The sequence below is a fragment of the Pezoporus flaviventris genome, unplaced genomic scaffold, assembly GCF_033815535.1.
Source record: "Pezoporus flaviventris isolate CSIRO_AGI_PZ_B2104156 unplaced genomic scaffold, CSIRO_AGI_Pfla_v1 ptg000013l, whole genome shotgun sequence".
Classification (NCBI taxonomy): Eukaryota; Metazoa; Chordata; class Aves; order Psittaciformes; family Psittacidae; genus Pezoporus; species Pezoporus flaviventris.
The window spans coordinates 12,809,380-13,035,108 of record NW_026892561.1 but is presented as its reverse complement, the minus strand read 5'-3'; the positions used below and the strand labels follow the sequence as shown (position 1 = coordinate 13,035,108).

Genomic DNA, 225,729 nt, shown 5'->3' with positions numbered 1-225,729 from the left:
CCCCGCCGCTATCCCTGTCCCCGTCACTATCCTTGTCCCCATCCTCATCCCTCTCTCTTCCCTGGGGCTTTTTACCCCTCTGCCCCTCGGTCTCTCTTGCTTTGGAGTGGTTTCACCCGTGGCAAAGGTTGCTGTATCCTAAGGAACAGAACAAACCACCGAAAACAAACAAAAAATGCCAAAACAGACAAAAAAGCCTCTTTATTTTCTTTCCATGACGCGTACGCCTGCCTGCTCGGGGTGACACTATTTCAGGCATGTCTATTATTTATGTTTCGCTATATTTATATTAATTAGAGACAGCATCATGTACGTAGATCTGCAACTTCAAAAAAAGCAGGAGAAGGGGACTGACAGCCGAGACTGAACTTTCCTGAGAGAACAAGCAGAGAGAAGCAGAATGCACGGCTATAGCTGTACTCTGTGCTAGTGCTGTATGATGTTCCTGCTCTGCTCCTGGGATCTTTTTGGTCCCAGGCCCGCTTTCCTTCCTTCCCTCCTGGCTGGGATGCCAGAGGGATGTGTCAGGGCTCCTGGCTGCGATGCTGAGGACAATAATGTCCCCAGAGTCATGACAGTTTTAGGGGAGATGGTGGCACATCATATGCTCCAGGCAAGAGAAAGCACCCTTTCAAAGCACCAAGCAGTCCCTGGTGATGATGAAGCACAGAGGAGTCTCACCTTGTGGAGCAATGCAAAGAGGGCTCTGAGCTTCCCTGCTCCTGTTCGCACTGACCATCTCCCTCAGGAGTTGTAACCTGTGTCAATAGGTTGAATAGCCATAGCAGGAGTCCTCTCCTTTCCCCTGAGATGAGCTTCCGGGCCCTGTCCTTGTCCTGTCCAATGGTTCCAGGCCACTTCTCCTCCATCCCAGGGAGGTGGCAGTTTGTCAGACATAGGGGTGAGTGGAGGAGAAGGAGAATGGGGAAAGCTCCTGGCTGGACATCTGCTATTGATTTTGCCCAGGGCACATTGACTCCAGGCTGGTCAGGCAGAGACCTGACCAGATCTGGTGAAATACCTCCTGCAAAGGCTCAGCTGGCAGACACACAGCCCTTGTCCCAGAAAGAATCCTTGTACCAGATGAAACTTTGCATAGCTGAGGGCTGACCCTGGCCGTTGCAGGAGTGATGCACACAGGATGTGCTATTACCTCCAGCAATGCTTTCTGGCCAGCAGCAGTTCCCCAGGGCTTTCCAGATAGCTGGAAGCTCCCACAGTTTTTGTCAGTTGTTGGAAATGTCCCTACATGAGTGGTGCATGGATATTTTCTGCAAGCGGGAAGTCCAGCTCGACCACAAGAAGCCAATGGCCCAGCCAAGATGCTGTCCTCCCCAGTTCTCTGTTAGGTTTGCTAATGCTCTGCCTAGGCTATCGGTGAAACAATTCCAGCACATCCAGATGGAAGAGTCTCATTCTTTACTCTCATCCAATTCCTTCCAGTGATTAATTACTAAAATAAAATGTTAGAAAGAAAAAAACTGTTATGATTAGGCACAAGCCCTGGTAATGACGTCTCTCTTGGAGGGCTGCATGCTGCGTCCCAGCACTTTCCCACCTCCCTCTGAGGTCTGTGGGCAGCAGATCGACCCTCAAAATGGATTCCCTTAGTGGGAAAGACACTGGGTTGGGCAGATGACAGCTGCTATGAGTGCCTTAAACATCGATCTCCATGTCTGAAAGCCCTGACCATGCAGCCCACAGTGCTCTCACCAGCACAAAAAGGAGGGTGTGTTTGCTGAGTGGCAGCTACTGAGGTCTGGCAGTGCTGGTGTGGGGACTCTGCCCTGTTCCATGATCTCTCCCCCTGGGAATTCATAACATCTCCCTGGTCCCCATCACTTTACCAATGCTCTCCCTGCCATGCTGATAGCTCGGTGCTGTGCAGCAGTGATGACCCCCCACCAGAGACCTCACAGCCATGGCTGCCCCTATCTCCTGGGCAAAATGCTCCTGCCAAGCCCTGTGCCTTGAGGCCAGGGCTGGCTGAGCCTCACTCTCCAGGTTAATGCTGAACGCTGGATCAATTAGAGCTTCAGCCCCATTTTCCAGCTCCATCCGAAAACCCCATCACATTTTCCTGGCAAAAAATTGCCCTTCTTAAACCTGAGTCACTTATGATTCCTTGTGCTGATCGGTAATTTCTTCTCTTTTACTGGTTCTCCTTAGCAGGGCCCAAATCCCAGCAGGCAAAAGGGCTGGAAAAGCTGTAGGCAGAAAACACAGGTACCTGTGGTTTAGGGCTGAAATCCCTTCCCAGACCACTGCCCAGCACCCATGGGATTCAGGTGGCTGGTATCCCAAGGAGATGGTTGCTCTGCAGGGTGGGCAGTGATGAGGAGCCATGGGCAGAGGCACAGGAGAACCTCAAACCTTGTTTTCATGAAATCACAAACTGGTTTGTGTTGGAAGGAATCTTAAAGCTTATTCAGTTCCAACCCCCTGCCATGGTCAGGGACACCTTCCACTAGATCAGGTTGCTCAAAGCCCCATCCAATTTGGGGCCATTTGGGGTCCACCTGATGGGAAGAGGATGCTTTTCTCAGTGCAACAAGCAAAGGAGAGCTTAAAAGTGTCTTTTCATCATTGTTGTCATCATCTAGGCAGATTTGGGGTATTTTTATCAGTTCACATCTTGCTTTAACTCTGCTTAATTTGCTCTTGAAATGTTGACCAAGGCAACGCTGGTGTTTGCTGCTGTCTCAGTCATAGTGCCACCTCTCCTGCCCAGGCTCTGTTACGTACAGGAGAAGGGATTCCTAGCAATTATAACTTCATTATTTTACTGAATGTGTGATTACAAATGGGAACTGCAGAGCCTGTTAGGGCTCTGAGTAATGAGCACTGCAGTCAGGATACAATTAAAAAGAGCCCAGGCTCCCCTGGCCCCAGCTTTTGCTCCAAAGACAAGTGGACTGCTCAAAAAGCCATTCACCCCCCGCAAATCAGTTCTTAGTGACCGGGGAAAGACGGCAAATTCCAAAGGGAAAACACAAAAAAACCAGCCTGAAACCCAAAAAACAAAACACTTGAGAAATTTCCAGGCTGGTCTTTAATGAACAGCTCTTGTTCTGCCCGCGGGCGGTCCCCGGCATTTGTGTTAAGTCACAGTGAGCCTCGAGAGCTGCAGATTAGGCTGGAAATTAGCAATTGTGCTGTGGATGGGATGTCCCTTGAGAAGGACACAGACACAGAGCTGGGAGGTGCCAGCACAGCCAAACTGGCCCCTTCCCATCTGCCGGTCATGGTGATGCGGGTACCCCTGTGCGCCTGGAGACCAAAGTCTCTCCCAGAGCATGGCTTTTAGGCAGGATAACATTCTGGAGGGTGAAACATTTCTGATTTTGGAATCCATGGGGTTGGCATATCACACGGGGGGAGTGCTGGCAGGCAGCAAGCAAGAGCTGCAGTGATGCAGTCAGAGGGAATGCGTGCAGCAAGCGCCAGCAGCAGCTCTCCAAAGCCTGCACAGCTCCTGCCCAAGCCCAGCTCCTGCACGGAGCCAGCCTGCTGTCAGGGAAAGATGGTGCAAGTGAGTCAGGGATTTGGGCAAAGCGGCCTTCTTCCTGAGGCTGGAAGAGGACCCCATCAGGAGCATGAAGCACCAGGAGCCATCAGCAGAGAGCACCAGGGATGACCACACACCCGAAATTCAGGGTGTGGTTTTGTAACTTCCCATAGCTGTCCCAAGCACATTGCTCCCAAAATTACATCTTGGCAGTGTAAATACGGAGCAAAGACGTGAGAGATGCTTCAGCCCAGCCATGCAGGAGGTGTTCTGCCTGTGCTAATGCTGGTGTGATAGAGTGTTATTAAACACAGAGAAAACTGTGCTGTTGACTGTCATCTCTGTGCTCCCAGCAGTTATTTTAACTCCAGTAAATGGAATCATAGAATAACAGAATGGTTTGTGTTGGAAAGGACCTTGAAGCTCATCCAGTTCCACCCCCCTGCCACAGGCAGGGACACCTTCCACTAGACCAGGTTGCTCCAAGCCCCATCCAACCTGGCCTTGAACACTGCCAGGAATGGGGCAGCCACAGCTTCTCTGGGCAGCCTGTGCCAATTGCATGGTGAAAAAAATCACACATTCAAAAAATGCAGGGAAAACTCCTCTTATACAGAGATATCAAAGTATCCTCTGCAACCTCAAGTGACTGATGCTGTTGGTCATTCATTGCACACACGTGGGTAAACTAGATGCCTCCAGCAGGAAAATGGAGATGGGAGGAGAAGGAAGGCAGATGAGGAGCAAGAAGCAAATGAAGGGTGCAGGAGCTTATGGCAAGCCAGAGCCCTGGCTTTATGCCCTTGGGGCAGGCATGGGAACAGCAGCCTCCTGTCTCCCCTTGGCCCTCAGCTCAGGCTGCTGCCTTGCTTGTAGCACGTGGAACAGCACGGGGAAGAGAGTCAAAGAGCTGTCAGGTGTTGTTAGGGGTGTGACATCTCTTAATAAGGCCCATCTGGTTGGAAGGCAGTGGATCCGGCAGGATTTCTGCAGACCTGATGGTGAATGCTTTTGCCAAGGTTTTACAATCATCATTAATAAACATGCCAGGGTGGCGTTTGGCACCGTGCGCTCCAACTTCCCAGGGTGAGACTGACAAAACCCATAATTACAGCAAAAATCCTCGCTGTGCAGCACAGCTCCCAGACAACTCACTTCATCTCCTGTGGTGTGCGGGTTCCACACAGACTGCAAACAGCCTCCCAACTGACGGTCACTTCTGGTGGTGTACCTGTTTCCCATGGATGCTCCATCTCCCTGGGAGTGCATGCACAGATCGTAGAATGATACAGTGGTTTGGGTTGGACGGGACCTTAAAGCTCATCCAGTTCCAACCTCCTGCCATGGGCAGGGACACCTTCCACTAGACCAGGTGCTCCAAGCCCTGTCCAACCTGGCCTTGAACACTGCAGAGGTGGGGCAGCCACAGCTTCTCTGGGCACCCTGTGCCAGGGCCTCAGCACCCTCATATCCTCATATCTAATCTAAATCTCCCCTCTGTCAGCTCAAAGCCATTCCCCCTTGTCCTGTCACTATATGTCCACATAAGAAGCCCCTCTTGATATTTCTTGTCTGCCCCTTTAGGCACTGAAGGTCTCCCCAGCGCCTTCTCTTCTTCAGGCTGAACAAGCCCAGCTCTCTCAGCCTGACTCCACAGCAGAAGTGCTCCAGCCCTCGGGGCATCTTTGTGGCCTCCTCTGGACTCACTCAAGCAGCTCCATGTCCCCTTGTGTTGGGGGCCCAAAGCTGGATGCAGGACTGCTGGGGGGGGTAGTCTCACAAGAGCAGAGCAGAGGTGGAGAATCCCCTCCCTCGACCTGCTTGTCATGCTCCTTTTGATGCAGCTCAGGACATGGCTGGCTCCTGGCCTGCGAGCACACACTGAAGCTGGCTCGTGATGAGCTTCTTATCACCCAACACTCCCACGTCCTTCTCCTCAGGGCTGCTCTCAATCCAGTCTCTGCCCAGCCTGTATTTGTGCTTGGGATTGCCCTGACCCAGGTGCAGGACCTTGCACTTGGCCTTGTTGAACTTCATGAGGTTTGCACTGTCCCACCTTCCCAGTCTGTTCAGGTCCCTCTGGACGGTATCCCTGCCCTGCAGCGTGTCAACTGTACCACACAGCTTAACCAAAGTCCTGGCTGGGATGCCCAGGTTTTCAACCAGCCTTCATCCACAAAAAGCCACTGGACCTTTATCTCATCCTGTATTGCTGCACCACAAGGAACATGGGTGTCTGCGTGGGGCAATAACCACGCTGTAGAAAACTGTCCTCCGGGAAGAGGAATTGCAGGGGTCAAACCCGCTGCGAAGGGGAAGCAGGGGGAATGCCTCATTCAAGGATGATGAAATACACCAAGTCTCCCCATAACAGGCTTCATGGGGCCACCAGCAGGGACAGGGAGTTCCCAACTCAAACTGCCCCAAAGGCACTGATCCCACACATCCCTGCAGATGCCCTTCACGTAATTCCTGCAATGGGTCCAGACTTGAGTCCCCATGGTGTCTCCTCTTCCCCAGGGTGATGGTGCTGGACTGTTGGTCTCTCCCCAAAGCCTGCTACATTGTCCCTGAGGAGCATTCCTCGCTGTGAGAGATAAGAAGTATCACTTTAAGTGTATACTTCCTTAAATCCCTTGAACTCCTGAATTGAAATAAGGATGTGGGATTTAACTTGGAAGGTTTTGAAGCAGATATTTTTGTTATACATCATCATGCGTGTCACAAGTCTAAAATATTTGGAAGTGGTGTATAAATAGCTGTTTGATCACCTTTTCTCATCTGGCTCCTGCTTCCCTCTATCTCACAGCTGCCACAGAGCATGGACATATGTGTAGCACTTGGGAGCCTGCAGTTTTACTTTCAACTAATTTATGAGTTTCCATGTTACAAGCTTGTAACAGAGGAGAGGAGAGGAGAGGAGAGGAGAGGAGAGGAGAGGAGAGGAGAGGAGAGGAGAGGAGAGGAGAGAAACAGGGTGTGCAAAGATGCTGTGAAGATGCTGCTTCCCTGAGCATCATTCAGCCACCTGTAGACTGTCAGGAAAAAATTGCTGGCACCAAAACTCCATCACACTACTGGGAACTACACCGTGCTCCAGGCACTTGTTGTGTCAACACCAGAACTCCCAGCCTGTGAAATGGGAATTTTCATGACATTTTCAATGGAGAGAGGGGCAAAATAAGCCAGAAGCTGTTTCTTACCTCAACAGCTGAACCAGCTGGGGAGGCCTGGGGGCACAGTTTGGGCAGCCCCACATCTTCCTCGCCATCACCATGCATGCAGGCATCACCCCAGGCCAACAGCTGGTAGAGATGCCCTCAGCTCTGCACCACAAAGGCACTGGGGCCAGGCAGGGGCAGCTCTGGTGCTCCTGGTTTGGTTTTTTTTTTTGTTTTTAAAAGCCACGTCAGAAGATGTTTCTATTAAAAACCCTTTTGGGTCTAAGACATGAATCTGCAGCCACAGCCAGCCAGCTTGTCTCCGTGTCAGCTTAAAACCCTGCGCTGCCGGGCTGCCGGGGCCAGTGCCGCAGCCGCTGGGAGATGAGAAACATTTGCCATATGCTGAGGGATTACTGTATAAAACCAAGATGCTTGGCCACACGCCAAGGCACAGGGTTTCCAAATAGAGTCTGAATCCTGGACAGAAAAGTTCCAACTAAATATAGACATGACAGCCTCAGAGTTGACTTCTTTCTTGGGGGGTAGGGGGGGGAGGTTGAGTTCACTTAAAATAGCCTGGTTTTTGTATTATGTTTTCTTTTGTGCCCTGCTGAGGGAGCAGGTAGAGGCACGTTTACAGAGGTACAAGCCCAAGGAGGTGGCAGGAGGACCATCTCCTGCCTGCTCTGGGATGCTCTGAGGGATGGAGGGGATGTATAGGCAGAGCCCCTGAGTTGCATCCAGCCTCTGAGTAGGACTCAGGGGAGGTAGCTCTGGGCTCCTCTTCCTCAGGTCCTGCCCAAGGAAAGGGCCATCTCCATAGAAACCATTGCAGGGAACCAAAAATGCTGGGGGGGGAGGACAACATGGGGGACAAGACAAGCAGGTGGCCTTGGAGAAAGACTGGTGCCTGCGGGGGCCCAGTCACACTTAGCTCAGCAAGAAGGAACGTTGCCCGGTGGTTTTGGCAGAGCTGGGAGCTGGGACCGATGGGAGGCTGAGCAAAACTCAATGAGGAGATGGTGTTTTCACTTCGAAAAGGCTATTTGGATCCTGTAAGCTGCCAGCCCTGCTCACACCTTTCTGAGATGTTGGCTGCGTTACTCAGCCATAAGCGCACCAGCAAATGCAGAAACAAAATGAAAGCTCAGCAGCAGGACGGAGCAAGGGGCCAGGATCGCAGTGGTGTTGCCAGCTGAGCCAGCCCTCGGCTTTGGGATGGAGGAGCTCTGGGTGCAAGAAGTAAAATACTTTGGCAAAAAGCCCATAGAAAAAGCAAGAAAGTGAATATCTGGGATGGAAAAGCAGGCAAGGAATGCACTCATCACACTGAGAAGAGTGTTGGGAGGAAGCGTTGGAGAGAAAGTGGAGCCGACTCATCCTCAGCAGCACAAGCAGTATTGCTCCTGCTCAAAGCAGCAGAATGATGAAACTTCCTTAAAGGGTTGGAGGAGAAAACTCTCAGAAAGCCATTAAGTCATTTGCTATCCAATAACAGATATATATAGTATATGTAATATATTGTTTATAACCTTGATGAGAAAAAGAAAGTCAGACAAGAACCCACATATGCACTGGCTAGCAAAGTTTCAGCAAGAGCTTTCCAACACCTTTGCATGGCTGGCAGTGTTTTATTTTAGGGTTCACAGGACAGCTGATAGGGATAAAACTTAAGGAGATGCCTGAGACAGGCCTAAAATGAGGGTGGCCCTAGAAAACACCAGACATCTGAGATGGGCAAGCATTGAGTAATTACAAGTTGAACAAAGGGGGGAAAAAAAAAGTGTTTGTAAATTCCTATTTAGAATGAAAAAGGCAGGAAAGCAGCCTGAGGTGGGATCCCTCCACAGCAGAGAAGCTGCCAGAAGGGAGAAGCCTGGCTCTGCAAAACTCATGCTCCTAAACGACAGCGCTGGGGAGGTCAATGACATGGGGGAGGTACGGCTAATAATAATAACAAATACTGCCAGAGTTATACCTTACATAGCTAAAACTGCTGCTGGAACCAGCTTTCTGAGAGCCCGGTGAAAAGCTTTTGTTTAATTTATGGGGCTCAGGCTATATTTAGCCAGCAGATCCTTGGGGTTTTATCCGGGATCACTGCTTTGAGCCAGCAGCTGGAACATTTTCATTGTTTGCTCTGGGTTTGGATTTTGTTTTGTGTGGGTTTTTTTTTCCAAAGGGAGAAAAAGGAAAGGAGATGCCAGGGTCTGACCACACTGGCCTCCTGACACTGTCAGCAGCACCTCCGAGGGCAAAAGGGCCTCAGGGCAGCTCTCTGCCTCACAGCAGGTTTTCTGGGGTGGTGCTGGGGAGTCACAGGGCAAGCCCCTGTCCTCCAGTTTGGCCAGCTGCTGGGAGCACACATTCATCCCCAGCCCCTGCCGAAGGCAAGATCAGCAGGTGAGAGCATGGAGGGGGGGTGTCACCCTCAGCTGGAGGACACACGGTGTCTCCCCATCCCTCAGTTGCTGCGGTGATTTAAAAATAGCTTGGGCAGCCCAGTGAAGTGAGAGCATCCCCTTCTTCCAGGAGAGTGAGAAGCACTCCAGGCTGGGAATGTGTGTTCAGTGGGGAGTTTATTTGTTAGGAAAGCCCTCTGGTATCTGCCTGGAGCATGGATGTGAGAGGAGCCATCTGCTCCAGGCCAGGCAGTATTTACACCTCTGTGCCAACACAAGCAGAGATGGGCTGTGCAGATGCCTGGTCCCCAGCTCCCATCACACAGCCAGCACCTCCACCCTGCACAGCCCTGGTGATGATGATGCAGCTGTCTCCATTTAGGAAAACACCATTGTGCCGTGCCGGGATCCCCCATAGCAGCTCGGAAATCCACAGGGATTTCCCCCGGAGGCTGACAAGAGCTGGTGTGGTGAGGTGGCAGCAGGGACAATCCCTGCCATCACACAGGGGTCTGCCCAGCTGTCCATGCTGTGTGGGGCACACCAGTAGCCCCTCTCTGGAGATATGCCCCAGTGCTGAGCACGGTGCAGGCAGGGGCAGGGACTGGAGGGGTCAATGGGCTGGGGACCACAGCAGAGCAGTCCTCAGATTTGGGGGATGCTGCATCACAAAGAGTGTTGCAAGCGTTGCTGCTCCACCATCAGTGCTAGGGGTTGCAGGCGACACCTCTCCCCAGGGCTCAAGTGAAGGCATTTGTGAGTTGTTGAGACAGAAAGGAGACAATTAAAAACAAACAAAAAAGAAGCATCTCATCCATGCTCTCAGTCTGGCTCAGGCTCAGCTGTCTCTGGCCCAGCACTGATGATGCTCCAGAAGCCCCGTCTGCCTGCGCTGATCAGAAGGGATGCAGGGGTGGGACTAAAGGGAAAACTTTGAAGAAGGACAGGGAAAAACCTGACTGTTTTCAAACTTACTTCTCCCTCCCCCTCTTTTTTTATTCCCTTTTTCTCCCTACAGAGTAAATCTTCTCTCATTTGGACCCTGCTGACACAAACAAGCCGGGGTTTTGCACTGAACTGCTGGTAATCACCTTTTCCATCGCCAGCCAGTGTGGCAAGCTAATTTTATCCTCCCCTGCTCCTCCTCCCTCCCATCTCCTGGAGATTGTCCTGTTACAGCCAGGGAGTGCTAGAAAATAGCACATCGCCCACTCATCCAGCTTCCTTCAAGGGAAATATTTATATTATGCCAAAGAGAGGGTTTCCATGGCAGTAATGACTTTAGCACTGTCGCCTTGGAAACCACTTGAGGCCATCTTGAAGGGTTTGAAAATACCCTTCAGAGACAAATAAGGAGAGGGAGTGGAAAGGCTGGTGGGATTAGAGTGGCCTTTCAGTATTCCCTGGCTTGCCCGATGGCACCTTGCCTGATCCCGCTGCCCAGATGCCTGCCTGGGTCCCTGCCTTGTGTCACCAGGATGCTCTGCAGCTCGAGTGTCGCTTTACAGATGAACCCAGGACAAATAAATGAGGCACTTTGCACACATAAATGGTTCAGTAGATGCTTCCTCCTGCTGCCCAAGCTGGCTGGCAGCGCCTCTAGTGTCAGGGCATTGCTCAGCAAGTGTGAAAGAGCTGTTCCCAGTACAGAAGGCAGCTTCAGAGAGACTTCCATGGGCCTGCTAATTCTGGAGTGATCATTAGAACCATAGACTGCTTTCGGTTGGAAGACACCTCAGATATTTAATTCAAAGCCCCTGCCATAGGCAGGGACACCTTCCACTCGACCAGGTTGCTCCAAGCCCCATCCAACCTGGCCTTGAACATTGCAGGGATGGAGCAGCCACAGCTTCTCTGGGCAACCTGTGTCAGTGCCTCACCACCATCATATCCTCATATCTAATCTAAATCTCCCCTCTGTCAGCTCAAAGCCATTCCCCCTTGTCCTATCACTACAAGCCCTTTTAAAAAGTCCCTCTCCAGATTTCCTGTAAGCCCCTTTAGGCACTGGAAGCTGCTCTAAGCTCTCCCTGGAGCCTTCCCTTCTCCAGGCTGAACAAGCCCAGCTCTCTCAGCCTGGCTCCATAGCAGAGCTGCTCCAGCCCTCAGAGCACCTTTGTGGCCTCCTCCGGACTCACTCAAGCAGCTCCATGTCCTCCTTGTGTTGGGAGCCCAAAGCTGGATGCAGGATTGCAGGGGGGGCTCTCACAAGAGCAGAGGGGGCAGGATCCCCTCCCTCAACCTGCTTGTCATGCTTCTTTTGATGCAGCTCAGGACATGGCTGGTTCCTGGGCTGCGAGCACACACTGAAGCCGGCTCGTGATGAGCTTCTTATCACGCAACACTCCCACATCCTATTCCTCAGGGCTGCTCTCAATCCAGCCTCTGGCTGGCCTGTATTTGTGCTTGGGATTGCCCTGACCCAGGTGCAGGACCTTGCACTTGGCCTTGTTGAACTTCATGAGGTTTGCACTGTCCCACCTCTCCAGCCTGTCCAGATCTCTTCCGTCCAGTGTGTTAACCACACCACACAGCTCTGTGTCATCAGCAACCTTCAGCTTAGAGCAGTCCATGGAGGATAAGGATAACTCAGCACAACCACTGTAACACCAGCATCCCAGCCCCTGTGACATGTCTTTGAAACTTGCCCAGCACCGTCTAGTTTCGCAGATCAGTAATCTGAGCAAGATTGACACCAAAACCACCTCATTTAATAGACAAGCAGCAAGAATGTTGAAAAAATAGTTACTTTGCAAAGTTCTACTGCGACTAGCAATTGGTAGTGTGGGTGTTAGTGATTAGTCATGTTGTACCTGACTGTTTGAAAAGTATAAGAAGCCCATGTAAAACCACATTCTGATGCCCTGATTTGTCTGGGATACCTTGTGCGCATGAGTAAATATTTACCCTTGTAATTGTAAAAAAGGCTTTGCATTCCAGCCTATCTCCTCATTTAGCAAAAGCCAGGTGTTGGGGTCTTCCTCCTGGCAAAACAAGAAGCCCACTGACCTCAAGCCCACATGCTCAACATTTGCAATGTGAGAACTGAATCAATATAAATGGTGTTTTTCACATGCCATAGGTCAAGAAAGCTGAGTGCTTTCCTGTGCTGGAGCCAAGGAGCTCCGCACCACTTGGAGGAGGCTTGGAGCACCTCTCCTATGGAGACAGGCTGAGAGAGCTGGGCTTGCTCAGCCTCAAGAAGGGAAGGCTCAGGGGAGACTTTCTAACAGTCTTACAGTGCCTGAAGGGGCCGATTCTATGATTCATGCCCAGCAATGCAGACAGCCCAAAAGAATTGGTTTTTGACCGTCACTGTGACGAGGGTTGTGATGCTGCCTGAGCAGAGTGCTTTGGGACATGGTTTTACCCCCTGTCCTTTGGGAATGGGGTAGCAGTACCACTGCATGCATGTGGACTTCTTGGCAGCAGCAAGCAGGAGCAGGCAGCCTGGCGCAGGCAGCAGGACTGGGAGGCATGAGGGAGGATTGCCCTAAACTAAGAAGACAATGAATGTTTTTCAGTAAAACAGAAAAACACCTGAAGGAGGTGATCCATAGCTTGAGCAGGCAGCCCTGCTGGCCACCCTGCCATTGCCTGCTTCACTGTGGAGCACATTGTTTGCCTGCTCTGAAAGCTTCCCTCTCCCTGCCATGCTCCTGGTGTCCTTGAGAGCCAGATGGGCTGGCCACTGGTGACAGAGCTCCTGCAGGCTGGAAGAGTCAACAGCCGATGGTGTTAAGTCAGGCAAACAGTGGGATGCGGGGGCTGAGCCGTGGGAGACGTGACGCGGAGGAGGGAGGGGGACTCTTGATTCTGCCACCGCAGGTGAGCGCTCTCATGCCAGCAGCTGCCTCTTGCAGGTGGTTCAGATTTTGGCAGCTCCTCGGGAGAAACTCTCTTGGCACATAGCAAGGACTCGGGGGCTGCTGAAAGACATGGAACCTGTGTGTTTGGTGTTCCAAAGCAGTTTGTCCTCAAGACTGAGTGGGTACTGCCGTCACTCAGCTCTGGGGCCCCAACACAAGAGGGACGTGGAGCTACTCAAGTGAGTCCAGAGGATGCCACAAAGATGCTCCAAGGGCTGGAGCAGCTCTGCTATGGAGCCAGGCTGAGAGAGCTGGGCTTGTTCAGCCTGAAGAGAAGGCTCCAGAGAGACCTTAGAGCAGCTTCCAGTGCCTAAAGGGGCTGACAAGAAATCTGGAGATCACCATTCTGTGATTGTATGATGCTTCCCAGCAGCAAAGTCGTTTTTACAAGGGCCAGGCAGTCCTTTTGTTTGTTTTACTTAAGCACAAACAATACCAAAGTCTCCAGTAAAATTCCACAACCTATCGTTGTGCATCATGTGAACTAATATAAATGTGAACAAAGCTAACGCACTTCCGTGCTATAAAGACTGGTGTAACAACGAGAGAAGAGATCGTGGGGACCTTTTGGGGACAGGTTCATGCAGGGGTCAGGAGGAGGGTCACAGAAACACAGATTGGGCTGTGTTGGAAGGGTCCTTAAAGCTCATCCAGTTCCAGCCCCCTGCCACGGGCAGGGACACCTTCCGCTAAACCAGGTTGCCGGGTCCGCGTTTCAGGCTGGCACTACCCGAACCCGGCGGGCAAACCGCTGCCTCCGCAGCTCCGCGGGGGCCTGGCCCCCTCCTGCGGTAAGGCCTGGGGCTGCCGGGGTGCGGCGGCCGGTTCCCCCCTCCCCATCCCCGAAGGGCTTACCCGCCCGCCTTAGCGGAGCGGTGAAACCCTGCGGGAGGCTCATCTGGCACGGGCTCCGTCCGGACCGGCCCCCGGGACCGGCCACGGGACGCGGCGGGAGGGGCCGCCCCGGCCCGCCCCGCCCCGCGCTCGGCCCTACATAGGAGGCAGCTCCCGCCCCGGCTGACCCCAGCTCAGGCTGCGGCCCGGTTCCGCCATGGTCTCGGTCCTCGGGCTCTGCGCCGCCCTGGCCCTGCTGCCCGCCGCCGCCGCGCAGGACGTGGCGGGAGGTAAGCGTGGCCCCATCCCGGCCCCAGCGGGGTGGGTGCTGGTCCGGGCGCTGTGAGACCCGGAATGAGGGGCTTTATGAGCCCGGTGGTGGGCTGTCGTCTCGGCCCCGCTGGATGCTTCTCCCTGCGCCGCAGGGGCTGAGGCTGGGGCGCCCGAAGTCGAGTCTTTGTGGTTACTCTGAACCCCACTTTCGCGGTACTCTTAGTGCATGGTGCAGCCTGGTGCAGGCTGTTGCCCCAGGATGGGCACTGGGAGCCGGGAGGGCAGGTCCCACCCTTGCTGGGAAGGCTTCAAAATCATGTAGAGGGGCTGGGATGCTGGTGTTACAGTGGTTGTCCCGGTTATCCTTTATCTTTCATGGACTGCGCTAAGCATCCCTAAAAGAAAGCCCTTCTTTCCGGGGCAGAGTGTGGCCTTGTGCAGTGTGGGGCACCAGTGCATCCTTCTGAGATCTGCAAGAAGGGGTGATGGAAAAGAGGCTTTACTGTTTTCTTTCCCAGCGGCCACTTGCAATGTAGCCATGCATTCAGTGCTGCTAACAGCTTGGCAGCCAATCCCCCAGTGATGACCCTTTAGAGGAAATCCTCTTTCAGGACAGGCTGGGGGAGACAGCCTCAGGAGCTTCAGACCAGGAAGAAGATGGGGGCCACCAGGTCGGGGTGTAGGTGAGGAGCAGTGGGTGCTGACTGCTCCTCCTTGGTGGGTGGAGGAGGTAGCATAGCCATGTGCCTGCTGTACCAGGTAGAGGAGAAGCCCTAGCAAAGGGTAGGGACAATCCCCCTTCAGGTGTGCTCCAAGAAGTCTGCCCACCAAGTGGGAAACTGTTCTCCAGCTGATGACCAGACTTCGGGTGGCTGTGTGGTTGCTCCAGCTGGGAGGAGAATGAGGACCAACGTGTTTTGCTGTCTGCCTTCACTTCTCTCATAGCCAGGTGGCAGAAGGAAACTTCTAGCACAGCAAGAGCTGCTCTCCCACCTCTGTCCCCAAGGACTGCAGTGCTCCCCATGCTGTCCTGTGTGAGCAGGCTGATTCCCTTCCCCAAGGAAAAGCATAGGGAGCCAGGTTAAAATCTTGCCTCTGATGTGAGAGGGCTGTTTTGTGACTTCTTGTAAGCAAGCAGTCTCAGGGCAGCGTGGCTGCTGTGATGCTTTCCTGGCCTTGGCTGGAGGAACAGGGAAGATGCAGGCAGATTCCTTGGAGTGTCTAAAATCTGCAATCTCTGCTTCCTGGGGTGGCAGTGTGTAAACACCCTTATCTGAGCTATGTTCATAAATTGCCCAGTTGTTTGGAGGGCTGTGCAGAGCATGTGACTACTGACAGTGGGTCACAGCTCAGGGCTCCTGCCAGCTGGAGAGAGAAAATGTGGCTTTGCTGCTTGTGAGTGTGGAAAACAAGCACCTTGGGCTGGTATTTTTTCCTGATTAAAGTGCTGCAAAGCAGTGATCCTTCTACCAGTTACTGAGTAGTCAGGCAAACTGGTTCATGGCCTTTGGTCACATGGGCTGCTGCTCATACCCTTTAGGCAAGGGATGAGGCTTAAATGGCTGATCCTCAAGGGCTGGCAAACCATCCTTCCTGAGGATCTGAAGGAGCATACCAGTGAAATGGTAGGTGCATGTCCTAAGGAAGGTTTTCCTGAAGAGCTAGCACTGGCCTGGAACTGCAGGCCAGCCCAGGAAGGCAGCTGAACTAGGCCACTTTATCCTGTGTTCAGACCTGATCCGTTTCCCCACCCAGCTGACCTGAATTCCCTGGGAATGCTGTCATTCATGGGGCTGGGATGCCATGCTGGGAGCCGTCATCCATATGCCAGGAGCTGCCTATGTCTAAAGAGCAGGGGTCTTCCTCTGCCAAATGTGGTGCAAATGGGTTCCGAACATGGGTGCAGATTTTGGCTGTGGTGCCTCTTGTCACCTGGAGTGTTTCCTGCTGAAGGAGGGTTTGGATGAATGGGCTGGAATTTCTCTCATGTGCAGTGGGAGAGTATGGGGTCCCACAGAGACCATAGCTGCATGTCCCCCTTGTGCTCCTCTGCTTCTCTTCCTGGTAGGAACTTCCTTGTCTGGCATTTGTTTGCTTGAGCTGATCTGTCATCTGGTGATACAGGACCGCACTGCCTGCCCAGTACTTGTCCTTATCTTTGCAGGGTCCCTCTGGACTGACCCCAGCTGTGTCCCTGAGCTGCCCCACTGCCTGCTGACTGCAGCAGATGATCAGGCTTTTAGGGAGAGGAACTCGCAGCTTGGGGCTTTGGGCTATTGTAGTTAAGGCAGAGGATTTCCATTCCAAAACTTTTGGGATTATCACCATGACACTTGAGGATGTTTTGAAGCTGGCATCTCTTGCAGCACTACTATGCTGCATTGCTGCTGCTCTGATGGAGTGACCACCTCCAGAGTGGGCAGGAGCATGCTCTGAGGACCCAGAGTTTCAAAGCACTGAGAAGCTCTTCAAAGTACTGAGGTGTCTTTTTTCCTTCCTGTAGATTGCAGCCAGTATACGAACAGGAGCTGCGAGGAGTGTCTGAAAAATGTCACTGTAAGTAGCAGCGGTAGAGCTCCCAACCTCTTGCAATGCCTGAAAACGTAACGTGGGCTTTGCCGGGCTGTTATGGAGCAGCTTCCCTCCTGGAAGGGTGGGCTGCTCCCCTGTCCTTGTTCTGAACATGCTGCAAATGCCACCCATCCACGATGGTAAGAGGGAAACCCTGCCTTGGTGCTCTAGGAAGAGGTTGCTAGAAACTGTTTGGGGCTTGCTGTATGGTTTTGGGGTTGATTAATGAGCTCCTCTTCATGGATGGGAGATGCTGTCAGTGGGACATGCACCATGAAGGAGCTTAAGTGGGCTGGACTGGCTAGGCAAGCTGACCCTCCACCAGCCTGTGGGTAACGTGGCACTGGATGAATGCAGGATATATACCTGTGTCCCACCTTATCGCTGATATCAGCAAACTTGAGTCAGATCTCGCAGCCAAAATCAGTTTGACCAAACCCAACCAAGCACTGGTGTTAGGGGCTGGAGCCACTCGGGAGAGGAGGGTGCAAAGCTGCTGCAGGTAGGCTTTCTGGGAAAGACTAGGGATGGCACATGCAAACCTACCCTGCTCATCAGCTCTGTTAAGTGCCTTGTCTCAAAGGCTTCCTTCTTGTCCCAAAAAATGCATGGAGTGAGTATTAAGGATTTGATTGTTATGACCATCATGCAAGCCAGGAGGGTTCTCAGCATCTTTACTTGCTCTAGAAATCTGCACTCCCCTACTCTACTGGTGCAGGCAAGCCTGATGCAGCCTGTGCTGACTAGGCACAGCTGACTGTCCTGTTGCTGATGGGTGGTACCTGGTTCTCAGGAGCAGGCAGCAGTGGCCCTCTTCCTGCAGCTAAAGAAGCAGAGCATGGCTAACGACATCACTGCTGCACACTGGTAATGCTGTGCTGCCTTTGTCCCAGTGCCTGTGGTGTGCCAGCAGCAGGAGGTGTGTGGAGTACCCTGTTCGAAGAGTCCTGCCCCCAGCTGACCTCTGTGAGCTCCACTCTGCACGCTGGGGAGTCTGCTGGGGTAAGTGGATTGTGCTTAATTATAGCTGCCTTTAGTGCTTGCTACTAAATAGCACTGATTGCCACTTGTGCTAGTGGGAATGGGAGATTTTCTTTGCTTCCCTTTGTCGCTGCTGATGTAGCAATGACAGGCTGAAGTCAATCAGAGTTCTGCAAACTTCCTGAAGCTTGAGCAAGAAAGCAGACTGTGAGCAGTTCCCTGCCTTCTGGCAAGAAGGACCTGTGGGACTTCAGCTCCTCTAAAGACATTCCTCGTGCTTTGGTGTGGAGGCTTCCAAATGTGGCTAGCACCTGGGAACAAGAGTCAAACACTTGTGGGCAGCTGCCTGTGTGGTCCTTACAGGAGGTCAAAGCATGCACACCAGGGTCTGACTCTTCAGCTCTCTCCTCTGCACCTCATGTGTTGTTCCTCATGCTGCTTCTGGCTGTTCATGTTTAGCACCGTGGCTGCTGCCTCAGGCAGGCTTTTAAAATCCACAGGGTCTCTCGGAACCAGAAGCGAGGTGACTTCTCTGCAGGCCTGCGTGGGCTTCTAGAGCTGAGCATACCTGCTCAGTGGCCCTGCTCAGCTCTTCACCCAGCTGAGAAAATAACCTCTTCCAAAACCAGCCTGCATAAACTGTGCTGCAGCCAGATCAATTCCTGGAGCTTTTTCTAGCTGGCTGTTGGCTGACTTTCCTCCTTGGTGCTTTGTTTCCTGTTGCGTTTCTGGAGAAACTGGTGTCTTTAAACCAAGCTTGGTGCATGCTCATGCTCAGACAGGACCCAGCTTTTAGGGGCTGAGGCAGGTAGGAAGCAAGCTGGGGCTTGGTTTCTCTTGCCTATCCCCTTGATGGGGAACTTGGAGTTGAATTGTGGTCACCTATCATCTAGTGTTCTTGAGGCTGGGCTAACTGCTCCCATACCTTGTGGAGGAAGAATTTCCTCTTTGTGAGCACTACAGCATGCTGTTCTGGAGCTTCTGTAAGACCTTGTAATACTAGTTTTTATGCCAGTAGCTTCACAAAAGGTTTTGTTATAGAAGAACACATTCCTGACCTTGCAAAACTTGCTTTAGAGGAGATCAGTCGTGTGAGAAATTAGCTCTTAAATGAGTCTGCATTTTGGGTATGTGGGAGATTTACACCCTCATCATCAGATGAACCAGTGCCTGGTGCTCTGGGATGGACCACTGTTTGTGGAAAGGGGTGATCAGAACCCTGGGCTTATCCTAAAATCTGAGGTTTCAGAAGCACCAATACAGACATGTGCTGGTGGAAAAACTCCCTCTTGAACTGAAGAGCCTGTTTGGATTTGTCTTATCCCCTGGGCTGACTTCTGATCATGTGCGGCCCCCCACATGACTGTGGGTCTGTTGCAGTGCAGCCAGCAAAAGCTTCATGATGCTCCATGGTAAGGCAGTGCTGTGGACAATCAGGTCTCAAATACCATGTTTCCCAAAGCCTTACTGGGAGCATGGATCTACAGGCCTCTCTGCTGCTGGGTGACCAATAGAGAGGCTGTGTGAACCCACCTGTGGGGACAAACACAAGTGTCTGCAAGCAGGTAGGTTGCTGGCTTCTGGTCTTGCTTTTGACCTGCTAGCAGGCTATGGCAGCTGGTTGGTATCTGTATCCACATTCCTTGCATGGTGCTTGCCATGGTAGTCTGGGTAGGGATGCAGTATGATTTGAGAGTCAGATGGCACAGTGGTTGGCAGTGATGACGTTCACCACTGGGAGCAGGAGCCAGAGGCTTTGAAAGCAAGTTCAGTGGTGCAGTCAGCTCAGCCTGGAGCATCCCAATAAGCCTGCTACTGCTGAGTCCTTGCAGCAAGGAGACAGGCAGCCATCTTCTGAAACGCCCTGAAGTACATCATGTACAGTGTTCAAGTTTTTAACTGGTTAAAGGTCTGAGCAACACGGAGAAGAGGGGCTCAGAAGTGCTCTGAGCAGGCTCAGGTGCACTAGGATTTCTGTAACTTGGCTGCTGTGTGTCAAGTGTCTCCTAAACAAATACTTCCACAGGCCCAAGTCTCTGAACAGTCTGTATCATACTTGGAAATTAACCCCCTCTTTGTGCAAAGGATTTCGGGTGATGTGTAGATATGTCTGTTTTGGCTGGTATCGCTAGCTATTGCAGGAGTTGAGTAGGACAACTGCCTCCCTGGGGCCAGGGCTCCAGGCTCCTGCTTCACCACCATGTCCCAATGGGGTTTGTGCTGTGTATGGGTGAGCAGATCCCCCAAGCCCTGGGGAGATGTGGTGGTGGGGTGAATGTAGCAGTTCTGTGCCTTCAGCTGCTTCAGCAGCACTGCAGGCCCCAAACTGATAAATCCCAATGGATCTTGTCTTGCTTTGCCTCTTGGCCAAGGACTGTAGGCACTGTAAGTGCTTCCAGTCCACTGTCATCTCTTCTTAAATGACTTCTGAGGCTGGTTCCTGTGAGCAGTAACTCCAGTGCCAGTTGTGGTCTCTGGAAACTGGATTGTTTTCCCTTGATGGGTTACTGTTCACCTGGATTAGTGATTAAGACACCTTTGCTCCTGTTTCTGCTGGAGGAAATGGGCCTGAGTGCGTTTGTTCATTCCTTCATAGCCAGTAACTGAATGCCATAGTTTGCAGCTGCATATACTCAGCTGGGTGTGTGTGTATGTGTGTGTACTGGTACCAACACTTGGTATACCTATAGGTAACTGTGTCCATCTTGCTTTTCTGGGCTGCTAGATGTGCCTCCAGCCCAGTGACTGAAGCTGCTGGTGACTGTATGAAGTGGCTGTATGATTGTGAATATTACGTCTTGAGGCACCCATGTATTTTTTTACTAAATGTGTTTTGTCAAATCCTTTAGTGAACTTTGAAGCCCTGATCATTGCAATGTCTGTGGTGGGAGGAATAATCCTCATCGTGTTGGGGGTCTGCTGCTGCTGCTGCTGTTGTAAGAAAAAGAGCAAGAAGTAAGTATCGGAAGGGTCCCCTCTTTGCCCATAGTAGCCCAGATGCAACCACATGCTGTTGCAGAACTGAGTGCTGAGCACTGCTAACAGGGTTTTTTTTTATCAGGCCAGACAAGGAAGATGAGAGGATGGCCAGGGAGCGGGAGAGGAGGCGGGTGCGGCAGGAGGAGAGGTGAGGTTACCCTGCAGCCACAGTCTCCTGCCTATGCTGTCAAACGTGATGCCAGGAGGCACATGGGGCTCAACAATGTGCAGTCAGTGGCTGCTTCAGCCTTAGCTCAGGCGCAGACCTCATGAGCAATGTCTTTCTGGGTGACTCATGGATGCAGCATCACAACAGCTTTGTGTATTTAACTCCCTAAGGGCTGCTAATGTGCATGTGCTCTGATGGTCCCTAGTGTCTCTGGGAGGTGGGGGAGTAGGGGGGAGGCTGAGCAAACCTGGCAGCCTGGAACTTCCTAGGTTGGGAAGAAGCAAGGGGCTGTAGCTTCTCTTGCATGGTTTTGTACTGCCTGTCACTGACTCATGGGGTTTCTGTTTGCTTCTTGCAGGAGAGCTGAGATGAAATCACGACATGATGAAATCCGAAGAAAATATGGTACAGTATTGAATCACTCACATCAGCTGAATCACAGGTGATGTGATTCAAGCTAAGCTTTAGATTGAGCTGCCTCAGTAACTATGTCCCTTGTTATGGTTACAGCTGTAGAGACCTGGCCAGCAGTGAAAACAGTCTCTGCTTCCCGTTTCAGTGAATTGCTCTCTCGCCCTCAGGGAGCAAGTGTAGCAATGCTTGGATCATGGATTGTGACCTCACACAAGTGCTATGCCTCTTAGGCAGGAAAGAAAGAGTATTTGACACTCCCTGGGGCTTGTGTCCTCCAAACTCACCACATACAAGAAGCTCCTGGGGCTTGGCTGGAAGGGAGAAGCAGAAGCTGGTAGACACAGCACGAGCTGCATGCTGCTGCTCTTCAGGCATGGCCCTCTGTCAGCCCTGTGGTCAGTGGTGCTGGGGAGCCAGCAGCCTGGGGGCCAGACAGGAACCTGGATGAACACAGAGTAGGCACCAGCCTGACTGCAGAGCCAGTCCTCTGTGCTGGCAGCAGGTCCATAGGAGCTGTTGGCTCAGTGCCTGAGTGCTGGGAGGACACAGCCTCCCTCTTGGGGCTGGACAGTCCCTCAGGTGAATCCTGTGGCTGTGGGACGGGTGAAGAGCTGAGGAGGGGGACAGCAGGCTGGAAGGAAGTGGAGAGCAGCTGGTTGCTTGGAGCTGGTGGAGGGTCTCTCCTGCCTGCCTGCTGAGGGTGTTCCCAGGGTGGCTGTGAAGTAGGGAGCAGTTGGGCTCATGCACACTGAGTGTGGTGGTCTTTTGGGGTTTGGGTGGGGGGCAGGATGGAAATGGAAGATCTGTGCTCCAGGGTTGTGTTGTTGTAGCCTGACTGCACAGTTGCAGTCCTGTCCTTTGTGGCTTTCTTCTTCAGGTGTTGGGATGGGGTTGGGAAAGCAGCCAGAAGAGTGGCATGGGGGCTTCTCGCTGGCCCAGAAGTCAGCCCCATGCCCTGCCCCTGTCTCCCAGGCTGTGGATATGGGAGCAGAGGGGCCAGTCTAAGATCAGTTTTTATTTAATTTGGGTCTGAGCTCTCTGCTTCCAAGTCCAGTCCAACAGGAGGAGTGTGCAGAGGGGGTGCTCTGGGAGATCAGGCTTGCTGCTAAGCCTGGACTTCATACCTGCATGAGAGGAGTTTGCCATTAGGTAGAGCTTCTTAATGGATCTCCTCTTGTGCAGAGGAGGAGAGTGAAGTAGTGCTGACTGCATGTGCAGCTTGAGTAAGAGCAGCTCTTTCAGAAGGACAGCAGGACAGGAGGCTGGATGAAACATGAATGACAGTTCTTAACAAGAGCTGGTTTCTTGCTGGCAGCTGCTGTCTGAATGAATCTCTCTTCTCTTTTAGGCCTGTTCAAGGAGGAGAACCCTTATGCAAAGTTTGAGAATTAGTATCTCCAGACCTGCCCACCCTGGTGAACGGTGCCTTCCCAGAGCCACAGGACTTCATGCTTCCCCTGCCACAAGGAGACCACCATGGTACCACTTATCACTTCAGATGCCACAGAAGATGAGCCAAATGCTTAGTGACATCATTGTCCCTATTCTAGGTGCTTGGTCTGCTCCAGAGCTTTGTTCTTTCTCTGCTAGTGCAGAAAAACATGGTGGCAATACTGGAGGATGACATGTTTCTTCTCACTTATCCCTGGGGTGGTTACAGAGTCCAAAGCAATGCAATTAACAGTTCTTGTCCCTGGACAAGGGCAAAAGCAGCCTTGTGTATCTTGCTCCTGCCTCACCAAATACTCTTCACACACACACAGAGCCAGGCTCTTCTCACCTTTCTTTTTCTTATAGGCAAAAACTAGTTTCTTGACTTACTGGTCAGCAGGAGGCCTTGTCCATTACTCCAGGTGCCTGTACTTGTGCCAGTACATGGGCATTCCGTTCAAAAAGCACAAGTTTCTGGTTGTCTCAGGCCTCCAGTAGGACAGTCCCATGTGCACGTTCTCACTTTCAACTAATCTGGGAAAATGCCCCAACACTCCTACCTCTCTGTGCCTTTCTAGAAAGGTGGTCTCCTGGGCTTGGTGGCCACCACTGATAGCAATACTGTAGGATTTGGATGCCTTTACACTATGTTGACTATATATTGAACTGATTCGATTATTGTGCATTACCTTTTGGGGTGTGTGTGGTTTATTCTTTCATCTTTCTTTCTTATTATTATTGTACTATTATGTTCTACTTTAATTTCAGTTATTAAACTTTTCTTATCTCAGCCTGTGGGTTTTTGCCTTTTTTCCCAGCTCTCCTCCCCATCCCACGGGGCATGGTAGTTAGTTGCCAGCTGGGCTTGGACTGCAACATTGTCCTGAACCAGGGCAGCAGAGGGACCTGCTCCATCTGGGGAGCCATCTTCTTGCCTGAATGGAGCATAACTGTGCTCTAGGGACAAGCAAAGGGGTGCTGAGAGGGCCCATTACTGGTTTCCTCTGTGCCGCTTTGCTCATTGCTGCAGCACGGTGGGCCTGAAGGGGTTAGGGCCTCGGGTACAGAGTAAGAGGCAAGGATGTGGCTGTGGGAAGCTGGGGAGGGGGTGGGATATGGCTCAAGCACTGGTAGGGAGGAATATCGATGTTGGAACTGGAGGAGAGGGGGCTATTGCTGTTCCCTTCCTTGCTGGTTTGCCCATCCTTCCAGGGATGCATCCCCAGGAGGAGAATGGAAAAGGGAGCGTTTCCTGGGACTGTGCCAAGCAGATCGCCGAAGAGGCCAGTGTCCGCTCTGCGGAAGGCCAGCGTGAGGCAAGCGGCTGAGATGGAGGTTCGGGGGCTCCTCCCAATTCCAGGGGGACTGTGCGGTCCCAAGGGGAGGCAGTCCTGGCACAGCCCGAGGAACATCAGCCGCAGCGGGATGCGCTCCGTTCCACGGGGGTCTCTCCCCGCACCCCCGTGCGCAGCAGCGGGACGCGCGGCGCACAGCGCCCCCGTGCGGCTCGGCGGGGACGCAGCTTGGCCGCGGTACTTCCTGTTCCCCGTGACGCACTTTCCAGAGCCGCCCGGGGAGGTGCGCGCGGCCCCCGCGGCTGCCACGGGCCGCCCCCTCACGTGACCAGGACGGGACGACCAATGGGCGCGCGGGGCGGCAGGGCGCGGGGCGGGGTCAAGGCGCGCGCTCTCGCGGGCGGCAGGAGGCGGCGGGAGCCAAGGCGGGAGCGTCCGTCAACGCGCTCCGTCCCTTCCCCTCCCCTCTCCCCTCCTCGCCCCGGCCCTTCCACCATGTCGGAGGAGAAGCCCAAGGTGAGGCGCGGCGGGCGGGCAGCGGGGCGGCCCCGGCGTGGCGAGGCCCGCCGAACGAGCACGCACGCACAGGGAGAACGAGGCCTCTCCGCCGGGCCTTGGGGCAGGGCTGCCGGTGGGCCCCGCCCCGCCCCGCCCGGCGGCGTGCGGCGGCCAAGATGGCGGGGTGGGCCGGGCCCGGCCTTGCCGGGGCGCGGCGGGAGGAGGAGGAAGCGGCGGCTTCGCGCGGTGCCGCCGCTCTGGGAGAGACCGCCCGGGCCCTGCAGGCCGCAGCGGGCATAGAGCGTGCCTGGGGTGGTGGCGGGGTTCGCCCGCAGCACGGCCGCGCTCTGACCCGGCTGTTTCCTCACGCTTTCCCTCCAGGAAGGCGTGAAAACAGAGAATGATCACATCAACCTGAAGGTGGCGGGGCAGGATGGCTCCGTCGTGCAGTTCAAAATCAAGCGGCACACCCCGCTGAGCAAGCTGATGAAGGCGTACTGCGAGCGGCAGGTAGGCACGAGGCTGCTCCCGGCCCACCGCCTTCCGCGGGACCGCCCTTGGGGCGGCAGAAGCTTCATTGCTTGTCTAAAATACCAGTGCATCAGGGTGAATGTATCCGGGTGTGCAGGAGAGAGGACTTGGGATGCTTCAGTGTTAAAGTTTTTCTCTTTGCTAATGAAAACTGCCTCTTCCACTGAAAGTGCCCTGTGACAGCTTTGCTAGCCAACGAGTTCTGATCCTAGCTCTGAAGCCAATTCTCTGAATTTTCAGCCTTATAACCCTCAGTTCTGTCATCTCCAAAAACATGATCAACTTTATATAGAGTGTGTTTTCTGTTTGGAAAATGGGACAAAGCAAATTCCCCAGTGCCACGATCCCTGTTGTGGTTTTGTTTTCTCCTCTCACATGTCCTGTTGCTCATTTCAGTTTGCTCTCCTGTATTCTGCAGGTGGCAGTCGTGTGCTTAGTGTCAGATGGAGGCTGTTCCTCCGTGCCACCCTGAGGTATTAAACGGGAGAGGGGTTTATCCCTGCAGCCCAGTTCCTGTGCCTATAGCACCCAATATAGACTGGAAGCAGTGGTGCAAAACAGAGGGAGAGGACACAGATGCCTTTTGGAAGCAGAGCGCGGTTCTGTTTGCTGCACTTGCCCATGTCCATTACTAGCACGATCCTTGCTTTGCTTACTTGAGCCTTACACTCTTCCCTGTCCCATGCCTGATGTAGCATAAGGCCTCTTGAGTTGGGAATGGGAACTTGTCATGGGTTCAGCTGTAACAGTGATTTTTCTTCTTCTTAGTAGCTGGTGCAGTGCTGTGGTTTTTACTTTAGCCTGGGAACAAGGTTGGTAACACACCGATGTTTTTAGTTGTTGCTAAGTAATGTTTACTCTGACAAAGGACTTTGAGTCTCTAATGCTCTGCCAGTGAGGAGGGGCACAAGAAGCCAGAAGGAAACAGACAGGACACCTGACCCAAACTAGCCAAAGAGGTATTCCATACCACAGCACGTCATGCCCAGTATATAAACTGGGGGCAGTTACCCAGAAGGTCCAGGTGCTGCTCGTGTCAGGCTGGGTATCGGTCAGCAGGTGGTGAGCAGTTGTATTCTCTTCCCTTGTTATTTCCCTTATCATTATTATTATTGGTAGCAGCAGTGGTTTTGTGTTATACCTTAGTTACTGGACTGTTCTTATCTCAACCTGTGGGAGTTACACTCTCTTGGTTCTCCTCCCCATCCCTCTGGGAGCAGGGATAGGGAAAAGGGAAGAGTGAGCGAAAGGCTGCATGGTTCTTAGTTACTTAGTTACTTAAACCAGGACAGAACTGAATACATGGGGTCTTTAGTGAAGCCCGGGGAGTGCTTGTGTTCATGTGGCTGTGTGTATGACTGGAAGTGTGAGTCGTGGGGTTTTGAAAGGATTTTAGAGGGCAAAGCAAAGACCTGGATCCCTGAGGCAGGGAATAAAGACTGCCTCTTGTGATTAAACACGTTCAGAACAGGCATGAATTCAGCTTGGGTTTTAAGGGCACTTCAGCTTACTAATGTTAGACTCCAGTGTTTTTCTGATAAACCTTGTGAGCAAAAATCTGTGTCAGGTCCTGCAAATTCTTTTTCCCTAGGCCTTCTTCATGGTTCCTTTTCTCATAAGAAGATAAAGAACTAGAACTGGGAGCAGATGCTTGGCATGAATGAAAGCTTGTCTTAACTATGGGTAATTGGTGCTGGTAGCTAGTTACACAAAAATGTCATTTTTTCATATTGTTTTAAATTGTTTTCCTTGAGTCAGCTTAGTCTAACATTATCTGTGACTGCATGAGTAACAATTGATGTTCCTTCTGGCCTGTCTTCTGAGGCTTTACACAATGGTGTATTGATTGATCTGTTCTTAAATTGTCTTTGCAAATTAACTTGTGCTATTCGTGCCTTGCAGAGCAGGATAACAACAAAGTGCCAAACCCACACGTGTGGTTCCGTATAGAGTCCTTGCTGTGACAGAAGCACAGCAGGAGGTCACTCTTAACAGCTCTGCTTCCTCAATATCATTAGCAACATAGATGCACTGTTTTCCCCTCTGGTTAAATCTTTTGAGTCTGAATTTTGTTAAGATTTGTTCTGACAGAAAATCTATAAATGTTTTGTTTGGATTCATATTAATTATTTTGAACTTGCAGGGCTTGTCGATGAGGCAGATTAGATTCAGATTTGATGGACAGCCAATTAGTGAAACAGACACACCTGCACAGGTATGAAAAATATTTTTACTGCAAATTGCTATACAAATATTTTGATATCTGCATGCAGATTAAAACTGCACCTCAAATGCTCTGTTATCGGTACTGGTTGGGAGTGGAGAGCTAAGTATTTTTGTAACCACGTGTATTCAAAGCCTTGCATTTTCCATGTTACTCTAAACAGCTGGAGATGGAAGATGAAGACACTATTGATGTGTTCCAGCAGCAGACAGGTGGAGTGTGTTAAGACATGCCATCCCTTGGAGAAGAGGAGTTTAAGGATCCTCATCACACCCCACTCTCATCTGTCCTTGGATTTGCTATTAAATAGTAAACAAATGAACATGCCAATCACACAAGATCCTTTGAAACTTTAGAGGACATTTACCAAAATTGCTTGTTGTCTTTGACGTACTGCGTGTGCAAGTCAAAACAGTATCTGCAGGGATTAATCTGTACCTTCAATTGGGCCAATTTGATTTAAATCCAGATTAAGGAGTATGCATTGTCTGTCTGCTGTTACCTTTTTTGTTATTTCTTTCTTTTTTAATTTCTTAAACCTGTGGCCTAAATATTCACCCATGTGTTAGGACATGGCGTGTTCATTCCTGGCTCTTGTTGGCCTTGCCCCTCAGTTTAGTTCTAACCATGTAAATAATTCGGTATATGTTCATACCACTGGTGAGAGGAAAAGTTTCCTTTCAAGATATGCTAAAGAGAAGGAAAGGAGATTCTGGTTTTAAGGTTTTTAATGTGTGTTCAAACACCATTCCTTCAGAAGCTTTAAGGCTGTAACATAAGGCTGGTACATGCAGATACAATGCCTAGTATAGAGCTGGAGTTTAAAATACTGCAGATTTACATGTGCTTTGTCGTCTTATGATAAAGTCATCTGAAATACTCTTTTTTAATGCAGGAAGGAGATTTGTCCTGAATAATTGTCAGAATCTGAGTTAGCTAGGACAAAAAACTAATGCTCCTGATAGAGCAGCAGTACTTTTTGTTGTGCAAGCTTATAAAAACAAGAAACCCGTCACTGCAACGTCAGTGGTTTACTGAGGGGCAGAACCTGTCACCTCCTGCTCCCTTCAGTATGGCTCTCATTTCTCAGTGGGTACTGCAAGCATGTGGCCTCAGGTTTCTTTGTAATACTTGTTTTTGGTAGATTAACTTGTTAAATGGGGAGGAAGCATCTTTCAGTGTCACCAGGCTGCCAGGCTGTATGTGCAGAGGAGCTGTCAAGAACCTGGTGAACAAAAGAGAGAAATGTATGTACAGGTGTTCGAAATAACCATCTGTTATAATGTCTCCCCAAACTTGATGAATTTTAAGTGCATTTGTGTGGTGGTTTGAGCTCTATGCAGAGTGTGGAGCCAGTTCCAGATGAGTTTTTGCAAAGTCCAGGTTGTAGGTTGTCCACTGCTGCTCCGTGGGATCATTACCTGCCTTTTATATCCACCTGACCCGTTTGGCCATGTTGGATCATCTCCCGCTTGCTGGGAATCTTGCTGGAAAGGCCCTTATTTTCTTTTTCATTTTCTTGTATATGGGCTGGGGTGGGACATCCTGTAGACCTCACTGTTTATTCACCAATTTGTACATTTATTTGTTGTCCTTTACTATTGTATACAGTAAATATAGTTTGGTACTCTGTCTCCTGCCTTACCCTTAATACGGCTGTGCACCTCTCACTTGGCTGCTCATTTCTCTTCTTTGGGGAAACGTGTACGTGGCAGCGGCGCTTGAGATACCCACTTCAGAGACTCAAGGTAGCAGAAGCACATGGCTGGGTATAAGCCTCTGGGGTTGCTGATGCACCCTCCATCAGCTGCAAACCCACTCTCCTCGGGGAACTGCTGCACAATACAACTTTATGCACTCTTTATCGCCCCTTCCACACGAAGCAGCTGCAGTTCCTCCCTCCGTGTCCGCAGCCTGTTTCCTGAGGAATCACAACCAGGACCGGGAGTTTCCCAGTTCCCTGTCGAGCCGCCTGCCCCGTGAGCTGTTCGCCCCGGTGTCGCTCTGCGCATGCGCGTCACTGGCGCTCGGAGGACTAAGTGCGTACCATAGAGGAGGAGCGGGCAGCCGATCAGTCTCAAAGCGTCCTCTCTAGCCGGCCTCCCGGAAGCGGCGGTGGCAGCGGCGGGGCCGCGCCATGGCGGGGACGGCGCTGAAGCGGTTGATGGCCGAGTACAAGCGTAAGTGACGGCAGGGGCCGGCACCCCTCAGGGTTCCCGCTGCCCCTCCTGACGGGATCCTTCTTAAAGCCTAGGAGGGAGGCAGCCCGCGGGCCGCGCATGGGCGGTGGCGGGGTAGGCCGCAGGCCTCCCTCCCTGTGCGCCGCGGTGTTCCAGCCGGCGCTCGGCCCGCAGCGACACCCGAGGCAGGAGGTTAGGGCGCACCGGGGTCGTTGGAGTGCGGCTGTGGAAGAGGAAGGCACGGGCGGCACCGCTTCCCGCTGCCGGGTTGCTCTCCTTGCGCCGTTGCAGCAGGCGGCTGCCTCTGCTGGGACACCGATCGCTGTGTGTGCGTGGTTCGCATCTGCTTTCCCCTCTATCCCATTCTTTTTGTTTTTTTCCGGGTGAAATTTTCCAGGCGGAACAAACAGCAGCCACGGAAGTCTCTGTTGCAGAGCTTTGTGGCCTTAATTACAGGCGTTTGTCAAGCCCTTAGTAAAAGCGCAGCAGTTAATAGCAGATTTTAAATTTAGTGGTCAATGTCAGACTTGTTTAGAAAGCTGCATGAGATGTGACTTGCAGGTAGTGATGAGCGGTGGCTGAATCCCCTGGGGACATCCTGTTTCTTCGGGGGGGGGGGGGGGGGGGGGATGGGATGATCTGCTCCCCAGTGAGCTTGTGAGATGTCCAGAGGTGGCTTTTTTGGCAGAAGATATTTTTTTTCCCTTTTTGTTTACCCGGTGTCCTGTGATGTTGTAGCTTTTATTGAGGGCAAGAAAGGAGAATGGAGAAAAAAAAATAAAGTGTTTGGTAGGGGAAGGATGGCATTGGGCTGTAGGAAGTGCCTACAAGAAATCTGAAGACGGACTTTTTACAGAGGCCTGTAGTGACAGGACAAGGGGGAATGGCTTTGAGCTGAGAGAGGGGAGATTTAGATTAGATATTAGGGAAAAGTTCTTCCGTATGAGGGTGCTGAGGCACTGGCACAGGTTGCCCCAGAGAAGCTGCGGCTGCCCCATCCCTGGCAGTGTTCAAGGCCAGGTTGGATGGGGCTTGAAGCAACCTGGTCTAGTGGAAGGTGTCACTGTCCAGGGATGATCTTTAAGGTCCCTTCCAACCCAAACCATTCTGTGATGATTCGATGAACTGGCTTCCTGCTCTGGTGAAGGTCATTTCAGAGCTCCCAAGGTTGCCCAGGGATGAGGAGTTGTTTCTCATTTTGCCATCACTTACAGTGGAAGACTCCAGCCTGTGTAAAACAGAGTATTTATTCAGTAGGCACTGTAGTGGTAGGACAAGGGGTAACAGGTTAAAACTTCAACAGGGGACGTTTAGGTTGGATATAAGGACGAAGTTCTTTACTGTGAGGGTGGTGAGGCACTGGAATGGGTTGCCCAGGGCAGTTGTGAATGCTCCATCCCTGGCAGTGTTCAAGGCCAGGTTGGACAGAGCCTTGGGTGACATGGTTTAGTGTGAGGTGTCCCTGCCCATGGCAGGGGGATTGGAACTAGATGATCTTAAGGTCCTTTCCAAGCCTAACAATTCTATGATTCTATGATTTATGGGCACATTTCCTGCCAGTCTAGTGTTTCTTCTCAGCTGCTCTGCAGAGTGCAGGTCTCTAACCTGGCCCATCACACAGGTGTTTGCCAGGCTGGGGCTGGCCTGGGCCCTGCTGCCTGGGTGCTGCCGGTAGCTCCTGGGGGTAGGGAGCAAACCCCACCATGCAGTTATGCAGGTGAAGCTGGTGCTGACAGTGTTTGGTTGGAGCCTGCATTTTTCTGTTGTAATCCTGAAGCACGGACCTGAAAGCTGCAAAAATACTTGGCTCTGCTCTTATCTGTTCTCTGAAATAAGTCCCCTTAGTCCCAAAATCTAGGTTTGATCCTTTATTGTTGAGAAGCTGTGAGATCTTAGTAGAAAGTCTCATATGAATGAATTCTTTAGGAAAAAGTGATGTAAAGCAGCATCAAAAAGAATTTGGTGTAGTACTACAGGCAGGCATTAAGTGAATCTTCTCCGTGTGGTTTCCCAGGATAGCATTTATAGGGAACTGAGAGATTTTGTTTGTGAATTATGTTAGTTCTGAGATTTAAGAATTCACATTAAAAATACACCTTCATTGTACAGAACAGAATGTGGCAGTGCTTCACTGAAGTGGGTGCTTCCTTTCCTTATTGCTTGGAGAGAGAGAATTCATGTGGGACTACAAGAAAGCTGCTGTACCGGTGTGGGTTGTGATGAGCTGCTCTCTCCAGGGGGAAGATGGTTGAACATTTGCAGTAGGTCTCTGCAGCTGTCCCTGTTAAACCTGCTTTGAAAATGCTCTTTCCTGAGCATAACACGCAATACCTCAGACACCCACGGTGCCATGTGTCTGTGTGAGCTCAAACTGCCTTGCGCCAATTGAATGCTATGACAGAGAAGAGAAAATAAAACAGAATTTGAGGCAGATTTATAAGAACAAGATTCTGGTTTCAAGCATCTTCAGTTCAGATGCTGTCAGACACTGAAGTGATTATGTGCCCTTAATATTTCCCAAGTCTTGTGTGTTTAGTCACCTTGGGGATATGCTAAATTGATACAGTTTTTAGACAGCATACTGCTGAACTTCTCTGTTAAGAATGTGATCCATCTTTTATTAACTGCTTTAACAAGAGGGTTTGGTTTAGTTCTTCTCTTTTTGGCTTAGGTGTAATTTGCATCTAATGACTCCCTAATGATCAGTGAAATTAAAAGGGAGGTGTTGATTGCGCTGAATCTGCCCCATGTTCCTAATAGAAGCATTGGACTTCAGTAGTGTCAGTTCTTTTGCATTCAGTCTCAGCCTACAAGCAAAGCTTCAAAGTAAGGTTTAGCTCTGGTGCTACAAGTTAGGACTTCATTGTGTTTCCATCTGGAAGCAAATTCCCTGGCTGCATGCAGCAGAATTCCTCTGCAAGCCAAACAGGATGCCTTGTGTAGGATTTGAAGGTGGAAACCTCTCCAAATTGCTCTCCAGTGCTGAGTGACATTGCTGTGAATCAGGTGGTGTGTGCTGCACCACCATGGGCTCCTCCAACATGCACCCAGCAGGTGTCTGAGCAGGGAGTTCCCCACAAGAACACGCATGGGGTCCCACAGCTCCAGGTGAACGTGATGGAGCTTTGGTGAGTGGCAGGAGGGCCGCTCTATGTCTCTCACTCCCACCTCCGTTGTCCCACAGATCACAAGGTTCCCCTCCTTGGAGGTTTTTTCCTAGACCCACAGTCACCAGTCAGCCATGGGTCAGGAGCTGCTGCATCCAGGGCTCCTGTTAAGTCTTCCTGCTGGTCTTGCCTGTCAAAGAAAGGGGATTGAGGGAGGTGGCTAGTGGCTCTCACTTTGTGCAAGACAGCTCTCTCAAATAGCTGGTGTAGTTTTAGGATCCATGTTTCCCTGTAAACTGTGCTCCCATTTTCCCTTTGAACAGCTCTAGAAAAATCACAGAATAGGATGTGACCATCCATGTGGAAAAGGAGTTTGTTCCTTCCTCAGTGACCAGGTATAGTAGCAGCCACTCAAAATCAAAGCTCATGCGCCTCTGCACTGCCCAGTTACCACTTTGCCTGATTCTTAAGGATAGAAACCTCTTTAGCACTTTGGTCAGTGGCAAAGGGAAATCGTGGGAAATCAGAGGGATTTTCTTCTTAGAGGGTGCCACAAGATGGAGCAAAATGATTCCAGGAGCTCCTAGGTTTGCCATCTCCCTCTTTCTGTCTAAAAACATCAGCAAGAAAAGCTGTTAGAGACCCACTTTCAAGTGAGAAAAGCTTGCTCCTTAGCACCAGGATGTAATGGGAAACCGTAATGCTGAGTTTCAGTCTGCTTGCTGTGTTTTTGAACTTCAATTGGAGAGCTCTGTGCCAAAGTTAATAGAATTCTCAATGAACAGAAGAGTTTTGCTATCTTTCCTGTCAGTGTATCTCAGCATGGTTTTGAATCCAACGGTAACTTAGCTATTTTAAGACAAACTTCATGTGTTGTTTTGTGCAGCACTACCCACAGTTTGGCATATAGCTTCATGGAAATCAGGTCAAGTGTCTCGTTTATCTCTTTGGGACTTCCCATATTCCCTGGGTCCATGTTCCTGCTTGTTTTCATACGTGGGAGTGCGTGTGGTGTTTCCTGTAGCTGTGTTTTATGTGTTATGGGCTACTAGTTGTCCACTAGTGGAAACACCATTCTAGGTCAGCAAAACATTTGGCCTTATTACTTTCACCTCCAGTCTGACACCGTCGTGGTGTCACCTTCTGCCACCAGTCCTGCCAGCTGCCCTGCGTCTTGCTTGGAGCTGTGGGGCTGGTGCTGAGTCCCACCAGGGACTGCAGGTCCATTGGGTGCCTGTGCATGGTTGAACTTCACCTTGCCAGCTGCTTACTACTCCACAGGACCTTGGAAACCAGAAGCTGATGGTCATTGCATTGAATAGTAGAAAAATGGGTTATTATTTTATCAGCACACAAGGGGCTGGGCTTCAGCAGGCTTGAAATGTGGTACTGATGCTGAAGGTTATAGTATGAATTGGGAATTGTACTAGTTTCCTACAGAAAATGAGGATTGATGGATTCACACTTGCTGTGTGCAGCCATGGCTGCTTTATTGCTGCTTTGGTTTTGATTCACCTGTTCCAGGCCACACAGGAGGAGTTGGATTGTGTTCAAGGAAGAGAGCTGCTTGTCCAATCTCCCTTGCTTTGGCTTCTCCAACTTTCTGTGTCGTTTGGGTTCTGGGGTTGAGATGCTGTCAAGTCTGAATTGGTGTAGGGAGGTTACAGGGTTACAACCTGTATTGTCTTCAGGCTGTTGAGTTTGTACCTGCAGATACTACAGTGGTCCAAAAGCAGAGTTTCCCGTGCTTTGTAGAAAGACATTTTTTTCTTCCTTCTCAGTTTAAAATTGTTGACTCTGGGAAGACGGGAGTTTTAGGAGCCCAAAAAAGCATGAAAAGACAAATAATTTTGCCTAGAAAACCATTGCATGAAGAAGTTACATTGTAAGCAGTGAGATTCTGGGCCTTCTTAATGGGAAGTTTTGCCCAGTGGTGTCCTCAAGGTTTTCTCCAAGGGTGTTTGCTGGTGGGGCTTCTGTGCTAAGCTTTGGCCACCCAGATGCTAGCCAAAATGCTTGGTTTTGCAGGTCGTGTTAACCTTCCTTGTGGTTTTTTTTTTTTACAGAGCTGACCCTGAACCCACCCGAGGGGATTGTAGCAGGTGAGGAGCTGAGCAGGGTTTGTGCGTGGTGAAGTTGTAGCTTTGTGTTGAGGTAGCACTAAGCATTGTTTTATTTTTATTTCATAGGTCCTGTGAATGAAGAGAACTTCTTTGAATGGGAAGCTCTTATTATGTGAGTTAATACAGTTTTGCATCCAAAATCAGCACTTGCACACTGTGATTAGCTTCTAGGAGAACAAAAATATAAAAAAAATACCACTTGTGCGTAACATCAGTCTTTGCCTTTGGGAGTTTCTTTTCAGACCTGAACAGGAAATTATATTTGGAATTTAAAGAGTGTGACAGAGGCAGCATTGGGACTTAAGTGATCATTTGTTGTACAGGTGTCATGATAATAAGCAACATAGAATCACAGAATGGTTTGGGTTGGAAGAGACCTTAAAGCTCATCCAGTTCCAACCCCCTGCCATGGGCAGGGACACCTTCCACTAGACCAGGCTGCTCCAAGCCTGTCCAGCCTGGCCTTGAACACTGCAGGGGTTGGGGGTAACCATACCTAAAGCATAAGTAACTTGCAAACTTGACAGGAATCATCATTTGGGCTCCCTTGAATATATGTTGCATATATGAACACTGTAGGAAACAATGAATTGTTTGTAGGTCACACAAACCTGTTGGGAACATTACTGGGCTGTAAATACAGGCTGTGCTTTTCTCATGCTCTAAGTGGAGCAAAATACACAGATTATCAGGGATAAGAGGAAAATAAAAAATCAACGTTTAAAATGAGTTCACTTGCTCTTCAGTTGGTTTTTTTTTCCAGAAAAAATGGAATGGGATTGAGCTGAGAAAGCAGTTCAACTAAAAAAAAAAAAAAGTCTTGAATTTTACACTTCATGAATTGTCTGGTCATGTAAAGACATTGAGTGCAGTGGTTCTGTGTAGAAAGCTCTTTTCTTGGTGAATACCTCTCTGATCACTACCTTTTGTGGTTTGGAAGGTGACAAAGACTTCTTTACAGTGCTGTGTTCTCCCCTTCCACTCCCAAACTGATGGGTACAGTTGTTCATAGCAAAAGTTGCCATGAAAAGACAAAATCTTCTTGCCCAGCATCTTACAAGTTGTTTTCTCTCTTGCTCGTACTCTTTTCTCATGCTGTACCCTCTGTGGAAAGTTTGGGTACATGTGATAACTCATGATCTTTACACAATAAGGTTCAAGAACAGTAGGGGAGAAGAAAAGAGACCTTTGTCACTTGGCTCTGCCATATTACACAAATATTACAGAATTAAAAAGTGAAGATGCTCTAAACAGCTAAGTCTGTATTGAAGCTGATGGTCTGTTGTTAGGGTAGATCCAGGCTCTGTATTTCATGACTCCTTTAGAAAGAGTTGGTGATTTCCTTTCCCTCAGCCAGTGCTAAGGAGCCCCTGCTTACAGCATCCCTGCTGTGCTCTTAGCAGGTTTTCAGTGCAACCACCAGTGCTGACTTATGAGATTCTCAACTAGTGTGGGTGGCAGAATTTCCCTATCTCCTCTATTAGCTTGGAGCATGTTGTCTTGAGATGAAAAACAAGATTTCTGTGTCTTGGGGTCAGGCACACAACCAATACAAAAGCTTCCCGAGCTGTAGTACATCACCTATTCCACACAAGCTGGCTGCGTGGGTGATCCTCCTTTATGGTGAGCATGAGCCTCTGAGTTATTTTAGGTTGGTAAATGGAGGTTTGGATTACCACTGCTTGTTTGCTGTTTGATATGAGGAGTTGGCAAATGCCTCTGCTTATGTACAGCAATTTATTCTGTAATAAATAGATTGTACTTCCTGGGAGCTTAGTCCCCTGAAAATAAACACCTGGCATGGAAACTGGTGTCAGGCAACAAATTACCTATGAGTTTGGCTGCAGGGTCTTATGCTTTTTCTTTCTGCAAGTGGAATGACTCTTCTGAGACACATGTTTTCTAATGTACCAAATTTGAGTTCAGACAGCTGTGCATTGCTTAGAGTTTAGAAATCCCAGAGGATTTAATGAACTTCCTGGGATATGGAAGGAAATTCCTGCCTATTGGTACCTTCTCCTAGCAGAGACTATGTGGTTAAGTAGAGCTTTCATGGGGGACACACAGAAGTACTTTTGCATTTGTTTCATTACCTAGAAAATACTTTTTCTTATATTTCCCATAACAAATTCTTAAACAACAGAGGAGCTGCTTGCAGACTTGAAAGCCCTTTAAAATGCTGAGTGTTGAGCTTCAGGCCTTTGTCAGCGCAAAGTGAGAGGCGGAGGCACTTTCATTTTGGTTTCTGTATTGTGTGTGTCATATTAAATTATATTTTAAGATCTGCTAAATTCTGAAGCTGTGGTACAATAGAAACATGTTTACCCTAAACATGTTTGGTTACTTTCATCTTTTTACCCAACTCTAATAGTAGAAATGTTTGCATACATTTGGAAAGCAAGCTAAATGACTTGTTTGTGTTTGTCTGTGATTATCTTCTCTAATGTTTTGTAATCTCAAATGTGCTGTGTGAGATTCAGGGAATGAAAGAAGCAAGGGTGAGGAAATGAAGTAAAGCTGCCTTTAAACTTTTAGATAGTGCAAAAGGCGAGTGGTGTAGTAATGAAGAGAATACTTCTATTTTTTTTCTTTCACCCAATTTATGTAAGCCTAGAGCACATGTAATGGCAACTAAATAAGAAAGAGACCTAAGAGGGAAAAGGCATTGCCCATTTATCAGTTCAGAGGTGGGCTAGCTGATGTTACATATATTATTGGAAGAGTTTGGCTCAGGGGTAGAATAATGGTGTTTAAAATAATAGTAATAATAATTTGTGTTTCTGGTGTTCTTGCCTGTAGTAGCAGTGCTGGAGAAATATTAAACATATGCATGTTAAGGCTGATTGACATGTCTGAATGATGGAACAGTTCTTATGCTCTCAAAGTGAGTGTAATGGATCCAGAACTGAAAATACAGTGTGAACTTTCTGAACAGTGGAGGTTTGGAGCCTGGCATGAAATACACCCTTTTGATAAGACATCACACAGATGCTGAATTAGAGTATGTGAAAGCCAGATCTTTGCAGCAGGGTGACTGCTGCAGCCCCAGCATGTCAAGAGAGTTTACCATCCTAACAGTCATTACTGTAGCGCTGCACTGTGCTGTGCAAGTTTGTGACTTCAGCATTTCAAGACCAAGGTTTGTCCTCTTTCGTTGGCATATACACGTGTATGCTACTAAAGTTTATCCCCAAAAGACACAAACCTCACATAATTGTTAAGAGCTTTATTAGCCTAAAGATTGTTTGAAAACTAAACAGGGTAAATCGAAGTCAGCTTACCAAAAACCTGTCTAGAAAAGGTAATTGAATACATAATTAGGCTTATGAATTTGTTTAGCATGGAATTCCCCTTTTGAGCATCTGGTGACTGTGGGTTTTGGTCTCTTTTCAGCATCTTTTTACAAATAAGAAACCATTTACAATGTACGTGAAGCTGTGATTACAGAATTGTTTTTGTCAATGCGCTTTTCCCTCATATTTTGGCGGATATACCCACCATCCTTTTCTTCCCCTTGCCTAAATCAGCCAGCTTGTGGAGTTCAGAGTTTCTTCTTTTCATGCTATGTCTTATGTCAGCAGAGTTGTCGTATCTCTCACACAGCTAAGCAGCTTGGTTCTCTGGCAAGTCATCCTGTATTTGTACTTAGGGTTGCCCCAACCGAGGTGCAGGACTTTGCACTTGGCCTTGTTGAGCTTCATGAGGTTTGCCCAGGCCCACCTCTCCAGCCTGTTCAGTTTCCTCTGAATGGCTTCCCTGCCCTGCAGCGTGTCAACTACATCACACAGCTTATTGCTGGCAAACTTGCTGAGGGTGCACCCGATCCCACTGTCCATGTCCATGTGCTTTGAAACCTTCGCAGAGCAGGTGGTGTGATTGCAAAAGGTGCTTTGCTCGTTACTTCTCCAACCCTGCCAATGTCCTTTTTGAACTGAAAGTGGTGCTGTCAAGTTTGAATGCTGTGGCCTGAGTGTTTTGTAGTTGCAAATGCTGTCTTGGATCAGCTTTAATCATTTCTTTGAAGTTGATCCTGGCAGCACTGAATGGTTAAAACAAAAACATTTTGCTCACAGAATACAGGTCCTAAAATGGAGCATGTTGGGTTCATATATTTGACAGAAGAGCCCTTAAGGCTGTATGTTTGCTCTCAAAACAGAACATGAGACACCCACCAGCTTTTCAATGGGTGTATGTACATACTCTTAGAAGTTCAACAATAAGCCTTTAAAATGCAGCTGGAATTAAAATGTTCATGAAAAAATGCATTCAGATGTGAATTAAATCCTGACCAAATTAGGGAAAAGGCCAGAAGGGGATCAAAATGGTTGAGCTGGTTAAGCTTTCATTCTTGCTATATGTTGATGCGTTCCTCTAATCTTTCCTGCCAATGTCAATGCTCAGGGTTAAATCATGGCATTCTCATGTTTATCTATCAGCCAAGTCTTTTGAATCCCAAAGTTCAGGAGAGTGAGCCTTCTAGGGCTTTAGGTTTTGCAGTCTTAGCTGTTAGAAGTCCTTGAACTTTCATGTTCTTTCTGGCATGGAGAGTGTGCATTGTGAAGAGGAGGAAGCATTAATATATTCCTAAACCTTATTTCCCAGACAGTATAACTGTCATTTGAAAAGCTTTTTACTGAATACATAAGGTCTTCTTGGCTAAGATTTTCAAGTGGTGAAGCTTGTTTTGTACTTTCCAATCAAGGGAGATCATGTTTGTGTTATAACTTCCACATGGTGCATCAAGTTTTAATAAATCATGGCTAAGAAAATTTTTTGCTCACTTTCCAAAACCGTTTTGCTTAGGGAGGGTCAAATACTTGTCTTTATATTCTCAACTTCATTGCACTTTGAACTAGATGGTGAACACAAGGAAATGTTTCTACAGAAACCCTGATGAAGCCATTTGTTCTCTGCGTGCACTTAAGGGTGTGCAAACTAAGTACTTTAAGTCTGCAAAGAGACATTGTTGTCCTGCATCTAGCAATTACGGTCCCTGAGCTTTGTTTGTATTTTCATAAAGCATTGTTGTGGGGTGTGTTCGTCAGTCAGTGATAAGTGTTGATGGGTGGTTGTGCTCGAAACTGGCAGCTTGAATCTCTGTGGGTTTTGTAAATTATTTTTGAGCTATAGCATTTGCCATCTTTGTCTTGTGCAGCATAACAGTATCTTCAAAGGCACAGGAGTCCCACACCTGCCTCTGCGTTCTCTTGACGTGCAGATGCTCAAATCCTGGAACATGCCTTGAAGCCAGATACTCCAGTTTTATCCAGACACACCCTGCTAATTAAGCAGTGTTGTGACCTTCCTAGTAATTTAGTGTGCAAGCTTTGATTTCCCCCTTCCCTCCCAAGCCCTATATTTGGATTTAAGTTTATGAGGTGGGGGGCAAGAGTGCATTAACTCTTTGTTTTCTGAGGGAGATTGATATGGCCCAAACCTCACATCTCATTAGACAAGAACTTGGGTGAAAAAAGTATTTAAAACTCTGGTGAATAGCCTTTTATTTGTCTCTAGGGGTCCAGAAGACACCTGTTTCGAGTATGGGGTGTTCCCTGCTGTTCTGAGCTTCCCACTCGACTACCCATTAAGTCCTCCGAAAATGAGGTTCACGTGTGAGATGTTCCATCCGAACAGTAAGTCTGATGCAGCAGGACATGTGGGGAAGTGGATTGTTTGTGCACCTTAAAACCTAACTTTTGCAGCAGGAGGGCTGGCATCCTTACCAAGGGTGATTCTCTCTCAGGTTTAGCAGTATTTCTGATGGTACACACAGAGTGCTCTGTTCAAGCCGATGACATGTTTGCAGGTATTTAATATTAAGGCTTTGCTGGCCTTTTCTCTGCAACTCTCACGGTGACAAGATTATCTTAAGACTTTTCAGTGGAAGTAATTGAAGGGACTGGATCTATATTCTAGGCTATTAGGCATCTGCCACTTGAGAGCAGTAAAACAAAAATGCTGCCTTCCTGCCTAGTGTTTCCTTCCCAGCTGACATTCCTGCACTTGCAAACACAAATCTTAATCTCAGCTGGAAATCAATTTATTTCATCCTATTCCAAGGAGTTTTGCAATTTCTTGAAGTTCTGTTCTTCCCTCCTCAGAGTACCACTGATGCAGATCGTTGCCCATTTAGTCCACATCTTTCTGTTCTCCTGTGAAAGACACACCTGCATATCACAGTGTAGAACTGTGTGGACATGCCCAAGGCAATATAGCATTATCACTGAAGCTCTGATGTCTGCAGCAATGCAGAGTTTGGCACCTGGAAGCAGTGTGGCTGCATTGGCACCTTGCTCCAGCTGGACTCATTCACCCAAACTTCTTGGCAGGACTGGTCTCCATGAGAAAATCCATGTCCACACAATACTCTGCAGCTCCAGTTTTGGCCTTGGCTTGAGGTTTGCTGCTGGCAGCTGCTTTGTGCGCAGCATAGGAGGGAGGAGTGGCTTGTGGAGAGGCACAAACTGCCTGGCTCTCATGTGTTACGTGTGAGTGCTTTTTAAAGTCTTGTGATTCTGGGTGATGCCAATCTAAAATTGAGATCACCAAAAGTAGACTCTAGAATTGTGCTTCTCAGGTGGGATTGTGATGGTCTGTTTCTACCCAGACAGGCTGTAGAAATTGAGTGGTTTAAGTGCTTAATCCTCCACCTCTAAGGAATTGCAAGGATAATGTTTAAGAAGTCTGTTGTTTTCCCTTATCTTTGCAGTTTGTATTATGTACATGGGGAACTGAGACACCACAGAACTATCTTCTCTTAAAATGATGTTCATGGATGCTCTGGTGAAGATAACTTCAAGTAGTAATTAATAGCAAGTCTTGCATGAGCATTTAGTGACAAAGTGGGAAGATGAGTACATCAGAGGAATCAACTTTTGCTGTCTTGACTGTGCTGCTATGGTCCAGCTGTTTTAAATGAGGTTCTGCATAAAGATATTAGAGTAACTTACAAGTGAAATACCTTCTACCAGTGTGTTTTTAACTTGCAAGGAGAAGTGCTGATTCAGCACGTGCTGTTTTCACCTCTTCCAGCTATGGCTAGACCAGCTCTAGTCCCCAGCCTGGGGCTGCAGGAGGGGACGTAAATAAAAGTCTTCCAAAGTGCTTACATGTTGCAGGCTTGTGCAGACATTAGCTGAGTGAATGGAAAGAACTGAAAATGAGCCCAACTGCTTCCAGCGGTTATTCCCTCTTTTTGTTTTGTCTTGTTTTCCTGGCAGTGGCACAGGTTGGTCACCCAAGGAATGGAAGCACTGAAAGTACTGGGCTGAAGTTTTCCTTCCTTGAGAGGCTGCAGCTTTAGGCCATGTTGCTAAAGCAGTGTTTCAAACTCCATTCTCTCTGTGTTCTCTCTTCAAGCTTTCTTTGCCCTCATTATCAAGTCAGTGGAGCCCAGTGTCTCTGAAGATGACTTGTTGCAGATGCTTTGCTTGCACTAAAGGTGGGAGGGGAAGACGGCTGTATCCTTAATTGATAGGTTACCTTGTTTCCAGGCAATTTAATCCTTCTGAGCTTTAAGCAAAATTAAAAGCAGTAGTCTGAACTATTCTGGTTGCACCTCCATAATGTTCAAAATAGGATCAATTATGTTGCTCATAACATACCAGTTTTCCTCTTTGCTGCAGCAGAGCTGGTTTGCTTAATTCTTTTTCCAGTCTCAGTCTCATGAAGAACTCCAGCATGCATTCAGTGCTCTGTGACTGTTGTCCTTTGATTTAGAGAGGACTGGTTACCTACTTGAAACTGTGTGTATGCATAAATACTTGCCTTGTTCCATCAGGCTGCATCTCTTATTTTTTCCATAGATCCTGTCACTGGTTATTAAATGACAAAAGTGCTCCCAGCAGGCTTCTGCTGGGGAAGGATGACTCAAGTTTGTCGGATTTGCTTAAAGGAGATTTTTGCTAGATTTCTTTCATATTTTCTGTCTTCTTGCCTTTGGAAGAGGCTTAGCTTCAGTCATAGGAAGGCCAAGTCCAAATACTAATCTCTGCTAAAGATCTGGAGAGGTCAAGTATTTCCACTAAGTAACAATCAATCCCCTTTACTTCTTGTGCAGTTTACCCAGATGGCAGAGTTTGCATCTCTATTCTTCATGCTCCTGGGGATGATCCCATGGGATATGAAAGCAGTGCTGAGCGGTGGAGTCCCGTGCAGAGTGTGGAAAAGATCCTCTTGTCAGTTGTTAGCATGCTGGCAGGTAAGGACTTCTGTCTTATTAAGCAGCTCAGATAGCAGTTATTGAGTTAGCTAGAGCTGCTTCCTGCTGTTTGATGTTTTTTAAGTGAGCAAAGGGCATTTAAAGCTGCTCAGCAGCAGCGGAGCAGATAGTGATGGTCACATGGGTCCAGAGGCTCTCCAGGTTGCCTGCTCCTGCACAAAACCTGAGCTTCATCTTTGTATTTGTCTGTGATGTCCATTCAACTCTTGCAGGTTGTAAGGGTATTGATTACAGCCTGTGTTGGATTTGGCTTTAGAAGCTGGTTGAGCCAGCTCTAACTCGAGTCCATGGGAGATTAACAAGACAGCACCCTCCATTTCTGTTTGTTATTTCTCATGTACCCCATTCTGCCACCTGTGGTTCAGAGGAAGGCTTCTTCAGAAGAGGAGTGGGGTGAAAAAACTTCTTGTACAGCCTTTCCCTAAATCCAGCAACGGCTGTGGTTCAGCTCTGTTGTGTTGAGCTCTCTGAAAGATGCATCTGTTTCCACATAGAGCCACTGAACTGCCCGAAAAGAGCAGAGATGTGTCCCTTGGAATCAGTTTTGAATGATAAAAGATTTTAGACGTCTACTGTCTTTTAAGGGCAGGCCATCAGCATTGTCCACTGTGTTGTGTCCCTTAACTATGGAGGTGGTGAGGCAGTGGCACAGGTTGCCCAGAGAAGCTGTAGCTGCCTCATCTGTGGCAGTGTTCAAGTCCAGGTTGAATGGGGCTTGGAGCAACCTGGTCTAGTGGAAGGTGTCCCTGGCCATGGCAGGGAGTTGGAACTGGATGAGCTTTAAGGTCCCTTCTGACCAAAACCAGTCTGGGATTCTGTGATTGAATCAAGAAAGATAAGAGCCCAAGATGTCTGCTATTAACTAGGTTGGGGTGGATTTGGACTAGTGTGTGAAGCAAAGTGGGTAGAGCATGTTCCATCTTAATGATTTGTGTAATCCTGTCGACAGCTGTCCCACTGTATGCTGACCATGAGCTTAATGAATCCCACGTTGCAGCTTACCTCTGTACGAAATTAAGTGTTGGAATCATGGGGGTTTAATGTATTTTGTAAAATGCCCTGAAATCCTCAAATGAAAGATGTTACAGAAATGAAAGCATTTTATGGGTTTTCTTGGTCTGTTTTGTTGTTTTTTAATAGAACAAGCTATTCCAAAGCGTGATGGAGCCTGTTTGGGTGGCCTGGTTGGGAGGGCTTTGTGTCTGTGAAGCTGCAAAACCAGAAAGAGACATTTTGCAGGGAGCAGCGTGCAGTTTTACACCTCCTTGACAGCACTGGTGGTGCCTCATTGTGGTGTTCCATGTGCATGCTGGGGCTCAGCTGCTGAGAGCATAAACAAAAGAAAGTACTGCTCCTCTGCCACTTGTCTCTACCTAAATTCGATCTTGCTGTGATATTCTCTTGTGATCAGTTCAGTCAGAACCATTTGGGAATCCAGTGGCTGTCACTGGATTTTCTTTCTAGTGATGTTTCTTTAGTCCCAAGCAGGGGAATCATGTCAGAGCTGCAGGGAAGTGGCAGTACAGAGGCATTATTGAAGAAGCGAGAGGGTCTTGCTCCATTGCCTGCCTGTCCACCTACCTTTCAGTCTTTCTCGTTTCAGAGCCAAATGATGAAAGTGGAGCCAATGTAGATGCCTCCAAGATGTGGCGGGAAGACAGAGAACAGTTTAACAAAATTGCCAAGCAGATTGTGCAGAAGTCACTTGGACTTTAAGCTCACAAAGAGACTGAAGTGTTTTGTATTCCTCTCCACCTGAAAATGAGCAGTGCTCAGTGCTGGTACCAAAAAGGAAAACTTTGCAAAGCTATTGGCCTAATTCTTCTTATCATTTGTTATTTATTTACCATCTCTTTTCTTCTTCCACTGCTCCAGAGAAGCCTCTGGTTCGCTCACTACATTGTGTGCAAGAGGAATTTAATACTAGGGGAAAATACAGAGACAATGCTATTTCAAAGGCTGCTTGTTGCTACCTCACTTTGTGATATGGTAAGCTTGGAGACTTTGCAATCTGCAGTCCACCTTTGCCAACCTGCTGTTTGAGAACAGTGCTGGTTTGAATCACTTGCTGGAAGAATTAGTTGTATGTTTTTGTACGTAGCATTGCATCTGGAGCACCAGTAGACAGGAAATAATCAGTCAATTTTATGATACTTATTAAGGACAGCATTTGCAGTCAGAACTTATATGAAGAGTATAGTTAGCAAGAGAGGCTATAAAACAAGGTTATAGTCAGGATGTATTTGGAAAGAAAGTGATTGTGCAGCATGTAACTGTAAGAGAAGATTTAGGGAGCTGTCAGTGACTGCCTGAGAGTCCCCTGTAACACTGTGAGTTTGTATTGAGCCTTTAAGTCAGTGTCTGCTTGGAAAGAAATCCCAAGAGCTGCTTTATTACTCCTTAAAGACACTCAGTTGTAAACTTTACATTCAATTAGAAGTGCAAGGTATGAAGTGTGGATTCTTAAATACTTTTGGTCACCATGGGCAAGGTAGGTTGTTGGCAGCCTGAAAATCCAGTGATAATGTGTCTGCTCTGCTGGACATGTAATAATATCTGCAATAATGTCAGCTCCTCTTCTGTTGACTTTTGGGTGTTGAGAGGATAAGGCATTACTGGCCTTTGCCATTACAGCCCAGGTCACCTGTTCTTAAGTTCAGTGAAGATGTACGTGATGAATTTTATGAAAATTAATACTACTTTATGCTGCCTGCAGTTGTGCATTTAAATATGAGTCAGAGAAGACACTGATAGTGTTTGCTAGAGGATGGGAGATGCAGGTTTTGAACTGCAGAATATTGTAGCCGACCACTGGTGTGGAGCATGCAGCAAAAATCCAGCTGCAAGGATCAGTTTGTAGAGCTGCTTAGAGGCCACTGGTGACTTTTGTGCTTTGCGAGTGAATTTCTTATGTAGGTCCAATTCTTCTTCAATTTACTACAAGCAATAACACACCCACTGGTGTGTGTGACATGGAAGGAGTCGCACCATAGAGAGAGCTTTACAGAGGCAATTGTGCGTTTGCACCTGGGTGCAACTCATCAGTATTTATGCCTTGCAGTCTGTGCTGCATGTTCATGTGCTGCAGATCACAGTATGCCATCGTTCTGCACCTCTGAAGTTTGTATTGCCCCAACTTGCTGATTTTACCTCCTTGTAGAAGTAATTCTTGCTTTGGTGTAAGGGTGGGAGGGGGACTTGACATAGTTTGGGAGCAGAAGTGATGAAATAGTGTTGTACCTAACTAGTATTTCAAGGTATACAGGAAAATGTAGCACTTCTATGCAGCCTGGGAGCATTGTTTGAATTGTAGTGGATGCAGTGTTGCTCCTGGGAGTACTGCAGCTGCTTTTGGAAGTGGTGCTGGAGAGCTGTGAGCACCACACAGCAAACGATGGGTTCCACAGACATGGCAGATGTGGGCTTTCTTAAGTGCAGAGTATTCTATTCACATGTGCTCTCTCATTATTTTATGGTGGGATTTAGTCTGTATACTGAAAATAAAGTGATTATATTTTCTCCTTTCATAGATGTATGCAAATATATTGCAGTGGGTGTTTTTATGGGTAACCAATTCTGACTTGGTCCAAAGAAGTGGAGAGTTTATTCTAACACAGTTAAAAACACAGGGGATAGTTTAGAGGAGTGGAAGAGGTGACACAGTGGCTTGGGCTTTCCAGGCAAGTGTCTCTTTTCTAATGATGACAGTGACTTGATAATTCAAAGAAAACTATAAAAACCTGACAGCTGGCAGATGTGATGTAGTTTGCTTCTTACAAAGAACTTGCTATGGTCCACGTATCTGGCCTAGGAAGGTCTGGTTATGGCAACAGGTGAACCATGAAATTTAATATAGCATTCAAAATTTGCTGATATTAGCTCTCACATTTGAGGACAAATGTCAGTTCCTGCTGAGAATTTCCATAGTCCCCAAACCTCTGCTGCTTACAAATAAAGTAAGTTTATTTTTCAGTGACTGGCTTCAGTGGGCTTGGTAACTTTGGGTGTTTTAAGCCACCCAGGGAACATACGTACGGGCAGTCTTGCAGGTGACAAAAGGTAAGCAAATGTCCACCTCAGAGAGGTAAAACTTGCCTTGTTGAGGTGAGAACTGTCCTGAGCGATGGCTGTTTGCATAGCTGGAACTGGGAGTGGGTGTTTGTGTTCATTGAAAGGCTTAAACATGACACCATGCTCAGTGTGTTAGATTCCCGGTTTGTTTGACTCACAGGACAGAAATAAAGTTTCATCCTCATTATTCCGTAATAACCTGAATCCTCATGCACAGCACAAGGGTTCATCCTGCCTGACTCCATGCCTGTGCTGCGCACCAAGAGGCTTTCACTGTGCAGACAGCTTACTACAACTGTGAAACATCTGAGAGCAGTTACAGCGTGTAAAGCTGCCGTGTTGAGCCGTGATCCCTGAAAGGCTTAATCCTCTCCCCTTGTGAAAGAGCACTGACATTGGCAGTGCGTGTAATACCAGCCAGTAGCAGTGTTCTCCTGAGCAATGCCTTTTCTTCAGTCTGAAACAGTTACTATAAAGCAGGTTCCTTGGGGAGTGCTGTGGCTCTCAGGTGTTGCACATGCAGGTAAAGTATTCAAGATTGTTAAAAATCCCTTCTTCTGGATTATATTTGCTTTAGGCTTTTATATTAAAAAACCCAAACCCCTGCAACAAAGCTGAGAAATGCCAGGAATGTCCTCTTTAAAGCCTTTGTATGCACATATATCCACGCAGTTCTTTCCCTTGGCAAGCGGGGCTGTGTCAGAACACACACAGCGGGACGCGAGACATTCATTAACTGTGTTTTGTGTGCCTGTGCGCATGCAGGCGGCTCTTTGAAAGAGCGAGCTGCAGGACGAGAGGCGTTGGAGCCACATGAAACAGCTGCAGCTTCGGGGCAGAGCCAGCCCCGGGCTGCTTTCCAGCTTGCCTTTTGGATGGAGCTGCATCATGAATGGAAGGCAATGTGTTGCCTTTGAGATGAAATGGTGAAAGCTCTGTCTAGAAGATCCTTGCTTTTCTCCCTGAGGTTGTGTCTTTGTGAGGATGCTGTGTGTGTTTTACCCCTATGAGAATCAAAAAGAGAAACACCACCTCTGCCAGCACAGACCTGTGTGTCCATCCCCAGTGCCAGCTGTGCTGCTGATTCTGGGGTAGTCTCGGATGTGGGATTGGTGCAGCTTCTAGGAGGTAGCTCCAGAAAGGGGCAGCAGCTTTGTGGTTGCCTCCCCTGTGTTGCTTCTCTCAACTTTCCCTGGCTTGGTGGAAGAAGAAAATCACTTTTCCCTTCAGCAAGCTGGGAGGAGGAGTGCACGGTGAGGGATGCTGAGGGTCTTGTTGCCTGCTGGGGGGATGCTTGGAGTGGTACATGAGTCTGGAGAACTACTGTAGTGTCTGGTTGGGATGTGCTGTCTGAACAGTGGCTGAACCCCTGCACCAGCCCCAGTGGGATGTCTCTTCTCATGCAGCAAGGTCCCACCCAGTGCCACATGCATTGAAAGCACTACTGGGGTCACCGATCAGTGGTGCAAGGCTCCCTAGTGCTGTGGGGATGAAACTCGGCACTGGTGGGGAATTGCTCAAGCTTAATGCTTGGTGATCCTGCATAATGTGCTCGGTGCTGTCCCTTGGGAGCACGGGGCAGCCAGGACATTGGTGCCTTCCCTATGACTCCAGCCCTGGTGACCTTCCTGCCCGTCCCAGGCCTGATCTCATGGCTGCCTGCTGGATCCGAGTCCTGTCCCAGCTGCAAGCTCCTCTCCTGGATGAGTGGCTCTAAGAGCCACAGGAGAAGGAGCCAGGTGGCCTCTGAAAGCAGCTCACGCCCCCCCGAGATGCAGCTGAGCAGCTGTTAAGATTATGGGGTATGTAAATATATAATTAATGGTAATGATAGGGACAGTGGGTTATTACAGGGTAGCTGCCAGTGTTAGCAGTGTGTGCGTGAGCTCTCAGGGAGCAATTTGCCAGTGGGTCTGTCTAGTCATGTCATTGCTGAAGGGTGTGAGGGGAGATGAGCCAAGTCCTGGGCCAAGTCCCCTTCCTCCATGTGTGGGGCACCAGCCAGCACTGCCTTGCCAGGGCAGGGTTCTCTGGGGATGCTTCCGTGTATTCAACATCAGCAAGTTTGCCAACAACACTGAGCTGTGCGGTGTGGCTGACACGCTGCAGGGCAGGGACCTGGACAGGGCTGGAGAGGTCAAACCTCAGGTATCTCAGCAAGGCCAAGAGCAAGAAGCATGACCAGCAGGTCAAGGGAGGGGATTCTCCCCCTTTAATCCACTCCTGTGAGAGCCCCCCTGCAGTCCTGTGTCCACCTCTGGCGCCCCCAGCACAAGAGGGACGTGGAGGTGCTCGAGTGAGTCCAGAGGAGGCCATGAAGGTGCTGCAAGGGGGGGAGCAGCTCTGCTGTGGAGACAGGCTGAGAGAGCTGGGCTTGTTCAGCCTGAAGAAGGGAAGGCTCCAGGGAGACCTTAGAGCAGCTTCCAGTGCCTAAGGGGCCTACAGGAAATCTGGAGAGGGGCTTTTTACAAGGGCCTGTAGTGACAGGACAAGGGGGAATGGCTTTGGGCTGACAGAGGGGAGATTTAGATTCGACTTTAGGAAGTTCTACCCTGTGAGGGTGGTGAGGCAGTGGCACAGGTTGCCCAGAGGAGCTGTGGCTGCCCCATTCCTGGCAGTGCTCAAGGCCAGGTTGGACAGGGCTTGGAGCAACCTGGTCTAGTGGAAGGTGTCCCTGCCCGTGGCAGGGGGTTGGAACTGGATGAGCTTTAAGGTCCCTTCCAACACAAACCGTTCTGGGATTCTGTGATGCAGGGATGCAGGAGTCAGGCAGTGGGGGAAGAGGCTCTGTGCTGCTATCACAGCTCTAAAGGAGCCGGGTCTCTCTGTGCAGGGGAGCTGCAGGGGTTGCCCATGAGGGTGGGTCCATTGCTGCCGGGCTGTGGGTGAAGGCGAACGCAGCCGCGCCTGTGGGGCTGTGCAGTGATGCGGGAGGTGGGTTCAAAGCGCAGCGATGCAGGATGCAGCATGCCAGGGGGCACCCACGCGCCTGAGCGCTGGGCCCGGCCCGTGGAGGCTCTTGCCCACAGCCCGGTTGGGCGTTTTGCCCAAAACTAGTTCTTACCAGGCCAGAACAATTCAGCAGATTGAACCCAAAGCGGGGCTGTCAGGACAGCGTGAGGTGAACGTGGTTCCCTTGCCGAGTCTGCCCTGGGACACGTTCGCACAGGCTCCTCCCTGGGTGTGCTGCTTCACCAGCATCCCCGTCCTCCTCCACTGCTCTGGTCAGCGCATCGCTCCCTGCAGGCTTGGTCAATGACAGCCAGTAGGGAGGGGAAAGTCATTCTGTGTTTGAAGAGCAAGAGAGCTGCCCACACCTCTGAGCTGACTGATCCGATCCCCAGAGCTTTGTGCCTTGCACGGCTTCCCCTGGCCATTTATCCCCTGGGAGCTAGGGAATGTTGGAGCATGGAGCAGTGACCAAGTTGGGGAAGTTTGCTTTTATGCCATGTTGGAAGCCTCTGGGGTTGGAGAGCCTTCTGGTTGGTGTATGTGGGCATGCTGCAAGGGGGTCAGGAGGGGCCTTGCTCACCTGGAGCTCAGCTTTGCACACCAGCTCTTGTGATGAAGCGCAGGCTGGAGGGAAGGTGTTTTTAAAGGAGCATTGCCTGAAGAGGTGATGAGAAGTTGAGTTTTGTCCTTGGCCAGATCCTGCTTTGACACAAGTTCTTCCACCTTGGAGCCGGCATGGCCTTGGTGGGAATACTTGTATTTGATGGCCATATTAAGGTCTTAGGGCTCTATATGAAACTTGATTTTATGAAAACGTCAGTATTGTTGCTGAAGCCACTTGTCCAAACTGTGCCCATGCAGCCTCACTTTTAGCCATGATGTTCTTCAGCATCCATCCTTTTAACACCCAGCCAGTAACCAGGGTGCATCTGGTTTATTTTGCCAGTGAATTACAATCCCATCAAACAAGACTCAGGTTGAATTCTTTCTCACGCATTAGCTTCCACCTCCATCTGCAGACCCACGGAGACCAATCAGCCCAGGGTGATGCCATGTGCTGAGCACCCCGTCAGTGGTACCCCAGCTTCCCCCCCCGCAGCAGCCCTGCTGCCCCCCTCGCCTGCCCCCTCCTGGCTCCAATCCCTCCCCGCTCTCACAAAGGGCAATTAGGAGCAGCCTGGTGGTGGTTTCTGAAAGCCCAGACTTCAAAGGCAGCGCTGGCTGGGTGCTGCTGGGCTGGGCTGGGAGAGGTTGGGCTGTAATTAGAGCCCTGCTCAGGGGGCAGTCATGGGGGTGCTCATCCTGCTCATGTGTAGTCCTGCTGCGTGAGGCCCTGCTGCCAGCAAAGGCTGCTCTCCTCGCTGCAACAACTGTGTGGGATCAGTGAAGGGGATGAGGAGCCAGGGTCCCCAGGACGCTTATTCTGTTCTTCCCTTCCCTACCACTTTGAGCACTTTTGTGCCTTGGCAGGTAATGAGAGCTTGGGAAGCTGGATGTCACCATACGTTGAGCATCTTGGGGAAGCTGGATGTCACCATACGTTGAGCATCTTGGGGATTCCCAATGGCACTGAGGAGTGGGACAGGAGCTGTGGTGTGTGGGGTAACCCTGCCAAGGATCATAGAATCACAGAATCACAGAATTGTGATGGAAGGGACCTTAAAGCTCATCCAGTTCCAACCCCCTGCCGTGGCCAGGGACACCTTTCACTAGAGCAGGTTGCTCCAAGCCCCGTCCAACCTGGCCTTGAACACTGCCAGGGATGGGGCAGCCACAGCTTCTCTGGGCACCCTGTGCCAGCGCCTCGCCAACCTCACAGGGAAAGGTTCTGTGAAGGATGCTGGCTCCATCTCTGCTGTGGGGACCAGGCTCCCAGGGTTGGGTGGCAGGCAGAGAGGGACAAGAGCCACGTCCCCACTGGTGCCTGCACAGCTCCGAGCGCAGTGGGGCTGTGGTCACAGTGACAGGGCAGCAGCACCGCGCTGGAGGAACTGGCCCGAAGAAAGTCCTGAAGAACAATAGCAATTGTTCTCTTTGTTCCCTTCCCTCCCCGGATGTTGGAGCCGCGCTCAGCTGCCGGCGGGTGAGCAGAGCAAGCCTGGCTGCCTGCGCTGCCACCTCGGTACCAGGGGAGCCCACTGCATGCACTGCCTGCTTTGCTGCCCTCCCCGTGTCTCCAGCTCCTCCAGAGCCTGAGTCATCACCCATATAATAACCATAGAATCGTTCAGGTTGGAAAAGGCCTTTAAGGTCATTGAATCCAACTGATAATAGTTATCCTAGTATTATATCCTAAAAAGTGTCCCCCAGTGCAGGCAGTGTATTTGCTGCCTGGCTGGAAGGAGGAAGTTGCGATACCCACACCTTTTCCTAATGCACCGCATGGTCTGAGGTGGTCTTCAGCGGGGAGAGAAGATGTTGGCCAGGCCCTAACTGGGGAGCTATGGGATCATTTCTGGTACAATCAGCACTTTGCATCCCCTTTTATATCCCTGCTGGTCCTTGATGGGCCCAGGAATGTGAGGGCATGTTCTCAAGCTTCCCTGCTGTGGCTTTTTCTGCCATTTACCACCATCTGCCTGCTGCAAGCTGACAGAGGGGAGATCTAGGTTAGATAGTAGGAAGAAGTTCTCCCCTGTGAGGGTGGTGAGGCGCTGGCACAGGGTGCCCAGAGAAACTGTGGCTGCCCCATCCCTGGCAGTGTTCAAGGCCAGGTTGGACAGGGCTTGGAGCAACCTCGTCTAGTGGAAGGTGTCCCTGCCCATGGCAGAGGGGTAGAAATGGATGAGCTTTAAGGTCCCTTCCAGCCCAAACCAGTCTGGGATTCTATGAAAACGGCTGGAGCACCGTTTCCGTAGTCTACATGTTCACAGTTGCTTGGGTTTAATGCCCTCCATCCATATGGAGCCACCTTGCTAGGCAGTGGTGACTGCAGAGAGTCTGGGTGTCCCGCAGCTGCAGGGAGGTGGCTCAGCCTCTCACAAGGCTGAACTCGGGGGAAGTGGCAAAAAGGACAGATCATTGTCCCAGGCAGTGGTAGAGGGCTGTTTGCCACGTGCAGGGGAGATCAGGGGCAGATGTGGCTGCTGGGTCCTGCCTAGCCCCATCCTGAGCAGCTCTGGCGCAGGAGCACGGTCTTAAAGCCTGTCTTTTGGCTTGTGCTGGCACAAGTTAAGTGATTGCTTGTTGGAGCCCTTTTCAAGGCCTGCCAGCTCAGCTGCCATGTGTGCTCCAAATGGGGGCAGGATGCTCCGCTCACTCCTGGCGGACCTGCCTGGGAAGCTACCAGGTCACCAGCCCTGCCTGCTGCCCATGGCCAGAGCTGGGGGAGCTGCATCAGGATGGCTGCTCCGGGCTCCTGCGTTCCCTGGGGCTGTGGGGCAGGCAGTGCCAGGGATGCTGTGGGTGTGTGGACACGGCGGGCTCTGGGATGTGAGCAATGCTGGTGGTTTGCCGCCACCCGGCAGGGATTGCTTCCGAAGGCAGCTGCGCGCCTGGGAAACTGGCAGCAGGACTTGCAGCGTTGGGGTGGCTTTGTGCTGTCTTTTTTGGTGGCTTTCCTAAAAAGGGTGTCTTTTGCAATCGTCCCAGTCCTTCGACAAAACTTTTCCTGGCAGAGCCTCTCCAGGATTTCTGGGAATTGAGTTTCTGAGAGGCGATGGGGTTAAAGGCATTTACACTTCTTGTACAACGCTGACAGGTTTCCTGGTGCAGAGAGTTCTTGCAGCAACTCCAGTTTGTGCTGGCAGGTTGGGCTCAGGGAGCTGAAATTGCTCCAGGAAACAGGGGAAGGTTTTCAGCCTAGGAGAAAGAGCAGAGGTGATGAGGCAGGGGCCTCGGATACGGCTGAGGATGAAAACCCCATCCCCATCCCACCATCCCGGAGAAGGTGTTGTCCCTGGTGTCCAGCCTGAACTGGAATCTGGGGAACTGCAGCATGGGCTGTTGCTCTGGGAACAGTTTTCTCCCTCCCCTTCTTAACTGGCCCCAAAGGGCTGATCCTGACCTTGCTGCTCACACAGGCAGGGCTGGCTCTGTGTGCTCATCACTGACCTCCAGCTCCATCCCTGCGGATTTGTGTGTGGCCACACCAGCACAGGCAGGAGGATGGACACAGCACTGCCCGCTGCCAGCCAGAGGCAGGCTAGGAACACCCAGCTGCAGATGGGCAGTGCTGCATTTATCTGTGAGCTGTGTATATGGCCCCTCAATCTTTGCCACTGCCGGTGCCTGTATGCACACTGCATTTCAAGGCAGAAAGCTCTTGCAGATGTCAGGAATTAAGTCTGAAATGAATAGGACATAACAAGCCCTTAAACATGACTTTGTGTCTGCAAATAATAAGGAGTGAGTTACAGTCTTGGAAGAGCAGGAACATCACCCTGTGTGCAGGGTCCTGCCTGTCCCTGGCGTTGATTAGGTGTCCTCCTCACGCTGTCCTCTGCATGGAAGCTCTGTTTGACATGGATTGTCTGCAGATGGGTTTCTCAACCTTTTCTAACCTGGGGATGGCCAAACCTTTTTGGTGGAAATCCAAGGATCATTTTGTTCAGAGCTGCCACATGGTTTTATTTATGACCCATGCGAATTAGGCAAGCATCTCCCTGTTTGTCTCTTTTATTTCACCCTCTTGTGCTTTCTTGTGCACATAGGAATGTGCGCGTGTGCTTAGGAAGTGTTGTTGACTGCTTCCTACTGCTGTTGTGCCACAGAGCGGGTCCTGGAAACCCCTGGACCCCAGCAGGCAGGGGGCCTTTGTCCTTATCTCACACCACAGTTTGGTTCCTGGGGCAGGTCCTCCTGGGGAGGGAGAAGAGTGCTGGGCACAGCCCAAGGTGCTCCAACATCTTCTGCTATGCCAGGGTCCCAGCCCAGGGATGAAGAGTATCCTTGGGGACCATCAATGTCCCTGTCCTCACCAGGAGACCATTAACAGCACATGGCTGAGAAGCAGCCTGAGTCCACAGTGCCGGGCTGAGTACTCTCTGGCATGTCCTCCATGCCCATCAATGGGGACTTCGATTCCTTCACCTCCTGCCTGGAAGTTCCTTGATCCTCCTGCTTCTAGAGGGGACACCCGCACTTATGTCCTTGGGTCTGAGATGTCTCCACCAGCCAGCTTTTTTGGCCAAGTGCTTAAAGGCAGCTACATGACCTTTGGAAAACAGTCTCCCCAGCTTTCCCAGCAGGAATTTTCCTCTCTCCCCAGGAGGAGTCTCGTGGGCTGCCCAGACCCTCACAGAGCCATGGCTGGCCTCAGCGGAGGCTGAACCAAAATCCATGTGTCAGAACCATGTGTCAGAGATGGGATGGGGTCCTGGCAGGAAGGCTGCTCCCAGCCCCGGCGGGTGTCCCCAAGGCCATGGGCAGCAGCACGAGGGGCCGAGCCTGTCAGGGGGATGGGATGGTTTGCACCTCCCGCATCGCTTGCAGCGGCCACGTGCAGTTGCCATTTGGGCCCCCTGGGCCCGGGAAGTGTCTGTGCCACTGGACACCATCCCTAGCACAGGAATGAAGATGGTTTGGGAGCCAGGGGTGCCTCACATCTGGAGCTCTGCAGAGAGGTTAAGTTCTGCTTAAGCTCTGCCTAAGCATGATCCTGGGAGAGACCTAATTTGGTGGATACCCAAAGAGGGATTTTGTGGGAAGTGGGAGCTCCTTGCATCCCTGCTTTGGTGCAGATCATCCCCAACCATGCGCACAGCCACCCTCCATGCTTCAGGGGCTGTTTGGGTCCAAGACCGAGGCCCTGACCATGTTGGGGTGTCTTCAGGGTCCAGCAGCAGTTCCTCTCAGGATCTGGGACCGAGGTGCAGGGTGTTGCGCTCTGCCATGTGCCCACAGCCCATGGGCTGCATCCTCTTGGTCCTGGCACAACAGATTCTGGGCCAGTGAGGGGTGCGGACAGCGAGGCATGTCCGTGGGTCCAGCTCCGGCTGTTCCTTGCTGACAAAACCTCCGGTTTGCAACACATTCTTTTGGCGTTTCATCCTGGCCATCCGCTTTCTATTCTAGCGAGCGCCTTGCGGGAAGATTTTGGGAACGGGGGGGTGGGAGCCCAATTCAATTGTTCAGGGAATGGAAGTAACTCATTTTGCGGCTGGAGGAACCCAGCGGAGCTCGCTGTGTGCAGGGAGTTTTTCCACTGCTCTCTCCCGTTTGAACAGCATAACCTCGAGCGTTTCCAAACCGACGCTCTGTGTGCTGCTGCCACCGTCCTTCTGGCAGGGCCAGGTCTGGTGGGCAGCCTTTGGGTTGAAGTCTTGCATGGGAGCACTGGCATCACCTGCCTGGGGCCTTCTGGGGGGAAAATTATACACCCTGTGGGATCTGGTTTCATTTTGGGCAGGGTGAAATGGGCCGAGGGAGGATCTTCCCCCATTTACAGGCTGGGATTGTACTTCTGAAAGCCCTTTTAGAGGCAGAAAGGTTCCCAACTTGGTCTCTCCAGGCAGGGGTGAATGTCCCACCTACACTCCCACATGACCTCAGAAAAATGAATCACCAGAAATGAACGGAAGCGAAGGAAAAAAGGGAAAAATAAATAATAATAATAATAATTAAAAAATCCCTCCCCAAAGCCGCCTTCCAGAGGGTTGGGCAAAAGATAAAAGCTCTCCAAGGAGCCGGGACTCCTCCTCTCCCACCACCGACTCCTCATTTAAATGTCTGTGCGCACGCTGCAGCCAGCACTGCCTCGGCGGCCCCCTGCCCGCCACCCCTGCTGTGCCCCGGGGGGCAGTGCCCATGCCAGGGCGCAGCACAGACCGGGCTTAGCACCCAGAAGCAGCCCTGCCTGGTCCCGCGGGCAGACTATGCGAGAACCCCCGGGGGGAGCCGAGCCGCACGGTGCCTGCCCAGCTGCGGAGGAGTGGGTGACGAGGGGGTCCCGGTGCATGGACCCCCCGAGGCCAGCTCCCCAATGTCGGCTCCGCTGCTGCTCTGGGTCATCCTCCTCCAGTGGGCCGCCGGCGGGGGCTTCATCAGGGGCAGCCGGACGTGGCAGCACTGCACAGGTAAGACAGAAGGCCGGTGGGAGGGCTTGTGCCGCGACCGAGGTGTCAAGACAGGCGCTGCCTGCGCTGGGAAGTGTGCCAGGTCCCTTCCATGGATAGAACACTCCCCATGGTGCCAGGGCAGACCCCAGGTATTGTGCTCTGTTTGCGGGGTGCCCCGCATGGGTGCATGGCTTTGGTGCCAGCGGACCAAGTCTCGGTGTGACAGCATGTCGTGATGCTGCTGCACCTGCCTGCACCCATGGCAGTGGGTAGTGGGGTCACCCCTGTGCCTGCAGCACCCTGCAATGGCAACCAGGGGGCAAACAGCCCTTCCCGGTGCTGTGGAGAGAGCCGTGTGCCCGTCTTCGGCATAAGCGTTGTCCCAAGGTCTGCTGGCCCTGGGGACCAATGTGTAGGGTAGGGAAGGGCTGGAAGAAGTAGAGAAGAGCCATCGAGTCCCCCCATAGAGTCCCTCCCTCCCTGTGCTCTGCCAGACACAACCTACGCTCTCCTGGCAGCAAAACCTCCTGGAGCGTTTCTGCCCTGCCGCCCCCAGCCGAGGAGCTGGCAGCTCCAAAGGCATTTCCTGCAGGGAAGTGCCGAGAGCCACCCAGCCCAAAGCAGGTCCCCGTCCCCTGGCTCTGACTTCCCGTCCTGGTGCCGTGCAGTCCTGGTGCAGGCAGTGGAACTTCAGCCCGGTTTTGGTTGCTTGGTTCGCAGGCTCTGTGTCTGTCCTCAGGGTTTGTCTCGGTTTGGTGGCACCTCTGTTTTGCACCATTACAGCCTGTCTGGTGGTGAGAAGGAAAGCTGGAAGAGATCAGAGAGCTTCTGCCCCCCACCTGCTCCCCCAGGCGCTCTGGTCTATTGGGGATGTCCCCACTGTCCCACTCAACTGGAGTGGTCCTGGGGGTGTCAAGGCCCCATAAATCACATTTAACCACCTCCATGGCCCTCCTGTGGTGCCTGGCCCCGGTTCCTAGTGTAGCTCCGATGCTGTCAGGCTGTGGGCAGCCATCCTGCAGAGCAGGCAGCTGCCGGGCTTGTGCGCTGCCCCACCTGGGCTGAAACGCCCTGGCTGCACTCCCAGCCAATAGCTGCCAGCTCCACTCCGGTTGTTAGCAGGGACTGGTGTGGGGGCATCTTTGATTGTAGGGATTTGGCTTTGGATTTAGGACATGGCCCCTTCCTGGCCCACAGCTTCCATCCCCAGCTGAGCTGGCTCCAGCTCATCCCACTGACCCCAGGGCAACTGGAGCTCCTAAACCCTTCAATTCCAAGCCTAAATTCAGCATGAGCTTTTTGCAGAGAGAAAAAAGAACTGGTTCATTACAGCAGGTCGAGGGAGGGCATTCTCCCGCTTCAATCCACTCTCGTGAGAGCCCCCCTGCAGTCCTGCATCCGGCTCTGGGGCCACAGCACAAGAGGGATGTGGAGCTGCTCAAGTGAGTCCAGAGGATGCCACAAAGATGCTCCAAGGGCTGGAGCAGCTCTGCTATGGAGCCAGGCTGAGAGAGATGGGCTTGTTCAGCCTGAAGAAGAGAAGGCTCCACAGAGACCTTAGAGCAGCTTCCAGTGCCTAAAGGGCAAGAAATTTGAAGATGGACCTTTTACAAGGGCCTGTAGTGACAGGACAAGGGGGAATGGCTTTGGGCTAACAGAGGAGAGATTTGGGTTAGATATTAGGAAGTAATTCTTCACTGTGAGAGTGGTGAGGCACTGGCACAGGTTGCCCAGAGAAGCTGTGGCTGCCCCATCCCTGGCAGTGTTCACGGCCAGGTTGGACAGGGCTTGAAGCAACCTGGTCTAGTGGAAGGTGTCCCTGCCCATGGCAGGGGGTTGGAACTGGTTGAGCTTTAAGGTCCCTTCCAACTCAAACCAGTCTGGGATTCTGTGATTCTCTGAAACAAGTTGTTTCAGTTAAACCTCCCCCACTGAGGCTTTGCTTTAGGGATAGTTTAAAACAGCAGGGACGTGGGCAGGGGGGGATGCAGAAGTGGCAGCATGGGAAGGACCTTGCTGATCTCCCTGCTCTGGGCTAGATGGAGCAGCCACAGGAGCAGATTCCTTCTTGCTTTGCCCATCTGGTTCTGGGCTGGCTGGGGCTGCCTGGGGGGGAACGCTTCCCCTCTCTCTCCAGCTGCTTTAGATTCAGACACATGCTGGTCCAGCCTTTCTCACAGCTCCCTCCCTCCTTGCTCTCCTGCTGCGCCCCAGCAGCCGAGATTTATTAGTACAAATAGGAGCTAAAAGCCCGGTCTCACTGGGAATGGGACAGAGTGAGGGAATTTTTAGTCTAGCTGAGTGCTGCTTCATCCTCTGGGCAGCATCACTGCACCACTCTGCCCTGTGCTACAGATGCCACAGTCCTGTCTGGGGAGCAGTCAAAATAAAAGCTGTGAGGAGGCTGTCAAAGAAAGGAATTGGGGAGAAGCTCCCAGAGTAGGTCCAGCCCTTCCCACGGCTGCTGGTGTGGGCATTGCCGAGACACTGGGCTGACGGTGACCTGGGGATGGCTTTGCAGTGCCGGTGCTTCACCTGGGTGATGCTCTGGGGCTGAGCACGTTGGTTTCTCCTCTGAGGAGAGGTTAATCATGTAATGAGTGGTTTTGGTGCCTGCCAGGGGACTACGTGTGTGGGTGCAATTAGGGCTGGGTTGGGAGAGCCTGGACCGGGGCTGGAGCAGGGAGCACCCTGCCTCACCACCCTGGGGACTGGCTTCCTCATGAGCGTGCCAGATTCCTGCCTGTTCTCTGGCTCTGGTGCAGTTGCTAGTGCCAGGGCATCCTTAGGAGCTGGTGGCAGCCTGGGGGCTGCCTGGCCAGCAGGTCCTGGGGTCAGCATCCAGAGCTGCATCAGTGGGGTGGTTTGTGCAGGTGAGCCTGCACACGGTGTTCCTGCTGTGGGGATGGGGGTGTCAGCCTTGCTGCCTGGAGGACAAACCCTCCCTGTGTACCTGAAGCAGGGGCTCGGCACAGACCCCAGGCAGGGGACAGCAGGCTATTGGGGCATGCCAGCCCCCCCTGCTGCTGTGGAGCACTGGGGCTGTGCTGGCTGCCTTGAGCAGAGCACCGCACTGCAAGGTGGGTGCCCCGTCCCGCAGAGGGTCTGGGTGGGATGGCTGCCACTGTCGTGATGCGCTTTGCTGTCTCTTGGCACAGACCTGCGCCCGCTGGACATCCTCTCAGAGGTGGTGCCCGCCGGTGGGCTAGCCCATGGCATGAGGGTGTTTCAAGTGCAGGGGGTGCGCGGTTTCCAGCTGGCTGCCTCGCGGCCCCGAGCCCTGTGCTTCCCAGCCTCCCGGCTCTTCATCCACTGCGACCGCTTCCCCGAGGAGTTCTCCATCATCGTCACGCTGAGGGTCCTCAGTGTCCCTGCCAAGGTAAGTGACCACCAGCCGGGCACGGAGCAGGCACAGCCCAGCCCTGCAGCTTTGCCCATGGGGATTGAGTCCGTGCCCTCCTGCAGAGGAACGAGTACGTCTTCACGCTGATGGCGGAGGAGAGCCCCAGCGTGCTGGTGGGGCTGCGTTATGCCCCCGACAAGCTCCACTTCCTCTTCTGGAGCCAGGAGCGCGCCGACGGCTGGCAGACCCGCGTCACCTTCCCCAATGTCTCCCTCTCCGACAGCCAGTGGCACACGCTCGTCCTGGCTGTCTCCGGCCAGTCCTTCTCCCTGACGGTGGACTGCAGCGTCCCCAAGGATGTGTAGGTTGGGGCAGCAGCAGGGGGCTCAGGAGGGCTGGCAGGGCAACGTGCCTCCACCAGCATCTCCTCCAGCCACCAACACATGCTGTTAAACTGTCCCTGCCTCTTCTCTGCCCGTCTGCAGGTTAGTGGAGACACCGTTTCCAGCCTCCCTGTCAGTGAAAAGAGCCAACTTCTACCTGGGCAACAGGAGGAGGAGGAAAGGCGTGTTCACGGTAGGTGCTCCATGGTGCAGGGCTGCCCAGGGGTGCTGGTGGCTGGCCATGGGGTGAGTTGCAGCCCCCTGTAGCCCTCTACACTGCAGAGGTGGCCATGGGTCCTGCTGCCAGGCTCGGCCCCATCTTCCTGTGGGCATATAAGGGGCAGTGCTGGCAGTTGGTACTTTGTGGGTCAGATGTGGCTTTAGATGGGGACACTGCCAGTGGTGTGGTGACAGAAAAGCAGCCGATGGCACAGTTTTACTGATGTAAAAGTTAGGGCAGTGCCTGGTATCGGTAGTGAAAAGTGGAGGCAGCGAAAGCTGGTGCAGCTAATGAGCCAGTGCTCCCTTTGCACCAGCTGTTAAATTGCCTAGGATGAAGTCTTGGCAGGCTGGGCATGTAATGAGGATCTGATAAATGTGCATGAATCCACAGAGGCTTCCACAGCCTGGGAGGGAGAGCAACGAGTAAGAGTTGTGAGGGAAATCCAGGGCATGAATCACCTGCAGTTTCCATTTCTTGGTCTTGTTGGACTTTCTCTTCATCCTGCTGCTCCTGCTTTCCCAGGGCTTGCTGCGACAGCTTGTCCTGCTGCCAGGAGCTGATGCCACCCCTCGGATATGCACCCCCATGAGCTTTAAAGTAGTGACGCTCTCTGTCCCCAGTGTTCTCCAGAATCATCCTGCAAAGCCAGCGAGCAACAAGGTGCTAAAATACCCCTACGGTCAGTAAATCCTTTTGCCTTTGTTGAGGAAGGATCTTTGCATGGGGCTGGGCATGGAACAGGAGCAGAGGGTGAGAGGGTATTCCCAGCACCCTCTGTTTTCTGTGCGTGTGTGATGGGATCCCTGTCCAAAATACCCCTGGAAAGCCTATCCAGGTCCCTTGGCAGTGCTGGGCTTATGCTGGTAGCCACATGGGATGCTATTTACCCTGTTCCTGGGTGCCTGTCACTAGGATGGGATAAGTACATGCAACCCTCTTTGTGTGCACAGGGACAGGCTTCCTTGCTGCTCCATCATGTGCACTAAGAGGCACCTGCCTTTCTCCTCTCCATGCCCAGAGACCGACACGAAGGTGACGCTGGGCTCCCGTCCACCCTGCACCATGCAGGAGAAGGCACAGTTCTGGTTCAATGCCTCCCGGAGAGGGCTGTACCTCTGCAATGGCAGCGCCTGGATTTCCATGCTGGAAGGTACTGGTGTGCAGTGAGCTCTCAGGGATGGAGGGAGGCTCTTGCAGCAAAGGAGGAACAGAAATTTGCCCTTAACAACACTTTGGGGTGGTAACTGAGTCAGGTAAAAGCAGAATGAGGGAGCTGGAGTGTCCCCCTGCTCTCCCCTGCTTGACTGGACTTTGCTCTTGGTACTCACATCAACACTCTCAGTGCAGCTGGATTCAAGGGCTGCTGCTGGTGAGTATGAGTTAACAGAGCTGGTCTCAGCAGCCCAGGCCCTTTTACTCTAGGTCTCTTCCTCTCCTCCTCATTCTCTTTAGGATAAATGTATAAACCCGCTTGGTAAGAAGCAATAAATACCCATGGTGTGTTTTAATTCCCCAGTCCCAAAGGAGAATTCCCAGCATAGAACAGGCAGGGGTGGATGGGGCTGGATGTGCTGCCCAGTGAGATGGAGTTAGGCCTTTCAACACCCCCTTGGGTTTTGGCCTGTCAGCACCAGAAACATCAGGACCTTCATTTGCCTCCCATAGAGCTCCATAGAGCAGCAAGTACCACCAAGGCAGCTCTGCTATGCAATGTGGGGCACATCTCCAGGCAAGGTCGTCTGGTTTTAACCTCACCCCTCTATTTTTGTGGTCTCCCAGTCAAGCAGAGGCTGGACTATGTGGAAGAATACCAGAACCTAGTGACCAGCTCTGAGACGATGGGTGTTGAGGTCTTCACCATCCCCGGAGTGGGACTGTTTGCAGCCACGGCCAACCGACACACCCCGCCGGGGTCGGCCATCTATAAGTGGACTGACGGGAAGTTTGTGCCCTATCAGAACATCCCCACCTACCAAGCGCAGTCCTGGAAGTATTTCACCATAGGAAAGAAGGTAAGTCAGCCTGGAAGGTTGATTCAGTGCCTTCATATTTCAGTGTATTAAACTGCAATTGCCCAACCCTGCCTTCTCCTCTGAAGCCCTGAGTCTCAGGAATGGTTTAGGGGGTGAATCTTTCTGTCTTCTGTCTTTGATGGGGTCATGTTGATACATGTATGCAGCCAGTGAGGGTCTGTCCTAGGGACTGCTGCCGATCTGTGGGCCGCCCTCTGTGTTTTACTGCTTTTGTTGAGACACAGCTACATCCACCCAGGCCATTTTCAGCACATGGTTCTGGCAGCTTGGGTAGTAGCATGTCTGGAGTACTCAGATCTCCTCCCTCAGGATCTCCATGGTGTATGCAAGGTCAGACTGCAGAGCCAGCTGTTGAAGCTGGATCCCCTCCCTGTGCTGGGCTTCGTTTCTAGCAGCTCCTGCCTGTTCTGCCTCTGTGAGTGTCAGTGTGAAGATGTGCAGAGCTGTGGTACAGCCTGGTCTCTGTGTGCTCATAGCACAGCTTCCACCCTGGCACAAAGGCTGACCCTCCTTGGAAGTGGGTTTTGCTGCAGTCCTGTCTGTCACCATGAAGTGAAGCAGGGCTACCCCAGGCAGTGGCTGTGGCATTGCTGTAGGAGACACACAGCTCCTGACACTGGAGAACAGACAGCAGAGCCCTCCCTCAGCACCGATTCTAGCGGGTGCTCTGTAATGTACTGTCATAAGGTACTCTCAGGTCTCAGAGATCTGCCTATGGTCTTAGAGAGCCATCAGAGCTTGTAGCTCCCTCCCAGCACCCACCAAGTCCAACATTTTAAGCTCCCTTGCTTTTAAACTGTTCTAGGACTTTGGGGCCATCTCTCCTCCCCTGGGCTATGGGATGTCTGCACAGTATCTGCCTGCTTCCTCTCCCCGGGGAGCTACTTATCACTTTTCAAGGATCCACGGGCAAGCCAAAGAAACATCTGCTGAGAGCCAGCTCTGAGCAGAGCTCCCAGGGGAGTTGGGATCATTCCCTCTCCAGCATGACCTGTTCTGGCTTTGTCACCCGATGCCATGGAGGTGGCTGCAGGGCTCCCCACTGAGAGCTACATGCTGCAGGGTACAGAGGGATGGGCAGAAGTTCTGCCTCCAGGCTTGGTGGCACCGGCACCCCTCATGTTTGGATACAAATGGGCCATGATACCTGCCTGATGATGGAATCCTGCAAAGAATCTTGTCAAGCCCTGACAATGCGGATGAGTTACAAAGCTGGCTTTGAGCTGAGACCGTGCTGCCATCACCAGTGCTGCACCTGCTCTGCAAAGCTCCAGCTGCACCCACATGGGCAGGAGACAGGAGCATCCTCAGCTGAGTTTATTGGCTGATGGAAACCACCTTGGGGCTCCCCAGCGTCAGTCTTGACTCACAATACCCCCTTGCAGCCACAGCTGCGGGTGCAGAGAAGATCACCAAGCTGGAGGGATCCATTTCCTCATGGTTCCTACACAGTGAAGCAGCTGTATTGGTGCTCACCAAGGCTAACATGTTCTGGGTTTGCCTTCAGGACTTCACTGGGAGAAACTTACTCAGACTTACTAGGCAGGATGGCCTCTGTCCTGCAAAACTGGGGGCAGATTTGTGGCTGGGGCTAGCCTTGGAGCTCCAGAAGGGTTGGGGACACAGGCAGGCTCCCTTGTGTGCAGCTGCCTGTGCTGGGCACATTTCTGCATGGAGATGGTGACCGGATAGGTGCTGTACCAGCAGTGGTACAGAGCTCTGCAGTTAGCATAGGTTCCTCATACCCACTGCAGGGGGTAGCACCTCTATAAGTATTAGCACCTCGTTACTACACCAGGACCTGCTGGTGCTCTGCCAGGATGGGGTCAGGAGCCCCAGAGGGCAGTGTCAGGGTCTCCTGATGGCTCCTTCCTTGGAGGGCAAGGGACCACAGGCTCCTGAGTTGCAGGGTTGCACACAGGCATTTCTATTCCCTCTGAAGTTGTGTTTCTGGAGATGCCCTGAAGGGACTGCCTGGACTGGGGCTTGCAGGGACATCTGCCCAGCACTGGAAATGCACCTTCCCTGGAGGGTCATGTAAACCCATCATAGACCTGCACTCAGTGTGCAAGGTCTCTGTCCTTCCGGCTGGCTGAGCCTTGGCTGGATAAAACCCCACGCTGGTGCTGGCAGGGTCCTGCACTGGGCAAGAGTCAGGAGCCTCCCTGATGACTATTTTCAGCTTGTGGGCTGTGCTTCTTTGCAGTCCAAACTGGGGCATAACCTCTGCCACTCCATCCAAAATGTGCTGGAGTGGCAAAGCCAGCACTCCCATGAGCTTGGATGCACTCCATGCACTGTGCAAGGTCTTCTCTGCTGATGCATGCTTGTCCCCAGGGCTCACAGAGGGGGGTTCTTCGTCTGGAGAATGTTTTGTGTCGGGAGTTGATCTCATCCTTATTGTTATCACCCCACAGGTCACTGGGTCCCTGTCCCCTGTTTGATGCACTGAGGGCTGCTCGGGGACACCTACCAGCTGTATTGCCCCTCAGCAGCTGCCTCGGTCCCTGACCACACATCCCATGGGCACCTGCCCTCACCCATCCCATCTTCACCCTGCCCCTCTTTGTCCACACTCCTTTGAGAGGAGAAAACCAAGATGTCCTGGCTTGTTATTTTTCAGATCTTCCTAGCAGTGGCTAATTTTGAGCAGAATGACAGGGGTCAGGAGCTCTCTGTAATATACAAATGGAGCCGCAGGAAAGAGAAATTCGTCCCGTACCAGAGGATCACCACGCACAGCGCTAGGGACTGGGAGGCATTTGTCATTGAGGGAGAGGCTTTCCTCGCAGTGGTCAACCACAGAGAAGGTACCCAGACCTTATATTCTCTATGGGCCTGGCTCAGCTGGGGCAGGCAGCCCTTCGGGACCACAGCTCGCTGCTGCAGGCACCCCGCTTAAGAGCATCCTCCTGTTGCTGTGGAAACACTGCAGCTCCCTGAGCATCGTCTGCCAGAGTGCAAGGCAAAACCTGGGAGTCAGTGCATGGAGCTCAGTGCCATGTCCCCCAGGAAATGTGAACCCTTGCAGACCCTCTCCTTTGAGGAAAGAAAAGCACTTGGGGAAGTGGATGATGTGGTCCCCTCTGAGTTTCTGACAGGACAGGAGTGGGGACCACATCTTTGCTGAATCTTTCTGCTACTTTTTGTTTTTTTCCCCAATGATACATGACATGGTGGGGTGGTGAGAGCAGCTGCGTGGGTTTGCAGGGGCTGAGCCTTTTAATAGGCCTTGTGAACACACAGGAAACCAAGGGAAGCCAAGTGAGAGCCTGCTGATGTCCCGCCCTCCCTGTACACCCTGCAGACAGGATCCAGCCTTTTTCCCCTCCCAGGCCATGAACTGTTCTGGGGTGGGGAATGCACCCCACAGCACAGGGGATGAATGGGTCAATACCACAACCCTGGCTCTCCAGGGTGGGTTCAGATATTGGACCACTGGGCTCCTTCTCTGCCACCAGAAGTGGCTCCTCTGGCACTGGGCTCAAAGCTGTTGGCAGGTTGCTTGGACACTGGCTGCCTGTAAGCTGGGCTAGAAACTCCCCGTGACATTTGTCGGACCCCGCCACAAGTCTTAAGTGCATAAAGAAGTACATCATAGTTCTTTATGGAAGAAATGTGTAACAGGTAGACATAGCATTAGAAGCAGAAACAATTATAACCACTACAGGACCTAAATTAGACCAAGTTCTGCATTTCTACATGTTGGACAGGTCTCTGAGCAGCCTGGTCTAGTGGAAGGTGTCCCTGCCCGTGGCAGGGGGTTGGAACTGGATGAACTCTAAGGTCTCTTCCAACCCAAACCATTCTGGGATTCTATTATTCCATGACTTACTCCTGTGCCAGTGGCAGCAGAAAAGTCCCTTTGGCAGCCATACACTTCATGTAAGGGTTAAGACCATCATGGTCAAGCCAAACTGGGGCTTGACCCAGTGGAGGGTCAGTCCCTGAGGGGCTGCCACTTATCCATGTGGCCATTTCCCACATACCCCATTCTTCCTGCAGCCCTTCTTGCCAAAATCTCTTCTGTTGCAATGCAGGCTGCCTGTAAACCCATTAACAGGGTACAGCAGTGCTTAGTGAGTGTGGGCTGAAAAGGGCTGGTGGTACCCTCCTCCTGTCCCAGTGAAACCAGCTCTTTATTAGAAAAATGTCTCTGGCTGGAGGGGTTGTGGCAGGCTGAAGGTGCAGAAAGGTTTTTAGTTTTAAAGCCAGCTGAGTCCCACAGAAACACAAGGTCAAGATCCTTGAACAGAGCCCAGGAGCCAGATGGAGAACAGGCTTTAGTGCTTGTGGGTTCATCCCAAGTACTCGGCACAGGGTAGGTTGCAAAATGTGGCATCCCCTCCCTCTTCCTGGAGTTTGTGCCGTCATCAGGGATCCACACATGGACGTCTCTGGCCTTCTCCAGGGTTCAGGAGCTGAGCATGGGGACTTAGCAAAGAAGTGCTGAAGAAACGTCAGTGCAGCACCATTCCAGCTGTGGGCCTCTCCCAGATGTGCGAGCTTGTGTGTGAAGGATGACAGCAGCCAATGATTTCAGTAGCTTTGGGGACTCATCTGCGACTGGCCCCACTACACATGGGACAGCCAGCAGAGCTTGGCCACCCCAGGATGCTAGCACAGTGCCTCTGTATGGGGAGGTAGCAGGGATGGAGGCTTTAGGTAGGGATGGAGGCTCTAGAGTCTCTTTGGCAGGTTCTTGGGGAGCAAGCAGCCTTGAAACCTGCTGGCAAACATTTCTGTAGCTGAACCTGTTTCTGGGTCTTTTTTCTTATGCAAACCACATATTCCTTTCTCTCATGGTACACATCCGTCTGTCTGTCTGCCCAGGGAATAACCACAACATAGACAGCGTAATATACAGGTGGAACCCCAGGACAGGGTTGTTTGAAACCAACCAGACCATCCCTACTTCTGGAGCCTATGACTGGGAATTTTTCACCATTGGGCCGTATTCCTTCCTGGCTGTGGCTAACACATTCAATGGCACATCCACTAAGATCTACTCGCACATCTACATCTGGCTCAGTGGCTCCTTCCAGCTCTTCCAGTCTATCCTGGTAAGGATTGGCCTCTGATCAAACACTATTCCTCAGTCCCTCTTTGTGTTTGGACTAGCCAGGGGATAATTACAAAGACAGATGCTCTTCAGACTTCTGGAAAGGCAGTGGTACTTTCCTACTGATTCTCCCTTAAGGACTGACAGACCAAGGCTTATATTTTCCCTTTAGGGGTGGGTAGCTTCCTCCAGCAGAGCTCCCCACACCTTGCAGCATCCTTGGCTTTCAAAGGCTTGTCCACATCCAGCTTCTCATGTGTCTTCCTTCCCCAGACTTTTGGTGCTGCTGACTGGGAGGTGTTTCATATCGGGGACAGAGTCTTCTTGGCTGTTGCAAACAGCCACAGCTATGACAGCGGGATGCCAGCACCCTCCAACTTCTATGCCATCAACTCCTCCATCTATGAGCTGAACGTCACTGCCCAGATGTTTGTCAAGTTCCAGGACCTCCTCACCTACAGGTACCTGTGCAAAGAGTCAGGGTGCTCCTCAGTCACACCCTTCCTCTGAGCAACCTGGAGGCCTCCTGGAGGATTCATGCTTGGATGTTGCCAGGGGCTAACACTGGTGGGAAGAGCAATGGGTGACAGGTCCTTGGCACAAAATCCCAGTGGGAAGTGAGAGAAGGCCCTGAGTTTGGGAACAAGGGTGGATTTCCTTTCAGCAACAGCTTGGGAAGGGCAGAGTTTTCTGTGTATCACCAGAGTGGCAGAGCTTGGTGTGGGGTGGGCTCAGCTCTGCAGCACGCAGTCCCTTCCTCAGCTGGCCATGGAGCGGCCACCTCACCTGCCCCTCTGCTTGCTTCATCCCCAGTGCCCTGGACTGGGAGTTCTTCTCGGTGGGAGACGACTCTTTTCTGGTGGTAGCAAACTCCTTTGATGGCTTCACCTTCTCCGTTAACAGTATTATATACAGGTACTGCTGCGGGAGGAGGGCAGGGCTGGGTGGACGGGTGGTTGTTCCCAGCAGGAACAGACCTGCCGGGAGCCCAGCACAGGGGCAACCTCTGCAGATGCTGGTGCGTCTGCCAAAGGTGGACAGGTAGGACTGCTACCTGATTCTGGGGAGGTTTCTGGGCAGGAATGAAAAATCCCAGTGAAGGACATCCCACCCTGAACCACAGCAGGGAGCTGGGAGATGCCAACCCCATGGCTGAGCATTTCTGCCCCCTTTCATGTGCCCAGCTTGTGCCCCGAGTGCTAACTGCCCTCCCTGTGCAGGTGGCAAGGCTATGAAGGCTTCGTAGCGGCTCACCACCTCCCCACTGTCGGCTGTAGAGACTGGGAGGCATTTCACACCGCTGAGGGCTCCTACCTCCTCTACACCAGTGCCAAGGAGCCACTTTCCAAGGTGCTCAAGCTGAAAACCACCTGAGGTGGCCGAGATATGCTCAGCTCATTGCCAGGATCGGGGCGAGCTGTGCATCGAGGTGAAGATGGACCACAGAGGCTCGGAACGGCGTGGGATCAGCCCTGCGGCTGGCTGTTTGTGTGCTCCACAGGACGTGAAGGAGGAGGATGGGAGCTCCAGGGCTCCCTGCAGCCTTGTCCAGGGCTGGCAAAGTGGCTGCGACCCTGCTTTGGTGCTGTTTGTCCTGGGCAAGCTTTCCTGCCATGCTCCAGAGCTGCATCCTACACAGGGGTCCTGGTGCTCAGGTGTTTCCTGGGGCTCGCTGAGCCCCAGCGCTTGACACACTCCAGCCAGGAGGTACACAAGTGCCACTGGTTGTGGCCAGAGCTCGCAGGGAAGAGGCTGAGCAGAATGCTGTGCTGCCCACCTGTGTGCTGAGCATTGAGCAGACCCCTGTGCTGCCAGGGCGGGTGCGTGGCAAGGGGTTGAAAATGGCCTGAGAAATGAGGGGAAAATGGTGGCTTTGGGCTTGGCTCTGGCTACCCAATGCCTAGGGCTGCGATGCTGCTGAGGACCCATCCGGTTTGACACTGCACCTCTTTGTATGAGATTGGTGACTCCTGAGCAAACCTGCTGTGTGCTGGGACAAGCCCAGCTACCATGGGCATGGGAAAGTCCCAAAACTGCTCCAGGTGAAATCATGGCCTCTTTTTGTTTCCTCGGCTTTTCTGGGGCACTCTTCTGCTTAACCAGAGCTCTAATAAATTCTGTGCACCAGCCTTCATCCCACAGGCAAGCTGCAGGTATCTGAGCTGCTCTGCAGAGGCTTTCCTCCATGCCACCCCTCTGCATGGCTTTCCTCCAAGCCACCCCTGATCAAGACTGGGCCATGCCCATGGCCTATGAAGACAAGGTGGTCCTGAGCACAGTAGCGTGCTGGGGTGAGAGTGCCCCTCTGCTTCTCCCGTGAGGACCCTCTGCCTTTCCTGCCTGGCTCAGCACATTGCTCAGCCTTCCCTGGCCCTGCTGGAAGAAGTTTCCAGCCCCCCAAGAAAGGGCTGGGTAGGTAATGGCCTGAGCTGCCCTGGGGTGCAAGCCTGGGAGAGCCGCCACAGGCAGACCCTGCAGAGCTCCCTGTTTCCCCAGCTCAGCTGTGGCTGCAGTTGGCTCTGATGGGAAGGTCCATTTCTTGCTTGTAAAACAAGGCAGAACTTGATCTGCTTCCGCTGCCCTGAGCCATGAGCAGTGTCTGTGTCTCTAATGCGGCCCTGAGCAAGGATGAGATAAGGCAAGATGCACCAGGTGAGATGCAGAGGCAGCATATGGCCAGCTGGCTCCTGCTCAAAGCAGAATGAGGTGAGGATGGAGGGGATGTAGCTTAATGGCAGTCGCACTGGTACATTGGATTTAGGCTGGTCTGATTTGGGACAGATTGAATTAGGACAAGTGCAAACCCCTCAAGCACCACCACCCTTCCTGGATGCCCAGCTCACAGTGCAGTGCAAACCCCAAGGCTTTTCCTACACGTAGGGTTTTATTGAGAAATCAAAGGTTTGGGACATCACCCCCAGGTTGCTGCTGGCAGGCAGAGGCTGCTGAGATGCTGTATGGTGACTGGGCCTGATGTCATGCTCTCTGCAAGGCTGGTCCCTCACTAGAGCCAGATCCCACTGCACAAAGCTACCCTCCCTCTGCATCCCAGGCTCCAGGTCTTCCTAGAAGTCCACAAGATCCCCTACCTTCATCTGTCTCTCCCAGGGTCTTGTTCTCTCCAAACCACATGGACCACAAGCACGTGGCTGGGACTGCTTTCCCTGTGAGCCCAGCCCTGGCAGGGGAGAAGGGGTCTGTGTGTAGGAGAGTCTTCCCCAGGAGCCTGGGCTCCATTGACAGGTCTGCATGGGGTGTCCCAACATCCCTCCCCATGCCATTTGCTCACACTCAGGCCACCATCACTGGGAGGGGTGAAGTCAGTGGCACTCATTTGCAGGACTGGAGCAAATACTGGAAAATCCCATCAAGAAGCTTTGAAGATCACCAGGTTGCCACTGGCTCTCTGCAGAGAAGCTGGGAAAGGGATGTTCCAGTCCTGCGCTACAGGGCAGTGCTGGTGGTCTCAGCATGGCCCTGGGTGCTTGGCAGTGATTTCAGGTAGTCCACGTGCTTGCAGGTGTCCTCTCGGTTGTGCCGGACATAGCAGATCACATAGACAATGACCATGGCAAACCAGCCAAACATGGTGATGAACATGGCCACGTCCGTGGTCCTCTGGCGCACGCTGCAGAAGTTGACACCGGCATCCAGGACCTGGAGCAGCGGCTTGCCCACGTACTCCTCTCGTGGGGCCGTGTGGCAGGTGATGTCCTGGACGGAGTCAGGGTCCAGCCGTGCTTCCCACAGCACCTCCTGCAAGGCACACTCACAGTGCCAGGGGTTGTTGGCCAGCCGGAGCTTGGCATTGAGAGCCAGCAAGGCCTCCTTGGGGATGCTGCGGATGCGGTTGCTGGAGAGGTCGAGCGTACGCAGCCCAGCAGCCACCCCTTTGAAGGCCGCCCTGTCGATCTTCTCAATGGCATTCCTGGAGAGATCGAGTTCCTCCAGGTGGGAGAGATGCCTGAAGGCATTGCTGGGGATCCTGGTGATGCTGTTGGCATCCAGCTTGAGGAACACTGCGTCTTTGGGGATGTCCTTCGGGATCTCCTCCAAGTGCCGGGAGCTGCAGAGGACGGCCTTCGCCCCTGCTCGCTCTGTGCATTGGCAGCTTGGGGGGCAGGAGCTGCCCCAAGAGACACACAGCAGCAGGTAAAAGAAAGCCTGGGCCACGCTGGCTGCTGGTGTAGTCGTGAGGGTCATCTTGCATCCAGCCAGCTCGGCATGGCTGCTGGCGATTCCCCGGCGGCTGCAACAGCTCCTGGGCAGCAAGGCGGCTCCTCTGTGCTCCTGCAAAGCCTCTCCCATTGCTGGAGGGAAGCAGAGGGTGGAGGGGATATGACACGGCATTATTTCCTGGAATGCCACTTACGTCTCACGTGTAATGTGCCCTGGCAAAGCAGTGAGAGGCTGGGCTCAGGAGCCCAGAAAACAAGGGTGGAATGATACCCTCTAACATCTTTTCCAGGATATCTTAATTTGGCTTAAGACATAGAGCTGCACAGATTAAAAACCCCTCCCCTCTTGCCCCATTTCAGCAGAGGCCACCCGGGCAGGCAGTGGGTGCTGCAGGACGTGGGTGTTGAGGTGGGCATGGCCTAGGTACCTGTGCCCCAGCCTGCTGTCAGTTTCTATGTGGGATGCAGTGATTTTGCTGCTGGAGAACAGCAGCAGTAAATTCCTACCTCTCCAACCCCGAATGTTAAAAAAAAGGAGATGAGTCAGATTCCCTGTGTTATCAGACCGGCTTAATCACCACCAAGGTTTAAATAACAAGATGTAGAGTTCTTCTGCTTTCCCCATCTGGTCTATGAGCTGGTTCAAGCCACATTTCCAAGGGTTTTGCTGAAGCAGGGGGTTGGAGGTGGTTTTGGTTTTTAAAGTAAACAAAGAGTATGGTTTAACAGCCTTATTTAGGAAGCTGGAGCTTAAGAGAAGAGCCACTGACTATCACAATAAGGGGGGTGATCTGGGAGCCCCATGGCCACTGTAGGCCTGCTGGGAATGAGACAGGGAGGTGAAGCACATGGGCTTCCTTTCCTCTGCCCTTATGTGCTACTTGCACCTCTCCTGCTGCTTTGGCCAGGCTGGGGGGAAGAGAGCCCCACGGAGGGGAAAGTTGGGGGGGGGGGGGGGAGGGGATGGTACCCTGGCCAGTTCAGGGAGCCTTTCACCCTGGAATGAAATTGTCCATGGTGATTTAATCAGGAAACCAGCTGGGCACCAAGTTATTATACCCCTATCCCCCTAGTACCAGCATCCTTCTTATATAGGCATCCCCCTGGTAACAGCATCCTCCTAATTAACGGCATTCTCCTGCTAAGAGCATGTTTCAAGCACCAGTATCCCTCAGGTGTGAGCACCCTCAGGGTACCACTCAGGGGATGCTCATACCTGAGGACGCTGACAGTGAACCTGCCTGTGTACCTGCCCAGGGGTGTGGGACTGTGCAATGGAGTCTTCCAGGGGAGATTAAGTCACACTGCCTGAGAATCCCTCTGGCCCTGCAAACGATACCGGGGTCTCTTGGAGGGGGAGGCAGGGATGCACTTTGCCATCCTGGCTCCCAGCGGCTGCCAGAGCCTGCCTCCGTCCCCGGAAGGGCTCCGAGGGACCGCAGCCGCCCAGCCCGACCCCAGCCTGTGCAGGGCGATGCCCAACCGGGGGCTCGCAGCCGGACCTTCCCGAGCGAGGGGCTTGTGAAGCCGGGGCCCCGCGCCGCGCTCCGCACAGCAGAACCGAGCCCGCCGCCCCTCCGCTCCGCCCCGGCTGTCCCGGGGTCACTTACCGGCTCGGCCGGGGCAGCTCCGCTCCGGTGCGGCTGCGGCTGCGGTGCACGGCGGCTCGGCCGCGGCCCCGGCTGCGGGCCAAGCACCGGCCCCACCTGTTGCTGCGGCTGCTCCCGCCGGGGCCGCGGGACGGGAGGGGGCCGACGCGGCGGCACCGAGCGGCGCAGGGGCGGCGCGGGGGGAGGACCTGGGCGGCGCGGGGAAACGGGAGGAGCGGGAGGTGGCGGAGGGGCGGTGGGGACACCGGCAGCACTGCCGCGGGTGCTCCGCGCGAGTGGCCGCACGGAGCCCTTTGGTGCCGCGATTGAGTGGTGCTCGTTAGGTTTCAGCGGCGCTGTGGCTGCTGCTCCGGTTCTGGGCTGCGGGGCTGGAAGCTTTATCAGCTGCTGTAAGGCGCGATTGCCTCTTCCCTCCACAGCCGTTCCCCTGGTCCTCAGCACAGCATGGTGATGGGCCACCATGAGCAGACGTTGAGCAGGCCAAGAGCAATGGGAGGAGGTACAGTGCCGCTGCTTTGGCACACAGCTGGCTTTCCAGCAGCTCCTCAAGTTGACTCAAAATGTGTCATATCATCTCTGCAGCGAGTATTTGGGGCATGATTCTGCAAGCAAAGTGAGTCTGTGCAACAAGAGCGCTCAAACTAGGCTCATTTTAGAAGTGTGCTCCAAATGCAGCCTCCAGGAATGCTCCCTGATCAAACACCGTAACAGACCACCAGCTTTTAGTTGTTTAATACATGGTTTATTGAGCTGGGTTGAATAAATTGCCAGTCTGACACCCACCCTTCCCTCGCCAAGCCCCATTGCGTCACTGGTGAAACTGCAGTTGTGCTGTGGTGGCCACCAGTGCGGGAAGGATAGCCCCGGCTGGCCAGTGTCTAATCCACTGGGAGAGGGTGGGGGAACTGCAATCCCACCCCAAGCAGTCGCAGGTATAATATGCCACCATGGGGCTGTTCTGGACTGTTGAGAGATGTCTCCACTGTGCCTTGTTCTCCCATGGCAGGCACAAAATAAGTGAGTGAGAGTAGAGATGTCTGGGATGGACAAAATGATGTCCTCTCTCCCGTTTTTACCTGCCCAAGGGACTGCAGAGTATGGATCACCTGGGTCCCAGCAAGCTGTCCCTTTCCATCCAGGTGCCCAAGGGGATGGGGCAGGCAGGTGACATTTAGCTGGTGCCTTGGCTCAGACAGCAGGAAGTTCAGCTACAACATGGTGCTCAGCATACACATGCAGGATCACGTAACAGTATGGGACATGGGGACTGGACCTGTGTGAAGCTGTGAAACCATGGGTACATAAGCCAAGAGCATCTCACACCTTCACAAGTGCTGGATCACAGATCACGACCATGTTGTTATGTCTGAGCAACCAGAGATATGGGGACAGCTGCCACAGGACTGACTTGCATGACAGTTAGGACCTTTAGGTGTGAAAGATCCCAATCCTTCTCCAGGGCAATCATCCAGGAGCTGTGGTGATGGGGCTTCCAGGGAGCAGAGCAGGAGCAGGGGAGCAGAGGTGCCCTATGGATGTCCTGTGTAGAAGTGTGGTTGGGATTGACAAGTCTCCAGTGCCCACTCGAAAGCAAAGCACATGTAGGAACTGAGAGAAGGAACACCTTGCAGGAGCAGCCCTGTGGCTCTGCTTGGCCCAAGCCCTGGGCTAGTGCTGTGGTTGATGTGGAAGCACCAAGACACAGCCTGGGGCTGATCCTGGTGGCTCAGGTGACCAGGATGCTGTGTAGGTACTGCCCAGACAGCGCCTGTCCCCAGCTGGTGGGAAGGGGACAGAGACCTGCAATGCACATTCATGGAGGCAACCAAAGTATCTGGTCTCCAGTCTCACAGGTGAGCTGGGGTAGAGCTCCAGGTCCCAACCAAAACCTGGTCTGGGGCAGCAGGAGCCCTGGCCTGTGTCTGAGAACTCAATAGTAGGCATCGAGGAGAGTTGAGACCTTGTGCAGGAGCTTCTTGTGGTTTGCATGCAGGGGGATCCTCTTGTCCAGCACCTGCCAGCGGATACACAGCTCCGGATCACAGCCCTGAAGAAACTAGAAGGGGACCAGAGGCATCATGTATGCACTGCCAGTGAGGAGCCATGCCAGACATGCTCAACAGCACCTCCAGCGCCCAGCCCTTTTTTTCTGGGGCCCCTGTTGCAATGGCACCCCATATTCATCCCCATGTGCTTCCTCCACTGCATGCAGCTGGAGAACCCCAGTCCTATGGAAGGTGAGATGTGGGCCTGGAGATGTGGCTCCCCAGAGAGCTGGGTCAGGGAGTTGCAGAGAGACCCATACCGAGTTCAGCCGCTTCATCTCCACATCATTCTGGCTGCTGAAGTGCACGCTGACAGCGACTGTCTCAACCCAGGCATTATCTGTGTTGCGGGGGTCGTCAAGATACCCCTTGTGTACCTGTGCACAGTGAAGGAGTGCAACATGAGCAGAGGCCTTAGTACCTATCTAAGCGAACCAACAGGCAGTGATGGGGCATCGTGCCACAGATTGTTTGCTATTCTAGAGACCATCACCCTGTTACCACTGCACCTGGAGCTGTGGAGAGCAATCACAGCAGGCACAGACACTGGTGTGTGTGGCGGATCCCTGAGCTGCCTCCCTGCATGGTGCGAGACTATCACAGTGTGTTTCCACCTCCCCAAGCCATCCCTCCCCCGTGGGAGCACTGGCCAAGGGGTGATGCACCCTGCCCCTGTACCCTGGGGACACGCATGTGACCCTGTAGCACCATGATGTCCACATGTCCCTTTACTGTTGTGATGCCCACATGTCTCTGTACCACTGGGACACACACACGCTCCCACCTCAGTGCCTTGTTTCAGCAAGTTCTGGAACTGGGGCCAGAATTCCCGGCGCAGGATCCACTTCAGCTTTAGTGGCAATGTCTCACCTGGCTCCAGTGACCCCTGTGCCAAAGCAGATGTCAGACGTGGGACCTGCCATTAGCCCAGCCCAGCCTCCTCACTGGCACCAGCTTGGCTATCAGGCAGTTGCCACCACTGCAGAAGATGCCACAAGCTCTGGTGGGGAGAGCAATCAGCAGTGATTCCTCTTTCCTTCCCTTTTCCCCTCCCTCTCCCACCAGAAGTCCTCAGGTGTGCCCAGGCAGATATCTGAGTTTGCCTGATTCAGCCCTGGATTCATTCCTTTTCTGTTGGAGGACTCTCTGCCAATGGTTTCACATGCCCACATGAATGACATGTGAGAACTGAAGCCATGGGGGAGAAGCAGGAGGCAGTGGGTCAGGGTAAGGGTCTGCAACAGGACCACTGCTCACCCAGCACCGCTGGCATCACAGCTCCACATGCAAATGCTCTACAGGAAGGGCAGAGGTACCTCCTTGGACAAGGCTGTGTCTCCTGCCTGTGTTCTTCCCTTTTCTGCAGGACATCCAGCTCTCAGCTGGACCCATCTCCCCAGACCCTTCCACACCAGCTGGTTTCTACCAGCTCTTACCCCAGGCAGAGCCCAGACGTCCGACAGCGGGTACTGTGCTACAAGGACTTCCAGCATCTTCTTCAGGCTCTTCCTTATAATGGACCCATCCAAATTCCTCCTCCACCTGTGAGAGAGGCCCCTGTTATGCTGCAGCTGGACTCAACTCTCCCCTGCCCAGCAGTGGTTGAACAGGCAAGGGTGGGTTTTGCCAGGTCCTGGTCTCTCTCAGATGGCTCTGTGCCCCCTTTTCCATGCCACCTCCCCAGCTCTGTCCTGGAGCAGGACACCTCTCTGTCCTCACACACTCACCGGGTCACAACGGGGTGCAGGGCATGGTTGGGACCAAAGCAGTGCAACCTCCCTCGGCCTCGCAGACCCGTCCTGCCCATGGGGTTCCTGGCAGGAAGAGAGCAAGTATGCTGTGATGGTGCCAGGGACCGTCTGTGCACCATGCTGATAAAAGCCCTGTACTGCTCCCCAGATTTCCCCCAGTGCACTGCACCTCTTCTGGACTCTGGAGTTTTTTGAAGGGCAAGGAGGGGAACAGTCATGAGGATGATGCATGCCATTATCCCTACCCCACCATTAGCTGTAGGGAAGTGGGAAGGGGATGAGTGCATATAGGCCATACTGAACTCTCTGGTGCTTTGCCTACAAACTGGCACCCCATCTCCCACTAAGTCCACCTGCCCCCATGGTGGATGCACTCACAAGGGCAGCCCATCCTGCACAGTGTAGAGGCCATGGAAGCTCTGCCGGTCGATTAGCCCGTCCATGGTGTTGTAGTTGATCTTCAGGAGAGACTCCAAGGAGCTGGGGGGCAGGAGGCAGCCCGGCAGGGAGGGCTGGCTATGCCACCCAGGGGAAGGGGCAGAGGAGCAGGCAGCCACAGAGGGACACTCACAGGCTGAACGGATCCTGCACAGCCATGTCCTTGTGCTCAGCAGAGTAAGTGGGAGGGTCGTATAGTGCAAAGTCCACCTGCAGAGCACATGGCATATCAGGGACCCTGGAGACGCTGTCTGCCCCAGTCCCATCCTCTGCCCAGCTTGTGGCATCACCTCCCGAGGAATGTAGGGCTCCAGGTCCTGCTTGGGGACTGAGCTCAGGGTCTTGGCTGGGGGGCTGGTGCCTCTCACTCATGCCCCTGTGGAAGCCAGTGCCAGATCCTGTCCCTGACCGTGAGCCAGCCCTGACTCAGGAATTGCAGAGGTAGGTGGCTGTACTCTCTGCTTCCTAACCAGTCATCACCAGGTATCCCTAGCATTGCAGATCCCAGAAGGAATGGTGCCCGTTCACCTCTCCTTCTCCCTTGCAGAGTCTCATAAGCTGCTCCAGGAACCCCCTTGTCCCAGGGCTGGGAACAACAGGAGCTCCCAAGTGTGACACAAGTGTGACACGGGGTCTGTTCTTCTTCCCATCGCCATGGGGATCTGCCCCATCGTGCCCCCTACCAGCCCTGCTGCCCAGGACCACAGCTCCTACCTCCCAGGGCACCTTCTCATCCGGCACAGGGAAGCGGCGGGTGTGGGACCCTGGGTACAGGAGGTTTCGGGCAAGCACATGGTATGGGGACTGGCTCTCCTCGGGTTTCCTCTCCAGGTCAAACTCCTTTGTCTCCAAGGCTTTGCCCGAGCCTGTGAGGCAGACACAGACAGTGAGGGCCTGCAAAGCAGGGTGCTGAGCCTGGTGCTGTGAACTGTGGCTCTGCAGAGGGGGCTGGCTGGGCTCCCCATGGGGATGCTGCTGATCCCTGGTCTCCCCCGGTGCTGCTGGGATGGAGATGGGTTCCGCTTACCCGCAGATGGCACACCCTCGCCTGCGCTGAACCCATGGTCCTGCAGCGCCTGCATTATCCACCTGAGGGCCTGTGCGCTCTGGTGCACCTGTGTGTGAGAGGAGACGGTCACCACCCCCCCCAGACCCTCACTGCACACCAGACTCCCTGCTCGTGTGGAACAGCTCCACAGCGAGGGGGCAGAGAGTGCCCCATGTCCAGAGGTCTGGAGGGTCCTCCTGGGATTAGGAGAAGAGCTGGGTCAGATCGAACTGCTTGGGCGACCGTGGGAGCAGAGGCTTATCCCACCACTTTGCACGTTCATCCTGTTCATTTTGGAGTCAAACAGAACATTTCCCATAACGCTTTTTCTCTCAGATGTTATTGTTTTTACAGAATAACAGAACGGTTTGGGTTGGAAGGGACCTTAAAGCTCATCCAGTTCCAACCCCCTGCCACAGCAAGGGACACCTTCTACTAGATCAGGCTGCTCCAAGCCCCATCCAGCCTGGCCTTGAACACTGCCAGGGATGGGGCAGCCACCACTTCTGTGGGAAACCTGTTCCTGTCTGAAGGGGCATTGATTTAAAGGAGCTCTCTCTTGTGCTCCAGGTCCGTTGACTCAGTCCCTAGAAAGCTCAACTTTTCTTACGTAGCTGCTCAGCTTTTGCCTCACCTGGACTTCCACAGAGGTCAGCCTCTGCTCCACCAGCCCTGTCCTCTTCACCCGGTCCAAGTCCAACAGCTCTGCCAGTATGTCAACCCTGGAGGGACAGTGCAGAGAGGAACCCCCTCAGCAGCCACCCCTGCTCTGATCCCCTCTCCTCCCTGCCTGGGGCACTGGAGGCCTGAAGTATGTCCCTGTCTCAGGAGTGCTGGTACCTCTGTGCAATGTCTCGAATCTTTTGCTCCATGTTCTGCTTCTCCTGGCACTGCTGGTTCTGCAGGTAATTCTCCTTCAGGTACATCTCCCAAGAGAGGAGGGCAGCTTCTTCGTTCTTCTCCAGCTTCTCTTCTGCCCGGGGAAGGAGTTGTCAGACCCTTGGGCACCCCAAAGCCCAGTAACACAGCCCAGACATCAAGCCACATGCTTTGGTGCACAGTGCCATGCACCAGGGAGGGGGAGAAGGGCAGGAGGGGAGATGCTGGTCCTCACTGAGCTGCCTGTGGTACGTGGCCGGCCGGCGGAGCAAGCCTTGCTGGACCAGGATCTGCAGGTGGTTGAGGAGGATGAAGGGTGGAGGTGCAGGCGGGCGGCCATGGTACTCCTCAATCAGGTCGTGCCGCTGGAACTTCCAGATCTGGTCTGTGTGCTGCTGGACCTGCTGGAAGGTGTAGCTGGGGCAGAGCCCCGGTGTCAGCCGTGCCATGGGGATGAGAGGGCACATAGTGTCCATATAGTGCCCCAGCTCATACAAGGCTCCCTGATTAGCCCTGACCTGCACCTGCTTCTTCCACCATATCTATAGCCCCCCTCAAAGCACTCCTATGCTCTGGTCAGCATGTGCCCCAGGACCCTTATTGTGCTTTCTCAGTGTGCAGTGCCCTGGCCATGCCCAAGCCTGCAAACAAGGCTTCACTGTCAGGCCCATGGGGCCAGGTCAGACTCACTTGAACATGGCGATGAGGAGGTTGAGGAGGAGGATGTTGGTGAAGAGCAAGTACAGGCACAATAAGATGACTGTCAGCCAGTCTGGGAAGATGGGTTTCTTGTTGTCCTCATTTGTCTCTGGGCACTTGGGCTTGTAGGGGTCAGTCCCATTAGGGCTGCACTGGTCGATGTTGAAGTTGACGCCTGCAAGGGAGCACAGCATGACTCACGGCAGTCAGCCCTTGTGGTGTCTCAGGGAGCACACTGTGCTCTCTGAAAGAGGCCAGCATCAAGGGAGCTTAGCACCAGACACAGATTTGACCTCAGATCTGCATCATGCCAGGTCCTCCACTCACTGCCACCAGCTTCGCAGCTGTGGCACTGAGCTGGGTAGACCCATGGCCTTGTGCATTTGCTAGTGTGCTCTCTTGACTGCTTGTGCAGGTGCAGTTCCTGGGTTTGCATTGGTGGCAACAGTCCCAGTGTGGTGGAGCAGGGCTCCATCCCCATGCCCTGTCATCTCTCCCTCCTGGCCTGATGTTGTTCCTGAAGAGGAGCCCTGTGCATGACTTCCATGGGCCAGAAAGGCAGGAGCTGGACACGCTGCGACATGAGCTTGGTATTCCTCAGCCTTGTCACAGCCACTCTGATCGTGCCACATGCAGTCACAGGCCAGCGTCCCTTACCATCGATGTAGGAGGGAATCTGCCCGAAGATAGTCAGGTAGGAGTGGTAGACCACGCCACGGAAAAGCCACTCCACACGTTCCTCATTGTGAATCAGGATGGCCTGCTTGGCAACCCCAAAGGACACGACCCACACTGCCAGCAGGAAGAGGAAGAAGAAGACATCCTTCATCTGCAAAAAACAAAGGGGAAACAAAACTGTTCCAGAGCAAGCCCCACTCCAGCATCAGATTAGGGTGACACTGGTGGCAGGCATCCAGCTGCTGTAGCTGATCATCCCTGGCAGGATGGAGGAGAGCTCTCACCATGCGCTTCACAATGATGATCTTGGGCCCCAGCGTTTTACTGACTGTGAAAATGTGCATCAGACGCAGGCAGAAAATGATAAAAGCCAGTGACAGGATGATGCGCCCAGGATACAAAGTTGATGGGATCAGCCTGGGCACAGAAGAGAGGAAAGGGAACATCTCAGTGTCACCAGTGTTGGCCTTTCTCTGATCTCACAGCATTACATTTCTGCAGTACCAGTGAGTTTCCCAACCAGGTTGAGGGTTGGACTAGATGATCTTTTGAGGTCCCTTCCAACCCTTAGGATTCTGTGATTCTGTGAAAAGACCTTTAAGATCATCAAGTCCAACCATTACCCCAGCACTGCCAAGACCACCACTAAATCATATCACTGAGGGCCTCATCTACATGCTTTTTGAACACTTACAGGGACAGTGATGCCACCACTTCCCTGGGAAGCCATCCTCATTGGCCTTTGAAGATATTGCAATTAAAAAATGTGCACAAATCTCACACTGGTTTTGTAGCCTGCAGCTGTGGCTTGAGCCACAAGTGGCTCTGCAACTCACCTGCAAGTCAGCCCTGTGATAAAGACTAGGATGGCGCAGATGTCCAACCTATTCCAGAAGTCCTTGAAGTACAGGGAAGCCATTTTCACAACTCCAAACCCATCTGGATCATGCAACAGCTGTTGGGAAGAGAAGAGGAATTGGTATTTCAGTGAAAGCCTTGTTAGATACTCATGTGCCTTGTGGTGGGGAGGGACCACACAGACCTACTGCCATTTTTGGACCCTCTTGCTTACCCAAAGTTAACCTTTTCTACGGGGTGATTCGGAGATTTGGATATAGAAGGAGCATGGGGATAGACAAAGATATGGGGCATTTTAGTCAGGTGAAGAAAAGCATTGAGAGGCTGAAGCAAACTAAGTATCAAGCAAAGCCTGGAAATAAATGCCCAAGGAAAGAGGTGGTCCTTCCATCTCCTAATGTTTTCAGCTCAAAACAGCATGTGTTTCTACAGGTACCCAGCCAGGCCAGACACAGCCAAGAAGGCTCTCTGGCCTCAGAAATGGGGGGATCTGGCAGTCCCTTGTGCTGGCACCTCTGTGAACAGATGGTGACATAAGAAGGAACTTAGAAACATGAGCTACATAGGACCTTCCATAAGCACACAGAAGGTGTCTCTTCCTCATCTCATCTCCTCAGCCCCTGTTTCTGCCTGCCGCATACCTGTCGGGTCTCCTCGCACACTAGGGAGAAGAGCCAGAAGTAGAGGAGGTACTCCCACCAGGACGGCACTGGCTGGAAGTCAACCATCAGGACATAGGCAAAAAGCAGGAGGAAGGTGAAGTAAGAGAGTATGTTCATGTGGAAGATGACGACAGGCGCTGTGAAGAAGGCTCGGAGCCGTGTCAGGCAGCCCATTGGCTGCAGCCTCTTCTCCCTGTGAGGAAGAGGGGCTCAGCTGCCCAGGAAGATGCCACAGCAGTTTCTCCCAGCCAGCTGCAGGGCGAGGCTGGAGGAAATCTGTGCCTTGGTGCACACATGCCCCAGCAGCGAGAAGTACCTGAAGGTGATGAGGCCGGTGTAGAGAAGTGGGAAGAACAACATGCATGCAATAACCCGCCAAAGCCCATTGTCCACACACATCTTCCCCCACCAGACTTTGGTTAGAAAGGCCTGTGAGGAGGGAGAAAGGGGAGCACTGGTTACAGGAGCGAGCCTGCCTGCCTGTCAGAATGGGGCTGAAGGACAGAGCCCCACTGCTGCCAACAAGGAACCCTGGATCAGTGGCAGGGGACACTTAGGCATTTCCCCTCCGTGCACCACTGCTGGGAACCCACCTGGACACCCCCATGGGACACAAAATTCATGTTCTTGGCCTCCAACGCCAGCTGCAGGCAGGTTGTCTTCCCCCAGGCCTCAGAGACACGGGTGAGAAGCTTCTGGGCTCTCTCTTCATCCTTGCGGTAGCAGTCTGTGAACACACCTGGCCAGGCAGGTACCAGGGAGACATGCCTGAGCTGCTGGACCATCTTGGCGCTCAGAAAGGTGCCACAGAGCCACCCTTTTCAGCAGGATCTGGACACTACACCACACAGTGGCACCCTCTGTGCTCCCATCATGCAGGCAGAGCCCTCGCAGCCCCACCGCCCCAACCTTGATGAGGGGTTCCCCATTTGGCATCACTGACCACAGACACCCCTCACTCCAGACACCTCCTGCACAAAGCCAGCCAGCCCTCCCTGAGGGGTGCAAGAGCAGCTCCGTGTTGCTGACTCCCTCCTGCTCACCAATTGCCTTCCTCTCATACTCCTCAGCCAGAGTCATCATGTCCTCGGTGGTGTCTGTGTCTTCCTCCTCCTTGGCCAGCTCCTTCAGGATTTTGCTGCAGGCCAGCGCGGCCGCCATGGAGTCCTGGCTCTGGAGAAGAAGAGGCCAGAGAGAGCATGGGGGTCTGCGTCCTGTCCTGCAGGTCCCACTAGTCCTGCCAAGCCCTCCACAGCTCCCACAGGGAAGGAAGGAGGATGTCCCAAGCAGACTGCTGCTCAGTGTGGACAGCTTGCTGTGAGCTGTGTTCCTCTCTGGGTGCAGGGGCAGTAGGAAACCTACTGCCATGGGGAATCTGGGGTTAACCATGCTCTCCTTGTGGAAAGCCTTGAGTGATGGGACGGTGTGACTGCATGGCATGGTCACTATGCTGCCAGCCACTCTGCTTCTGTGTTTAAACTGGGGTGCTGTTTATGGAGGGAAGCCTTCTCCAGCTACCGTGCCCCTGTGTCCTGCCTGCAGTGTACTGAACCCTCTCTCAGGTTTTGGAAGGAAGAGCACACTTCTGGCCCAGCACATCACCTCTGCCTACAGCATGTATTTTCATAGCATCATAGAATCACAGAACTGTTTGGGCTGGAAAGGACCCTGAAGATCATCTAATCCCAACCCCATGCAATGGGCAAGGACACTTTTGACTAGACCAGGTTTATCAAAGCTCCGTCCAACTTCCTGCCCTTGAACACTGCCAGGGATGGGGCATCCTTGGCTGGGAAGGGAGGGATCTTGCCTCATGGTGTGGCTGGGGATGAACACCAGGCTCAACAGCTGTCTCACATTTGGCTGTGGGTCGGGCTCGGGCACTGCCATGGGCCAGCTCGCCTGTTGTCACAAATCCCAGCAGATGCAATATTTCCTTTTGGGCCTGGGAGGTTTGGCTCCATCTGAGCCTCTCAGCTCGGACCAGCAGCTCTGGGCTGTGATACCTGGGCCCAGATGATTTCTGCCAGCTCCTTGTGGTTCTGGACCACAGCCCAGATAAGCAGGTCACGGACTGGGTCCATGGTGAAGGTGGCTCGGCCAGCAGAGCGCTTGTAGAGGGACCGGAGACTTGAGCCCTGGACCTGCAAGGCACGCAAGGTCAGAGCTGCTCCCCACCAAGGAGCTGCAGAGAGCAGGCAGCCCCTCAACACAAAGCCACTCCTGACCCCTGAGTGCCTGCTTCCTCCATGCACGGAAGGGCTTTTGCTGCAGGGTGGCCAAGCGGGATGGCTGCCTGGAAATGCAGGGCCAGGATCATGTGGGGATGTGCCCAGCCTGCCTAGTGCACCCACCCCACTGGGTCCTGCCCACCAGCATCACAAGGGCACACGGTGTTGCCAGTGAAGGAAGGTGGGAGTCACACCTTGAATAGGGGGCAGAAGACTTGGATAGGGCTTTAAGGGACTTTGAGTGAGATTCTTGAGCAGGCAAGAAGACAGACACCCAGCTGCAACCCCCAGGATGGCTTCTTGAGCCCACTTTCTCCTCCCAAATGCAACCCTGCCACCACATCACCTGGAGATACGTACATTCAGATTGATGTGTGGGACAGGGATGGAGAGCCGGGGCCGCTCTGTGTGCTTGGGCTTGGGGTAGAGAGGCTGTGTGGAGCAGCCCAGCAGCTCCCGCAGCACCTGGGAGACATGGTGCAGTTGGATTCTTGGCATTTTGGAGCTGGCCGTATGCTCTCTCTCCTCCAGCAGAACCTTCTGCAGCTTGCTGTGGAACAGGCAGGATGGTGCCATGTTGTCGTAGAGGTAAACCAGGGTATCCCAGGTGACAAACTCCTTGAGGCGCACTCCCTGCTCCAGGAACAGCTTCACAAACTCTGGCTTGTTGGAGATCAGGGCGGCCGCCATCACGGGGTGGAGATCTGCTGGCTGGCAGGCCAGAGGAGAGGTGAGGGTCTCCATGGCCACAGAGCAGGATTTCACCATGCTCCTCACTCAGGGGGAAGATTTTACCCCTGAGCACACAAGGAGCTTCTGGGTGTGAGAGCAGATGGGAGGTACTGGGGCTTGTGGGGCATCTAAGAGAGAGGGTTAGTATGTCCTCTCCTCTCAGCTGCCTGCCCTGATGGCCACCCAGTTCAGCCTTTGTGGGGTTTTTCTTTCCAAGGCAACCTTTGTGTGTATCCAGAAATGAAAGCAAGCCCCACGGGTAAGGGGCTACACGTTTATCCTGGCAGGAAGGTACCTGCTGACCTTCTGACACAGCTTGGCTTCAGCTTCAGCTTTTCATACCAGCCACAGTGGTCCAGGGCTGCAGTGTATGTAGCAGCCCTGGCCTGCATCAGCTAATCTGAGAGCCTGCCTTGTCCTCCCTTTCTGACAAAGCTGTGGATCTCTCTTGAGCTGTGTAGCTTTACACAGACACTAGCTCCCGCCAACCCTTCCCAGTCCCACAAAAGGTATGGGGGCTGCCATAACCTCACCTGTTGAATGAAACAAGAAAAATCGCTTCCAAGTCCCACAGCCCCATCAGAAAGGACAGACATCCCTGCTTAGCTTTGGCTTCCCAACAGCAGGATCCGGTGTGGGCTGGCAGACTGGCTCGTGCTGCTCACTGCCCCACTCTAGTGAGGTTTAAGCAGCGGAGCACCAGGTCGGGTGAGAAGAGTTTGACAATGTGGTGTGAGCAGCAAGAGGTATTTTTGGCTCTGAGTTGGTGGATCATCTTTAAAAAGGCAGTGGTTTTGACTAAAATACCAGTCATCTTTGTTAAAACAAATAGGACCTTTACAAGTAATGATTTGCAGGGTGTGCTCACCTCTGCTTTGGATGTTTGAGGGCACTTCTGAAAACAAAACAGATTAAGACCCCCTGGCAATGTAGTGGGAGTTTAGGGTCCGAAAGCAATGCCCTCACAAACTGTCCTTAGGCACAGCTGAGGTACCCGCAATACCCACAGTCCGCAAGTGGGACCTGACAAGCTGTAAGCCTGACTGGAGCAGTAGCACAGGTACTGCCTTACCTTCCACTCGTGGTCATCTGTGAAGATCTCACTGCGAGCAATGTCCACCCTGTTCCAGGCCACAGCTAACCTCAGCTGGTAGTCCCAGTTCTCACGACCAAAATTGTCCTGGTTTCGGGATGCTGCATGCAGAGAGCATGCGTTAGAACAGAGGATCGTTTACATGGTGAGAAGATACCACCTGGAAGCCCCCTTGGAGGCCTGGCCTTCTGGGATAAGTACCTCTCCACAATCAGCTCAGCATCACGGTTTTGGGGACCTCTCTGGTGACCCCATTAAGTCGAGCAGCTGCAGGAGGTGACTTGTGACCTCCATCTCATTCATCTCACCCCGTCCTCCCAGGCAGCTCCCCACCCCTCACCTTTGAACAGGGCCTGAAGGATGGCCACATCCACGTCCTGCTGGCCATATTTGCCGTCTCTGAAAATGGTCAGGAGCTGCCGGCTCCGCACTATGTCTTGGATCTACAAGGAGAGCCATGGGCAACCGATCAGCAGCTGCATCTCCTCCCTGATGGTTCCCGCAGCCTCTGTCCTGTGTGGGGCAATTCCTTACTCATCTTGGGTTGTCTGCAGACCCTCTGTATCTCCCAGCCTGGCTGGGGTCAATCCCAATTGGTACCTCTGCCCAAAGGGAGCTGTCGTGGAGGAGCAGAGCTTGAGCCCTTTGGGTGCCCACCAGGACATTGCTGAGCATGGCTGGGGGAAGATGGAGGGTTGGAAGAGATGAGCCTAAATGTCACACTGGGAGCCTTCCTAGTCACAGGTAAGGAGCCCTGGGGTCCCCTTCGATCTCCACAAGCTCAGTGAGAGGAGCTGTCTGCCTGCACAAGGCTCACCTTCTTGGTCCACTCCACCACTCTGCCCTCAGTGAATTGCTCATAGGTGTCCTGGAAGAACACGCTCAGCTTCTGCCGGATCAAGGCAATGGTTATCTTGGGCACAGGCAGGCTGGCCACTTGTGCGATGACATCAGCCACACGCCCAGACCCTTCCACAATCACACAGGGGGTCCCATTGGTGATGGCGTTGTAGATGGTCTGCAACAGAGCGGGGAGACTGGTCCTTAGTCCTGCCCAGAGACCAGCAGACCCTCTCTGAGAGCCACCCTGCTACTCTGCAGCACTCCTGCAGCTGGTGTGGCACCATGTGTGACACCTAAAAGCAGCATCCCGCGCAGGAGTAGTTCCTTACGTCAAGTGTCCCTGGGCCTCCTTCCAGCACCACGCACACAATGGGGATCCTGATGGCAACGCCTGCAAGGAAGCAGAGCCTGGGATCACTTCCCTGTGGGGCACACTGCCATGCACCTGAATGCGGTCCCCTCCGAGCAGTGGGATGTGAAAGGCAAGGTGTGAATGTGAAAGGCACATGGGGGAGCGTGTGTACACACGTGTTAGAGCAGAGGATCGCCTACAGACAAGAAGATACCACCAGGGAGCCCCCTTTGAGGCCTGGCCCATTGGGATAAACAACTCTCCCTGATCAGCTCAGCATCACAAGCTTTGGGGACCCTTTTGTGGCCTGATAAGTCAATCAGTTGGCTCTTTGGTTTGTATCACTGAGGAACCAGGTTCCACATTTATCATGACAATCCTCTCAAGATCCTTGCCTGGATCCTTCAGGGAAGCCACAGCCTCCCCTCTGAACAGAGGCCAGGATGGGCACCCATTATCAGCCTTCTAGTGCCTAAAGGGGTCAACAAGAAATCTGGAGAGGGGCTTTTTACAAGGGCCTGTAGTGACAGGACAAGGGGGAATGGCTTTGGGCTGAAAAACGGTAGATTTAGATTTGACACAAGGGAAAAATCCCTCCCTGTGGGGGTGGTGAGGCCCTGGCACAGGTCGCCCAGAGAAGCTGTGACTGCCCCATCCCTGGCAGTGTTCAAGGCCAGGTTGGACAGGGCTTGGAGCAACCTGGTCTAGTGGAAGGTGTCCCTACCCATGGCAGGGGGTTGGAACTGGATGAGCTTTAAGGTCCCTTCCAACCAAAACCATTCTGTGATTTTACCAATGGATGACCCATCCCACCTTGTGCCCTTCCCTGCCTCAGACCTGGATATGTGTCACTGTTACCTCCTTTCACCTTGGTCTGCTCTGAAATGAACTTCTCCAGTCTGGTCCTCAGGGGGATTTCCACCCCATACCTCCCGTGAGTCCCGTCATCCACCAGGATGAAGTGGGAGTGGTTGCTGTCCAGGCATGACAGGCTGCCTTGGTTCTCCTCATCCAGTACATACTCAGCTGGAAAGCCACCCTGTAAGATGCAGAAGGAGAGACTCTGGAAGAAGCCTGCAGAGGAGCACCAGATGCCCAGAGCAACCAGCCTGTGGGACAGGAACAGGCCAGCATGTGGGACAGGAGCAGTCTGGCCAAACAACCATTCGTGTCCCCCCTGCAGTCCTCATGTCAGCTTTGCCCTTTTCTTCTCTGTCTCTGTTCCACCTGCCCTCACACCCACAAAGGCCCTCCCAGGAGAAGGGCAGCACCTATAGAAGACACTGGGTAGGGTAAAGGGGCTTCTCAGCAAATACCAGGCTGGGACCATCACTCCTCCTGGAGCAGCTGGGTTTTACCAGGGCTGCCAGCCACAAGCACATCTCAAAGCACCCATTCCCACCACAGTCCTTGGCAGGGCTTCCCCAGCAGACCAAGCACAGGCAAAGCAGATGCAGCTCTGGCTCTGCCTGGCTCACCATGGGGCAGATGAGGCTCTCCCGGTTGTACACGGTCCCCCAGGTGGCTATGCCGATGGTGACAATCTCGCTGTCCTTGTGGCCACAGCTCAGTGTGAAGTCTCGCACCGCCTCTCCCACCTGTTTCATCACACCAGCATGGGACCCCCCTGTGATGATCCAGGCCCCTGGGGGTCAGAGACAGGCTTGGGAAGGGAGAAGCTCTGCTCACAGCAATCTCCTGGCATCCCCCTGTACAGCTGCAGGAACACCTTGGAGATGCTCCATCTCCCAGAAGGTGTCTTGCCTGCCCACTACAGCAAGGCCAGGCAGCGGAGGAGATGCCTTCTTTAGCACAGTGCTGCATCTGAAGCCCAGATCTTTGTGAACTTGTTTGCAGTGATTGAGTAAGAAGAGTCCATTTCGGGGGGTGGCAGACCAGATGGTGACCTACAGGCTTTCTGGGCCAACTCAGTATCCCCAGAGCAGCCCAATTCACTGAACACAGTGAGTTAGCCATAGCCAGATGATGGGCCCCTCTCCCACTTCAATCAAAAGGGAGCCTCTGCATCTCTTACCAGTGGTCTGGGCCACTTTGACTAGCCCTTGCCGGAAGATGTTCTTCAGCCTTGGTTTCATAATGAAGTTTTTGGCTCCCCCGGTGACTGAGATGAGCAGGTTGGGTGCATCGAGGCCCCAGTGATGTGTCATGAGGTGGTAGATGACCCATGGAGGGGTATCTGAGGAGACGCGTACATACTGCAAAAAAGGGAGCACAAAAGTGTTTTGGGTAAAAACAACAGGGTCAGAGTAACAAGGCATCTCCACCACAAGCCTCCTGTCCCAGGGAAGAACCAGGGGCTTCCCATGCCATTTTCCCAGCAGAGTCCTGTGCTGTTGCCCCAGGTCTTTGTACATGACCCTGTTCCAAATCGCTTCCCTGGGACTGTGCATTCCAAAGACAAACCTAAGGACAAGGAATAGCACTTCTTACAGCATGAAGGTTAGGCTCATGGTTTCAGAAATGGATTTGGTACAGGGCTGGGAGAGAGGAGGGTTCCTGTCCCAACCCCCTTCTTCTGCTTGGGTCAGTGTTGCCCTTGGAGCATTTCCACAATTCCCTATCCTCCTCCCATCCAGGAGGGGAATACTTGCATCTCATCTGCCATGGCAAGACCTGGACACTGTCTCCCCATGCACAACAGACAGAAAAACCAGATGACCTTTCCCATCTTCTGTCCCAGGCCTCTGAAGTGGATATCACCGAAGGCGTCTGTTGGCATTTCCCGGATATGCGTTCTGGGGTCCCATTCCTTCCCCAGGAAGATGGGAGGTTTGGCAGCATCTTCCATGTGCTGTTCCCTGAGGTAGCCACACTCACACACGATCCTCCTGGAATACACACCACCAGCTTTGCTGGAAACCGGCTAAAGCTGGAAGGCAAAGCCCAGCTGGGCCACCTGCCTCAGCCCAGGCAAGAGGTGCTGGTGTTCTCATTAAGAACACCAGAAGCACCAGCATCTCCCACCCAGCCCATTATCCAGCTCAAAGCTTGTGCAGAAACAAAGGTGTTTTGGGGAACACTTGAAAAAAAAGGTATTTCCACCTGTAGAGATTCAGGGGAGAAATATTAAGGTTGCTCTGGGTGAAGTTTGAATGGAAATGACTGAGCATTAAAATATCAGAAAGGCTGCTCATGGGACATGGGATATCAGCCGTGCGCTGACACACAGCAGGGTGAAGAACCAGTGCAAAAGGAATTTGTGACCCCCCTTGGCACCAGCTCCCTTGACAGAAAAGTGGGATTTTCTGGTGCTGCAGCTTTGTCACAAACACCCCTCCTGCTTTCCTGGACTGTCTGACTTACCCAGAATCTGACATCTGGGAGCTTTCGACAAAGTAGGTGCACTCTTTCTTCCGAATGTTCTCAGGAATCCATGAGATGAGGTTTTCCTGAGGGAGCAGGAAGAGCAGCAAGAGGTCAGGATTTCTGCAAAGGGCAGAAGTTACATCAGGGGCTAGAAACTCTGGTGCTTGGAGCAGATCTGAGTGCTTCTTTTGATGTGAAAGAAAGCTCCATCGCTATCTGCAAGGACAAAGCCAGGTGTAGCCACAGGACAAGAGATGAGTGCTGGACATTTACCTCAGATGTCTGGGGTTTGTCTGCCAGCCCCTAAAACTAAAGTGATCTGTTATTAATGTTCCCATTAATGAGTCCCTAGATAACTAATTAATATTTTTTTCCATCATGTGTGGGCAATCATCCCCTCTTTCAGCACCTCCTGAACTTGCCTTTTCATTGCTGCTGCTGGGGAAATGGGCCTTCCGCCTGCTTTTTGAGACACTGCTACTGCTCTGCTGGAGGTTGGGGACCACCTCAAAGTCGCTCATCTTCCTGGGGTGGGTGGCAGGGTCATCTCTCTCGGAGCACACCTTGTTCAGTTCAGAGGGGAGCACCTTGGTGCACCGGCCACGCATGGCCATGGCTGCTGTGTCCTGAACCACTCAGCCTCCTCACTCCTGTTCCTAGGATGGGAGGTTCTGAACATCTCCATCCTGAGTGCAGCAGGAAAGAAAAAGGTTACCCATGAACATAAAGCACTGAGGCACCCTTTCCATCGTTCCTGGTAAGAGAGGAGTCCATGGGACACCTGCTGGATCCTTGCCATGGTCCTGACACAGGGGCCACATGAGTGGTGAACCAGGCTCACTGTGTATCACGCTGCCCCAGGGAAACCCATCAGCCTCTGCACATTGACCCCATCCCACTCTGCCCAGCAGCTCCACTTCCTGACCATCGGGCTGCTCCACTACCTGGTTGTCCATCAGTCCAGGGTTCTCCTCACTTCATCCCCACTGCAGGCAGCTGTGACATTTCTGGCAGCAGGGACAGCAGCAACCAGGTCCCAACACAAGTACACAGCCTCAGTTACCTTAGGAGCCAGATTCTGGCAGACTGGTTTTCTGCATCAGCACAACCCACCACAGATCTGATTGCTGGAGAAAGAGCTGTCAAAACAAGGTCAAACACACCCTTAGTTCTTGTTCCTGGTCCTCCAGGGCAAGGAGGCTGGTGGGGTTTGGGACATGGCCACAGGCAGCTCATAAGCCCATGCAGGAGGGTTCTCACACCAGGTCTTCCATGGGCACCCCCAGGGTGAACAACCGTGCTGACAAAAACCCAGAATCACAGAATCCCAGACTGGTTTGGGCTGGAAGGGATCTTAAAGCTCATCCAGTTCCAGCCCCCTGCCATGGGCAGGGACACCTTCCACTAGACCAGACTGCTCCAAGCCCCGTCCAACCTGGCCTTGAACACTGTCAGGGATGGGGCAGCCACAGCTTCTCTGGGCAACCTGTGCCAGCACCTCAGCACCCTCACAGGGAAGAATTTCTTCCTAATGTCAAATCTAAATCTACCATTTTTCAGCCCAAAGCCATTCCCCCTTGTCCTATCACTACAGGCCCTTGTAAAAAGCCCCTCTCCGGATTTTCTGTCACCCCTTTAGGCAATAGAGCTGCCCTAAGGTCTCCCCGGAGCCTTCCCTTCTCGAGGCTGAATACCTGCTCTTAAGGCTTGTGGCCAAGGGCAGAGCATCTTCAGAAGCACCCACTGCCTTCCTCCATCCCCCCTCCATGAGAGGGGGCTGCAACCCCGAGGGACCACGCCTGCCCCACTGCAGGCACCACAGGGACCCTCATCCCAGGGGTCACCTCTCAGCTGCACAGGGTGGTCACAGAACTGATCAGGACAGCCCTGACCGCAGCGCTGAGCACACGAACCATGCCCACCCCCCTGCATGACCGTCTGCCAGCCTGCCTGTACCTTGCCCACAGCATCCTCCGGCCGCATCACCGGCTTCTCCGCTCCTGTCCTAGGGATTCAGCCCCGTGTCTGTCTCCTCAGGCGGGTCATTTTGTCACTGGAGGCACAGGCAGCGAGCGGAGAGCAGGGCAGAGCTGCCTGCAGAGAGGAGGAGATGGCAGGAGGCTGGCAGCTTCCCAGCGAATCAGGCTGCAGCAGCAGTCCCTGCTGAGCTGCTGCGGGCCCGAGTGTGCTGGAGCGGCTGAGTCACGCTCCCGCTGCCTGCAGCAGTGATCTCCTCCCACTGCCACCAGCCCCACATGGGGCAGATGCCTGCAACCGAACCCCTGAGGCAGATACCACCTTCGGGGGGGCTCCAGGGATGAAGGGGCTCCAGCACTCGGGTGCTGTTGAAAAGGAGCAGCAGCTCTGATGGAGGTTTGGGTGCGTCACAGGCTTGGCAAGTGTGATGAGAAATCCCTTCCTTAACTGTCAATTTTGATCAGGCTATAGTAGGAAAGCATCCATCCTGATACAGTGGAAGGTGTGATTCTGCGATATATATATATATATTAGTTATACACTGTGATGTGATGAGGTAGTGGAATTTTACTGGAGACTTTTGGTATCGTTCATGCTTAAGTAAAGGAAACAAAAGGACACCCTGGCCCTGGAAAGAAGAACTTTCCTTCTGGGAAGCTTTGAGCAGTCCATGAAAACCATGGACTGTTTTTCCATAAAGCATAACATAAAGCATAGCATAAAGCATAACAGTTTTATCCCTGGGACAACAATGGTAACACCAGGCTTCCAGCTGCTCTAACACATCCTTGAAACCCCACTGGCATCATCTAGTGTCACAGATCAGTAACCGAGTAATCATAGAGTCACAGAACAGTTTGTGTTGGAACGGACTTTAAAGCTCTATCAGTTCCAACCCCCTGCCAGGGGCAGGGACACCTTCCACTAGACCAGGTAATCAGAACAAGACTGACTCCAGGGACACCTGATCAAATTAGACAAAGCAGCAAGAATGCTGCAGAAACAGAATGGCTTTGCCAGGTTTCATTGTGATTAATAATTGGTAGTGTGGCTGTTAGGGATGTACTGTACCTGAATGCTTGAAGGATATAACAACCCTGTTTAAAGCCCCATTTGGGTGCCCCAATTTGGCTGGGGCACTTCATACACATGAATAAATACTTACCCTTGTAATTGTATGCTTTGAATCCAGCCTCTCACCTCAGCCACCGTGGGCCAGGCAGCACTTTTTATAACACAAGCCCTGGGTGAGGACCCCCACTGTCACACACAGGCACCAAATGACTTTCAGCTGGGGTATCCCACCTCCCCATCTCAGGTGCTCTTTTTCGGTTTGCAACAGGGTCAGGTACTGGGGCAATGCATCCAACAAATAAATAGGGTCCAAAGGAAAAGTCATTGGTGTGATCATGTCCTTTAGGTTGCTTTCCAGCCCAGGCATGTGAGTTAGCATGGACCATCTGTGCAATGAGTTCTGCAGTCCTGCATCCAGCTCCAGGGACCTTAACACAAGAGGAACGTGGAGCTGCACGAGTGAGTCCAAAGGAGGCCATGAAGATGCTCTGAGGGCTGTTGCAGCTATGCTATGGAGACGGGCTGAGAGAGCTGGGCTTGTTCAGCCTGGGGAAGTATCTGGGGAGACCTTAGAGAAGCTTCCAGTGCCTAAAGGGGCTGACAACAAATATGAAGAGGGACTTTTGACAAGGGCCTGTAGTGACAGGACAAGGGGGGAATGGCTTTGAGCTGGCAGAGGGGAAAGGTAGATTAGACACGAGGAAGAAATTTGTCTGTGTGAGGTTGGTGAGGCGCTGGCACAGGTTGCCCAGAGAACCTGTGGCTGCCCCATCCCTGGCAGTGTTCAAGACCAGGTTGGACGGGGCTTGGAGCAGCGTGGGTCTAGTGGAAGGTGTCCCTGCGCATGGCAGGGGGTTGGAACTGGATGAGCTTTAAGGTCCCTTCCAACCCAAATCAGTCTGGTTTCCTTGAACAAGAGCAAACAGCTGAGACATTTCCCTGGGAGAACAGATGCCACTAATAAGGCAGTAAATAAAATCCATGTGCAGTGCTTTACAGTTCAGTTGTAATTAACTCTGCACTGCCAAAAGAACTGAAGCCGTAACTGCACACTAATTACACATTAGTGTGAGCATTCATCCTCTCTCAGCTGGCTAGCTCTCTGGAGACCATGGCTTTTATTTCACTTTTGCATACGCCAAAACCACCGTGGCCCAGTGGGACCTGTGTGGAGCCAGAACACTGGGGCAGTTCCTGCTGCTCCTCCTAAAAGCCCAGCAAGGCTGAAAGTGAATCCTGGCAAGTTAACATCCATTTGCGACAGCAGGAGGAGCAAGGGAAGAGGATGAAGGACTCCGCTGCTCTCCAGGGACTGTGCCCAAACACACACAGCCCATAATGCAGGTCAAATTCAAGCCAATTGATGTTTGGGAATGCTTTATGCTGCCAAACCTGCCAGCACCACAGAGCCACGCTGGATCAGTCCCTTGCTCCAGGTCTCTCCTAGCAGTGCCCCTGGCTCTGTGGGAGTCCCTATTCCTGCTGGGGCTCAGCTCCATCCTCCCAGAAGCCACCATGGTGCTGTCCTGGTGTGGCTGCTGCTGCTGTGGGTGCTGGATGAGGAACCTTGCTGCAGAGCAAGGAAAACGTCTCTATCCTTGGTGGAAAAGCATTCAAATGACCTGGCAAGGGAGAACACATGCTCTGGTCTGCCAGGATTAGGGGCTCCCTCTTGCATCTTACCCCCAGTACCCCAAAGGCATTGCTGGGTCCTGTTTCTCCAACAAATTGCCAGAAAAGATGTCTCCTCCCATTCCAAGGGCTTTTCTTGCAGCAGGGCCTCTTGCCTGATGGCCATCTGTTACTGATATTCAACCATGTTTGTGTTCACTCCACTGCCATCTATTATATATGGCCAGGATGGATTAGTGGGGCTCGGTTACACTTGAGAACTTCTATCAAGGGGCTGGAATACAATCAAGAAGCAGCAGATCAAAGCCTTAACCACCTGGTGAGGATCCATTACAGATTCAGCCTCTCAATCCCTCCCCAGCCCTGGCACAGGCTGATGCCCAGCACAAGACAGGTGTTGCGGGGATATGAGCTGATGCCACCTTGCAATACAGCCACAGCTCCAGAGCGCACCTTCCAGGGGTGCATCCTCAAAGGGATGAGCAAAGCAGCATGGAAGAAATCAGTAATGGCCCCTCTGCTCCAGTTGCAACTGACATTCTTCCCTCTCTACCAGCCCTTGAGCCATATTCAAGAATATCAGTACCATGTCAGGTTGGAAGGAACCTTACAGGATCATCCAGTTCCTGCCGGCAGCACATTCTTCATGAAGCTAGGTAAAGTCTGGTTCTGTACTCCAGCATTGCCCCAAGTCCTTTCAAGTCAGCTGGACAGCACCATCAGGACTGGGTCCTGCAACAGTTCTCTGTCCCACAGCAAGACACAGGTGCTCACTCCAAATATTTAAGCCAAATTTCATCAGGCAGGAGCTGGAGTTTTCAGGTTCTGTCACTGCAGTACAAATCTATTCCTGATCCTGCTGCTTCTGCAGCTTTATTCAGGTTGGTGAGAAAGGTCCAGGAGGTTGGAATTGCAACCCAACACCTAATGAACAGGAATCAAAAAGCGCCTCTGCAACCACCACCAGAGCAGAGGAGGGACACACAGACCACTGTGCAATTACACCCAAAGACACAGCTATAAAAATAAAAGCTTTTTTATTATTATTTTTTAATATACCATTACAGAAACATCTGAGTAACATTCTCAACAGGACAGGCAGCTCCGCATCCCCAGGGTGAGCGCAGGCAGCTCCAGGGTGTGCCATGCTGTGCTCCCAAGCTGCCAGTGCTCTCGGTGCACGACACTCCGCTCCTCACCCTCGCAGGGAGACGTGGCCCTCCTGGCATCAGGGTGTCACCTTTTTGTAGGTAATGTGGAGGTGCTGAGTCATGGGCTGCGTAGTGGTTGCCATTGAGACAGTTTGTTCGAGTTTCCCATCAGAATTGAGCCTGAATTTTCTGGTAATCTAAAAAAAGGAGTAGGAAAAGGAAGAACAAAATCAAGCAAGCAGCTTCCACAGGATAGATTTCTCACCAGCGCTTTCCACCTTCCCTTTGCCATCCTTGTGTTTGCTGCTAATGCGCCACAGATGGAAGAATATGCTCAATACAGGCACACAAGCTCCAGTGAAAGGCAGGCATTCCTAAAATATCCTGATGAGGCCAAATACTGGACATACCTACATATGCACCCTCATACTGTAATTAATCCAGAAGACCAGCATTAACACCACTGTCGTACAAGGGTATTTAGACAAGATTTTACTATTCTCTTTTCTAAGGAGCTGCTACTGGCTACTTCTGGAGGCAGGACTCTGGGCTGGCTGGTCTGATCCAGCACATCAGTTCTTAATGATCTCTCTGTGTCTTGTAATGTATGAAACATCTTCTGAAGGCTGTAACAGAAAGGATAAGCCAGGATGCCTTGCAATACTACCAAGAACTCCTGATGGCAATCTGTAATTAAAGCACGCTCATCAACCTGCCCTCTCAACTAAACACCTTCTGGGGCTAGCAGTACTAGGTGAATTTTTCACCACATGTACACTCACCTGTTCTACATGGGGCTTCTTGGCAAAGGAGATCCTGGCTATAGAGTGAGATGCTATAGACAGCTCTTGTCCATTCACTTCCCCTTCCTCCACCTCCACCAGACCTAGCGAAAACAAGGTCATATATACTACTAGGTTACAAAGTTTACTCAACAATGTCACAGTTATTAAGCTATGCAACAGACCACCACTGTCCCTGAAGAACAGTTTTGACCTAGCACATACTGACAACCTCAAATCCATGCAACCTCAGACATGTAATGCTGCTTAGAAAAACCTAGTCAGACAGACTTATCATAACATATGGGAAAAGTATTGCATTGCAACTGGCAGCTTTCCCTTCAGAACCTGCTCCAGAGTTCTAGATGCAAATTTAAATGTCAACTGGGTTTTAACACTCTTTCACTTACAATAATTTAGACATAGTTCTCATTCAGTACCTGTAAGGTGTGTAACAAGTACCAAGGCACTACATCCACATGGTGGGAGATTCTCCTAGTTTAGGAACTAAGAAGACTGTACCGAGATCACTCTCAAAGACTGTTTAGGGAACAATAGGAAAGAAGCTTCCCTGCTACAGTGCTGCAGAGGCTCTTGGTAGTGCCACAGTCTGAGCAGGGTGTCCAATAGGGAAGCTGCTATACTGGTCATACCAAATAGTCCTGAATGGAGAGGCTGCAAAGGGGGTTTAAAACCACTACAGCCTCACCCTGCCAGGGTCACAGTCTCAATCCTGCACTGCAGAATCCATTATGGCAAGTGTTGACATTGGTAACAATAGTCTAAGTGGGATCTTCAATCTCTCCCTACTTTGCACGAGCAGCTGGCCAAATACAAGACGATAAAAGGAGGACACAAACCAAAGCATGCACTTTTATATCTACCACAGGGTCCACTGTGACCAAGTCACAGGAGCAGCGGAAATGAAGCATCTTATCTGTACGCATTCCCTGCCTCCCCACAAAAAAAGACTCGGATGCTATGTAGGCATCAGGAATGTCATGGGCCACTTCCCACCTGTCATCATTAAGGCTTAGTCTGCAATTCTTGTTAGACGCAAATGTTCTGTTGATTTACAAAGCTATGTCTGCAAATACCAACATGTGATTTGATAAAAGGATACTCCTCAAGTCTCCTGCATGCATGGTATTTCAATTTGCCTGTCCTTACTTTGGCCCTTCCTGCCACAGAAAGCTTGAAAGCTACAGTGTCTAGACAAAGCCACACTGCCAGCCCTAGGAACACAGTGCTTTTGACACAAGCTCATTTATTAATTTGTTTTCACTGTGGGTTCAGCTTGAAAAACAATGAAAAAGATGACAAATGAAACTGTGAGAGATGCAACAATTTTCTGGACAAGTGATGACAGGGTAAGGACCTATTCTTCCCCCCAGTTTGGTTATTAGGTGTGTACCTGTGTTCTGAGCACTGATGAAGGCCACCTTATTCGTGTCAGGTTTGAGGCGGATGAATCCACATTCTCGGTGCATGGGCTTCCTGGTGTCCGGATGGAAGGCATTGAACCTGAGGGGAAATCGGAATACAAAAGCTGCTGTTTGTTGCACTGAAAATAGCGTTTGGCCTAATTTCACCTCAGAAGCAACGGTACTGTATTTAGCCATGACTGCCTTCAGGATTATATGAAGAGTAAATGAATGACAATGCTTCATGCTTGGGAAATGCAAACGTATAAAAATATGGTTCCTTTACAGGCACAGCTATTCCTCAGTGGCTGGAGTTATTTAAGTTCAAGCTTCAGATTTTTCACAGCTCCCGGGTCTTTAAGAGCTAGCTGAGAAAGTCCCTCAGGAAGTCAGACATTTCACAGATGCTGAAGCCATACTCTGTCTCAAATACTTCCTTTTCTCAAATAAATATCTGGAATTACAATATCATCTTTATTTAGCTTTTAAACCTGGCAAGTTGCTTGGGTTTTTTTTGTGTACTACTTGCAGCAGGCAGTAACAGAGCAGACTTATTTCTCTCATCACCCCCTTCAAAAAGAAAAAAAGTTCAGCTCAGATTCTTATTTGTCCTTCATGAGGCTTTACAGTTGTATGTTTAGTCAAATGCAATGTGGGCGATTTTATATATATCATACAATGTTCATATATTACATTAGTGCTACACCACTCCAGAGTCTACACAGGTAACCAAATTAAACAGCAGCTTGAACACAACAGCAAGCTAGGTATCTATATAACGTAGCAGACTATTCTGTTGGTGTTTCTAGACTAATCTCTTTCTTTTCATACTGCTTTTCACAGTTTCCCACTCTGCATCCTTCTGTAGGAAAGGAGACGGAGGTAACCTCACAGCTGCTAAATCTGCACAAGAACTCCCTCATGTGACAGCAGTTTCCACACATGCCTCTGCTGTGCAACTGGGATGTGCCTACTGGAAATGGCCAACACGAGTTACCTTGGGCACTGTGACCCGTCCTGGGACTGTAGATTGTACTGTCAGCTGCCAGTCCCATGCTGGCAAGTGTGCAAGAAGAGCTTGATCAATGGGCTTGTCCAGGTGCTGGCATGTCAGAAGCTGGAGCATTTATTTATTAAAGCAGCCCTGAGAGCTGAAAAGCCCAAAGCAAGTATCTCCTTTGTGAAGTAAAATATAATGAATCACGTTGAGTCAACATTTCCTAGACCACCAGCAGCACAGGAACAGCACATGGTACCCCTACACTTGGTACAAGAAACCTGTGGGTTTCCTGAAGACCAGGAAGTGGAAGCTCAGCTAAGGCATGCAGTTGAGGAGTAGTTTAGGTGCCTTGCAGCTGCTTCTTGCTCCTCCTGTTTGGTTTTGTTTCTACATAAAGGAGGTCTCCTTTTAAACCATATGTTACAGGAAAAACCAGGAATGACTTCTGCCAGTGGTGCAGGGCTGCATCTGCACTAAGGGACTGCCCTAGCATGTCAGCCTCTGTGCTCTGCAGCTACTGAAGCCGCAAACCCTATGGAGTCATGCCTCATTGTGGGATTATCTAGCATCACAGGAAGAACAAAAATCAGCCTTCTTACAGTGCCTGAAGCATTCAAGAGACATATGGACTGTCTTAAAACAGTCAAAAAAAACTTGACTCAAATCAGCAAATGTTCAGAAATTGGAGAGGGAGATGCAGACAGAGCATGATTGTCAGAGCTTTGCTTCTTTTGGAAACTGGATTAGAAATGTCACATACTGAGCTCTGCTCCAGTGACAGTACACACCAGGAATACAAAGCATCTTTCACATAGCACTGGCATCATGTAATTGTTCCTTTCTCTGGTTTTCAAAGCAACAAACTTTCTAACTCACCCTCTCAAATAAGTATTGGAGCAGCCCTGAACATTTAGGTAACATGTCACTTCACTTCCTCTAGATTTTTCTTAGAACAATTACTTGCAACCATGGATGTTAAGCTATCTGCCTCCTAACCCATGGAGTCTGTCAAACACTATTTCTTTTCAATTTTCACAGTGGCGAAGACTGAGGACCATAAAATGGACAAACTTGACAACCATGCAATAGCTCCTTCATTTATTTTATCTCTAAGTGGGAATTTCACAAAACACAACGATAGCAGTTGTCATGCTATTACCCAAAGACCCATTTCTAATCAGACAGCTACTGCCAGCAAAAAGAATGGTGAGTTTTTTTCTGGCCATGAAGACCGTACATCTTTTGGCTAACATATGCACCCAGTGCACATCATGTTAAAGTGGAAGAATCATTGTTCTTTCAAAAGGCAGGTATGGAATTTGCATAAACAATAGCCACCATGCCCATGCTGGGGCCATTCCTGGTACCCCAAGTCACTCTCACTATTCTAAGTTATGGTCACATTCGCAGCACCCTGAGGTATACTTCTGACTATGTAACCCAAGAACTGTACATTGCACCACGCTCATAGTCCTGATCCTGTGCACTGCATGAGTTCACAGGTGCAAACTCACTTCTGAAAGCCTCTGTGGAAGTGCACTTGTACTCTCAGGTGAGTGAATTTTCAGTGACTGCAGGTGTGCAGCTCTGGGTATGTTGCAATAGCATGCCAATTAATCACAGGTTTTAAAAGAAAACAAAAGTCAGACCATACAGTTATATATTATTACATCATCTCATTTGGTAAGTGAAAATCTGTTTACTTTGCCACCAAAAGAGAAACACAACCAGCAAATCTCACTGGAGGCATGCCTGCTCCGGTCCAAAAGCTGTTGCCAACAGGTACAAACCCCATGACTTACGAAAAGTTGAGCATGGGCTGCCCCACGTGAGAGATGTGCACTTCTTCAAGGTACTGGAAGGGCTTCATTGTAGGGAAGGTGCCATCTCCTGGTGGGTCCGACAGCCACGTGCCCAGCATCCAGGACAGAGGTTCCATCACAGGATTCAGCTGTGGAGTCTCTGAGAGGGGGGTGGGGAGGAGAAGAAAGAATGAAGAAAGAAATTGAGGGATCTGTGCTTGCAGTTTGCCGAGAGCTGCCTACAGCTGGGTGGAGGTGAGCACAAAACACCTCAGGAATGGTCCAATGCAGCAGCAACACTTTTCTCTAGGGCAGTGTCAGCTCCAAGTTGCAAAGGTAGATGGGGAACAGTCACAGAAAATAGATGTGTTTTCAAACCTGCTCTTGGCCTTACATGAGCACTTTTCAGGTGGTCCATTTCTGCCTCCTCTCTGTTAGCTTGATCTGAAGAGAAAGCCCCCTCCCATCTATACACAAGGAAGACAACTGAAATCTCAACATAAAAAAAAAAAACAAAAACCAAAAAAAAACCTAAATGATAATTAAATCTCTAATGCTCTGGCCTGATTCTTCCCAAGCACCAAGTACATACTGCTTGTTTCAGAGGCTAAGGAAATAAGTGTTTACTTCAGAGGAAAATCAGGCTGCAAACATATTCAAATCAAAGTTTGGCTGCAGTTTTTCTGAAGAGGTTAACAATGACGTGCACTTGTACAGAGACACAGGGATCATTCAGGATTTGTTCTCCTTAGGCTCTGGACTAAGGTTAAGTGAAATGTTTTAAAAAGACTATGGAGCCTGCAAGTTAAAGCATAAATGGAAGAGAAAGCTACTTCCCTTCGTCATTGCTTGTATTAAAAGCAACCAAGGTCTGTTTCACAATGTTAAAACTTCAACAAATCATTTTAGAAGATGGGAGTTGAAGAAGGTTGTTTTCACACCTTGTGATATCATTGAATACAAGAACCAGCTACCTGCCCAGCTGATCTAAAAGACACAAATTCAGCTTCAGGGAGAAGTTATCACTTCAAGAGGTGATGCTGTGGGTAAAAATTTGCTTGCTCAGTCTGAGTTTCGCTGTGCTCAGTCCCAAACGTCAAGCTAAAAAGATTGAGCAAGGAGGAAGAACGGAGAGTATGCACCTGAAATGCCAAAGACAGGGTAAGAGGGTAAGAGAGAAGGTCTCCTAGATAAGAGAGACACTTTTGTCATTCATCCTCCCACAGACAGCAGGTTTCAGAAACCAGCTGGCATGTCAGCAGGATGCAACCAATTAATCTTCTTTACCCTGAAGTATTTTGCAACTGAAGCAACATGAGAAAACATGACAGCTCCCTATGAAATCAATGATAAAAATCCGTGGCATTAGTCAGCCTTTGCAAAGGCTGTCCTGACAGCCTGTGTGCTCACCACCAGCACACCAAGGTGTGCAGAAGGACTCCCTACAATCCACACAGCAGTGCTAGGGTACAGGAGAGTATTTTGCTGTACTTACCTTTCACCTGTACTGTGAGCAATCAAAGCAACAGAACTTTATTTTCTGGTGTAGCAAAGGCCTCAACGCAGCGATGACTGATAACAAAAGTCCAAAACTTATTGCTACATGAAACCCCATACTCTGACACTGCTTCTTAAGAACCAGCTTCCCTTTCTACTGTCACGTTGAGAGCATGTAGTTTTGCAAGTAAGGAAAGTATCACTACCCCATCCAACTGGTATTTGCCTTTCACTGTGCACTTCACACACTGCATTTCTTTCCAAGCTTTTTTTCAGGCTCACACTCCCACCGTGGAAGGGAAGAGCAAAGCTCTGGAAAAGCCAGAAGACACTGCAGCCTGGGCTGCTGCTGCCCTCTCCTGGGTCAGGAGGTGGCAATAAATCCTAGAAGCAGGATGCTTTCTGCTACCAGAGTGCTTGTAATACAGCACTTAATTTTCTTCTGCTTACCAACCTTTCAGCATTTCAGGAGAAAGCATCAAAAATGACAGGTGAAAGAAACAGCTTTAGTTATTTCCACTCTTTATACCTGGTTATAAACCAAGAGAAGTCAACTGATTGTTTCCAGCACCCACAGCTTGACCCCATTGCCTTGCTGTGCAGCCTGGATAGAGGGGCAGCCTCCTCTCACTTCTAAAAAGCTGGACTTCCAGCCAGCTGAAAGGTAAGGTGTAACTGTATATCCTGAAGTCTATGGCATGTAGGCAAACAACACGGCCAAGCAACCATTATTATCTGATAGCAGTGAAGCGAACATGAGATTTTTAGATCTTAAGTCACCTGGAAAGGCTAAGAGTAACAGAAACGCTGGTGGGAAAAAGGACCAGAGACTCAATGAAGTGCAGAAGAGAAGACACATCCTGATCACATCCTATGCAGTGCTCTTCTTACCTTCAGTATTGGTCTCTGACTTGTGGATTAAATCACTTTCTCCCCCTGACAGCCTCCTCTTCCAGAGGGCTGAGCTGAGAGTGGGAAAGCAAGAGTGGGGAGGCAGACAGGAGAGAGGCTAGTTGGGTTCATTAGGAAAGAAGTGATTTGAAAAGGTATTTGTTTCTTATGTCATGGTTTGGGTAGGTAAATGCAGGACTACTGAAGCAGTAAGAAGTAGAGTTTAAAGAATACATCTTTGCAGAGCTGCTTTGTTTCAAGCAACAGGTTTACAGATGCAGTCACTGTCAAGAGGAATTTCACTGATGAAGGAGCATGTACTTCCCTTTTTTAAAGATCTAAACTCCTGGCACATCACTTTTACAAACAACTTGCTACTATGGCTTAAAGAGTGTGTGACAATAGCAAGAATACAAACCACACCTGAGAATTTTCAGTGCAAGAGACATTTTCTGTATGTTTAAAGCTTCAGACTCAGATGGGGTGCTCTTAATGCTGGTTTCTCTTGTATCCACATGCAGAGAATTCCTTTAATCTAATAAATTCCTTTAATCTAAATCTGGACCTAGCATCTTTAGACCTCTGCTCCTCTATGAAATCCAACTGAAATCAGCCACAACACTCACAAGTTGCAACAGCTTGGGAGACAAAAACCGCATAAGGCACACAAGTGACCTGACCACCTAAATCTCTTTCCCTCACGAAGCCACTGCAGCAGTCAGCTCTGTTTCACCATCTGACCCTACTTCATCCCTCCAAACTCACAGATGAACTGCTTCCACATCTTTCTCATTCACGGAGGGGTTAGAAGTCAAATCCCTCCCTGCTCTAGTCACTAACAAACTCAGACTGTGACCAGCTCCCACACTTTGCAGCAGGAGACAGGGCACTCTTCCTGCCATGAGACAAACCAGACAAAGCTGTCTGGACAACCCCCTTAGGCCATGTCTACACAGGTTTCAGCCAGCGTGGTTCTCAAGTGAGATCCCTGGTGGATTTTTATCCACATTAGTACAAATTCCTACACAGCTTTACCAGCAAAACTGTGGAATGAGCAGCCAGCTGGTTGGTAACAAGGCAGCTAGAGCTGCATCAGAAGAAGCATGACCAGCAGGTCGAGGGATGGCATTCTCCCTCTCTGCATTCTCTGCTCTCCTGAGACTCCCCCTGCAGTCCTGTGTCCAGATCTGGGGCTCCCACTACAAGAGGGACATGGAGCTGCTCGAATGAGTCCAGAGGAGGCCACAAAGATGCTCCAACGGCTGGAGCACCTCTGCTATGGAGACAGGCTGAGAGCTGGGCTTGTTCAGCCTGGAGAAGGTTCCAGAGAGACCTTAGAGCAGCTTCCTGTGCCTAAAGGGGCTACAAGAAATACGGAGGGACTATTGACAAGGACGTGCAGTGACAGGACAAGGGGGAATGGCTTCGAGCTGACAGAGGGGAGGTTTAGATTAGGTATTAGGAAGAAATTCTTCTGTGTGAGGGTGGTGAGGCACTGGCACAGGTTGCCCAGAGAAGCTGTGGCTGCCCCATCCCTGACAGTGTTCAAGGCCAGGTTGGACGGGGCTTTGAGCAACCTGGTCTAGTGGAAGGTGTCCCTGCCCATGGCAGGAGGATGGGAACTGGATGAGCTTTAAGATCCCTTCCAACCCAAACCATTCCACACTTTCCCCTAAGCTGGAGGAATCTTAAGCAAAAAAACCCCAACCAAACAAAGCAACTCAAATAAAAACAACCCCCAAGCAAAAAAAAACAATTCACACAGCATCTTCTCAGTCTTCAAAGTGCTGGGTCTACAGCCACAGCTGGGCAGCCTCCTGCACTCCTTTCTTCAGTGTCACTTACTGGATTTAAATCATTGTTAAGGTTCTGGCAATTAAGGAGCAGCATTGTTCGGTGCACCTTTGCTACATTTAAGTACAAAAGGTGGCTTTGTGCCCTGCTGCCCTGAGTGTTGCACCCATTTATGCACTCTGCTGATGTTCCCCATAGTAAACCAGTACAGTACTCCTAGCAGTGACATGCACTAGCTCCATGTCTTCTCTAAAAACTGGGAATGTGATTATATTTATAAATTTTCACCTTGCTGCCTATATTAGTAACTAATTTAATGACCAAGCACTAACGTGTTACTGCATCTATTTCTAATCCCTGTGGTAAGCCAGTTATGATACAATAGAAACACTGGACATGAAACTAATCTGGAATGTGTACTCAGCATGGTCATCACCTCTGTACTTCGGAAGTCATCTGTTGGGAACTATTAATAATTACACCTTTTGCTTTTTTTCCTTGGAGAGCCAATCTATGTGGTAGACAGCTTTATTCTTTCTTTCCTTTCCTTCTTCCTCCAGATGTCTTCATTCTTCTCCAGTCTGACTACAACAGCGTTAAAGATTTTGAATATCCTTTGTATACCCTTAAAACCAACCTGGTCCTTTTGCTGGGAACCTGCATGCTGCTGAACATAGTTTGGGTCCTGTTTAAGGTTCACAACTTAAGATAACTATTTAAGAATACCACTCAGAGATCTTCCCTAGGGCTGGAGAATAATGAGTGGCAGGGTGTGGGGGATAGTATGGACAAGGGCCTAGGGCAGTGGACAGCTCCACTGCTTCAGGAGTTCACCCTTGAGCAAGTACAGAATCCAGACAAACTAGTACAATATTTGGAAAGAGTATGCTGTCATCCTGCAATTCCAGAGATACAAATCACTGCAACATGCTGGGGCCTGGTCCAAGAAGAAATGGACATGAAAATCATCACAGTTACTGAAGGAGAATGGAAGCAAAGCCATCACAAGAACAGGAGGAAGAGACAGAAGAAGAGAGAACCTCTGGATCCCTGTCCCCAAGTGAGCTGCAGAATATGCAGAAAGATTTCAGCATCAGCCAGGTGAGCACATTATCACCTGGCTACTCCAATGCTGGGATAACGGAGCTGAACTAATAGGGAAGACACGAGGCTGTGAACACTTGCTAGGAAAGAGAGAACTGAAAAGGTAATTGAGAGAGGGACTCAGCCTCTGAAGGTGACTCCTGTCAGCCATGAAGGCAAGACTTCAAGGAAGATGTTACATGCTATCCAGGTAAGTGGAATGCAATAGAGACAATCAGGTTTACTGGACTGTGCGGATCAGATGGCCTGACACGTCAGTCCCACAGGAGTATAAGGCTCTAGTAGACACTGGTGCACAGTGTAACCTGATGCCATCAAGCTGTCCAGGAGTAGAACCCGTCCGTATTTCTGGTGTGACAGAAGGATCCCAAGAGGTGATTGTACTGGAGGCTGAAATGAGCCTGCCTGGGAAGGAGCAAAAAAGCACCCCACTGTGACCGATCCAGAGGCTCCATGCATCTTTGGCATAGACTGTCTCAGGAATGGGTATTTAAGGGACCCAAAAAGGTACCAATGAGCTTTTGGTATTGCTGTCTTGGAGATGGAGGAAATTGAGCAACTATCCACCTTGCCTGGTCTCTCAGAGGATCCTTCTGTTGTGGGGTTGCTGAAGGTCAAAGAACAACAAGTGCCAATCGCGACCACAACAGTGCACCAGCGGCAATACTGCACCAACCGGGACTTGCTGATTCCCACCCATAAGCTGATCCATAGACTGGAGAGCCAAGGAGTGATCAGCAGGACCCGCTCATCATTTAATAGCCCCATATGGCCAGTGGGAAAGTCTAACGGAGAGTGGAGACTAACAGTAGACTATCGTGGCCAGAAGGCAAAGCTTTCAGAACGCTATCAAAATCAGAGGAGGAAGTGACACATGCAGAGGAGGTCCTACTGTACAACAAACTACCAGAAAGTGAGAAGCAATATTCCTTGTTTACCGATGGGTCCTGCTGTATTGTGCGAAAGCACTGGAGATGGAAGGAGTCTCACGCGACAAGCTGCAGAAACTGGTGAAGGAGAAAGTGGGTCAAATCAGTTTGCCAAGGTGAAAGCCATCCAGCTGGCCTTGGACAGTGCTTAACAAGAAGAACAGCCAGTACTTTATCTCTATACAACTCATGGATGGTGGCAAATGTCCTGTAGGGGTGGCTGTAGCAATGGAAGCAGAGCAACTGGCAATGCAGAGGTAAACCCATCTGGGCTGCTGCACTGTGGCAAGGTATCACTGCTCAGGTGCAGAACCTGGTGGTGAAGTGCTATGTGTTTATGATGGTGGAAGCCACCACTGGATGGTGGAACCTCAGCTGTCCCTATCCCAGAGAAGACAGAAAAAGAAGTCACAAGCAGCACCAGCCATCTCAGAACAAAATCATTTTTCTTCCAAAATCAACCTCCCAGTTACTTCCCAGCTGCCAGGTTAGCAATGCCTGTCCTCGTAGAAGCAATCTTTCTGACAGCACATCTCTGCAACCCATTGTAACTGGATAGGCACACACTGCTGTTCAAGTCCTGCTCAGACAAATGAAACTACAGCATCTTGCATCGTTGTCCAACCCCACTTCTCAGTGCCACCAAGGAACAGGATTTTGCTGGTTATTTTCTGCAACACAAATGAAAACCTATTGCCACCTTGATCGGAAACATCATCTCAGGCCCCACAGACCAGGCATGAGAAATCCACCTTAGCACACCACCAGCCATTTAATGTTCGAGTCCTTCTGCTTGTCCCCAAAGTTCAGCTATGATTCATTCATATACAAAAAGTAGAAATAACCCCATTTCTATGCTGGCTTTCTACAAATATTTAAAGATAAATCTAAGCTGGAAGGAAATATGATTTCCTACGCATTCCTAGCAAAATTCTAACCATTTTTCACATGGACTAATTTTGCAAACTCTCCTGCCTTTAATATGACCTTCACGAAAGCAGACACACAATGCTAAAGTCCACATATGCTCAAACAGCTGAATTCTAACAGCTTTACCTCTGATAAATACAGACACTTCAATCCCGCTGAATCATACCTGTGTTTGTTCCATTGCCAGCCATAGTTCACAGGGTTATTTTCCTATTCCTTAGTCTAGCTTTCTAACCACCTTTGCCCACCAGCAAGTGCTTTCCGCAGGGCTCCTAAGATGGCTATGAGGGAAGTGATCTCATGATTAGGTAGAACAAGTTATCCCAGTGCCTTCTGGGAGATGCAGTTTTACAAAATGACCAAACTTGAACACATTAAGACAAGGTGATCTTGTGGAAGGAGCATCTCAGATCTCCTGTACCTGCTAGCACTGGGGGAGTATGACACAGCAGAGCTGCAAAAACTTCCAAGCAGAACAAGATGGTCAGTTAGTACTTGTGTATCGGGGGACAGAGCTGTTAGTCTCCCCTGCCTCAGGACACTGGATCCATATTTGCTCACTGGCTCTCCCTGATTTCTCCCAGTGCATCCTATTGTTCTCCAGAACACACATCTAACCTTGTTCTGTTTCGTACACTGTGCCTAACTGCACTCCTCTGCTGGAAGTATTCCTCAAGCTGTGGTCCATGGATCTCAGAAGTGGCTCACAAAAACAGCAGGAAACATTTTCCTACTAAACAAGTGGGCAAATTCAAAGTTTAGATGGAAAAGATCACTGTAGCAGCTGTGGACGAAAGAGCCCGGGACTTCTAAAACCAGTTAGACTATTCCCCTGTTAAGACACGTTGGGCAACAACGCTTGAGTGCTTCATAGGATTGTTTAGGTTGGAAAATACCCATTGTGACAGAGCACACCGCGAGCCAAACTCACCCAGACTGAGTCACTGATCCTCAAGTGTGTCTGGCAGGGACTGCACACACAGCACTTCTACTGAAACCTGCTCTTTCCAGCCGTCTGTAGTTTGGGTACAGCCAGCAGAAATTAACTTGTCTCACTGGAGGAAAACATCAGCTGAGAGCTAGTACCAAAATGAAGATCTGCTTAATGGGTGCAGGCTCAAGCTCACTTTTCTGCTTGGGATTTTGTGGAAGAGGTTGAATATCAGCAAAGAGAGGTCCCACAGTGCATGGAGCTGGGATGCAGACACGTAACAACCTGCACAGCCACTCCAGTCAGTTCCTGCACTTTCATTCCCCATCCCCAAGGCACCTGTGCTTAGAAGAAAAAAATATGCAGGCTCAGGTTCACAGCTAATAGCATCACCTCAACTACACATAGATAATTTAGGACAACTGAAATGGACCTACCAAAAACTATAATTATTATTAACCTAGTATGTCAGCTGACTGTATTTGCATGAATACCAAAAAGCCTTTTGTCAATTCAGCTTTGTATTCGAGTAAAACTTAGTGACTAGGCATAAACAAGACTCTGCCCAGCAGCAGTCAGCTGCACTTAACTCAGGTGTCCCTGCCCATGCCAGCGGGGTTGGAACTAGATGATCTTAAGGTCCTTTCCAACCCTAACTATTCTATGATTTTGGTTGCCATAAACTATTACTATGAGCACACAAAAAGCACTGCAAGGCAGAAGAGCACCCAGATTAAGCTTAAAAGAATAAAAAAGCAAGAAGTAAGCCACCCACCAACAAACCTTTTAAAAAGGTCACCAGCCAAAGTGTTCCATAAGAACTGCCCATCGCTGGCAGGACATTATGAGGTAATGAGTTGATTGATTCATTTTAAGAAATATAATTTTCCCTTAGAAAATTGATACGTCATTCTTACATTCTTTAGAAGATACTCTTAATACGTAATTCTCATGTTCTTGAAGACATATGTATGAAAACCTCTATCTCAGGAAAGAGAAGAAAAATCATAATGCTTTCTAGAATAAAGAAGAACATCTTTCAGGACACTATTTCTGCAACGAGTGTTTCACTGAAGGTATTCCAACAAAGCTAGACACCCTTTTTCATATGAATATGTGTGTGTGTGTGTGCATGAGAATGACAATTATGGAACCCTAAAACTGTATTTAGTTCTTTTCTTTGTTTAGAAGAAGTCATGAAATTTCTTCTCCTAAAGAAAAGAATAAGCATTACCATCAGGGAATAGCTAATCATCCATGGGTGACAACTTTTCCAAGAAAGCCCCGAGTCATGCACCCTTCAGAAGGCAACCCAACATCTTCCCAGCAGCCACACAAGCATCAAACGTCATTACATGGTCCTAAACTCTTCCCCAAAATTGTATCTTGCAACTGGAGTCATTGTATAGAAGTTTTATCAGCTGTATATTACAGCACTCTTTTTCTTGCAAGAAAAAGGGTTATGGCCTGACTTGACCTCTCCATAACAACCTTTTTACAGGACCTTATCCCTCACCGAGTTCCCCAACATTTTCAGGTGTCTCTTGGTTTTCACTGATAGAGATTCACCATCTCTTCCCACTTTATTATCCATTTCCTGATGGCTTCTGCCTTCCGAAGAAGGAAATGATCAAACCAAACACAGACATTCAGTCAGAAAAAGTGACCTTATTTGTTATCATGCCATTGTCATATTCGATACCACCTCACCAAGATTTCCTGTCTCCCAAACACTGAGCATATGAAATCTAAGATCAGAAGACTTCTTACATCACTGGAAAAGGCTCCAGCAGCTTTCTCAGATAACTGCTGCTCAAGACAGCTCATTTACACAACAAAAAAATCCAGACATACTCCAAAGGAAGGCAAATCCCAACAGGTGCTACTGAGTCACAAACAAGCTAAAACAACCCAGGAAGGAAAAAAAGTCATCACAAGAGCTGTCTGCAACATCATGACCCAAAATACCATTCCAAACAAGGAATCGCCCTCAGAAACTTTTGGGATGTAAGACAGCTCATCTGCCCAAAACCCTAATTCTTTCACCAGTATCTGTTGGTCTAACACAAGCTGCTACTACTCCTTCCAAAAATGTACCTTTCTCCTACTCTCTACCCATCATGTCTTTACAACCTCTAACTTAAACAGCCTCTTATTGCTAAGAAAATGATGCCTCAACACAAAGCTACTGGGCATACTGACCACAGTCCTGGGATAGCAGGCTGTTCAAGTAAGGGAAACTGATCCTCTTCAGCTCATCTAGCTTCTCCTTCAGTTTCCTGACTTGACTGTCAGAGCGACTGACCCTCTGCCTCAAAAGTCTCAACTCTCCGTTCTTCTTTTCTACCTGCTCCCGCAAGCAGCACACCTGACTTTTGCTCTGCCTGGAGGAGAAACAGTACGAGTGGAGGGAGTCGATGAGTTTGCAAGCTCCTGAGGCTGACATGATAACCTCATTGATTGACATGGGGTTAGCATCTGTGTCACCCTTCCGCCCCACCACAGCCTCAGCAGCAGGCTGAGGGGTGAGATCTGCTGGGGACGCCGACAAACCCTGCAAAGGTTTCTGAGGGGTGGCGGTGAGGGATGAAGTAGGGGAGCCTTCCACTATAGCTTTATTGTGCCCCATCAGATGGCTGCTGCAGCTTGGTTCCACATCTCTCTTTGGCCTTTTCCTTTCTAGCTGCTCTTTAGGGAAAGACGGCCTCTCTCGGGCATGCTTAGAGGAAAAGCTGTATGAATGAAGGGAGCCGATGAACTTGCAAGCACCAGAGGCGGGAGGGGTGAAGTCATCGACCGACACACCACTTCTATCTGCTACCCAGCTCCCCGTCCAAGTGGCTTTCCGGCAGTCCTCCGCAGAAGATCTCTCAGGCTTTTTTTGAGGGCCAGGCTTTGCAATCAAATTATCACCTAACGTCCTTCTCCGAGGGCTGTCCAGCTGGCTGTGATGGTTCTCCTCCTCCTCAGACATCGATTCGCGTTTCGCTTGCAACGATGCCTCCTCCATCTCCTTCGTCCCTTGCATCACCATGAAGTCCTTGCCAGAAGATGAGGTCCTTTGAACTACCTCACAGCCTCCTTCCCTTGGGTTTTCTCCATCCTGCAGCGGCACCTGGCTCGCTATTTTTCTTCTGCTCCTGACATAATCCAGGTTGTCGTGTTTTTTCTCCGCAAGCTGGAAGATTGTAGGAACAGCAGTGGGCTTCAGCAACCGGTGCTGGTCTTCCAGCCGCTTAGAAAAACTGTCTTTGGTGAAATGCTCGCTGCAGAGAAATGAGTATTTAGTGGGAGTCCAGTTGTCCCTTTGAACAGCTTTCAGCCACTGAATCAGACGCTTTGAATCCTTCAGAGGGAATCTAAAAAAATCCAAACAGACAAAACCCATGTAAAAATAAACTGCATTTTAGAAATCAGAAGGGTAAGTACTCTTAAGTTTAGGAAATTTTTGTGAAAGCTGTATTTTAACAGGTTACGCTCTTTAGTTCACTTCGGGCTGAAACACTCGATACTGGTTTCCCTCCATTAACAGCTCCACAAACAGCACAGAACAAGTGTTGTTTTCCTTTTCATCAGCAACTGACCCACTACTCAGCTGTCCCATCTGCCCTATGACAAACACAACGGCCTCTCCACAAGAATGAGGATGCGACTGAACATTCAAACACTCCAGCTTGGGCAGCACACTGTCCACTCCCTGCCTCAGTAACCCTGTTCATGTTTATGGCGGGTCCACTTAATAACGTAAAAACACCTGGACTGATAAAAAAGACCCACAGCAATTGAATGAAGCGCCTTTTCCTGACAGAGTCGCATCACTTGCCTGAGAAGACCTTCCCTTAGGGACTCACCAGTGGCAGCATCCCCAGCGAGGCCCCTGGTGCGGGCAGCCGCTGGGGGGACGGAGAGGCCTTGGTGTGAGCCTCGGCCCAGGCCCTACGGCAGCGAGAGGAGCTCGCAGCTGCCAACAGCCATTAAGGAGCCCAAAACTGGTCCCCGGCGCTGCAGGAAACAAAGGGCGGCTGCTGCCGCTCGGGGCCCGGAGGTGTCGGGAGGGCCGGGCAGTCACGGAGGCAGAAGCGCCGCGAGGGCACGCAGCCGCCCCGAGCCCGGCTGCCCGGCCGGAGGGAAGCCGGGAAGTGAAGCAGAAGCGAGCACGGCACCTGCGGAGGGCCGGGCGCGTCGGGGCTGAAGCGGGCCTGGCGGCCGCCCTTACCTGTGGAAGGAGACGGCGCCCCGGTGCGCCTTCCCCTGCCGGTTGGAGCAGTTGGCGGCGGCGCAGCAGATCACCATCTCCGGCCGCCGCCGGCCGGGCCCGCCCCGGCCCCCGCCCGCCGGCCCGGGCCGCCGCCTGCCGTACAGCAAGATGGCGGATACAGGTCACCCCGGCCGCCCCTCCGCCTTTGGGGAAGGGGTTTCTGTACGGCACTACCGTCAACCAAGATGGCAGCCGCCGCAGGCCGCCGCCATTTTGGCTGAAGCGCTGCCGTACAGCGCCGATGCTGTAACGCGCGTGGGGAAGGGGAGGGGGATGAGTGGGATATGGGGGATCGCTCCCGGCGCCACTCGCTTGCCTCCTCGGCGCTGCAGGGCGTCCACCTCCCGACGAGCCGCTCGGTCTGCGGCAGCCGAGCCGTCAAAGACGTCTCCGAGAGGGATCGGGCGGGGGAGGTCTACCCTCCAGGGGGAAGAGGGGAAGGGCTCGGCCGGCTCAGTATAACACGATGGTCGCACCCGTACACCGGATCTTTCCCGGGCGTACGTGTCAGGGGCCGCTCCCGCCGGCGTCGTGCGGAACAAACAGCGCCCTTACGCGGCGTCACGCCACCTTCGCCTAACCCCAGCTCCGCTGCCCACACGGCGCCTCTCCCCATGCCGCGCCGCCTCTCCGTACGGCAAAATGGCGGCCTCCAGCTCTCGAAGGAAGCCGCCCGGCGCACTGAGCCATGACAAGCGCCGCAGCAGCCAACCGCCGCGGACGCCGGCGGCTAGCGGCGCTCCCATTGGGTGGCGCCGTGCTCGCGCCAGCAGTCGCGCAAGGCTGCGCCGGGGCGTATGTGTCGGCGAGGACAGCGGCGGCTGCAGCCCTCGCCGGGGCCGCCGCTATGGACGCAGGTGGGTGTCGGGGGCGGCCGCTTCCCGCCTGCGGTGCCGGGAGCGCTTCTGCTTCTCACCCAGGAACCCGCCGCCCTGCCGAGCGGCCGGTTGGGGCCTGCGGCTTCCCGGGGCGGCCTAGGCCCAGGCGGCCCGGAACGGCGCGGCCTCTTACGGTGCTCGGGGGCGCGTCTCTTACCTAGCTGGTGGCCGGAAAAGTCACTGCTTCCCTGGGGTACGGTCCTGGAAGCGGCGTTCTCAGCCCTGTGGGACCCGAAGGGGCCTGGCCGCTTCCCTGCGGGATGCGGGGGAAGCCGGGGGTTCAGGTCAGCCCAGCGATGGCTCCGTTCCTGCCGCTGCAGGCCAGAGCTGAGAGGGAGGTCTGTCAACAGAGAGGCGAATCCCTCCTGCCGTCACCAGCTTGGCTTTTACCGTCGTGCCTGAAGGTACTGAGCTCTTCCACGTAGTTTGGCGGCATGGCCTGGACAGGGCTGCCCGGGAAGCGAACCAGAGGGTGAAAGCGGTGGCTGTGGCCACCTACTGCACCGAGGGGTGAAGAGACTGAGCCCCTCCTCACCTTCACTGAGAATGCCAGCAAAGCCTTTCACGCTAGATGTTTTGCTTCATATGGGGTAGAAGAAAAAGAAGTGTGTTAGCACTCGCCTATTTCCTAGTCTTAAGTTAGTAACAGCTTTCATTCATGCTCTGAGAGATAAGTGATGTTCCATAATAACAAACGTTCTCCTGTGCTGCCTGGGTTCCACCCCCATGTTGGGGGAGCATGTGTATGAAACAGGGAGCCGGTAGCTCTCATCCCTCCAGACTGCTGTCTTGACTTGGTTTTGGCCCTGGTGCAGGTGCTGCTTTTGTCAGTGTATTCCAGCTGATAATGTCCTGCCTTTGCTTGGTGTGTCCTTGTCTGTTGATGTATCCTGTCTCACATACCTGGGAACAGAAGTGCGTTCCAGCAAGTGAACTTGCATAGTGGGAGCTGGGAGATGTGTTTGGTTTCCCTTTGTGCAAGTGTTGTGAGGATGACCAAGAGAAGGAAAACCTTGCTGTAATAGACAATAGGGCTGGATTTCCAGTGTGCACAGAGGAGGTGGGTCTCCGGGCTTTGGAGCAATGAGAGCTCAAGCCCCTTTGTGTCCAGCCATGCCTCTGAGACTGTCAGGGGCCTAGTGGGCAGACTTTCAGCTCTTCGCTCTGGGTCTCCAAGCAAGTGCCACTCTCCAGTTGAATAACATTCCTCCTTGGCTGTTTCTTAATGACTCATGGTTGCTTAGATAGTTGGGATTTGTCTTGTTTGAAAGGTCTTAGGGGAAAGGAAAGAATTTTATTTCTGCAAAGGCCAGAAGTAGGGATTCGGGCTGTTCTTCCGTTACCTGTTTTGTAGGTGTTTTATAACAGTGAGCTTCACTAGCACAATATATTTACCTTCTCGCCTCTCTTTTGAAATACTCTACATCCACTGGCATTCTTCCTCCCCACACTGCCTTGGCTGATGCACCTTTATTAGCTGAGGGAGATGTTCATTCCCCCTGGTTTCTGATTCTTTTGTGGCAGTGTTAATTGAAGGCTGAAGGGAAAATGTCTCTAAGCTATTGCAGGCTCTGCCTGAGGAGCATTTCAGTGTCCCACAGTAATACCTCTCTAGAGACTGGGGAAGCCCAGGAAGCACTTTGGGAAGGGACATCTTGCAAAGCGTGTTTTTCCTTCAGTGTGGTGCTCCAAATCTCTGCTTCAGTATTTTGTATAGGAAGTTTTTCAACAAAACATCTGAGCTGTGCAGGCAAACTGTAATCAAGATGATGCTGGAGCGAACATCAGCTGTTTGCTGTGCAAACCACAGGGAAAATCACTTGCCATGTTTCTATCTGAGTCATCAAAGTTTTGACTTGTTACTGGTTTGCCAGAGAGACAGTTTTGGAAAAGCAGATAAAGTTACTGGCTGTCAAGGATGTAATTTGCCTTCAGCACATTTGATGATATCACCAGTCAGGGGCTGCTGCCCAGTGCTGTGCTTCAGTGTTTGATTATGTGGGAGCTTATTACAAGTTGAGGTGATGTTTTAAGCTCACCTTTTTTGTTGTGCAGCTTAAGAATATGAGAAGGGAGGCAAAACTTCACCCTCTACCCTAATTCTGTGTATCAAAACAGTTTTTTAATGGTCTTTAATGCAGTTTTAGTTTGAATGCTTTTACCTTGGTTGTTTAGGATAGTTGTTTTCTGTAAAGGCATGTACAAAGCTTTGCCTTTTCTGTTGGGGCTTTCTAGTGAGGGTGTGGGATGAAAAGGTGTTCTGGGACACTTCAGCAGACCCCGTGGAAGGTGTGCCATGAGGCAGAGATCCAGTAAACCAAGAACCATCCGCAGCATGTCCAAGGCTCCTGGAGAGCAAGGCCAGCTTTCTGAGGGTGTGCTTTGCAAGGCTGGGATTCTTCGCTTTTTAACAAGAAATCCATTGTGCACAGAAAGAAGTCGAACTATTGTATTGGATGTGCACTTGGATTTTCTGCAGAGGCTGCTGCTCCACTGTCCTGGATGCTGAAAGGTCGGTATTTAAAATAGACTGAGGGCTTCTTGAAGGTGAAGTTTTGGAGTACTGCCTGAGAAATTTGCTGATCTCACCCAACTTTTGCAGCTCTGAAGGACCATTTTCAAGTAGGATTTCTGCTGGTTGATTTTCCAGCTTAATTTTCAGACCCTTTGCCTCTAACTAAGTGGGAGAGAAGAGCTCCTGTGCAAGCTGTGACATCTTTGTATCCCTGCCTGAATTGTTTGGGTCCCACTGGCTCATATTTAGCTCATCTGCACCGTAGCACAATGGATAGTTTTGAAAGAGTGCCAGTGTATGAAAGTAAATGCTTATAAAGGAAATGGTGGCTTCAAGCCTTGTGGGGAGCTTACTGCTCCCATTATAATGTTGTTGATACTAACTGGGAGCAATCATCTGGATTTTCTCCCTGTGAAGGAACCTTAACTCCTGCATATAGTACTTGTGCCTTTTCAGATGGTGGCAGAAAACAACTAATGCCTGACCACATCTTTCAGATGTGCGGCTCAACATACAGGACCTTTGGGCATTCAGCTGAAGGACTGCAAGTCTGGGACCTTCCTGCTGAATGCACAGCATCATAGCACTTGTAGTTTGCATGTGCTGCATTCCCTGAATAGGCAGCTGGTCCAGTGGGCAGCCTGGGAATCCCTCCTGCCTGCTGCCCCCTTCCTCTCCTAGCTTTGATTGAAGAGGAAACATTCCAGCAGATCCTTGTGGTGAAGCTGCCAGTTGGCAAATCCTGTGCTTGCTAAGGACCTGTGTGATGTGAAGCACAGAGGGTGTGACATTTGAGAAGATGAGGAAATGTTTCTAGGAAGGAGAAAGAGGGGTGGTAGGGAGCTTGATAGTTTCTGTTTAGCACCCTTGTTTCACTCATTTTATTAGAAACCTGCTTTAAATCTTTTGGGTTAGGGTTAGGGCCAGGGTCTAATTCAAAATATGATTTAGGAGCCTATTTGTATCTCTGTTGCCAGGGTTCCTGTTTAAACAGTAGCTGGTCTTAGTAATGGTGTCTTGCTGCTGCTACTCAACTATTTTCTTGATATTTGGAGTTGGAATTTCAGGTTATGTACCCCAGGGGCAGGAGGCTGATGAGGCACCTACAGGAGGGCAAAATGTCTTGTGTAGCTTGTTTGCCCAAGCACAGTGAGGAGTATCCTAGATGTCTGGATGGTGGAGCAGAACCGAGTGGTGACTTCCTGGAGCTATCATTGATGCAAATCAGCCAAGTTGTTTAGTGGTGCACCAGATGATGCTTTCGAAAGCTAAGGGAATGGCTGGGAGGAAAGTTTGTCTTATGAACAGCTTCTACTTGTGATAAGGGTGAGGTCAGCTACATAGGCAGATGAGAGAACATCAGCAGGTGTCTCTCCTGAGAAGCAAAAGGCAAAGTGTGCACCATGTGGTGGCTTTCACAGGAAATGGGACTGAGAGGAGCTTGTGGTTGTTTAGTCTGTTGTACTGTTTTAAACTCGTGTCATGTTACCACAGATTTTATTGTATTTGCTGTAAGAGATGTTTTCAATAGCCACTTTAACAGTTACAGAACAGTCTGGCTTTATTCTGTTTTAAATTTTGTGGGTGCTTTGTTAAAGAATTGACACCTACAAAATGAGATAGTTCTTTTCCAGGGTTCCCAGGCCATATTTTCAAATGCAGATCTAGCACAGCACAGATCATCCAACTTTCCATTTTAATTTATTTTTCTTGTGCCTTTTGCATGGAAGCATAGGCTGCCCTGATCCAAGGGCAGCCTGTGCTGCTGAGTTGTTCTGTAATGGTCATGTAAGAGAGTACATGCATAGGCACTGATGGATGCCATGCTGTGAAGAGAGCCAGTAAAATAGACCTAAGGTTTGCCTATCATCTGTGAACAAGTACAGCTCTGTGTTCCTCGGGTTTTAGTGTGACATCTGTAAAGGTAGTGAAGCTCCACAAGCTGCAGGCTGTTTTCAGGGCAGATGATGACTTCCGCTGGATTCATTTCTGCTTGAGGAGGAACTGATGGGCAGAGTGGGGGTTAGGTCCCATTTTGTTATGATGTGTGCTTTTTATTACATTCTCTGGAAGAAGATTATTTTATCACTTTGCTCACTTGAAAAGAGGACCTCGATATCGTTGATGGCATACAAGATGGTGCATGTTCTGGGGGATACAGTGCAGCTGCCAGCTGAAGTCCTAGATGTTTTCTGAACTGGGTAGAGCTTGGAGCTGATCTAACCTGGAAATCCCTCTGCTTTTCTGCTTGTGTCAGCTCTCTGTGCCTTCCAAGAGGTGGTGGTTGCAGGTGGAGCTGTATCATTCCTTGCCAGCTAGAGCCAGGTGCTCTGGGTGTGTATGTTACTGGGCCATAGCAGTTCTGATTCTCTGGTTTTGTATGGTTTTTAAAGCACAAGGAAAAGCCCTGAAAAGTATGTAATTTCTCCTTTCTCTTTCTAGCTACTCTTACTTACGACACTCTCAGGTTCGAATATGAAGACTTCCCTGAGACCAAAGAACCTGTTTGGATCCTTGGCCGGAAATACAGTGTTTTTACAGGTAGTTTGCCTGCACAGTGCAATGTGCTCTAATGCTCCAGAGGATTCTGTTACTATCATAACGTTGCTTTCTGAACAGCAAGGTGACTGCAAACCTATAAGCACACTACAAAGTCTGTCTGTTTGCTGGCAAAGCATGCAGGCTGTAACTGCCCAGTTTCTGTCTGTTTGGCCATTTCCATGGACCCTGGAATGTTCTTGTCCAGAAAGTTACCAATTACGGGGCCTTGTGTCACGAGGCCAGAATGGTTGAGGCAAGGAGACAGCTCAGGGAAAAGGCAAGAAGGTGGTTTACTGCTCCGTAATTTGCCTATGACCATAATGTGTTTGGGTTGCTTGCAGCTAATCTGGGGGGAAAAGTTAAGTTTCTTCTGCACAGCACCACTGTTCCTCAACCAGTTTTTGTCTCTGGGCATGCAGACTGTGTGAGAAGCAGAATGCTGCTGTTGTTGGGGAAGGTGAGTGGGAGATGGATTTAGCTGTGTTTGGTGCTTCCTTCACATGCATGCCTTCCAATGCTTCCAAAATTTTTCAGAGAAAGAGGAGATCCTGTTGGATGTGACCTCTCGGCTTTGGTTCACCTACAGAAAGAACTTCCCTGCTATTGGTATGTACTGTGGACAAGTCTAAAAACACCCTGGAAGTGGTGATAATTCAGTATCTCTACCTAATAAAACAGTCCCTACAAGTATAACATTAATGTGCTTCCATTTATAAGGATCAGAAATGCACTTCATTAACTTGACTTTTTGCTTACCTGAGAATGAGAATTCATCATGTCCTTGGGTATGAGGGATGACAGGAATTTTAAAAAGGGTGCAAGAATGAGTTTAGGAAGCCTACCTAGAAACATCCTTTCTTTGAGCAACATGGGAATTTTTTTGTACTTCATGTTCATTAGGTCCTACATAAATCTATCATGTAATATTATTTAATGAAGGTCTTGGGGTTGAAGTGGATTAAAGTAATGAAAGCTCAAGATGAGGTACTGAAATTACCGCCTTTGTGCATCTGCTCTAGACTATGTGTGGATTTCTTGTTGCTGGGGGAGGTTAAATGCCTGAAGTGGCTGTTACACGTAGGAACTTAATGATATGAGGACCTTTTCCCAGTGAAATGGAAGGTAGAAGTCTTCATTCCCCAAGATATTCTGCATGGTCTCTTCTGTGGTTTGGTTTTGTGTACTGGGTGGAAGGTGTATCAGAAGAGATCTAAGAGCAGGTAAATGGGTTTACAAATCTCATCCATGTCTCCACTGTCAGTGGGGAAAATTGCTCAGATTTGGAAAAGAGACTTCTTGGTAGCTAGTCCTTCTGGTTTGTTCTGTTCTTTCCCTACTGCGAAACTCTTTGCCTAACAACTTATGAGACATCTTTAATGCAGTTTAGTCCCTTTAAGTTCATGTTTGTAAGCCATAGTTAAATGTGTTTGAAATTGAAGGGTTACCATGTCTTTAACTATGGCTCACAAACATGATTGGGGTTTCTATGTGAGTTATTAAAGGGGTGGGGGGCAAAACAGAGATCCCATTTTCTGAGTCATTTCCCATTTACAGTATACATATGATTTGCATGCCATACAGCAGACCTTTTCCAGTCTTTCTTTTCCCAGTCATCCCTTTTTACTGTTCCCCACTTATTCTCTGAAGAGCTCACAATGTTTATGTGGGCAAGCACAGAGGAAAGGGGAATGTCTAATGCTAATTTTGTAAAGCATTATCAATTTTGGATGTTGTCTATGTTATAAATTGCTGGCAAAACTATGGAAGATAGCTGCTGACCATCCAGAAGTTGATAAAATATTTCTCTAGAGTGATTTTTCTGCATATGCTTTTTATGCAGAGTAGTTGCATAAGGATTGAAAGAAGAAAGCAGCATTGCAAAGAAGCTACTTCTGCCAGCTGTGCTAAGGCATAGCTCACTGTGTGCTTGTAAGACAGCTTACTTGCTGTGGTCACACTATAAACATTTTACGTGTGAAGCTTGTAATAATAAGCCAAAGTGTCAGTGAAGGAGCAGCAGTTTCCTTTTGAAGTTCTGTCAGGGAGGTGCTTCCAGCCTTGAGGCCTTTGTCTAAGGCTTTCTAGTCTGAGCTAATATCCAGCTTATTCTCCAGAATTATGCAGGATATGGGGATTTAGTTATTGCTGAGGTGGCATTTCTGGTTGATGGGTTGTTTTGGAGGTGTTTTTCTTTGGCCTAAGTTGTTCACTTTGGAATCTCATCCAGCCATAGCTGCTTATGATGTGTAAATTCTTGGGACTGATTTGTTTTGCATAATGAGTTACCTTCTCAAGATAAGGATTACAGGAAGTTGCCTGTAAGAAGCGCCTTGGTATAGAAACGTTCTCTGAATTGGGCTGGGAGTCTGCAGCTATGTTCAAGGACTGTTGTACTCCAGAGGAATTCATCTCTCTAGTTGAGTTTTTTTAATTTCCCTTTGAAGTTTTTTTTCCCCTTTCAGTTCATGTTAGAGGATTTTGTTTGGTTGGTTTTAAGAGATGCCAGTAAGTTACTCAATGATAACTACATTTTTGTCTTCAGCCTTGGGTATGTGAGCTAAGATAGTCCTTATTCACTGATGTCCTTATCCACCTGATTTCTTGCGTGAACATGCTACCCAGGTGCAGACTTCCAGTGCTTTAATTTCTTTTCCCTCTGCTTTCATTTCTTCTCCCTCTTTGCACTGTTTTACTGTTCATTACATACTTATTTTCTGGCCTTGTTTGCAGGAGGAACTGGTCCCACGTCTGATACTGGCTGGGGCTGTATGTTGCGGTGTGGCCAGATGATCTTTGCTCAGGCCTTGGTCTGCAGGCATTTGGGAAGAGGTAAACCAGTGCATACCCCATATCGACGTCCAGGGCCACGTGCTCCCACCAGTGCAGTCCTTGTAAGGACAGCAGATAACAAGGGTGCAGCTGGGAACTGCTGAAGGCCCTATAACTTTTTCTTCAGTTTTCTCAAGTTCAGGGCTGTTGAGAGGACAGTGTACTGGAAACGCTGAAACAGCTGTTTCCCTGCTCTCTGCAACTACATAGGTAGACATAGTTGTACAAGCCTTAAAACAAAGCAGAGCCCTGTCACATGCTAGTTAAATCTACTGAAGACAAGAGCATAACAGATTTTTCTTGAAAGTTATTTCATATAACTAAGTTTGAAACAAATTCATAGATTGATTGTTTTTTATAGTTCAGATTTGTCGCATTGCCCTCACTTACTGAGTGTAGCCTCTTCTTCTGAATGTTTCTGTTCTTGTGCTTGACCTGTGTTTGGTCTGTAAGAAGCTCTGCAAGAGCTTACTTTTGACAGGTGTTGATGGCTTTTGAATTTGAGGGGGATGATTTTTGTATTGAGGTCACTTGTGTTTTCACAGAATACGTAGCTCATACCTGTCGATGAGAAATTGTAATTTTATTCCCCATTTGTAGGGTAGAGATACAATTTTGTTGTCTGATTTTTGCTTATTTGCTTTTCTGTGGGTGATATTTCTTTATCCCAGCTGTGAGAATGCTTACTTTTTATTTTAAATTAATTTTTTAGCGTTGAAAATGACTCAGATACCAAGTAATAAGATAGTGATATGAAAATTGGGTCAGTTGATTAATGCACAGGGAATTGTAGCTTGCAGCCTCTTGTTGCTAATAAATACCGTGTTTTGTTTCATGTATCCCCTTGTGTGTCTTAGATTGGAGGTGGATAAAAGGGAAGAAGCAGATGGCTAATTACTTCAATGTTCTTAATGCCTTCATTGACAAAAAAGACAGCTACTACTCCATTCACCAGATAGGTAAGAGCCTGGGTGCTGAAGAATGTGGAGATGCTCAGTCTGGGTTTCCCATGAGTTTAGAACATTGCTGCTTCTTTTACTGGCTTGGTGAGGGGGTCAGGTAGTACGTGACACTCTGCTGCTTGTTTTCTAACATGCTGTCAAGCTACCATTCTTTATTACGGATTATGATGCACTTTTCTTTTTGACTCCGTTAAGGCCATCAGGTTTGCCTAATGCTTTAGGTTATATTCAGCATCACTTTCCATACTGTAGCTAGCTAAGGTGGGAGGAATTCATGTGCCTGCTGTTTTTACTAGGACCTTATCATATGAGAAGACTGCTGATCAAAGAAACTCTCAGAAATAGCAAATGGATTAAGGAAGGATCACACTTTCATATAAACTTATCTGGCATAGAAGCGGCCTGTTCCAGTTTTTCTTAAGAGCCTGTAGGCTCTTAAGGCACTATTAAGGTATAGCTTCAGTGAACAGAACTTCAGATTACAGGGGTGGTCTGGTAATCAAACAGTCTGATGTTTCTTTTGAGGTAATATTGCCCGTTATGAACTTCTGCATTACTGCATTTTGGGGAAAAGATTTTACTTTATAGCCCTTCAGGGCATGCTTTTTTCTTTCATCTACATTAAGATACCCCATGAGAAGTCCTTTGCAACCCTAACCGTTCTGTGATGCTATGAAAGGGTAGATGAAAGGCTAGATTATGCTGACTTAACAGTGTTTCTAAGTGAGATTTCTTCCCCATTAAATACAAACTGATTAGGAAGGGAAACAGTGTGGATGACATTATTTGCTAATTATTTTTTTTCTTGTGATGCAGCCCAGATGGGAGTTGGCGAGGGAAAATCCATAGGTCAGTGGTATGGACCAAACACAGTCGCACAAGTGCTGAAGTAAGTGCTGCATTTTTCCTTTACATCTTTTGAAGCGTGCAGTGGGGTCATTTGGTTTGTAACCTCCTAGTTTACAGGTTTCTGCCCATGGGCTGAAGTGCAACTATATGTTTTAATGATGTTAAGCCAGCAACCTGCTTGACCTTGTTGACCTGCTTGACCTTATTGACCTGCTTGGACAGAAGGGCTCTTTCCAAGTTCTTGCCATTTATATGCTGGCAGGATGTGAGAGGAAACAGATTTCAAGTTGAGAACAACCCCCAGAAATGTCTCTCCACATCCCACAAGTAATGTGCTTGCTGCTAGAACGGAGTACAGTACCCTGCAGCAGACCAAAAGCAAGTTTCAAAGTAGATGATCTTGCTGTTGTTTGGATCTCTGACCTGACAACAGTGTCTTCATTATTGTAAAGCTTCAGTGAGCTATCAAGTCACTAATGCATAGCAGAAGAAAGCATTAGTATTTGCTACCTGGGTTCCATGGTGACGGGCAGAGGATCATAGTAGTGCTAGAGCATGGACTGCCTTTAGTAACATTTTCTCTTCTGTCACTGTTCTTCCTTCACATTGATTAGATGAGCAATTGTAACCTGTTCTCTGGAACAGGTGTAGGATTGCCTGAAAGCAGCTTTCCCAGATCAGACCATATGCCAAATTAGCTCAGGATCTGGTATAGGTGATCAGGAGATATGTATGGAAAGTCAGAGTTATTTTTCTTTTTCATTTATTATTATTTACTTTTATGCTCTTTCACTTTCTGGTAGCCGGAAGTTCTGGGATTCAAGCTGGAGGTTGTATCAGTGCTCTTGTACTTGTACGCTGTTGAGGGACAAATTCCCAGGTGTGGTCTCATTCGCAGTCCCATTTGCAATCTTGTTTATTCTTCTAGCCGTAATAACTAGTGGCAGTGAAGCCTACAACTCTGATACATGTATAAAAGCATACTTTACGGCATAACTGATAAAAGCCAATCTCTCCTAATCCAGTTTCTCCTCTCTGATACCCCACCATCTTTGTCTTGTAACTAATCCCTGCCAACTTTTTGTTTTAATTTTCCTATAGAAAACTTGCAGCTTTTGATACATGGAGTTCACTGGCAGTACATATAGCCATGGACAACACAGTAGTGATGGAAGAAATCAGTAAGTATCACATGGAGATGGGATATGGTATATCCTCTGGCAGCAAGAAGCTGAAAATAGCTGCAGTAAACAGAAATAAAAATGGAGAGCAGATAGTACAACACAAGAAGTATGAAGTACATGTTCCGTCTTAAATCTGTGGCCAAGAATACTAAAACAATCCAAGAATTGCTGTTCTAGGGCAAGGAAGTCCCTTGTTTGACTTTTGCTTCATCTGATAGAGCCTCTGACTTAGCTCTGTGGTCTCTGGATCTGGAGAGAAGATCTTCTGACCTTCAGATCAGCTAGGTGGGAGCTGCTTGGAAGGTGGTATCAAACTTGTTTGTAGCCACAGGTGGCAAGCAGTGAGAAGCTGCTTTCTCTCATAATGGGGTAGGAATGTCTTTGCTATTGGGCAGAGTAAGAAAACTGGAACAGATCGCTGAAGACAAAAATGAAAAACACTGGGGAGGCAGGGGAGGGGAAGAGAAGAGCGTCTGTCCCTGTAGTGCATCTCTCATCATCTTCTAAAGAGTGATGACTGGTTGTTTCCTTTACTGCTCCCTTCCCCCCCCCCCCCATCCTGACAATAGGAAGGCTCTGAAGGCTGAACAGCTGTACAATGTGTTCATCCCTAGCATGCTTGCTAGGTCGCAGTGTCACAGTAATGGAAGCTGAAGGCCTGCATTGCTGGTAGCTGCAGTCCTGCATGGTGCTGGCCACACAAGCCTTCTCCTTGCTTGCCATGGACTAACTTGTGGGACAGTGCATTTACACAGCACAAACCTGTGCAGTGTTTTCTGCTGGGTTAGTGTTCTGAAATGGCATCTAGAACAGTCCAGTGAGCACTGGAGCTGGTGGAAGGTTATAGGCAAGATCAGGGCAGGCATTGTTTAGGCTGGCTCCAGCTGCTGTAGAGCCAAAATAAATTAACAGGCAATTTGTCCCTAGAGTGCAGGAAAGTCACTATGTGAAGTCACATCTCTTATCAGGTAGTCTCAACTGACACAGGATCTGACTGAGAAGTGCCTGTATAGCCTTAGGTACATACAGTCCTCTGCAGTTATGTGCTAATGACCTTGGCTTAAAAAAGGCCAACATGAAAACAGAAACTGGATTTATCTTCATCTTAAGCCTGAAAACATTACTTTTTGCAGCCAATGTGCTTCAGTTCTAGCCTTGGGTACGCTGCAAGCTCTTGTCTGTGTGACACCAATTGTTCAGCACTGATGCCGCTTCAAGTAATGTGTCCATACAGATTGTAACATGCAGGGGGTGTTAGTTTATTTTCCTGGCTTGTGAATCATAATGTACCCATTCAGGGCCCAAAAGTTACTGTATAAATGGTTCTGATATGTTTTATGTCTGTAGATACCTTGTGCCCAAACATCTGTTGACAGTGAAGCATTCAGAAGTTAATGTTGTTTCATATCTGTGCTCAATTGGATCGCTAATACTGTCCACCCTAAAGTTCATAGGAAATGCCTTTTGCCACATCCATCTTTATCCCTTCTGAGTCAAGTCTGTTGTATCAGAAAGGGGCTCTTAGTTTTGGGCATTGGAAGATTCTGTGTATCACAAAGGTGGTGAGAAACCAAGACAGTAAAGCCAGTACCTGCTAGCAGCAGCAGCTGCAGCAGAAGAGATGTGGTGTCATATTTGTTGTAATATGTTTGCAGTAAATGGTTTGGATCCAGCTGGGAAGTTTTAGGCAGGTTCTGCTGTGGTGTGGCACCACAGCACTGCAAGGCCTACCAAAGAAGCGAGGTGAATTTAGTCTGTGCTGAGCTCTCTACTGCTTAAACTTGGGTGAAATGTGTTCATATCACAGTGCAGAACTGACAGTTGCTTTGCCTGATAAAGAGACCTGCAGTGACACTCCATTCAGCAACAGCTTTGGCTTGGCAGCTGGTTTCAGATCATCAGAACAGGCAGGCTACTGCAACAGAAAATACCATGACCTTCACTGCTTTAGCAGGGTAAATCACTACAAATAATGACTTTCAGTTTTCTCAGGACCTTCAGTAGCTATATGCATGAGAGATGGATATGTACACCTTCTCCCTCCATGAGGGACAAAATGGAGAGCAACTGCAAACTCTTTAGTGCAGGTTCTCTCTCATACTGAGGTTTTAGATCAAAATCCTCTTCCTTCTAACCTTGGGTGTAACATTCTCCTTGTTCAGCTGGGTTTGAAGCTCTTCGTATGAGCAAACACCCTGCTGAGATAGCTGGTGATGAAGGTGTTTACATCGTGTCCTACCTGCTAGTGTCCTGGCATTCAGCTTAGCCCAGGAATAAATTAAACGAGCCTCTGACATTGTCTAATTGCCTTGGCTTTAGATTAAAGCTGTGGGTTTCTTTGGGGGTCTGGGTTTTTTCTTCACGCACCCAGCAAGTAATGAAATTGGCCGGTGAGACAGGTAGGCTTGGAGCTGTTTCTGTACCACAATTTACATAATCTGGTTGCATTACAGCCTGCTGTGTGTTTGTCAAGCCTGTAGAATGAGGATGCATAGCGCTGATGTTATGTGTATGCCCTGAGGAGTTCTGCTGCCCCATATCTTACTGCAAAGCTTGTGTTGAAATTGCAGAGCTTAATGATCATCCTGCTTTAGGTCTCTAAAGTAGCTTCTGAATGATCCCCAGTAAAATCTGTGAAGGCTTTAGTGAGCTTTAGGAAAGTTCACTACTACTCTGGACAGACACTGTGTGTGTGTCTTGTGACAGCACTCATTGAGTATTTCCTGTGTTCAGCCATAATGCTTTGCTCATGCGGTTCAGCTGTCTTCATACCCTCCACAAACTCCTCTGGAGTTGAGCACTTCAGATTATCTCTTCCTGCCTAGACACTTCCTGCATTCAGGACTCTGGCCTGACCTCCTGATCGGCTCATTCAGCCTTGTTGCCACACGTTGTTGCTTAGCTGCTCACCTGCTGGAAGAATTTGCTTTTTAACAGCCCAGCAGATGGTGGCTGTGAGTACAACATGCTTTGGTGTAATCTTGAAGCTGAGCCTTACCAGAAGCCCTGCAGGGAGCACATACATCACCTGATCCCATCACTGCACCACTTTAAGCTTTTTTTTAAGTGCAGTAGGCTTTTAGTAAATAGCAATTACTGATAAGAGCTTGAATAGAGTTACTCAAGGTCCAGAAACGGAGGTTATTTCTGATGCTTTCTGCTCCTGTTCCCTTTCCATAGGGCGGTTGTGCCAGTCCAACTTCCCGTGTGCTGGAGCTGCAGCATGCCTTGCTGTGGAGTCAGACGTACTCTACAACGGGTACCCAGAGGAAGCAGGGGTTAGAGACAGGCTTTCACTGTGGAAACCATTGGTGCTGCTGATACCTCTTCGCCTTGGGCTCACAGAGATCAATGAAGCCTATATTGAAACACTGAAGGTAGGGGATCTGGAGCTCAGTTCCTGGTGTTCTGGTTCTTAAGGACCCTGTTGTGCATTACTTAATTTCTAGAATTTGGTTTTGGGGCAAAAAATACTCAGAAGTAATTTTCCTATTTGCAAAAGAAAAATGTGTTTAGAGACAATCCTTGTCAGAGGTCAGGGTGTGGGTTCTTGCAGGCTATAGTTAGAAAAATTGTGGGGTGGGATGAGGGGTTGGGGGTTTTCTTTGTTTTGTTTTGAGTTGGTTTGGTTTTGAGGATCTTACTTCACAACTTAATCACAGATCTTCTCTGTGGAGCATTAGTTCTGCACAACTGTACTGTGCTTGGTGGCAATATAAGCATTAATGAATGTAGTGTTTCAGACTCCCTGTAGCTCTGATGCTGGAACTTGTCCTGCAGACTGAGGCTAGAAGCTGGCAGATGGTTCTAGGTTCCAGGAGGCTGCAGGATTTAGGGTGTGCAGAGTACATGCACAAGGCAGGGTAGGGTGCATATTGTCTTGCTGTCCAAATGCTAGTGAGCTCTGAGTTGCACTGGTAAGAGAACTCCAAATTCATGCTGAGGTTACCTGTCCTTAACTCAGTAATTAAGGTGCCTGGATACTACAGCTGGATAAGGAACTTAAACTGTTTCCTGAGTGATCGTTCCATTCCATGGGCACTATTGCTGCCTTATTAGAGCTCCAGGGGATCTTGCCACTGATTGCAGCAGAGCCAAGACTTGCCCAGACCGAGTCCTGAAGTAGTGCTGCTCCTTCCATCTGGTGCATCTGTGTGTTCCTGTCAGCAGTTACAAGTGGTTTTAAGCTGCTTCCATGTTCCTTGAAGGTCCTGTGTTGCAGCCTTCCTCATGGAGCTTCTTTCTGGAAATAGCTGTTCTTGCTGCTAGAGTTGCTGATTTTCAGTGTTCCCATCTTTCCTTCCCACTGCATTTTTTGATGTTTGCCTTTGTTGCCACCTACTGTCTCACTGTCTGTCAGCTGTGTGTTTTCTGTATTGCTTTTCCAGCACTGCTTCATGATGCCCCAGTCGCTGGGAGTGATCGGAGGGAAACCAAACAGTGCTCACTACTTCATTGGCTATGTAGGTGAGTGCCCAGAATACTGCAAAGACCTTCCAAGCATCTCCCCCGAGCTGAAAAAAATACTTGTGGAGTGGTACAGCTCCCCTGCTTGGTCTGTTGTGCATGCTGCAGGGTGGTCCTTTCCTGTGTGGAAGGCTGCTGTGGACTGAACCTCTGTGTGAGGACCCAAGTGATGCTATACTATAGCAGCTTTGAACAGCAGCTATAGTATAAGCCAAAGTTCCACTGTGTAATGCTAAATCCTGTCTGTAAAGAGGTGTGCATAGACACTTCTTCCTATGTGCAGTGCTGATCTTCCTTTAGGGGCTTGGCTGGATTTAGTTGTCCACTTCCTGAAACTCTACAAACTATTTACTGTTTCACTCTCCTCTTTCCCTCTGATTTTCTGTCTCTGCCCAAAACCTCAAGCTGGTTGTGCTTTGGATTTCTGGGGCCTACTTGAGCTCACACAGGACCCTGGAAAGCATGTGAAGGACCAGTACCCAGATAGTGCCTGCGCCTTGATCCCAGGGTGTTGCTGTGGAGTGACCACTGTGGTTCTGCTGGCAACTGGCTCTTTGCCTGTATGAGAATCATTTGGGAAAGTGTGAGAAAACAAGTTGTCCCTAGAATGTGTGTTCTGTTGTGGTTTTATGAGAGCTGGCTCTGTCATCGCTCTTCCTACTCTTTCTATCTCACCATTTGCCTCTCAGAAGAGCAGCTTCTACGTGGTTCTTCCTATTGATGTCTCCTTGCCTGTCTGTCCAGGTGAGGAACTCATTTACCTGGATCCCCACACTACACAGCCTGCAGTGGAGCCCAATGACAGTGGCTGTATCCCTGATGAAAGCTTCCACTGCCAGCACCCTCCCTGCAGGATGAGCATTGCTGAGCTTGACCCCTCCATCGCAGTGGTGCGTTCCTACCCTTTGTTTCCAGTCACCCAAAGGAGCGGTGTTGTGGTCCCTCTGTTCCATAGCCATCCCTTTACCCAGGGAACTGGCAAAGGGCAGTGATGGTGGGTTGGGTATTCTACAGGCATGCTGTGCTCTCAGCAAGTGCTGCTGTGGGTTTTGGTAATGATGGTAAAGAAGCTCCTCAAGAAGGAAGCACTTTGGTCCAGGGAAGTTCCACTTGCATGGCAATTAAATGCCATTCCTCATTTCTCTCAAGTTTAGTTTAGGCTTTGATTCCTGCCTTTGATGAGCAGATCCAAATCCATTCCTGAATCCATATTATGGTTCAGTGTGGCTTGTTTTCTGTTGAACCTGCAATGCCTTACACAGACCTTTGTTTCCATGTGGGTTGTTTCTGCCCAGTTTTCTTTCTGCAGTAGAGCAGTCCATTACACTGATGATTTCAGCACTTGGACAGTCTGGTCACATCAAGTGTATGGGGAGCATTCAGTTTAATGGGGCAGTGTAAGCCACAGTTTAAAAGTAAGGCATTGAATGCCTCTTTCTTTTTTTTTTTTTCCAGGGCTTTTTCTGCAACACAGAGGAGGACTTTAACAATTGGTGCCAGCAAATCAGAAAGGTTTGTGTTTATATCACCAAGAAAGAAACAAAGGAATATAGGTTATTGTCTTGTTTCCAAACTGCTACACAGAGGCCATGTTCTCTGTAGCATCATCCCATTTGGTTTATTAAACTACCAAGAAGAGCATAGCTCATGAAATGCTGTTGATGGTGTGAGTCAAAGATCTGAGAAATGTTTTTTCAGCTGCAGTGAAGTGCCAACAGATTGTTGTTACCCCTTAAAGACCCAGAGCACTGTGGGTACAGAGTTGTTGGTTCTTATGGCTCTGCTCTTGCTCCACAGCTGTCCCTTGTAAGAGGAGCGCTGCCAATGTTTGAACTGGTTGAACGCCAGCCTTCGCATTTCTCCAACCCTGATGTCCTGAATCTCACACCAGGTAAGGCCCTGCAGGGGGGCAGAGTGAAAGGTGAGGTGATCCCTACTGGAAATTGTATGGAATTGCATGGTGACTTCTAGTATGTTCCTGTTGCACCTGGAGCTCTTGGGTCAATTGATCTTGTTTCTTTGTGAAGCACTTTCAGCTGGTGTTTCACAGATCCCATGGTGTCTCAGGATGATTTTTAGGATGAGCCTGTGAATGAAGATGGTGACTGAGGGAAATTAAAAACAAGTTCATAAGCTATCACAACAACATGAATTTATGATTTATAAAGGGATGCTTGGAGGAATTAAAAGGGTCCATTGAAAAGGCTGAAAAATGAGTTTCTAGGTAATGAAAATGGTCAGACAGGGCTGATCAAACTTAGTTCCAGTGTAAGTCACACATTCCCTGTAAATGTGCTACTACCAATGCAAAAGGGAACAAGCGCTGGGCAGTATCTTGGCTGTCAGGCTCTGTTTATCGTGTTAATAATGTGCACAAACATTGTAGGAGATAAAAAGCCATTGACTGCTTCTGCCAAGAGCAGTAAGTATACATAGACAAACCTACCCTGTTACCAGGCATTGGACTGTGTCCTGTTACTTGCATCCTGCACCCTGTGCTTACTTGCTATCTCTCCTTAGCATGAACTTGAAAAGCCTGCCTTATCTCACTGTGCTTTTCTGTCAGAATGCTTGATTGCCTTCAACTGCCAATTGATCCTTACCTCTACTAAATTCTCCCTAATTGCTGCCTTTCTTACTCTTAAAAATGTTTTTGTAATGGGCTACTTGTCCTTCTCTCCCTTCCCTACCTTTTAGAACCTTTCACATCTGCTATGGCCATTCTGTTTCTCAACAGTCCTGTCCCTCACTAGAAGGAATAATTGTACTTTCATGATTATCCAGCCCCTTGTCCTTATTTTCCCCTGCCACTTGGGTGCTACTTGTGGGCACTGCAATCTATGTGACTGCCTTGTATCACTGGTTTTGATCACTGTGCTGTGGGATTAAAGCTTGTTACAACATGTCTGGGGGGAGTGTTCAGCTTTGCAGTTCTCTGTCTCCAGCCATCAGTTACTGCAGTTAGGCTTTTGGCTGGCTGTTCTGCCAGCGAGTGCTTTCATGAAGCCTGAGTAGGTTTCTCCTTTACTTCCACAGCTTGCACATACATTCTCACCTGCATTTCCCTTATGGTAAAGTTACTTCCCCTATAGGTATGTGCTGTCTCCTCACTATAGAGTTGGAAGGGTGAACAGGAGGGATTAAATACATTATCTTTCCTCACAAAATGGACTGTACTAATTACTTCTGAGAGTGCATGCTGTGTAATTACATTCCCCAGTAGCTGGATCAAAGGCATCTGTAGCATAAAACAAGTCTCTGATACATGGGGGATGGGGAATGTTCCCATATCACTTAATTGAGCCAGAAATCTTCATGGCTGTTATTACAGACCTTAGGCAAGCTCTTCTATTTTGGGCCTATTGAGGCAGAACAGTCTCCTGCTAGTACAGAGCTGCTGTACAGGAAGGTTATACAAAACTCACAGCAGTGTTGTGCTGCATCAGGGATGCTTTTGGAATCTATGAGATGTGGTGCACCTTCTGTGCACCATGTAATTCTCTCCAATGCATTTTTCTGTGCTACTGACATGTTCTCATCCCTCTCAGGGCCTTCATTGGGGTATCTGGAACTTGCAGGCATTTAACACTCAAATTCTGCTACTCTTCAGCTGATCTCACTGGTGCTGAACAGTCAGTGCATCCCATGGAGCTAGCGCTTCCTTTTTCTCTTGCAGACTCTTCTGATGCTGACAGATTGGAAAGGTTTTTTGACTCCGAAGATGAAGACTTTGAAATTCTATCCCTTTGAAAACAAACAGGAAACTGACTGCAAATTTGTGTTATGTGTTGGGAGAAGGGGGGGAGGGAAGCTCCTTCAAGAGCCTGGGGCTACCGGTTTTCATAGGTGCTTGCTGCCATCCCCACCTCGTCCATCCTGGCATTCTGTGCAGCCTCTGAGTGGAGAACAGATGAAGAATCAAGTGACACAGCCTTACTGTCTGGAGTCAGAATTTCTCAGTAGAAAACAGTTGCTGGAAGTGGATGCAGTTGTGCTTAGGAGTTAAAAGACTTATCTGTTACATCAGCAGGTCAGATGGCCTTCTGGGGAGGCATAGAAATCATTAATCCTTACATGGGGACTCTGAAGCTTAAGTAGAGCTACCCATCATTTAGCAGGTGAAATGTAGAGTTAATTCCTTTAGCAGCTTCTCTTCTCACTGGCCAACTTGGACTGCAGCTCACAATGCAAGTGAACAACAGACACAGCTGTGAAGCCCCTGGAGTGCAGATGGCCAGGCTTCCTACAGTACACCTCCTGTCCGTGCTTTGCAGTACGCAGCACTTCCTCCTAGATTTAATGTCCCTCCTCACATGCTATGAAAAGGAAGTTGAGGGAATTTACAAGTAACTGGTAATTCAATAAGCAAAAGGCTGTCTGGGAAAGTATGGAGCAGACCTGTGCTGCTGGGGAGGAACATCTCTATCTCAGTTTAAATAACAGCAGAAAGAATGGAAGAATAGAAAATGTGTGTGTTCCTGCTCCGTGAGTCAATCAGACATTGTGCTTCTACAATGGATTAATGTCTACAGCAAGTATCTTCAGGAAAGCTGCTTCAAGCAGAGAATTGGATTCCGTAGTCCTGGAAAAACAACAGTCCACAGCTGGGAGAGGCAAAATAGGGCAGCTGAGATCTGCCAGTCATGTGCCTGCTTGTGCCAGCACCCCAAGGGAACTAATCCTGTTGGTACCAAAAATGTGAGCTATAGAATTCCTCAAGGTGTCCCCCGTGAGTTGTAGTTCCTCCAGCTGCTCCTGTTAGACATTCCCTTTCCAAATCAGAAGAGGGGCCTGAAGGTCAAGTAGGCTTCCTAGCTCAGTGGGTACCTTTCTTTTTGTTTTCTGCCAGCTTCACCTCCCTGCAGAGTATGCACAAAGGTACTGTAGGAGCTAACCCAGAGAAACCCATTTCAAGTCATCATCCCAAAGAGGGCAGTAAAGACAGAATGCCTTGAGAAGGTCAAATTATACTGGAAATTTTAGCTACTTTTAAGATGATAGCTCTGCCTGGGGCCCTTTTCCTCACAGAATTTGGAGAAGGGTTAAAGAGTAGAGGAGAGCTGTCTTAATGCAAACTGCAGCAGAAGTTGCTGAAGTAGTTTCCTTCATGCACGCTGCAGATTGCAGACCTGTTTACAAGGCTTTGTTTTCTACATTTAGGATGGAACCTGTCAGTTGATGCTTTTGTACCCAAGGCTGGTGCCAGCTGGCTAGAAATGACTTGTTTCTCCTGTCACTGATACACTGATGCTCTCTAACTGTCCCTGTTACCCAAATGCAGAGGTTTGAACTGGGAACCACAATGCTTCTGTCACTAAATTATTATTTGCTGCTTTCTGCCTGCTTCTCTCCTCTCTTGTAGTTAGAGGAAGAGGCAGCAGTGGAAATGGGGCTGTGCTCCATTCATCTGCTTTCAATTTGTATCTGAATAAACAGATTAAACTCTTTGCCTGTCCTAATGTTTTAGCAGATGGCATGAAGGTGGTGGCAGGTGGTATCTAGTAACCCTGCAGTGGGGTTGGGAATGCTGTCAAAATTACTTGGTTTTACCCTGTTAGGGCAATGAAAGGGAAGCTGTGGTGACATTATCTATTGGGACTGTCAAGTTCATATTCCTACTCCAGTGGGTAAGCACCTGCAGACATGCTAGCAGAAAAGGAAAAACACATTTCCATAGTAATTATACCACCATATCTGTGCACCTTTCAAATGATTTAACATTCCAGTTTACTGTAGTTTGCTGGTCATTACTGATGACTTAGATGAATTCACAGCTGCTCTGGTGTGGCAGCCTGTTCTAGGCTCTTTAAATTACACTGTGTAGGAGTCACAAGTAACTGTTCTGATCTTGGCCACAGGAGTAACTTGACCAGTCTAAAATAATTTAAAGGCCACTTGCCCTTCAAACTGGTGTTGCTATGAGCTAATATATCAATTTCAAATTCCTACCTGCTCATAGCAGTTCAGTTTTTGTATTGTTCTCACTGAAAAGCTGGGGAGCAGACCTGAATTCATCTTTCCATTCCACGGCTCTAGCAAACTACTCCTCCTGTGTCTGAAACGCAGCACCTTCACTTCCTATATATCCTTCTAGAAGATAAATTATCATTCTGGGGAAAAAAAAATGACCTGTGCAAGATGTTTTAAAGAGTAATTTATTAGGACGTCCTCTACAAAATCGTTTCAGCACTGGGAATGCATGTACTAGAGAAGCAGAAGAATCTGAAACATGGCAGTTGCCATAACTGAGATTGGTGCTGTCTGTCCAGGGGCAGCCCTAGGCTCCATGCCCACATCTGCATGACATGACTGGAGCTAGAACAAGAGCTTCTGCTTGAGGTAGGGAGGGTTTTACAAGGAATTTGCTACATGCTTATTGCATGTTCATGTATAAAATATAGAAGGGACTATGCAGGATGAAGGGGAGGAGCAGACACAATCACAAGGACATCAGCACCATGCTGGACTCAGAATACATGAGATCAAAGCAGTTACTGGAAGGTGATGTAGGGGAGTGAACCAAGAGAGGAGGATCTAAGAGTTTTCCTTTAGGTCTAAAAGAGTAACCTGTATAAAGTTTTATTTCCAGAGTTCTTCCAAAGGTTTATTCTGAACTTCCTGCATGGTTTTCTCTGCAATGGACTTGATTTCTCTGTGCAAGTCTTCTATGCTCTTTGAAGCATCCATTACCTGTTTCCAGGACAAAAAATACAGAAACATATTCTTCAATTAATGATACCAACTAAGAAAAACTCACCTTGCTACTGTCTGCTCCCTCCATTACTCAATGCTGATACTATTCATCAGCAGTGAAAGGAGTTAATTACACATCCTGTTTTATATGGTTTCTGGAGTAGAACTGGAAAAATCTATTTTACTTAAGAATAAGCCTGTAAGAAATAGATGTGGGGCTGAATGAAGGGAAACAGAAGAACTGCTGCTGCTGCGTTGTTTGCTGACAGTCTTTGAGACATGGGACATAAACACAGGTAAACGTTCTTCATCCTGTACTGTAGTCCCCCAGAAACATCCACCCATGATAGCAGAAACCTCTAAAAATCCATCATGTGATGTCCCACTTTCAGATTTGCTGGTTTTTAACTACTGCAAGCTAAGGGCAGTAAAGGCGGTAGAGCTGAGAAAGCTGTCAGCCTGAGAACATGATGGCTGGTGTTCCCAGGCTGACATTTGAAGACCAGCAAGCATCACTCCCGTGCAGTTGAGGGAGTGACTGAAGTGTACAAAGGATTTGGTGAAGAGATGTAGAGATGTGCAGATTTATCGCAGTGACCTCTGCAATGCTGGCCCACACAACACTGCTGAGGAACAGCAGCTGTGAGGATACACAATAAATAGACTTTGTGATTAAACGGTAGCACAGCCAGCATCACCTCTGTGCTCACACAATATCCTCCAGTTATTTGTGTAACCGAGCTAGGTTTCACGCTGTGTTTCAGAGGGTTCTTTGGCAACGTCTGTCATTCTAACTGAGGGGCAAAGAGAGAGGAATGCTAACTATACCTTTAATGTGTACTGAAACTGGATTTCCACGCTTATTTCAGGGACACCTCTTCACCATCTATTCTGCTATTTATCTGTTTGACAGTTGTGCACTTTGGGATACTGTACACAGATGTGCTGCTTAAAGTGAAAATTCCTCTCAAGAGATGGACAGTCAGTTTCCCTTTAAGAGAACGATTTCCATAAAGCTCTTTCAGAAAATAAATCAACCAAGTAAGTCTTCCCCCACCCCAACAGAGTGTTAGGGTTATTTCCTCACCTTCCAGTTTAATGTCTTGTCTGTCATCAGATGGTAGAAGGACTGTAGAACTTTCTCTTGGAAGGAGCTGTTCTCATAACGTTCACTTCCAAAGTTCCCTCGTTTTGCTGCTGCTTCTGGGCTTAACTGAAGAAACAGAATCAGATCTGGCTTTGGGAGTCCAACGTCAGGCTGTTTGCACCACTCCAGGCAGAAGTTCTGTCCCAGACAGAAGATAACCAAGTTTGAGGTGAAAGAAAGAAATCCAAAGCAGGTAAAGCAGCAGGTTAGCTAAAGAGTGGGTGGGAAAGGCATAGGCAGAAAAGACAGGAGATGCAGCCTGAAACACTAAGCACAGGCTACAAACTGAAAAGGTGATATCCCAGCTTACCATGTGAGAATTCAGTCTTGGTAATTTTGAGGGGGCAGGTTTTGCTAGGTGCTGTGCACCTCTCATGATCATTTAAGTTGGACAGCACTAAAGATTTTAACATCTCTTCTGCAGACCCTAACAGAGCAAAATACCAAGTCATATTCTGAGTCTCCACACAGCTGTTACCAGTCCAAAACTTGTGATCAGTCCAAAAGAAAGCTGCTTCCAAATACACTGCACAGCTTCAGTGTAGATCTTTCTGAGCTCAGTGTGAGGTCAAGGGAGAGGACTCTCCCCCTCTACTCTGCTCTTGTGAGACACCCCCTGCAGTCCTGTGTCCAGCTCTGGGGGCAACAACACAAGAGGAACGTGGAGCTGCTTGAGTGAGTGCAGAGGAGGCCACGAAGATGCTGCAAGGGCTGGAGCAGCTCCGTTATGGAGACAGGCTGAGAGAGCTGGGCTTGTTCACCCTGGAGAAGAGAAGGCTCTGGGGACACCTTAGAGCAGCTTCCAGTGCTTCTCTAAGCATTGGGGAACTGAATGGGGAATAGCTTTATGCTGTCGGAGGGGAGATTTAGATATGAGCTGTGGCTGCCCCATCCCTGGCAGTGTTCAAGGCCAGGCTGGACAGGGCTTGGAGCAGACTGGTCTAGTGGAAGGTGTCCCTGCCCATGGCAGGGGGTTGGAACTGGATGAGCTTTAAAAGCTCCCTTCCAGCCCAAACCATTCTGTGGTTCTACAAAATACAGAGAGAAGCAGGGGCTACTGCAGGTCTCACTCACCTGTTTGGCACTTGTGAAGGCCACTCCGGAAAAGGCATATCTGTCAACTACAAGTGTGATCCCCTTATGCAGTTTCTCTTTCATCATTGGTCTGAAAACCACGTGGTAGAGAAAAGAAAACAGTTACACTCCTTCATAGCAATACAAATGAAAGGAAGCTCATGAGGCTGCTGATTCCCTATTAATATATGTCATCATTAATGGTGACCATCAGTGATGTCAGGGTTATCTGTGATGCTGATCGCATTTAAATAGCAGCTTCCAGAGCCTAAAGAGGGCCTTACAGGAAATCTGGAGAGGGACTTTTTGCAAGGGTCTGAAGTGAGAGGAAAAGGAGGAACAGCTTTAAACTGACAGAGGGGAGACTGAGGTTAGATATTGGGAAGAAATTCTTCCCTGTGAGGGTGGTGAGGCCCTGGCACAGGTTGCCCAGAGAAGCTGTGGCTGCCCCATCCCTAGCAGTGTTCAAGGCCAGGTTGGACAGGGCTTGGAGCCACCTGGTCTAGTGGAAGGTGCCCATGCCCATGGCAGGAGGATGGGAACTGGATGAGCTTTAAGGTCCCTTCCAGCACAAACTATTCTATGAGTCAATTCCTTTTTTATGTGGTTTAGTAGATTTGTGATACACTCTGCCTCAGTCAGAGAAAAGCATCCTTTATTCACATCAACTTCTCACAGCTCACTCATCTGCCATATGCTTCTCAGTTTATTGCCACCACTACTACAGTAAAGATTTATTATTTTTTTCTTAATTAAACCCCTTTCCAGTGTAGGTTTCCAGCAACAGCCAACACTCACTTCCCTAGCTCCACACAGACTCAGGAGCCAAAAGGACGGACAGCTGCTTACAGCTGAACGCAGCCTTCAGCTAAAGTTAAGTTCAGACATGACTCCTTAACCATTCTGTCACTCACACAGACTTCTTTGCAAAGCAAGGTCTCTCAGGAAAAGATGTATATTCCTATTCCAGGCTGGTATAGTCTCAGCTTCCCCATTCTGATGCTAGTACAGCACTGGAAATATCTGCATCTAATGACTGCAAAAAACTAAACTGTGGGATTTGACCTAAGATTAAATCCAAATCTGTGAGAGTTCTTGAAACTTGGGAGTCTTGGGTGACATGGTTTAGTGTGAGGTGTCCCTGCCCATGGCAGGGGGATTGGAACTGGATGATCTTAAGGTCCTTTCCAACCCTAACTATTCTGTGATTCTATGAGACATTATTTCCAGACATGCTTCCCTTGCTAAACAGGATCATACTCTCATACCTATTGCAAGCTAAAACCCCGGGAGGATTCAATACCATGCAATTTTCTTTTACATCTTAAACATTATCTTTACACATGTTCCCAGCGGTTAGCAGAGAAGAGCAGGTGAATGGTGTGGTCCTCCAGGTTCTTATCCTTCACCAGGTACGAGCTGATCAGCTGCCCAATCTCGGTCGTTCTCTCTGTAGGAAAAAGAGGGAAAAGGATCAAGTCCTGCCCCAAGCTGTTCTTGCCACAGGGGTGTCCATCTGTCCGGGCAGACATGCGGTCTATCTGCTTGTCACAGGTGGGACACGGTTGGTCCATCCGCGGTCGGGGGCATGTACGTTACGGACAGGAGGAGGTCGGCGCTGAATATGCTACAGAGCCCTCGGATAGCCCCTCGGGGGCCGCGGCCCGGCCTAGCGGGACTCCCTCACCCCCTGCCGGCTCCCTGCGGATGGCTGCAGGCCCCGTACCGGGGAAGCGGAGCAGGTCTGCGCGGAGCCCGGCGGCGCGCAGGGCCTCCACCAGCCGGCGGCACTGCGTGGTCTTCCCGGCGCGGTCCACCCCCTCCAGCACGATCAGCGCCCCGCGCCGGCCCGCCATCGCGCGCTCTCCGCTCGCCCCGCCCCTTCCGCCAGCGCCCGGCCAATCCCGGAGAGCGCCCTCCGGGGCCGCTCTAGGCAGAGGAAGGGCACAAAGGCGCCGAGGTCCTAGAGGGAGACTGTGAGGCGGGAAAAAGAAACCCCGCCCCCTCCGGGCCCGCCCCTCATGAATATGCATCAGGAGCGTCCCCGGCGGCCAATAAGCAGCCGGCGGGCTATGAATATGTGATGAGGCCGTGGCCGCGGCCTTTGTCATGCGGGCCCGGGAGGCGGCGGGAAGCGGTGGCGGCGGTGGGGTGCGAGTCGCAAGATGGCGACCGCCATGTACCTGGAGCACTACCTGGACAGTGAGAGCGGGACGCGGTGCAGCCGGGGCGGGGGGCAGCACCGGGAGGGGTGACGGGGGTGCTTGGAGCGGCGGAGGCCGCAGCTACAGCGGCTGCGGTGCGGGAATTAGAGCTGCGCCACGGGCTGGGCGGGCGGGGCCGCCGTGTGTCATCATCCGCCGCGGCCGCGCGTCATCGCGTCATCGCTGTGCGGCGGGGCTGTGAGGCATGGCGGGCGCCGGCTCGCTGACAGGCAGCGGGAGACCCGCGGCAGCCGGGTGAGTGCTGGTCCCACGGGTGCAGGAGCTCGCGTGGTGTGAGCGGGCAGCTGCTGGAGCGCGTCCAGAGAAGGGCAATGGAGCTGGTGCAGGGCCTGGAGCACAAGTGTGGTGGGAACGGCTGAGGGACCTGGGGGGGGTCAGTCTGGAGAGGAGAAGGCTCAGAGGGGACCTTATCACTCTATAACTACCTGAAAGGAGGTTGTAGTGAGGTGGGGTTGGTCTCCCAGGTAACAAGCGACAGGACAAAAGGAAACAGCCTCAGGCTGCATCAGGGGAGGTTTAGATTGGATATTAGGAACAATTTCTTCACTGAGAGGGTGCTCAGGCATTGGAACAGGCTGCCCAGGGCAGTGGTGGAATCACCGTCCCTGGAAGTATTCAGAAAACATGTAGATGAGGCCCTCAGTGATATGGTTTAGTGGTGGCCTTGGCAGTCCTGGGGTAAAGGACTTAATGGTCTTAAAGGCCTTTTGCAACCTAGTTTATGCCATGGTTTGCAGTATGTAGAACTAAATGTACATTTAAGTGCAGTTCTCCTGTGGTGCAGGCTTTGTCCTTGGAAGGCTTCCAGTCAAGAGCAAGGGACACGTGCTGCCTCTGTGTCTGCCTGCATGTGTACACATAGCACAGCAGTGGGTGATCCAGCCGCTGGCTCCGTAAGCCAGCAGGACTTGTAGCTCTGTTCAGTGTTACATGGCTATGGAGGGATGGCTGCCACGGGGAGAACAGGATGTAGGATTGCTTGGTCTTTGTGTTTCAGGTATTGAAAACCTGCCCTGCGAGCTGCAGAGGAACTTCCAGTTGATGCGGGAGTTGGATCAGAGAACAGAAGGTGTGTTCAGGTGTTCTGGTAAGCAAAGTCTGACAGAGAGCCTTGACCTGAAGGACAGGAAAAGGACAGGAACAGCCTTGTGGAGACTTGGCTTTAGAGGATGTGTCTCCCTCTCCTTTGCCTTTTCTCAAGCTCAGTGCTATGCAGCACTTGCCTCTTTTCTGCAAGGGCTGCACCTCACAGGACTAGATTTCTTTTCCACAGTTGCACATTAATTTGCAGCTGTATGATTGCTGTACCCCATGGCCCTGTGGATGGCCCTGCTTGCACATATTTCCACATGGACTCAGTTGCAGGTTGCTGTGTTTCTTGCAAGACCAGGTTTTTTTTTTCCATTTTTTGAGGTTTGTGTTGGTGTTTGGTTGCACATTAGCAGTTTTTGATTAGAACAGTTAAAATGGTTAATGACTGTGCAGCAAATGCAGTGTGCTGCATATGGGAAGAGAGGTTGAAGTTTGTGAACCTGTGGGTTAAGTTTCTGAACTGTGAGACTCTCCTCTGAATTAACTGTAAAACAGTTGAGAAATCAGGATCTTACCGTGAGTACTGAAGAGTGAATACCTGTAACTCTTCTTTTGGGTTGTTTGGTGGTTTTTTTTTTAAGGTGAGTACATTAAAGAGTCAGGGGATATCCAAAAACTGTCAGGAGAGGTCCTCTAAATACCATAAAGAGGTAGAAGAAAAACATCTTTGCTTTAGCATACAGCTTTCTCACATGTATATGCTATGCTTTTCAGACAAGAAAGCTGAAATTGACAGTCTTGCAGCAGAATACATTGAATCAGTGAAGAACATGTTACCCGCGGAGAGAATGGAACACCTGAAGAAAATCCAGAGTGCCTACAGCAAATGTAAAGAGTACAGTGATGATAAAGTCCAGCTGGCCATGCAGACCTATGAGATGGTGAGCGTCACAACCAGTGAGAGCTTGTAGAAATGATCATACCATGGAATGGGCTGCTGCTGGTGCACATGGAAGATGCTTCCACAGTGTCAATCTTCTCTGACATGTTTATACTTAACTATCTTACTGAAACAAATTATTAATCCTCAAGCTTATTTTTCTGTTGCCTTCCTCAACCTTTTTGTGTTATCGGGTTTAGTCATAGAATTATAGCCACAGAACCACAGATTGGTTTGGGTTGGAAGGGACCTTAAAACTCACCCAGTTCCACCCCCCTGCCACAGGCAGGGACATCTTCCACTAGACCAGGTTGCCCCAAGCCCTGTCCAGCCTGGCCTTGAGCACTGCCAGGGATGGGGCAGCCACAGCTTCTCTGGGCAGCCTGTGCCAGGGCCTCACCATCCTCACAGGGAAGAATTTCTTCCTAATATCTAATCTAAATCTCTCTTCTGTCATCTTAAAGCCCCTAGTTCTGTCAGTAGGTGTCCTCGTAAAAAGCCTGTCTCCACATTTTCTGTAGGCCCTATTTAGGTGTTGAAAGGCCACAATAGGATCTCCCTGGAGCCGCCTTTTCTTCAGGCTATGCAAGTCAAATAGGCTTCTCTTGGAAGTAGTATGCAAGTCAAGTAGCCTTCTCTTCTCCTTTGGAGATCACTTGATCTAGTAGTACCCATCTGCTGTGTAACAATACCACCAAATTGACCCCACTCTCTCCTCCCCAGCAGCTTTCCTGTCACCCAGTAATTTGTTTAGGGCTGGTCTTAGCTGTAAGCGACATTTTTTAAGTCAGCTTCAATTCTGTGTTGTGGAGGAGTGGAATAAAATCTGCTCAGTTACCTTTGTTTCCAAGTGGCAAAAGAAAACAAACCTGTCAGCTCCACTTCTCTGGTTGTATACTGGACACTAAGTTTTCCTTAATGGACCTTTCTTAAGATTTAGCTTTCCACTTTTTTTTTCTTCTTCTGCCCCTACTCCTGTTTAGCTGTCCCTTGAGTAATTCTTATCTCTATATTTTATCCCTTAGACAAAACTTGAGCAAAGGCAATCCTTCTGACTGTACTTGGTGTCTTTTGTCTGGGTTCTAGGGATGCTTTGGGTTCTGCTACATCTGCAGCTGCAGTACATTTTATTGCCATAAATACTATAGAAAAGGAAATTGCTTCATAGGAACTGAAAAGTATCCTAGATACCTAAATTGAGAGCTAAGTATTACAGCAACACTGTTTGGTGGCTTAAAATGCTTTGCTATATGTCTGCTTTGTAAGCCATGTCATTGCAACCAGGGGAGTACAAGTTATTTAATGTTTATTGGCTTGACATTGGAGATACCTGGCAAAAGTCTGTATTTATCACTTAAATTCTTCATATAGCATGGCAGTGGAGCACCAGTAAAAACAGACTGATGTGCTCAGCACATATTCATGGACAACAGTTGAATAATGTGTTTTGAAAATTGCAGGGAGAAAATTTATTTTAATATTTCAGCACCTTCCTTCCTTTCTGTTTGTCTGCAGAGGGATTAGGTCCTCTTGCTTTTGCTTATTTTCTTTTTTTCTGCCTTAATTCTGCTCTTCCAGTTTGGCAGCCCTTTCATGCCCTGCTCTGAAGTAGTATACCCCTGTTCGTGATGATAACAGCCATGTTATTAGACCATCCTGTTTTCGTTTGGGGATTTTAATGTATTTCTTTTAAAATTCAGTTTGTGGTTTTCTCTCCTGTGCAGGTGGATAAGCATATCCGCCGGCTGGATGCAGACTTGGCCCGGTTTGAAGCAGATCTGAAAGATAAACTGGAAGGCAGTGACTTTGAAAATCCTGGATCTCGAAGCCTGAAAAGTGCGTACATCTTATATGTTGGTGGACAGCCTTTTCCAGCACTGAGTACCTCTGACCCGAAAGGCTAAGATAGAAAGTAGGCTGTTCTTTCTGGAGGAAGAATACTAGTACACCACAGGGTACTTCTTTACTTGTTTTTAATACTCTTCAAATATTTACAGTGTTCTGGTGAGCAATAAACATGTGAAGAAAAACATTGTGCTGGAATCTAATTTAATGTCTCTGCTTGCCAGATCACCCTGAGGTGGCCCACAGTTGTAAGGAGGGTGCTGGCCAAGGGGCAACTCTGACAAAACTGAAGTGATGTTCTTACAACTTTTGAGTGTAACAGTCTTGGTTTCAGGCTTGGTCTGTTACTCAGTAAGTTCTAAGCTGTTTTTTGAGGAAAGTAGATTTGCCTATTTTCCTCTTTTTACCAGAATTTGGATACTAATCAAGCTGAGAATGACAGGAAAAAATAGAAGTTCAACGAAGGTACCAGTTTCTCTAATGTATACTGGAAATCTCGTGTGATTAATGTGAAATCTGAGTGTGATTAACAGTAGCACAGCTTTATGCCTTTAAACTGTGAAATAAGGGGTAAGATATCAGATGTGGACATAAAAGATAATTGAGTAACTGATTAAGTGGCTGAATATTTAAAAATATACTGAGATTTAAAAAATATTACAGCGTGTCTAATCAAAGATGATGCTATTTATATCTCGTGCAATGATACGGGGTTAACATTTCATGCTGCTTATTTCATTTTCCATAATTAAGTGTTAGACTTCTGTAAGATACATTATCTCTGAACTGCCAGGGTTGCATAGTAGTTTCATTGTATGTGATCTTAATTTGCAGATTGTATGTGATCTTAGATTTTTTAAACACCTTTTGCAGTTAATGTATTGGCTTCTGTTGTGGTGGGCTTGGCAATGCTAGTTTAATGGTTGGTCTTCATGTTCTTAAGGGTCTTTTTCACCCTAAACAACTCTGATTCTGTATACTGCAGTGATCGAATTGCCACAACTGTGACCACAAGAATTTGCTGCTCAGTCGTACTACTTGCCAGTTTGGCATATTTGTGGTATGCAGATGTATTTCAGAATCAACATTCGTGTAAAGTTACATATGAAATAAGGCTTTCAAAACAAATGGCATCAAAATAAGAACATCTGGGCATGTTTCTTGGATTCCAGTAGGTTGAAACAATGGTTCTTTTTCTTTACAGAGGGACGAAGTCAGAAAGACAAAAAAGGCTCTCGTGGTCGAGGCAGACGAACATCTGAAGAAGATACACCAAAGAAAAAGAAGCTCAAAGGAGGGTAAGGTGTAGCCTGTCACAGCTCTGGTGACTTTGGCTTGACTCTTCATGAATTTTCCACAAGCTCATATTACCGTATTTATGACTCAGGTCTGGATGGTGGGTGGTGTTAGTGTGTTCTGGTCTTACTCCAGTTCATCAGTGTCCTGCTTAGAACAAGTCAGCTTTGTTAATTAACTCCTTGGTTGGCATGTGGAAGCTCAGCATGCCCAAAATGCTCTCTTGACTGGAAGGACAAGATCAGCTTTTCTGTTGCTGTTGGCAAGCTGGGAGAAAATAGCTTTGAGATTTGTTTTTTGTTTTTTTGTCCTGCAGCTATTTTTAACAGTTGTTTGTGGTCTTAATTGTCAAAAGAAACACTTGCCCATCAGGGCAAAACCTGATGATGGATTGTTCTAGAAATCGTGGAGAACTTTGAGGATTATTTTCAAAGAATTGTCCTAGATAGTCTTAAAAAATCTAACTTGGTTTTGTGACGCAAGGAAAAAAGCATATCCCCTCTCCATGATTAGATTTATGCCAAAGGGGCTCTGTTACGATATTCTCATGTGGCTAAACAGAGGGACAAAAACTAAAAACTGTTTCCATTGACCGTTACTGATATATCAGGTTAATGCATACCTGTTAGAGCAAGAGGGTTCACTCATACCTGGCAATGAGAGAAAGAATGTCTATTAAAACAGATTGGGTGGTGAATCAGATTCTTCTGTCCACAAGCAGAAGTGATCTGTCATTAATTTTGTTACTGTAGTCATGGTATCTACAAATCATTCTCTTAATCCTTTATAGTCAAACTCATGTTTTGTATTTGTAATAAGAATTTAATACGTTTTTTCTTCATGTTACAAAATTAAACCTGCCTTATGATTTTTGTCATTGGATAATCTGTGATAATGTAAGCTAAACTCTAAAGTACAATCAGTGTGTTTTAGAGAAGATACTGTTAAAAATTAATGTTCCCAAGTGGGATTTAGATCTTGGGAACATGGTGTTACCTGCAATGGAAAGTGTTTTTCCTCAGTCTGTCCTTGTTCACAGATCTGAGTTTGCTGATACCATCCTGTCAGTGCATCCCTCAGATGTCCTAGACATGCCAGTGGACCCCAATGAACCTACCTACTGCTTATGTCACCAGGTGTCCTATGGAGAAATGATTGGCTGTGATAATCCTGATGTAAGCACTTGAGATGATTTATTTCCAGATGTTTGCTACATCACATTGCTGTGAAATCTGAGGGTCTTACTTGCTCAGTTAGACCATTCAGCTGTTACTTTCATTTTGTGAAACACTAAACATCTCCTGTGGGTTTTTCCTTTCTGTTTTGCAGTGCCCAATTGAATGGTTCCACTTCGCTTGCGTGGACCTCACCACCAAACCAAAAGGGAAATGGTGAGTGTGACAAGAGACCACTTTTTGATTTTCATCAGTCTACAATTTGCCTCATAAGAATCACAGTAAGAATTAAAACCCCACTGTTACCCTTCCTGACAGAGGAGCTTTGCTCTTGTCATCAGAGGGTTTGCATCTTCTATGGTTTGGAATCATGTTTGTTTTATGGTAGAAGGTACAAAGGGAACTTTCTTCCTGAAGTCTCCTTCCATGTGAGTCTTGGATTCTGGCTGGAGCAAAACAGGGACCCAGGCACATGCAGAGGTTTTGAACTGAGGCTATGTAAATGTATACATGTTGCATCTTAGACTTGCTGTATTGTCATGTAGTTGTGGCTGTGGTTAAAATTGAGAACTGTGTATGTATTGTTTCACTTCTGGAAGCAAAATTTGAAGACTGCTCTAGGTTTTGCCTTTACATAAATAGCCTGCTTTTAAACTACCCTTCCACTCATTCATTCCCAAATGATAAAAAACCTTTTGGACTATGTGTTATTAATTACAGGAACTGATTACTGCCTCTCCTTCTTTCCCTCTAGGTTTTGTCCTCGTTGTGTTCAGGAAAGAAAGAAAAAGAAGTAGGGGAATACATTTAATATTCCTTCCTTCATGTTGCAATATCATCTTTGATTATTTTTTTTAATCTACCTTCCTTCTTTTTCTGATATGATATTTGATTGTCCAGTGGCCAGTTGTAATTCCAGTCCTTTCAAGTGAAAATGGCTTTCAGAGGGAGCCCCAAATCCCTTTGCCACAGGTATTTTATTTATGTTATACTTGCACAGCACTGAAATTGGTGTTACTATGAAGTGCTAGGGCAGCCAGTAGCTGTAGTCTCTGCTAGTTTAGCGGAGTCTGTAAAACCACATAAGGCACTGCAGGAGAACGAAATGCCTCAATCCAGTGTGGTGCATCACCATCATTGAAACAGCTTAGGCCTGGAGCTTGATGTGCAGAGAAGGAATTTTCTCCGATGTAGCCTGCATGAAAGAAATTAGGTTTCATTGTTTAGGTGTGAAGTCCATCTGGTTTGCAGTTTTGTAGTACAGAAAGAAACAGGAAAGCTGGTTCACTGTTTCCAGTGTCTGTTTCCTCCGAGTTTTGCTGGCATAGGCTTGGGAGAGACATGAGATTAAGTCTTCTCTTTTGGGAAATTTCTTCTGTCTGCCTTTGCACTGCCTTTATTTTACTTAATCTTGCCCCCAGTCACATGAACCTTAAGCAAACCATTTGGCTTTTCACCTCCTCCTAGAAAACGTTTGTCTTTTGGGGGAGAAAAAGCAAAGGATTTGTCCTGCCGTTTCTTAGTGACAGTAGTACTGAGAGAGGGTGTTACCTTTCCTGGCTGTTTCCATTTCTCTGAAGATCCTTTAAGTACATTACTGTGAAGATGAAATCTAAAGTATTCTAATAGAGATAGAAGGTCGGGTTTATTCATAAAATAAGATGAAGGCCTGACTTTTGTAACTTGTATTTGCATGTGTTGCACCTGGGTAAATCAGGAAAACAATCTTTAGGGGAAGGCTCCCTAAGGACAACGTGCATATTCCCAGGAGTGTGTTTCAAAGCTGAAAAGCAGCCTTGTAACCTGGGGGCTGGGGTGTGAATAGCATTTGCTGTGAAGCACTGCTGTTGAGGAAGACCATTCAGCAGGAATGTTTTAATGTGACTTTTGTCTTTTTGGGGGGGAGGGGGTGGGGTGTTGCACATTTGCATGTTCTTCTTTAAACTGCCTTTCAGATTATGAATGTGAATCCTTGCTGCCACTACAGTGTCAGTTGCTGCAGCAGTAGGAAGAGAAGGAAATTAGGGGTAGGAAAACAAACAAAAGTCTTTCTGTTTTTTTTCTTCCTTCCTTCCTCTGAGTCAGTAGTGGATGTGGAAGTTGAGGGAAGGGCAGAGATAAGTGTTGTCTGCGTATAAACCCCTTGCATTATGGGGCTTACCTGCCTGTAATAAAAGATGTGGGGGAAGATGGTCTTGCTCACAGAGGGGGAGGGGAAAAAAAATACCTACACAAAGCCCTGCAGCAGTAGGCACCAAGGTTCATGAACTTGCTGTCTGTGATCCCTAATGGGTGTTGCTGGCAGCTCTGTGCTGAGCTGTGTATTACTTTGCATACCATTGTGTCTTGGTATAAACTTCTGGAAAAGACATCAAGAAACTTCCAGATGAGCTTTTCTTCTGTAAAAACAATCTGAATGAACAGTACAGAGGAAAAACCACTGCAGTCAGACATCAGCACCTGTTCCCAAAAGAGAAAAGTTTTTTCCCTGTTTTATACTGACCCTCTTACTTGTGTTTTAGCAGACCACAGCTCTTGCCAATTTTCCTTCCCTGCTTTGCTCTGTTAGGATTTGTAGATGCTGCAGGTATGTCAAGAGTTACATAGAAGAAACCTCTTAATCCTGGGACAGCTTTTCTGTGGACATTTTGATCTGTGTATTGCATCTGCTATGGAAAAAAAAAGCCTGTCTCCAGTCCTGTCATTTAAAGTGTGATGCTGCACATGTGTTCACCATGTTACATCACTCTGCATGTTGTATATGAAGTTTCCACAGTTCTGTTTACAAGATAATGTGCATTTGTCACTGTCGCTGTTGTAATAGCACCCAGAAGGCAGGCAGCCAAATGAAAAGCAGATTGCTGGAGGGGAGGAGGAGGAAGAGCAGTCACACAAACCTGACTTTAGACATGCAGTCAGCCCTCTTTGTTTTTCTGCCTCTTGTTTTGGGGGAGAGCAAATTTAATCGTGATACCTCATGAGCCAGCCTGTAATTCAGTAGCCCATGAGCGAGACCTGTACCTCATTGACCTGCTACACTGGATTGATGGAGGAGTGTTGACTGTGTTCTGAAGAGTAGTGGTGATGCTCTTTCAGATTTTATTTTCCCCTTCCACCCAATGATATTTATATTACTCTTTCCCCTGTTTCCCCCCAAGGCTTTATTAGTAGTGCTGTCACCATAGATCAAACATTTGATTTTTTTATTTAAAACAATCTGAAAAATCCCACTGCACCTCTCTGGAAGTCTCGCTGAAACTATACTATACAGAATTGTGCAGCTGTGGCTTAGTCACTGCAAAGCTAACCACCCTCAGCTCTGAGAACGTGGTCACGTAGGACAGCAAAACACATTTTGTTAGCAAGTGCTTTTTTGGGCTTGGAAGAGCAGACACTTTCCACTTTAACCAGCAAAGCAAAAATAAGCTCTGGAACTTAGTGTCAGTCCTCAAAAGGAAAGAGTTTGCTAGGGTTCATGAACAGTGTGAGGTACAACATACTGCTTTTCTTGACAATGTAAGGTCTCAAATGATCCGATACCAGCAATAAACTGTCCCACTCAGAACACACCAATGTGGGGGCTCTGACAGGCTCAGGAGTGTCTCTTGGCCAATTTTTAAGACACCTTATAGACAGAAATACCGGTAGCCTTCATTTTTGCTTACTAAGGGATTTAAATCTTTCTCCTGAATTTTGAATGTACAGTGTTAAATATACTTTCATGGAGAAGGGTGAACAGGATCCACAAAGGAATGTTCCACTAAAGATTGTCGCAATACTCGAATACCTTGTGGGGTTCAGCTTTATTGCAGCTTGTCCAAACTGGAGATGAAACAACTTTAACCCAATTGTTCTATTTTTTAAAGTAATTAGATCTTTGTTCCCTTTGTAAATGGAAGAGAATATAAATCTTTTTATTAAAAAAAAAAAAGAAAGAATGTAAAGTAAAAAATGTATATCTGTATTTTTGGATCATGTTATAGATAATGGATATATTGTTATAAATAAAGTATTTTTGGGAACAACGATGTGGGAGAGCGCCTTGTGCTGTTGCGGTGGGCGGGGGGCGATGCACGGGGCCGACCACCGGGGGGCGCGCAGGGGCGGGCTGTCCCGAACGGGCGCTAGGACCCAACGCGGTCCATCGGAAAAGGAGGGCGCTGCTGAGCGCATGCGTGGTGGGCGCCCCTCGGCCTACGCCCGCCGGGGGCGCGGAGTCTGTTCGGTGGCAGCCATTGCCGCCCGTACCGGAGCCGGCCCGGGGCTGCCTGCCCCACAGGCGGTTTGCCCTCTCTGAGCGGTGCGTGAGGCGGCCCCGGCGCGGCTGCGGGTTAGCGGGCCGCTGGTCACAGTGGAAGGGAGAGTTTCTGTCCTGAGGTGCTGCGACGCGATGGACGCCCTCACCCACCGCCGGGGTACCGCAGGGCAGAGCGGTTGTCACCCGTAGAACCTTGTCCAGCTCCTCACGGGCTGGGAGGGGAGCCCGGGTGGCGGGGAGCGGAGCGGAGCGGAGCTTGCCCCTTGGCTGGGCCCCTCTGTTCAGGGTGGCAATGGGGGTTTTCCCCGTGGTGCCCCGGTGCGCTGTGCGGAGCCGCTGGGCGCCTCTGAGGTGGCTGACGGGCTTCCACAGGAGCACCTCGGCACAGCAGAGCAGCACTAATGCCCTGGGGCTGCTTCAGCAGAGGAAACAGCCCCCGGGTAGGGTTCCCAGGCCGTGGGACTCGAGGTCTCGGAGCAGGAGAGCTCTCCATGCAGGCTCCTCCAGCCTCCAGGAGGTCATGCTGACCAGCGAGCGGTACGGAGTGCGGAGGCTGCCCTTCTCCCGTGTGTCTGATGGCGATGTGGCGTTCTTCGAGCAGATAATGCCAGGCAGAGTCATCACAAATGCGGAGGAACTGAGACCATTTAACGTGGACTGGCTTAAATCGGTCCGAGGTAAGTGAGCTTGCTTAGATTCCTGGTTTTGTTTAAGCCTCTCTGCCTCTGTTACCAGACCAGAATGAGAAAGCAAAGAAAATCTCATCTTTATTTATAGCAGACCACATCTTCACAGACCAAAATTTTCCTTTAAGAATTGCCTAATATTTAGTAATCTTTCAGGCTTTCATTACAAAAGAATAACCCTAAGACCTATTAACTCACTATTTATTTTTTCCTGAAGCACGTTGACAGTTAACACTTTTGGCTGGCATTCAGAGAACGAATGTGATGAAATTTTCAGTTGCTCTTGTCAAAGATTTCATAAGAATATAAAACCTTTCCCATTGCCCCTGCTGGCAGCAGCCTACAGGGACATGCAAAGCTTTTGCAGCGCTTTAAGGGAAAGCCTGCTGTTGAATATGTTTCGTTTAATAGCGCCTCTGCCTCACGGTGGAGGCAGCGTTGTTATTTCAGACATCACGCTTTACCACCTTTTCTGTCTGACCCCTGTAGAGCCCACAGCTTGCCTCGAGAGTCCCTTGCTTTCATTGCAGGCTGTAGCAAGCTGATGTTGAAGCCACAGACAACAGCAGAGGTGTCTCAGGTTCTCAGGTAACGTGCACCTTTTCTGTTGGGCTTTGTGGCGAGGAAGCTGAGGTGAGGGAGGGTATGTCACGTGAAGGGGGCTTCTGGATGTTCAGACATTACTCAAGCGCTGGAAATGCTGGAGCTGTTTTCTTCTTGACTGCAGTGTAGTTGAACTCTGACTCCAGCTCCCTCTTCTGCTCTTCATATCCCAGCTGCCCGCTGTTTCCTGATGTACCTTTTGTTCCGGCTCCTCCCAGGACCAGAGGCACTACATGCTGTTGCTAGCCTGGGGTTATGGCAGTGATGGGTACAGGTTCCTGAACAGGAATGTTTTTATGTAGCTGAAATTTTTCAAGGCAGAAAAGGACTTTCACCTGTGGCTTTTATTTCTTAGGCCTGGTGCTGTCCCTGTCCCTCGGCTTTTCTGGACTGATGGTGTCGTGTCAGTATCAGTCAGACACAAAGGCCAATCTTTTGTTTGTTTTACAAAATAAAACTCGCCCCTCCTGGCCAGGTGTGCTTGCAAAGGCTGTGGGCACCAGCAGGCGTCTCAAATCAACGTTGATGGCTTTGAGTAGAAGGGTCTTAAGAGTGCTTAGTGTGGAGGGGTGAGAGGTAAGCAATTGACTTCAGTATTGATTACTTTTCTGATTTTTTTTTTGTCTAAATCAGACACTGTGCCAGTGCTCAAGAGGAGCAGTTGTGTTGAAGGATTCAGAAAGGTGTGTCTGAAAAGGTAAAGGTTAGGCCAGAATCAGGCAGTTTGAGGATCTAATGTTTTGACCACTAAAAGTAAGAACACTTCTCTGGTTCACTGCTGTGAGCGTCAGGATGTGGGATTGCTGTTTGGCTGAGATATAGAGCTGCAGGAGCCCACTCCTGAAGTAGCCATTGGTACCATGCAGCTTTGTGCCGTCCGTTGTGCAGGATCCTCTCTGACTTCAGAGAGGATGTGATGGGGGTGCTTTGCAGGGATGTTGCAGGCTGTGAGGTGATACATTTGAGGTATAGATGCACATGCTTCATCACCTACAGGGCATTTATTTCTTAAAGGCAGGTATATGGCAGTAATGGCTTAAACTGTTGTCAGAGCCCACTGAGGAAGCCAAATTGTTAACAGAAACTGCTACATAAATAGCTTGCTATAAATGTATGTGTGAGCAGTGATTTCCAGGCAGATGTTTTGTGGCAGATCTGTAGATATGCACAGAGATAACCTGAAGTGTTTGTTGCTTTTCTCAGTGCTGGGTGAGTTCAGTAAGGAGTTGTGCTTTCTCACTTTTGCAGTGACACTATACCTCTGTGTCAATTTAATCTTTAGGCTAAACACAGCTTAATTTTAAGGAGCATTAAGCACTGCTGCAACAGTAGACATTTACATGGAGGTGACACGCTTCTAATAGACTGGATTAGGGCTTAAAATGTGCAAGACTTCAGAAACATTTTTTCCTTCCAGGTACTGTTACGAGAGGAACCTGGCAGTGAACCCACAGGGGGGTAACACAGGCCTTGTTGGGGGCAGCGTTCCTGTCTTTGATGAGATCATTCTCTCCACTGTTCTCATGAACCGGATCACCAGCTTTGACAAGGTGTCTGGTAAATATTGTAAAGGTGTAAGGCACAGAAATGTGCCCCATGCCCTAAGCAAGCCATTTTTCTGGGAACCAGTAGCTGCAAAATCAGCAGGGTTCAGCCCAGCAGGTTCATGAGGGATGTCAGAGGCCTGTTTCCTGCAGGCTCCTGTTGTAATCCTTAGGTTATAACAGTAGCAGACGAATCATACATGTGGTATTTACCTTTTACTGGAGTATCAGCTTGTAGTGGGTTGTTTATGTTTCAGGAATCCTTGTGTGCCAAGCTGGCTGCATCTTAGAGAAGCTCAACGAGTACTTGGAGGAGCAGGGGTTTATCATGCCGCTTGACTTGGGGGCGAAGGGTAGCTGCCACATCGGTGGCAATGTGGCCACTAATGCTGGAGGCTTGCGGCTTTTGAGATACGGCTCTCTCCGGGGGACAGTGCTAGGACTGGAAGTGGTAAGGCGAGTACCTGGCGGTTCCCTTCTGTGTTTAAACCTCACTTCCTACCATTTCCTGCTGTTCTAGCCCTGAGCTGTCCCTTATGCAGACAAGTTCCTCTTCAGGCTTCCACTTTTCCTTGTATGGCTCTTTTGAGGAGTCAACAAGTGTCTTCATGCATGCAGCATCTCTTATTTCTACGACAGTGCCCTCTGTCCTTACTGACAGGAGTGATATGAGATGGTTTTCTAATCCAGAGAAGTGAAAAGAAGACAGGGAGAGCTTTGGTGATCCCAGGTCACCTGCATGAGTTTGGTTCCTCTGTGAAGTGGTGAGGCTCTGGAACATTCCACTAATCCCATCCTATGGCACTGTCTCCTAGTGGCTGCTCACTCGATTTCTAATAGGGCTGTCCACTTTGGGTTTGTTTGGCTGCTGGCTTTCTCCTAGAGTCTTTGCTGTACCTCAGCCTGCTTCTGCCCTGCAGGCCTGTGCCTCTGTGTGTAAAGGCTGGGATTAGTTCTAAAAGATTTTGGGGCTTGGGAGCAAAAAGTTAATAGGTAAGTTAGGTAGGTAACAAAAGCCTTGTTTGGTTTTATTGTGTATGCCCAGAAAGGAGAGCTTTTGCTTCTCAGGTTAGTCCCTCTAGTGTTGAAACAGCCTTTAATAACATGTCTTGGGGACATTCAGCCTTGATTTAAGGCTCAGGTGGTCGAGGGCTTACTTCATTCTGGTTAACTATGTTCACTGGTTTAAATAGTGTTCCTTCTTTCTGTTGAGTAATGGGAGCTAGGGCTGCAAAGAATGGCTGACCTTCACCGCTGGTAAGAAAAGCAGAGAAATTCAGTCTTCTGTTATTACTTGTTCTGTTGGAATGTGTGCAAACAGCACTGTAAAAAAGAAACAGAAAAGTTGGGGAAGACTCGGGTAGGATATAGAGGGGAGGAAGAGCTGGGAGTGGAGGATCAGAGGAAAGACCTTGGGAGTGGGCTGCAGCTGGAGTCCACTGGTCATTAGCTTGGTAGTAAGCAAGCTTATGCCAACAGATTTCTACATAGGTGCTTTCACTGGGTCTCTGTATTCTCACAGGTGCTGGCTGATGGCTCAGCTCTGGACTGTTTGGCCTCTCTGCGCAAAGATAACACTGGCTATGATTTGAAGCAGCTTTTTATTGGATCTGAGGGGACCTTGGGAGTTATCACTGCTGTCTCCATCCTCTGTCCTCAGAAACCAAAGGCTGTGAACCTGGCATTCCTAGGTAGGAGCTGGTGCTAAGTTCACACCTGAATTCAGAGGCTGGGAAGAGAATAGGGATGGAGCGAAGAAAGTGCTGGTCAGCCTGCTGAGCTAAAGTACCAGCATCAGCTTGTTTCTGGGAAATAATGTGGTGCTGGATGTTAAAATATCTGTGCAGATCTTTTACATCAGTGGTATAAACGTGTAAAATACCTGCAAGGGCAGGTTGTTCTGAAAGGGAAGGGGAGACAGGAGCTTAGCAGGATGAAGAAGCAGGCAGGACACTGCTCTCACTGATGAGAGCCCGGTCTGACAGTAACCAGGCGAGGTGAGCAGGGCAGGTGTGGTGACCGTAGGCAATCTGTCTAATCCAGTGGTCACCAGGTGAGACCATAGTGACAAGGCAAGGCTGGGAAGTCAAGTCTGCGGGTCAGGGTCTGGCTCAGCAGCGTACGTGGGTAGGCACCGGTACTTCTGAGTGAGCCTCAGCAGAGATGCCCCTGCTTGACTTTTTAAATCATTTTACAAGGTTTCAGGGGCCTGGTTTTTGTTCCTGATTCCTCTCTGTTCTGTTTGAAGGATGTCAGAGTTTTGCTAAAGTTCTGGAAACATTTACAACCTGCAGAGCCATGCTGGGAGAGATCCTGTCTGCCTATGAGTTCATGGATGAGAGGTGCATGGAATTGGTTGAGAGACATCTGAAGCTGACCAGCCCAGTGAGAGGTATCAGTGTCATTCATGCTGTAGAAAGAGGCATTGTACTGCTTAGTTTTTATATTTTTTATATACGCAGTGGGTGTGTGGTCATCCATCATAATTTTTGTACCCAGTATTCAATTCCAAAGACATTTGATGGAAGCCTTTAAGGGTAAGATTTGTTATTTCTACTTGTTCCCACAGAACTGCTAGTTTTCTGAAAAGTAGTGGCTAGGTAAAGGATATAGCATGTAAGTGAAGTGTCCTAGAGATAAAAGATTGACACTTGAGCTAGCCTTCCACTGGTACCAGAGAATCTGGGCATAGAACAACCTCAGGAAATGTGCCAAGCTTGGGAAAAGCTCCAGAACCTGCACTACATTCCTGTGCTTTTGCCCCAGAACATCTGGTTATTCTGTTCTCACTCACTTTCAGACAGCCCTTTTTATGTTTTAATTGAAACTTCGGGCTCCAACTCAACCCATGATGAAGAAAAATTGAACAACTTCCTAGAACAAGCCATGACTTCTGGTTTGGTCACTGATGGAACTGTGGCAACAGACGAGAAAAAAATAAAGGCAAGTCATCGTTTCCTCTTGCACAAATCTCTTTGACACATTTCTCTACTTGGATTTGTGTTTTTTAATAAGGAAATGTGCAGACTGATGTTTGGTATAAATGTCCCTGAGTGACTTGGTACCTTATTTGCATATTGAGTAAGAATGCTAAGAGAGAATCCTTACCACTGCTCCACTGCTGACTCTTCCCAGAAGGCCTGAGTATTTGGGGTTTCAATTTCCTCTTTTTTTTTTTTTTTTTTTTTTTTTAAATGAGAATAATGTAGTACATCTTTCAGTAGTTGCCGGGGTAGGACCCAAACTGCCTGAAAGCTATTGAAACCAGAAGTTTAGTTGCCAGGAGTGAGCAAAGTCCTGTAGGCCAGCAGGACAAGGGTGTGCTAGAGGCAGAGGCTGTCGTCCCTGGGAGCAGGACGGACACGTAGTGTTTTGGTGAGGACAGTGTTTTGTGTCCTGTGAATGTAAGTCTTTTACACTGACCCATGTTTCTTCCAGCCCCAGCTCCCAAACCAGCCCTTGCAGTTCAGTAGGGGAGGCACATTCCCAGGTCTTGGGAAACTCAAAACAGCTTTGGAGAGAATGCCCATGCCTGTGTTCATTCTCTCTGGGGTACTGGAAGCTTGAAGAACTGGTGTATCACTTCACTGTACAGTGCTGCCAAAAAAGTATTATTACTAGCTTTCAAGAGGTGGAAGATATCAAGGGAAATCAGATATTGGTGTTATATGCAAAGAATCAAGACTCTCTTTCCCTCCATGCCACAGTGCATGGAATCCAAGAGGTACTTGGTTTATGTGGATATCTTTTATCTTTAATTGACCAGACACTGTGGAGCCTGCGGGAGAGGATAACAGAGGCCCTCACTCACGATGGCTATGTCTACAAATACGACATCTCCCTCCCTGTGGGAAAGCTGTATGATCTCGTGACTGACACCAGGGCTCGGCTGGGCCCAAGTGCCAAAAGTGTGGTGGGCTATGGCCACTTGGGTAAGTGTGGATGCTAGGAAATGACCAATTGCTCTTTTGTGCTCCAGGCATTTTGCTGGGCAACTTCCAAGTAGGTTTAAGGGTTGGTTTTTGGATTAGTGAGAGGCATAGACTAAATAGGCAAGAGCTGCCAGAAGAGGAGGATGCATGAGGAAATTTGTGTTTGAATTTCATTGCTTTCAGACTTTATTCCATATATAAATGGCAGGTTGCTAGACAGACGGCCACTGAACTGTTCGTTTGTGTATTCACAGAATCACAGACTGGTTTGGGTTGGAAGGGACCTTAAGATCATCCAGTTCCAACCCCCTGCCATGGGCAAGGACAACCATTAGACCAGGTTGCTCCAAGCCCCGTCCAGCCTTGCCTTGAGCACTGCCAGGGATAGGGCAGCCACAGGCAACCTGTGCCAGAGCCTCGCCACCCTCACAGGGAAGAATTTTTTCCCTCATATCCAATCTAAATCTCCCCTCTCTCAGCTCAAAGCCATTCCCCCTTGTCCTGTCACTACAGGCCCTTGTAAAAAGTCCCTCTCCAGATTTCTTGTAGCCCCTTTAGGCACTGGAAGTTGCTCAAAGGTCTCCATGGAGCCTTCTCTTCTCCAGGCTGAACAAGCCCAGCTCTCTCAGCCTGTCTCCTCAGAGCATCCTTATAGCCTCCTCTGGAATCACTCAAGCAGGTTCTACCCCTCTTATGTTGGGGGCCCCAGAGCTGAATGTAAGAGGGATGTGGATTCTTGCTCTCTACTTTTTATTGAAATACATAGGTTGTTTAATTGGACCATCAACTTGTACTTGGAAACCTCTGGTAAACACTTTTTTGTCCAAAATGATCAGTCATATTGGAAAAATATTTTGTCTCAGTAATTAACCTTCCAAAAGAGAGTGATAAAGGTAACACACAGAAGGGCTGGTACATTTGTCAGGATGCTTTGAAACTAGTTTGATTTTACAAGCAGGTAAATTGGTAGCTTAGCAGAGCTGTTGTGTTCAAAAGAAAACAAAAACAACAGAGCACACAAGCATGCTTGATTTGAGATGATTTGAAAGACATGGAAAGATGAAAAGACAAGCCTGCATAACGAAAGCTGCCTCTGGTAGCTCCTGATAGTGGGCATTAAGCTGTTTACTGTGAGGGTTTGCTGGGATGCAGGAAGAGGTTTCGGAGTGGGAATGAGCAAGTTTTGTTTATCTTTGTGTGTTTTGTCTCCTGAATACCCAACAGCTATGTGCTTGATTAAATACGTCACCCGCAAGTGGCAAAAGGAGAAAATGTTCTGTTTGCTTTGTTTCTGTTGACACGTGCCAAAATGCATTTAGAGCATTGCACAAATATAATAGGGAGAGAGAAAGTGATGAAGGGCCATATTAAAATCTAATGATCATTATGAAACGCCGTTGGGGCAGTCTTTGGCATGCCACCTCAGTAGCAGGACAATAACTGAGGCACCACAGTTTGAATTTTCAGATCACAATAACAGCAATTTTAATGTGGCTTAACTCAGAACCCTTCCTCAAATGTTGCACTGGAAGCATGGAAAAACAAAGATCCTACTTGAATTATTTGTGAATGGAGACACTGGTGTTTGTAGAAGGATAGCAAATTGTCCTTTACGCAGTCTGGAGACTAACAAAGGCACCATTGTTTGGGTACATGGAGGAGGCAGTAATGAGTCTCCATTGTGGGACCACCGAGTGTTTCTTACAGACCCACTTCTGCAATGTTTTCTTACAGGAGATGGAAACTTGCACTTGAACGTCACGGCTGAGTCCTATAACCATTCCCTGTTGGATGCCATTGAGCCCTTTGTATATGAGTGGACTGCAAAATACAACGGCAGTATCAGCGCAGAGCACGGACTGGGCTTCAAGAAAAAGCAGTTCATTCAGTACAGCAAACCCAGGGAGGCAATCCATCTAATGCAGCATTTCAAGGCCATGTTAGATCCCAAAGGAATCCTCAACCCATACAAGATGCTGCCCTCCAGTTCCTGAGAGTAACGCACGCTGAGAAGTGAGCAGATACCATCAGGCAAGGATGTAGCTCAGTACCTGCACTTTAACCATAAACATACTCACGGATCAAGCAAGCACTTGGAATGCTCCTTGTTTTAGTTCTTTAGTGTGATGGAACAAGTAAAGAAATATGGTTCCTCTTTTTAGGGATGCCTGCTCTTTCTGAAGAGCACATTACTGCATTTGACTGTGTGAGTTTCCTGTTTAATCTGAGCACTGAAACCAAGCATGCAGCTGTTGTATGTGGATATTCCAGCTCTCTTTCCCCTTAGTTTGCTCTGATTTAGTAGTGAAGTGATACCAGCCAGAGGAGGCTGGTGTCACACACTTAGGGTGTGCAAGTGTCAGTGACACGGGACAAAAACATAGGGATGCTATACCACATCTGGCTGAAGGGCGGAACTCGAAAGGGTTGTAGTGAATGGGGCTGTATCTGGCTGGTGACTGGTCACCAGTGGTGTTCCTCAGGCCTCAGTCCTAGGGCCAGTGCTGTTCAATACTTCATCAATGATCTGGATGCTGGAGTTTAGTGCACTATTAGCAATTCTGCTGACTGTACAATCTCTGAGGGTGGTGAGACACAGGCACAGGTTGCCCAGGACTGTGGCTGCCCCATCCCTCCCAGTGTTGAAGGCTAGGTTGGACAGGGTTTGGAGCAACCTGGTCTAATGGTGGGGGGTTGGAACTAGGTGATCTTTGGTCCATTCCAACCCAAACCATTCTGTGATTCTACGCTGTGAGTGCTCTTGAGTCACTGGAGGGACAAGAGGCCTTGCAGAAGGATCGAGATAGACTGGAGCATCGGGTCTACCTGATCTACCTGATCACAATTGGTGTGAAATCTAACATGCCCAAGTGCCGGATTCCACACCTGGGATAGAGTAGCACCAGGCACAAGCATAAACTGGGAGAGAAGTGGTTGGGGAGCAGTCCTGCAGGGAAGGATCTGGGGTGCTCGGTGGCAGTAGGCTCACAGGAGCCAGCAGTGCATGTCCTGGCAGCACAGAGGACCAACTGCATCCTGGGGTGCATAAAACACAGCAAAACTAGAAGGCCAGAAGAGGTGATTGTTCCACTGTGCTTGATGTGGCCTCACATCAAGTACTGCGAGCAGTTCTGGGCCCCACTGTTCAAGGAGGATGTGAAGGTACTTGAACGTGTCCAGAGGAGGGCAACAAAGCTGGTGGCAGGGCTGAAAGCCACGTCCTGGGAGGAGCAGCTGAGGACTCTGGGTTTGTCTCCTTTGGAGGAAAGGAGGCTGAGGAAGCAACCTCATTGCTCTCTACAGCTTCCTGAGAAGGCGACCTGGAGAGGGATCTGCTAATCTCTTCTCCCTGGGATCCAGTGATAGGATACATGGGCATGACTCAAAGCTGTGCCAGGGGAAGTTTAGACCGGGCATTAGGAAACATTTCTTCACTGAGAGGGTGGTCAAACACTGCAGCAGGCTTCCTGGAGAGGTGGTTGATGCCCCAAGCCTGTCAGTGTTTTAAGAGGCAGTTGGGCAATGTGCTTAACAACATGCTTTAGATTTCAGTCAGCCCTGAAGCAGAGAGGTCATCAGTTGGACTAGACAATAATTGTAGGCCTTTTCCGACTATTTCCTTCTATTTTATTCTGTGATGGGTTTTTTTGCTGGCTTTTATTTTTCCTCTACAGTCTGTCTCTGTTTTTGAGATGACAGGAGTGATTTTCATTTACAGCTTGGTGTACAAAACCACATGGTCACCCTGTCAGAGGACAGGCCAAGCCTTCTGCTAGTGAGTTCGTCTTTGGGTCTAATCAGTGTTTACTAGTCACATCTGTATTTACCAGTCCATGTCACTCTTAACCCAGACTGTTGTATCCAAATGAAGCAGATGGTTGGAAAAGCCCAGGGATTTACCAAAGGGAAATTGTGTTGATAACCCAACCACCTTCTACAATAAAATAACATTTTCTGTCCACATGGGGAGAGCAGTGGAGGGTGTTTGCCTGGATGTCAGTACACTGTCAGTCCTGTCGCCACTGTTTCCCACTGCTTTCTTCTGGACAAGCTGGCATGACGCACACCAGAGGGGTATCTGCAGGATGTACAGGAAACCAGCTCACAGGCTGTGCTCAGAGGGTGGTAATCTGGTTTCTACTCAGATCTACTGGTTTGGGAGGCCTCACTGGGCTCCGTGAGACTAGGAAGGATGGTTGTCTTACCCAGTAACTGCCTTGTCCATTAGCTGCTTTTCAGTGTTTTCTGCTCTTCCTCAGTGCTGTGAAATAGATGTTCCACCCAGAGCCTTTTTCTTGGAAGAAGATAATCCTGGAGAGTGTTTTTTTTAATTCTGTTTCTAACCAGAACATCATCTCTACAAGGCTGCAAGCATTTAAATTGCATTAAGGATGGTGGGCTCGCACTCAGCACTGTGTTACAGCACCCTTCACAATATAATTCTAAGGTCACAACTCTTTCAACTTGACTGCATTGATGCTCTAACAGCAATACCTCCATCTCTTACTTGACCTGCAGTGGCAATGTCTAGGCCTGCCTTCTGGGCTCTTCCCTTCAATTCCCTCTTTCACTCCATTATCAGTGCACTTCCACCTCTCCCTTCATTCCTCAGTACCACTCAGAGAGGGGCTGATCGTTTTCTCCAGGGGTTAAGCAGGCTGAATGATGGTGTCACTAGAGGACAGAGTGTGAAATGCAGTCAGCCTGTGCTGCTGTTGTGCATCAGGTGGTGCAAAACTACGGAAAAAGTCCAGAGAAGAAATGTACAGGATTTGCTTTCTGCCAGGTTAAGCTGATGCAGCTCGTTCTTTCTAGATCAGGCTGTTTATATCTCTGCCTTTTTCCTATGCCATTCTTTCTGTCCCCTGCCTCCCCGCTCAAACCACCGACCATAATTGTTTCAAATACACGTGAACTGTTCTTTTGGGGAAGCAGAACTTTCCATACTGCTTTTTTTCAGCTACATATGGAGAGAGCGCTGGAGAGGGAGTCGAGGCTGACAGACAACCTAGTGCTGTGGCTGGGGAAATCCTGCCACAGCTACATTTAGCCATCTTAACACATGAAGATCCTTAAGCTCAATGTAAGTTTATTGTTTCAGCTAAACAATAGAGCACTTACTGTGAGGGAGTGGAAGGGAGGAGTTATCACAGTGTTATTTCATAGTATCTTTCCTAGACCTGAAACATCAGTATGATAATACTTTTCCACATTCTCAATGATGCTTTTGAATATTGGTTCACTGTTGTATATAGGAGGGAGAGACAGGGTGGGTACATATGGGGGGGGCGAGAAGGGGGTGTATTTTTATAAAGAATAATTTTGGTAGGAATTTCTTATCCAAAATTCTGGAGGTTTTTGCCTAGGCAGACTTAAATATTAGAACAATGCTCAGCTCTTTGAGGCAGTGAGGAAGAACTTGGCTGTACTCGTTTTGCCTGGGATAGTTGATTACTTCACAGTAGCAGGTCTGGCGCTGTGCTCTGCATTTGTGACCAGTATTGGTAGCACAGGGATGTAGCTGTAGCTGAGCAGTGCTTGCACAGCAGCAAGCTCTCTTCTGCTTCTCACCCAGCCCCCCCAGCAAACAGGCTGGGGTGGTGCAAAAGGCTGGGAGGGGACACAGCTGGGACAGCAGCCCCACCATATGATGCTGTGCTCAGCAACAAAAGCTGGGGGAAGAAGGAGGAAGCGGGTGCCTGAAGCGGAGGCATCATGGAGCTATTAATTCAGCGTCCTGCCCCAGCTAACTAGCTCCGTGTCAGCAGGCTGACCTTCACTTACAGTCTCGGAGCAGCCTGGCCCCACATGGAGCCAAATATTTCTGCATGGCACCATATATTCCTGCGTAACCACACCTGATGACTCATGTACAACACCCCAGGAGAGAGCAATGAATCATGTGTAACAGTATGAAAAATGGCCCGGTGTGATTTGTGGCCTCTACCAGGTTCTGAGCAAGAAATCACGCTGCTGACGTGTATAATGTAACAGGAGACAAAAGTCTATTAAACGTGACACCCTGCCAGCAGCAGCTGACACTGTGCCAGGAGTAAGCCTAGAAATTCTTTGTAAAGCAGCACACTGGTTCTCATTCTATGAAGAAACTCAAGCACAGCAACCCTATCCTTTGTTAATCTGTGAATCCTGATAAGCGCTGGAGCTGGCCTAAGGAAGCTGTGAGTTCAACAGAAATGCTGTGTATGTGGGCATGCTGAAGAAGTAGCAGCATAGGTGAAAGGTACCAGAATGCTGAGGGCTTGGCTCTTGGTGTGGCAGGTTGGGGCACCAGCATACAAGGTTTAGAAAGGTGAGCACCACGGGTGGGGAGGGAAAGAGGGCCATGTCAGGAGGTGCATGGGAAGTGGCATGGCCATAAAAGACCAAAAGCAACAGCTTAACCCCCTGCTCCAGGCTGGGAAATGTGGGTGAACTGTTTGTTTACCAAACGAGGAGAGCATTGAACGTCATTCCTGGCATGTGGAGTAGGGAGATTACCCCATCTTGAGACCTGCAGGAGCCTTGGTGGAATCTCGGATTCCTGTGTAATGCAAGTTGTGATGTTAGTAACACCACAAAGTCACTTTATAAGCAAGCCGTAAAACAACACGTCTTTAGGGGCAGGAGCTCTCTCTCGCATGGCCTAGACTCAGGAAAGTCTTTAAGCTTGTAACCTCCAGCTACAATAATTACATTTTTACTGGGAAAGAATTTGAAGCCTAAATGTTTTGAGGGGAATTTCCAGTAGGTGAACACCGCTCCTGTTCTGCTCTTCCTAATTTCTTGTTGCCAAATGTGGCTGGCAGAGCATTACAGTCCTAAACCACCGAGCAAGAAGTGGAGGAAAGGCGCAGCAGCACTACCAAGGCACCAAGGAGTGTGGCTGTGGGCAGCGAAGGGGCACTGAACAAGTGATGTGATGGTGTGCAGGGTGACAAAGGGGCTGATGATGCCCTCCTCCTGCCCCCTGCCAGCAGCAGCATGCCAGGATCGAGTCCCCCATGCCTTCCCCCCATAGCCAGGAGAGAAGGGGGTCCACACCGAGGTGTTCCTGCTAAATCCTTACTTCCCTGCAAGACCGTTGCACACCCCATCTCCTGAGGCAGCTCTTTCTACCTGTGTTAATGTGGCACCATAGCAGAGCTTTCCATGGCTTACTAATTAACTTCCTCCCACCCCCGGGAACACCTAGCCACTCCCTTTGTCCTCACCTATCCCAGCCATTTATAGCAGCTATGGGATGCTAGAAATAGAGCCGTGTCCACTAAGAGCCCAGGAGCCTGTAGACAAAAGGAGTAGTGCAGTCAATTCACAAAGGAGGTATTCTCCAGCTCGCTGCAGTGAGGCAGCATGAAAAGCCCTGGGTGCACTTCAAGGTAAGGGAAGGGGGACGGGAACACTGTGGGTGCAGAATTAAGGTAGAAAGGTCTGGTCCGGGTAATCCCTGAGAGTTATTAATAACCTATAGAGTTAGTTACAGTTTGCTCCAGGGTGGAGGTTAATTTTGCTGTGATTCTTTCCTTCCTGTATTCCAAGTCTTTTAATTTGAAAGAACCTTATTGGGTCAACACACAGAACTGTTATTTTCAGCTTAAGCCAAATGAACCAGAAGGTTGTCCCAAGCCTTAAAGCATCCGTAGCAGCACCTCCAAGTGTGACCCGGGAGGTGGTTTTCCATGTTTTCTTCCCGGCTGCGAGATGACATGGGTTGGGAAGGGGAGTTGAACCTCTGGCACACCCCTGCTGATAGCTCCCCAAGGATTTTGGCTTCTAGGAAAAATTCTGTGTCTTGGCAATTGGCTCCCAAGTGCTTCCCCAAAGGTCTCCCAGGCTGTTGCGTGTCTTCCGTGCTTGGGTGGCTTTTGTGCAGTGTTTGAGTTGTGTCTTTCTCTCTTCACCTTTGCTTTGCAAAAGACTGTATGAATGTGCCAAAAAAGTAGATGCTGGCTCTGACCGTAGCCGGCGACTCCGGGCTGTGCCAGACTTCATGCACCCATGGTGAAATGCTATGTCGCTGTTGTGTGAGGAAGGAAGAAATCACTACAGCCATGATCCCATGCATCATGTCCTCCGTGTTCCTATCGGCAGGCTGGTGGTTATGAAATCCCTCTGCTTGTGGCTGTAACTGTGAAAGATCAGTTCTGTTTTCTGTAATGCCAGGTACTTCTCTGGTTCACCTTCAGTTTGTGCCTGTGAAAGCAGTACAATAGCTCTTAGACAAGTGGGACGTGTCTTTTCTGGAGGGCATTGAAGGATGGGGGGTGTTTCAGCCATCCTGAATAGGGTGTCTGTTGGCCCAACAAACAGATGTAGAGGTGGCTTAGTCAGAGACTTGTAATCTTATGACAAAGGTGTGTGTATGTGGCACTAACGGAACAGTGTTTAAGAGCAGTGCTGGCTCTCGCAGAGCTGTGCCAGGGCAGTGGGTGCAGAGCGGGTGGTGGAACCTCTTCTGCAGGTTTGCAGGACACACTGAAACCAGCAACAGGCTCTTGTGGGTGCAGCGGTGGGTGGCTGAGCCCCAGGGGTGATGGGGACAGGACCGGCTGCATGGGTGCACCAACCAGTACCTATGTACCTGCAGCCCCCTCCTCTCATCTCCCTCCAGGACCCACTTACCTGCACTCCTTCCTGGGGGTCACCTTGATCCCAGCCCTTGGCCCTTCTCCTGAACACTTCCACTGGTCTTTGCTGGGGGCAGTGGGGTGAAGGTGGCTGCAGTCCCCCCTCTTTCCCCATTCCCTGAGCACTCCCTGAGCTGGAAGGCAGGTATCCACCCATACATCCCCAGGCAGGGGAACAAGCACAATGCTACAGGGTAGTGTTGTTTGCCACCCTGGGACAAGAAGCCCTCCCATCAGTGACAGATGTTCCTTAGCTGCCTCCCAAGGTGAGAACCAGAAGCGCAGCCACCTCAGGGGAGTGCGTGGCTATAGTGGATCCTCCTGTACCCCTCTGGGGAAGCTGCATTTGTGGTTACCTCTCTGAAGTGCCTGTCACCAGCACATGCAGTGTGGGATATAAACAGGAAGAATTAGAGATCTGTGCGCAGTCACAGGGCCATGCTCTTATTGCAGTCACAGAGACATGGTGGGATAGCTCACATGCCTGGAGTGCAGTCACGGGTGGATATGTACTTATTAGGAAAGGCAGGCCAGCAAGGTGAGGTGGTGGAATTGCTCTTTGTGAGAGACAGCAACCGGAATGTGTTGAGCTCTGCCTAGGGGTGGAGCAGGTCCAGGGAAGGGCAATGGAGCTGGTGCAGGACCTGGAGCACAAGTGTGATGGGAACAGCTGAGGGACCTGGGGCGTTTAGTCTGGAGAAGGGAAGGCTCAGGGAGGACCTTATCGCTTTCTACAGCTACCTGAAAGGAGACTGTAGCGAGGTGGGGTCAGTCTCTTTTCCCAAGTAACAAGTGATAGGACAAGAGGAAACACAGCCTCAAGCTGCATCAGGGGAGGTTTAGATTGGATATTAGGAAAAACTTCTTTACCAAAATGATGCTCAGGCATTGGAACAGGCTGCTCAGGGAATGGTGGAATCACCGTCCCTGGAAGTGTTCGAAAAACGTGTAGATGAGGCCCTCAGTGCCATGGTTTAGTGGTGGCCTTGGCAGTCCTGGAATAATGGCTGGACTTGATGATCTTTTCCAGCCTAGTTGATTCTGTGATCATATGATTCTATAAGAATAAGTTGAGAGTTTGGGAGATGGTGGTGTTCAGGATATTGCATGGAAGAAGCAGGGCAGTAAGTAGGTTTGCGACCCTGGACTTCAGGAAGGTAAACTTTGGCCTCTTCAAGGACCTACTTGGAGGAATCCCATGGGTCAGGGCTCTGGAAGGGACAGCCCACTTGGGATGAATATATGAACACTTTTCTGCAGTGCCATCATAGTGTTACAGCATCGTTGCCTGGCTCCATGCTTCCACTGTGTGCACCTTTGGCTTGTGGCCCCCCAGTTGCAGCTGGTGCAGCTTGTTATGATGGCTGTGGGTTTATGTGCAGCTCTTTGTTCTGATGGGCTTTGCTCCAATCCTCTCTCTAGTTTTCCATGGCCAGGTACCATGAAAAGTGCATGGGAGGCTGTAGACCATGTCCCGTGAAACTGGTGGTTACATCCATGTCAGGCCAACACGAGGAGCGATTCAGTGTCTTTCACATTGTACAAGCTGTGGGATATGGAAGCCACCGCTCTGTGCAGCAGGACCATGTGTGAGGATCCTTAGCCAGAAGGACAGTAGAAAGGACCACCAGGTCCAGCCTGCAGCAAGCCGTGTGCCCCTATTGACCCTTGGACTGGGCAGGCTTGGAGCCTTCCTCACTTCCTTGGGAGAGCGGGAGCCATGAGTTTGACCATCCCATGCTATAAATGGGAGTACATCTTCTCAAAACACCCAAAAGCCCAAGCCAGATCTGCTGCATTTTGGAATTTTCTAGTGAATAACCGAGAAGTTTCAACAGTGAATGAGATCTGGAGCCACAGAGAGCTAAAAGAAAGGCAAAATAAAAGGCAGCAGGGCAGAGCCAGAAGCTGTTGGAAGCGCTCAGGCTCTGCCTGTAGTAGCCTGTGTCTTGCCAAAGGCCAAAACTTGAAGAGTGATGGTGAAAGAGCAATTTCTCACTGTCCTGCCTCTAATGCAGAGCTGCTCACACAGCTGAGGGAGCAAAAGGAGGTATAAAATTGTGCTCCCCATGATGAACATTCCCAAGCTCAATCAGTGGCACTGGGTGGCTCACACTCAGGAGGCACTATCACATAAAAATCCATTGAAACTCTCCTTTCTCTCCAGGCATACCAAATGTCTCGTCGTTATCAGCCTTTGCCTGGGACTGATCTTCCTGTCGGGATTCTTCCGGATGAAGAATAAAGACTACACGTAAGTGAAGTGGAAGCAAGGTTGTGTGACTTCATCTGCACAGGGCAGAAAGGGTCTGACCCGTGGCACTTGATTTTAACACATGGGTTTTAGGCTAATAATGTAAGGGCAGTGGCCCAAAGTTATGTCCTAGATCCACATTTGGGTGGCAAGGGATGAAATTAGTCAGAGTGCAGCTTTCTGGGGCAAAATCAGCCATATGGAAAAAGAAAAGGGGATCAAGCTGAAGCTTTCGGGTGGGAAGCTGGAGAAGCAGAAAACAGTCTGATATCTATGCCTGAGGGATGGGGCTTATTTAGGTGGGTGCCTTGCCCCAGATGCAGGTGTGGTATCAGAAGAACCTGCTCAGGCTTGGCTATGTCATGTCCCAGAGATGGGGTATGGCACTGCAGGGGCTGTTTTCCCTACCTGTTGCCTTCCTGCAGAATCTCAAAGGTCCACAAGGAACTGCTGATCCCTTTCATGCCTTGCCGTGCCAAGACTAATGTCATGTTCCTCAAAACCCACAAGACAGCCAGCAGCACCGTCCTGAACATCATGTTCAGGTTCGCAGAGAGGTACAACCTCACCGTCGCGCTGCCAGCTGACCAGCTTGTCCACCTGGGCTACCCAAACACCTTCCTGGCCCACTTTGTGGAGGAATTCCAAGCCATAGGACGAAACTATAACATCATGTGCAACCACCTGCGGTTTAACCCCTCCGAGGTAAGGAAGGGCCACAGCACCTGCGGAGAAACCCAGTTCAACAAGCAGGGCCTCCAGACTAACAGGCGGAAGTCATTGCTAGACCACTCTCCATCATCTTTACCAAGTCTTGGGAAACGGGAGAGGTGCCTGAGGACTGGAGGAAAGCAAATGTCACTCCAGTCTTCAAAAAGGGCAAGAAGGAGGACCCGGGTAACTACAGACCGGTCAGCCTCACCTCCATCCCTGGGAAAGTGATGGAACACCTTATCCTTGGTGCCATCTTAAGGCATATCAAGGATAAGAGGGTTATGAGGGGCAGTCAACATGGGTTCACCAAGGGGAAATCATGCTTGACCAATCTCTTAGCCTTTTATAAGGAAATAACATGGTGGATGGATGATGGCAGAGTGGTGGATGTAGTCTACCTTGACTTCAGCAAAGCATTTGACACAGTCTCCCCCAGCATCCTCACAGCTAAATTGAGGAAGTGTGGACTGGATGATCAGGTAGTGAGGTGGACTGTGAACTGGCTGAAGGAGAGAAGCCAGAGAGTTGTAGTCTATGGGGCTGAGTCTAATTGGAGGCCTGTAACTAGTGGAGTGCCTCAAGGGTCAGTACTGGGACCAGTATTATTTAATATATTCATCAATGATTTAGATGAGGGAATTGAGTGAACTATCAGCAAGTTTGCTGATGACACTAAGCTGGGAGGAGTGGCTGACACGCCAGAAGGCTGTGCTGCCATCCAGCGAGACCTGGACAGGCTGGAGAGTTGGGCAGGGAATAACTTGATGAAATATAGCAAGGGAAAGTGTAGAGTCCTGCATCTGGGCAGGAGCAACCCCAGGTTCCAGTATAGGTTGGGAAACGACCTGTTAGAGAGCAGTGTAGGGGAGAGGGACCTGGGGGTCCTAGTGGACGACAGGATCACCATGAGCCAACACTGTGCCCTTGTGGCTAAGTAGGCCAATGGCATCCTGGGGTGTATTAGAAGGGGGATGGTTAGTAGGTCGAGAGAGGTCCTCCTTCCCCTCTACTCTGCCCTGGTGAGACCCCATCTGGAATATTGTGTCCAGTTCTGGGCCCCTCAGTTCAAGAAGGACAGGGAGCTGCTGGAGAGAGTCCAGCGCAGGGCAACGAAGATGATTAAGGTAGTGGAGCATCTCCCTTATGAGGAAAGACTGAGGGATCTGGGTCTCTATAGTTTGGAGAAGAGGAGACTGAGGGGTGACCTTATCAGTGTCTATAAATATATAAAGGGGGAGTGTCACGAGGACGGAGCCAGGCTCTACTCAGTGGCAAACAATGATAGGACAAGGGGTAATGGGTACAAACTGGAACACAAGAGGTTCCACTTAAACTTGAGAAGAAACTTCTTCTCAGTGAGGGTGACGGAACACTGGAACAGGCTGCCCAGGGAGGTCGTGGAGTCTCCTTCCCTGGAGACATTCAAAACCCGCCTGGACACATTCCTGTGTAACACTATCTAGGTGTTCCTGCTCCGGCAGGGGGATTGGACTAGATGATCTTTTGAGGTCCCTTCCAATCTCTAACATACTGTGATACTGTGATACTAACAGCCTCTCTTCTTCCTCCCGGCAAACAGGTGCAAAAGGTGATGGCAGCAAACACTTTCTACTTCTCCATCCTGAGGAACCCCATTCCTCTGCTGGAGTCTTCCTACATCTACTACAAGGACACTGTCCCTGCCTTCAGGATCTCCAAGGACGTGAATGAATACCTGGCGTCACCCATGAAGTATTACTATCCAGCGGATTACAAGCGAAACATCTATGCCAGGAATATCATGTGGTTTGACTTTGGCTATGACAACAATGCAGAGGACAACAAAAAGTACATTCAGGCAGTCTTGAAGGAGATTGAACAGAACTTCCACCTGATCTTGATAGCAGAATACTTTGATGAGTCCATGATCCTCTTGAAGCACACTTTGTGCTGGGATCTGGATGATGTGGTTTACTTTAAGCTCAATTCCAGAAGCCAGGACACTGTCCAGACCTTGACTCCAGAAAGCGAGGAGCAGATAAAAGCATGGTGCTCACTAGACTGGAAGCTCTACCTGCACTTCAACCAGAGCTTCTGGAGGAGAATTGAGGAGACTATAGGCCTTGAGGAGCTGGAGAAGGAGGTGAGTCGCCTGCGAATGAGACAGAAGGAGCTCATGGAGACCTGTCTCTCAGACCAGGAGGCAGTGGGGAAGGATCACATCAAGAACAAAGCTCTCCTGCCTTTCCAGTCAGGGGATGCAAATATCCTTGGGTATAACCTCAAACAAGACTTAGACAACAGGACACTGAGAACCTGCCAGAAAATGGTAATGCCAGAGCTCCAGTACACATCCTATCTTTACGCTGCCCAACACCCGCACAAGAAGAGGAAGCAGTTAGGCTTGCCCTTGCTGTGGACCACTTTCCAGGAGAAGATGCAGCCCCCAACTCCCAACTAGGGCATGTGACAACCCACTGCAGTTTCCCACCCCTTCGCGTCACCCCATGTCTGGCACATGACTGGTCCACAAGGCTCTTGCACAAGAGAGAGGCAGGAGAGGGCTTTGTTCAGGGCCACCAAACTGGTGGTGGGTCCCTTTTTGGGGATGTTGAGCCCAAGGCTCTGCATTGTCCAGATCCTGCATGATGCCTGTTGCCAGGCAGGGGGACAGCCTGCTGCTGCTGCATGCCGGGCGGGCTTTCAGCTGGCTTAGACATTCCTGCCTCTTAATCATTAATCACTTAATCATTTTGTTTGCATTTGACTTTGTTTAATAGCTGCCATTTCATGCAGACTGGTCACAGCTCACTAGAGCAAGACCTGGTTTGGGGCATTTAGGGGAAAAAAGGGGATGGGGAGGGAAACGAGGAGGAGAGAGTGATGAGGGATGCAGTGCTCAGAGGAGTAGAGGAGATACTGGGTGTCCTGTCCAGCATCCATGCTCAGTGACATCAAACCACCATGCGATGCCAGTGCTGCTCTTTGGATGAGAGTCACAAGCATCATGCCCAAAGCTGGGTGTGCTGCCTTTCAGCCTTTCCCCACCAGCACATGAGACGTCGTTTTTCATGTGTGTCATGGGGTGTGTGGGGACTCTGCACCACCTGAGACAGCTTGGTGCTCCCCTGGGAGCAACATTCGGGGTTTCACCCCACTCCCTTGGACAAGGGTCCCCAGTCCCTGGGCATGGACGGTCCCTTGGGCTCAGCATCCCTGAGGCCCTTGATCAGCAGAGGCTTCGTTGCTGACAAAGGGATTCCCCATTGCCCCCACCACTCTCCAGCACTGATGAGGAGTGGGATGGAGGGAGACATAGCTGTAGGCACAGCAGTCACACCATCCAGGTCCTGCAGCTGCCCTGACCAGTGTGAGCAGGAGGAGATGCTGGCTGAGCTTTGAAATACAGCACCACTGGCAATCATTAATGGCCATGACGCCAAAGCCACTGGGCTTGGTGCTGCCCTTCTGACAGGCCTTCCCAGTGCTGTTGCAGTACTGGGACCTGGATGGCAAGAGGGGGATGATGATCCAGGATCCCTTGGCTTGCAGCTTCGCTGCAGGGAGAGATGCTGTCAGAGAGAGTGGTTTGAGAAGCAGAGCAGGGATTTCTCTTGGCTGTTTCAACCCTGGAGGTAGTCGAGGGAGCCAGCCGAGGCAAGGGTTAACTGCCTGCAGTGCAACCTGTGTTCCTCTCAAGCCATGTGCACAAGCAGAGCAGCACTTTCTTGGTTTTCTGCTCCAGCAACCTGAGATTAAATTAACCAGGCATTTATAACTACCTGGGGTGGAGGAGACGGCCGCTGCATGCGTTCAGCCTGGGCAATCCCTGAGGGCCTGTCCTGGCCAATTCTGCAGCCTGAGTCTGGGTTTTACCTTGAAGCCTCTGACCCATGACTGCCATGTGCATGTTGTTAAGCCACTTTGGCTGAGCCGATGCCTGTGGTGGAATATAAGCATAGAAATAATTGCTTAACAGCTGACCTGTGGTGGGAGTCCTGGGAAGGCTGGGACCCTCCAGCCCACAGGCTGGGGAGCTCACAGCTGTGGTGGCCCATGGTGAACATGGGTTCCAGGACCTGGGCAGGGAGCTCCAGCCTCTCCCAGCCTGTGGGAGGGGGAAAATCATTGAATCATGAAATGGTTTGGTTTGGAAGGGACCTTAAAGCTCATCCAGTTCCAGCCCCCTGCCATGCGCAGGGACACCTTCCACTAGACCAGGTTGCTCCAAGGCCCGTCCAACCTGGCCTTGAACACTGCCAGGGATGGGCAGCCACAGCTTCTCTGGGCAACCTGTGCCAGGGCCTCACCACCCTCACAGGGAAGAATTTCTGCCTAATGTCTAACCTAAATCTCCCTTCTGTCAGCCCAAAGCCATTCCCCCTTGTCCTGTCACTGCAGGCCCTTGTAGAAAGTTCCTCTCCAGATTTCCTGTTGGCCCCTTTAGGCACTGGAAGCTGCTCTAAGGTCTCCCTGGAGCCTTCCCTTCTTCAGGCTGAACAAGCCCAGCTCTCTCAGCCTGGCTCCATAGCAGAGGTGCTCCAGCCCTCAGAGCATCTTTGTGGCCTCTTCTGGACTCACTCAAGCAGCTCCAGATCCCTCTTGTGTTGGGGCCACAGAGCTGGGCACAGGACTGCGGGGGGGCTTCAACAGAGCAGAGCAGAGGGGCGGGATCCCCTCCCTCGACCTGCTGGTCAGGCTCCTGGTGTTGCAGCCCAGGGCACGGTTGGTTTCTGGGCTGTGAGCGCACTGCTGTGCTGCTGGGAACTGCAAACACCCCCCATGGCCCCCTCTGCATCCCCCGGGGGCTCCAGCCAAGGTGGTTTGGCAGCTTCAGGGCTCCAGCTCTGCCCAGGGTCCATAACGGTGCCTTTGTGCGGCGGGTGCTGCATGAGCGACTGCCACTGCTGACTCAGGGGTTTTTCCAAGCCACTGTGGGAGCCCTGTGACCCATCGCTGGGGGGACCCTGCGGGCTGGGAAGGGGGGAGCAAAGCAGCAAGGCAACAGGCTCCGCAGAAAGCTGCCTGCTGCCGGAGCTGGTGTTACCCTGTGGTGTGTCTGGGACAGAGGGGATCCGCAGCTGAGCAGGACCCGGTGAGTGCCTTCGCTTTTAATGTGAGGTGTTTGATTGGCTGTAGCTCCTAATTAAATCACAGGTGAAAGTCACCCTCAGCTGCTCCGGCTTCGCCCTGGAGGGGGATGCCCATCTATCTCCTCCCGTGGTGGTAACCTGGGGCACGCAGGGACATGTAACTTTGGGACAGCTGACTGTGGTGGCGCTCCTGCTGTCAGCATAGAACCACAGAATGGTTTGGGTTGGAAGGGACCTTAAATCTCACCCAGCTCCAACCCCCTGCCACACTCAGGGACACCTTCCATTAGACCAGGTTGCTCCAAGCCCCATCCAGCCTGGCCTTGAACACTGCCAGGGATGGATGACCTTGAAGATCTATTTTGTTTTGTTTTGGGGTAGCCCAGGTCAGCCTCTTCAGTGCTACTCAAAATCCTGTGCCCCCTTTGAACAGCGGTGATTTGCCACCGCAGCAGCACACGTTCAGCTCTCTCAACCCCAACCTTGCCTGTAGCCACCAGCCCTCCAGCCCATGCTCTCAGGGGGTTCCCCAAACCACCGAGTTTTCCTCAAGTTAAAACCCTAACCCCCTCCAAGGGCAATCCAGTCCCAGCCACAACCACAGCTGTGCCTAGCAGCTGGTGTCCCGCCTTCATCAACCCGCTGTGGTCGGGCCACATCTTTGTGCTGCAGATGCCATGGGCTCCCGGCACTTCCCCGCCCGCACCGTGCTCTTTGAGAAGGAGTCCAACGGTGTCACGTACCGTGTGCCCGCCTTGCTCTACCTGCCCTGCGTGGCCAAGCTGCTGGCGTTCGCGGAGGAGCGGCTGAGCGCGGACGATGCCCACGCCAACCTGCTGGTGCTGCGCCGTGGCTCCATCTATGGCAGCTACGTGGAGGTGGGATGAGGGATGCCCTGGGGTTGCAGAGGGCACAGGCGGCTGTCCTCCATTGCTTGTGCCTCGCATGGCTGAGCTCCTGGAGGCAGCCACAATGGGGAGGGGAGACTGGGCTGGGTGAAGTGGAGTGGTCCTCATCCCTCTCCATGCTCTCCTCCTCCCCCTCGAGCAGTGGGAAGACATGCGTGTGCTGGAGACGGCTACGCTGCAGCACCACCGCTCAATGAACCCCTGCCCGCTCTATGATGAGTTCACCGGCACCCTCTTCCTTTTCTTCATCACGGTGCTGGGCAGGACACCCGAAGCCTACCAGATTGTCACTGGCCAAAACGTCACCCGCCTCTGCTGCGTCACCAGCACTGACCAGGGACTGAGCTGGAGCAAAGCCACGGACCTGACACAGCAGGTCATTGGTGGGGCCATCAAAGGTAGTGCACTGGAGTGGGGCATGAAGAGGGGAGAACATAAGGGCAATCATGGGGGGTTTTGGTCTCCTGGATGCATCCATTGTGTGGCTGGAAGTGGCCTCAGAGTAGGAAGCCCGCAGGCATCAAAGAGGTGGGGTGGAAAAGGATCTCAAGCAGAGGGGGGCTGAGATGGAGGGAGCACCTGTCTCATTTGCATGGAGGAAAAGATGGAGAGGCCCAGTAGCTACGAGCAGGACAAAGAGAGCTCTGATGCCTCCCACCCCACCACCTTGCTTAGCTAGGCTGGGAGGGATGCTACGGTGAACTTTCCACACTGGGCATGGCAGGAGCACCCTTCAACCACATCCCATCTCCTCTCCCTAGACTGGGCAACGTTCGCACTGGGCCCTGGGCACGGGATCCAGCTGCGGTCAGGCCGGCTGCTGGTGCCTGCCTACAGCTACCACATCGACTGCAAGGAGTGCTTCGGACAGCTCTGCAAGACCACCCCTCACTCCTTCGCCTTCTACAGCGATGACCACGGCCAAGGCTGGCGCTTTGGGGAGTTCATCCCCAACCTGCAAACAGGCGAGTGCCAGCTGGTCTCGGTGGATGAGGAGGATGGCTCCAACGTCCTCTACTGCAACGCCCGCAGCCCCCTGGGCTTCAGGGTCCAAGCACTCAGCACGGATGATGGGGCTGTCTTCCACGGGGGTCAGCTGGTGCAGCGGCTGGTGGAGCCCCCCCATGGCTGTCACGGCAGCGTTGTCGGCTTCCCTGCACCTTTTGTCTATGTCCCTGCTACCCCTCGGGACCCCGTGATGCCCATCCGGGGCTCAGCTTCCCAAACGCTCCCTGGGATACTCCCTGGGATACTCCCAGGGTTTCGGTACCTGCCTGCTGGGCGGGCTGCAGGTGATGAGCTGTCTGCAGTGGCCACCAGCAGCCATCAGGAGCCAGCTGAGCCTAAGGAGGGCTGTCCTATCCCAGGGCATCACGGCCATGTTCATGGCAACACCTTGGTCCAAAGGGACCCCGTGGTGACCCCCAGCCCCACTGGCTTCTTCCAAGCACCCACATGGATCCTCTACTCCCACCCCACCAGCTCCATGTCACGGGTCAACATGGGGGTTCACCTGAGCACCTTCCCCAGGGATGTGGAGAGCTGGACTGAGCCATGGGTCATCTACGAGGGCCCAAGTGCTTACTCAGACCTGGCTTACATGGAGCTGCCCTACAACGAGGCCCCCATCGCTGGTGGCCCAGCCATTGCCTTCGCCTGCCTCTATGAGAACGGGACACGGTCGCCCTATGAGCAGATCTCCTTCAGCATGTTCACACTGCATGATGTGCTCCAGAACATCCCCCTGACAGCCACTGGTTCCCAGCGGGACAGCAGCTCCCCACACTGCAGGAAGCAGGGGAGAAGGAGCTGTCTTGTCTCTTAGTGCCCCCCAAGGTCGGCTCCTCCGAGTCCCTCAGCACCATCCCCAGGGCACCAACCTAGAGACCAGCACACTGGGATGCTCACAGGATTCCTGCCTTCAGCCATCATGGCTGCATCACACAGAAGGCATGTGTTACCATCCTCAAACTGGGGTTTAGCTGGGTTTTATTACTGGTTTTAATTACTGTAGTTGGTTGGGCATGGAGGCTCCTGCCACCAGCCCAGTCCTGGGCTCCTTTCCATTGATAACACAGGGATGTTGTTATTGCTGAGCAGTGCTTACACAGACCTGCTCCTCAGCTCACCCCACCAGTGAGCAGTCTGGGGGTGCGCAAGATGTTGGGAGGGGACACAGGCAGGACACCTGACCATAACTGACCCAAGGGATATCCCATTCCATATGGCTGGTGGTGAGCAACTGTTTTCATTTGCGTTCCTTGTCTTTCTTGGGTTTTATTTCTTTCTCTTTGATATTTTCCTTTTCACTACAATTAGTTATTACTTGGCATTATTATCCTTTTATTTCAATTATTAAACTGCCCTTATCTCCACCAGCAAGTTCTCTGCCTTTTACCTTCTGATAAGCCACGACAATCCCCCATTTACTGTTTCACCTGGCTCACTGCTTGGCTTCTTTAAACTAGGTTGATCATTGCTACTTTCTTCTGAACCTCATCAGTTTTGGGGCCACTGTCGTCCCAGCACAGGCAGGTTCAGGTCTGTGTCCCTGTAAAGGTTTAGGGGACAAGGGCGAACGGAGGGGATGCTGAAGCTGGTGACACCCGTGGGAGGTGCAGTGATGGGTCATGAGCCAGTGGGGATAAAAAGCTGCTCCTTTCATTTGCTGCGTGTGTGTGTGTGTGTGTGCACGCGCGTGTATGGGTGAACTTTGGGCTACACCTCAATTACACCACTGCCTCCCACAGCACAACTCCATCCGAGTTCCCAGCCCCAGCCAGAGCCTGGCTCAGCTATTTGTGTCTCCTTCACCTAAATACAGACCGATTAATGAAGATGAGTTAATGCTCCAGCTCTTACCACTACAAACACTACCGTGTCCCGTTTTGCACTGAGGTGAGTGGAGGCTGATGATGAGCAGCTGGGGAAGCCATTGGGCTCCTGCCAGAACGCCAGGGGCCAGGTCCTCACCTCTATGGCTCACTGGGCTGGTTTACACCCCCACATGGCTGCCAGCCCCATCAGCACCCCCAGGGAGGAGGAAGGGGTATCGTGCAGGCAGAGGGCTCTGCACAGAGGCAGCCCTTTGCATGCCAACCTCATGCAGGGTGGGGTGTCTGTTCCTCATGGGGGACTCTTCTTCCCATCACAAAAGCCACAGAGGCAGCCAAGGCAACCGTTGAGGATCTGGAAGGATGCCAGTACCATCTCAGCAGCACTGATGAGCAGCAGGATGGAGAAGAAGACAACATTCCAGGCCACGATACCCTCTGGCTCCAGGCAGGTGCTCCAGGTGCGACGATCATATAGGTAGTTCTCTGTCCTGAGTGACGGGGAGAGGAGGAGATGTAAGAACCTGCCCTGCGGCAGGTCAGGAATTACATCACTTTCTGCTGTGGAGGTATGTTCTATCCTTCATCCCAGGGATGAGCAAGGTCAGCAGGGTGATGAGGATAGGAAGCACAATGTAGAAAGCCATGAACAGTGAGGACTTCTTGAGCTATAGGGATCTTGCAATCATAGAATTGTTTGAATTGGAAAGGACCTTAAAGCTCATCCAGTTCCAACCCCCTGCCACAGGCAAGGACACCTTCCACTAGACCAGGTTGCTCCAAGCTCCGTCCACCCTGGCCTTGAACACTGCCAGGGATGGGGCAGCCACAGCTTCTCTGGGCAACCTGTGCCAGTGCCTCACCACTCAGTGAAGGAGCTGAGGTGCTGGCACAGGGAAGAATTTCTCCCTAGTATCTAACCTAAATCTCCCCTCTCTCAGCCCAAAGCCATTCCCCCTTGTCCTGTCAATGCAGGCCCTTGTCAAAAGTCCCTCTCCAGATTTCCTGTAGGCCCCTTTAGGGACTGGAAGCTGCTCTAAGGTCTCCCTGGACCCTTCTCTTCTCCAGGCTGAACAAGCCCAGCTCTCTCAGCCTGTCTCCATAGCAGAGCTGCTCCAGCCCTTGGAGCATCTTTGTGGCCTCCTCTGGACTGTCTCCAGCAGCTCCACATCCCTCTTGTGCTGGGGGCCCCAGATCTGGACACAGGACTGCAGGGGGGTCTCACAAGAGCAGAGTAGAAGTGGAGAATCCCCTCCCTCGACCTGCTGGCCACACTCCTTGTGATGCAGCCCAGGACACGGTTGGTTTCTTGTCAAATCGTATCAACCAACACCCCAAGTCCTTCCCCTCAGGGCTGCAATCACCTCTAGCAAACCCACCCACCAAAGTAACACCAGCCTCATTAGCAATAAGCTGACGAGGCATCACCTCCACTCATCTGCACTGCCTCACCTGGCATCAGGCTCCTGGCTGCCAGTGTCCAGGAAGGGGTAACCCCAGATGGTGCCATGCCTGTGGCCATGCTCGGAGGCATTGTAGAAGCAAAAGGGTCCATTGGTCAAACCCACCCCAGAGAAGATGAAACAGGCAGCAGCACCCAGCAGGGCCAGCTTGGAGAGCACAGCCGAGATGAAAGCCTGTAGACAGCAACCAGGGACACAACACACTGAAAGTCAGGTGGGCTCCAAATGCAGCTTCACGTTATCGGTGGAGTTTGGCAAGGGGGCACAACTCTCCTTCCCTTCACCCCAAGGGGCTCCAGGCCTGAGGATCTGAGGCTGAGGATGAAGTAGTCACTGAGTTGTTTAAGCTGGGCAGAAGCAGGCAGGGAACAGGGCAGGGAGCTGCCATGTGGAGCCTATGATAGCATGAACAGGAAACTCTGTCCTCTGAGGAGGTAGCACCATGCAGGATCTCACCCCAGGTCCATGGGAGAGGGGCCCCTTGCCACAAACTCCCTTTGGAGAGGGGCCATCTACCACATCCCACCATGGGGCCATGGGAGAGGAGGATCCATGCCATGTCCCACTATGGCAGAGCTGCCACCCACACTGGGGCCAGCCTCCACACCCCACCACGCTCTGGAGGTCCCAGTGCTGCCTTACATTGCGACGGGTGCCGCAGTCGGAGCAGCCGGCACATCGCCACCCCACCGCCGTGATGTGGGTCCCTGCCAGCAGCACCTGCAGGAAGGAAAACGTGGCTGGGGGATAAAGGGAAGCCACCAGCTCCATGCCTTTGTCCCTGCTCCACAGACACGAGGAAGGACTCGGTGCAAGCTCCTGTACTCACGATGATGCCGCCTCCCCAGACACCCGGCATGGCCTTGGCATGTTTGCTGATGTGCCCCTCCACCAGGTACTTCGATGCCCCTCCAGGGAAGAGCAGGAGCATGTTGGCTGCCACGGAGAGCATGCCCAGCACCAGCAGGCAGGGACCCACGATCCGGCTGCATGTCCCTATGCACATGGCCACCCTGCATGGGGATAGGGAGGAGGAGAGGAACGGGTTGCATTCACAGGGCTGGAGCACCTCTGCTATGGAGACAGGCTGAGAGGACTGGGGTTGTTCAGCCTGGAGAAGGCTCCACAGAGACCAACCACCCCAGCTTGGTTTGACTTAGACAGCTTACAACAACCAGGAGGGAGCCAGGCAACAGACAAAATCCTTGGGCGAGGACTTGTGAAAGCACATCAGTCTGCAATCAAATCCAACAGCAACTCCATCCCACACTAGTCCTACTGTAGATCTGAACATGCTGACACCAACTAAAGTTAACTAAGCAAAGGGCATCACCTGTCCTCAGGCAGCCACCCAGCTCCACTGTTCCAGTTCACCTGGAAAGTGCCCTTCCATCTCCTGGTGATACCTTGTCAAAAATCACCTCTCTCTCTCCTGTACCTGCAACACCACCTGGGGGATGTCCATCAGCTGCTCTGGGATCACTGAAAACAACCTGGTTTTTCTCTTTCCTGGCTCCCCAGGTTTCTTCTGCCCTGTGTGCATTTTTGCTTCACATGGGTTTCATGCACCTTCCCCTTTCCCAGTGGCTTGCAGCTTGTCTTGCACAAGCTCTCTAAGCCGAGCTGGCTAATGCAGCTATTTCAGGCTTGCTCTGGCTTTGCAGAAGTGGAAGTGAACAGGCGCCATATGGAAGAGCTGCCTCAGCTCCCCTCCTGCAGAGCAGCATCAGTGTCAGGGGGGAGCAGTTCAGGCTGCATGTCCAGCCCCTGCATGGCCTGAGAGGCTGGGGAACACCAGCACTGTGGGGCTTTGCCTTGCTGCAACCTGCCAGAGACCTGCCACAGCAGCCCCGGCCAGCTGCTGGGGTCCAGGAAGAGCTGATCATGGAGGAACAGGGCCACAAGACCCTGCTTCATAGAAAGAACACAAACCAAGAAGCCCAAGGTGGACCACCAGCTCCGCTCATCCTGGAGCTTCACCTCCTCCCTGCTTTCTATCCTCCCTGCCTTGGTTATAATGAATATTGGGCCTCTTGCCCTCACTATGGTCCAACTTGCAGCCCCCTGAGCATCCAGTGCTGAGTCCCGCCTCCCTACTTTGGAGAAACTTCCAATGTAGAAGGTTCCAGAAAAGCTCTTGAGCTCACAGCATGGGCTGCTCTCATCAGCAAGAGGCTCCTATGGTCTTCTGCAAGTCTCCCCTTATTCTCCTTGCCCATCACTGGCTTTCCCTAGGAAAGCAGGAGGTCTTCCCCCAGAAAGCTCTCCATGGCTTGCTGTCCCTCATAACGCACCCCTTGCACCAGAAGGGAGTTTGCATTAAGCTGCTTTCTTCTACCTCAACAAATACAGACAGACAAACCCCTCTCTAAGGGGAAGTAAAGCAAAAATGCAGCTGAACAGTCTCTTGTTGGGACACTTGAAATCAAGCCCCTTCCTGCCAGCATGTCTCCATAGCCAAAAGCAACGGGATTCAAGCAAAGCAAGGAGGACCTTACCTGGAAGTGGTGGAACCAGCAGCATCCACCGCTTGATGAGCCCTGTCCTGGAGGCATCATCTGTGGGTGACTATTTATGGATGTCCCAGTGTCCTCCTCCGCCCCAAGGTCCACCCACCACACCAGTCACGGTCTTCTCATCTCCCACACAGGCAGCAGCTCTAAGGAAAGAATGACTGTCCTGTGCAGGGAGCCAGCCTCTGCCGGCGTTGCAGCTGACCCATCCATTCAGTTTTGCCCCCTTCCACTGCCAGAAGCCAACCAAAACTCGCACAGCTTCAAACTTAAGGCTTCTACCATGTCTGCCCTAAACGCCTTGAACACTGCCCGAGTATCAAACACTGTTCCTCCTGGAATGACCTGCAAGGACCATGGATGGAGATCATTTTCCTCTCTGCAGCCCACTCCAAATGCTATCATTTTGTCACCATGAGTCCACATCCTCTACAAAGCACCTCTTCCATCACATTTCACCTTATTTCTCTTGTTGTGCAAGAGCTTTGTGCATGGATGTTTAACAACTTAGGGTTTTCTCTTGTTTTTACACACTAGTATTTTAATAATAGCTTCTAAATAAATATTTTTTTGTCTCAGCTGGTTCTTGTGTCCTGCCCTTTGCTTCTTTGCAAAGGCCCTGCTTTTCCTCCAGATGTTGAGCATACCCCCATTACATATATATCTCATGCTCTCGGTGACAACATTGAGGGAAAGCTTATTTCTGGATCCTAATTACTGCAAGTCATCAGACAGCAGCACTTCTAAGTCCTTTCTGAGGTGCCCACGGCTGGCAGTCAGTGTGCAATGGGGAAGCTCCTCATCTTCCCCCATAAAGAATGTCTGACAGTAGCAGCTCCAAGACTGGACTGGAAGAATGTGATCTCCATGTCTGAAGAGTCAGAGAAGCTGTAGTACAAAAACCAGCCAAAATGGGGCATTTTTTCTGGCAAAGGAGTTGCAGGCAGCACAAGCAAAAGGAAAATTGCTCATGGGTTGTGCAGGCAAAAGGAAGAATCTTAAAGAAGCGTTGGGAGAAGGTTCATATTCCTCATGTGTTCATGAGGACCTGAGGCACAACAGCCACAGATGAAGAGTAAGTGCAGCTATTTTACAGCCCTGATACAATCTTGCTTCCATATAGTAAATAAAAAAAGCCACCAGAGTGCTACCTTTTGGTGTAGAGCCCAACTTGCTCTACCCAGGGTAACGCATGAGAGTAGCATTTGCCAACATGTTTCAAAGTGGCTTTTCCTGATTTCAGATCAATGAGTACAGGTCTGTCAAGAACACAAAACCTGCTCCAAGCACAGCAGGCCACTCTTGGTTGGAAAAACGGAGAAATGGAGTTGGAGCCCTCGAGGGCCGTGTGGGAAAAGATGAATGAATGGTGAGGCTGGGTTACATTAGCCAGTTCCTTTTTTCTAGAAAAATAAGCTGAGAGGAGGGGATTGTCTGAATAATGATAGTTCCTCTGAAAGAAGAATCAGAGTTTGCACAAGCATGTAAATCCCCGTTTTATTCTTAGATAAGACTAAGTGGTCTCTAAAATGCAGGCAGCAGCAAAGGCAAAATATGCAGGGCAGCAGACTGCCGAGAATAATCCATTTTTCCTTCTTCTCTTCTTGTATTTAGAAAGGAAGCATTTTTCACTCTGCTGGAAGATGTGTTGCAACCTCATCTTGTGCCCCTTTTCTACGTCACACCAATCTGAGCTTCCTACGTCGCTACACACATGATCTGGTCGATCATCTCCCACAGAAAACCCCGTGCCATTCAGCATGACCCATCAGAGTCAATCTTTTCCCCAAGCTACTGATCTTCCCCTTACACCCACCCCAGCCCAAGTCTGTAACAGCAATGATGATCATAAAAAGCTACTTTTAGCCCTGCACAGCTTACCAAGCGCTGTGAGCAGTTGCGTGCCTCTCTTGCATGAGAACTTAATTATGTCAGCACAGCAATTATGGGCAATTAATGTAGTGCCAAGTCATCCAGCCACAGTGCTGCCAAACGGGGTCTCATGCAAAACAATTCTGGCTTGGCAAGGTCCTCCTGCTAACTCCTCTTGACGCTGGATTGCAGCTGAAGAGATGCTGGCTGCTTTCATTCTAGTTGTTTCATGTTGCTTTACCCCATCACACATCAAGGACTATGCCTCTCTAGCCCATGGTTTGCAGGTCACATGTGGCAGTAGCTCTTTCTGGACTTTGAAGTCAGTGAGATTTTTGTAACCACTGCTCTTTGCTTCCCTGAACTCCTCTGGGGCTGTGGAAATAACACAGCAGGTTGGGTTTCAAGAGTAATTTGGCTTCAAGGAGAATCAAAGAAGCTGAGCTGAGTCTGAATCAGCAAAGATCAAACCATTCGGTGCCAAACCGACCTCCACCTCAGTCCTGTCCAGAGGATGCTCACCATGATACAGCGGTCTCTTCCACCCCTCTCAGTAGCAGCTGCAAATCTATTTCTGCCACTAGCTAGGTAAAACTTCACCAGACTCAGATGTGGGCACTTTTGCTGCCAACAGTGATCCCTTTAGACAAGCCCAGCACAGTCTGTGGACAGAACACAGACTGATGAAATACCAACATGATGCTGCTAGACAATATGGCATTTGCTTTATCTTCCTTACAAATTTCACCTGAGTTAATACCTGAGATGAGAGCAAAGATATTTGGCGGGTAAGGGAAGAGCGACTGACAGCATCTACCTGGACTTGCGCAAGACATTTGGCACTGTCCTGCACGACATCCTTGTCCCCAAAATAAAGAGGCATGGACTTGGCAGATGGACCACACAGTGGATAAGGAATTGGCTGAAGAGCTGTGTTCAAGGATTTGTGGTCAGCAGCCAAGCCAAGCACATTTGCCATCCTCTCCAACACATGCTGGAAGTGAGTCACGAGGAACACTGGTTGCCGGTTTTATCATGACTGCTGGCACAGTCAGTCAGCCTATTCCGTAACTTCTTGGAGAGATCGAACACTGCAAGACTCTGTTTGCAGTGGCTGACATTAGTTTCATAAGCTTTTGTATTCCCACTGTACTGCTAAGTACTTGTCCAGAAGGGACTCTGCTCATTGGCATTTCATTTGAGGTCATTACAGAAACTTCCCAAGGAGCCAAAAAGACAGTGGCATAAGAAGCTCCATGTTGACAACACCTGTACCAAGAGGACATTGTCAGCTCAGGATACCCACATTTTCTCTGCTCTTCCATTGGTAAGGACAGAAAAATCCTAGCCCTGCCTTTTATAGTTCATTTTCATAAAGGTAATTTTCTCATCCAAGTACCAAAGTCTGTCTCACTTCAACATTGTCTCACTCTGGAATGGGCTGAAGCTTTCTTGGCTAAGCAAGCAGCTTGCTGTAATCAACAATCCATTTGCAGCAGAAACCAGATGCTTTATGTTGAAGTCAGTTACTTGGTTGTATTTATCAGACACCATACTGTGAACAGACTTCAAATTCAGGCAAGCCCCGTCCTTGCTGGCTGGGCAAATGTGGAGCTACTACCTATAATAAAACACATTTGGACCTCTTCAGTTGAGCTGCAGCTTCTGCTACTTACTTTGTAAAAAGAGTCAATGCCAACAGAAGTTGCTACAGCCAGGATAGGAAAATCTTAAGCTTCCCAGAGGCTCAACAGAGGCTATGGCATCCAAAACCCAAGAGATTACGAAAGCTACTTAAAACAGTTTATTTCCAGGATCAAATATTACAATAGGACATTTACATATATTTATAAAAAATGCAGCAGTTGTGTATATAGATCAGAGGTTTCCTTGAGTTTGGTCCCTCCCAGCACAGCGAGCTGAAATCTTCTGAATTAATCCTCTCCCTCCTCCCATATGAAGTTGCCATCACTGAAGAAGAAAAGTGCCTACTGTAAAAACTGACAGGCCAAGTCAGAATTATCAAACTCTATGGTCACCAATGAGAGGAAAGCCTCATTTAAGAAAATCACCTGTCCTCTGGTCGGTGTGTCTGATGAGACACCACATCCGAGTTGTGTTTTACCCAGATGTTCTTCATATAAATCTGTTCTATAAAATAGCACCTCATCCCCCTGCTCCACGTACTTTTACTGCTATCCTTCTATACCTTAAAGTCTCAGCACCATTTAACAAGCAGGTACAAAGTTACTTATCTCTGTACTGCAGACACTCACAGTAATTAAGGACAGTGACCAAATCCAAAACTTCCGCGATCACTCATAATATACCCATGTAAAACAACAGAAGGTAAGACTGAGTCAAGTTGAGGCACTGATCTTAAGTGCCACATTCTCCAAATAAAAACACGTGTGTGTGTATATATATATACACATATACATATGGCTATATTTATTGGGAGTGGACAGACACTAAGCATCTCATGGACAAGAGGAGACAGGAAAAAAAAAAGTCATCCTGTACCACAGAAAGGGTATCCATTAACCTCACCAGTTCGGGGGCAGAGTATCACCAAACTGAGGTAAGATGTTGGGCTTGGACAGAGAAAACCTCAACAAGACTGTCTCTGCAGGATGTCAACTAACAGACCTCCACAAGCACGGTCAGGTTATCTCCAAACATGCACCTGTGGCTATTTCCAACAATGCAGATGACCAATACAGGGCTCAAACCGGTTTTGGTTTGCCTTTAGAACAGTAGCTGTTGTTCCATTTATAGAAAATAGTTTGTTAAAATAAATAAAAGGAAGGGCTGCATCTTCAGATCTATCAGAACACCTAGAAAAGGCACACTCAGTCTTCAAGGGGATGAGACCTTGCATTTCACCCATCTAAAGCACATCTCTGCTATCCCTTCTCCTCTTGGAATATAGCACCACCTATTTTTTACTAATGTGACTAAAAATGGGTTAAAAAAGAAGAAAGTAGTGTCATTTATTAAAAACTAAGAAGGGACAAAAATTAACCGATAAGCTCCTGAAATTACATGTCTTCCCATTCATGTGGACATTCCCACATAGGTCTCTGCTATGTGTTTCTGTGCGGTTTAGACTAACAACCACAAGCACCACATTTTATGTGTTTGGTACCTGACAAAACACAGCCCAAGTGAAACCATGCCTTTACTTTGGCCTTTGCTGCTTCCAAGTCCCTGCAAAGCAGCTCGGTGCTCCAGCAAGAAATGAGAGAAATCAGGTCTTTCAGCAGTGAGGTTGTTATTAAAACATGTACTAAAACCAGCTGGCAGTTTTTTTCCAGGGGACAAACCAGAGTACCAGCAGAAGTGGAAGCTGGTGTAAACACATGTATGAACTTGGCAGCCCTTGAGAAACTCAGCTTTGAAAGTAGTGGACCGTGAGAAATGCAAGGAGTTTGCAGCAGCAAACAACGGATGTCTTCTGCAGATGAGATGCATTATTCTTCTGTAAAAGCAACGCAGAAGATCTAGTGGGGTCCAGAAAATATTCTGATCTAAAACTGCTTTTTAAATCTCCTTCAGAACAATGGTACCTTTGGATGTCTCTTTATAGACAACTACATTTTACAAGGCTATTATGCACATACATGGATATTCCTTTAATATTGGTGTTGTCAACTTACTTCAGTCCATGAATGTCAGAAAGGTAAAAACTGCAGACCTGAACAAAAAAGCCTAATGAAAATAACACAAGTATGCCCAAAAATGTCTGGCATGGCCTTTATCTACCCTTTCTTATGTCAGTAAGGAATGCTGTGAGGTTGAAGCTGGTCAATCAGCTTGACTTAGAGCGTGTATCATCAGGAAGACCCAAAATCCTTCTTGGGCCTCTGAAGGATCACTAGTGGGAAGCCAATTGTAAATGTGTCAACAGCACCTGGCAGGGAAAACCAGCATTTGATTTGCCTTCTGTTTCCAAATACTGGTTGTGACTGTGACTCTTTGCTGCAGTGAGACAGTACATGTCAAAACACAGCACTGCTTGATGAAGAGCACATGCAAAGGAAACTGTGCAAGCACCGAGAAGCTACAGGTTGAAACACATTTAGTTCTCTACCCAGAAAGAATTACACTTTTTAGATGCACTTCTGCTCCTTCAAACTCATGGCAGTCCTTGCAACACAACACACAAATCATGGCCGAGCAACACCCACAGGAAGCCATTAACCACAGTCTTTGAAGAATCTTTTTCCTTCAGTCTTTATATTTCAGCATCTAATTTTGCAATCAAGAGATTTAAGACATTTTTTTCCAGCTTTGTCAAAAGCAATTAGACTTTGAGATTTAACATCTAGAAGCAACTGTAGCAATGGATCTTCATAAATAGAGCCCAAGTAGCTTACAGCTTCAAAGCTACAAGCTGTTACAGGCAGAACTCGGCCAATGTTTTCAGCCACATTAGATATTTTGTATTGGATTGCTTCAACCACAACCTAGCTGCACCTACAAACACGGAAGGGCAGGATGGGAGAAGCTACCAATAAAACAGGTCTAGGACTGCAAAGAGAGTCGATTTTGCAGGTTTAACTTAACTGCTAAAAAAGCTGATGTGGAACAATGTTCCCAGAGTGGATACAAAGCCAAGCCTGTCCAAAATGAGTTGGCCCTCCACCAGCAAACACAGTCAGCCAGCAACAGCTCCAAAACCAATGAGTGGAACCACAGAGGTGCCCTGTTTTACGTGGGCAGGCACAGGAAGGAGAGCAGGAAAGGTCAACCTGCTCCCATCCCAGCCTGTCTGAGGGACATGAAGGGACTATACATGTGGTGGGCTCTGTGTCCTCTTGGCAGCCTGCCTTAACTTTCCTGTGGTTAACCACAGAAGTAGTAATCAGTTCCAAGGCAACAAATATCAGAGTGAGTTCTTTCAATCAGACAGCTGATCTTGCTTAGGGTAGCATCAGACCTACACAGAAAGCGTTTCCTCCTGTCCAATCTGGGTATCCTAGAAACACAAAATATCTTTCAGTCTAGAAGTGCCACTGCTGCTTCACAGGCCAAAACACCAACAACCCCATCTCCTCTGCTGGCCTTGCAATTCACTTGCCAATGCTGGGAAGCAGCCTCCATGACAGGGGCTCTTCACAAATCAGAAGTGAGCTCTGACACCACATCAACCATTGATTAGGAAACTGCAATCACAGGTTGCTTTCCTTGCACTGCATTTTGCAGAGAATGCAAAATAATTTTTTTGTGTAGAAAGTAAATACAGTTATACAATTATACAATTATATGTAAAGCCTCAATTGTGAGCAAAAGACAGTTGTGAGCTAATATATCATGGGAATGCAAGACATTTTCTGTGATTTCCTACACTTAAAGACTAAAACTAGCAAATGAAATTAAAGGCAAAGTATCTTGAAAAGTTTTGAGTCTACGGTAAGTTACTGATCACTAAAGTTTTGGTTTTTTCAAAATAAGTATAATCATCTGACAATCGCGGAAAAAGCAGTTCTGGTAGAGCTCACATTACTTTTTCCCCTCACTGATTAAGGGGACAATAAACTGAGATTTTAGTTGTAAATACACTAAGTTGACACCCACCTTGAGGGTGACTGTGTTAGTTAATTTTTATCCCATTGTAACACCTGGCATAACATCAATTGATCAACAGCTCTAAGTCTAGATAAGACACCAGAAAAACAGGGCACTCTGCTTGGCTCAGTGATACACCTGCATGACTTGTGGTGCCAGCTTCCAGAGCTAAAAAGAAAGCCTAAAGGAGTAGCTTTCCATACAGCCTTCTGGATTTAGATGGTAGATGAACATGAAACAGAACAAAAAGCAGCCCAGAGCCTTCAGGCCACCGGGTTGCAAGTCTTTTACAAAGCATTAATTCCTTCCACAGTCTGACAAAGCTGTCAAATTAATGAAGGAAACCTGCCTAGGACTTGCTGTCCTGCTGAGCTGCCACCAGCACTCTAAAAGCCCTGCAACACCAGTCACTCCTGGGGAAAGCAAAACACCATGACATTGAAAAAGCTGACTAACTGCCAAGTTTTTACGTCAGGTGTTTTCCAGAGACTCCAAGATCTCTACAGTATTTTGCCACCTTCTATTGTCATTTGGAAAATCCTGAGAGCAAGTAAAAAGGAGACACTTAGGGGATGCTGGGAAAAGAACAAATGGAAACTCCAATGATTTCTACCAAGGAGTCAGTTCTGCTGCAACTGTGGACATGAAGCTTTCCCTCTGGGTTAAGCAGTCAATCCCATATTGAGTACAGTTGCGTTTTTGGGGGTTGGTGCTTTTTTTTTTTGCTATGTCCACTGGCAACATTCAAAGCATTAGGAAAACATGCATGCAATCTAGAAGCCTTTAAATTAGAGACGTGCAAAATATCTCACCACAGCTCAAACCAACTCCTTCCCCTAAAACCAAGTTTTCACAGAGCACTACATAAGTTAATCCTTGAGAAGGCTGTGAGGTTAATGGAGACCTTTTGTGTAGGGCATCAAAACAAAGGAAAGACTGTACTGAAGATCACACTCTCCTTACAGAGAGATAACTCAGTGCCTTTTCACACACTATTTGAAAAAAATAAATTAAACAAAATAGATTTAAAAATAGCAGCGAGAAGGGCATGTGTACTGTGGCCTCTCCAAGCCCCAACATACCAGATACACAGATCATTGCTTTACTTAATTCCATGAAAGCAAAGGAAAGATGTTCTTTCCAATGCTCTCTGCAGGGCCTAAGCTGAAGGAAGAAAATAAAACTCTGAACAATCTCATTTGGTCACTAGAGCAGGCGAAGGGAAGAAGAGAGAGAAGGGCCAGCCAGCTGCCTGATTTCAGCACTGCAATCCCACGACTGCGTATTTAATGAGTTGGTGTCCCAGGCAAAGAGGAGAGGGAAGGAAGGCTGGGAGAACTCAGGCTATGGTCCTAATTCCTTTCCTGCACAAAGACAGTCTCTTGAGGACACAAGCCTGCTTCCTGTAATGTGATCTCATAGTCCAGGTGGGAGAGTTTCCTTCGAGGGAAGTTGGTGAGAAGTTCAAAGCGCTCATTGGGGTATCCTTTTGACTGGACATGTTTCACAAGAGCCTGGAGAGACAGAAAGGTAGAGAAGTGTCATATAATTCAACACAACACAAAAGAACGTAAAATATACCCTGCTTTCCTGAAATTCTGTATAGACTCTCTTTTACTTTAATACCTAATTTGGCCCACACCTGGTATAAATAATCATAAAAACTAATTATCAAGTGATCCCTTCTCTGATTCTTTAAACAGAAGGAAGACATACATTGTGATAGGATGAGAGGTGATGGCTTTAAACTAAAGGAGGGAAGATTCAGGCTGGATTTGAGGAAGAAATTCTTTACAATGAGGATGGTAAAATATTGGCACAGGTTGCCCAGAGAGGTGGTGGATGTGCCACCCCTGAAGACATTCAAGGCCAGGCTGGATGTGGCTCTGGGCAACCTGATCTAGTTGATGATGTCCCTGTTCACTGCAGGGTTGCCTTCCAACCCAAACTATTCTATGATGGAAATACACTCATTCAAGAGAGCTGAATTCCACGTCACACCTTCAAGTCACAGGAAAATATGATTTGCAAAAAATCCTTAAGTGCCCCAAAACAGAAGCCCCTATCACTTGTTCATCAGACATTACCCTTACACTAGACTTAAAAGCCACCAAAGAAGCATTTTTGTGTGGCAGTACTGACAAGAATAAATGCAATATTTTTACTATTTTCCTTCCCTCAAGAAGCACAAGGGTTTGGGAGGGGGTGGGAATTTTTTGTTAGCTTTTTTTAAAGCTCTTTTCAATTCATGGACTTCTCTGCCTGCAATAGCAACTGAAGCAGAATGCAGAGGGCATTAGGATGAAGGGGTATCAGCCTCAAAATGCAACAAGCACACATATCAGGAAGGGCTAATGCCCATGTTACAATGCAAGAGATTTGCCAAGTTCATCAGGAAACACAGCAGATGACAGCGTAAAGTACAAATAGCCAAGGACAGAAACGGAGACTGGCAGAACAGCAGAGGATACAGAAACACAGCAAGACTTGGGTGGAATGAAAAGTTGTAACTTTTTAAAGAGGGGAAAAAAAGTAAGTATGTAATAGAAAAGTGTGGAAAAAAATAAAGGGGCCTCAGCAATACTGTTGACTTAGTTTTGGAGGGTAACTTATGGCAGCAAATTAAGTGTAAGATAAGCCAGCAGTATTAAGCTTCTACTAGTACTAATTATTCTGCTAGCTTCCCCTCACTATTTAGCTGCCTCTTCCAGACCACAGTGCCCCAGCAAACAGGAAAAAATGGTTATGAACAAGCACCTGGCACTTAGTTCTGCAGCTCACAGGCAAGGGGCTCAGGAGATTAACTGCGTGGCTCTTTGAGTGTGTGTGTTCTGGTAGGAAAGCTGTCAGCCATACGGTATAGATGTGACACAGAATGTCTCCCACAACAGCCTGCAATACTCTTTTCCAGTGTTTCAGGGGCATCAACGCAGCTGCAGCATGAGGTCCAAGAGCTGCAGGAAGAGGTCAGCTTGCTCTGCTGTATCAGGTTAGATAAGCAGGAAAGCAGCACGATGCTGGCAGCAACACAGCAAGGGCAAGAACTGAGGCCTTGTGGTGCAGACAGAATGGGATGACCAGAGGCAAGACACACCCGCACAGGGAGAACAGCAACTTGCAAGATGAGGCATCCTGGAGACCTACAGCAGCAGAACAACAGCTCTCCTCTCATTTGGGAAAAAAAAAACAAACCAGTTGAAAAAAATTATAGAAAGTCTTGTCAATATGTGGGGAGGACAAACAAGTTCCACTGGAAGGCACTAATGGACTCACTGATCCTATTCAGCAAGTCAAAACCAGCATGGAGAAACAGTGCATGCTGGTGGAGGAGACTTCTTCTGCAGGGCACAGAAGCACCCAACTGCCAATGTCACTCCAACTCTTGGAAGCCTGCTGCTTGCCTAGAGTTAAGATCCAGGATGTCATGGAGACATTGTCAAAACTCATCAAGAAAGCTCAACACATGTCTACAGTGCACCCTTGCAGCAGTGACAGGAAACCTGAGCTGCGTCAACAAGAGTATTGCCAGCATCAAGGGATGCAACTGTGCCACTCGGCATCTGGGCCACACTTGGAATAGTGTGTTCAGACTACATGTTCAAGAGGGACAAAGAAAAACCGCTGGTGTTGGTGTGTGACCCACATTGTGCCATCAGCTACAATTTCTGAAGTCCAACTGTCCCCTTAAACAATTTATTTTTATTGCTCTGGATAGCTCTAAAAATGGAAGCAGTTAAGGGCTGAAAAAACAGCATGGAAAAGATGCTCACAAAGAAACATCTGTGACTCAATTTTGATCTGACTGAAATGGCTTTAAAAGATCACATAACATGAGCATAAAAGCTGCCTGTTCAGCTCTGCAATAAAAATATATCTTCACCCATAAACCTTGACTCACCTAAATTCCTCTGCTGACTGTAGAGCGGGTGGCAGCAATCACATGCTGAGATTAACTTCCTTTAACTACCATAGTCCATAAAAGGAGTCAAACCAGAAGTCAAGATTATCAGAATTGTATCAATACACTTTTGTATCACCTAAATAAATTAGCTAAGTGCTACATGCTTAATAATGAATGCAAATTTGTTTAACAGACTGCTTTCAAAAAGCAGTTTTGTACCTGGAAAAAGATTATACACCAGTGACTGCTATGATAAAAGAAGAATGAAGGTCTGCCAACCAGTAAAGCTGGTTCTTACAATAAGAGTGATGCTCTGCTAGTGTCCCTTAGGCTTTGTATTTCAGACTCAGGGCTCCAAGTGTAGCACTGCAGCCAGCCTATATCCTATCACACTTGGATTTGAGAGCTGATGATGTAACAAAAGCAACTTTCCTTTTTCCTTTAATTTTCAAGCAGAAGAGTCAAGGATGAGAACATGAGTTTGAGACACTATACACTTCTGCAGTGTTGCAGACTATCTTACAGTCTCATTTTCTGTAAGAGATGCAAGACTTCTTAATCTGCACAAGATCCTTCTGAAGAGGTATGCTTTTGCATTCCCTAAGACTTCAATGCACAGCTTTTAGGTTGATTACATAAAAATGAGCTTTACTGGCCACAGTGTCATGAAAACCCACTGCTAACACGAACACAGTGACCTCTACCCACTACTTCCAGGGAAGCACCTACAAAATTTTAATGGAAATGCCATTCACATAAACTTCTTCAAGGTAAGCAAGCCCAAAGCACAGCTGAGATGCACACCTCAAGCATAGTAATTGAATAATATTGTAATAAAATTTTCGGGAGAGAACTTCTTCCAAATTCTGCTCTGCCATTCATATCCAGAAAGGAGTTTGGAAGTGCAATGAAAGGGACTGAGAACAAGAATGAAGAATTTTGCTTTTGATTTTACCATTCTTTAACCATAGGCAATGATTGAACTTTTGCATTTAGGAAAACAAACCAAAACACAAATGAGTGAGCTGAGGGTATTTTATGGTAATTTAAAGATTAATGCAAAAGCCATTTAGAATCATTTTAGAAAGGGAACTCTCATTCTGGGGACTAAAGAAGACACTGGAGTGTACATGCAAACCAAGCAGCAATGGAAACATACAGAGCCAGCAGACTCTGTTGATCAGAAGAGGAACACCACAAAGAAACCCAACAGAATGACACTGCAAGCACTCCCTGCATATAACACTTCCACGAGATCCAAATTCCATAGTGCCACCCCAGGAAAATAAATTCTCCAGTTTTAGCTCTCCTGTGCTCAAACAAGTATTCCCATTAACTCCACTCACCAGAAGTTTAGCTTGTTCAGGCAGTGAAATCTGTTCCCTCTTTCCATCTGGATACCTTAGCATCAGCTGTGCCTTTGGTCCTGCCATAAGGGAAGTTACCATAAGTTAACAAACAACAAGGCAGCTGAACTGAGATTATCTGTAGATTTTAGGTGGCACACTTTACTGTGCAGCACAGCAGGGTTAGAGACTGGAGACAAATACAAGGTTCCAGTCTCTGAAGATGTATTTTAAACACATGTGATAGAAGTGTAACACACATCAAACTCAGGATTCTGTCCAGAGTTAACAGTAGTGACCAAAACAGGACAGTGTTCTCAGAGAAAAGCACACTGTGCTACCTCTGCCTCTGAGACCGCCTCACTTTGGTGTCCAGCTCAGGCATCACAAGGAGGAAGAGACACTCCAGTGACTTGTTTGTATTAGCCAAAGTTGCATTACTGAAACTCAGTCCAGACTGCCAAGGCAGCCAAGCTAAATGAGCATGAGGTGGGGCTGATGCTGTTCTTCTCTCTACCACAGTGGTAGAAGGCCTGTTATACGCACCTGCATTACACACATGCGTACTTTATTCCTGGATAAGGTCTCAAAGTAAGAAACTTGAGCTCAGTGACTAATAGAGTTCTGCAGTTTGAGGCATCACTATGCCAAAGAGGTGCTGCTGGCAAGGTGAATCGCTCAAACATCTGGTGTCAAGGAGGGAGCAAGACAGAAGAAAAGATTTAGCTTTTCAAAATAAGGGATGAAACCATCCTTGTCAGCATATAAAGATTTTAGGGAGAAAAAAAAAAAAAAGAAGCCAAACATAAACAAAACACAGGTCACTAAAAAAAAAAATAAATATATATATAAGCCCTAAACCTAACAAAAACCACAACATGGCAACTTACCATTTACGTCCAGGCCCTGGAATGTACTTTCAGGCTTGTCAGTTGACTCCTCCAGTACCCCTGCATCAATGCAGGGCAGTACTCTGTGATTTGATGTTGCTCCAGGCTCAGTCCTTGCAGGGGGTTCAGGCTGAGGCCTTCGGCTCTCCTCTTTTTTATACCCCAAGTCCTTGTGTGGAGACTTCCTCAACTTGGCAGGATTCTCTGATTCCTCTTCCTCCTCAGATCCACAAACTGAAATAAACTCCTCACTTCCAGAGAAAACCTCTGACTCCGACTCTTCATCTGACCGACTCTCCTGCTTGGCCTGTGTGGAATCAAAATGTGTCTCCTGTAATGAGGCTCTGATAGCAGCTTCCAACTGGCTGTCCTCACTGGCATCAATGAGACTCTCCTGTTGAATGCAGACATAACACAAATATATAAAAATTGCTTTTAAATACATACTGAAAATCCAGAGGACATCAGTCTTCCATAGAGAAGCTACTGTCAGGAACAAACAGCATGGAAAGCTAGTCATGCTATGATGACTTAATGACTTCTTGGAGTTTCACATGGAGTCAATATATTTTCCTTCCACACATGCACAATTCTGCGACTGTTAAATCCAAAACAAATGCTGAAAGCACAAACTGCACAACAAAAACAGCTAACATGGGAAAAGGCATTCTCTGGTGCACCAGATCCTTGCATGCTCTTGCACTAATTCGTTAAGTCTGCTTATACTACAGAATGGGACAACAGTACAGCTGAGTAAGACAGGTTAGCACATTCTTTCAGGTTTCTCCAGTTTTACGAGAGGGTCTTATACTTACTGAACGAGAACATTTTTCAGGAGGGCTAGTAGAATGGCCATCCAGCTGCCCATGCTCACTCAGGAACCCAGTCACTTGGTCCAAGAAAGAAGTCACATCTAGCTGGTGCCACTCCACTAGTTTCTGACCTAGGGAACAAAAGGTGTCATGAAGCGGAATTTCAGCAAAAGACTGCAGCTTACAGGTGAAACACACCAATTCACTACTGTGTGTGCATTCTGCAAGAGTCTGTACATGTGGAACTGCAGCTTCCTACAGGCTACCACCTGATATTACGAAGCTTCCTCCCTCCACTCCCTTGAAAAGGTTTCAGTCATAGCCAGACATAAGTACAGACCCTGTTTATTTCTGTTCTTTTCTGTTTACCTATGGGAATGTGTACACAGAATAGTGAATTAGGTTTCAAAATGAAACAAAACAAAACAAAGACAAACCATTATGTTTATGAAGAAGCTTTTCTACATTTTTGCTGCTTTGATTCTACACCTTGGCAAACCTCATTTGCTTCTGTATGTAAAGAGCTAAGAAGAATATCCTAACTTCAGTATCAACATTAAAAACAGTAAGTGGCTTTGGGTGGGTCAAGTCAAATAGCAAGAAATCTCAGCTCCTGCCTGAGAAGCAGGAGACCAGAGCATTAACATCATTGCACTATATCATGATGAAAGAAGACAGGTTGTTGGCATACAGAAGAGAAGTAACAATTTCAAAAGAGCTGGATGCGTAAGTAGAAGTTCGATTGTTTCAGCTAAAAAACCAAAACCAAACCAAACAACAAACGCAAAGCCAAAATCAAATAGGAAAATTAAGATGCAATTTAATAAGTCATTGCTGAGAGTCACAAAGCTCCTGTGCAAGGAGCTGGAAGCAGATTCATGTAATGCTTACAAATATCGTAGTTTATTCATCACGATTTCAAGTAGCCTTTAAAAGAACACTAAAAAAAAAATCATTTCTGGGTTTTACCACCAGGTAGTACTATTTTCACTTGCTAAGCAAAGTAAGTAAGCTATATCGGGTGCAATAACCATGTACACAAAATTTCAGCAACTCCTGGGAGTTTTATTCCCTCAGCTCCTCCAAAACATACATCTTCAGGAACAACGAGTCTCTCAGAGAGCAAAACAATGTAACTCAGATTTTTCACCAAATACAACAGTGAAGTTGTATGGAATGTATAAACTGCAGGTAACCAACTGTCACTTATCTTACCTGTCCTGGGATCCAGGATGGAAACATAAGGGAAGTCTGCTAATTTATAAAACTGTATGTACCTCTGTCCTTCCTCACTGTCATGGTATACCTAAAAAAATACCACATTGTATTACTGGGTGAAGAGGGAACACAAACTGTACCTTCACAATAGACAAAGCTTTTCCTTTCACAGTGTAAATGCATTTCTCAGTAACTGACAGGCTGAAAATACACCTCTAACACTCCATATATTAGAAGCTAAGTAGTAACATCTTGAATGCACAGGTGAAAAGCAGTTTATGCACTCAAATGCATACCCATCAACTAAACCTACATCCATAAGCTACACTTCCATTACGTACTGCATCTTTTCTACAAGTTCACCAAGAGAACTGCAACAGTGACATTCTATTCAAAGCTGTCTGTTCTTTCCACTACCCCACCTACCAGGACACCAAGTCACCTGCACAGCCCTATTAAACTTCTCACCTGCCAAAAAATGAAATGCTCCCGAATTATGTTCTTCACAGCCTCATTGCTCCAAACATCACGGTTGAGACACTGACAGGCAAAATCTTGCACATTCTGAATGTTTATCATGAGCCACTTGTTCTGCATTTGACCACACTCCTTGGCCTGTAAGCAGAGATAAAAGTTTTATTAGATAAAACTGAAGAGCCAGACACAACCAATGCCAGCAATGATCAGTGATGGCTTCTAACACTGTAAAATTTTTCACCAAAACCCCTTCACAGTGAAAGATGGACAGTGCTAGTGAAAAGGCATCCACAAAACTGAAGGCAGGGCTGAAGGACCTGCTTAAGATGAGACTGCTTGAATTACAGAACCACACTGATGAAGCGAGCTGCTGGATTTCAACAAACCAAGCACAGAGTGGAAAAAAGCAACTTGGGTGGGTGTGACACAGGGACACCAAATAAAGTATTTGTTTGGGAAAGAGTGCAGTCAATCACACTGATCTGAAAACAGACGAAAGACCTGCTCATTCTAAAGATAAACCTGTGGATCATCTTCTATAAGTAGGCTGCGTAATTGACAGAGCATTTGCATAAATTCAACAGAACCCCCTCTCTGCATGTTTTTTTCTTCTCTCCAAGTTTTGAGTCACTGTATTACTGTGTCACTGCCGAATTAGGCATCCTTTTTTGATGCTCATTATTCAGACTGCAAGTGGGGAGGGAGACAGGAAGGCGCAGGAAGAAATCTTACTGGTTTGAGTCACAAAGCTGGCATTGTCTGATTGCTTGGTTGCAAGTTAATGGTAGGAGTTTGATCAAGAATGTAATTCTGATCGCTGAACTGTCATACCTGTTGAAAAAAAGAGGGCTATATCAACAGCAGGAATGCTCTTACCACCTGGAAAGACTGGAACTAGCATATGAAGTGCCTTTCTTTTAAAAAAATTTAAAAAGTGTGTGTTCACCATCCTGCTGGTAAGGTACTGAACAGCAAATTCAAGGAATTGGGATGTTACTCAAGATTTTGCTGGTTTGGGCAATATTTTGTTCCCCAAACCAAACTTTTTACTTTTAAAATGAATTTCAGCCAGGGCACTTTTGAATAATCAGCCCATCCATGATATGACAGGCAGACATGTGAACCCCACACACTTAGCTTCATGAAATGTCAGTCTACATAATTAATCTGCACGGCCAAGTGACCTGCAGAGCCAAGTTTTATTTTATTGAAATAAAAAAAAAAAAAATGAAAGCAGAAGCACAGAACAGTCCTCCTGTTCTCACAAGGGACCTTATGCTAACTACTTACCACTAATATTATAGTGTCAGAATCCAGTATTTGCTCACCAGGAGAGAAAAGTGGGGCAGGTGATACCCAAGTAACCAGTAAGGGTCTTAAATACAGTCATTAGGCTTCAAAGACTTCTTTTGAGCTAACTGTAGATTTTGAGAACTAACTCTATGAAATCAGTTTAAGATGAGGCCTACAGGTACTGCCCAAGTTTAAAAGGAACAAAAATCCTTATGTTGTTTGAGTCAACTGGATTGCCTTAGTTCTGTGTTCTAAAGTAATCCATACTAGATTAAAGGAACTCAAAAAAATAGAAAGCTGGAAAGCGCATCTCACTCTTCTATACCTACTTTGTATATTTTTCAGCATCAGTGAAAACCTACCTCTACCTCTCCTCCATCCACCTAAGGCCCTCACAAGTTTGCAAGCAGGAAATTCCACCCAGAACATTTGCAAAGATGCATTTTCACCTGTAGAGCTGGTGTAGCTTTTTAAACTACTTGTAACTTCCTTCTAGAGAAAACAAAGAGGCTTTACATAGAACATTTAAAAAGATGCCATCATCTCACACACACAGAGGTCTGCTCTTACACAGCTACTGCTTTTCTTCTGAGAGGGTGGAAAGAGTGTGGGGTGAAGAAATGCTTTGTGTTTGGAGATTATATTGGTGGGTTATTTTGGTAAGTGACAAAAGAACAAGGGAAGGCTTAAGATCTGGCTTGTGTATCCGGAGAAAGTCTCATAGCTTTAGATCTGCTGTTTCGAATATCAACTGGCCCCCATTTCTCTTCCTCTTTCAACGTATAAAGGCCATCACCAGGCATTAAAGAGGACACACACTGAGTAAATGCAGAACAATCACTCCTTGCAAACATCTCTGTTTAAGCTTTCAGCAATCAGCAGAGTAGGAACTTTCAAAGACAGAGGCAGCAGATCTCATATACAAGGGACAAACACAAAACCAAACCAAAACCCATCTGTCCTGAGTTTGCTTTTTCTACTCAGCCACATTTTTCATCGCTGCGACAACTTACAGCAAGAAGCCAGCAAACTTGTTAGACAATATGTGGAAGTCATCTTATTTTACACTCAGATCTGGATAACCTCTAGCTTTTGCACTACTCAAAATAACATTTTCCTTTAATTTGTCTTCTCAGAACCATGTATGGTTTATAAATGCTGTGGTGGTTCTCCCTTGCTCAGCTCTGTTGAAATGCACTACTTTAAGTCAGCAGGGAGGAACAAGGAAGTGGAACCAGCATCTTACGACCTTCTGGACCTCTGCTAATCAAGCATGGTTTAGGTTGCAAGACAACAGATGACCAAGTCAGAAAATGAAATTATCTAACACGAAATAGCCTATCTGTGCTGCACTTATACTTCTTGCATGTGCCAAGGCATACATCCTTTCATCAACCAGCCATTCCTAGGGCAACGGTGTATCTGCAGGCTATGCTTTGGCAAACAGCCAGTCTAGAAGCATCTTATGCAAAGATAATTGCACCATTTGAGTACAAGGACTAGATTAGCTTCTGAACTTACTGGTGCTTGCTACATACAAGGAAAATCAGCCGTGGAGCAGAGAGCAGCTGAGAGAGGTTCAACTTACAGAACAAGGACACTTCATACAGACAGAGCTAAAACTCTGTAACATTACAGTCACTTCACAGAAGTAGTGAAATCCTAAAGAGCATTAAGCACAAAATTGCAAGCACCAGAACTATCTCCTCCCTAAACAAGAAGTGTAAACTAAGTCAATCCAGAGCGAACCGCCACAAATTAAATCATATCTCACATCACATGCATGAAGGGATGGAACACCTGCAATTCTTTAGAGCAGTCTTTGAGATTAAAACACCACCATGCTGTTTCATACAAACCGTGTTTGGTGTGCAAAAATCTTCATTAAAGAGGTAACTATGAAACTTAGTACACATTAAAGCTTGATATTACAGTCAAGAAATGACAGTTATAAATCCCTTGCGCAATCTTAACTGACAACGGCCTAATAATATAACTACACAATACTACTCAAATACAGACTATTTTAGTGACATTGGGTATTTAAGCTCTAGAAGTTTCTCTGACATTTTCTAGTAGGAAAAAAAAAGGCAGTTAGGGCCTGCAAGATGTTGACCTATCAGTTGTTTACTCCTGGTTTGTATAGCCCATTCCATCAGTCACCATGGAACTAATATCTAGTGGCTCACGGTCAAAAAGCCTGCAGGATTAAAAGAAAGTCTTTTATAAATTTTCTGTATCAAATTTTTTTCCACCACATTTCTATGGTGTAATTTAGTTAATCACATACTTTACAAATATAGCTATCATAAGCTGTTCTGGATGTGAAGCACAGTCCTTTTTCAGAGATATCAAGTTAAAATAAATCAATGCCATTCAGCACTTGAAAAGTTTTCTTCAACAGAAGTTAAATATCAGCTACTCTTAAAAGCTAATATTACTGAGCTAAAATGAAATGGCAACTTTTTGCACCTTACTGGTAAGTTTCTTTGTAATTGAAGAAAAATAGGTTTCTTTTGGAAAACCAAAAATAACTGTATCTATTTCCTATCAAAATCAACCCTTGGGTACACAAAAGAGGAGCAACAAAAGATGAGCAACAAAGACACATGAAAGCCTTAGTAAGACCAGATTCCACCACTCTTGCTAAGTTCGAATAAAGTCAGAAATCCTAAATGATTGTATGATAAACGTACACGGCAAAACACTGACAGTGTTCTTGTACACCCTCCAGAGGTCAGAATACATCACGTACCAATAATAATAAACCCCATTTAGGCTAACACTAAACTACAAAAGCATCAAAATGACAGTATTTAGTCTTTGGTACTTTCGAACGTCATATAAACTATAATAAAACAGAGATGTATAAATGTGTCTCTAAGTGTACACAAAAGGAAAAAGCTAACAGTAGCTTGCTAAAGATGAGTTCTGGATTCATGGGAGGCCTAACACTGTCCCAGGCTAAAAGCAGTACAGCAGTCTACTGGTAAAAGGTAAAATGGAAGTGGTAAGGGTCAACAAATTGAGAAGCTGAAGATTTCTACTGTGGTGAAGTTTAGGAACATCAGTTTGAAATGAAGAGTATCTCACTGGACAAAGAACTGTACGAGTACAGAAAAAGGGTGAATGCCAATACCAGAAACTGTACACATTTTTAAATTTGAGTCAGATCTTTGGCACTGTTTGCAGTATCTGTATTGTACCATTTGATGATGAATTTGCATTTTCGTGAATAATCACCACCACCCTCCTCAATCTCAGCTACTTAAAGATGACCAGGTGAAAGTTCAGTAGTAACTGCAACTTCTGAAAAATACCTAGAAATTATGGACTTAAGAAGTAAAAATATATACCAGTTTGCATATCTCTAATCATTACTTAAGTCACTGATGCATATTATAACTCTTCTCTGTCCCCTTCTCAGGCAGACAATCTCTTGGATACTTTTCCATCATGACCAGATGGAAAAGACAACCACTATGATTTTATACAAGAGCAAGGCCTCTACTGAAGATAAAAGTTGTGCCTTCAAGACAAAGCCACATTCAAAATACTTTTACTAGCTCAGGTATCAAAAACCACTTAGCTGTGTTAATAGTACGCCACCCGAGCTTCTTAGCAGGGCTGTGCTGAAAACTACACTGCCCCTTGCAAAGTACTTGCTCACCTATCAAAAGCAATTACTTACTTCAGCTCCTTCTGTAACATGCTCTATAAAGAGATTTCGAGGGATGCAATTTCTCTGTTTCGACCAGCCTCCCTTGTGCACTAAAGTCTTTCACCAATTGTGATTTGCCACACTGACATTTAAGCATAACTAATGATGGTAGACCACATTAAGTCCTTCAATAAGTCATTAGCATTTCCAAATGCAGCCCATCAAATATTTATCACTATACAGTCGAACACAAGGCTTCCACACTGCACACAGTCATCACAGAAGAAAGTGCACCAAAATTTCAGAACTTACCGTTTCAAAGCTGCCTTTGTGCATCAGATCAATGGGAGGTCTGAAGAGATCTGCTAGAGTAGTGAGTTTCTTATCTACTGCCCCTCCATTTCGTAGTTCCTGCTCCTGTCGAACTGCACAGCCCCAGAGGAAAGGAAGCTAAATTAGACAAAATACTCACAAGATGGGTTTATTATTTGCTGTATGTCATACACTTTCGCACTGAAGTCACAAGGTCAGATCCCACTGAACAAGATTAGCTGCTATGTAAGGGAAGAACCCCGCCTGCCCTAACTTTCTCAAGCACTGGGCATTTATTTTGCTTTTAAAAATCATCTTAATGAATGTATCAGCAAAGGTCATATGCTAGTATTTGAAAACAAACGAGCAAAAAAGCAGCCATGACTTATACTACTGTCTCTTTCAGGTGAACAGATTTTCAGCCTTGTTTACCCCCAAGTACCACGCTTTAGCCATGTTTCTTTTAGTGCTATCGATTCCATTCAAAATAATACAGAACATATTTCCTACATAGACATAACCATATACAATAAAAGTAAATCATAGCAATTGCTCACCTAAAAATGAATGGATACGATGTATTTTATATGGAACCAAGACAGCTGAAATGTGCAATAACTATCACACAACCACAAGCCTTACAGCAGTGAAAGGAGCTGTCAACAGGCTATAACATACAACCCATTTTTGAGCAGACTCTGGATTCCACAGGGAAAAAAGCATCTCTGTATTTCCTGGCCCTAGGCCTCCTTCAATCTGGACTTTCAAGGCCAGGGCCACTTTTTCAGAGCTTGCCAGTGATATTTATCTATGAAGCTTTACCAAAAGGCATGATAAAGTTTTATCATAAGCACATATTGTGCATCTCTAAATGAGTGGAGATGATAAGAAAAGAATCTAAGGGTATGACGATTCTGTAAATGGTGTATTTTCACTAACACAACTGCCAGTGGCTTTAGCACTTGCAGAGTTTATTATTACCAGAAAACCCTAGGCAAACCTGTCAGGGGAAAGAAAGTAATTATGAACACTTATTTTCAGTTCGGCATCCAACAGCACCTAACTACATGGGAACCTGGTCCACGGTTAGACCTCTTGAACACTCCAGCAACATCAGTGACAGCAACTGCACAACAGCTCTAACTCATCTGTGAAATGTCTGTTCTGCTGTCAAAGAATCATACTCTGTGAAGCTTAATGGCTTAAGTAACAGCTCAGTGCTTTGTCATTTGAAGATTCTACATATGAACAGACAGTGGTAAACAGCAATTAAATTCATGAGAACCTTGTGTGTGGCCAAGGTAGCTGCCTCAGGGTTACTCAAATCTAATTCAAATGCCAGAATGACCACTGGCTAGCCAAGAAAAATTTAGTAAATGAACTTGATTTCTACATGGGTGTTAGATTATTCCCCCTTTTCAGTTCTCTCTAGAGCAGAAAAATAAATGTGCTCAGAGTTGTCAAGAAAATACCTGCTATATCAAAGCAGCCAGAATATACTGTCTGTAGGCTTTACTTATGTAACACAGGAAAGTGTTTGGACCAGCACCCTTACTACCTGCTTCATGTGTCCATTACTCAGTACTCTCAACTACCCCAGAACAAAAATCTAACAACCATAACTGTACAACAAATGTGGAAGAGGCACATCAGCAAACAGTACTGACACTACAACAGTGAACAGCCTAACAGTTACTAGAAAACCCCACTCTTTTGCTATACAGTAGACAATTTAAAAAAACACATTCAACAACTGAAAGCTGTCCTAACATAAAATGGAAAGGATTTTCCACCTTTATTTGCATTAAAAAAAAACCAAACTCTAGCTTACTGATCTGTAGACACTTACTGGTTTCTGTCTGAAAATCCCGAAAGCCATCAAATATTGAGCGCGCAGGTCTGCGTCTTTTAGGAGCTTAAAAAAACATATTGCAAGAGTTATTTCAGAAGTATATTATCAAAATAACTGCACATTAGTACTTTTCATCACATGTGGGAGAATGGAAGAGGAACCCAAAGCATGAATGATGAGGGAGCAGGGTCATTAACAAGGGTGGGAGGAGGACAGAAACGGGTTTATAACACCCATGTCCTAACATACCCTCCCTCCAACAAACTTTACCCCAGAAACAAAACATGTATCAACAATACACTCAAGTTTAAATTCAGCCCTTTCTGATGGGCTCACCAAGGCCCATCAGAATCACAGCATAAACATGTCACAATTCCTGTCAAGATTTTTTAGCAAAGACCTTCAAGTAGATGAAAAAAACCAACTTTGAAAGATTAAACCCTGTAGGATATGTTCTTTATGAGGAAATACATTTGGGTTTTTTCAACAGCATGCTCCTACTCTTTACGAAACTCTTATCTGGATCCTGTCCCAACTTCTTGGCTTGACTGGCAACAGCCACACTCCACTGAATCCAGGATCACTATCTGCAAAGAAACCTTCAGAACTGCCGCTGCACAGAGAGAGTAGAGTGGCCTAGGAAGATAACTGGAATAGTACCTAAATGTATCACTGAAGTCCTTCCGTATAACACAACCACTGCACTTCGAATGCAAACAGAACTGCCTGCCAGGGCTTATTCCAACTATTCATCTGCATCACTATCAACTGAAAGGAGAAGAATTTTAAGGTAGAACTTTCAAAGACATAATAAGTAAGACACAATAACTAATAAACAAATTTAAGACAAATACAATGTGTGCCCACCAGAAACCTGTAGTAAGAAAAATCCATTTACAGTGAGAAAGCATGACCTACGCATGGGTTACAAAGCAAGTACCTCCAAAACTTGATTTTAGAGACCCTTCTGGTTTTGCACCCATAGTGTGTGCAGCATCTTTCAGCTTGTGACACTCCAAGGGCATAAAGAATGGTGAACAGATCTTGCTCCTTGCATTCTTCCTTTACAAAGGAAAGAATCAGTGTATCCCATACAGACTATCATGGAAAAAGTAAGTAAGCCTGAATGAGGAACATGCTTGTGAATAACGCTTAACTCCTGTTAGTATCAACTCTAAATGCTTAGGCACAAGCACAACTCATTAAATCCAACTTTGGAGCAACTTAAACAGCAGCTAAGAATAGCAACTGAAGAACCACTTCAGCAAAAGCAGCACTTCCGTTGCCAGGCTTAGCTAGAGCATGGCAGTGCTGCTGAAGATGTTCACAGCAGTTCAGGCAGCTCAGACAACCACCTCAACATGATACAGAAACAGGCACATCCCCTGTGCTTAGAGCTGAAAAGACAAAGTGAACTGCCTTTCCAGTTTCAGCTAGCTTGTTATAAACACAAGTGCCATTACTGAGCATATTAGCACTGATAGACCAGATGGTGCCAGGAGGCTCTCACTTAATGTAAAGATCACTTCAGTTGGGTGGCGAGTGTGTCAGAGATCACTGTGACAGGTGGGTAGAACAGGACCAAGCATTAGGGTCATCAGATCTTAATCCTGCACTTCTTAGATTCCTGAACCCACAGGAGTATAAAGACCTTTGTCAAAAGGTCTGTTGGACCACAGGAACAAGTGCGCTGTCTTCAGAGAGCCCTCAGCAGGGCACCTTCCTCTGGAACCACCTCTCAGCCTGTGCACCTCAGCTAAAGACCCATCTCATGTTGAAAAAAAAATATAAGAGAAAACCAGTTCCAGGGTAAACCTGAAGCTTGGCCTCCTCCATTCTAGCACAGGAACTGAACAATAGAAAAGAACATTTCCTACAGTTATGAGACCACTTTAAATATGAGCGCTTGCATGCTTTTCCTTGATAAAAAGGGCAAGGCTCTAAATTCACTTGGCATAGCAAAAGCCACACAGGCAGAAATGGACATGAGAAGGGTAAGGCCAGAGGAAGAAAGCATAGAAAGCGAGCCCCTCAGATATCCATACAGACATTATACAAAAGGAGAGGATAATGTACCAGGTAATGAGTCCTGCTACGGAACCTCCACCCCCATGCTTCTGTAAAAGAACCACCACAGCACAGGTCTGAGATTGAGGTTTTGGGATTCAGAACATTAGTGTATTACCACAAGCACTAAACAGTGTTTTAGATAAGCATCCAAAAAGAAAACAGCATTTCTATCACCTGGTCCCTTAGAGGGGAAGGAAAAAAAAAACCCTGCAAAAGCAAAAGTGATAAACAGTTCCAGAAAACAAGAAAACTAGCTGCATGATGCACTTTGAAGAGCAAATTAAATTCCTAAATGAGGAATGAAGAAAATTATGACTAATCATACAGTTCAGCCCTTTTTCCTGAATTATCATCTCCCTGAGAAGCATGCATTTGTCCTCTTCATTTTCACCTGTCAGTCAAGGCTCAGTTGTTTATCCCACCAGCTTGAAAACTACACTTTCACAGCAGTATCACATGGTTCTGAACCATAGAACACAGATGTAGACTTGCACAGCTGTAGCCTCATAAAGTCCCATGAAACAGGAGTTTGCAGATTTGTACCACTGGGAATGCAGCATCTCTGATGTGTGAGGTTTTCAGTAACACTGGTGTTACTTCCAAGAAGGCAATCATGTTACATGGCTGCAGAGTTGCAGCAAGGAAAAGAACAAGAATAAAAACACATCAATGCTTTCTTCATATTCAGGAAGTTCTGGTTTTCTTCTGTTACTTAGCTCATCTCAAGGCAGAGAGAAGAAACAAACAAACAAGAGCATAAGCCTACCTCCAAACAAGGGCTCAGGCTCTACTAGAATTTCCTGTTTTTGAGGAATTGGAGCTCGTACTTCATCCCTGTGAAGTGGGAAGAAAAAAACCAAATTTAAAAAAATCAGAAAGGTTACAATACTCCAAGCACATAAACCACATCCCATTGTACTCAAAAGGGTCCTGCAACTTGAACTGGCTAAGGATGCTGCTGTACCACTGCACAGAATCAAAAGTTCTGACGTCAAAAGGGACCAGGCTTTGTCAACTTATTATTTAAACATTTTTAATTCTTTAAGAACTTAGCAAAGGCTGCTAATTGATCCACTTGCCTCCTTCTTCCCTGATTATCTACATAGAGAAAAAAAAAAAAATATTATCTTCCTTATTACTAGCTTCCTTCTAAAATTTTTTGCTTCCACTTGAAACTCACAGCCCTCTCTTTTCCAGAGAAAGGAAAAGAGGATTGTCAAAACAGACATTTCCCCACATTTCTGAAGCAATTTTTGCTTACACAGCTGGGGTGCCTCACATATCAACAGCTTAGTTAGGCCTGCTGAGACTGCTAGATGATCTGAAATTAAGAATAGGAGAAGAAAGAAAATCACAAGGGCTCCAAAACAGTTTCACTTACTCAGGGTGGTCACTAAGCCCATGGAACTATGCAAAGAAGGGCATGGATCACCCAAAGAAATCCATTTGCTTTATCCTGTTTATGAGCTAACTCTTGAAGCGCCCTCTTCCCTCAGATTCTTTGAAATTGTAAAGTGTGCAGTTTGTGGCTCCTGACCATATGGGCTTCGAAGAGTAGGTCAGACTGATGTTAAGACACTGACGCAGATTTTGTAGTTGCTTATTTCTCTGCATAGCAGTGTACACAATCTAGCCTTTCCAGTGCCAAATCTGGTTACACTTAAACCAACACCATAAAACCCTTACAAGTGGGACTAAGGTCATTACTTTAATAAGAAACAAAACAGAACTCTTTAACTGACAAATTAATGTAAAGCAAGATCGTTGGAGCAATTTAAAAGTAAGAATATCTTGCTACTGGATCTCCAACTTCTATGTCTTGAGCTCTGCCTGCAAAAAAAAAGAGTATGTATAAACCACAGAAAACTTCTTAAGTAATGAAGGAGAGACTAACTTATGTTAGTCTACATACCAACTTAACGTAGTAAGAACCTGTTTACCCAGAACAATATCGGAGCAATTAAATGTAACAAGATATCAAAGCAGCACATATTACATGAGTTGACAGAAGGTTAGAAATGGCAACTGCCTTATTTTTTCTGCCTTACACTACTAAATTCTTAAGACAGAGTAATCATTTTTATAGACAGGTTCACCAGGTACATACTCAGTGTGTGGTCGAACAGCAGACACCCCTGCAGAACTGGTGCTAGGCTCCTCTGCTATGCCTCCACCATCCAGAAACATGGTGACAGCCATCTCCAGATTATTGTTGCATGCTTCAAGCATATGCTTTCCCACACTTTCACTGGCACCTGTAATGATGGAAGTAAAAATTGAGCATTCTTTGGAAAACATTTTGATTGGAAGTGCTAGGAGCAGCAGAGCAGCAAGCTTTCTCTCTCAAAGCATTAATAATTAGAAAGAACAGTTTATTAGTCGCCATTTATCTCTGAAGTACAACTATGACATGAGACAAATTTATCTCACAGCAGAAAGGAATGCCTGCATGTAGGACAGGCAGACTTTTTCCTGCCATCAAGAGAAAACTTACTGAAAGCCATCTGAGGGGGTTTAGAATTGGTTTCCTTTCTTTCTAGATATCAGACCTTTTTCAGTTGAATCAGACCTGGTTCAATTTTCCAAACACCAGCAGGCAAACACACAAAACCCATGAAAACCTGACTTCACATTTTAACAGGGTGAATACTATACCTGCTACTAAAGTGTTTTTTACCCACTTAGACATTTTGAGATGGAAGAAAAGATACTCTGTTTTACTGATTGCACTGAAAGGCAAAAACAAACAAGCTAAAGCTCAGTCCACAGAGGGCTGAGAGTAGGAACAGACGGGAGCCAAGAGGGAGAAAGCAGTACTTGTCTACACAATTATTTGTATAATGACTAACATTTATTAAAATCTCTCCAAAGTACACCTAAATCTATCTTACTCTTGCTGTTCAGAATGTAGTTCTTAACATCACCTGTAACTCCTTCCCGAGAAGGAGTTAGAGCCTCTACCTCGCAACTTCTCAAAAACCGTACCATCAACAGAAGCACCCTCATCAGTGGAAGCTTTCCTGCACCCAGCCCCTTAAATGTCTACTTACTGCAGCATCTGCCTCTATAGGCAGTGGGGCTGCCGAAGAGTTTATTTTCATACGGGAAGGCTGGCAGAGAGAAAGAGTGGCAAAATGCAGCTGAACCAGTTTGGGAGCAGCTTTTAGACCTGTAGAAGTTCTTACTAGGTTCACTGCAAGTCACCAAAATGACGAAAACACTTTCTCCACCATCAGAGTCACAGATAATATCACTCTTAGCAAAACACATTTGGATGTTTCTATGATTTTTCTTAGAAACACTCAAGAAGCTCTAGTTTGAACAGAAAATACCCTAGGAAACTGTTGAGATAAATCAGTTCTAAATGACAGAAATTACCCTAAACTACAGAGAAAGCCAAACTGATTGAGTGAACTGGTTTCCAGAAAACCTAATCAGCCTTGCCATGGCTCAGGTGACAGCTGTATTTGAATACCTTAATCGAGATGACAAAAGCACAAAATAAAAACTAGTAACATCTCAAGAAACTATTTTCAGCTCATTTCAATGTCAACTGTAGCAATTAAACAATATTGGCATATAGCTATTATATGCACAGCACCCTACACCCTCAATATACAGTCAGTAATGCAAAGTCATTAATTTAGAAGAGCTAGAAGAAAAATTACACGCAGCCCTCTGCTGTTTAGAGACACCAACACAGAAAGTGCCTGTACTTGTTCCTCATAACTCCTAAGGAAACTGCCATCGTATGCATGATTTCAGTGCCTATGCCAGCAAACAGGAAATACTAAATATTTCTTAAGTCTCAAATCAAACTTCAAAGACATCCCATCATTCCACCAGAAAAGATACACAGGAGCTACATTCTCTTAGCAATACTTTTCTGGATGAGAGCACCAAAGAAACACAATTCTGCCATCTAGTTAAGATAAACATATCAAGAACTATTTCTACTTATAACTCACTATCACCTACATGAGAATCAAACTGCTGTATATATTCAGCCTTTTTCACCACAGACAGGGATGAATTTATATACTTACAACTCTAAGTTGAAAGCTGCTAACACAAACCACTGAGCTTTTGAGCACCTGTCAAATCATGCCACTACCAGCAAGATAAGCTCCACACAACACACTTTCAGATATATCCTTAATTCTGTTAAAATGGAAAAACAAAACTCCAAAACTCTAATAGTGGATGGGTAAAGCCCAGCAAGTTTTGTTTTTTTTTTTTTCTTTTGTGAAAGCAGAAAGGTAGGGTCCTCTTGTGTTTGGTATAAACCATCCATACAAGCACAGAAAGCCATCAGGAAGGGTAAACTATCGTGACTTCCTGTTCCAGATCAGTTTTTAGCAAGTATCTCAGGCACTACCAAAAGAAACCACAAGGCACACATGGGCACTACAATGAAAAGGTATTTGCTGTAGGTTCTTTTTGTTCAGAGTTTATTCTAAAAGCCTTCTTTAAGGACAGCTGAGTGATTAATAATTTCCAGTTGACACAGGATGTTCACAGCGTACTAAACAGCCTCAACATCTCTGTTCAGGATTTAAGTGCATCCAAGCCCGAGTATAAGGACACAACCCAAAATTAAGCTGGTTAAACAATTTAAAAACAGTTTCATGTAAATCAAGGAAAAAAAAAAACAAACCAAACCACCCCCCCCCCCAAAACCAAATCAAACAAAAAAACCCAAAGAAAACAACACAAAATGCCAAAGATGTTTTATTAAACACTCCTTTAGTATTTGATATGCAGTGCCATAAGCAAGGGGGAACTATAGTGAAGCCGGTTAAACACAAAGTGGGTCAACCGCTCATAGTACGCAAGCCAAAGCAGCAATGATCACCTGACGCAAACTTCAATTTAAAAGTGACTAGCTGTTTTCCTTGGAAAACTAACATAAAACTTCTCAGTAACCTGATCGTATTTTAAGACTGATTTATTTTTATAGTCTTTAACGCGGACTCAGCGGTCAGCTCCAGGCTCCCTCCCGGCCGTCAGCTTTATTTGCAGAGGCGGGACGCGATTCCCGGGGCGGAACGGACCGCATCGCCGGGAGGGAAGGAGAACGTGCACCCGCACCCTCACCACCGAGTAGCTCGGCATACCAAGCACCCCAGGCCGCCGCTAAAAGCGAGGGCGACACGACAGCACACAGGGCGGAGGCACCGCGGTTGCCCGGCTCGGGCACCTACCGCCGCGGCGAGCCGGGCCCCGGAGCGAGCCCGCTGACAGGCCCGGGCGTCACCAGCCCCCTCGCCCCGAGGGAGGCCGCGGCGGTGGTGGCGGGCAGACCCCCAAGAGACGGGCGGGAGCGTGCCCGGGGCCGCCCGCCCGCCCGCGCTGCTCCGCCTCGCCCAACGCAGCGCCTCACGCCATGACCCGCTCCTCCCGTCCGGCCTCCCGCCCCCGGCCCAACGGGGCAGCCGCCCCCTGACGCGGCGACTGGGGCCGGACGGAGGCCGCCCGTTAAGCACGCAGCGGCGGCGGCAGTCACGGCCGCGGATCAGCGGGCCCCGGCTTCCGTGTGCCTCACCCGTGATGGCGGTGAACTGCTGGATTAACCCCTTCAGCGCCGAGGAGGCCGCAGAGCCCCCGTGCGCCGCCATCTTGCCGCCGCCGCACAACAACACGCACGCCGCCAGCCCGCGCCCTCTGCGCAGGCGCGACACCCGCCCGCGCCCTTCCTCTGCCCGCCGCCGCGGAGGCGCCTCTCCGGGCCGCTGCGGGAGGGGCGGGAGTTACCGCGGCAACGCGGCCAGACCCGCCCTGTTGCCTCAACAGCCCCGGGAGGAGGCAGTTGCCCGGGCAACGCGGCCCGCCCCGCCGCCTCAGCGGCTTTTCAAATGCTGCCGCGGCTCGGCGCGAACTTCCGCCGCGTTGAGCACTGCGAGTTCATCGTACACGGCATTCCTTCACTTGATGCTGGGTGATGAGAAGCTCACCATGATCCGTCAGTGTGCGCTCGCAGCCCAGAAACCAACCGTGTTCTGGGCTGCATCAAAAGGAGTGTGACTAGCCGGTTGAGTCTCCCCCGCTACTCTGTTCTGGTGAGACCCCGCCTGCAGCCCTGCGTCCAGCTCTGGGTGCAGCAACATAAGAGGGACGTGGAGCTGCTCTAGTCCAGAGGAGGCCACAAAGATGCTCCAGGGGTTGGAGCACCTCTGCCATGGAGACCGTCTGAGAGAGCTGGGCTTGTTCAGCCTGGAGAACAGACGGCTCCAGAGACACCTTAGAGCAGCTTCCAGTGCCTAAAGGGGCTGACAAGAAACCTGGGGAGAGACTTTTTACAAGGACATGTAGTGACAGAACAAGGGGAAAGGCTTTGAGCTCAAAGAGCAAAAATTTAGATTAGCCATTAGGAAGAAGTGAGGGTGGTGAGGCCCTGGCACAGGTTGCCCAGAGAAGCTGTGGCTGCCCCATCCTTGGAAGTGTTCAAAGGTTGAACCTGGTATAGTGGAAGGTGTCCCTGCCCATAGCAGAGGTTTGGAACTAGATGAGCTTTAAAGTTTCTTCCAACCCAAACCAAACAGTGATACTGAAATGCCCCATGAGGAAACATCTAAAAGGACAAGCCAAAGAGGTACCTGGTGAGGATTATTATGTCGCACACGCAGTGAGGAATGTGGTTATCTTTGCGAGCCAAAAGCTTGCAGCAACCCACCTCAGATGAGGCTGCTGGTATAGATCATAGGTTTTGTACACTTTGAAGTTATAGTTGGGTTTTAGTTAACGTTTAACTTTAACTTTGCTTTTTTTCCATTCTACTTAATAAAAACAATGATTCTTAAGTAAGACATCATTCTTACACTGAGGACAAAATCCAGTAAGATGGAAAAACACACCATTGTATATATACACACACACACCAAAATACACTCCTGTACTATTTAGAACTTTGAAATGACTAATTTATGTAATTTTTTTTATTTATTGTCAATGGAATCACAGCAGCAGGATTTCCTATCAATGGCAAGAACTTAAGTCTGTGCAAGACCAAAGAGTAAAATGCAAAAAGCCTAAGAGGGCCAGCATTCCAGCAGGACTGCCAGGACCATAGAAACAAAGTGTTTAAAGCTGCAGAGACAGCTGCATGAGGCACGCTCATCAGGTGGCTGCAGGGGCAACATTGCGTGGGAAGAGACCAGGAACTACCCTGCACCTCTCCAAATCATTCCCAACCTGCTCTGAAATCCTGAACAACCCATTACACCCATCAGCAATAACTCTCAGAAGCAGTACCAGAGCAGGTACCATCTTTTGAGCAAGTTAAAACTACTGATTAGACTTCAGAAACTGATTGTAAACCAAAGCTGAACAGACTTAAAAAATGCTTTCTCCTCATATATTTTGAAAATGGAGAGTTTACTTCTTAGGTGCTTATCATGACTGGAAAGAACAAGTGTCACTAGCATGAAAACAGTCACTACCTCTGCCTTAAAGAATATTTTAATTAATGATTGTATTTGACTACATGGGTAAGACAGCAAACAACCCGAACAAAGGTAAAGATTAAACAGAAACAGATCTATACTGCTTCCAGCACAACAGTTGAGGCAGGAAGAGGCAAACTGAATGACTTGCAGCTGGTCTCCAGTTGTAACTTTCTCAAAAACCGTATCAGAACACATCATTCCTTTATGAGAAACCCTCCCATTACTAGAGACATGCAGGCAAAGAAACAGCACAATTCATAATTTTGCTTGATGTGCTGTTTGTGCTTTCAATGAGATTTCAGGATTTGTTGGTTTTTAAAACTTAAAACATCAGAAGATACTGCTGTCAAGGATTTTGTTACTAATTTCCCAGAACCAAGTTAAAGATCATCACCTCTACCGAGGTTCAAAAAAAGAACACATTTAAAACATCTGCTAACATTGGTGACTAGCACAAACACTTCAGCAATGCAGTTGTAGTTTGCTGTCTTTTAAACATGGAAAGGGGAAAAGTATCTCATTACAAGCAAAGAAAGTTCAAACGATGTCTTTATAATAGCAACAGATAAAACAATCGAGCAAGAATACTTCTGCTGAGTAGCAGCTGGTCAAGCTCTTCACCAGCCTCAACCTCCTCCATGCCTCAGCTTCCCCACAACTCTAAGCGGTAATTCATTTGAATTGTGTTAGTTCCAGCCAGGCATGGTAGTTATGTGACTCTTTAATTACACTTATGTCATTTCTGACAACTTCAGCTGCTCCTCCCCCTTTTGGTTTAACTTTCTCCATCATAACTGTCTTCTGAACTACATTTTTGTAATATTATGCATTTTTAATCAAACTCAAAACAGTTTGAGTATAAAAATTAAATAGCACTAAATATAGGTAATACTACTGTACAAGAATAAAGCTGCAGAACGCTAGCAGTAAGACAACAAAAGTATCTTTTCCTAATGACAGTAAGTGCCAGATTTGCATAAGTGACCTCTACAAACAGGCAAATATAAGCCCATAACCACTTATACTGTTGGCATTTATGAAAAATCCTTGGCTTTGGCAGTGGGGGAGTGACCTGTTTTTTTCCTCTTTCCCTAAGAAAGAGGAATGAGAACTTTCTCTAAGAAAGTGTATGAAAACTGTACCTGCAAGACTGGCTGTCCAGTTATACTCTTGTTACCTGTTGTGTGTACAATGCCATTCAACAAATGGCCTAAATTCCAGTAACATGCTTCAATTAAACAGACCAGTGGTTGTGTTGACTGAAGCTTCAACCTTGCAGCTGGCAGACAACTGGAAATACAGACTCATTTTTTAGCTTTAGCTTAACCTCTGTGGAACATGTGTCCTTTCCACAAAAGGCTCCAAACTCTCATTTTAAGATCAGACCATCAGTTATTTTTGGTTTTAAACACTAACAGTATTCACATTCAGAATTATGTAAATATAACTGCTAGAAAATAAGCTGCAATCAAGAAAAGAACAATTACATTTTTTTAAAGACTGGGGGCGTAAATTATTAAAACTCCTCAAAATACAGAACTCTCTGTGGCCTAAAGTGATTCCCCCCCCCCCCCCCAACAATTTTACAACTGTTCGCAGGAAGCCTTGCCCAACACAGGAGAAAGCATTACCACAGCTTTAATTCTCATTCCACGACGTGCCTGTGGTTCTGCTGATCTACTCTGCTACAGGGCTTTTAAACATCTGAAGGATCGTCTTTTGTTTATTCTTAGGTAGTGAACAAATATCATTTGCATCATTGGTATTAACCACACAATTCAACACCTTTCCTCCCTTGATGCTGGGTGATTTCATCCGGGCTCTGGCAGGTGACTGCCAATTTTCATTGCAAGAACCTCTGCGAGTTTTGCGGTGATTTGTTTCAGCCTGTTTTTTTGATACCTTTGAGTCTTTTGCCACCTTAGAACTTCCCTTTCTAGCAGGAGAGTCTTTCATCAACTGAGGTGGTTTGGTGCGAAGCAGATACTGATCTGGAGAGCCCTTTTGTCGATTAAGTGTCCTTTCCTCCTTGTTAATCTGTTTTTGCAGCTGCAGAGCCAGAAGCCTGTCCTGCTCCTCTTGCATACGTCTTTCATAGATTTCCTGCTCAAAGGCTTTCTGCATTTGCAAGTTAAAATCATTTATCTGCTTCCCTTGCTCCTCCAGACTTTCTGGAAAAGTTCTTCTTCTCTTATCAAGCACACAAAAGTCAAACACTTGTTCAGCTGGTGGCTCCAACAACTTTCTTTTTGGAGTCTTCTTAGTGTTCTGCAGGCTCTCTGGCTTCTCTTCATCTGAGTGTCTAGCCACCTTCATGAGGTCACATACCACACTTGTGCTGTCAGACACCACAGAATTTGCTGCTGATTGAATACAGGTATGAGCTCCAGCAGCATTTTTAAGGTTTATGCTTCCTACATGTGTTAAACTGCCACTGTCTGAGTCACCTCCATCACTTTCTCCTTTAGATCTAAGAACTGTTCCAGAGCCTTCCCTTTCTGTGATTCCATGCAACGCATCTGGAATTTCTTCTCCTACACAATTTGTTCCTGGTGTTTCTTCCTGCTTGACAGCAGCAGTTTCCCCCGAAGCCGAGGTACTGAAATAGTTCATGCACGATTCCAAAAATGAATCCATAGCACTGGAATCTTTATTGACACCAGTCAGCTGTGGAGACAACGTTGGCATTTCCTCTTGCTCATCTTGCCATGCTGAACTGCTGCCTTCATTGCCATTGGTCTCCTGAAAAAAAGGGAGAGACCACTAACAAAATAAATTTAGCAAAAGCCAATGGGTATGAATAAAATGCAACTCTCACTTCTCACCGCTGTGTTGTTCATAACTACTCTGGGGTATTAACTTGGATTCTTCTTTTAAAAAAAAACCAACCATAATTAATGTATTATTATAAAAATACATAATTAATGTATATTATTATAAAGAAAATATTGAAGAAAAGCTGCAGAAGTCCAGCTAAAGGACTGAAAACACAACTGCCGCATTCTCCTCTCATCAATGACTCAAATCAACTATTCAAGCCTGCTCATCATCTTTTGAAGCCAAACAGGACAGCTAAGGCAGAGATATGGAATGATGAAAAATCAGAGCGCAACCTCCTCCAGTGAGCTCCAGAACCATCATTCTAGTTTTAGACACCACTGGTTGGAACCAGAGCTCGCTGAAGACATTCAGTTAAGGTGCCTGTAAGGCTATATAAGGTAACCATCAAAGTAAGCCGTAGGTGCACATCTGCAGACTGTCAAGCATGGTTTCTTCCCTTTCCATGTTGAGAAATCTTGAATACTAAAGGTAGTTCAAAAAGAGCAAGATAAACTGGCCAGTGCTGATGTGCCAGGGGAATACAGGATTGCCAATCCTACAGGCAAGGGGAAAGTTAAGCCATAATTAACACTGAGATTTCTAACAAAATTATTCTAGTTACCGCAGAGCCAGAGCCACTCCTGCCTCTCTCTCTTGTTCTAGAGAATGATGCTGATCCCAATGTATGATGAAGCTTTGGAGACAGGTACCTTTAAAAGTAAAAAGAAAACACCTTTTAAAACTTTCTTCTTTTCCCCTTGAATTGTCAGCACTTTGCATTAGTTGAGATCTTCCGGTTCATTCTGACAAGCAAAAGAAGAGAAGGCCAAGTGCCATCCTCCTCCATTTTATCCTCTGAGGAGGTGTTTTAACATGCAATGGTTTACATTTACCCCAGATTATCCAGGAAAGTTGGACTACAGGATTCCAAAGAAGCAGATGGAGATAAGGGGCATTATACCAAGAAAAAGACTAATAATTAAAGAGAAAAATTTTAATTGCTTACTTCTGAATGTCTTCAGAGTTGCTTGGTTTGCTCTTTGCTTTGCACAAATTAGCTGGGGACGTTTCAAGTGAGACACTGCCTGCTTGTGCAGGACTGCTGAGCCCATGTCCTTTGGAATCATCATTCTTCAATGACAAAGACAGACAAGATAGTGTTACATGAAACAAAACATGACAGAAACTGGAGAAAAACCAGAAAACTACTTTCTCCTGCAGAATTAGTTACTTTTGTCCAAGGAATTCTACAACTGTAAGTAATGCATCATTATGGAATAAGAGATGATACATGTTCTGTACACTTTCCTGCATCTAGTATTATGGGAGGAGGTTTTCCTCACGTAAATACACAGGTTTCATCATCATATTTTCAGGTAGCAAAACCCAACCAACCAAAATCCCCAAACAAATTAACAAAATAAGAAACAACAAAAAAGCCCAAAACACAAGGTAAACTTTCATCTTTCACTGCACATTTTGCTTTTTTCAGTACAGGTTACAGACATGAATTTCTTCCAAACAAGTATTTTTAAAATCATGAAGAAAAGGAAGTATTCAGAGGAAAACCAATGTTTCAAAATGTTTCACAATTAAAACATCCAGAGCACATGTTTCAAGTGCATATTACACAGGCAGGAATGTTTTGGGTATTTCACCCTCCTGCTGGTTCTTCAAAAATTAACAATCAATCAATGATCTAAAGTGCCAGGGGCCAACAACAGCTTCCGACTACAATTACAATAAAATTATTTCATTCAAAGTTTTAATTTTTGCTATGAAAAGTCTAAGTTGCTTGCACTGTAGCAATGTTTTCTACTGTCCCCCTTGATCCTAACTCACCAGACTGCTACTCAGCCGCCAGGCCAACTCTTCATCTTGCTTCAGCTGTTTCTCCATCTCCCTTCGCCTCTCTTCTGCCAATCTCTGTTCCTCCTCCTCCTCTGCCAGAAGGCGCTGAATGTATTCCTCACTTGCTTTGTTCTCCTCTTGCTCATGTGCTCGCCTTTCTGCCTCCACCTAAAAAAGTTTTTTTTAAATGCATCTGGTTACTACTGTAGGACCACACTCTACTCCAGAACCCTTCAGCTGATGCTCCTTAAATGTGAATGCACTCTTCAAAAAGCCACAGCACACTTCAAAACCAGTATTTAATTACAAGTCTCCAAAGATGTAAGAATGAAACTAACACTGTGTGTAAGGTCTTCAGTTTGATAACAGTGACGTACCTTCTGGTTCCTGTAAGACTACACCATTAACCTTGCTCACTTGCAAGGTTAAATTCCATTACCTTTTCAAAATGTTAGTAACAAAATCTAAGATCTCCAAATACATGGGTCTAGAGATGAAATGTGCTTCCTGGTCTGCAGCAGCAGCAGACCAAGAACATTAAATCTACCTTCCTTAAGGCAGACATCCTCTCTTGATAAATCAGTTATCAGTAACTCTACAAGGACACTTAAAGAATGAATAAAGCTTTCTTAACTGGGCCATGGAATTTGGAGATTTGCTTTAGAGAAGAGCATCAAACTGTAATACTATAAAAGTTATGTTAAGTGTGAGTTTGTTAGAAATCATGCATTGATGTCTTATGATTAGCAGCAGACATCATTACTTATTTCACTGATTTTGGGCCCCATCTCCATTAACCATCGGTACTGTTGCTACCAATCAATCTTATCCCCTAACCACCATAAAAGAGAATACCACAGTCCTCTGCTCATAACTTCTGCTCTTGTTACAACCAACAGGGCTGTTAGGAAAAGGAGCATTTTGATGCTATTTCCAACTATAATTCTGTGCTGGGTTCAGTGGTAGCAGTCATTTTTGTCCTTCTTAGTAGCTGGTGCAGTGCTGTGTTTTTGACTTTCAGCCTGAGAACAATGTTGATAACACCGATGTTTTTAGCTGTTGCTCAGTAATGCTTACTCTGACCAAGGACTTTCTGAGTCTCATGCTCTGCCAGGGAGGAGGGGAAGTTGGGAGGAAGCAGAGACAGGACACCTGACCCAAACTAGCCAAAGAGCACAGCACGTCATGCCCACTATATAAACTGGAAGCAGTTACCTGGAAGGGCTAGATCGCTCCTTGGGTCGGGTTGGGTATTGGTCAGCGGGTGGTGAGCGGTTGTATTCTCTTCCCTTGTTATTTTCCCTATCATTATTATTATTGTTGGCAGCAGTAGTGGTTTTGTGTTACACCTTAGTTACTGGACTGTTCTTATCTCAACCCATGGGAGTTACATTCTTTTGATTCTCCTCCCCATCCCTCCAGGAGCAGGGGGAGGAAGCATGGGGGGAGTGAGCGAGCAGCTGCGTGGTTCTGGATTGCTGGCTGGGCTTAAACCATGACAAATTCTTACTACTGCCATGTCTAAATTGGAAAAAGGATCCTTAAATAGGCAACCATTAAGATTTCTTAAAAAATCTATTCTGATTTTCAAATAAAATTCAGACAAAACAGGGAGTGATCAAGTAAAAAAAAATAAAGCTAGATATTACTAAAGCTCACCTAATTGTGGTCTGTTACTTAAGGAGGAAAATGAAGCAGTGCAAGACCAAAGCCCAAACAATCCAAAATTTTTAATTTGCTAGTACAAAATAAGCTGAGGACCTATAAAAGACATTTTAGTATCTGTCGCCAGGATTGAAGATAGTGAAAGCTTTAACCCTGAAAGAACCCTTCTGCACACAAGGAAGTCTCTCCTCTTCCATAAAGGACAGAAATTTAATTTATACCTCAGGAATGACCAGTGTGTTCTTGCAGCAGCAATGCCCTTTTATATAGCTCTCTTTTTCATTAAATAACATTACAGCCGTTTGTGGGAACAATTAAAATAACTAGACACAAAGCGTTTATGCTTTTAAATATATTTTTAGACTTACCTTGCTAATCTCTGCTTCATATTCCTGCCTCAGTTCCCCAGGCTTGCTCAGCTGGTGCTGCGGATGGGGGACACAGACTAATTGAGAGGAAAGAGAGGAAAAAACTAAGCAAGGAACTAAACAAGATCATGACAGTCAACAAGAAAATATTTTAACAAAAGATTATTTCCATACCCTGTCACAGGAATGATGTGACTTACATCAAGTGGTGTGGGAGAAAGCATTGTGTTACAGAACTGCCAGTGCAATCTTCCAAGCACTGCATATGAAGCAAATACATATGCTGGCCATAACTTAAGTCTTTTGATTTTTGCTGCTGAAAGAACTTCTTAATATAGCAAGTGGCACAACTTGTCATAGAGCCAATCTACCAATTAGCCTCCCCCAAGGGAGCTTGCAATGTAACAGCCCCCAAAAATCCTTCTTCAAAGAATTAATCAGATTTCACTTCCTTTTCTCTGACACCACAATTTTAGGCTCAGAGACTCTTGCACAGACTAAAGCCCTATAATTTCTAATCACACTAATTAACAGCATCTAAGAGTGAACAACTTTGAACCACTACATTTATTCTCCAGTAATAAACACACAGGCAAATACTCCACTCACAGATTTTACAGCCAAAGTTGTATCTGTAATGATTTACAGGCTTTGCAAGGCTACGCAGCCACATACCAACACTTTGTGCAGAACACATGAAAAAATATGCACTTAAATGACCAAATATAACTCCCTCTCTGACCTACACATGAAAATAGCACATGTGCCCATTTCTCTGCCTTGCAAGCACCTTTCACAGGAGAGCTCTGACACTGCATTTGCTAGCATGAACATCTGCACAGCTTCTTGTTTCACAACATCCAAAGTCCACCAACAAACATCCCAGGACAAGTGACATTTTACTTACTTTCCTCTTCCAAATCCTGTCCATTAATCCTACGCTCACACTCCTTCGGGTAATGCTTCTGGATCTTTTCCCAGAGCTCCCAATTGACAAGAGTATTTCTGCGGGCATTATATCGGGCCCAGGAAGAGACTCGACGCCGGCAAAAAGGGCAACAAAGACTGGCTTTTTCAACTGTGAGCTGGAAACAGGAGTTACAGAGGGTATGGTTGCATGGCAGCGTCACGGGCTCTACAAAGATCTCCATGCAGATTGGGCAGAGGCAGTCAGACAAGGAAAGGAGAGACCCTGATTTCTTCGACATACTGGCTTGAAGTAGAGGAACAAGACTAGTACAACATCAGCACCTGAAAGCAAAAAGAAACATGTATTTTACTTCCCATCATGACTATAAAAGAAAATGCTCAGTTTTACAGCTACTTTATGAAAACATTAAAGAAGTCTCCTTACGTGGTTACTTTTGCTCATGATCAGCCTCTGAGAGAAAGAAATCTTTCCAGAAGACATGGAGAAACTGTAGCAGATTTTCCTACCAGTTTCCTATGAGTTGTAACAGATGCTTTGGGGATAGCAAAGAGGTGGTAAGGAGAGAGGGGAAAGGTGGTGAGATTTCTTCTAGCATTTACTCTGTACTAGTGACACGCTATTCTCACGTTTGGTGGATCTGTTATCACAGTTACCTTGGCCTTCTGCTCACTTTTTCAGTACATCAAAAGCTGCTCTGGTACAGACTTGGTTCCAGCACGTTCTGAAGGTGAACTACAACATCCCTGTGCACCACAGGAAAGAGTGATCCTCCTCAATCATTTGCTTAAGCTGAGACTAAAAAGTCAAAATACTTGTTGTTAATATAAGCAAGAAATCAACCAATGCATTCAACACTTCAGCATCTTCTTGTATGAGTTAAAAAGGTGGGGATCATCCAGCCTTCCTATCACTTCTCCCCACAGGACTTTTCCACTTGGCCCAGAAACAGGTGATACAGAAAATAAGAAACACCTACAGCAAAAAAAGATGAAAAAAAAAACCAACCTGGTTTTTGGTTGTTTTTTGTTTTGTTTTTTTTTTAAAGTTATAGGAACTTAATCAGTTTTTTTTAGCTTCTCAGAAACAGCCACCTTCAAAAAGAGCTGAGGTCTTTCTGAGAGAAAGGCTGCAATTTCAGTCACGCAGGAACTCGACATGGAGACAAATACATTTTAATTTGGGTTTTATTGTTTCTGCTTTCCCTTTGTCGATAAAACAAACTCTTAATTTTTTAAAAAATGACATTTTTCCAGGCAGTTTGGTAAAAAGACCCACTAAGTCCATGTGTACCTGCTCTGGGCTCAGCTCGATTAGTACGCAGACAGAACACTGGACGCTTGGCGAAGGCCCTGGATACCCAGCGACGGAGGCAGGGCGGCGGAGCAGCCCCACATACCACAGCCGCGGCCCGGCGCACAGGAACAACGCTGCACAGCTAAGGACGAGGCTGGGCTCCCCGTCGGCGGCCGCCTCTCATCCCCCGCACACCCCGGTCCCTGAGCGGTCACGGCAAGGAGTCAGCACCCACCGAGCTGCAGCTCCGCGGCGGGGGGGCGGCGGCAGGCAGGGCCGCAGCCTCCTGCAATGGCCGCCGCCGTAGCGCTGTCCGCCAACCCGCCGCCCGCTCCGCCCCGTCCCGCGCTGCCAGGCCTCTCCCGCCGCGCTGCCGTTCGCTCCTCCTCCGAGCCGGGCCTGCCGGGAGATAGACACCGAGGGCGCTTCGGTTGAGCAGCCGGCGGGGGGCAGGCGCGCTCCGGAGTGACGGCCCGAGCCGGGGTGACAGCCGTCCTCTGCCACACCCAGCCCGGCGGCGCACTGCGGGTCCGTGTGGAACCGCGGCGTTGAGCATCTATTGTCTGAGCAGGCATTTCGGCCATA

At 48.7% G+C, this 225,729-nt stretch overlaps 16 protein-coding genes across 36 annotated transcripts; 9 read left to right on the top strand and 7 right to left on the bottom strand.

Annotated features, from left to right (window-relative positions):
- The first annotated feature begins 13,909 nt into the window (after positions 1–13,909).
- PTTG1IP (PTTG1 interacting protein) lies at positions 13,910–23,297 on the top strand. The gene is made up of 7 exons (XM_061451709.1): positions 13,910–14,067; positions 16,554–16,606; positions 17,515–17,623; positions 20,452–20,557; positions 20,664–20,729; positions 21,109–21,155; positions 22,513–23,297. Exons 1-7 carry the CDS (start codon positions 13,995–13,997, stop codon positions 22,554–22,556), a joined length of 498 nt encoding a protein of 165 aa, XP_061307693.1. The 5' UTR covers positions 13,910–13,994; the 3' UTR covers positions 22,557–23,297.
- Positions 23,298–24,262: 965 nt separating this feature from the next.
- Positions 24,263–28,775, top strand: LOC133268503 (small ubiquitin-related modifier 3). The gene is made up of 4 exons (XM_061451707.1): positions 24,263–24,406; positions 24,770–24,898; positions 27,063–27,134; positions 27,307–28,775. The coding sequence occupies exons 1-4, from the start codon at positions 24,386–24,388 to the stop codon at positions 27,367–27,369; spliced, it is 285 nt and encodes a 94-aa protein (XP_061307691.1). The 5' UTR covers positions 24,263–24,385; the 3' UTR covers positions 27,370–28,775.
- Positions 28,776–29,093: 318 nt separating this feature from the next.
- Positions 29,094–46,301, top strand: UBE2G2 (ubiquitin conjugating enzyme E2 G2). 3 transcript variants are annotated; one of them, XR_009743095.1, is made up of 7 exons: positions 29,094–29,323; positions 34,497–34,532; positions 34,620–34,665; positions 40,068–40,186; positions 42,613–42,753; positions 43,915–44,076; positions 44,378–44,455. XR_009743095.1 is itself a non-coding variant. In XM_061451705.1 (6 exons), the coding sequence occupies exons 1-6, from the start codon at positions 29,281–29,283 to the stop codon at positions 44,488–44,490; spliced, it is 498 nt and encodes a 165-aa protein (XP_061307689.1). In that variant the 5' UTR covers positions 29,120–29,280; the 3' UTR covers positions 44,491–46,301. The 3 variants fall into 3 exon arrangements, 2 of the variants coding, with proteins under 2 accessions (XP_061307689.1, XP_061307690.1); XM_061451705.1 differs by lacking the exon at positions 43,915–44,076 and having other exon boundaries at positions 29,120–29,323; positions 44,378–46,301; XM_061451706.1 differs by lacking the exons at positions 29,094–29,323; positions 43,915–44,076 and adding an exon at positions 29,497–29,515 and having other exon boundaries at positions 44,378–46,301.
- An 8,902-nt stretch (positions 46,302–55,203) lies between these two features.
- TSPEAR (thrombospondin type laminin G domain and EAR repeats) lies at positions 55,204–69,674 on the top strand. Of its 3 annotated transcripts, XM_061451702.1 has the most exons (12): positions 55,204–56,813; positions 59,954–60,174; positions 60,261–60,499; positions 60,624–60,714; positions 61,267–61,423; positions 61,763–61,894; positions 62,524–62,756; positions 65,401–65,587; positions 67,611–67,840; positions 68,113–68,300; positions 68,653–68,754; positions 69,060–69,674. In XM_061451702.1, exons 1-12 carry the CDS (start codon positions 56,720–56,722, stop codon positions 69,211–69,213), a joined length of 2,028 nt encoding a protein of 675 aa, XP_061307686.1. In that variant the 5' UTR covers positions 55,204–56,719; the 3' UTR covers positions 69,214–69,674. The 3 variants fall into 3 exon arrangements, with proteins under 3 accessions (XP_061307686.1, XP_061307688.1, XP_061307687.1); XM_061451704.1 differs by lacking the exon at positions 69,060–69,674 and having other exon boundaries at positions 68,012–68,300; positions 68,653–68,694; XM_061451703.1 differs by lacking the exon at positions 69,060–69,674 and having other exon boundaries at positions 68,012–68,694.
- Positions 69,675–70,456: 782 nt separating this feature from the next.
- LRRC3 (leucine rich repeat containing 3) lies at positions 70,457–73,716 on the bottom strand. The gene is made up of 2 exons (XM_061451701.1): positions 73,628–73,716; positions 70,457–72,149 (listed from the first exon to the last, which is right to left on the bottom strand). Exon 2 carries the CDS (start codon positions 72,145–72,147, stop codon positions 71,284–71,286), a length of 864 nt encoding a protein of 287 aa, XP_061307685.1. The 5' UTR covers positions 72,148–72,149; positions 73,628–73,716; the 3' UTR covers positions 70,457–71,283.
- A 941-nt stretch (positions 73,717–74,657) lies between these two features.
- On the bottom strand, positions 74,658–93,400 carry TRPM2 (transient receptor potential cation channel subfamily M member 2). Of its 4 annotated transcripts, XM_061451694.1 has the most exons (33): positions 93,220–93,379; positions 91,686–91,949; positions 91,261–91,346; positions 90,617–90,785; positions 89,972–90,152; positions 89,415–89,581; positions 88,795–88,975; positions 87,914–87,975; positions 87,559–87,759; positions 87,082–87,184; positions 86,721–86,842; positions 85,277–85,627; positions 84,692–84,829; positions 83,729–83,858; positions 83,279–83,424; positions 83,002–83,114; positions 82,665–82,878; positions 82,002–82,120; positions 81,450–81,582; positions 81,145–81,316; positions 80,479–80,662; positions 80,024–80,205; positions 79,750–79,882; positions 79,544–79,631; positions 78,889–78,976; positions 78,576–78,727; positions 77,995–78,071; positions 77,802–77,903; positions 77,400–77,486; positions 77,109–77,214; positions 76,457–76,558; positions 75,933–76,049; positions 74,658–75,683 (listed from the first exon to the last, which is right to left on the bottom strand). In XM_061451694.1, the coding sequence occupies exons 2-33, from the start codon at positions 91,875–91,877 to the stop codon at positions 75,558–75,560; spliced, it is 4,524 nt and encodes a 1,507-aa protein (XP_061307678.1). In that variant the 5' UTR covers positions 91,878–91,949; positions 93,220–93,379; the 3' UTR covers positions 74,658–75,557. The 4 variants fall into 4 exon arrangements, 3 of the variants coding, with proteins under 3 accessions (XP_061307678.1, XP_061307676.1, XP_061307677.1); XM_061451692.1 differs by lacking the exon at positions 91,686–91,949 and having other exon boundaries at positions 90,617–90,809; positions 91,273–91,346; positions 93,220–93,391; XM_061451693.1 differs by lacking the exon at positions 91,686–91,949 and having other exon boundaries at positions 93,220–93,390.
- A 3,566-nt stretch (positions 93,401–96,966) lies between these two features.
- On the bottom strand, positions 96,967–114,583 carry THAP4 (THAP domain containing 4). 4 transcript variants are annotated; one of them, XM_061451680.1, is made up of 6 exons: positions 114,398–114,576; positions 112,384–113,540; positions 102,106–102,265; positions 99,294–99,403; positions 97,880–97,983; positions 96,967–97,294 (listed from the first exon to the last, which is right to left on the bottom strand). In XM_061451680.1, the coding sequence occupies exons 1-6, from the start codon at positions 114,472–114,474 to the stop codon at positions 97,175–97,177; spliced, it is 1,728 nt and encodes a 575-aa protein (XP_061307664.1). In that variant the 5' UTR covers positions 114,475–114,576; the 3' UTR covers positions 96,967–97,174. The 4 variants fall into 4 exon arrangements, with proteins under 4 accessions (XP_061307664.1, XP_061307667.1, XP_061307668.1 ...); XM_061451683.1 differs by having other exon boundaries at positions 112,951–113,540; positions 114,398–114,574; XM_061451681.1 differs by lacking the exon at positions 96,967–97,294 and adding an exon at positions 97,304–97,723 and having other exon boundaries at positions 114,398–114,583.
- Positions 114,584–115,141: 558 nt separating this feature from the next.
- ATG4B (autophagy related 4B cysteine peptidase) lies at positions 115,142–135,997 on the top strand. The gene is made up of 13 exons (XM_061451685.1): positions 115,142–115,296; positions 120,275–120,373; positions 120,908–120,979; positions 123,104–123,202; positions 124,060–124,161; positions 124,981–125,053; positions 126,115–126,194; positions 129,378–129,574; positions 130,586–130,664; positions 131,409–131,554; positions 132,120–132,176; positions 132,462–132,555; positions 134,341–135,997. Exons 1-13 carry the CDS (start codon positions 115,287–115,289, stop codon positions 134,412–134,414), a joined length of 1,182 nt encoding a protein of 393 aa, XP_061307669.1. The 5' UTR covers positions 115,142–115,286; the 3' UTR covers positions 134,415–135,997.
- Positions 135,998–136,803: 806 nt separating this feature from the next.
- DTYMK (deoxythymidylate kinase) lies at positions 136,804–141,480 on the bottom strand. Its single transcript, XM_061451690.1, has 5 exons — positions 141,305–141,480; positions 140,920–141,028; positions 139,579–139,669; positions 138,445–138,642; positions 136,804–137,354 (listed from the first exon to the last, which is right to left on the bottom strand). Exons 1-5 carry the CDS (start codon positions 141,432–141,434, stop codon positions 137,244–137,246), a joined length of 639 nt encoding a protein of 212 aa, XP_061307674.1. The 5' UTR covers positions 141,435–141,480; the 3' UTR covers positions 136,804–137,243.
- A 141-nt stretch (positions 141,481–141,621) lies between these two features.
- On the top strand, positions 141,622–152,116 carry ING5 (inhibitor of growth family member 5). 4 transcript variants are annotated; one of them, XM_061451686.1, is made up of 8 exons: positions 141,622–141,780; positions 142,801–142,890; positions 143,610–143,776; positions 145,500–145,611; positions 146,825–146,918; positions 147,956–148,091; positions 148,246–148,307; positions 148,846–152,116. In XM_061451686.1, the coding sequence occupies exons 1-8, from the start codon at positions 141,744–141,746 to the stop codon at positions 148,886–148,888; spliced, it is 741 nt and encodes a 246-aa protein (XP_061307670.1). In that variant the 5' UTR covers positions 141,622–141,743; the 3' UTR covers positions 148,889–152,116. The 4 variants fall into 4 exon arrangements, with proteins under 4 accessions (XP_061307670.1, XP_061307671.1, XP_061307672.1 ...); XM_061451687.1 differs by having other exon boundaries at positions 141,627–141,780; positions 142,801–142,872; XM_061451688.1 differs by lacking the exon at positions 141,622–141,780 and adding an exon at positions 141,935–142,037.
- Positions 152,117–152,298: 182 nt separating this feature from the next.
- D2HGDH (D-2-hydroxyglutarate dehydrogenase) lies at positions 152,299–161,303 on the top strand. Its single transcript, XM_061451679.1, has 9 exons — positions 152,299–153,026; positions 153,566–153,623; positions 155,056–155,195; positions 155,440–155,633; positions 156,705–156,873; positions 157,431–157,574; positions 157,983–158,125; positions 158,949–159,114; positions 160,849–161,303. The coding sequence occupies exons 1-9, from the start codon at positions 152,642–152,644 to the stop codon at positions 161,106–161,108; spliced, it is 1,659 nt and encodes a 552-aa protein (XP_061307663.1). The 5' UTR covers positions 152,299–152,641; the 3' UTR covers positions 161,109–161,303.
- A 4,980-nt stretch (positions 161,304–166,283) lies between these two features.
- On the top strand, positions 166,284–173,478 carry GAL3ST2 (galactose-3-O-sulfotransferase 2). Of its 2 annotated transcripts, XM_061451698.1 has the most exons (4): positions 166,284–166,490; positions 169,906–169,992; positions 170,418–170,697; positions 172,286–173,478. In XM_061451698.1, the coding sequence occupies exons 1-4, from the start codon at positions 166,465–166,467 to the stop codon at positions 173,144–173,146; spliced, it is 1,254 nt and encodes a 417-aa protein (XP_061307682.1). In that variant the 5' UTR covers positions 166,284–166,464; the 3' UTR covers positions 173,147–173,478. The 2 variants fall into 2 exon arrangements, with proteins under 2 accessions (XP_061307682.1, XP_061307681.1); XM_061451697.1 differs by lacking the exon at positions 166,284–166,490 and having other exon boundaries at positions 169,210–169,992.
- Positions 166,476–178,646, top strand: NEU4 (neuraminidase 4). Of its 2 annotated transcripts, XM_061451696.1 has the most exons (5): positions 166,476–166,490; positions 169,906–169,992; positions 176,451–176,656; positions 176,829–177,084; positions 177,448–178,646. In XM_061451696.1, the coding sequence occupies exons 3-5, from the start codon at positions 176,456–176,458 to the stop codon at positions 178,509–178,511; spliced, it is 1,521 nt and encodes a 506-aa protein (XP_061307680.1). In that variant the 5' UTR covers positions 166,476–166,490; positions 169,906–169,992; positions 176,451–176,455; the 3' UTR covers positions 178,512–178,646. The 2 variants fall into 2 exon arrangements, with proteins under 2 accessions (XP_061307680.1, XP_061307679.1); XM_061451695.1 differs by lacking the exons at positions 166,476–166,490; positions 169,906–169,992 and adding an exon at positions 175,490–175,780.
- On the bottom strand, positions 178,558–182,078 carry TM4SF19 (transmembrane 4 L six family member 19). Its single transcript, XM_061451699.1, has 4 exons — positions 181,813–182,078; positions 181,626–181,703; positions 180,973–181,157; positions 178,558–180,011 (listed from the first exon to the last, which is right to left on the bottom strand). The coding sequence occupies exons 1-4, from the start codon at positions 181,987–181,989 to the stop codon at positions 179,813–179,815; spliced, it is 639 nt and encodes a 212-aa protein (XP_061307683.1). The 5' UTR covers positions 181,990–182,078; the 3' UTR covers positions 178,558–179,812.
- A 9,885-nt stretch (positions 182,079–191,963) lies between these two features.
- UBXN7 (UBX domain protein 7) lies at positions 191,964–214,507 on the bottom strand. Of its 5 annotated transcripts, none has more exons than XM_061451674.1 (11): positions 214,317–214,503; positions 210,879–211,026; positions 209,538–209,605; positions 206,699–206,764; positions 204,850–204,962; positions 199,575–199,721; positions 199,104–199,194; positions 197,892–198,019; positions 197,077–197,470; positions 196,187–196,266; positions 191,964–192,453 (listed from the first exon to the last, which is right to left on the bottom strand). In XM_061451674.1, the coding sequence occupies exons 1-11, from the start codon at positions 214,387–214,389 to the stop codon at positions 192,292–192,294; spliced, it is 1,470 nt and encodes a 489-aa protein (XP_061307658.1). In that variant the 5' UTR covers positions 214,390–214,503; the 3' UTR covers positions 191,964–192,291. The 5 variants fall into 5 exon arrangements, with proteins under 5 accessions (XP_061307658.1, XP_061307659.1, XP_061307660.1 ...); XM_061451675.1 differs by lacking the exon at positions 214,317–214,503 and adding an exon at positions 213,976–214,255; XM_061451676.1 differs by lacking the exon at positions 214,317–214,503 and adding an exon at positions 209,952–210,080 and having other exon boundaries at positions 210,868–210,982.
- Positions 214,508–216,213: 1,706 nt separating this feature from the next.
- Positions 216,214–225,441, bottom strand: RNF168 (ring finger protein 168). Of its 2 annotated transcripts, none has more exons than XM_061451665.1 (7): positions 225,142–225,441; positions 223,828–224,171; positions 222,921–222,997; positions 220,879–221,055; positions 220,043–220,167; positions 219,659–219,746; positions 216,214–218,958 (listed from the first exon to the last, which is right to left on the bottom strand). In XM_061451665.1, the coding sequence occupies exons 2-7, from the start codon at positions 224,126–224,128 to the stop codon at positions 217,894–217,896; spliced, it is 1,833 nt and encodes a 610-aa protein (XP_061307649.1). In that variant the 5' UTR covers positions 224,129–224,171; positions 225,142–225,441; the 3' UTR covers positions 216,214–217,893. The 2 variants fall into 2 exon arrangements, with proteins under 2 accessions (XP_061307649.1, XP_061307650.1); XM_061451666.1 differs by having other exon boundaries at positions 216,214–218,955.
- Positions 225,442–225,729: the final 288 nt, after the last annotated feature.

Bases quoted from the DNA above. Each gene is read 5' to 3' on its own strand.
- PTTG1IP (XM_061451709.1), top strand. From the start codon at position 13,995: ATGGTCTCGGTCCTCGGGCTCTGCGCCGCCCTGGCCCTGCTGCCCGCC. The intron at 14,068-16,553 runs GTAAGCGTGGCC...TCCTTCCTGTAG, and splicing joins CGCGCAGGACGTGGCGGGAG to ATTGCAGCCAGTATACGAAC. The intron at 20,730-21,108 runs GTGAGGTTACCC...TGCTTCTTGCAG, and splicing joins CGGGTGCGGCAGGAGGAGAG to GAGAGCTGAGATGAAATCAC.
- LOC133268503 (XM_061451707.1), top strand. From the start codon at position 24,386: ATGTCGGAGGAGAAGCCCAAG. The intron at 24,899-27,062 runs GTAGGCACGAGG...TTGAACTTGCAG, and splicing joins AGGCGTACTGCGAGCGGCAG to GGCTTGTCGATGAGGCAGAT. The intron at 27,135-27,306 runs GTATGAAAAATA...TACTCTAAACAG, and splicing joins AAACAGACACACCTGCACAG to CTGGAGATGGAAGATGAAGA.
- UBE2G2 (XM_061451705.1), top strand. From the start codon at position 29,281: ATGGCGGGGACGGCGCTGAAGCGGTTGATGGCCGAGTACAAGC. The intron at 29,324-34,496 runs GTAAGTGACGGC...TTTTTTTTACAG, and splicing joins GTTGATGGCCGAGTACAAGC to AGCTGACCCTGAACCCACCC. The intron at 34,533-34,619 runs GTGAGGAGCTGA...TTTATTTCATAG, and splicing joins ACCCGAGGGGATTGTAGCAG to GTCCTGTGAATGAAGAGAAC.
- TSPEAR (XM_061451702.1), top strand. From the start codon at position 56,720: ATGTCGGCTCCGCTGCTGCTCTGGGTCATCCTCCTCCAGTGGGCCGCC. The intron at 56,814-59,953 runs GTAAGACAGAAG...CTCTTGGCACAG, and splicing joins GACGTGGCAGCACTGCACAG to ACCTGCGCCCGCTGGACATC. The intron at 60,500-60,623 runs GTAGGTTGGGGC...GCCCGTCTGCAG, and splicing joins TGCAGCGTCCCCAAGGATGT to GTTAGTGGAGACACCGTTTC.
- LRRC3 (XM_061451701.1), bottom strand. From the start codon at position 72,147: ATGGGAGAGGCTTTGCAGGAGCACAGAGGAGCCGCCTTGCTGCCCAGG.
- TRPM2 (XM_061451694.1), bottom strand. From the start codon at position 91,877: ATGGCCATGCGTGGCCGGTGCACCAAGGTGCTCCCCTCTGAACTGAAC. The intron at 76,559-77,108 runs GTAAGAGCTGGT...GCTTTGGCACAG, and splicing joins ACGTCTGGGCTCTGCCTGGG to GGGTCACTGGAGCCAGGTGA. The intron at 75,684-75,932 runs GTATGGGTCTCT...GTCCCCTTCTAG, and splicing joins AGATGAAGCGGCTGAACTCG to TTTCTTCAGGGCTGTGATCC.
- THAP4 (XM_061451680.1), bottom strand. From the start codon at position 114,474: ATGGTGATCTGCTGCGCCGCCGCCAACTGCTCCAACCGGCAGGGGAAG. The intron at 102,266-112,383 runs GTCAGTATGCCC...CCCCCCTCTCAG, and splicing joins CCTGCTATCCCAGGACTGTG to AGACTCCACAGCTGAATCCT. The intron at 97,984-99,293 runs GTACACACCTAA...TGTTTTCGCTAG, and splicing joins CATCAGTGCTCAGAACACAG to GTCTGGTGGAGGTGGAGGAA.
- ATG4B (XM_061451685.1), top strand. The intron at 120,374-120,907 runs GTAGTTTGCCTG...AAAATTTTTCAG, and splicing joins GAAATACAGTGTTTTTACAG to AGAAAGAGGAGATCCTGTTG. The intron at 120,980-123,103 runs GTATGTACTGTG...CCTTGTTTGCAG, and splicing joins AAAGAACTTCCCTGCTATTG to GAGGAACTGGTCCCACGTCT.
- DTYMK (XM_061451690.1), bottom strand. From the start codon at position 141,434: ATGGCGGGCCGGCGCGGGGCGCTGATCGTGCTGGAGGGGGTGGACCGC. The intron at 141,029-141,304 runs GTACGGGGCCTG...TTTTTCCTACAG, and splicing joins AGACCTGCTCCGCTTCCCCG to AGAGAACGACCGAGATTGGG. The intron at 138,643-139,578 runs GTGAGTGAGACC...TGTCTGGGACAG, and splicing joins CCTTCACAAGTGCCAAACAG to AACTTCTGCCTGGAGTGGTG.
- ING5 (XM_061451686.1), top strand. From the start codon at position 141,744: ATGGCGACCGCCATGTACCTGGAGCACTACCTGGACA. The intron at 143,777-145,499 runs GTGAGCGTCACA...TCTCCTGTGCAG, and splicing joins CCATGCAGACCTATGAGATG to GTGGATAAGCATATCCGCCG. The intron at 148,092-148,245 runs GTAAGCACTTGA...TCTGTTTTGCAG, and splicing joins TTGGCTGTGATAATCCTGAT to TGCCCAATTGAATGGTTCCA.
- D2HGDH (XM_061451679.1), top strand. From the start codon at position 152,642: ATGGGGGTTTTCCCCGTGGTGCCCCGGTGCGCTGTGCGGAGCCGCTGG. The intron at 158,126-158,948 runs GCAAGTCATCGT...TTAATTGACCAG, and splicing joins CAGACGAGAAAAAAATAAAG to ACACTGTGGAGCCTGCGGGA. The intron at 159,115-160,848 runs GTAAGTGTGGAT...GTTTTCTTACAG, and splicing joins GGTGGGCTATGGCCACTTGG to GAGATGGAAACTTGCACTTG.
- GAL3ST2 (XM_061451697.1), top strand. From the start codon at position 169,808: ATGATGAACATTCCCAAGCTCAATCAGTGGCACTGGGTGGCTCACACT. The intron at 169,993-170,417 runs GTAAGTGAAGTG...GCCTTCCTGCAG, and splicing joins ATGAAGAATAAAGACTACAC to AATCTCAAAGGTCCACAAGG. The intron at 170,698-172,285 runs GTAAGGAAGGGC...CCCGGCAAACAG, and splicing joins TGCGGTTTAACCCCTCCGAG to GTGCAAAAGGTGATGGCAGC.
- NEU4 (XM_061451696.1), top strand. From the start codon at position 176,456: ATGGGCTCCCGGCACTTCCCCGCCCGCACCGTGCTCTTTGAGAAGGAG. The intron at 176,657-176,828 runs GTGGGATGAGGG...CCCCTCGAGCAG, and splicing joins TCTATGGCAGCTACGTGGAG to TGGGAAGACATGCGTGTGCT. The intron at 177,085-177,447 runs GTAGTGCACTGG...TCCTCTCCCTAG, and splicing joins CATTGGTGGGGCCATCAAAG to ACTGGGCAACGTTCGCACTG.
- TM4SF19 (XM_061451699.1), bottom strand. From the start codon at position 181,989: ATGTGCATAGGGACATGCAGCCGGATCGTGGGTCCCTGCCTGCTGGTG. The intron at 181,704-181,812 runs GTGAGTACAGGA...TCCTTCCTGCAG, and splicing joins TCTGGGGAGGCGGCATCATC to GTGCTGCTGGCAGGGACCCA. The intron at 180,012-180,972 runs GTGAGGCAGTGC...CCCGTCACTCAG, and splicing joins AGCCAGGAGCCTGATGCCAG to GACAGAGAACTACCTATATG.
- UBXN7 (XM_061451674.1), bottom strand. From the start codon at position 214,389: ATGGCGGCGCACGGGGGCTCTGCGGCCTCCTCGGCGCTGAAGGGGTTA. The intron at 197,471-197,891 runs GTAAGTATAAGA...TGCATTCAACAG, and splicing joins CTGAAAAATGTTCTCGTTCA to GAGAGTCTCATTGATGCCAG. The intron at 196,267-197,076 runs GTAAGTTGCCAT...CCCTTATGGCAG, and splicing joins CCAGGGCCTGGACGTAAATG to GACCAAAGGCACAGCTGATG.
- RNF168 (XM_061451665.1), bottom strand. From the start codon at position 224,128: ATGTCGAAGAAATCAGGGTCTCTCCTTTCCTTGTCTGACTGCCTCTGC. The intron at 220,168-220,878 runs GTGAGTTAGGAT...TTGTCATTGAAG, and splicing joins GGCGGCTGAGTAGCAGTCTG to AATGATGATTCCAAAGGACA. The intron at 219,747-220,042 runs GTAAGCAATTAA...TTACTTTTAAAG, and splicing joins AACTCTGAAGACATTCAGAA to GTACCTGTCTCCAAAGCTTC.